Here is a 202,216-nt window from a genome sequence, read left to right on the forward strand (position 1 = left end):
GTTCAAGCAGGAGTAGCTCCAAGCAGCGCTGACAGAAGAGCTTTATGTAGCTGACTCCTCCCAAAACGTCCATTAGTTCCACCCAAACCACACCAAATAAACATATAATCTAAGAAAAAACTATGCAGAAGACATTTCAAATCAATGTAATCTCCAACTGGAATTGGAACCCCCAATTCCAATCTGATCCTTGGCCCTAAATAAAAGTTCTGGAGGAGCCACTCTGAGAATGATTCTTGCATATTGGGAGTTTGATATGAAAGGAGAGGGAGTGGTAAAGTCTTTGCCACACCCAGTGTCCCCATCCCTGCTAGACTTACTTCTCCAATGTTTCGTCCTTTCCTGGATGAGCTGTTGGCTTAGGTAGAGTTTAAACTGTTATAGACAAGTTTTATGCCAAACAAGCCAGCAAATACCCATTCTGGGCCCTCCCTTGCCATGTCTACCATGAGAATTTGAGTTTGGTGATGTCAGGGACCATATCCACCCTATTCACCTCTGCTTCTCCAGTATCCCCTAGAGTGCCTGCATATAATAGATACACAATCATTATTTTTTGGATGAATGAATTCATGGAGGAATGAGCAACTGTAGATATTGGTGAGTAAATATTGTTTTGTTTGTGGTCATAGAAAGAAGGAATGTTTTGCTTAATGTTACCCATCGAAGATAAACTTGTTTGAAAAGCAGTTCAATTACGTCAAGAGTAATTGCCCGTTATTATAGACGTATTCCAATTCCTAGAGAAATAAGCAGAATTTTCAAAGCATAATTACATCTGACATTAAGTGACTTCTCTGTGGACTCCCTTCTGACAACAGAAAATTTAAAGTTCCATAATGCAGCAACAGTGACTCACCTTTCCATCTGAGGGCTGTTCCTCCCAGCTCAAGTATGATGTTTGCTTAAAAGATGAAACCACTCCCATTCTAAATAAATATGACATTTGGACAACTCTTCAAGGATGAACATTTTATTGGAATATAGGCACTTGGGAGAGTAAATATGTGGTTACAAAGTGCTTTAAGTCTATCTGCTTTATATAGTGGCCAGAAAAACCCATCCACCGTGTAGATTTTTTTCTTAAAGTTCCAGACTTCAGAAGGCAAGTCCCCAAACCCGCTTACTTAAAGTATGAAGACACATGTAGCCAACTTTTTTACCTAGTGAACCTGTACTGATTTAGTCAGTGATGTCCTTCCCTTCCCCAGATTAAAATTGCTATGGAGCATATAGCATTTAGCACTTTTGATAAAGAGTGAAAATCACTCATCTGGCAGAACTGTGAAACCCTTGGAAATCATGGACTCCAGTCTGGAGGGTTACAAGACCAGACTCGAGAATCTTTGCAATAAAATGTAGAAGATCAGGCCCAGAGACCTGAAGTTCTTCACACAGCCTCTTTATAAAAGCTTTTGGACAGATTGGAATCTTATCCTTGTGGTTTCCAAAAGACTTTTTTTTTTGAAAACAGAGTTTTCTCTGCATGATTCAAGGTACCACTGTCTCCACTCTAAGCTGCAAAGGGAAAAAAAATGACAAGCTAATTTTTTTCAAGGCAAATATTCTCTTTGTGAAAGGTCAATAGTAACATAACTCGTTTAAAGTCATGGAATTTTTCCCAAAAACCACGTCCTGAGGTTTTATGCATTTCTAATGGATTTGCCTGGAGGAGAGATTCCCCAGAGCAGCCTGCAGAAGCTTTGCATGCTGCTCATTTAAATTACAATAACCTTGTTCTAACCTGGAAACCACTGAAGCAACACAGACAAGTCTATTAAAAACAAGACAAGCTCATAGTAATATGAAGTTACTCCATTCAACATGTTAAAATGAATAAGGAATATCTTTAATGAACTTTAGTTTCCTGTTCCATCTTCAAATGGAACAATCATCCCGCTTAGTCTAGTGAACTTGTCTTTTGTGAAATATGTACAGAAAAATTCTTTGTGTTCTCAAGTATGTCCTACCATGTAGTGCCCAGTACCCTCTGGCCTACAAGATGGGTAAAGGGAGGGCACTGATAGTCATCCATCCAATGCAGATGTACTTTCTTTTAGGGTTGGAAAAATTTCTTAATTTTCCAAGGGGTCCAAGAAGCCCTGAGGTGAGCAAAGGAAGGAAGCTGGGAAGCTCCAGCATGGGTTCGAGCAGGGCTGGGACCTCCTTGCTCGCTGACATTCTCCTGCAGAGAAGGGCATCCTTGGTGGGTCTGGGCACTACTCCTTGGGCTCCTTGCCTTACTGGGCAGTGCATCTGACCATCTGCTGTCTGCCTCTTGGACTTTGGACTTGACCTAAGGGAAGCCTCCCCAAGGGCAGAAAGCCCAATTAAAAACGTCTCCCTGCCTGACAGCAAGCCCCAAATAGCCCCAGCACAGCAGCGTGGCGGGTATTCAGGTCTCACAGGTCTTGAGCTGCTCGACACCTGCCAGTTTTTGTGCAAGGCACTAGGGATACGAAAGTGACTTGAGAAGGCAGAGAGCCATTATTCCAGGCTGTGTATCTCTAACAGGAAGCACACATGATTAATAAACCCCCGTTTCTGTTCTTGAAGAAAGAGGCCCCAGAAGAGATGGGAAATAAACACCATTTCAATACTCTGTGCTTAATGCAAGGATATGAGTGAGCACCGGGTACTGCAATGACCGGCAAGGAGTAGCCTCTACGTTCTTCTAAGGAGACCCTTCATAGATGTAAAGATCTAAACACTCTAAGAGAAATTAAAATGATTGAATATGAGACTATAGTGATACTGCTTAGTATTCATTCTTTATCACCTAGAAATTCTTCATGGGGAGTTGGACAGAGAAAGATTTTAATTCCTGCTGAAAGAGTTAAACTGTGGGACAAATTCTCTAAACAACTGATATAAACTTGCTGATGACGATCAAAACAAGATTTTAGGACAGTATGTTGGGATCTAATATTAAAATTTGTGGAAGGAAATGTCAAGAGGTACTACCTGGGACTGAAACTTTTAGGAAACGATATGGTATTTTCTGGAAGGATAATAGAACACAGCTTTTTAATCTGCGGCAAGTAAGTCCTTTAACATCAACATTTCTAGGTCACGGTCCATTGAGAAGACGTATCTGTGTCTATTTCCATAAAGCGTAAGTTCCAGGAGAGAGGAACAGAGTCTTTTTCACTATAGTATCTCTAGCATCTGGGACATCATAGGGACTCAGTTAACTTGCTGAATGACCAAACAAATGATTTCCACTTTTGGTGACATCTTTGGAACTTGACTGGAACTTGATGATGTACATCTTGGCTTTTCATTTCCTTTCTTTTCTTTCCCATTTATTCACTTTATTCCCCTTCTGGAAATGAACCAGGACTGTTTCAATGGATAGACAGAAAGTTGTCATGGTTTGAAAATTGGCATATTTCTTCCTTTAAATTCCCATGGATCTTTTAATTTATGTCAGACAAAGCACCTTATCTTTTCTTCTTCTTTTTTGTTTTGTTGCTGTTGTTACTCTACCTAGCACAGCACGTGGCATAGAGCAGCTATTCCAATAATGCTTGTTTAACCTGTAGTCTTTTCTGCTCGACAATTAGCTAAGGCCCCTCTGCACAGCCTAAGGCTAATTTGGAATGCTTTCAGGCTTAAACGTGCCAAGGAAATTTTCTTGCCTCATCTGAATGTCCCCAAAAGGTGATTAATTAATAAGAATAAACATGATTAATTAACAAGAAATTGATAGCATAATTAGTAACAGGCTCAGACAGCCCCACAGACCACAACCTTCCTCCATTTGTGCTCAGCTTCCCCTGGGCTCTTTCAGGGGCTGCAGGGCTGCCCACAGCAGGGTGACCAGTGTTCCCCACCGACCCTTCCCTGCAGTCCTACTGTGGAGGAATGCTGAGTCCTTCAGAGACAATGAAGTTGCTCTAGTGGATGGTGAAGCTGGATTTACAGTATACATTTGCATTCTTACCAAAAAGTAAAGAGCCTTGAAGTACATGAGAGGAAAACACACAGTGTATTGGAAACTGGGCCCCTACTGTTTTCTTCATCTTCGCTGGAACACCACCGCCTCCCTTCAACATCCTCAGCTGCCTCTCACCCCAAACACTTCCTATTAAAATGCTAAAGCAGTAATTCACGGTAGAACAGTTCAATTCCACAAAGGTCTGCCTCAGTGAGCATGCCCTGTGTGAATTTCCTCTGGTTTCATTACACACATTAAGGAAGTACTTAATTTTTTTTTTTTTTTTTTTTGGTAACAACTTGTGTGCAACCCCTAAGCATACCCATAACTATTAACCTTTGGCTGAGTTTGTGCAAAGAAATACTTATGCCCAATTGTCCCTTTCACTCTTCTGAGGGCTGCCCTGGGGTACTCTCCCCCACATCTTGTGAACCTAGCAGATCGAAGTCTGGAGCATTCTCCACTACCCACTGGCACTCATGGACACCAGCTGCCTTAATCTCCTCTGTATCCATGCTAGCAGTGGCCTGGGCCATGCTGCTGGTCCCTCCCAGGCCTTCTTCCACAGAACCCTGGCTCTCACTGGGGCAGGTGTGGTGAGCACTGGAAATGCAATCTTCTTGTGGCCTGGCCTCACCCTCCACCATGGCTGCAGCCCCTCCTCCTTCCTGGGCATCCAGTCTGGAAACCCCCCCTGTGAGCTCCCTCTTAGTGGGCTCCCCAGCCTCTGCTTGCTGCTCTAGGGGGCCAGGGCTGCTGGCACCCTGGGTGAGCCCTTCACAGGCCTGCTGATCCCCCAGCAATACCCCCAACTCCACCCTGCCAGCCTCCGCCTGCACCTCCGGCGGGGAAAAATGGGCCTCCCTCTCACTGATTTCACTGCCTTCACAGCTGTCTTGACTGGAGGCCGCTTCTTGATCGGCCTCTGTGTCGATTTGGGTTGTTTCCTCTAATTTTTCAATTTCTTGGGGACCAAGGGTCTCTTCATTTGAATCTTTCTCAATCTCGAGGGTGGCCGATTCCATGGGCACTTCAATGGTCACCGTCAACAAATTTCTGAGCTCCAGTAAGGAGCCCGAGGCAGAGCTGGCTTCTGGCTTTTCGTGGCTGGGTTCTCCGTCCTCAGGAGCCCCTCCAAACTCCAGCTCTGACGAGGGTGTGCCCAGGGCTCCTGCCGTGTTCTCTGCCGTCACGAGACCCACAACTGGGCCATCCATGCCTGAAGGAATCACCTCTCCGGTCCCGTCTGGGGGACGGGTAGGGGCAGGGGAAGACGGGCTTTCTCCTTTGGCCAACAGACTAGGGACCCCAGGCTGCTTCTTTTCCCCTGACTCCTGGAATACTTCGTTACTCAGAGCCTCGCTCTCTGAAACTCCTGGCAGAATGGCCGAGGCCCTCCTGGCAGGGCTGGCCTGGTTTGACCCTGCAGGGGTTTTTAGATCAGTTAAGCTGGACACACTTTCACTGGGCAAGGCCATGTTGTCTTCAAATAAGTTGTGTTTCTTCAGGAGAGCGGCTTCCTTTATCACTGACAGAGACCAGAAAACAGAACATGACATTGATTCTCGGCCCCGGCCACCCTGGATTTTCCCATGTTATCCAGAAGCCAAACTCCCTTCCCAGCTTTTCTGGCTACCCAAATCTCTCAATGTCAAATTCCAGCTGATAGCCACCCTCTTCCCAGTCTCCTTCCCTCATGACCAAAGCCCACACACTCGTCTTCAGCACTGGACCTCTGTCATGTTCATTCATTCATTCATTCATTCATTCATTCCTTCATTCATTCCTTCATTCATTCCTTCACTCATTCATGGATGCAGACTGGGCATCCACTATGGGACAGGCTCTGAGAGTCCAAAGATTGGCTTTCAAGGAGCTCGCAACCTAGAATAGTAACATCTGTTATCACCGATAGAGGCCCTGCTGCAGGGGCAGGCCTGTCATTTCTCTGCTTCCTCTCATAGTCCAGTCCTGAATGTGTATTGGGTACTCAGTACTGAGGATGCAGAGAGCCCTGTTGACCTGTAGCGTCTAGAATGAAGACCTACGTGCATCCAGCTCAGTCTTAGAGGCCTTGAGAGGACTCAAAACAACAATAACAACGATAGCAGCTGACATTTTTGACCACAGGCCTCCACTAGAGCTATGCAGGCTGTCTAGTGCCCAACGGTATCTTATCCAAGGGGGCGCCACTCACATCAGAGACAGCATAGATTTATGTGTTTGGCAGAATTTTCCAGCAACGAGCAGTAGAGCATCCTACTCTGATAAAAATCAGTATATCACGGTAATTTTTTTGACAGAGAGCTGCCTGGTGCCTGGAGAAAGGGAGCCTTTTCCTAACTGGTGGAAAGGTGCCACGAGGGAATGGTGTGGGCTTGAGGGGGGGCCCTTCCTGTCAGACACTGTGCTGACATCTTTACATTTCTCATCTCGTTGGATTAGCTACTGGGGCTTGTGCTTGGCTCGTTTCCTTTGTGGGGGGTTTCTGGTGATACTAACACTTTACCCGTGGAGACCAGACACAGGCCTACGGTTCTGGGGAATGGCCCTGTCCAGCCGATTTCTATCAAGGCTGTCCTGCCCACGGTCCCATCACAAGCAAGGGGCCTAACTCCACAGGACAGTGGGTGCTGGAGTCCCAACAAGATTCACAGAGTACGGTGTCGGCGCCCTGGGTCTGCTTCTGCCAGCGGACAGGACATGAGGAATGTGCCGAGGAGGCAGCTGGTAACCCCTGTTCCGGAATCACCTCCTCCTGCCTCAGGGAGGGGTCAGAAGTCTGTGGCTAAAAACAGCTGTTCTCCTTTGTTCTGTCTGGGGCAGCTGGAGGGAGACAGATGTTCATGAGCCAGTCTAGCCTTAATCTCCCTAAACCTCGGTTTTCTGTGAAAAATGAAGCTTGAAATTTCTGTCTCCTGGAGTTCTTATTTGTAATTCAAAGAAATAATATCCAAGGGGCCAGTACAGTGTGTGCCAGATCATGATTCTCAGTCAAGGTTAGTATCCCTCTCTCTCCTCTCTTCTCTGTCTCCCCAACAAATCGGTAGCGGTTTCCTCTTCCCCTTTCATTCCTGTTGAGAAACCTAGCGGGCCTCCCTGGGTCCCCTTGAGGGGTCCTCCCCCGTATCTGCTGTTCCCTCCAGTACCAAGGAAATCTTCCTCACCTTTCAGAGTTTCATCAAGGAGGCTCTGATGTAAAATCTCCTCGTAGACATTTTCCACATGAATCATATTGGTGTGATCTGCAAAAATGAACTGCTCATATTTCTGGAGCTCCTGGACAGTGAGAGATAGGGAGACGGAGGACAAGGCATGAGATGCCAGTTTGTAGAGAAGGTACAGGGAGCATGACTTGCACTCATGATCCCCTCCTTGGACAGCCACCGAGGCACGATGTGTACTTCAGGGGTGTAGACAACACAGATTTTAATCATCTCAAGGCCCTGTCTGCGGGTCTGTGGGTCTCAAGGCCCTCCTTTTTTTCCATCACAACCAAAATGTTCCCTTCTTCCCTTTTTTCCCCCTTTAAACTCCAACAGTACTTTACCAAGGTATAAGTCACACACAGTAAAATGTACACATCTCACAATGTGTACATCACACATTTACACACAGTGAAATGTACACATCTCACAATGTGTACATCTCAGTGGTTTTAAATATATAACTATACCCATGGAACCACAACCCAGATCAAGATAGAGAATATTTCCGACACCCTGTGCCTTTTTCCAGTCTACACCACCAACGAGAGATAAGCACTACTCTGATATCTGTCACAACAGATTTGTTTTCCTAATTTTTTTTTTTTTTGAGAGAGAGAACACATGTGGTGGGGGGAGGAACAGAGGGGGAGGGGAGAGAGAATCTTTTTTTTTTTTTAAAGATTATTTATTTATTTGAGACAGAGAGAATGAGAGAGAGAGAGAGAGCACATGAGAGGGGGGAGGGTCAGAGGGAGAAGCAGGCTCCCTGCTGAGCAGAGAGCCCGATGCGGGACTCGATCCAGGGACTCCAGGATCATGACCTGAGCCGAAGGCAGTCGCTTAACCAACTGAGCCACCCAGGCGCCCAGGGGAGAGAGAATCTTAAGCAGGCTCCATGTCCAGCAGTGAGCCTGACACCGGGCTTGATCTCATGACCCTGAGATCAGGATCTGAGCCAAAGGCAGATGCTTAACCGACTGAGCCACCCGGGTGTCCCTAGTTTTTCTAATTTTTGAACTTTACACAAATTGAATCACATATTCTTGTGTGTTTGGCTTTAAGATTCATCCGTGTTGCCGCATATATCAGTAGCTCATTCCCTTTTATTGACAAAAGACATTCATTATATGGATAAACTAAAACTGCTTAGCTATCCTCCTATCAATGGTGTTGAGATTTGTTCATTTTTTAACTGTTATGAATATAACTGCTATAAACATTTCTGTGCATGATTTTTTTTTGGATTTAAGGACTCTTTTTTATCTTCAGTGTATACCTAGAAGTGAAATTGCTGGGTCCTGGACTAGATGTATGTTTAACTGTATTAGAAAGGGGCCCTTTCCGGGTATGGAGACTCTCTCGTCAAAGACTCTTCAGGAACATTCTCCTCTTTCCCTCCAACTGGCCCTGACAGTCATTGATTCCCTCTAAGACAACCAGACAGGATGCATAATCCTTTAACCCTTCCTGCTCTCTGAGGGTTTCCAGATGGCTTGAGGTCAGGATAGGGATCAAAATGTACCAAATCACATGCCAGTGATTAACTCAGTAATCCTTACAGCTAAGAGTGCTCAAAGGGCCCCAAGAGCAAGGGCTTTAGCAGTGGGATTTGATGCCTTTTGCCTGAAGGGACAGGATTTTCAGCAGGAGATCAGAAGCCACCACTGCAGGCAACTCAGTGCTAGTACTTGGGGGCCCAGGCCCAGATCACAGCAGGTCATAATGAGGTCCCTTTATACCCACCCAGAGCAAAGCTAAAGATTGGACAGACGTGAGCTTGCAGGACCCTGAGCAGGTCTGTGAGGCAGGACGGACACACAGATGAGAACTGTGTGGAAAGAGCACTGGCCAGGAGGCTGGACACTGCCCTGGATTCCCTGGGGGACCCGAGCCCGCCATGTAACGGCTCCATGCCTCTCTCTGCCTCTGCAAAGTGAGGGCCACAGGCTCAGGTCTGCAACACCCTTTCCTATCCCTAGGTGGTCTCCCACTCTTTATTTCCCTGGTTCCTGCCTCAGGACTGGGCGAAAACATGACTCTGGGGAGTCTTCCCTGACCCCATAAGCAGCGCTGGGCGCCCGGCTCGGAGCTCTGGTCCGTCCTCTTTCCCATAGGCTACAGCTGTGCTCATCCACTGCAGGCCCGGTACCTCTAGCCTACGAACTCCCGGATGGCAGGAATGCTGGCCTGGCACAGTGCCTGGATCATATCTGATACATAGTCAGGATGTGTTTGCCGAAGAAACAGTAGACCTTCGAAATTTCCAGCTAGGGGTGCCTGGGCGGCCTAGTCGGTTAAGCGTCTGACTCTTGGTTTTGGCTCAGGTCGTGATCTCAGGGTCGTGAGACTGAGTCCTGAGTCGGGCTCTGGGCTCAGTGCAGAGTCGGCTTGAGATTCTCTCTCTCTCTGCCTCTCCCCTCTGCTTGCAACTCTCTCTCTCTAAAATAAAAAAATCTTTAAAAAAATTTCAAACAGCTAAATAAGTTTGTGGAAAGGAACAATTTTCTAGGGATGTTTATACCACTGTGACATGTCCAGCTTTGTAACATAGGTCTTCTATATTGAACTGACTAAACTGTGACATATGTTTAATTCCTTGGAGCAATTTAATTGGAATCCCTAAGGGTGGGTCTTGGGGAATCAGAATTTTTTTTTTACAGCTCCCCAGGCAATTTCTTTTCTTTTTTTTTTTAATTCTCCAGGCAATTTCAATGGGCACCCTGGACTGAGTACCACAGATCTAAGAAGTTGTGATTAAAGAACCAAGGGAAACATAACGTTAGTAAAATAAAGAATCCTTCAGTTGAGCAGATAATCCCTTAATTTATCCGTTCTGTACATCCAGATTTTAAGAAATCTCTTGACACTGAAATCATATCCTTCATTACTGAAAACTTGGGGTCTCAGTTTCTTTAGAAACCAATCTTTCTTGATTCAAAAATCCCAAGAGCATTTTATAGATTGGGTACAACTCTGCTGATGTGTGGAAAAAGGGAACTGACGATGGGGCGCCTGGGTGGCTCAGTCGTTAAGCGTCTGCCTTCGGCTCAGGTCATGATCCCGGAGTCCTGGGATCGAGCCCCACGTCGGGTTCCCTGCTCAGCGGGAAGCCTGCTTCTCTCTCTCCCACTCCCCCTGCTGGGTGTTCTCTCTCTCACTGTCTTGTTCTCTATCAAATAAATAAATAAAATCTTAAAAAAAAAAAAAAAGGGAACAGACAAGAAAGGGGGACTTTTCTTTGCCCTTCTCTTCTTCTGGGAGGAAGTGGCTTGGAGGCCCCTAAATTGCCTCTGGGATTGAAAACACCCTAAGTAGAATGTCTGTGTGCAGACGCATCCAGAGGTAGACAAAGTCTTCCTTTGGGCGGCTAAACTTTTCCATCCGCACATGGCGGAAGGACAATCATATAGACAGATTCTTTATTCCTGTGGCTTGATCAAACTCCCAGAAATAAAGGCCAGGTACTAGATATGCCAAGACTCTAAAGAAAAAAGCATTTATAGAATATAAAAATAACCAAAGAAATTTCTGTAGTAAAATAACTTATGCCAAGGATTTTAATGTTCCAATTCTTGGAGACCCTCTACGCTGCCCAAAAGTCCTTTTGAAATTCTAATAAGCTCTTTATGATTTGCTCCAATAGGGAGAAGGCACTGAAAATGTCCAGGCTCATAGATCATTTCTGAAATGTAGAAATAGTAATAGCAGTCGTATATATTATTCACTGAGTGCACACCTTGTTATCAGCAAATATGAGCTGAGTTCAAACTCTGGCGGTTACCAGCTCTGTGACTTTGGGCCCATTACTTAATCCTCAAGTTTCCCCATTTGTACAATGAGGATGTAAATAATACTTCCTCCTCGAGTTGTCATGAGAATTATTGAGATAATCCATGCAAAGTGTGTTTAACATAGTGTCTAACACATGGTCAACACTCATCAAATATTAATAATTTAGTCTCCTCTATCTTAAGAAAGGCACTGCAAGATATATCATTTCCATTTTCTAGAAGATGGAATCTAGGTCAAGAAAGAGGAAAAGTGACTTGTCCAAGGCCCCAGAGCCAATACATGGAGGAGCCAGGACTTGAACCCAGGTCTTGGACCTGCCTCCATAAGTGGCTCACCCATGGCTCTGCTCTGCAGACCAAGTCACACCTTCATAATCATGACTGTCACTGGTAGCAGCTTTAAATGGTTTCTGTTTCATTGACTTCACAAAACAAACATTAAAAGAAAAAAATATCCTTCTGTAATCGGGTGACTTACGGTCTTTCCCTGGATGTAGTGGTCAAGTTTCAGAGGACAGATGGTACCCATGAGTTATACTATGACGAGGAGCACTTGGTGTCCTCAGATGCTCTATGACAACCCTTAGTTTGGCTCAAAGTCAGATCATCACCTTTGAGATTCTGTCTAGTCCAAAGGTTGGCAAATCTGGCAGCTGCTTACTTTTGTAAATAAAGTTTTATTGGGACATAGAAGCACCCATTGTTAATGTATGCTCTTGCACTTAGCAGAGCTGAGAAGTTGCAACAAAAACAGTACGACCCACGAAGGCCTAAAATCTTTACTATCTGACCATTTGCAGAAAAAGTTTGCCGACCCCTCCCTGGTCTAGTCTACTGATTGCAAGCACATTGTAGCAAAAGAACTTGCTTGAACTTCACAGCAATAAAAGCAGGCTCTCTGGAGTAACCCATCCTCTTACGGGTTTGCACGTGGATGCCAATGCCTTCTGCACGGTGGGAAGTGTGATTTGAACCAGTGCCTCTTGAAATATCCTCTTCCGGATGGTGCTGCTATCATAATCATATTGCTGTCAATACAGAGATAGAAACATGTGCTAAATAGCAACATTGCAATCTGTTAACTTTTGCTTAAACAAAAACTCAGTCACTCACTTGTCTCGCTTTCCCCCCTATTTCTGAGGACATTTACGGTGTTTCCAAGGTCTCAAAGATCTTGCTATGCAATTCTCTCATACTTTGGGTGGAGGGTATGGCTATTAATGACCCATCTTACCCTCCCCTTTTACAGATAGGGAAACTGAGGCAAGATCAAAACAGTAACTTCTGGGGGCACCTGGGTGGCTCAGTCGTTAAGTGTCTGCCTTCAGCTCGGGTCATGATCCCAGGGTCCTGGGATCGAGCCCCACATCGGGCTCCTTGCTCAGCGGGAGGCCTGCTTCTCCCCCTCCCACTCCCCCTGCTTGTGTTCCCTCTCTCGCTGTGTCTCTCTCTGTCAAATAAATAAAATCTTTAAAAACAAAACAAAACAAAAAAACAGTAACTTCTGCATTATAAAGAAGCTGGGGACAGAAATGGGGGGTGAGTTTGTATGTCATCACTCCTGTCCTGGGTGGGTCCATAGGAGCCAAGATCATCTACTTCCTTCACTTTATATCCGAGAAGCAGGATGAGTGGACTATAATGATTTCCACAAAGGAAGGGAGGGTCTGGCTCATAGCTACCTTAACACTGTGGCATATTAACCGAAGAAGTTTAGTATCCAGACCAAGAAAGATGTTGATTCACTTTTCTGCATGGAATATTCAAACCTAGAGACTCGAGTTTGGTTTTAGACAACCCTTTAAGAGGATCGCCGATGCTCTGGAACACAATCACAGGCATGTGAGCAGAACGGTCAGGCCAAACAAAGAATGGTTCATGAGGTGAAGGCATTTCTACTGAAGATGATAACTTTGGGCAAGATTATGGCTCTATTCAAACAACCAAAGGCTACTGTGTGGAAAAAGGACATGAACAGAGAGAAGAGAACTAGAATCACCAACAGTGTCAACTTTGGCTTCACATTAGGAAGCATGTTCTTGCAGTAAAAAGTGTCCAGAGAAGAAATGGATTGTCCAGGGAGGTCCTAAGTGTCCTGACACTGGATGTGATACTGACATCGATACTATCTTTTCTTCCCAATTGCAAGTTCATTATTACTTGTGTTCCCATAATAAATACTGCTTTTATTATTCTTTTATTTTTTAAAAGATTTTATTTATTTGTTTGTCAGAGAGAGAGAGAGCGAGCACAAGCAGGGGGAGTGGCAGGCAGAAGGAGAAGCAGGTTCCCTGCATAGCAAGGAGCCCGATGCGGGACTCAATCCGAGAACCCTGGGATGATGACCTGAGCCGAAGGCAAATGCTTAACCAACTGAGCCACACGGGTGTCCCATAAATATTGCTTTTAATCTCAGTGATTTGGTTGCCATTGTTTCCTACTGCTGTGAGGTATTAAGATTAGGTCTAAAATTCAGGGACCACCTCCTAGGCTCTGTGGAACTTTAATCTTCTGCTCCAAGGCACTGTTTAGGGGAATAGGTAGTAAGAAATTAGTGGACTAAATTTAAGAATTGTTTTAGCTCTAGGCTCACCATTGAGTAGCCTGTTGAGCTTAAGTAAGTCATGTTAGCTCTTAGTGAGTCAGTTTCCTCATCTCTATAATGGAGACATATTCTAATTATCTCACGAGTCCTTGTGAAGATCAAACAAAACAGGGGAGGTTAAAAACAAAACAGCTTTAAAAATAGACCATATATGTGCAAGCTGCTATTATTAAAATCATTTTGATAAATACTTAAGCAGTAAGCACATTAAAAACAATTTCAGGGGCGCCTGAGTGGCTCAGTCATTTGGGCGTCTGCCTTCGGCTCAGGTCATGGTCTCAGGGTCCTGGGTTCAAGCCCCACATTTGGCTCCCTGCTCAGCGGGGAGTCGGCTTCTCCCTCTCCCTCTGCCCACGACTCGTGCTTTCTCTCTCTCTCTCAAATAAAGTCTTAAAAAAAAAAATTTCATATGGCAGGTGTCTTTTTTTTTTTTTTAGAGTATTTCTTTTGCCAGGAGATTTTGATTTTTCTAAAAAATGCTGGCTAATTTAAATGGGTTTTACTATATTGCATACTCTTTGAAGAAGGAAACTGTGCCTTGCCTATTTTTACATTTTGTGTAATATCTATCACAACGCTTTGCTTAGCGTGGACAGTCAAGTGCAATTGCTATGAATGCCAATAAATATCAAGTGCAATTGCTCTATCAAGGACAGGTCACTTCGAGCTGACAGACAAGAATCCCGAGGACATGTGGTCCCTAGAGTTGCCACTAGATGGCAGAATAGGCACGAGAGTCACGCTGGAGGCCTAGTAGCGCGGTAGTCATTGCTACTTCAGGCGGGGAAAGGGAGCAGGATTACAAACAGGGAGGGTGAAGGACAGAATTTGGTATTTTCCACTTAACAAAAGAAGCAGGGGGTCATACTTGTTTTACGCTTCCCACAAATGAGAGAAAGGTTTTACCTTTAAGACTCGGAGCTTAACCTTCTCGATGGCGACTGCAGTTTTGGAGGCCTCTCCTTGGAGGTGTGGGGAAAGCAACTGCTCGAAAGTGAATACTGCATTCTCCATTAGCTAGAAACCAAAAGCAACACAGAACAGCGCCTGGTCAGAGGCCGGGGTCTCTACCCTGGAGCAGGGAGGGGATGACCATCAGAGTCCCCCCCAGGCACTACTCTGGGGCCACCCAGGGCAACAGGTCCTCAGCCCCCTACCTGGGTTATGAAATAGAAGGCACCTGGCCACAGTGGGATCAGTAAGAGTCTGGGAATAACACACACTCACACACCTATGTATGTATGCATATGCGTATTTTTTCCCTCCTCTCTTCCTTTTATGCTCTGAGCTGCAAAACCCCTGGAGGCCATGGGATTGAGAATACCACCCTCTCCTGTGGTCAGCCCCTTCCTCTGGTCTCTGGTTCCTGCAGCCCCGGCTTGACAAAGGGAGGTGGGAGGCTTCTCCAGTTATTTCTTGGCGGCTTTAATCGTGCACTGCCGCTTTTGGGGGATGCAAACCAGTCCAGCACACCTCTCTGCACTTAGCCTACCCCCTCACTTCTCTTCCTTGCTCTGCCAGGCTGGAAGGGAGGCAGGGTTGGGGCTTGGTGGGCACAGCGGCTGATGTGCTCATGGGTTAGGAAACGGAAATGACTGCGATTTCTTATTCTCTGCACTCATACCTGTATCAGTTTCACCAGGGTTCAGTATTACCAAAAAGGGACTTCTGTTAAACTGTTGCCCAATTTTGTTCCCCCAGTCCGTCTTTAATCCTTCACAACTCAGAGGTTAGATAATAAGGTGTATCACTTAATCCGCCCTATAACTTATAAGGAACAAACGTTCCTTTCTTCCCCAAGCCTCTGATCCCAAAGCATGAACACATAGCTTTGTCCAGCACTCTCAACACGATAGTGACCTAATCTAAGCATCTGTCTCTGAAGGGGGGCCTGGCACAGTGCCCGGTCCCTGAGTGGCCCTGAACACTCCTGAACACCCCTGAACACCCCTGAAATAGAACTGTGCTCTTTTGGCTTCAGTGATCACACCCTTCTTCATTTAGAAAGCACTATAGTAAGGAAAGAATTTGTGCTTGTTCCTGGAGAAAAAGTTTCTTGTGTGGGGGAAAAAAGGGAACCTATCAAGTAGACCCAAGAGATCCAAATATGAAGCCATGATTGATTGATTGATTTACTCTTAACCGGGTTAGGGAATTAACGTAAGCAGGTAGTTCTCTGTTCTAGCTTCATATTAGAAGTAGTGGGAAGGCGAGTGGGGGAAAATTCCTGCGAGTGGGGCCTAGACGTCAGCATTTCTCAAAAGCTCCCCAGATGATTCTCATGTGCAGCCAAGGTTAAAAGCGCTGGTTTGGCAAATCAAGTAATTATCAGTTAATGCTACCTGATTTCCCTGAAAATTTTTTTTTTCTTTCTGATGTTCATTAACATGGAAGAAAGATGAAGCCAGCTGGAACGACCAAGGACGTCCTCAACTCAACATGATGATGACTGCGAAGGGCCCCACTGCCCAGAGCTGCACCAGCACCCCAGCCTCGCTGGCCAGCCCTTGTTTCTCTGCTGTCTCCATCCTCACCCCCCACGGAGGCCCCTGCCGCTCCCACCTCCTGCATGTCGTTCTGTGTCCTCTGGACCACCAGATCCACGTGGGGGAATCGGAAGCGGCTCTTGAGATCCTGCAAACGCTCCTGAAGCAGGTTGACTTTACTGTAACAAGGTTCCATCTTCATGGAATCCAGTGGAAGATTCATGAGCCGGTCTAGATGCTGCATTTTGGTGAAGGGAAACGTTAAATACCTTCAGACTCAGGAGCAGGATTACACACATATTCCGTATTACGTAAATTCTAAATGATCAAACGTACGTTAGTAGAGTGAATCACTTCTCAAATCACTGCATCTGTGACATTTCAACTGTCTTACTTGCCTCCTTCAGGGGTCCCTGGGGCAGCTCTATCGCTAGGGCAGAGACTGGTAGAGGAACCCCCTGGATGATGGGAGGACCCAGGAAAGCATTTGAAGGGGCTACAATCTTAGTTCTTGATGGACTTGGGGCTCCGACTTGCAGAGCTCAAGAACTAGGTAGGCAGGCTTTTTGGCATCTGGAATTGCTGCTGGGCCCCCGGGACCTCCAAAGCCTCCTTTAATGGGGTCAGGATGCCCCTGAACCCCAGGACTCTGGGAATGAGGCCAGAATCTCCACAGTTCTCTGAGGCTCTGTCAGGGCTCACGGGGGCTTCCTCCACCGTAGGTTCTCTATGGGGCTAGTAGGTGGGGAGGTGGGTGGTAGGAAGAGGCCTGGCCTGGGAGAGGCATCCAGATAAAAAACTGGGATTCCTCCTCCTCTGGTTTGCACGAGCAATGAAGCCACAGGGCTTCCAACAAGAGGGCAGCAATGGGCCTCCTCTGCTAAAGACGTCAGGTTTTACCAACACACGCTCACATCGTGAGTGTTGTTCCCAACAGAATGCCTTCTATTTTCCAAGATGATTTTCAAATAATTTTAAAAATTGAATACCAGACATCTAGAAGAAACAGGTGGGTGGGCAGCGAAAGAGAAGATAGACAGGTGCTAAAAATGGACGCCCAGGGAGAACTGGGGAGTAACACAGGGTGAGTGTGAATCACAAAGGCTGTGCTGTCCGATTTTCAAGTCACAGAAAAGGGACAAAGCTCAAGTTCTAGGTGTCTCTAAATAGGAATTCTTAAAGGGCCCGTTCTCATTGTGTTTGTAAAGAGAACACATCACTCTCCTTGAGAAGTGAGTTGTGGGGAGCCGCACCGAGGTAGAATTAATGATCAAACGCACAAGGTCAAACTTGTCCCTCCTCACACAATATGAAATGTATCTGTTTTAAAGAAATAACAATCAAGCAGACAAGAGAGGAAAAATGGGCTGCTGCTTTGCTCCTATCAGATGGGCCGAAGTTTAAAGAGGTGGTACTGCCTACTGCTGACGAGCATATGGGGAAGAAAGTCCTCTGCCATACACAATGGACAGAAATGTAAAATTTAAGTCCTTTTTTTTTTTTTTTTGAAATGCAAATGGTAACATCTGTTAACAGGAGAAATAAAGCCACCTTTCAATGTAGCCATCCTGCCTTAGGAATCTATCCCACAGGAATGAAAGCATCAGAGTATAATATACGTAACAAGGTTATTTATTACAGCTTTGTCCATGATGCCAGCAACATTTGGATAGCTGAATAAATCATGGTGCATTCAGACATGAAATATTATGTAGCCATTACAAAGAATGATTTAGAGCTAGAGCAGCTAACTTGAAGACAGTTTCGCGAGGTATTTTTTGAATGAGAACACTGATAAAGAGTAGGATTTGTAATACAATCCCATTTTTTAAAGAGCAAACAATCTGGAAAAAAAAAAAACCAGCCCGTAAATGTGTATGTTTTAGGGGCGCCTGGGTGGCTCAGGCGTTAAGCGTCTGCCTTCGGCTCAGGTCATGGTCCCAGGGTCCTGGGATCGAGCCCCACGTCGGGCTCCCTGCTCAGCGGGGAGCCTGCTTCTCCCTCTCCCACTCCCCCTGCTTGTGTTGCCTCTCTCGCTGTCTCTCTCTCTGTCAAATAAATAAATAAAATCTTTAAAAAAGTGTGTATGTTTTAATAGCTGTATAAGCAGGGAGAAAAGTACAGAACGGTATATGCTAAGATGTTAACACTAGTTACTTGAAGGGATGTGGGTAGTGGGGGAGAGGGGAAGAGGGACAGTAAAGTCAAGTTTTAAAAAAGATTGCGAAAAGGAACTTGAAAATATTTATAAAGTGTGTCTTGTTTATGTATAATTACATGTGTATGTATGCATAAATAAATAAGAAAGGGGGGGGAAGAGAGGTATCTGGTTTTATCCAGGGACTGATAGTGATATGTCAAGTATAAACCAAGCTGCCACATTATGTAAGTGATTCCTGAACTTTAGGGTACCTCACGTCCTTGGGAGGCCTTGTGAAACAGAATGCTGGGCCCTACCCCCAGAGTTTCCGATTCAGTAGATTGTTGGTAGGGGCCTGAGAATTTGCATTTTTAACAGCCAGCTGATGATACTACTGGTCTGGGGACCACACTTTGAGAAACATTGTTTTCATCACAAGTCTATATTTTTGGAAACAAATGAACAAACAAAATTTATATCAAGAGGATATATGTTTCTATATTTGTATAAACAAGAAACAAGTATGTGAAAACACATTCTAAGTTATTTATATTAATTAATTCAGCGAGTTGGGAGTGGAGGTAGCCTAGGAGTTGGGGTGGGCATGGGTTGATGTGGGAAACAAAAGCAGAAGAAAAATATTTAATTTCCTTACTACCTACAGCCCATTGACAAGTCCTTGAAACAGGCAGAGTGACATTCCTCTAGGGACTCAACTGTCCCGATGTTGATGCTTTGTTAAGGGCGAAAGACAATCCTAGCCCGACCCCCTGCTCCACGATCCTGTAAGTCTACTTTTATATATAAAAATTCCTTTGGAAACTTTCTTTACCTATACTCCGCCAAGATACATGTTGGCAATCATCCCCCAAGCATATGACCTACTGATATACATCTGAAGGTCTCATGATTCAGGTTTTATTAGACAGAAATAAATGACCTTTTCCCAACAATAGCTAGCCCCCTCAAGGTCCTGGAAACCTTGCTTCCAAAATTCTTCAGAGACTTATGCTATCTCTAACCCCCTCCCAACTTGAAAATATATAATGGGCCACTCCTCATGATCCCCACACAGCTCTTTCTGCCCACGGGTCCTGTCCCCGGTGCTTTAACAAAACCACCTTTTTGCACCAAAGATGTCTCAAGAATTCTTTCTTGGCCGCCGGCTTCGAACCTCTTTCCTAACCTCTTTTCTACATCATGGGTGATCAATTTTGTGCATATATATTTTTTGTCTATATATATATATTGTTTCACTTGCACAAGCACATTATTAGTTTTGCAACCTGAAAAACATTAATAAAGGAAATCAGGTGAACGGATAGATAAATGGGGTGGCTGGCTGAATGAAAGAAATAGATGAATGGATAGAAGGAAGTGGGGGGAGGGAGGAAGAAAGGAAAGGAAAGAATGCACAAATGCAGATAAAGGCCCAAGAGAAAGGCAGCCCCAGGCAGGCCATTCACACTCAGTTCCTTGGCTCCATATCTCACCTCCTTAAGCTGGGCATTGTCTTTGGTGGTCTGAAAGTTCTGGTTAAGTTCATCCACTTCTTTTTCAAAGAGTGAGCGTACTTCACTGAATCCTGAGCTCACCGGCCCCATGAGCTCCTCCAGAATGGACGCCAAGAATGGTTGCACACTTTCCGCACAGCTTTTTTCTGCGGGCTGGGCCACCATGGCTGAGATAGGAAAAAGGCAGAAAACCATCACTTACTATGGGCAAAATTGGGTTCAAAGTCCCTGGAGCCAGGCCAGGGGTGGGCAGTGCCCCAGAGAGCCATTTAACAACCCAGGCAAGCTCAAACGGGCAAGACAGACCAGCACAGAGAGTCCCAGGCCAGTATTCACCAGAATGGAAAACCATTAGATGTTTTTAGAATTGAAACAAACAATCCCTCCCTTCCCCAAGCTTTCCTCTGCCCTGGGATGAAGTGCATTTTTCTGTGTGGTCCCTATGATCACGCAATGCCTAATAGAAAACAGAAAATGCTGATGATCCACCTATTTATTATCAGCATCATTGTTATATATGCATAATTTGTCTTCTAAAAAACACAACTTACTAAGTTTTTAAATTGAGGTATAACTGACGTATAACATTATATTAGTTTCAGGTGTACAACATGATGATTCAATATTTGTATATAACAGTTTATTAAGTTTTAATTAATTTCTCTAAGAGTTAATCAGCTCATAGAATTCAATTCCCCTCTCCCCCCCCCAAGAGACGTTTTTAAAACTCAGACACAGTCTTTTCTTGGGCAAACAGAAACAAATTTCATTCAAAACAAACACCACCCCACCTCCCACTCCCACACCCAATTTTTTTAAAAAAGGCTATTTTTTTACCCGATAATCACGGAAAACATGCACAGTGACAAAAATATAGAGAGCACAGAAAAATCATAAAGAGGGATGAAAGAAATGTAACCACACTTCCTGGGGGCAAATCCTGCCCTTTGATTTAAAAAAGGAAGAGCATTGGGGCGCCTGGGTGGCTCAGTCGTTAAGCGTCTGCCAAGCGTCTGCCGGGCATTGGGCTCCCTGCTCAGCAGGAAGCCTGCTTCTCCCTCTCCTGCTCCCCCTGCTTGTGTTCCCTCTCTATGTCTCTCTCTGTCAAACAAATAAATAAAATTTAAAAAAAAAAGTAAAAGAGGAAGAGCATAGTAAAGATGCTCATTCAGGAAGTCTGGATAGGACGTGGAAATCTGCATTTTTTTTAAAGTGCTAAGGTGAAGGTCAGATTAGCCAGGTTTAAAAGCAGATCTAGTGAGGGAAGGCTAAGCTGGAAAAGGATTGAGCTTGCTCTGTACACTGGAAGGTTAGCTTTGTGGCTCTGGTAAGTCACATGGCCCTTGCACCGTACCACAGAACCGAGAAAGGAAGGACAAGCATATCTGGGTGTCCAATCCATTTTATTACATGGAAAATCAGAGGCCTGGAGATGTCCGAGGGCTTGACCAAGGTCAAACCCTAATTTGCAGATCGAGGACTATACTTCAAGTTATTTCTTAATCTTTTATTGGCAAATAAGGTGCTTAGAGTGAGATGAATGGGCACGTTCTTCTTTCAGTTTGCAGAAATATTTCACAGGTATGGAGGATCAGACTGCCTCTTACTTGGGAGAATCTGAGATGACTATTCATATTATGAATAATTCACAAATATTTGGTATATAAAATATTAAAGAGGTCATAGAATTGCTAGGGAAAAAAAAACCCTTTTGATTGTATGATTTAAATATGAAACAATCTATGACTTCTAAAAATGACTTGCTTGGTACCAAAATGCAAAATTGCATGTCGGGAGAATAAATGAATTATTTATCAATTAACTCGGAGAGAAGGACTGTTTGAAAAGCACCTGACTGAAATTTCAGAATAATCATGAACACAGGTAACATGCAGTAAAGATTTAGTGGTGGATGGCGGGTTTCACCCACTGAGCGGGGAGGAAATGGACTCCAGCAGGGGTGGTGGAGACCCTGCTCGCCTCTGCCTGTTTCCCACTGATGTCTGTGTACCAGCAGGGGCTGCAGCCTCCTCTCAGTGCCTTCATTCAGTGCTCCTTTGCCCTGGGCCTTCCTTCCTCCACCTCTGCTTGTGAACAACCCACTCACCTCTTCAAGACCCAGTACACGCTTCACCCACTCGGACGGCCGAATGCCCTTGGCACCACCATGCAGCCCCCTGAGCTGCGAGCTGCCTGCTGGTGCTTCCTTCTGGTTGGAATACATTCGACACCCCACATGGACACGCTCTGCTGACTTCCAGGCATGTCGAGACGCCATTGTGATGAATACTGTTCGGTGACACACGGATTCATAAACTCATCCAGAAGTTAGGGAGCACAGGGACGAAGACGGAAAGTGTTGGGATTAGAGGGGTTTGGAGCCTGACTCAGTTTTGGAATCTGGCCAAGTTCCTTAATCTCCGCTTTGGTGTTCTTATCTGGGAGGTGGAGATCATGGGACGCATGACTTCTGGGGGTTGGGGTGACGATGAAGCAGGCTTACTGTGTTCGGATGCTTGGAACCGTATGTGGCACTCGGGAAGCGCTCCCGGACTGTGAGCCCTTGTCCCACCTGTTGGCATCATCCTTTTTTCCCATCAACCGACACAAAAACATTGCTATTTTTATAAGGAGCCCACAGTGTTTTTTGAAGCTGAAATAGTTCCTGGCTGGGAACCACAGTGTCCTCTGTTCCTGCTTCTCTTATGGCATCTTTCCCATTTTTTCCCTGCTGTTTCAGAATCTGCAACATGCCTCATATCCTCTTGTTGTAAAATCATGTTGTCTTCGTTGAATCCTTGTAGCCCTTGTATTCAGTAGGAGCAGGATAAATGTTTATTGAATGAATAAATATTGTGGGGCAGGACTAAAGATTGGTTGCTTGACTCTCAAGAGTCATGTGGGAGGAAATGGAAAGATCACTGCTTAATACTCCCCAAATTCTTTCAAAATCCAAAGCCCTTTATTGATGCAGTCTGAAGTATACAGTTGATCCTGACCAATGCCGAGGTTAGGGGTGCTGACCACCCCCTGTGTCATTGAAAATCTGTGTATTACTTCTGACTCCCCCAAAACTAAATAGCCTACTGTGTTGAACAGAAGCCGTACCCATAACATAAACAGTTGACGAACACATATTTTGTATGTTGTGTGTGTTATATACTGTATGCTTGCAATAAAATAAGCTAGAGAAGGGTGCCTGGGTGGCTTAGTCGGTTGAGTGTCTGCCTTTGGCTCAGGTCACGATCCCGGGATCCTGGGATCGAACCCCGTATCGGGCTCTCTGTTCAGCAGGGAGCCTGCTTTTCCCTCTCCCTCTGCCTGCCGCTCTGCCTACTTGTGTGCACTCTCTCTCTCTCTGTGTCAAATAAATAAAATCTTTAAACAAACAAAAGCTAGAGAAAATATAATGTTACCAAGAAAATCCTAAGGAAGAGAAAATATATTTACAGTACTGGACTGAATTTATCCAAAAAAAAAAAACAAACCCACCTATAAGTGCACATGTGCAGGTCAAACCCATGTTGTTCAAGGCTCAACTGTACTTTATTGTTTTAAAGGTGGAGAACCAGAGGCCCGGTTAAAATGTGTTTTTGATATTCCCTTGTAAAAAGACTTGATCGTGACTTCCTTTCAAAGATCCTTTTAGGAAACAAAGACTAGTATAGGGCAGAGTGCTTTTCCATCTTATGTGGGATATACTGGAGCCACAGAGAGAGAGAGAAAATGGTTGAATTCGGGCCAGGAGAATGGCCACAGTGAGGCCCAGTGAGGCCCAGCTCCCTGGAACGTGGGCTCAGGAGTTGCGTGCTGGCAGTTTTAGGTTGTATAAGCACTTCAGTATAGTCAATTCTAGATCAGTTGTGCTAACGGAGGAATGGATAATAGTAAGGACATAACGCTTAGGTTAATTTATGTGCCTCAGAAGGCACCACATGAACAGTCATGCACGGAAACAGGCACATCCTTGCTAGAGGCATGCCTCCTCTCTACTCTCTCGCAGAAGAACCGGCTGGAAGGGCTCAGAGGGGAGCTGGGCTGCAGTGTGAACGAGGCCTGAAGGGCAGAGGATAATCCACCAAGCAGACAACCCCTGTCAGTTTCTAAGTCTCTTGAGTACAGGAACTGGGTCCCCTGTTCACTGCTAAAGCTCCAGCACCTTGCTCAGAAAGCACTTAGTACGTATTTTTTTAGCGAGTGAGCGAGCAAATGAGCAAGTGAGTGAAGACTCTGAAAATCGACAATATAAGATTGCTGATAAACAATTGCAGAGGAACCATGACATTCGGTGTGCTGTGCTTGTTGGGATGTAGGAATTAACATTTAACATGTTATCCTGTAGAATTCCTTAGAGGCCATCTCAGGCCTCTTGTGAGGGCACAGGCAGCCATTTTTCTGTCAATAGTCACATCGCGAACATTCGTGACGTTGCGGCCCAGGAGGTCTCGGTTCCAACTACTCAACTCTGCCCTTGAAGCATGAACGCAGCCACAGACGATACATAAATGAACGGGCATGGCTGTGTCCCGATGAAATGTTATTTACAGAAATAGGCAGCGGGCCCGATTTGGGTCTGGGGCCACAGTTGGCAGACCTCCCTCTCAGGGCCCCTCCTGATGACAGAGGAGGACACTAAGGCACATAGAAGTCAAGTGACCTTCCCAAGTACACCTGACAGGCCAATGCTGCACTTATGACTAGAATCTACATTTACCAACTCTAAGCCAATTTTCTTCTTGTGAAAAGAAAATCCATTTATTCACTCATTCAAGTATTCCCTGAGAGTCGGAATATACCAGGCATGGTACTAGGCCCTGGGTGTGCCTGAGTGAAACAGGGGCCACATGGTCCTGTTCTTAGAGAGCTTATGGCAGAGAAGGGGCGCGTGTAGAAGCCAATACAATGAGCGTTAAGAAGTGCTGCAACAGGGCAGGGGCCGTGTCAGAACACGCGGGCACCACAGGCAAGAAGCAAACTCTCCTCCACTTTGCGTCACCGAAGTCTCCTTGGGAAGGTCCAGGCCCTTACTTGCATATCCCCTTTACACCTGTTATCACTTCTTCCCAATTCCGTCAGTTCAGTCGTGCTCTGAAATCATGAATTCTGACTACATGGTGGAGCCCTACACGCACAGCTCATTGAGCTGTAGGAGCGTGGATTATCTTCACTGACCTTTGATCTTTCCAATCAAAAAGTTCTTTGAGTTCACGATCTGATCCATGTCCGAACGGATGGTTCCCTCCAGGCCCTTCGTCAGAGAGCGGCACTCCTCCTTTAAGGCACTTAATCCTTCTGAAACTTGATGCCGAACCAGGTTGTAGGCCTCCTCAAGGAGCTGTAACAGAGAACAGCACAGAAATCAGGGGCTCTGTCATGTGCGAGCGCTGGCCCACTGGCCCGAGCCAAGCAGAGGGAGAAGGGCTAATCACAGATTATTTTAACATAAACACGACTGCAGGCACACTGTGATTTTTCTTTCAAGGTTTGAGTCTGTTTGGATTAGTCCTCATGCAAGTGAGACTGAGCAGACTCGAGGTAGGCAGTTCTCCACCCAGGGAAGGAATTATTTAAAAAAAACGAAAGAAGAAGAAGAAGAGAAAGGAAGGAAGGAAGGGAGGGAGGGAGGGAGCGCAGGAGGGAGGGAGAGAGAGAGAGAGAGAGAGAGAGAGAGAGAGAGAAAGAAAGAAAGAAAGAAAGAAAGGAAAGAAAGAAGGAAAGAAAGAAACTGCCCTAAAAAAAGAAGGGAAAGGTATGTTCATTTTGAGGCGCACAGTCGCGTAGCAAAGTCATGGCTTACACCGAGCCAGGCCCTCTTTCTGTCGTTCTTCTTCCCCTTCATTTTGGGCAGAAGGTCTGTCTGAAGGGTTGGCAGGAGGTCCTCCATCACCAAGTTACTCAGGATCTGGGGAGAGGAGGACAGTCCCAGAGTGAGTTGGGTGGTGATTACTGAATCTGAGCATCAGGCCTGCTGAAGTTGTCATGATTGGCAGTCCCGATCCTGGCAACTAAGATTGTCCTGGACTACATAAAATCTGTTAGGCTGATAGTTTCACTCTGGTTCTGAGGCTACAGAAATTTCAACTAAAGACAATCTTGGAGGGTAAACGTTCTTAAATATTTGCAAAGAATAGTAATGTCTGCTGACGGTTCACCATCAGAAAGGACAAATTCCTCAAATTCACACTTCTTTAAACTAGAAGAATCTAGTGCATTTAGGATAAAAGGCAAAAGTTTAGTTATGGATAAGGGCATCCTTAGCAACCTCGTGACAGGGATCAGGCTTGGTTTTGGTGGCTTGAGTCCTTTTCTGTGTCCTCTGAGACCATCATGCCTCCTCAAGCTCCCTTGGGATCTATGTGTCTTCATGCTCTTTGTCCCTGCCGTCTCCTGAACCCCACCTCCATTATCTTTAAAGTTTAGAGAAAGAAGGGAGTAACAAATACTTAGAACAACTGGACATTTGTGGGATGAGCAGAACACGGGAGAGGGAATCTAAAGTCTTCAGAATGTTTAAAAAAAAAATTTGCTCCCAAGTCACTCCTGAGATGTTGCTGGGCTCCATGAAAATGTTGTTTGTTTGTTTTGTTTTTTTAATCTGAGCATGTTCTTCATGTCCATTTATTACAGTGCTCCATGTAACACCAACTTCTCCTTCCTTAACTAGCCATCTCCCCCCGAATTGGAGCAGATTTGTTTTTCAGATTCAGTTTTACTATGAATCTTTTGGGGGTCACAGCTTAGTTTCCAGTATCAGGCTGCAAAACAAGATTTACAAAAGAAAAAGAGTAATTTTGGGAATGGAGAATCATTTGACATCTGTTCTATGAATTTAAAATGATAATTGCGCAAAATAATTGACCTCCTTCTCATAAAAATTCAAATTAGGCTTTGGGAATTACGGAAGATTTTTTTCCTGAGGTCATTGGTCAGCCTCATGCTAGTGCAAATATTCATGAGCTCACGAGATTTTGCCTTTCACCAAGGGCTCTGTTACAGCAGGGTGGGAAACTTTAGCTGAACTGTCCAGGAACACTCCCAGGGTAGAGGTGGGGGAGCCGTCCAATCCCCCTGTGCCTGTGGGTCCTTGGGAGAGCAGGCTGGTCAGGTCAGTGCAGGGAGTGGGGCTCCTGTCACCTGCGATGTGGAACTTTGTGGTGTGATGAAGATTATAATGGGGAAGGATTTCCCCAAGTCCTGGTAATTCATTGGTGGGGATGTTTTTCTTTCTTAACCATTCTCTGGGAGCAGTCAAGAGGTGAGCCAGAATACTTGAGGAATTTGAGAGGAACGTGATATGTGCAAGCTCCATGGAGATTAGCAGGTCCAACAATTAGATTCAAGTAGGTAATTAATAATCCATGGACCCTTCCCCTATCCTGCTTGGTGGAGTAAGTCCTTAGTTGGAACACATCTGCCCGAGACTGATGGAAGTGTAGCATGGGGAGAATGAGCTAGGAAGATAAGGAGCCTGAAGGCAGAGCTTAAAATCAATGGGAAATGTTATCTTAGTTGATAGTGTTAAATCAGGGTCATAATAATTGCCTAATTCATCCTTTTGCAGATATTAGTTTGAGTCTGAACATAAGCATGAAATGGGTTTGAAAAGATGAAAATGTTACAAAGGCCAAAGGAAAAAAATATTCCATTTGGGTGGGCTTATAGTTTTCTTTTAGTCTTTCCCATAATGTTCCAAGAAATTGAGTTCTATTTTATAATTTAGGGAATTGAAAAGGAAATATGTCTGGGGAAAAAAAAAAAAGAGAAGGGGAATAGGAGTGGGTTGCAAGGGTGTGGGGCTTGGCAACACCACAGGGCAGGCAGAGCCTCAAAGTGCTGAGGCCCAACTGTGTCCATCCCAACGCTGAGTAACCCTCTTCCTCCACCCTTCAGCCCACCCCCCATCCTTGTGTAGCCCCCCGCACCCACCCAGGGTCTGCTCTGAGATTCCCTACCTGGGTCAGCTCTTCATGAGCAGGGTCCAAAGCCCTGGGGCTATTCTAGGGAAAGTAGCTAGTCAAGTAAGTAAGCCATACTAATGAAGGGGTTCCTCAACCTTCTCCCCCAGAACAAGATCTATCGAGTATTTTTAGGGCCCTAAAAATACCACTTTTGCTTTAAAAAAAAAAAGGTGTGTGTGTGTGTATGTGTGTGTAAATTTAACTGCCGGGATGTGTAGATTTTAAAATTCCATCACACATATAAGAAACCAAACATGCCATTAGGTTGGTCAAAATCAACAAACCCAGGCTCACTCCCTGAAGGCCACACCATGTGTTACCTTCCAGATGCTGACGCTGTGGGGAAGATGTGAGGTCCAGAGACTGCTCTTCTTCCTGAGACTGGCCCGATGGTCTGACCAGGCTGTCGGCCTTGTGCCTTTTATGTTACTGTGTGGCCATGGGTGAAAGAATCATTTAAAGGGGTCACATTCAAGGTCATTAGACAAAAGACAACTCTGAAATGTATGGAGGCCTAAAATGTGGATAGTTTTCTTGTCTTGAAACTACCTGTTCTGTGGGAATTATAAGCTACTTTCTCAGCTCATCTGATTAATTTAAAGGCAAATTTAAATTTATAGTAACACTTATAAGATAATAAATATATATTACATAAATATGTTACTATGATTAATAAATACACCAAATAGCTGTAAATACTTTACATTTTGCAAACTGCTTTCCTTCATGACCTCATCTGTTACATTTTTATAGATGAGTAGGAACTATCTTGAAGTTTTTACTAGTATACAAATGTTTTCACCTTAATCGTCCATAGGCAAGTTATCCTAAGATATTTGCTCTGCCTGGACACTTGCCTGAAAAATAACCCCTACCATGAGGGCCCACCAGACTTGCTATGTGAGTCATTACTATGAAGATAATAATGTAACAATGCTGAGCATCTTCTGAATATCAGGCCCTGAGGTAGAGGGGTTAGGACAAAATGATCAAATTTTTAGTAGATCTGAAAAAAGTGCAAACAAACGCAGTGCTTTAAACAAAAGATGTCATATTCTTTTTTTTTTTTTAAGATTTTATTTATTTATTTGACAGAGAGAGACCGTTAGAGAGGGAACACAAGCAGGGGGAGTGGGAGAGGGGGAAGCAGGCTTCCCGTCGAGCAGGGAGCCCGATGCGGGGCTCGATCCCAGGACCCCGGGATCATGACCTGAGCCGAAGGCAGACGCTTAACGACTGAGCCACCCAGGCGCCCAAAAGATGTCATATTCTTAAACTCAGCTATGTCATGCCGTTTTTTTTTTTTCTTTTTTTAATTACTTGGTAGCTTTTTTGGGCCTCTGATCTCTTTTTCCTGTGAGCATTAGGAGAGACACTGCTTCAGCTCCATGCGTGAGGTTACAGGGAAGCGTACCCTCCCTGGGCCCCAGACAGGGGGGTTTTCGAGCCCACTTCCTTGCATTTTCTTTCACTGGCTTCTCCATGCAGAGCCAGACATGGCTCAAAATGTGTTTCCATCCCAGACTGGCTCTGTGACCTCAGCCAACCTCTCTGCATGTTCTTTTTCTCACCTGGAGGGTGATGGACAGATAATCCTTGAAATGCCCTTCCAGCGCTCACATTTTAGGAGTCTGACTTCCCCACAGATACTCAGATTCCTGGGGGAGCAAAACTTACTGGGTCACTTGATAACTCCAGCTTTTACTGATCTCTTCTCTGTTTTTGTTTTGTTTAGTTCTGCTTTCCCACTTACGGTATTTTTTTATACTGCAAAATTAGCACCTTCCTATCACTGCTTCGTGCCAATGCTTTATGATGTCCATATATGTGCAGACCCACATATGCTTAGCCACACACACTTCTAACACTGCCTTGTTCTACATCTAGGTATGACTTGCCTCACTGCGATGGCAAAGGATGAGTCATTTAGTTCTCTTGCTCCTCCTAGCGCTTCGCACATTATCAACCCAAAGCAAAAGGCAGAAGGTCAACAAAAGAAACATGATACTCAATGCAAAGAAAGGATTCATTAAGTACCTGCTTTCGATGGGGCATCATGAAGACATGTGAGCCGCCATGAAATTTCAAATGAAAGAAAAGATCAAGCAAGTAGCATAGGTAAACTTGAGGAGTTAAATAAATGTTGAACTTGGTCAAGTTCCATTGTTGGTGTTGATCTTTCACGGGACCAGTAATTGGAAGCCATCATTTCCTTTGCCATCTGTCCACTTAGCATGAAGTGGTGACCATGAAGCTATCAGCTGCACGGGGCAGGGACTGTCCTGTCCCACCCATCCTCTGGATCACCAGCACCCACCATGGTGCCTGGCATACAGTGGCTCAATAGTTGTTGAGTGACTAAAACCAGACAAGTCACTTAACTGTTATATGCCTCCCTCGGTTTTCTCATTTACAAAATGGAAATACTAGCAACCTCATGAGATCAGTAAGATGAACACACAGAATTAGGATTTGAACATTAAAAAGCACTACCCAAAGGCATTTTAATACTGGTATATGTACTAAATATGTTGGTTTACAAGGCAGCCTTCAGCCTCCCCTTTTGCTTTCATTTTTCTTTTTGGCATAAGTACAGTTAGTCCTTAATCCTCTCAGACTGATAAATGGATGTGCTTCCCCCAAATATCAGAAACCAAGAATTGGCTAAAGTGCTGGAATAAGTCTCAGGCTAAGAAATAAATGAGTTTAGAATCCTCCAAAGGGAGGGAAAAAAGAAGCTTCTGAGTCATATGGTTAAACAATGAAGAATAGCCCCATCATCATGAGCAAATGTTTTCGGCGTTAGATGTTTCATGACATACGAAGGCAAGGCCCCATCTGGTCTCTTCCAAATATTGGCTCCTAATAACAAATTCCACTGGCCCCCAAAAGAGGCACTCGGGGAGATGAGGGGAAATGAAAGAACAGCATTGTTGGACCCTGTGTGCCTCTAATTAAATAATGCCATACCCAGCCTCCTCTTCCTGGCTGAATCAGCCATGTGATTGGTGTTCTCATGGACACAGTTTCCTTGGAGATTTGTAACAATGTCCCTGGTACCAAGCCAATGGAGGTACTCAGCCCATGACTAGCATTTAATCAAGGTCATGGGAAATTATATCAGGCCACGGGGGATAGAAAACTAGAAGAGGTAAATAAAATGCACGGAAAACTGTCTAATGCTTTTAAAATGTGTTTCCTTGACTTCGTTTATAGATCATTCAACACATAAAGACAAGTGCATGCCAATAGTTTTCCGACAACATCTCACTTAATGCTCAGAACCCTGCAAGGTAAACATTATCATTACTCTCTTTCTCAGAGGACTAATCTGAGACAAAAAGAGGTCCAATAACTTGGCAAGATTTAGCCCAAGTCCACTGACCTAAGCCCCCACCGCACATGTTTGCTTATGGTCTGGAAGCATGAGGCCAGTTGAAAGAATCATGCTTTGTGTAGAAAGCAGTAGAAGCAGCTCTCCCCATTGCCGTTGCAGCGTTTCAGGCTGCCCTGTTTACTGCCCGGTCTGGAGGTTTTTGGAGAGGGTGCCTAATAGCTTGTGGACCAAATGCTTCTAGACGATGAGAGAAACGGCCTTTGGAACTACATCTTCTGTTCTTGCAACTTTTATTGTTTGATTTTTAAAAAAATTTTTAAATTATGACTCTGACCTCCCACGTGTAGACAGAGAAGAGGGTCCAGAATTTTGAGCCCGTGTTACCTGGACTTCATCCCCTGTGATCATTTCCCACGAGCCATAGTGTCCCTTCTCCTGCCGGAAGAACTGTACAGCTTCTAGAAACGCTTGGGCTTCGAACGTCGTCTGCTTCATGTAATCTAAGAGAAAGAGGCAAGGGCATTTAGCAGAGAAGAAGAATACTTCTACATTTGACCATGGCTCTTCAGGGGACCTAATATGACCTGAATGTTACAAGGGAGAGAATTATGAGACACAGAAAAATTAAGCAGGTGCCGAATTCAAAGTTCATGTGCAGATGTGAATTACACTCCTTGCTCCCCATAGCAGCGGATTCATTCTATCCGTTCCTGGGCAGACTGGCTAGGACGAGAAGCAGATGAACCCCTGTTTATTTTTATGCCTCCAATCGTAGCACCTCACTACGCAGACCATTTCTTCACAGGGCTTTGTGTAGCCATGGAATATCTCCCCCGCCCCCCCTTCCCTGAACAAAACTCCGATTTCTTTGTGGCTTGATAACAACTTTCTGTCAAAAGGACATCAATATAACATGCTGATTTATGCAAACAAAGGATGACAATGGCTAACAACTATATAGCAAGATACTGTTCTTCTAAGCATGTTACATATTTCATTGAAACCTCACAAGAACCTTTGAGGTGTTATTATCATCTTGATTATATAGATGCTCCAGAAGCCCAGAAAGATTAATTAATTGCCTAAGGTCATAGAGCTAGTAAGTGTGTGAACTCAGGCAGTCGGATCCAGTCAGACAACACTACACTGTACCAGCACCACGCTATACTACCTCACATATTAGTTTTCCAGGTTTGCCCTTCCAAACAGATTAGATTTTATTTTTTTATTGTTTTATTTTATTTAAAATAATTAATTTTATTATTATATATAGTGTGTTATTAGTTTCAGAGGTAGAGTAACACACATATAGTGTGTTATTAGTTTCAGAGGTAGAGTTCAGGGATTCATCAGTCTTATATAACACCCAGGGCTCATCACATCATGTGCCCTCCTTAATGCCCATCACCCAGTGACCCCATTCCCCCACTCCCCTTCCCTCCAGCAACCCTCAGATTGTTTCCTATAGCCTCTTACAGCGTGTCTCCCTCTCTGATTTAATCTTATTTTATTTTTCCCTTCCTTCCCTTATGATCCTCTGTTTTGTCTCTTAATTTCCACATATGAGTGAAATCATATAATTCTTTCTCTGGTTGACTTATTTAGCTTAGCATAATACCCTGTAGTTCAAGCCATATCTTTGCAAATGGTAAGATTTCTTTCTTTTTTTTTTTTTTTGATGGCTGAGTAATATTCCATTGTATATATACACCACATCTTTATCCATTCATCTGTTGAAGGACATCTGGGCTCTTTCCATAGCCAAACATATTAGATTTTAAAAGGTGTTATGTCTGAGAGGAAATATTTAATGGCAGGATTTTAAGTGTGGTTGGGGGAGCAAGGGCTCAATAGCCTTCCCAGAATTCCACAAATCACAGCGTGCATACAAATATCTTCATTTCTGCTATGAACTGAATATTTGTGTCCCCCAGAATTCATATGTATGATAATACATACTAATCCCCAGTATGATAATATTTGGAGATAGAGCCTTTGGGAGGTAATCAGGCCAGGGAGGTATGATAGGATTACTGCCCTTAACATGATGGGATTAGTGCCCTTATAAGAAGAGAGCTCTTCCCCCCCACTTCTCTCTCTCTCACCAGACACTGGACCTGCCAGTGCTTTGATCTTAAACTTCCAAGACCGTGATATTTTTGTTACAGCAGCCCAAACTGACCAAGGCAATTTTCAACGCACAAAGCTAGCTCTTGGAGGATACAATGATTACAGAATTATAATAATCTTTTCAGGGAAATGAATCATAGAAATAATCTAATCTAACAATAAAGAAATCAAATCTTAGAAAGGGGAAATAAGGCTAAATGAAGTGACTGAAAGCACCAAGTCTCTTGTCTCCTGCTTCTCCTCCTATAGGACACGAAGTTCTCTTGCTAATAGCATATGATCTGTATTTATAGGGCAAATTAGATTAGCCAGTTGAAGGCCGCTGATTCACTGGGGACCTTCAGAGCTTTAGACAATGGGATTACTCAGTCAAGGAATGAGTGGTTGATAAGGCGGACTGGGCAGAACTGAAAAAGGATCAATCTGCTCCAGAAGGTGACAATCAATAGGCTCTAGATGACTCTTTTAAGATTGGTTTAGGAGGTCATAACCCTCAGGAACCTGGAAAAGTGAAAATACAATACATTTCAAGGCATAGCCTCTATAGAGTTCAAGCAACATTCTTCACGGTGAGGATACCACAAAGCCCTGAATCTCCACCTTCAAAAATGTGGAACCGTAACTGACATTTCTAATACTGACATAGAGATCTGCTCAAGATCTAAATCAGAAAAAGAGCATGCTTGAGAATCAAGTTTTTAAATTGAAGTATTTTCTTCCTTGTTATTTTTTCTGGCTTGGCAAATGATTTAGTGTTTAATCTTAGAGATTTGGAAAACACAAATTAAAGTCTTGGTATAAAGTTGACAGCAAGGGGGCTGTGATATGGGGCTCAGTACACTGGGAGGGACTTTACCAACAGAGATGGAAACTGTAATTATACATTGAGATTCAAGATTGACTCATGTGTTCTTATTTTTAACAGCTGTTTTCATTTCCAACCTAAGGAAACAAAGAGATGGAAGAAAATGTGGTACTTGGATGGAGTGAGAACTGCCAGACCCGCGAGCCTGGGAATAAGGTTTTGAATTCTTCATGTCCTTACAAAAAGCATAAATTTACTTATTTCTTCCCCCACTAACCTCAGTAACTGGAGGAGGTATTTGAAATCCTACTCATACCTTCCATAATTATATCAAAGCAAACTATGGCAGCCCCCCTATGTGTGTTTCCAAAAATCTTTGAAAAAAAAAGAGAAGAAATGGGATTTGGAGACAATGATGTGGGAGTCAGAAAGAAGTCCAAGAGGAGAAAGAAGAGCTGGAATGTAGTAGTGGCGGATGAGGCACCTTAATCTAGGCAGAAAAGAAAAGGGTTAGTAATCAGATGAACCACACAGGAAATTACAGTAATTGAACATCAGCAAGAAAGCCTAAAAGAATGAGGGCAGGGATCTAAATTCTCAACTCTCTATCATTAGGATGGATTTAAACTGGATTTTAACTATTCCTTTTCCACAGGGGAAAAAAGGATCTAACCTACTGATTCATCATCAGATTTTTCAGGTTATAAACTGATCAAGTAAATTAACGTCTACAAACCTTTTAGAACAGTATCTGCCATATTAAATCCACTTTATGGATATTAATTTTTATGATTGTAAGCCAAGCTCAACAGCATCTGCCAGATCATTACGGAAATAAAGAACAAAGGTTTGCTTTGTAAAAGATAGAATTGTATTGCAATGGTAATATGACCTTCATTTCTTCTAAGTTGTCTGTAGAGGCGTTGCTGAACTCAGCCGGAATATACAGGTGTTTGAGAAAAACTGGATTGTCAGTTATTTGATCAACTTCCTGCCATAGATCTCATGAGAACAAATTCCAGGATCACAATCACTTGCTCTCCTGCCAACAAGCAGCTGAGAGTTTAGTCCAGTAGTCCCCAGAATCAACAAAGGCTTTTGGTTGTTAAGCCTTCTTGTAGGTCGACTTAGAAAAATGGCAGGTTATCAGCTCCAACTGTACTTTCCCAACATGTTATCATTATGAGGATGCTCAAGGAGACAGATGTGCTGGAGAGAAGAGCATTAAATCCAGATCCCTCATTTGGTTGATAAGGAAACTGAAAGAAAAAAATGGTTAATTTCTTGGCTGAAGGTCACACAGCTGGTTAGAATCAGAGCCAAGAGTTGAAAAAGTAGCTCTGGCATGTCAGGAGTGGCCTTGGCATTCTTGCTTACTTAAATCATAGACTATGGGAGCTGAAAGTGGTCTTAAAGGTCACCTACCCTGAGCTCTCGCTCCATGCTGGAAGTCTTCAGAATCCCAGACGCTCATCTGGCCTTAGCTTGATTATTTCCAGTGACAGAAAGCTCACAATTTATGGAGTAGTCACGGAACTGCTCTAATTATTTGAAAACTTTTCCTTTTATTGAGCCAAAATCTGTTTCCATGAACTCTCATTAATCTCATTTCTGCTTTTCAGAGCAAAATAGACAAGTTTACTCCTCTTCTATATGGTAATTCTAAAAAAAAATAGCTGAATATCTTTGTTTTCCTTCAACCATTCTTTAAACAATATAATTTTGGGGATTTTTTAAATTTAGCCCTCTTTTTTCCTTCCTTCCCTTAGTAACCAACTCCATTTAATCAATATCTTTCTTAAATTTGGCCCTTACACTGAATCCAACCCACTGAGTATTTTATACTTGTGCAAATTATGTAAAGTAAAAAGATTACTTTCCTTTTTCTGGTCCCTAACTTCTTTTTCTTTTTTTTTTTTTTTTAACACAAACACATTACACCATTGACTCATACTTTTCTTACAGGCAAATAAAATCCCTCCAACTTTTTCATATAAAACCCTTGTCAATTTAATCCTTTCCCAACCTGTACTTACACTTTTGATTCTGAAGTACAGGTTTTAACACTACCCCTAATAAATTACAAGTTACTGTGATCAACTCAGTGCCCCAGAGCCAGCCAAAATCATTTTAAAATTATAATTGTTTCCAAACTCCCTTTCACCTCTGTATCATTAAAAAATTTGGTGGGCTTGCCTTCTGTTGTTTCTATCCAATTCACCGATTGAAACATTCATCAGATCGGGGGCAATGACAGATCCCTGGGAAATTCTAAACATTTTAGAAGACATGGGAGACACATCTTGGCCATTCATTCGGCAATCACATCCTCAGGACCTTAGTCTCTCCCTATTTCTCATCTGTGCAGTTGCATGGAAAACTCATAGTTGGGAGACATGATTAAGGATTCTGCAAGGAAAAGAAAGCTTCTCTGGGCCCCTTGGGGGAACAGTTATCCAGGGGGTCAGCTTTTGTTTTTTTCTACTTGCACAGATTTACAGCATGTCTGAGTCAACTGAAACGCCAAAGCTCCAAGGCCTATGCAGTCATTCTGGATTTTCACTCTGGCTGCTGTGTTGGGACCCCCTGACTCAGGCTGGGTTTGGAAGCTGTGTTGTTATTTTATTTTATCGGTTCAGTGCGCCAAGCCATGTTAGCTGATCCGCCTGGTGATTTGCAAAAGTTATGTAACAGCATTACTCACTACACTGCTATGGGGCTCATCTCAGTAATGTATACTTCTAAATTGTCTTCAGCTTCAGGTCATAGGTTGTCTTTCCTGGGAGAGCTGCAACAAGGCTGTCTGCCCTAGTTTCTTCTCTACAGCAAAGGAGAAGCAGCATGAAAGTAACCAACGTTTGTTGAATACCATCAGTGTAAGCATGAATCACGTAAGATATTTACACACACTATCTCATATAATCCTTCCAGCAATCCCATTAGGTAGGAATTAGTATTCCCACTTTAAGACTGACAAAGAAACTGACTTCAGAGAGGCTAAACAATTTGTTTAAGCTAATAGGTGGTCAAGTCAGGCCTACTTACTTCCAAAGTCCTGTTATAACACTCCATGGTTTAATATTTTAAAACTTTTTATTCTGAGGTAATTGTAGGTTCACATGTTCTTATAAGAAATAATGGAGGAGGGGGCGCCTGGGTGGCTCAGTTGGTTAAGCGACTGCCTTCGGCTCAGGTCATGATCCCGGAGTCCCGGGATCGAGTCCCGCATCGGGCTCTCTGCTCGGCAGGGAGCCTGCTTCTGCCTCTGACCCTCCCCCCTCTCATGTGCTCTCTCTCATTCTCTCTCTCTCAAATAAATAAATAAAATCTTTAAAAAAAAAAAAAAAAAAAGAAATAATGGAGGAGGGATGGGTTGGCTGGGTGATGGACATTGGGGAGGGTTATGTACTATGGTGAGTGCTGTGAATTGTATAAGACTGATGAATCACAGACCTGTAGCCCTGCAACAAATAATACATTATATGTTAATAAAAAAATTAAAAAAAAAAAAGAAATAATAGAGAGGTGGGGCACCTGGGTGGTGCAGTCGGTTAATTGTCTGACCAGTCTGACATGTATGCACATGTTCATGTGTGTATGTTTGCACCTGTGTGTGTGTGTGTGTATGTGTCGTGGTTTAATTTTTTTTTAAGATTTTATTAATTTATTTGACAGAGAGAGAGACAGTAAGAGAGAGAACACAAGCAGGGGGAGTGGGAGAGGGAGAAGCAGGCTCCCCGCCAAGCAGGGAGCCCGATGTGGGACTTGATACCAGGACTCTGGGATCAGGTGGCTCAGTCGGTTTGGCTCAAGTCATGATCTCAGGGTCCTGGGATCGAACCCTGTGTAAGGCTGCCTGCTCAGTGGGGAGTCTGCTTCTCCCTCTCTCTGTCCTTCCCCCTATGCATGCTCGCTCTCTCTCTCCCTCAAATAAAAAAAAAAAGAATCATCTAGTCCAAACCACTCACTGAGTAAGTGAGCAGACTCAGGGCCAGATAGAATGTGACATTATTAAAAACAAAAGAAAACTCATCACTGGAATTAAAAATGAATGGAGTCCATTTTCATGAAATGGTAATAAAAGTTTTGATTTTGTTTAAAAAATTTATTTAGGGCGCCTGGGTGGCTCAGTCAGTTAGGCGTCTGCCTTCAACTCAGATCACGATCCCAGGGTCCTGCAATCAACTCCTGCATTGGGCTCTCTGCTCAGCAGGGAGCCTGCTTCTCTCTCTCCCTCTGCCTGCCGCTCTGCCTGCTTGTGATCTCTCTCTCTCTGTCAAATAAGTAGATAAAATCTTTGAAAAAAAATTTATTCGTAACCAACTTAAGCAAATATTTATTGCCATATTATAAATGATAACTCTCATGAGCACTAGCCCCAGGATTTCTTAGAAGTCCCTGAATTGTATTTTGTAAACTTCTGGACTAAAATATTCATCTATTGACTAAATCTTATTTGTGTTAGTGGATACAGACCTACCAAGAAGAGAAGAAGAATAAGCCAAGAAAAAAAGTGCAGTCCATGGAGATCCAGGGACCTGAGGATGAGTTACAATGGTGTTGCTCTAGGTGAAAATATGAAGATGTAAGACTCACTCAGAGGATATGAAGGGCTTCTCAAATGGATGGAAGAAAGGTGTTATAGTGAAGATATTGTTTTGATAGAGATTTTTAACCACATAGAAAAGGGCTACATGCCTCATTTGACTAAAAGTAGTGCATCTCATGAATTCTTGACTTGTCAATAAATATTAAAAGACTGTTTGTCAACAGACAAAAGGAAGTGGTGATTACTAGAACAAGTGAAGACAGACTAACCCATTTCCTTCACACAGACATACTAGATTGGCAGATTAGAAGGCTGTTGGAGACATCCTGTATCTAGATTTTAGCAAGACAATTATTAAAGTTTTACATACTTTTGACTGACACACGGAAGAAATTTAGATTGGTTGATAATGCAAATAAACATAACTGAATAAACAACCTCAATGATGGATGCTGGCTAAAAGGCTGACATCCTAGAGGAAAATCTCTAAGGTCCTGCCCTTAACACATTTTCAATTATCTAAAAAAGGTAAGATGGATAACCCCAGGGTTTCACTTAACTGTGAGCCCAGGGTACGTGAGTGACGCGATACAGTTGTACACAAAGCCAGTGAGGGTGGGCCGTGGGAATGTGGAACAGGACAAGGACAGTCACAGATGGATTCTGAGATCCGCTCCTAGGAAATTACCATCACACACTTCCAGTTCCTCAAAAGGAAGTGCTCCGTCTGGGCTAGTTGCCTTATAGGAGGTGTACAGATTTGCTCAAATCCCTCTATTATGCGCTCTCATGACATCATGTGCCTCCTCACCATAGCACTTATAAGAATTATAATTTCAGAGTTATTAGTGTAATCATTTGAAATATGCCTTTCCCCAAGAGCGTAAGTTCCAAGAGGACAGGGAACTACAGTTTGTGTTCACAACCGTATCCTCAATCCCTACCTGAGTGCCTGGCACATAAGAAAGAAAGAGAGAGAGAGAAAAAGAGAGGTGGGTGGGGGAAGGAGGAGAAGGAGAGAGTGAGGGAGACAGAGGGATCGAGGGAGGGGTGCCTGGGTGGCTTAGTCATTAAGGTTTGCCTTTGGCTCAGGTCATGATCCCAGGGTCCTGGGATAGAGACCCACATCGGGCTCCCTGCTCTGCAGGAAGCCTGCTTCTCCCTCTCCCACTCCCCCTGCTTGTGTCCCCTCTCCTGCTGTCTCTCTTTCTGTCAAATAAATAAATAAAATCTTTTTTTTTTTTTTTTTTAAAGAGGGATTGAAGGAGGGGAGGGATTTAAACACTACGGGGGTAGGGCACTAGATTAAATTTCCTTTTAAAAAAAGATTTACTTATTTCAGAGAGAAGAGAGCATGCCCAAACCCATGCTTGGCGTGGGGGGGGGGGGGTAGGGGCAGTGAGAGAGGGAGAGACAGTCTTAAGCAGACTCCACGCCAAGCACTCAGGTGGAGCCTGAGGTGGGTCTTGGTTTCAAGACCCTGAGATCACGATATGAGCCAAAACCAAGAGCCGGACACTTAACCAACTGCGCCACCCAGGTGCCCCTAGATTAAATCTCCTTTTAAAGTTCTATCTCAACCAAGATTTCTTGGTTGCAGATAAAACCCAAGTGTTGCAAATGAATCAGATTCTCTCTTAATGAGTCTCTTTCTTACTCTTGTAAAGAGGTACTGAAGGAAATTGACCTACTTACTCCAATGCTTCTCAGACTTTGATGAGTATCAGAATCACCTGGAGGGTTTGCTAAAACAGATTGCTGAGCTTCAGCCCCCAGAATTTTCAGATTCAGTAAGGTATAGGGTGAGGTCCAAGAATTTGCATTTCTAATAAGCTCCCAGGCGATGCTGATGCTCTAGGTCCAGGGGCACACCTTGAGAACCATTCCTCTACCCAACATAAGGGGAGCGATTCTCAAACATCAGAATCACCTATGTCTTTGTTAAAAATGCAATTCTTCATCTTGCCCCAGAGATTCCAGTTCAGCAGGTCTGGGGCTGGGCCCAGGAACCTGCATTTAAAAAGCTGTTCAGGGGCGCCTGGGTGGCTCAGTTGATTAAGCGACTGCCTTCAGCTCAGGTCATGATCCTGGAGTCCCTGGATCGAGTCCCACATCGGGCTCCCTGCTCGGCAGGGAGCCTGCTTCTGCCTCTGACCCTCCCCCCTCTCATGTGCTCTCTCTCTCTCTCTCTCATTCTCGCTCTCTCAAATAAATAAATAAATCTTAAAAAAAAAAATTGAAAAAAAAAAAAAGCTGTTCAGGTAATTCTGTTGCAAGGAGTTTACAGGCTAGATTTTGAGAAAGAAACAAATTGCATAGAAGAAAGAGATACAGTAGAAGACCATAACTCTTGAATGCCTAGGGTCTCGATGAACTTGTTCCCACCTTATCAGGTTAGGAAAAGTCCTCTCTGCCGACTGCTCACCCACTTAACACAAATGAACCCTTGTACTTAAAGTGATGCATAAAAATAGTATTATGATGAAGCTCTACCAAAGGGTATGTGGGTAAGGAAATACTTCGGACAGGTTCATATGGACATCATTTCAAACAATTAGAATTCTATCCACTGAGGGCAACCCCCATTTGCTTCAGAAACAATCATTGTCTGGACATAAGTCTTCAGTTGTGACCCCAGTTGAATCTCATTTTCTCTTTTTTGGTAGTCAGTGGATATATGGACTATATCTTCTGTGTGGCAGCCTTCTTTTCTTTAGCATAAATGATCCCATTTCCTTTAAGTTTTTTTCAAAGCCTTAAACAAATAAAGATGACCCCCACTCCTATCTCTTCCAAAAAGTAAGGATGGTGTCATCAAAATCCTGATAAGGGAGGGGAGAATATTTGCTTCTTCCCGAATACCATGAAGATACTCTGTTGTCCCGAAGCTGTGTTCATTGAACATGCTTTCCATGGGCCGAAAGAGTTCATCAGTCACTCTCTGTGCCTTAGATACCTGGGCAGAGTGAGGCCAGGAGAACAACAAGGTAATCAATTATTTCCTCTCTGCCCAGGACAACTCTCTATGTCTCTATATGGGGGAGAGTCATATTCTTTTTTTTTTTTTTTTTTTTAGATTTATTTGTGAGAGAGAGAGAGAGAGAAACAGGGGAAGTGGCAGGCAGAGGGAGAAGCAGGCTCTCTGCTGAACAGGGAGCCCATGCGGGACTCGATCCCAGGACCCTGAGATCATGACCTGAGTCGAAGGCAGACGCTTAACCTACTGAGCCACCCAGGCGTCCTGGGAGATTCATACTCATATTCATGTCTCCCAATATCCTAATGACCATTTGTGGAGATAGCACTGAAATGACCTCAGCAGGAAAAAAAATAATCACACCTCAAAACCAAAGCAAAACAAATGAAAACGATCTAATTTCCTCCTGAAAATGTGAATTTTAGGAGGAGTTCACTCTGCAGTGTTTGCAGGCAGTCGCTGTAGTGTGCACACTTGGATCATCTTCCAGCTCAGACCACAGACACTGGGTCACGTGCCTCCCACTGTCATTGTGGGGAGTCGTGGGGCTTACTCCCTGCAGGCAAAACTTGACCGCACAAGCTGGGCACAATTTAAACCGAGCTGAGTTTCCAAATAAATAGGGAAGATGCTCCTCTCGCCACAGACTTATCCTTCATTTTTGATGACACTTTCTCTTACTCCCAGAAATGACTGTTTACCCAGGGGTCTTGTTATAATTCGTCACTGCTGCACACAAAAACATCAGGGAGATTCTTCCTGACTGAGTTTATGGATGACCTTTGTCTTGTGAGCTCAAAACACCTTGCCTAGTCTTACCCACATGCATGGGGGCACACTTTCTACAAGTAAGGCACACAGTGGAAGGACTTGGCCAGGTTCACGTTCGAGAACAAATCACTGGGGTTAACTGGCTGCACTTTATCATATCCTCCTCTGACACACCCACAGAGTGTAGCACCGTCTGCTGATGCTATCTGGGGATTTTCCACTCATCACCATTACTGATGAGTAATAATAGCATCCACCTTGCACTTGTCAGAAGTTTTTACAGTTTACATGTCATTTGGGTCTCATAGCAACCTCATGAGACAGGTAAGCCAGATGTAATCATTCCTAGGTAGAAAATGGAAAAACTCCAAATCAAAGAAGTTGGAGTCATTACCCAAGGTCATTTAAATACACAACTCATTTTATTGGGTCATCAAAGGAGAACAAAAATAACAAGCAGGAATAAATTTCATACAGACTCAAACTTCAAAAAGGACCTAACATTATTTAAAACTGATACTGACAGCAGAAGTTGTAGCCACTTTTGTCTAGGATAAAATATCTGTTTCCTTATTTGTAACCTTTCCCCAAACACCTAAAAAATTAAATTGACCCATGCTCCATTACCTCCCTAAGAAGTAGGGATGGCAGCCATAGTTTGGAGGGGCAGTATACAACTTAGTCCTCAGGTTCTTAGGGACAAGATCATTTTTTTAAAACTGGGAAGTCAGGTACCAATAGAAACAGTGTCCACACTCCTGACCTATTACAAGAAGGGGCAGTGCTGCCAACAGAGTTCTTTTTAATTTCTGGGTTAACAGAGCCCACAGTATGTACCAGTTTTGCATAATTCCTTTAAACCAAAGATACTTGGAAAGCATCTTGCTATTGGGGTGGTCAAAAGCCTATAACTGCATTAGCATACATTGTCTCACTAAGGGATCCTTTGAAAATGGCTTTATAGGTAAACAGGAGATTTTATTTTATTTTTTTTAACTTTTTTTTTTTTAAGATTTTATTTATTTATTTGACAGAGAGAGACATAGTGAGAGCAGGAACACAAGCAGGGGGAGTGGGAGAGGGAGAAGCAGGCTTCCTGCAGAGCAGGGAGCCCGACGTGGGGCTCGATCCCAGGACGCTGGGATCATGACCTGAGCCAAAGGCAGACGCTTAACGACTGAGCCACCCAGGCGCCCCAACAGGAGATTTTATTGTGACAACTCTAAGCGTTCACAATTATTTTCAGTAAAGTCCAAGGAGCATCTTGTTTAATAACTTGACTAATGACAAATTTAATCAAAACATGGTAGGATTACTGAATGGAATATTATGCAGTCACTAAAATAACAATTATGATGACTCATATGCATCATGGAAAAGTAGTTTAAAGATCATTTTAATTGCAAAAACAAAATTATAAAATCACACATATATCCTGATTAAGCAATGTGAATATTCACCCATATGATTGAAAGGGAATGCATAAGAAATAAAAAGTGAGCCATGGGCGATTTTTGTATTTGTGCCTCAAACTTTATGAAGTGTTATACTTACCCTTAGGAAGATCTGTGCTGATCTAATGACTTTTTATTTTTTAATTTATTTTATTTTATTTTTTTTTAAGATTTTATTTATTTATTCATGAGAGACAGAGAGAGAGAGAGAGAGGCAGAGGGAGAAGCAGGCTCCCAAGGAGCAGGGAGCCTGATGCGGTACTTGATCCCAGGACCCTGGGATCATGACCTGAGCCGAAGGCAGACGCTTAACCATCTGAGCAAGCCACCCAGGCGCCCGACTTTTTATTTTTTTAATACCAGTCCTCTCATGACCATGAGCAATATTTGTCTTTCCAAAGTCCAAATGGTTCTGTGGCAGTTCACCTCTTAGAACCTCAGAGAACTCTTGTGAGCCCTGGCAACTGTCGAATCATGGCACATGCTATGGTCCAGACATACAGGGTCCATACTGAGGGGTTTGTAAAGTAAATTAACTGAAGAATTAGTTCATTCTTCTTTTCCTCTCCTTAAAGGTTTTGCTTAGTGTGGTTTACTCAGAATAGGTCTCCAGTGCCTCCTTCAAGTGTTTTCTCTTCATAAATGGAGGGAAAACCCTTACATCCTGGAGCCCTTTCAGGCTTGTCACAAATGTCCTTTAAAATATTATTACTATCCCTGGGGCACCTGGGTGGCTCAGTCATTAACCATCTGCCTTCGGCTCGGGTTGTGATCCCAGGGTCCTGGGATGGAGCCCCGTGTGTTGGGCTCCCTGCTCAGCAGGAAGCCTGCTTCTCCCTCTCCCTCTCCCCCTGCTTGTGTTCCCTCTCTTGCTCTCTCTCTCTCTCTGTCAAATAAATAAATAAATAAAATCTTTAAAAAAATAAAATATTATTACTATCCCCTGCTTACCATGAAAATAGAGCAAGATCATGGGATGACACAGTGTGACATGCATTAGAAGCTGGAGGTTCATCTGTGACACAACTGAATGAACTTGTGTCCCCTTACATACAATGTCTTCAAGGATAAGTACTGTCATATTCATCACTGTATCCCAAGGCCATACCAGTGCCTGGTACCAAATGTTCTTTTGAACAGACCAACAAACAAAGGAATAAATGGCTCAATGATACAGAAGCAACATGAAAGCGTAGACAACAATCTGGTGGGAATCAAAACTGGGTCTCACTTTGACTCTGGGACTTGAGGTGAATTCCTTTGCGTCTCTGGGCCTACTTTATCACATTTGAAATAAGAGGCTGTCAGTTTTCCTTTTTCAGCTGCGAAATAGTGTGATTTTGCAATAAACTGCAAATACAGTTAGGCTACCAACATTTGGGTAGTGCTCTCCATGACAGAGTTCTAACCTGGGGATAGAAAGGTCCAGCTGCACACTTTATCCTTTGCTTCCCGCTAAACCTTTCTCTCTCTCAAATATGCAGCTTTCTCTGGGCTGCAGGAAAAAATCAACATGACTACTAGATGTATTAAATTACATATGTGGTGTACAGGGTGTTTACTAAAGGAAACAAACACTAATGCAAAAAGATATATGCATCCCTACTTTTTTTTTTGAAGATCTATTTATTTATTTTTGGGGTGGAAGGGCAGAGGGAGAGGGAGAGAGAATCTCAAGCAGACTCCATGCCAAACACGGAGCACGACTCAGGGCCTGATCTCACGACCTGAGCCAAACCAAGAGTCGGACACTTAAGCCTGCACCATCCAAGCGCCCCACACCGCTATGTTTATTGAGGCATTATTTACAATAGCCAAGATATGAAAGCAACTTAAGTGTCTATTGATAGATGAATGGATAAAGAAGATGTGGTGTATATACAATGGGATATTATTCAGCCATAAAAAGGATGAGATCCTGTCATTTGCAACACATGAATGGACCTAGAGGGGATTTTACTAAGTGAAATAAGTCAGAGAGAGAAAGACAGTACCACATGATTTCATTCATACGTGGGACCTAAAAAGCAAAACAAGTGAATAAGCACACAAACAAAATGCAGAAACAAATCCATAGAGAACAAACTGATGGTTGCCTGTGGGAAGAGAGTGGGAGGAGGGGCAAAATGGGTGAAGGAGAGGGGGAGATACAGGCTTCCAGTTATAGAGTGAATACATCACAAGGAAGAATGGTACAGCATATGGAGTACAGTCAATGATATTGTAATGGTGTTGCATCGTGACCGATGGTAATGACATTTGTGGGGAGTGGAGCAAAATGTATAGGTTTGTCCAATCACTATGGCATACACCTGAAACTAATGCAACACTGTGTATCAACCCTACTTCGATAAAAAAAAAATTACATATGTGCTTTTCAATATATTTCTAGTGGACAGCGCTGATCTGAGTCTCTTTGCCCTCTCCTCTTCCCCTTCCATTAACCTGAATAACACAGTTCAGTTCATGGTTATTTCCAATGGGCTTACCACATTGGGCTATTTAATTAAGCTAAATAAACAGTAAATGTTTTTTAAAGATTTTATTTATTTGAAAGAGAGAGAGAAAGCAAGAGAGGGAACACAAGCAGGGGGAGTGGGAGAGGGAGAAGCAGGCTTCCCGCAGAGCAGGGAGCCCGATGCAGGGCTCGATCCCAGGATCCTGAGATCATGACCTGAGCCGAAGGCAGATGCTTAATGACTGAGCCACCCAGGCGCCCCAATAAATAGTAAAATTATTCAAATTTGCCATTTTTTGTTTATTGCAAGTCTACAGCAAAACTGATTTGTCTAATATAAAACACTGAATCATTAAATTTGATGGTCATATGAGCATGGTCTGTAATATATCCCCTCCCCCCCATTTTTTTTTCTTGAAAAAGTACAATCTGCCTGATAGCTCTTCATTTAAAATTTAACAAAAGCACTGTGATTTACACAACCTTCCAGTTTTCCAGAAAAACCACCATAGTAGTGTGGGTATTTGAGTCTAAACTATAAGGTCATTAAAAGATTCTATCTCAACCAGAAACTTCTCTTTTTATGAAATGCTGAAGAACAAAACACATTATATCCTTTGCCCAAATAAGAACTATCAATTGGAATATAGGTCAGTTCCTGATTATCTTTGTTAACTAAGGAAAGCAATGGCAATGCTAATTCTTAAAACTTCATGTTTGCTTCTGTACAGATGTTATGGAAGCTTTTTGTGTATTTACATTTGAATTCAGAAAAGTCTGATGTTGCAATGATTCACTCTAGTTTTTTAAAAAAGAGGGGCACCTGGGTGGCTCAGTTGTTAAGTGTCTGCCTTTGGCTCAGGTCATGATCCCAGGGTCCTGGGATCGAGCCCCACATCGGGCTCCCTGCTCAGTGGGAAGCCTGCTTCTCCCTCTCCCACTCCCCCTGCTTGTGTTCCATCTCTCGCTGTCTCTCTCTGTCAAATAAACAAATAAAATCTTAAAAAAAAAAAAAAAAAAGAGCAAAGTTGCCTTGTGGGAGCTAACCTGCGATCAGCCTGTCCTCCTTCCTTACTCTAAGTGAGAGTAGATGGCATCTCAGGCCAACGAAACTGCTCACTTCTCTTCCTGTCCTTTGTTCCTTATCCTTCCCACTGAACATTCTCCGGCCTGAATGCGCTCACTCACTCATGTGCACAAATGTATGTGCGCGCGCGTGCACACACACACACACACACAGAAACAAATCTGTCCTTAGGCAGCAGACAGTACTGCTTTAAAGGCTCCTCCAGAGGAAAGGAAGGGGAAGTGGGAGTGCAAAGAGACTCTAGACCTGTGTTATCCAGTAGAAATACAATGAAAACCCATAGGCAATTGTAAATTTTATAATAGCCACATCATAAAAGTCAAATGGTTAAGATTAATTTTAATAATATACTTTATGTCAACAATATACCCAAAATATGTAAGCAATATAAAAATTATTAATGAGATATCTTACACTCTTTTTTTGTACTAATTTTTTGAAATGCTGTGTGTATTTCACACTCAACAACACATTTCATTCAGACTAGCCGCATTGCAGGTGCTCAGGAGCCAGATTTGGCTGGTGGCCACCATATGAGACTGCACAGCTCTACAATATGCACATGGTTTCAGAGTTATCTGAGTGAGGAAGAGGGAGGAGGTAATAAAAGACAGCATGCCACTGCACACCTCAGCCTTACTGAAGCAGCATCATTACAAGGTGATCTAATTCAGATCTATTCCCATTCTAAATCAATAAAAAAGAAAAAAACCCGACTCTATCTCGAATTCATCATTGCACACATAGCATAGGTCATCTAATAGAACAATTCCAGGATTAGAGTAATGCACAAAAATAAGAAATAAGATGACTTATATCAAGTCCCTATATAGATTAAGGATAGAATTTAAGACCCTTGACAATTATATCTCATTCATAAACCCTGCCTTCTGGGCCCTGAAGAATCCTTGTGGCTTTAACTTTGAGGGTTCTCTAACAACAATGCCATGTCTTAATAGTCCTGTTCTGTGTGGTGGAAAACTGCTAACCACCAACAGACATGTTAGATGAGATCATTTCCAAACAGGATACAGCCTTACAAACATCTGCTGTATTTATAGCAACAAATTGTTCACCCTTCTCTTACGCTTTGCCAAAAAGAAAGAACAGCTTAAATGCTTGATGGTTTTAGGTGTCCCATTCCTACTGTAGTCAATCTCAGTAGTTGCTATAGACTTGAATTATATGATGTAATTAACTCATTCCATGAAACTATTTGGAAGAAGTGGCCCAATGATCTAATTCCCTCATGGGAAAACAGAGAAGAGAAAATAAAAACAAAACTTCAATTCCTGGATTGGAAATGTCAAAGTTTCTGAATGTATAAGAGAGAGGAGGGAGACAGGGGGAGAGAGAGGGAGGGAGAGGGAGAGGGAACGTGTGTGTCCATCTCCTATGATAATGTGTTTGTTAGTTATAAGTAAATGCCTCTTGAGTGTTCACAGTTCTTAATGGTATTTTTTTGATTAAAAAAGACATAATGGAATCATAAAACTAGAATGACCTTTTAATGTCTAGTTCATTTCTCTAATAGGACAGCATTTATTTATTAAATAACTGAAAGAGCATATAAATTATTCCAGATCTATGACCATTATTAATAATAGTAAAAGCTAAAAAAAAAAAATAATAGTAAAAGCTAATATTTATTAAGCACTGCATTCCACTGGGTTTACAAATTAAAATTAATCTGGGGCGCCTGGATGGTGCAGTTGGTTAAGCATGTGACTCTTGGTATCAGCTTAGGTCTCCATCTCATGGTCCTGGGATTGAGCCCCCCTCAGGCAATGCGCTCAGCGTGGGGTCTGCTTAGGATTCTCTCTACCTCTCCCTCTGTCCCCTCTAAAATAAATAAATAAATCTTTTAAAAAAATTAATCAAGTGTAAATCATTCAAAAGACATTCCCTCAATGTTTCCCTATATCACACTTTAGAACACATGAGTTCTCATTATCAGGCAGTTCTCCCTCATGGGTAACCTACATTTCTCATATAACAGTTGAGTATATTCCTGCAAGAAGCATCTTCAGTAGAGTTAGAAATACGATTTGAAAGTCATTATTGTGTCTTCCCAGACTTTTCCTTTCAGGCTGAGTCATACAAGTGTCTCTAACATTCCTTACAGTTTTTATTTTTCAACCCCATACTTAAATTTTTGGATCTCCTCTCATAGTATTCTACAACTCAACATTTCTTAAGTTTTAGGCTGGGCATAGTTCTCTCTCCTTAATTCTCAGCATATTTAATATGACCTTATTTTATACCACAGGCTGCCCTCACCCCTCCACCTCTAGGACACTTGAGCTCCTCAACCTACTCCACTATTTTTCCATAGAACTTATTTCCTTTTATCATATTATATAATTTGCTTATTTATTATGATTTATTTTCTGTCTCCACCATTGGTCCTTAACTAGAATATAAGTGTCACAGGAATGGGGATCTTTGTTTTGCTCATTGCTGTAACCTAAGTGCCTAAAACCGTGCTTGACACATAGTATATACTCAATAAATATTTGTTTAATAAATGAATATAGATCTGATCAGTGTAAATCCACATGGTTTCTAATTGAGTTAATGTATAAATATTCATTTAGACCCATGTTTCTAGTTGATTGATAAGCATGTCAGGCAAGACAAAATCAAATGTCTAAAATAAATGTTTATTGGGATGCCTGGGTGGCTCAGTCGTTAAGCGAGTGCCTACAGCTCAGGTTATGATCCCAGGGTCCTGGGATCAAGCCCCGTGTCGGGCTCCCTGCTCCGCGGGAAGCCTGCTTCTACCTCTCCCACTCCCCTTGCTTGTGTTCTTGCTCTCACTACCTCTCTGTCAAATAAATAAATAAAATCTTTAAAAATAAAATAATATAAAAAATAAATGTTTACTTTATTACAATATAGAAGAAAACTGAGTTATACTGGCAATATTCAATCTTGAAAAAGTTTGTTATTCTTCAGTATCAAGGATTAGGAATACTAATTATTGGGTGTGCCTAGGTGGTTCATTCAGTTAAGAGTCTGACTCTTGATTTTGGTTCAGGTCATGATCTCCGGCTCGTGAGATTGAGCCCCACGACTGGCGCCACGCTGGGCATGGAACCTGCTTAAGTTTCCCTCTCTGCCTCCCCTCCCCCCACCTCCGCTTGTACGTGCATGCACACACAGTCTCTCTCTCTCAAAAAAAAGGAATACTAATTATTTCTGATTTATTCCCACATTTTTCTAATTATAGATTCCACAAATCTAGAATATTCAAAGTTATGCTCACTCCCTTCTCAGTTTAAATGTAGGTATCAGGGTGCCTGGGTGGCTCAGTCGGTTAGGTGTCTGCCTTCAGCTCAGGTCATGATCCCTGGGTCCTGGGATCGAGCCCCACCCCCCACTTCATGTAGGGCTCCTTGCTCAGTGGGGAGTCTGCTTCTCCCTCTCCCTCTGCACCTCCCCCCACTCGTGCTCTCTCTCTTAAATAAATAAAATCTTTAAATATATATATATAGGTATCAAATATTAAATATATTTTAGGCTCCTGACTGACTTCGTTACCTGTTTTATAAGTTAGATCTCATAATTTTAGATAAAAAATGTACCTACCTGCTATCTGGAGAAAACTAACCCAACTTTCATTTTTTCAAATGGCAATTCTATTGATGTGGGCTTATTTTTTATCCCCATTTTATCTCCAATGCTTATTATGGGACCGAAACTATAGTAGGGGCTCTAAAGAGATTTGTCTGTTTGTTTGTTTGCTTATTGACTGATTGATTGATAACCAATTCTGGCAAACTTAGAAAAATTTAACCAAGGACATTTGGTTTTGAAAAAGCAACAAATACAGCATATTTTTAAAAATTTAAAGCTTGGAAAAAAGTGATGATTGATGTAAAATTGATAAAATTATATTTTAACCAGGATTACCGCTCCCATGATCTATTCTCTATCATATATTCACTCACTCACCAAACACTGGTTGAACATATTCTATGTGTGAGTCACTGTGAGGAATTCTCTGAATACCAGGGAATAAGATTTGGTTTATGGGCATCAAGTTTTGTGTGGGAAAAATGATAAATACACCATCTACTCACCACTGTATCCCCAGCACCCCCAAACAACCACATGGCAGATGCTCAATTTGGTAAATATTGGTAACAAGAATGCAAAATTATCCGCAATACAATAAAGAGTGTAACAAATGCTATCAGAAAAAGCAAGGATCATGGGAATTCAGAAAAGGAAGGAGTCTCTCTGGTTTGGGATAGCAAGGTTTCCTTGGAGCAGGGAGCTAAGCAGACAGGATAGGTTGAATTGTGGGAAGTGGCAGTTGTTCAAGGCAAAGGGAGGAACATGATCCATAGCACAGAGGCAAACCATACAGAGCACATATGACCTGTCCTCATCGAAGAGCATTGCCTGTTTTTAAACACCCAAACTATGAAATCTTCAAGCCAACCTGCAGAAAGAGTTTTTAATTTATATTTGTTGCAGATGTAACATTATGCGGTTACAAAGGCTTCCCAAAGACAGAATGCAAGGTGGTGGACTCCGGAGTCTTCGAGGCCTCGGGGCTTTCTAACTGTGACCAAGATGCTGTTGTATTATGTGACGTTCTATGAGCAAAGGACTGAGGACCGAGCCTGGCACGATGTGGGTTCTCTATGGTTGCTAGTGACTTTCCTCCTCTCCTTCACTTCGTGTCCTAACTGCACCCTTGAGCTTGATACTGACAGGAAAAGCACACATTACAACATTTAGTCTATCCCCATCAGTGTGAATCTGGTCTTTAAAATGAATTTTTAAAAATCCTCCATTGAATAGACAGGCCATAGGTTAATAATACTTTGTAAGGTAATTTATAAATCTATGTGATTGCAGTTAGAATCCCAACAGGCATCAGAGGATAATTAGCTACAATGAATGTGAACACAAATATGAATATGTGCCTAAAAGTGGTCAAGAAAAGTATAAAATGAATGAATTGTAAGTAGAAACATCTTTTATCAGATATAAGAACATATAACAAAAATCTACTATAATAGAATCAAGATTGCATTAATGTGGGAATAAGTAGGTAAACAGAAAAGAGAATACCTAGATAATCTCAAGATATGTATACATTTTATATGGCAAGGATAGTGCCTTAATTCAGTGGGCAAAGTTAGATTTAATAAATGGTGCTCACACAACTGGTTATCCATTTAAAGGGAAAATTTTAGACTACTGACATCCATATATACACATGACTTTCAGACAGAGTGCAGACTGAAATGCTAAAAATAAAACAACATAAAAACTTCAAGAAAAATCAAGGAAATTACATATGTAACCTAGGGGCAAGGGGAAATCTTAACAAAGACAGGAAGTCCAAAAGCCATAAAAGAAAAGATGGATGTATTTGACTATACAAAAATGAGACATCCTTATGTGGCAAAATGCATCATAATTAATGGTTAATGCCAATATGATAAGTTAATAATAACAACTGATGATTTTGAGAAAAATGTTTTTAAGTGGAGAAATAGAAAAGAGTTAACATCTAAGTTTTCACAGAGCTCTTACAAAAAAAAAAAAAAAAACAATAACCAAAAATGGAGGAAGGGAACAAAAGAATGAATGAATGGATGTACATGAAAAGAGACAAAGAGCTGGGGGACAATTCACCTAAAAGTAAATCCTAAGGGCCAATAAATAGCAGAGATGTTCAGACTCACTGGAAGTCAGGGAAAGGGCACTCAGTAACAAGGAGATGTACTCTCCCCTATCAGCTTGTCAACGCATGAAAAGAACAAAAGTCCTCTTGGTGATAGAGATACAGGACAAGAGTACTCTCCGACACTGCAGAGATGTGAAATTCTACCCTCCATCTGAAAATTAATCTGGCAACATCGACTGAATTAAAACCACATTTACTGTTAAACCTAGCAATCCCACTTCCTAAACAATGTCTCATAGAAATAAGAACATGAGGATATATGCACAAAGATATTTATTTCATCACGGATTAGAGTGGTAAAGCAGAAAAAAAAGTTAAGGCCATCGATAAGAGAATGGTTGAATAATATGGGATGTGACCCATGGAATATTATAGAGACACTAATAAATGAATTACTGCTGTTCACTGACATGGATAGATTTCCATGAGGCCTTCTTGAGTGAGAAAAACAAAATACAGAAAAGTAGGTATCACATAGTCCTGCTTTTAAAGAAATTAATGTATATATGTATATATATGGAGAAAAATAATGGAAAGATACATTCAAGGTTTTTAATGTTGTTAATGGAGGAATGAGAGGAGACAGCAAGCAAAAAAAAGAAGCTTAACATTTATGGTATGACTGAATTTATGCATTTGTATACAATCATGTATATGTTATATCTATATCATCTATATCATATTATATCGTCTATATATGACATATAGGATAGAGAGATGTGAAAATTTTTAAATAAAAAATAGAGAAACAAAATATGTCTCAAAAAATGGTTTGACTCATTGAAATCCTCTGCTGCCTGCAAACTTGTCCTCAGCCCACACACATTTATCAATGCCACTCTTCCTCCGCGTGATCCTGGGTAAATTTTCAACCACCCTGTACCCTTATCTATCTGTCTATCTGTACCCTTATCTATGATGGCGTGGAGCACACGGTCTCTAAGATTCTTTGATTTGATGCCTCTGCTTCCCATACCACTGGATTCAGAGAACACAAGCCTATGTTTGTATTTCCCCAGTAACCATGTAGCCCATACAAACAAACCAAAAAGGATCAGAAAGCAGAAGCAGAGTGCATCTCACTACCTGATTTCTGTTTTACCCATTCTGATTTTTTTCTTGACTAGGCAATCAAGCCAATGTTTCTTTTCATGGTGCTGTGAAGCCATCACCACAGTGTGGAAACATGTTCACTTGCTCTGCATCACTGGTGTGCTTTGCAATGCTCATCACCAAATTTCTGTTGGGTGACTGCTGGCCACCCTACAGGCATTTTAGCGAAGGTCTGGGTGCCAGTTTCATGAACAGCATGGTGAGAATGCCACTTTTCAGCAGGAAACAGTAGAGGGGACAGCTGAATGGGTGTATGCAAGGCAGTCAGCTTTCACCTTTGCTATCTCTTCCCCATGGTTTTTCAGGAGATTATCAATCAGTACGCATGCACTCTTGCACATCAGAGCCATGGGAAACTGGAACAAAAGCCAGAGCTTCAGGGCGGAATGAGCTAGGGTGAGGTGGGGTAACATGGAGGGAGGCAGTGGTCAGGTCAGTACAGGACTGCATACAACAAAGAGAGAGAAAATAAGAAAACGTTGGAAGAATAGGCCCTTTCATGAATAGCTAAAACAAAAACAAAAACAAAAATCCAAGAACTGCAGTGTTAGATGGGGTTGGAATTTGAGCTGTAGAGTTAATACAGGCCAGGGTTGCAGACGGAGGGAACCATGAAGAAGATCCACCTTGAGGGGCATTTAGAAATATGTGAAGCTGTGGGTAGCTGGGAGTCAGCAAGGGAATTAAGAAGCACACAATCACCAAGTAAAGCCCATGGGGAGGGAGATGGGAGAGACAAAGTAGGCAAAGTCCTCAAATTTCCAGAGTAAAACATTTAAAAAAATTTTTTTAAATATGCTAAAAATTTCAAAACATTATAAAAATATGACATAGGTATCACAACTCTTAATTATCCTGAGACATCGTGAAAAATGTTTTATTAGGATAGAAAATAAAATAAAGCCATGAAGACTGTTTATGGGATGACATTCAAAAATTGATGTGTTTTTCTATGAGGATATTTTTGTGTATTAAAAATAATAACATGAGGGTGCCTGGGTGGCTCAGTTGTTAAGCATCTGCCTTCGGCTCAGGTCATCATCCCAAGGTCCTGGGATCAAGCCCCACATCAGGCTCCCTGCTCTGCGGGAAGCCTGCTTCTCCCTCTCCCACTCCCCCTGCTTGTGTTCCCTCTCTCACTGTGTCTCTCTCTGTCAAATAAATAAATAAAATCTTAAAAAATAAATAAAAAATAAATAAAAATAATAACATGTATTAAGTATTTACTGTATGCCAGTCATTGTACTAAGTCCTATTGCATTATTTCACATAGTTTTCACAAGAAGTATTTGGGGAAACTAGAGAATAATGGGGTTGGGTCACCTGGGTGGCTCAGTTGGTGAAGCGTATGCCTTCGGCTCAGGTCGTAATCCCAGGGTCCTGGGATCGAGTCCGGCACCGGGCTCCCTGCTCAGTGGGGAGTCTGCTTCTCCCTCTGCCCCTCACCCCACTCGTGTTCTCTCTCTCGTTCAAATAAATAAATAAAATCTTAAAAAAAAAAAAAAGAAGAATGAGGGTAAATAACACAGGTCCTAAGTGCTGAAGCCAGGATTTGAATCCAAAATAATCTGATTCTAAATGTAAAGCTTATGACCACCATGCCATAGCACTCTCTGCAGACAGAAAATCCATTTGAAATATGTAATGTCAAGTTTTGGAGAAAGCTTCTTGTCTGCTTAAAGCCTACTTCATGAAGAGAGATACACTACGATGTCCAAATAATTTGTGCCCACAAATATTTCATTCTTGCAAAGTCTATGGCCCACATTGCCTGAAAATCCATCGGTAAACTAAATATTGTAACTCTTATTTTCAAGGATTTTTCTAGACCAGTGGTCAGCAAGCTTTTTCTGTAAAAGTCAAAATAGTAAATATTTTAGGCTTTGCAGGCCTAAACGTTCTCTGTTGAAACTATTCAACTCTGTCATTGTATCTCAGGAAGAGCCCTACAATTCGCAGGTGAATGGTGTGGCCAATGTTCCACATAAAAGCAGGTAGCCAGATTGGGCCAGATTTGGCGTGAGAGAGAAGAAAGAGGGCAAGGTATACAGACCATAATTTGCCAACTCTTTTCCTAGACCTTACATTCTTCAGGGCTAATTTGCCATGTTACTCCTTGATAGAATCCTTCCCTTGAACCAATGTAAATCAAGTCCTTCTGTTATAATTCGTTAGTGTATGTTTTACATATACATCTCAATTTATAACGACATTTTTTTCTTCATTATTACTAGCTTTTAACCTCTAGTAAGGCAGGGATCCGGTCTGCTTTGTACACCACTGGATTCCTAGCACTTAGCATGTGCTTGATACACAAAAGGTGCTCAGTGGGTATTAGTTGGCACAAGGGAGGGAGGGAGAGAGGAAAGGAGGAAGGATGGAAGGAAGGAAGGAAGGGAGGGAGGAAGGGAGGGAAGGTTAGTTCTTCATCCTTAACTTGGTTCTGTGTCCTGGAGTAGAATTAGTGTGTCCCACAAAGCCACCTTTCCCAGCACCTCCTTACCTAGCACTGTGTAGTGCTCCAATGTCCTTTTATGTGAAGAAAAACAAATTTTCTACTCTTTCCCCCACAGATGCAAGGACACCCACAGTTAATCTACCATTCAAAGAGAGGAAATAATGACAAGGTTCACATGGTCTTTCCTTGCACCAAGTCAATATCAGACCATGCCAAAGTACATATTGGAAAATCACCTGCAGACCTTCCCTTGGCACTGCCCGTTTACCCTTAAATACTCCCCCTTCCTGGCTCAAATCAACCACTGTCTTGTGATGGGAAGTGATGGGCAACCCTCAGGCTGGCCCACACTGGGTCTCCTGATCTGCTCACATCACTTCCTACTTGCTGCTCAACCTCTCACCAGCTTTTGTTAACATTATATGCCTCCTGTAAGGAGCTCCAAGAACATGTTCAGTAGTTGACTCACTTCATCACAATATTGTGGTAGGTATTATCAGTTGACTTGTCCAATGTCCTCCGCCTTATGAAGGCTTGAACACTGAAGCAATTCCCCTCTCCTACCCCTCAGATGACCTTATCATCCTTTGGAACTACTGACACCTTCTTGGAGGGAGGAAAAGAAGAAAGATAAGATTATTTTTGTTTTCATTCAGGCAGATATGGAGCAGACTTGAGGCTTTATCTCTGTCACTCTAGAAGTGTTGTTCCTTCTAATACAACAAAAATATGCTATGTGATGCATGTGATAGATGTCACTCAGGGGCTTTAGCTGAGCTCACATTTAGTTGTTAGTAATTTTGAATTAGAGATTCAATTTCTACTTTTAATTAAATAAAACTCCTAGAAGCAAGCAACTGCAACTGGGATTTCAGAATCGGGATCGCCCATATTTACAAGAGACACTTTTGCCTTTTGGAGCAAAATAAAATATGCCTGATCCTTCTTCTATGTGACAGAAGATATATGAAGATTTTCCCTCCCCTCAATCATTGTGAGGCTGCACATACCCAGTTCTCTCAGAATACAACCTGGTTTCCTGACCTCATACTATTCAACATTTCCCTGAACACACTTTAGTATTGCAGCAGCAAGAACTCAGATCTATGTATGAATCGAGCTTAGCTATCTAATAGCTTTGTGACCTTAAACAAATTTCTTAATTTCCATGAGTCTCAGTATCTTCATCTACAAAATGGGGCTGAAAATTAATTCTGCTTAATATTGTCACTGGGATTGAAAGAGCATACATATATCAAACACCAAGTACCTTACCTGGCACAGTATTCACTCAAATACTGGTGACTAATATTATCACTTTCTAAAATCTCTCTTGAAACGTGTCAGGGAAAACTGAATGTTATCCTTTAGGTGCCAAGCTCTTAAAAACACATCATTTAGGAGCATGGCCTTTGGGGTCAAACATTCAGGACTGAATCCTGAGTCTACACTTGATTAACTGTCCACCTCCTAGGCAGGTTCCTTTACCTGTGCAAGCCTCAATTTCTTCAGGATAACACTAATCCATACGACTCTTGTCAGCCTTAGCACATAGCACATGGTAAGTGCTCAACAAATATTAGCAATGTTAGCCAATATTTTACCATTACAATTTACAGTCATATTTCTAACAAGCTAAAACATACAAAATATTTCATTTCCATTTACTTCCTCTACAAGCTATCTAATAATAAATAAACACTTTATACATGCATAATTTTAGTCCATGAACAAGTGTGACTTGCACATTTGAGTAGAATAGGACTGGAGGAAGACACCTACCCTGGCATTATTCTAGTAAAGCTTCATGGAGGGGATAGGGTTTCAGAAGCCACTTTAATGTGAGAGGAAAAGTCTTTCATTCACAGGGGTGAAGAAATGTTGTTGTGTTCTTCTTTTATTAAGTTACATATTCAAAAGCAACGTTAAAGTTACAGTTACCAATGTGACTCTAAAGAATTATGTGTAAAATGAAAACGGGTATGTAAAAGATAATAAAGGTTTTTTTAAAACAAAAGAAAGCATGTTTAATGAGGCACAGCTGGCAAAACAATTCATTTAAATAATGGCATAATAATCACTTTACCTGACCGGTCTTGGTCAGAAATCGACTAGTAAAATTGATTTTCACAAATTATTTGAATAATAAGCCAAAAATACTGCTTTCTATCCAGAAAAAAGACCATTATACGAATACAGCAAATGATGAGGAGCAAGAGGAAAAGTTGCAAAGTTGATGCACCTTTGGAGAAATGGAAAATAAGCAAATAACTGCATGGGTATTTAAGGAGGAAAGCTGAGTCTTGAGAGGAAAATGCCTTGCTGTTAATACAAGTAAATTGGACTCTCTTCCAAAACACTCTGAATAGCTTTGTTAACTATTCTTATCCTTTCTAGACCCTTCTTCAAATAATGACCCCCGCCCTATGCTCTTTCACTCAGTTAAAAAATACAAAAATGTGTGCATGCTTACTATACCCCAGGCCTGTTGCTAGAAGCAATAGGAAATTGGCACTGGCCTGGCTTCTAGGGGTTTCTAGTTTTAGGAGCCAGAGAAGGAAACAGTAAATGATGATAATAATGTGGTTGGTACTGCGTTGGAAGTAGGAACAGGGAGGAAAGAAGGAAGGACAGATGAATGCACAGATAGAAAGAAGGAAATCAGAGAAGTTTTTGTCTAGTCCTGACAAATTAAAGAAGGCTTTCCAGGGGAAATGACATATAAGCCAATGCCTTTAGAAAATTGAACTAAGGAGCCCCAAGTGAGCTACTGGCACAGGATTTATTTCTAAGGCAGAAAGAAGCAAAGGGCAGTAAAAATAGTGTTGTAATTACAGGATATGTTCTTTGGAGAAAAATTAAGAAGACAAGAAATATAATTTCAAGAATATAATGTATAATAGTCCATTTAGCCCCAATTGTTAGTTCTCTATTATAGTATTTCAATTTCCATTCCCTTCTCTTCAGTTATGAAATTCACATTTCCAGGAACATCTTAATGAGACCATAGGAGACTTGAGATTCTTGACCTGGTAAAAGGATAAATGGTATGAGCAGAGTACTACTGTATTCGTTAAAAACTACCAAATATGGGGTGCCTGCATGGCTCAGTCAGTGGAGCATGTGATTCTTGATCTCAGGGGTTGTGAGTTTGAGCCCCATGTTGGATGTAGAGATTACTTAAAGCACAAAATCTTTTAAAAAATTAAAAAATTTAAAAAGAAAAAACCCTCACCAAACATGGAACTAGAAGTCAGAAGAGAAACCAAAGATGGAAAAAGTTCAGACCACTTTCCGAGTACAATAGCCACTCACTTATCTATGCTGGGAATTTCCCTATACTTCATCACAACCAAACTGAACCATAAAAATCTATCAACCTAGCTCAAAATTAATAACATTAGTGATATTTAGAACTTTCTGGCAATCCTAAGAACATCTGGCCTTCAAGGTATCTATAGAAGAAATAATGTAAGTTTTGCATTTGTTCAGCCAACCAGAATCCAATACTTCTTTTCCATTCTATTGTTGTTTATCCATCAGCACACAAATGGATAAATTGGTTTGTTTTAAAGACAAATACAGGGACACCTGGGTGGCTCAGTCACTAAGGGTCTGCCTTTGGCTCAGGTCATGATCCCAGGGTCTTGGGATTGAGCCCCATGGGCTCCCTGTTCAGCGGGAAGCCTGCTTCTCCCTCTCCCACTCCCCCTGCTTCTGTTCCCTCTCTCGCCGTGTCTCTCTGTCAAATAAATAATAAAATCTTTAATAAAAAATAGAGACAAACACAAACTATGATGAGCTGCTTCTGCACAAAAGATATAAAGCACAGTGCCTGATGCAGTGATATCAGTGAGGCCAGCCAGGAAGCTGGGCTGTAGCCCCCATCACACACAGCACAGCACACACACACATACACACACAATACACATACGAAAAGTGACCCAACTGCAATACTGAATGCCCTTAATGAATGGTCTTGTTGCAAAATTCTGTGGTTCCTGACTAGGGCACACAGTGCCAGGAAGTACAGCTCATTCTGTGTATGTCAAGCTTCCTCTGACAAGAAATGCTAGACAGATGCAAACTACCTATGCTCTTGGCAAGAATGACTCATTGGCATTGCCTAAAGGAGTCTATAGCTGTGCTGGAAGGCTCTTGGTTCTCAAAACTTGAAAATATATCTTATCTGATGTCTTAATGAGCGGTGAAGAAAAGAGGGGAGATCTTTAACTATTATCCTCCTCACAAGGGCCTGAAGAAGGAAAGGACAATGGTAAAGATGTGTTATAAGATCGCCTCTAGTCTGATTAGCCATGTTCTCTGGAAGAGAGACACCTCAGGTTGGGCAAGAGTTGCCTTGAAGTGAGATGGAATGAGGTAAAATGATCTTCCTGGTCTACTTTCCAGTTGTTATTCCAACTGTCCTTGAAAGTTAGGAGAAAACAATTCCCAAAATTCTCCGCTATTGATGGAATGGCCTAGCCTTGCAACCCAAGTCTTGTTTATAGGCAGTGGCTGTTTGGTTTTGGCTTGCTCCCCGGCCACCCACCCCCTGCCCAGTATCTAAGACAATGTTCTGGATATGGTAGACACTTAATAAAGGTTCTTTTGTTCCAAGTTTTGCCTTAAGGTGTTATTTATCCCTGACATACATGCACAAAACTAGAAGAAAAATGATTGTCATTAATCTAGGCAGTTGGGCAGTCTGGGCAGTCCTCTAATTTCTGTAGAAAGCTGGGGAAGGAACAAGCAAGTACATATGAAGAGAAGTCTCAATTCTTTTCTTGCTGGTACTTGCATAGCCCATGCCCTGATCCCTGACGGGAAAGGGAACTTGGGAGGGAGTAGCCTGGTATGAAAGTGGGTGTTATGATGTCACTGCTCCTCCTAAACTTCCTTCTCTTCACCTCCCTTTTGGAGCCCTTTAAAATAGGAACATCCCCCTAACAGCCGGATGGTGGTCACTTGAAGCATAATTTGTGGTCTCTACAAGAAAACGCTAAAAAAATCAGGTCAAGTCAGGACTTCCCCCCCAGCAATAGCTAATATAGGAATCCAACCAGGATAAGAAAATGCTGAAAGGAAAAAAAAAAAAGGCTAAGCACTTAAAACATAAGGAGATGGTAATACATAAGTACCATGGATTTTCAATCCCACCCCTGCAACATACCCTACAAAATTATTCTCAGCTGTATTTTTGTACAAGCCAAAAAAAATTGACTTTGGAGAGCATTTTTACAGTACATAATTTACCACAGGAAAACCCATCTGTGTTAAGGCACAACTTCATGTTGAAAAGCAGAGAAAAGATTTAACTTCTGCATCTCAATTGCTACCTTAATTTCAATAAATGTACAGCAGCTCACTTCCCTCTCAGATAGATATTACAAAATTAAACATGCTGGTGTCAAGTTCAGTAAGAAGCTACTAAAACCTGAATTCCTGTGGGCCTGAATAAGGAATTGGATTAGATTTTTCTTATAGCAGCTAGTCAAATAATGAACAATAGGTGCTTAATAAGTACTTGCCAATTGAGAAGCCACATGGTACAGTAGGTTAGATGGAGCATGGGCTTTGGAGTCACACTGCCTGGGTTTGAAGTCTTGTATTAATCATCAGCTGTCTTCCCAGGCAGAATCCTCATCTATAAAATGGGGATGATAAAAATAATAGTGCCTACCTCAGAGGATTGCTGTGAGGATTAAATGAGTTAATACTGTGGTTTTGCAAGTATGGTCACCAGACCAGGAATATCAAAATCAGCATCACTGGAGAACATGTGAGAAATGCAAATTCTTAGGACCCAACTCAGACCTAATGATTCAGAAACTCCGGGGATGGAGCCCAACAATCTGTGTTTTAACAGGTTCTCCAGGGGATTCTGACACCCACATAAATTGAAGAATCACTGAGTTAATCCCTATAAAATAAATAGCACAGTTCCTTTTGCTCCTACACTCATGGGAGCACCCAGGGAGCCCTCACAGACTGTTAACTATTCTTTTTTTTTTCTTTTTTTAAGATTTTATTTATTTATTTGACAGAGAGAGACACAGCGAGAGAGGGAACACAAGCAGGGGGAGTGGGAGAGGGAGAAGCAGGCTTCCCGTGGAGCAGGGAGCCTGATGCAGGGCTCGATCCCCGGACTCCAGGATCATGACCTGAGCCGAAGGCAGACGCTCAACGACTGAGCCACCCAGGCGCCCCAGACTGTTAACTATTCTTACTGATCGATACAGTGCTTCAGGGCAGCAGCTAGCTAACTCAAGTTTTTACAACACAGGGTTCCTACCCTCATCAAGCACAGCCTCCAAGATAGCTGACTGGCAAGGGAAACAGACTAAATAATTTTTAGAGGTATTGTTTACCTCTGGGATTTTAGAGCCATCTCTCAGTTAGAGGTAGAAGATAATAATGGGGATCAGAACACACTACCCCCAAATATGGCACCTCAACATACTGAATTTTTAAGCTGAAGTAGTTTGAGAAAATGGCAGAAACTAAAAGGTCTCCCTGACCTTCTCCCACCCTAATCCCCTCATGTGAGAGGTGCCTTCCCTAGACCTACAGGAAATGAGCATCCTTACCTTCAAGACAGAAGGACACCAAGAAGAATCTGAAAACAGGCCCTGCCTGTTTCACTCAGTTTACTACCTTTAGCTCATACTCCTTGGCCTATCAGGTCTTTCCATAGCTTGCCATTCTTCATCAAACCTAGTATAAAAAAGCTCAGGTGAAATTGTTTCTTTAGGTCTTCATTCCATTATAAAGGCTCCCATGTGTATTAGACAAATTTGTATACTTTTCTCCTGTTCATCTGTGTCAGTCTAATTTTCAGACCGAGCCAGGGACCCTAAGAGGGTTGAGGAAAATTTTTTCCTCCCCTACAGTAGTCAGAAGGCGAGAACACAGGCAGAAGGGGAGAGAGATATTTCATCTTATTAGAGGAGATCATCTCCACACACATACTCAAGGTACAGCTTGCCAGAGTGAGCTTTTATGTACAATTAGATAATGCAGTAGGAAAGATAAAGATAAAGGCTCACACTAGAAATGCAAAACTCAGTAAATAAATATTTCTCAGTTGTACTTCTATTAGATTTAAGATCATTTTCAAAAAGGAAGTTGTGGTACCCTAGCTACAATATTATAAATGGTTTGATTTTATCATATAATTGCTAAGCACATTGTGGCCATACACTACTTTTAAACTGTTTCATTGAATACCACTTCAAACAACGATTTTGTATTATAAAAATCCTAACTCTCTACCAGGAATGTGACTTAAGAAAAAATAAAGATTAAGTTGCTTAAAGAAAAACTCCTTATATTTGGGAGGAAGATCCTAGGCAGCCACCATTCTCTAACTTTGAAGGGATGCTGCTTTAAAATACAGATTTCTGGGCTTCCCTCCTCAGAAATTCTAATTTAGTAGGTCTGTGGTAAAGCCAGGGAATCTGAAATTTTAACAGCTTCTTCACCCCACCCTGACCCCATATCCATTCAGAGCAAGTGGTTGACAGATTCACTTTGAAAAACATTGTTGGGGCGCATGGGTGGCTCAGTCAGTTGAATGTCCCACTCTTGGTTTCTGCTCAGGTCATGATCTCAGGGTCGTGAGATCAAGCCCCACGTGGAGCCTGGTGTCTCACTGAGCCCCGCATTGAGCCCCATATTGAGCTCTGTGTCAGGCTTTGCACTCAGCATGGACTCTGCTTGAGATTCTTTCCCCTCCTCCCTCTCCCTCCCCCTCTGTTCCTCTCCCTGCTCCCACTCTTTCTCTCTCAAATAAATAAATAAAATCTTGAAAAATACTGTTAAAAATCTTCGTCTCTAGATAACCTTAAATGAATAAGAGCTTCTGATTAAGCAAAGTTTTCAGAGAACTGAGGCTGAATCCTTTACATGTAGGAAAAGCTTGACTGGTATTTAATGAAAAGCTTTCTAAAATGTATTCTGCATTTCTCTATCATCTTACACATTGCATACAGTGTAGAATTTAACCTTGATGACTGAGATTTCTTTATTATTACCATTATGGCTGGTATCGACTATAGTTGCAGAGAGCATTCAACACAGAGTTGACTGAAACACTGGTTCCTAACGAGGCCCTGGAACTTGAAAATTTTCTGAAGATCAGCTAGCTTTTGAGTCATTTCCCCGAGGGCAAGGTGGCCAATATGCAGCTGCCAAACCTCAAGGGCAATGCAACAGGGTTGCAAAATGAACGTGTGCTTAAAAGAAGGAAGCATCCTTTGTAAAACTGCTATTAGGGACAATTAACTTTTCAACACCATTTAAATTTTATCTGTGGGTGTCCAGCACTATGGTAGGCTCTGTACTTTAACCAGTCTTCTCCATGGGAAAACATACATATATATGCTGCATAAATTACACTGCGAATAGTATTTTTAATTTTTTTAAAGATTTTTATTTATTTGTCAGGGAGAGAGAGAGAGCACAAGCAGGGGAGTGGGCAGAGGGAGAAGCAGGCTCCTAGCTGAGCAAGGAGCTGGACCAGGGACTCGATCCCAGGACCCTGGGATCATGACCTGAGCCAAAGGCAGACACTTAACTGACTGAGCCATCCAGGTGTCCCATACACTCTGAATAATATTTTTAAATACCTGATGAGCTGGCAGTAAAAGAAGAAATATGTTATGGGTTAAATTGTGTTGCCCCCCCCCCCAAATTCATATGTTGAAACTCTGATCCTCAGTATTTCAGAAAGTGCCCTTCGTTGGAAATAAAGTCATCGTAGATGTAGCTAGTTAAGATGAGGGCATTTTGGAATAGTTTGAGCTCCTAACCCAATATGACTGGTGTCCTTATAAAGAGGGGAAATTTGGACACAGGCATACCCAGAGGGACAATGCCACGTGAAGATGAAGGCAGAGATAGGAGTAATGTTTCTATAAGGCAAGGAGAAAAGCCTAGAACAGATACTTCTCTCACAGCTCGTAGAAGGAGCCAACGCTGCCAACACCTTCTTGCTTCTAGAAATGTGAGACAAAAAATTTATGGTGCTTAAGCCACCTGGTCAGTGGTAATTTGTTATAGCAGCCCTAGCAAACTAATACAAACCCCCAAAATGTAAAGCAAGCCTTGAAGCTAGCTTTCACTTTAGAAAAGTGAAGGCATCACAGACCCAGTGCCTTCACCACCTTAAGCAGATGACTGTATGCTGCCCTTTACGTAGTCTCCCAGGAGGCTGAGTACCAGAATCAAAGTCCAAATCCATATAAGGTGCTAAATTAAAGTGCAGAAACCACTCATATATAAATGGTTTTAGACCATTACAAGGAAAATTGCCTGTCTCAAACCTTGGCATTGAGTAAAGGAGATAAATACTTCCCTTGAGAAATCATATTCACAAGCACGTTCCCACAACCTTTATAGCCTAAAAGCACATTAACTGAGTAGTCCAAATATCTGGCAGTGCCCTCTATCATCTGGTAAGATGAAACACAAATCCTCTCTGGAGGAATTCACCTTCAACTGGTGAATTATGAACTTATGAGCTTATATGAAAAATCGTAACGTACACCAGTTAATAAGGTACCATGAGAGAGAACAAGGAGAAATAAGAAATAGCAGAATACAATCCACAAAGATCTCAGATATTGGAATTAGCAACACAGAATATAAAATATAGTCAGTTTAACATGTTTTTAAAGTAGAAGAAATTGACAATGTGAGTAAAGAGCAAGAGATGATTTCAAATGACTACTCAGATTAGAAAAAGAACAGAAATAATCACTAGAAACAGAAAAAAATATGACAATTAAAAGCAAAACTCAATGAGTTTGGCAGGAAATTCAATATAGCTGAGAAGAGAGATCCTTAGAAACAGTTCAGGAAGAAACAGAAAAAAAAGATGAAAAATATAAAAGGTTAAGGGATGAAGAAGATAGAATAAGAATATATGATATGTGTCTAATCAGATTTCCCAAAGGAGAAGAAACAGAACAAAGGAGAAAAAGAGATAATGGCTGAGAATTTTCTAAAATTGATTAAATAATAACCTACAGATTCAGGAAAACCAACAAATCTCAAGCATTCTAAATAAATAGGAACTCCACAGCTATGACACATTTTTGTGAAACTGGAGAATACCAGAGACAAAGAAAGTATGTGTGTGTTTTTTTTAAAAGTGAGAAATACATCAAACTCCTTTCAAAAGAACAACAAATCTCTCAACTTCAATGAGGAAAGCCAAAAGATTGGAATAAAATATTCAGTGTGGTGACAGAAAATGACTGTCACCCCAGAATTTCATATGTGGTGAAATATCTTTTGTGAACAAGGATAAGATAAAGACATTTTCTGATAAACAAAAACTGGAAGTTCTATAGGATACAGTTAAGGAAGGAAGGAAGGAAGGAAGGAAGAGAGAGAGAGAGAGAGAGAGAGAGAGAGAGAGAAAGAAAGAAAGAAAGAAAGAAAGAAAGAAAGAAAGAAAGAAAGAAAGAAAGAAAAGAAAGAAAATGCTCCCAGATGGAAGGTCTGAAATGCAAGAAGAAATTGTGAGCAAAGAGAGTGTAAAGATGTGTAAAGATAAACATTAAAACTGCCTAAAACAGCAATAAGAATATCTCGGAGGGTTAACATAAAAAGATATCATTAAAATTCATGTCAATGAGAGCCTATTCGTGGTGGTGGTGGGGTAATGTTATAGGAGTTAGCGTTCTAACTTATCTGTATTTTTTTTTAGAGAAAGTTAAGGATGTTGATTAATTTTTGAGAAGTTATGTAGGCTAACAAGACAGAAACAGGATATACACATTTCTTTTGCACAGTGGTAATAATCAATCTGGAAGAAGGCAAGAATGTAGAGAAAAGGAAACAGAAAAGGTGGACTACACAGAAAACACAAAATATGAGGGATTTAAAACCAAACCATCATAGTAGATGTCAGCAAACTAAATGCTCCATTTAAAAGATTGTCAGAAGTTTTTATTAAATGAATATTCTATGAAAGCCCTAAAAAAGGAAAATTAGTGTTGCTACATTAAAATCAGACAAAATAGGGCGCCTGGGTGGCTCAGTCATTAAGCGTCTGCCTTTGGCTCAGGTCATGATCCCAGGGACCTGGGATCGCGCCCCGTGTCAGGCTCCCTGATCGACGGGAAGACTGCTTCTACCTCTCCCACTCCCCCTACTTGTGTTCCCTCTCTCGCTGTGTCTCTCTCTGTCAAATAAATAAATAAAATCTTAAAAAAAAAAAAAGAAACAATCAATCAGTGAACATAAAACAGACTGGAATGACACAAAGACACACTTAAGTTAATAGACACATACATATACAAGTACTCAAGGAGCTTTTAGGCTGCCGGCTCCCTCCCCCAGAAGACCCCATACAAGGCCATAAAGCAAGGTGCAACACATTTTAAAGGATATCATACAGACTATATTTTTTGTCTACAATACAGTTAAGCTAGAAACCAATAATAAATACACAATATATATTTGGAAATAAAGAAACACAGTTCTAAGTAATTCGTAAGTCAAAGAAAAAATAATAATGGAAACTATAAAATATTTAAATCTGATAATGAAAATCACTGCAAAAATGATAATGAAAAATACTGCCCATCCAAACTTGTGGGATTAAGCTAAAACAATACATAGAGGGAAATGTAAAGAATTTACGCTTATATTAGAGCAGAAGAAAGGATGATGATTAGTGAGTATATTAGTTTTTCTACTGCTATGATAACAAATTACTCCAAAAGCCAATGACTTACAACCATGGTACATATTCATAGTTTTTGTGGGTCAGGAACTCAAAAGCACTATGGCTGAGTGGTTCTGGCTTGAGGTGTTTCATGAGGTTGCAGTCACATCGTTGGCCAAAACTACAATCATCTGAAGGCTTGACCACAACAGAAGCATCTACATGGCTGGCATATTGGTGTTGGTTGCTGGCAGGAAGCCTCAGTTTCTCTCCACATGGCCCTCCATAGAGGGCTGCTGTGTGTTCTCACTAGATGGTGGCTAGTTCCTCCCAAGTGAGCGAACCAAAAGAGAAAAAGCCAGGCAGAAGCTATTCTTTTTGTGACCTATTCTTGAAACTCAACATATTACTTCTGCCACCTTCTATTTGTAAGAAGTGTAAGAGTTACCAAGTCTGGCCCATATTTAAGAGAAGGAAATTGGGTTTTCATTTTTCTGAAGGAAAAATTGTCAAAGAATTTCCAAGCATTTTAAAACAATCACAATGACCTAAGTATCTACCTAAAGAGATGAGGGGCAGGGGAACAAACCAACAAAATAAAGCCCGAGGAAATAGAAGAAAGGCAATTAGAAAGATAACATCAGAAATTCACATAATAGAAAACAAATATGCAATAGTCTGCCAAATCCAAGTTTGGTTTCTGGAAAAAGTTGACAAAACTGATGAACTTCCAGTGAAAGTGACCAAGAAAAAAAAGAGAGGAGATACAGAATAACAATATTAGAAATAAAAAAGGAACAACTACAGACCCCACAGAGAATATAGGGAGAATCATGAATATATTCTTAGTAAGAGATATCATGCATAACTATATGCCACTGAATTTTAAAACATAAATAAAATGGATAAAAACTGAATAATCCTGTAACAGTTTAAAAATCTAAGTCAGTAATTTAAAATTTTCCCTCAAAAAGAGCACCAAGCTAAGATGGGTTTACAGAAAAGCTCCATCAAATAGCAAAAATACAAGTGGCTCCAGTGTTACACAAACTATTCCAGATTACAGAAAAGGAAAAAAAGAGGAGAGGGGAAGAACTCTATCATAATTCCTTTTATGAAACGAGAACAACCCTGATGGCAAAATGTCATTGCAAAATTATAGGCAAATGCACTCAACATGGATGTGAACATTCCCTGAGATACTAGCAAACCAAATCAGAATTACACTTCTATAAACTAGCAACAAACATAAAGTGTTCACAGCAGCATTGTTCGGAATAAATAATGGAAACCCACATGCCTATCAACAGTAAAATGGATATTAGAAATTAGGGTCTATTAATATAATGGAATATATATTTTGCAATGAAATTCAATGAAATACAGCTGTAAGCAAAAACACTGGTGAACCACTGGAGTACAAGATTGAAAAGGGAGGTCATGAATGAAGGCATGTAAATACAATTCCACAGGATAAAGTCTAAAAACATGCCGAATGATTAAACACTCATGATAAAGCTATAAAGAAAAGCAAAATACAAAATCCAGGATGGTGTTCTCTCAAAGGGAAAAGAAGGCAGTGGATGAGGGAGAGGCACATAAGAAATAACATGGGTGAGAGTAATGATCTTTAAACCTTGTATATACCTCATAAGCATTCTTTTATAGCTACTCAATATTTAACTTTTAAAAACTCAAAACAACTAATAGAATGAACAACAGACAGCTCCCAGCATGGTTCTCTTCCATCTTACACGTTCTGAATTTGTTCAAAGTGTGGGAAGGAGGACAGTAGCTCACCATTCCATGACAAGAGGTGAGACTTTTCTCCAAGCCCCCTGACTGTTGATTTTTTAAAAGAAATCTAGGAATATATGCCAAATGGAGTTTTTTCATAACATTGACTATACAACTATATATTAAAATAGCCATCTCATTTGCTGTATCATTTCAATCTTACCATATTCCATCCAGAAGTAAAAAAACAAAACAAAACACAAACACACAAACAAACAACCTGAAAGATTGTCAAGCTTTGCCAAAGTCGGTCATAATAACATCAAAAACTGCCCGGTAATTTTGGAATTTACCCAATCAAAATAACAGATAAATAACTTTGCTTGAACTGATTTCAACTCTCTGCTTGTTTAATCTTTATTATTGTTCCAAGTTGTTACCCTTAACTACCACAAGAACACAACTTTTAGATCTCCATCCCAAAATAACTACTTGGTTCTTTGGAAGTAGGAAGGGAGAGGGGTGGCAAGAATCAATGGTTTCACTGAAGTGATAACATAATGCTGGACAGGCCCAAAGGAAGCATTCAACAGTGGTTTCACGACAACATAGTTTTAGGCAACAAATGAACGGAAGGCTACATTTGTAGGTACTCTCTGGTGATGAATGCTGAATGACTGCGAGAAAACACTTCTGTTGATTCTAGTCTCTGATGTAAACCCGTTCTTTCAGTATCAACTCTTAAACTGTTTTGAGAGCTTTGAGTAATTTAAGTATACCTGTAAGTATAAATAATATGAATAAAACCTGTTTAGATCTATTATTTTGGCTCTTCACTTCAGCTTTATGCAGGTACAATTGACATATAAAATTATAAGATGTGTAAAACATACATCCTGGTGATTATATATATATATAATGACTATATACATTATATATATAATGAAATCATATATATGTGTGTGTGTATATATATATATAATGATTACATATATAATTAAAAGATCACCCATCTAGTTAATTAACACATCTATCACTTCATGTATTTACCTTTTGGTGGGTGGGAGGTAGATTAGAACACTTAAAATTATTTTTTTTTAGCAAATTTCAATGATACGATACAGAGTTGTCAACTACAGTCACATGTTTTACATTAGATCCTCAGACCTTTATTCATCTGACAGCTGAAAGTTTGTACACTTTTACCAACCTCTCCCTATTTCCTCGACCCCCCATCCCCAGCAACCACTCTTCTACTCTGTTTCTGTGAGTTTGGTTTTTTTTTTTTAGTGATGCCATGTGGTATTTGTCTTCTCTGTCTGGCTAATTTTAGATCTATTATTTTTAGACTATTCCAACACAAGTCTTCGCAAGCACCATAATTTTCCTTTACAAATCAGTTTTTATTAAACTGTATAAAACCATATGTAGCTTGCATTTTACCATACACAAAATTTAACCAGTAAACAAGCTACATTATCAGATATTTTATCTTCAGAGCATACCTAGACTAAAAGATACAGTCATGTTTAGCAGGTGGGCAAAATACCGAGTTAAATTCAAGATAGTATTGCTTATCGAGAAACCAGACATAACCCAGGTCTCAGATGACCTTCAGTGAACAGCTCTGAGTTTGCTTCAATTCGGGTCATGCAAATGTATCACAAAAGTAGTCTGATTTAATAGTATTGTGTTTTAAGTGACCAAGAGATTAAAGAGTCTTCTAAAAAAAAAAAAAAAGAAGAAGATAGCAGGAGGGGAAGAATGAAGGGGGCGGAAATTGGAGGGGGAGACGAACCATGAGAGATGATGGACTCTGAAAAACAAACTGAGGGTTCTGGAGGGGAGGGGGTGGGAGGATGGGTTAGCCTGTTGATGGGTATTAAAGAGGGCACATTCTGCATGCAGCACTGGGTGTTATACACAAACAATGAATCATGGAACGCTACATCAAAAACTAATGATGTAATTTATGGTGATCAACATAACAATAAAAATTTTAAAAAATAAAGAGTCTTCTAAAAAGTAGTGCTGAAAGATGATAAATTACAAGGACAAGGTGTCAGGACAACTAGTCCTCTTCCACGAACCAGCTATGACCTTGGGCATGTGAGTCACTATTTGAGCCTTTATCACAAATGAACTCTGAGGGGTTGGAATAGGTGACCACTAAAGGTCCCTTCCAAAGTTAACTTTTTATGAACAGTAAGCAAGGGTCAGAAAGGGAGAAGTGATGACTCCTTAAGAGAAAATGGCATATTCACAAAGGGACAGAGAGAAATGTTTATAACTTGTAGAGTATTAACTGTGTGAGGCAAAGAGCACACGCTAAAATCAAGGAGAATGTAGTCTCCAAGCAGAGAGAAACCTTGTAAAGAATTTTGTTTGGGACAGTCCTATGAAAACTGGAAACTGATATCTAGTGACTGATTAAACAGTAATTTGGCAAGCATTTTTCTTTACAGTGCATAGAGGTTTTTGTGCATTGCAAAAATAGTACACTGCAGAATGCTTTTTGAAGTAAAAGCATGCAAAGAGATGTTTATAAAAACTGTACTTTTATTTATGTATGTCCAGTGGAACATTCTTTTGTAATAAAACATCCAAAAGAGCCCAAGCATAGTTAGAATTTTCTGACTCATAGATAGGTGTGTCTATAAATATAAGCACGTGCCACAAATTCATAAGTATGTTTTCAGATATAATAACATAAAACACATTGTATATTTTCAGTTCAACTTGACTGATGCTCACATCAGATCACTGAATCCCTCAAGTAATGAATGTGTTTCACAGGTGATGATGGGCTGAGGAGATACTGCTTTAAGTAGAAGTTAGTGAAAACAGATCTGAAATCTACTGTTGAGCACTGGAGAGCATAACACAACATGTTCAAAGAAACACACACCAAAAAGGGTTTGCTCTAGCTACTTGAATCAGAAGATCCTTTTCTGTTTTAAAAATCAGTTTAATTCAGGAACATTTATTGAACACCTAAAATGTGCAATTGTCAAAACCAAATCTCATAAAGGCGTTTGATTTGACATGGGATTTTGCGGAGAAGAGCTCAAAGCATACAACCCTGAGTTTAATCACTGTGACAGCTTCACATTCAGCCTGACTCACTCCATCACAGGCACCCTTGGATGTCATCATTGTCATAAGTGATTGAACAGCCCAACTCAAAACAGAGGTTTGCAGAGCGTCTTGACATAATTTTGTTCTTCTCTCCAAAATCCCCTGGGCTCTTCTTTTATACTATCTTTTCGACCCATGTGCCCTCCATGCTTCCCAGATATTTTACTGTCCCTTCTTCCTTAGCGTTCATGATGATGGGAACACTGGCATGTGCTCAGTGGCAGTCCTGGCTGTCCTTCAAGCTAGCACAGGACTGTCCATCCAACACAACGTGGTCATCATTCCACCTTCTTACCAGAATCACGATGCATCCAGCGGTGGCTGTCTTCTGGCATCTGACTCTTTTGTTCCTCAAACCCTTTAGGCTCTGTATTGACAAATCTCTTCTCTCACTCATGCCAACGTGTTTATGAAGTAGGCCAGGCCACATTTACAATGATCATCTCTCAAACTGCACTTCAATTCTGAAATCAGCTTTACTTTAAGCAGTAAGTTATTAATTCACAAATGTCCTTGAGCCATTTTATGAAACACAAGATACTTGTCTGAGCGCTGCAGGGGGATACAAAGGGTGACATACGATTTCCCTTGAGGGACTTGAAATAGAGGAAGAGAAACAGGACAAGTAGACATGAAAATGAATAATGTAAGGCAGACCGTGGAGAGTTTCCAATCAGTGGGATAGATAACAGGTGCTGGAGAAGTTAACCCTGGGGTCTTCACGGCAGGGGTCAGACTGAAGCTGGGTCTTTAAGGAGCAAGAGAGAATCTGAATAGGTGGAAGGGAGGAGTGGGTACTGGAGGTGTATGCAAAGCTGAAGGTGTCCAAGTAACACTCCTATTCAAAGAAGGCCGGAGGAGTACGACAGCAAGATTGGGAGAAAGGAGGCTTGTGCTTGAGAATACAGTAAATCAGGCACAGCCAATCTCCTTGGAATGAAATGTTTCATCTTTGTGACAACGGCAGTGCCACTGAAGGATTTTAATAAAAAACTGTGCTTACAGATGATTTATCTGACTGCTACATGTAGAAGGAAGTGGCAGTAATTGGAAAAAATCAGATCAACTAAAAGCCTCTGGGAATGTTTTTTATATGAGTCCCAAAGCAGGTTGGTAGCAGCAAACTTGAAATAAAATACAGAAGAGGCACTGGCAATTAAAGAGGTATCCGTACGAAGAGGGTGAGTCAGAGAGCCTGTCACTGAATTTCACAAAGGTTTTATATTCCTGACGAGCATGTTGCCTAAAGGTTCAACAGTAAAATCAGAGATCCATGTAGTGAGTGAGTGAGTTGGCACTTACCTAACATAAAAGCACCGACCCATTTTCCTTAAATGTTCGCAGATTTTATATACAAACATCTTTAAGCTGTACCAACATACGTGTTCCATGCTTTTTCACACATGAGCGTATTTGTAACTACCAAAGGATGGAGAATAGAGAGATTGACAGAGCCTTTACCTGGCACTAGGCCCTTGGACAATTGCTGGGAATGGGGATCCATAGAAAAAAAGACAATTTGCGTTTGAGGGGCTTGCAAACTACAGCCTTCCTACAAAGCCAGCCACAGCTTAATGACGGGCTGCCGGCTGCTGACTTCCCACTCGGGTCTCCCCTCCAGAGGGTCCTCCCGTCTCCAGCCCTGTCCACGCGTCTGTCTATGAGACTTCCTCACCTGGATGTTCATGGACTTCTCCAACTCAGTGTCTACGACACTGACCACATTCATCATCCTTTCTTGGCACCTGCTTCTCTTCATGCAAGGTTCCTGTCTCAGAGAATGGCAGCAGGCGGGAATCCTCCCACTGCCTCACTCTCACACTGTCTAACCTCAAGTTCTATTCATTCTACTTCCTGGATATCTCTCTTATCCAGCCACCTCTCATCATCCCCATTATCAGCTCTCTTGTGCAGGCTCCCACAATCTGGTGCCTACCAAAGCTTTCTAAGTGGCCTCCTGGCATCCCAGCATGCTACCCTCCCATCCTTTGCCCACACAGTAGCCAGTGTGACCTTTCTAAAATGAATATATGACTGAGTTGCTTCTCTGCTTAAAACCTTTTAATAGTTTCCTGTTGCTGTTAGAATAAAGTGCAAATCCCTTAATATCCATTGCAAAGCCCTTTATAGCCTGGATCCTGCCCATCTTCCCATCCCTACTTGGCTCCTCTCTCCTCGCTAAGCACCAGCCACACAAAATTCTTTCAGTTTCCCTAATGATCCATGCTCTGACTATCTTCCTGGCCTCCACACATTCTATTCTTCCTGCCAGAAACACTTTCTCCCCATCCTGCAAATTCCTATGCCAAGGAATGTTTACCCTGAGCTGAAAAGACAGACTTGTGTTGATAATGATCATTATTCCATGTTGCATATGCACAACTCTATATTTTTTTAAGACTTTTAACTATCCTATCCCTATAACTACAATGACCAGATTTTTCAAACTAAAATTCTAAAGAATAAGACTGAATTTTGGACAAAAGGACTATCTTGGAATACCTTGGCATTATATAACTCCCATTTTATAGCAATGGACATTTAGAACCCTGGCCTTCCCTCACTGGGGACAAGGGATTGCAGTGTGATTCCAAAAGGACAGAGGACAGCAGTTGCTATAGACCCATATCATGTAATGGGCTTGACATTTAGTCCAGAGTGTTGGAGTAGGATGTTCTGTTCAAGAATAATTGTGGAATTTTTTTATGCCTGCTCAAAGAAGAGGTGCCAAAAACAAAACAAAACAAAACAAAACACACACACACACACCCTTATGTACCTAATCTTTGAGGTGCCCAGAAGCAGCTCCCTCTCTTGAAGGAAGAAGGAGCAGAGAGCCTTCTACTTGCCTTAACCTGCCCTAGGACATAGCCTTATTGTCCAAGAACAGAGTGCAATCAAGGCCCTTTGTTGGGGTTAAATAGTAAACAAACACACCCTATAAGGAGGAATAGAAGTGGTTCTGGATTCAGAATGAATGGACATGTATACCTGGACCAATTTGAACCCAGAACTCCTGGGGCAAGTGGGCCAGGTTGTGGTGGGATTTGAGCACGAAGAGAGGTGTCCTAGGAACCCGAGTGACAGACATCCTTGGTGGAGCTTACCACAAAGGCAAGGAAATAATCTTCCCTCAAAGATTCCTAGAGGGCATCATGTTAAGTAAAATATGTCAGAGAAAGACAAATACTGTATGATCTCACTTACATTTGGAATCTAAAAAAACAAAACAAAACAAAACAAACCCTAAAAATCTCAACGTCATCAAAACAGGGATTGGACTGGTAGCTGCTAGAGGCAGAAGGTGGGGAGTGGGGATATGGGGTGAAGGTGGTCAAAGGTATAAACTTCCAGTTATAAAATAAATAAATTCTGGGCTGTCACGTACAGCATGGTGACTACAGTTAACAATACTGTATTTGAAAGTCACCAAGAGAGTCGATCTTGAAGGTTCTCATCATGAGAAAAAAACTGTGATTCTGCCAGGTGATGGATATTAACTAAACTTACTGTGGTGACCATTGTACGATATATACATACATCAAATTAGTATGTGACACAGCTTCGACTGATACAATTATATCTCAATAAAACTGAAAAGACAAGAAGACCCCCAAGGACTTGTGAGTGGACAGGATCAAGAGTGGCCCGGCATCAGCTGCTGGAATATGCTAATTCTCAACAGACGTGTGTTGTGGCTTGAGGGCCAGTGGAGCGGCAACAACAGGCTAACAGCCCTACTCTGTTTTCCTGAGCCCTAATTTTACATCTATTCCTAGACTCTTCTGGTAATTATGGGAAAAAAAAATCATGGTTCGCTATTCTCAAGCCTCTTACAGGTTTACTCAAGATCATACAATGAATACCGGGTAGAGGTAGAAACAACAAAGGTAGTCAGTAAAGACGGGTGGTACATTGTGCTGCCAAAAACACAGAAAAACAGGCCAGAAGGGAAGGACCCATAGCAGTCAAGGACTGTTCCCTACAATGTTTTGACGGTCTCTGGTTCTGCCTGGAGCTACTGGAAGTTACACCACATCCCATTAAGTCTGCATAAAGCCGCAGTGAGGAAAAATGGTTTCTGGACAGAGGAACGTGATGGAAAATGAGAGCAACGTGACCAGACCTCATTATCTTAGTGCTTTTGATAACACTGGAGAGCGGAGTTAGGTTTTGAATTGACTGAAATCTTCCATAAATGGAATCTGAATGCAGGCTACATTAACATCCAGAAATCCCCCAGGGAATTTCCTATTATGTACATGGAAGGGGGAATGAAGCAAGTCCCATCTGGCTAGGCAGAGAACATTCTCTGCTTAAGGGAACTTCATGGTTCTTGTGTTTAGTGCCAACTGCATGTTCATACTAGACCCAGGCCCTGCACACAGAGGTCTAAGTGTACTGAAAAATGAGCTAGACGAACAGGCAATGCTGGGCAATTCTTTGTTTCTAGAACATCCAAACCACAAGGCAAGACATTAATAAGAGTGTCGCTTTTATAAAGTCCCTAACTTGTTATGAGCCAATATTATTACGCACGTTACTCAGAGTTGCTATAGCAAAATACAGTGACATTATATGTTCTCATTAGCTTCCTATCAATACACAAGCTAAAATCAAGAACAGACCAACACACATCACTTAGTGACTCCTGCTCTTTGGGACTGACATTCTCAGGGAAACCTCAGAACTTTAAAGATACAATGACATTAGCCTTATTAGGAAAAAAAAGCACTGATGGGGAAGGTCACTCACCTCATATGTCACCTGCTCAAAGAGGCCTCCTCTGACAAGCCTAAAGTACTGAACTTCCATTCTTCACCATATACTCACCTCTAGTTACCCCTCGACACATTAACTTTGAGAACTATCAAGTTATCTTGTGTTGTCCCTCGTCTCTGAATACAGACCCAGAGACGGACTTTGTATGGTTCATTACTCTGTTCCTAATACCTACCGAGGCTGGCACAGAGTAAGCCCTCAATGACATCTGACTGACGACTGCCTTTCCATCTGCCAAAGAACAAAGAGCTTAATCATCTGTAACTGAAGACTCCATGGATTCCAGAAAAACCAGCATTCACATCAACTCATCAATGAATTGCGTTTCATTGCAATATTGCAATGAAAAGTCTTTTCCGTTATAGACCTGATGGTAATTAAGTCCGTACCTAGAGGCAAAGCGAAGCAACATCACTCCAGGTGTGGCCCGGGACCAGCAACATCTGCATCGCTGGGCGGCTTGTCAGAAAAGCAAAATCGGGGCTCCACCGGAGAGCCAGCGAATTAGAATATCTGAGGTTGGAGCCCCTAAAAAATCTGTGTTCAAGAAGTTCGCCCAGCGATTGTAGGTACCATAAAGTTTGGCACAAGTTATTCAGAAATAAAGGTGAGGGAAAAAAAACCAAGAAACGTCGTAAGGACTAAAATCGCCGGGACAGCTGGGACATTCTTGGTGTCATTTCAATAAGAAACCTCAAAAGAAAGGAGGAGGGTGAGTGATACACAAAATTATATGCATGCGTTTGGCTCACACGTGCCACGGGATAAGGCCCCACACTCCGTTTCGCGGAGGCTTCCCAGACCTAACCTAGCAACCAGCGGCGACGTGACGGCGCTCTGACGTAACAACTCCTGCGTCACGTGACTTCCCCTCCCTCCGTGGGGGACGGCACGCTCCAGGAACCGTTCTTCCCGCGGCTGACCAGGCCCCCTGAGCCAAGGCAGCCCCGCGGGCCGTGTGAGGGCGCCGCGTCCTACCGTGATTTAGATGTCTGATGCAGTCACTCAGGAGAGCGCCGAACTTCTTCTGGTCCACGGCGTCGTGGAAGCAGAAGTAGCCGTGTCTGAGGAACGGCTGCCACAGGTACACGGGGAATTCCTTGGGCAAGACCACGAAGGGCTGAGCGTTCTCCTTCTCACTGGAGGCTAACGCAATGTGGAAAACACGAAGACATTTTAAAATGTGCATCTTTTATTTAAAATACTTATTTCGGGCCGTGAAGGCAGCTCTTTGGGGCGGGCCATGGGACAGAAAGGGGACATGAGATGTCTTCCCAGGATGGCGGGAAATGGCAGTTCAGGCTCCTCTCAGTCCCTCCACAGGTGGCTGTCTCACTCCAGCAGGTGGCTTCGCCCCCTCCCTGACAGGGACAGCCAAGGCCACCAGACATCGCCTTTCTCAACTTCCTCATATCAAGGATCCGCAGTCTGGGTGGCCCCGCCGGCCCTCTTGAGGCTCACAGGTCTGCCTGCGCAGCCACTCACCCTCCCGTCCCCACAGGCGCCCATTCTACCAGGCAGCTCGCTCTCTCTGCCCTGCGCTCCCTGGCTCCTCCCTGTCCCAGCCAACCCAGCACTTGCTTCTTCCTGCCTCAGTCTGCTTCCTGCCCCACGAGCCCCGAAACCCCATGGCTGAGGTCGCTGATGTTGTTGTCCTAACTGGCAGCTTGTGGCTTCTTCTTCATTACCTAAGCCTTTTTTTTTTCTAATTAGCTAAGACTTTTAACCTGATCTGAAGTATCTGTTGCTGCTGACTACCCCTTCTTTCGAAAACGTTCTTTCCCCTTGACTTGCAGGATCACCTCTCTCCTGGTGTCCTTTGTGCTTTTTGAAAATAGTTTCTTCGTGGTCAGCTTTATTGGTTCCTCTGCCCCTTCTCTCCATCCCCCTGCGAAGTGTTGGTATTTTTGCCCTGTTCTGTCCCATTTTGATTAGTCTCTGCTCTCCTTTGGCATGGTCCTCCATTCCATAATATGGAATGTTGTTTCTGTAGGTCCTATTACCTTTTCCTCTATCCTTTCCACCATGCTTTCTCCTAGAAGATTCTCATTCATCCTTTAAAAGTCAGTTCAAAAGCTGCTCCTCTGGGGTGTCTGTTGGCACCTCCCCGTGCCCCTAGAGAAAGGGTTGGGTGCTCCCTACCTTGTTCTCCCTAAATATTGTAGAGATCTGTTTTCATGTCTGACAGGCAGGGTGGACGGCAGAGTGAGATGAGCTCCCCCACTGGTTCTCACACAGTTCCTTTCCCCAGGAAGCAGTACCAGTGCTCTAAGAGGATGGAAACCACACCTTACATATCTTTGTATGCTCAGCCCTTAGCACAGCTGTGGAACCGAGGAGATATTCAACTACAGTTTGTTGAGTAAATGTGCTATGTTGTCCTAGGAAATCTTAAAAACTTTAAACGATGGTCTTTTACCACTTACCTCAAAATCAATTCTAAGAAACTCATGTTAAACCATGCTACTATTCAGATCCCTACCTAAATTTTATTCCCTTCCATGCATTCTCGTTATATGATGTTATGCTTGGCTAAATGACCCCCAGCTTATTAGCTTGTGCTCTCTACCTACATAAAATGGGCACCAATCTCAGGGAAGGGAAGGACAAAAGGACCGTCTCAGAGGCCACCGAAAGCACTAGGCATACCCAACAATGGATCAGAGCCACATGGGAAACTCCAGGACAGAGTCTTGCTACCAGCAAATTAATAAATCAAGATTGGATAAATAAAAAATAGATTTCTTGGGGCATATATGGGGACTCTGGTTCAATGTCCTGAAATCTGAAGGTAACAAAGTAGAATGTGCTAGAAGCACAAACTTTGGCGCACCAGTACCTCACAAACTACCTGGCACATAATAGAAGAATGAATCACTGTACAAACGAGTGAATCAATGATTAAATTCGTTAGCACAGACCTCTAGTTGTAACACATATCTGATGAGGGAGCAGAGGGCAAGCTGAGGACCAAGCAAACTGCCCCTTCCCCACTCTATTTCTCAGGTAGTCCTAGCTGCCCTAAAACTAAGGAAAGGGAAAAAACAGATGGTTAACTGACAGAGATCACAGTCCTGCCGGACATGAGTCTCCATCAGTTTACCAATGTCTTAGTGATTTACAAGGAAAAAGCATTCTTATCAATAGCTTAACTTTCAGAGACCCATAACTCGTAACTCAATTTCCTAGAGCCCTAACATCACCCTCCCTTCCATGAGTGATGTGGAAAACTGAGGCAGAAGGGAAAGTAAACAAAATTGAATTTCTTTAGAGCTGCAGCCCATTGACAAGGACCTGAGATAGAGCATAACATTGCTCCAGGAAGCTCCCAACTGTCTTAATGTTAATGCCTTACTACAAGGAAAAACAAGCCTCCAGTATCCTGAAGTCTTCTTTAGCATATGAAAGTCCTTTTGGACACCTCCCTTTGTCCCTTACGTCCCCCAACTCCCAAGTATATAATCATCCATTCCTCCAACCTCAGTGCAGCAGCTCTTTCTGCCCATGGGGCTGTCCCCGTGCTTTAATAAAATTGCTTTGTCTCACCAACATTCCAAAACTACATCATTATCTATTTTCCCCATTCTTTCTTAGTTATAAAATCCCCAAATTTCATTTGAGCAAGTGACTGTACAATAAAGACTACATTTCCAGCTTCCATTACAGCTTGGTGGGCCCCATCCACTAAGTTCTGGTCAATGGGATAGAAACCGAAGTGGCAGTGAAACTTCCTGGAAGGATCCTTAAAAAGAGGGAATGTCCCCACCTCCTTCTCTTTTCTCCTGCCTGCTGTCTGGAATGTGAAAACCATGACTGACGCTCCAACTGATACTGATTGTATCAGTAAGGGCCACAACCTAGAGATAAAGGGAGAGAAAGCTAAAAAGAGTCCCTGACATTTATGGAACTGCCATATCAGCCCTGGACTTGGAATATCCAAAATATTTTTAGCAAAATAATAAAGCCTTATGTATTTGAGTCTTTTGTTGTTTGCAGCAAACTAGATTCTAACTAACAAATGTCACATAAGTGAATCACTTTAGCAAAATATGAAGCATTATTGATACATCATCTTAGTAGAATACTGTGTAAAGAAGACATACTTATTCATAACCTCTAGTTATGAATCACTTTTTCTCAAGTGAGGTTAATGCCTCCTATCTTCATTGTGCCTTTATTCTTTCCAGCTGAATTTGTATCACACAGTGAGTCTTCCTGATCAACATGGTTTTATGATACAATTCCCCTCACCCTTTCCAAGATGTCACAGTTTTGTACAAACAACTCAAAAGCAACACTGACCCTTTGCATTTAAAAGCTTCAAGCCCCATAAAATTCATTCTTCTTAGTCTCTAGTTATCTCTCATTTAACATTTTACAACAATTTTCCAGATGCCATTGATCTGCATTTTTTCCAAGTTGAGTTACAAAGATATCACAAATGATCTACTGTAGAATATTCTATTTTTAAAACTCAGAGGGCCACACCATTCAATAAAAAAAAGTCCTTGAAATACCCCAATCCGAAGCCTTGGGTCAAATGGCATTAGTCACACAGGCCTTGTGTTTTTTATTCCTGTTCATTTCTTCTGATATGATTTCACCAATAAACCAATAAATGTATTGTCTATTCTGACTGATTTCATTGAAAAGTTCTGCTGGAGAAATTCCGAAGAGTCATCAAGTTGGCATTCCCATTTCTAGCAGCAGCTCCAGAGCCAAGATGACGTACAAGTAGATGTTGAAAGAAAATATAATAATATGTATAGTGCACATAAAGTGTTGTTTTAGCTTGAATTACTTAGTAATAGTTTGTTAATCTAGCTTTATGGTCCATGTACTAATCCTATAATAGTGCTATTAAAAACACTACGCTAAGCATTCTACACCAAAATAACAATTGATAAAATGACTATATTTTTCTCCATAAATTCTAATGATATGATTATGCCCATTAATAAGAACCAGGGCTCTCTTCAAGAAACCAAGTAATTACTGTGTGGTATGATTTACACAAAGCCAGATGGAGTTATTATCCACAGTTCGTGAATCTCTATGAAACGTGCTATTTGGCCTCTATATTATCCATCACTTTCTCTAATGCAAAAAGTGGAATAAATGAGAATCCAAGAACATTAGAGCTGGAAAGATCCTTCTAGATTTTCAAGTTCAAGGGCCTAGAATTAGAGGATCAGAAACCAGAGAGGCTCAACAATGGCTAGGGAAAACATTGATAAGTGTCACAGAACTAGATAAAAATCCAGCCTCTAAATTTATAGTTCAATACTCTTTCCATGACAGCAATCAGGTATTACTTACAGTTATTACTTACAGATTAATGCAATGCTATTTTTATATAGTAGCTATGAGTGACTGTAATGCTTGTTATTTTGTCAACTCAGGATATTTTATTGCATATCATCCTAAAATTATAAAAATAATATTCTCTGACAGGTCTGGACTTGCTTGCTTAAAGGTGGGATTGTATGTTTCATAGAAATAGGGCCCTACCTATTTGTTTCTGCTGCTCTGTATGGTGCAATTAAAGCTGGCATATATTTCGAAGCCTCAAGATGCCTGACAAATGAATGGTACATTTTCCATGGGCTAGAAACACAGTACCTGCCTTATGTATTACTGAATGTGATTTAAAATAACAGAAGTGGTAAAATGTTTACCCAAATTAGAGAAATTACAATCTTCCATGTGTCTACAGAGAATGTGCAGCTAGCCCAGTTTCTCAACCTCAGCAACTATTCAACTGTAGATACTTCATTGTCAGGGGCTATCCTGCGCGGTATAGCATGCTGCCCTCTACCCACTAAATGCTTATAGCACCAGCCTCCCAAGTTGTGACAACCAAAAATGTCTCCAGACACTGCCAAATGTCCTGCAAAATCCCCTTCCGCCATTGAGAACCACTGGTCTAGCAAAACAAAGCCAGTGTCGGAATTTTGCCTTGAGAAAGAATGCTCAGTGACTCACCAATAGGGTCTGGGAAAAACCGATCAGATAACAAATTATATTCATCTTCTGAGGTTAACACCTTGCCACCAGCTGGAAGAATTCGGCTTTTAGGAGTCGCTCCTCTCTGATAGGCCTGGGGAGAAAAAGGCATAAATAGGTGATTTTTTTTCCCCCATTTGGATTTTTGGAAAATGCCAAGAATATTAGAGACACAGGCACACACACTCAGAGATAACAATTCCTACACTATGTCTCTGAGGAAGAGCCACATATTTAAAAAATATGTTTTGTGTACCTGTGACTTGCAAAGTACTTTAGTGATGGTCACAAAATGGTAAATCAGAGTCCTTAATCTCAGGAGATTCACTGTAAGTATGTTTCTCAAGTGGGGAAGACATCCCTTAGTAACTTCTAGAAATCCTGCACCACACTTAGCATTTCAGATGCTAGCACCTGAATCATTCTCATAACCACAAGGGTGATGATGCATATAGACACTCCCTGCACAAAAGGCTTGGGGACCGATGATGAATGACATGGAGGACATATAATTGCAATGATGGTTGCCATGGATTTTCACCCAAAACAGAAATGTGTTGTCATGATAAGACATGACACCACGTGAGACTGTTTTGCAGTAAAATGATCTAGGATGGAAATGCAACATCATGACATAAGAACAAATTCTGGCCAGCAGACAAAAAGCTCTGCTGTTTGGGAAATGTAAAAGAGGGGCAGAGAGGGGCGCCTGGGTGGCTCAGTTGGTTAAGTATCTGCCTTTGGCTCAGGTCGTGATCCCAGTGTCCTGGGATGGAGTCCAGCTTCGGCCTCCTTGCTCAGCGGGGAGCCTGCTTCTCCCTCTGCCCACCCCCTGCTTGTGCTCTCGCTCACTGTCTTTCTCTCTCTCTCTCAAATAATTAAATGGAATCTTAAAAAAAAAAAGAAGTGCAGAGAATTGCTACTGCTCCAGAGCAGTCTGTGCGGCAGATCCACTCACGAGGACAGACAGATAAGGTAAAATTGAAGTATGTGCCTCTGATGGGAGGGCTTATGTCAAGGCAAAATTTTGAGAATAACAGCCTCAACGCAAATTGAGAATTGAAACCAAGAAACTGTATGACCCAAAATCTAGAGTATGCTTTTGGGGAAAACTAAAATAATGTGGGGAGGGGCAGAGAGAGAAGACGACTCCCTGTGGAGCAGGGAGCCTGATGGGGGACTCATCCCAGGACCCCGGAATCATGACCTGAGCCGAAGGCAGGTGCTCAACCAACCAAGCCACCCAGGCCCCCCAGTTGATGTCCATTTGTAAGAACCCCTACTCAACTGCTTAAGCACATGAGGGACCCAGAGCACAACAGAGAAGAATCTAAAGTTGTGACTTTGAGAAAGTCTAAGAGCAGTTCAGCTCAGACTGAATCGCGTTATTTTTTCTAACAGGCCCCAATCTGGACTTTTATAAACTTTATGTTATTTAATCCTCAAAACAGTGCTATGAGTTATTTTCTCCATTTTATAAATGAGAAAAATGAAGCTCAAAGAACTTGTCAATAGCCCAGCAGTAAGTTGGTGACAAATCTCAGATTCACACCCGGGTCTGTCCAGAAAGTGTACAGGAAGTAGGGCATGATTATTGAATGAGAATGCTTCATTTTTTCCTGCTTAATTACCTTCCAAAACCAGACTCTCAATGAAATAATAGGCAATTTATAGGTACTTAATATATAACTCTTAGGTATAATAAAATAATGCCCTTCTATAAATTAAAAAAACAAGGATAATGGGGCACCTGGGTGGCTCAGTCACTAAGCATCTGCCTTCGGCTCAGGTCATGATCCCAGGGTCCTGGGATCGAGCCCCGCATCGGGCTCCCTGCTCAGCGGGAAGCCTGCTTCTCCCTCTCCCACTCCCCCTGCTTGTGTTCCCTCTCTCAATGTGTCTCTCTGTCAAATAAATAAATAAAATCTTTAAAAAATAAATAATAAAAAATAAAAAAACAAGGATATTATTAAAACTTTGAGGAATTATGACAAACTGCATGGGCACTTTTAAAAATTTCCAAGTTTTTAACAGACTAAAGCGCCCCTGGGGTGCTCTGCAGGCACCCCTGTAAAATTTCCAAGTTTTTAAAAAAATATGTAGTTATTACCAAATTCAGTGACCATATCTTAACAACCTGAACAAGTTTATTTAAAAATGATGAGCAAAGCAAAGAAAGCAATATAGTCCATAAACTGCAAGTTGAAGGCGCAAGCCTGAGAAAATGAAAAGAAGGAAAAAACACCAAAATCTGATTCAAAGTTAAAAGTTCAGTTAGTGCCAAATGTGGTGAAAATCCTAATAAATCCAAGAGCAAGCTCTATGAGTGTTTCCTCTCAGTTAGTAGTAATCGTACTGTAACGGCTGTACATTGGGCTCTGCAAGTGGTTGGCCATATGCTAAGTGCTTTAATATGTTCATTTATTTAATCCTTACAACAACATGGTCACGAAGGGATGGATCATGCTCACCATTTTACAGATGAGAAAAGAGCGGCTCAAGGAGATTTATAACTTATTCAAGGACACATATCTAGTAACTGGCAAAGGTGTGATTCAAAGCCCATTATATTAACCATTATGCTCTACTGCCTCTTCTCAAGCTTCCCTGACAGAACATTGTAATGTGCCATACAAAATATGAGGTGATTTATTTTATTTTAAGATTTTATTTATTTATTTGAGAGAGAGAGAGAGTATGAGTGGGAGAAGGAGCAGAGAGAGAGGGAACCCAACGTGTGACTCAATCCCAGGACCCCAGGATCGTGATCTGAGCAGAAGTCAGACGCTTAACCTACTGAGCCACCTAGGCGCCCCTGAGGTGATTTATTATCATTATCATTATTGTATGTAGTGCATTGATAATTTGCTTCTGAGAGCAAATCAAGTGTTGAATGAAGTCCTAAGATACATAAGCAGAGAAGATATTAGCTTAATGAATGTTGAAAAGAATAAGACTACCCAGGAGAGCACTTGAACTTTGCCTGGTAGCCTGTGGAATAAGTTCAAACTGTATTTTATTTCTATTTCCCATCAGAAATGGAAAGGAAGCACATTGACTTGTCAATCTGAGGCCTCTTCCTAATGCTTTAGCATCTGAGGTATTACTCCAAGTATCCATGGAGGTTGTCCTGACTGTTCTTAAACTTGGAGTCAAGAAAGCAGAGTTTTAAACCTGGTACCACCTTTAACTGATAAACATTCACTCCAAAAGGAGCTTGAGGATCTATGTAGACTAAAAATGTGTACAGTGCAAGATCTGGAAGGAACCAGTGGGATCATTCAGCCTGACTCTCTGGTGTAACTGAGGCCCAACCTAAACTTTTGTTTTCCCAATTCACTGCCCAGTATTTTTTCCTTAGACCAAATGGCCTCCCCATGTGAGGAGAGAAATGGGAACCAACAAAAACGGAAGTCCTCTCACGTGCTAGGCACTTTATACATGACCTCATTTTCTCCATAGTTTGCAGACATATTGTATTAGATAGCCATCTAATGATTTTTTTTTTTAAGATTTTATTTATTTATTTGACAGACAGAGACATAGCAAGAGAGGGAACACAAGCAGGGGGAGTGGGAGAGGGAGAAGCAGTCTTCCCGCAGAGCAGGGAGCCCGATGCGGGGCTTGATCCCAGGACCCTGGGATTAAGACCTGAGCCGAAGGCAGATGCTTAACGACTGAGCCACCCAGGCGCCTGCCATCTAATGATTTTACAGAAAAATCATATGAAAACCAGGAAAAAGTTAAATGAAAAAAATCTGCAAGTAGAATGAAGTCTTGAAATGTTTGAATTCTTAGGAACCCATGTAAATGCAGTCATAGTCTTATTAAGTAACTTCTCAGCCGCTTGTCACATAGGAGGCTTACCAGTAGGAAGACATGGAGACATTGAGCCAAGAGGGAGAGATATGAGGGCAGTGACTGAAAAAGACCTTGAAGCTGAATGATCCTAGGAAGGGCTCCTGCACTGGTCACTTGGTGTAACCTGTTTTCACACTCCCTTGTAATTACTCGTTCCAAGTCTATCTTGCCCGCTGGACTGCAAGCATCTGTTTCACCTGCTGTTAGAGGCTCAGAACCTTCTATAACACTTGGCTATCATAGGCATTCAGTAAACATGTTAACTGAAGTAAGTAGCTGCATGAGTGAGTGCTTATTGAAGGAATCAGTCTCAAAGGAGAGGGCATATCAGTCAACCCAGCCAGTGTTGAAGAATGTTGCAAGAACCACTACAAACAAACATCGTACCTCTTTGTTCTCATAGCTCTCCACAGCAAAATCATTTTTGACCACAATGTACCGCTCCTTCCATTTCTTTATGTCGTCAGCAAACTGTGATAGCTCTGCTTCATACAGAACAATTCCAGGCTCCAATGGCGGCTTTAAAGAAGGTGAATATCATTAATCATGGCAACAAAAAATAACATAGCATGCTATTGCTATCACTGAGTCTATCCGTGGGAGTTCAAGGAATGTTTTCAGAAACTATCATGTGCTGAGATCCTGGGGAAATTGTGGCTTCCCCCACCTCCCTCCGTACTTTCTCTTCCTGCTCCCTCTGACCAAATGCAAATATTTGTCTTATTGATATGTTTTTGACTTTCATTTCCCTCCATTATGCTACAAAAAGAGAAGCGGATGGTTGAAGGGATTGTAGTAATAAGGTTGTGCCTTGTATACATGTCATTTAAGGATCGTTGATAAACTCTGGAAGAGGTAGGTAAGTGTAAGTTGTGGCTGTATACCCCAACACCGTGAATATCCCTGAAAACAGGAGAATTAATAGGCTGCTCCTGTATCCACCATACCTTCAGGTACAGGCTCGAGGGTCAATGTTCAACGGTCTTCCCAGATCTAAAAGCCCTGGGGACCCAGACTGTAAATCCTTGCCCCATGTGCATGCTCCTCAAAGAGACTGTGTTCACTCTCTGGTTCAGGCTAGCCAGCAAACTGCAGTTCTACCTTTCTACTTAAGTAAAAGTTTGAGGCTTTCTTATTAACCTTGATGACATATGTGCTATAGGGAAGTCTCTGCTAGATTCTTAGTTAGGTCTCCCTTTGGGTTAACTGTGTAAGGAATAACTCCCATCCTGTCTCATGGTAAAAGCCCTGTATTATCTCAAAATACAGGAATGGGCCTCCTGTCTTTCATGTGTCACTGAATTTATATCTCTTTTCCCTTTATTAAAAAAAATCAAAGTGCTTTTAGAAACGTATCCCTCCACCTTCAAGCTAAATTTACATGAAGCATACGGAGAAGACAGATACGCTAATCTTTTTAAGACTTGGCTAAGGGATGAACTAAATTGCCTTCTGAATTTATTCTGTTCTGACAGATAAAAGAGGCCGTTTCCTATCTTGCCTCATTAACAGGTAAGAGAGGATCTCACTCTTCTCTTTAAATGAGACTGAACCCATGTATAGGCTGAACTTTGTAGTTCTATGTGCAGCATTTTTTTTAACCTGGGCCACTCAAATCAACTGATACACTTGTTAAAAATGTGGCCTTACCCTAGACTTACTATATCAGAATCTCTGGAGGTGTGAGCCAAACTGCATTTTTAACAAGCTCCCTACATTGTGAGAATCACTCTTCTATGGGAATGACACTCAGTTATCCCTACACACCCATGCTGTAAATCTATTGGTCAACTTAAATTCTAAGCAGTATCTGACCCATTTATCACTCCCTCCTTCTTGTAAGCCCTTCTTTATTTGCCTTCTGGCACATTCCTCTTTCCTGATTTTCTCCTCCTGCAAGGCTATTTCTTATCAATCCATCTCGCTGGATCCTTCTTTTCCTGGTCTCCAAATGTCAACTAATTACCTATTCACTATTTCCACAGGTGTATGTCAAATAAGCATCTCAAACTTACAAGGCCAAAAGGGAACACGTGATTCCCATCCACCTCGGACCCTTCCTTCTGAGTAAAAGACAACTCCATGTACTTATTTGCACAGGCTAAAAACCAAGTAGTCATCCCTGACTTTCTCTCTTCTATAATGTCCTATCCAATGCATCAGCAAGTTCCATCAGCTCTATCTCAAGTCCATTTTGACTTGGACCTTTCCTCACAACTGCTACCATCACCACCTCATCCAACTTGCCTTCACCCTTCTTCTCTTGCACTGCTACCGTGTTCTCCTCACCCGTCTCCAAGTTCCCCTCTTATCCCTCATCATGGTCTATTCACTATAGAGAGGCCAGAGAGATCGCTGAAAATTCCAAGTTACTCTGTATTTGATATCCTCCAATAACTTCTCTTCATATTTACAAATAAAGACCCTTATCACAGTCTACAGCTCCTCCATGGTCTGGTCCTTCCCTTTCACTCTGTAGTCATTTATCATCCTTTCTCCTATCATCCTTTCTCCCTTGCTCGCGCTGCTCTTAGCACATAGCCTTCCTGATGTGCTTATGACTGCTGTAGGGCCTTTGTACTTACTGTTCCATATCCTGCAGATATTCGCACAGCCTACTCTTACTTCACTCCAGTTCCCACTCACATTTCATCTTCACAGAGGGCTTCTCTGATCATTTTCTCTAAAATAAGGCTCCTGCTTTATTTTTCTTTGAGCATTTATTATGACCTGATATCACCTGATATTTCTTTATTTGTTTACTGCCTCCTAATTTTAAATATATACAGGAAAGCAGAGAATTTGTCTTGATCCCCAATTCTTGGAATAGGGCCTGACACATAGTAGGTGTCAATGAATGAATACGTGTTGAGGTTGTGGGTAATTATTATCATGGAGCAAAGGAGAAAGAATAAGGGGATTCGAAGAAAAAAATCATATTTGATCAATGACCAAAACAAAAATGCCCATAATATGAGGCACTAAAAGTATGACTTTTTTAAAACTGAACTTCACTACAGCAAGTCAAATTTCCTGATATTAAAGCATCATGTGGGAAAAACAATAAAATTGGATCATACTAGTTTTCTTTCTATATGGATTACACCATCAACAAGAAACCATACACTCTAACTTCTAGGCAGATAGAGTTTTTTGAACATGAAATGATTTGAGAACAGATTTTTTTAAACTGCCATTTAAATTACTGTTTATTTCAGAAATATGATGAGTTATAAAGCATTCTTCAGTGGGAGAAACTGTCAACCAAATGCCCATAGGTTACCTTGGTCTTCAAAAACTGTGATGTTAAATCTCTTTGCTGTTCTACTTCACTGCGTACATGATTGCAGAAAGCCACGGCGTACTGGCGACTGTAGTAGGGACTGAAGTTTTTGATAGTAGCCTCAGTTTTCCCTAGAAAAATATGAAAGTTAGAAATTAGAAATGCAGCATCTCTTACAGAATAGACACATATCTACCCCTCTAAGACCACTGTTTCCCAGGGATTTGTTATGAGTTCACATTCTCTGAGAACTTTGTAACATGCCATACGTGCCTTTATCTCTCCCTCTCCCTGACATCATCCTGAGAGACTCTGCTATCCCTAAGGACCATCCATCCAGTAACCGATAGAAATTTTCATATTGCCAAGGCCATAAGCTCAGCCATCCTTCTAAATCTTTCTACAACTACCACTCTACCTTACCCGATTCTCCACTTCAACTTGCTCTTCATCCCCCTCTACCTCCAGTCACCCAACTCTTACACAATAATCCCAGGGTCCACCATTTCAATTCCACACACACAATATTCTGTTTTTCTTAAGACCCCTGAGACTCCACCTCATCTTGCTGACCCACAGCCCTGGATAAAATCAACGAACTATTTCTTCTAGTTCTGCCCCCTGTGTTTCTGGGTAAATTTTTTGTGTGACTCAAAGCCTTATACAATTACTATGAGGTAGAGGGAAAAGCTTTGGTTTAAGAGTCTAGAGACCTGAGCTGTGGTCCCAATTCCAGGGAGACAGAAACCAGCTGGATGACCTCAGTCAAGTCCTTCATTCTCTCCGGGCTCCAGTGTCCCTAACTATAAAGGAAGGTGCTCACTAGTCCATACTTTTCTTGGAAACTATATGACACTGAAGTATAAACATGAGTATAGCTGCCTTCCAATAGTGACCAGCAACTGCATTATGATCTCTCAGCACCAAAAGAAAATAAAGCTTAGGATCAATCACGGTGGGGAAGGGGGCAGTTGGAGGACTCAAGATGGAAGAAGAGGGAGAGTCAGGCACTAGGAATATTCTTGAGCTTTTCCAACCTGTGCTTAGCTTTAGAGCGTAGGGAAGTTGCAAAGGAGGGAAAGGAGAAAAAGAAATTGGGGAGGAAGGGCAAAGGAATATTCTGAGACAGATTAGAAATCCTCACAACCTTTCAAGGACTTGCTACAAAGTAGAGAAATAAACACAGGTCCCACTGATTGTGCTTACAAACTGTTAGTCCTTGGAATAAGATATTATCTTGAGAAAAAATAAACCTGATATGATATTCCAAAATATTTTTAAATACTTTCATGTGACCTTGGCATAATTTTTGTTTTCAAATTTGATATAGTCACAGAGAAATATTAAAATATACCAGCAAGATTTGTTTAGAGCTATTATGCATGTAAAATTTCAAAAATAAGTGAAGAGTTCTAACTCCATAGATTGAGATATTCAATATGAGAACCTTGAATTCATAGCAGTCAAAGACCCGTAGTGTATGAGTAATCCCTTTATATGAAGAATCCCACTTTAGCTCAGGCATTTAAATCCCATACTATGTATGAGGTAAAAGGGAATTCTTGCTTATTCCCTCAATAAAATGACATTTTGGGGTCATATTTATGGGCTTTAATAACTATTACTTGAAAGGTGCTTTGAGACCCATTAATAATAGGTTCTGTAGAAATGCAAATAAAAGCTCCTATAATTTGAATCAGGCATGCTTTTGCTTGCTCTGTGAGTCCATGGTATGACTATTAATCAGTATTTGCATAATACTTTAATATACTCAGGCTTTATAATTATCTAATTGGTTAATATTTTATTAGCTTTTATATAATACATAAGAAATAAAATTCTAGATCCTTGTCTATAATTTTCTTACATAGGAGTAGGATATCTTTAAGAATTCCCACAATAAGAATGAGTCTCACATCACCAAAACATATAAGCAATTAACAAAATTTGCCCTTTGGGACCAAGTGACCACTATTTTGTCTAACAGAAGAGCAGCCTACTAATTTATGATACTAATTTTTGCACTCCTGCAAGCATTTGGATTTAAATGAAAGAAGGTGGATGCCATTTTATGATGAGCTCTACAAAGCTTTGAAACTTGATTTCCTGCCACATCACAAAGCCTCACCCAAGGATGCCTTGTTTCTACAGAGGTGTTACGATGCCACCACTCCCTTCCAGTGTATGAGAAAAATGCTTCTGTGATTTGAGTATCAACGCATCTTCCACCAGGCAGCATTTATAAAAAAGGGATTGAAGCTTCCTTTGGTAATTAACCTAATGACTGGTTCAAAATGTGAATGAAACAGCTAACAATATCAGAAGTTCTAGGGGGAAAAGAACCTAAAGGGATTCTCAAAAGGTATCTAGATTTTATTATTATTATTTTTTAAGATTTTATTTATTTATTCATGAGAGACAGAGAGGCAGAGACAGAGGGAGAAGCAGGCTCCCCACGGAGCAGGGAGCCCGATGCAGGACTCGATCCCAGGACCCTGGGATCATGACCTGAGCCAAAGGCAGACGCTTAACCGAATGAGCCACCCAGGCGTCCCTGGGTATCTAGATTTTAGATTAAGCCTATCTAAACCCAAATATAGGAACACCGAAGTACAGATCTTGACATTTAGAGAAAAGCCTGGTGTTGGGGCAAAATACACTTTGGTTAGGAAGATGGACTCTGGAGTCAGAAAGACTTGGGTTTGAATGCCATCTCTGCTACTTACCAGCAGTGGGACCTTATGCAAGTTAATTCCCCTCATATAAAATGAAGACAAGAGGAGCATTCTCATAGTGTTATTGTAGTTATTCATGAAATAATGCAGTAAACTGCTCAGCACAGTAGCTGGCACATAGAAAGTGCTCAATAATCAATAGTAATTAAATCAATGATGATAATGGTGATGAGCACCCAAGCCAACCACCAGGGGAAGGTCCTGAAGCTGAACTAAGGAATCAGGGAGAAGATAAAAGCAGGCTGTCTTGGGCGCCTGGGTGGCTCAGTTGGTTAAGCGACTGCCTTCGGCTCAGGTCATGATCCTGGAGTCCCTGGATCGAGTCCCGCATCGGGCTCCCTGCTCAGCAGGGAGTCTGCTTCTCCCTCTGACCCTCCCCCCTCTCATGTGCTCTCTCTCATTCTCTCTCAAATAAATAAATAAAATCTTAAAAAAAAAAAAAAAAAAAGGCAGGGTGTCTTGTGTAACTCTTCAGCTGGGGCCATCCTGCCCAGCTGCACACCGAACAGCCATCCCACTCATTGCAGGTTCTAAACAAACATAACCGACATTTTCACAGACGTTTCAGGAACACTTATCAGCACATACAGGACCCTCAGTACATCTCTAAATGAAAACCAACTAAATAAAACATTGGTATTAATGAACCATAGTGAAAAGCATGAATTAGTTACTGTGTTACATTGAGCCTCTCTCTCCCTGAGCCTCAATTTTCTCATGTAAAATGGGTAAATTGCCCATTTTCACCGGTTTTGTGAGGATTAAGTGAGATATTCTGTAGGTAAAAAAGTGCCTAGAGTAGTGCCTGACACTAGTTGCTCAATAAATCTTGACTATTATTACTAGTATTTAATATTCCACTATGAAAATATTCCAATAAGTGGATCAGCCCACAGACACCACATAAAATAACCTCAGCCAAAAGCAGCTTGTTTTCCAGTTTTCAAGATTCTTGAGTATTGAACTGCCTTCATCCTCCCCCCGCCCCCGCAACCCCTGCTGCAATTTAGAATCACATTCCTTTTCCTAAATTGTAAAACACTTATTTTCACTAAAAAGAGGCTAATCAATAATAGAAAGACTAGAACCAATGAAGGCTTCTTCCACATTTTCTGCACAGGTATATTTCTTCCAATCCTACTCAATAATTGCAGCCTGCGCAGGGCATTGTGTTGGTACAACCAACTCAACCAAGCTACTCATAACACGCTTCGGGCTAATCAGTACCAAAGCTGAAAGAACACTCTTCAACAGCTCTGTCTATGACATTTAGGTTCAGTTTGATTTTGTAAAAGTCAGAAAAGTATCGTCTGGCCCCCTTAAAGCTGTTTAAATTCGTACAGCCTGAAAAACTCAGCACTGTCCTTTGATTCCTTCTCCTTTGTGCTCATATTCAATCATTAGCAATCATCAGATCTTGTCCCTTCTCTTCCTACAATATTTCTTGACCCATCCCCTTGGCCCCATCCCAACTAGCACACCTTCAACACTGTAAAAGTCTCTTAATCTGCCCTCAGTATCACAGCGGGGACATAAACAAACAACAACAAAAGTTCTAGCTCTCAGCTCTGAAAGAGGAACAAAAAAAGTCAAAACCAGAGCGGGAGGTGGGAAATGCCAGTGCCGATACACAGATCCTGGGGGGGCCATGGGAAATAAGCCAAAGCTTGGTCAGTATGGCAGAGGCAGGTCCTGGGGATTGGCCAGAGTGAGTCCAGGGCTGATGGAGCAGAACATGAGAGGCTGAGCCCAAGCTGGCCACTATGGCCTCACTCACCAGAAAGGAGCACAAGTTACCAAGGCCCAGATGTTAGAGTGGTGAATCGTCCGTGAGAACCAGGTCTTGCCCTTAATGCTCCCAGGGAACTCTTGAAAACCTCATGGTCATGGAGCTACAGTCCTCTGGTTCCTGGCCTGACAAGTTTCATTTGACAGGTTGCTACAAGATCATGTCACTACCTTCATAAAAACCTTCAACAGTTTCCCCATTGCCCAGAGTAGTAACCACTTAACCCAGTGCCAAAGGCCCTGTGATCTGGCCCTGATTGTCCTGATTTCCTACCTCTCCTACTCAAACTAAATCTCCTTGCCCCCTGTACATGCTCATGCCTTCACCCCTCCTTTCTCCCCATAAATGCCCTGCCAGCCACTTTAAGATCCTTCAAGCCCAGATGGTGATTCCATCCGAAAAAGAAGTTGGTTCTCCCCAACAATCTCACCTTCTTTTGTGTTCTTCCAAAACCGTGGTCCACTTTGCTACAGCTGTTTAAATATACCTTATCTCTTCTCCAAGGGTATACTGTATTTATGTACTCGGCAAATATTTGTTGAATGAATGAAAGAACAGCTGAGTAAATATTTAAGAGTAAAGCCAAGTACAATGCATCATAATCTTGAAACCCATGCCAATGTCCCCAGAAAGGAGAAACGCACGGTTCTCAGCTCGAATATTTTTTTTGAGATTTATTTATTTTTTAATTTTTTTTTAGAAAGAGAGAGAGTGTGTGAGCGAGTGGGGGGGAGGGGCAGAAGGAGAGAATTTTCAAGAAGACTCTCCATGAGCACAGAGCCCAATTATACTCGCCTTGATCTCACAACCCCACGACCCATGAGATCATGACCTGAGCCAAAAACCAAGAGTCAGATGCTTAACTGACTGAGCCACCCAGGCGCCCCTCAACTATTTATTATTAAAAATATACACTCTCAGGGCGCCTGGGTGGCTCAGATGGTTAAGCGTCTGCCTTCGGCTCAGGTCATGATCCCAGGGTCCTGGGATCGAGTCCCGCATCAGGCTCTCTGCTCCTTGGGAGCCTGCTTCTCCCTCTGCCTCTCTCTCTCTCTGTCTCTCATGAATAAATAAATAAAATCTTTAAAAAATATATAAATAAATAAATAAATAAAAATAAAAATAAAAATATACACTCTCAAAGCTCAACTCATTTGTTTTTTAAAAAATCAGACTTACTGATTAATTCCTTTTAAGCTTTTATATGAATTTTGTCCATGAAATTATATGTGGGGAATTATTTACAAACAAAAGCCTTCCTTAGTTTATTTGTTTTTCTTGACCAATGTGCAATCATGGGAAGTATATGAAGTCTTACATGCGGTAAAACTTACATGAAGTCTGAAAAACCTAAAAGATTTGGGTATTTTTTTATCCTAGAAGTTTCTCTGTTAACCTTCCAGTTCTGTAGTAATTCAACTCCAATCTAGTCTTTATCATTAGTTTTCTTTCTTGAAAGATACTGTTTATAGTGGATTATTCCTAGTTTTCCCATCATTCGTAGTGTCAATATAACTATAATATATTCTAAAGTCTTCTCTGAAATACACAGATTCCTCCCTCTTCAAATACTTTTAGAAAAATACCTCATAAGTATAGAAAGATATAAAAAATCCAAACATTTTTGTTATATTTCCTTCTAAACTTTTTTATAATTTTTAAATAGTTGAGAATATTATATTTTGTATCCAGTTTTATTTATATAACATTTCATCATTGTTTTTTCCTATATTACCCCCCAAAATCACTATTTTCAAATGTTGCATTTTTATTGTTACTATGAATAAGAAAAATACAAAAAAATTTTTTTAAAGATTTATTTGTGAGAGAGAGAGAGAGAACAAGTGGGGGTGGGAGGCAGAGGGAGAGGGAGAAGCAAACTCCCCACTGAGCAGGGAGCCCGACACAGGGCTTGATCCCAGGACTTCATGATCATGAACTGAGCGGAAGGCAGATGCTTGACTGACTGAGCCACCCAGGTGCCCCAAATACAAAATTTTTTAAAAAATGGATTTATTTTAACAAAGTGGCTATTTCCCCAAAACTGATCCAAATCCACACATGAGAAGAGGATTAAGTAAGCCTTTGACACATTTTCTTAAAAACTGTTGAGGTTTCTGGTAAAGATTAATTTGGAGGAACAAGAGAAGTAGCTCTAAAAAATAAAATATTTAATATTTATAAAATAGAGTATAATATCCACTATTGTTTATTTTCCCCAGAGTTTCTCAAATTATAAAAGTTTAAAAGTCCTGATGAATTACAACATCAGCTTTAGTCTCAGGCTTCTGAGCATCATCACTTTGCACATTAGGGTGGAAAATTCAGAAATCCCAATTCACAATACAAAGGTGCAAAAATCTAATTACACAGAATAATGCCCAAGGACTCTCTTTTCTAGTAAATGCCTTAGAGAATGGGGATAAATTGGATTCTCCATAATTGAACTAAACAGTGTGTGTGTGTGTGTGTGTGTGTGTGTGTAAGCACATTTATTATTGGTGCTTGAGTGATAAGTTTTTGAACAGATTCTATAGGAAAAGTCAAAAATTCTTCAAGGGGAGCCTTAATCCCATCAACTCCGTGAAGCTTACCTGGCAGAAACTCTACTTTGTCCTAAAAACGAGAGACATATAAACCACTTATGTTCTCTGTGATTTACTTCAGACATTAATCCACAGAAGAGAAACAAAACAAACACTCACAAGAGCTTATATTAAATATTTCAAAGGCATGCCAGGACCCTCTCTAGATTGAGAAAGTATCTGGATAGAAAACAGACAGGCTTAGGGATAAACAAAGAACGGTTTCCTCGTTTCCAAAATGCACACTCACAGAGATCCGAAACTCTGAGTTGGGCTTGCAATATAACTTGTCCTTGGACTGTTAAAGACCTTCAATCTTTTGCAATCCCTGTTCTAAAAGCAGGCCTCGTATCTTTACCATGGCCACAAAGCTTGGCCTGTTAAGGACATTCAGTGAATCCCCATGTACTTGCAGATGCTCCATAAGGGGCCAGACACCAACTCCAGTGGGTGAACAGTGTGAAAAATCATAAATGAAAACCTAACTGAAATGGAGTCAGGACATTCCACAGGGGGAGCTCTCATGCCCTACCATTCTTCCTCAATTATAAATCCAACAGGAAGTGATGGACCTTGGTTGTTGGTGAATAGCCCGTCACTCTCCCAGCAGGAGGAAGAAAGGCTTTCCTGCCCTTGCAATAGCCCAGCCAATGAGGGAAAGTCACAACTCAGCCAATGAAAAACCACTATACTTTGAACTCCCAGTTTACTCCAATGGACTTTTTGTTTATAACAGTCTTCCCAACTGTTTTCCCTTTTCCTCTGTAAAAGAGCATTCCTCTCCTTTGTTCCCTGTGGATTTGCTTATGGTTTTGCTGTAGCTTGCTTGTCCCAGGTTGTAATTCTCTGTTATTCCTGAATAAACCCATCTTTTGCTGGTAGAATAAAGGGTGGTTTTAAGGTTAACACCAGAAACAAAAACAATGTTTTCTACATTTGACCACAGCACTGAAATAAATTAAGGTGTTCACCTGCACTAGGCATTTAGTAGAAAATACCTTCACAGGTTAATAGAAGAGAAATGAAGGAGACACTAAGGGAAAAAAACTCTACCATATTATATGTTGCAATTCCCATTACCTTATTCTATGGAAAAATTAAAAACCCCTGTTGTCAGCTATTCCAGAGATCAGCTTTATAGAACTGTAAGATCTTAAGTCTGCCCTCCTCTTTTTTTAGAGGAAGAAACTATAATAGTATTGTTGGAAGATATATATATGCCCATATTTTTATGTACACATTTTTCTTTAGCCATAATTAGGCGGAAGCTAACTTTAAATTTCTTCCATTTCATTTGGAAAAAGTGCTTGGAAATTTTCAAGATTATTTTGCCATTATCTCACAGCATGCCTCCAATTTTCCCATGACACATCTGATGAGAATAAATCCTGTTTATTTTGCCACTTCTCTAAGCTGTCTAATGTCCCCAAAGGAAGCTGCAGATTGGCTGTCTTTTTCTTCATAAAAACGAGAGGAAAGCGTGTGAAAGAGAAAATTAAACCAATCTGACACAGCTACTTTTTCAGAAAGCATCACAAGAACTATGCATTCAGAAGGAATCATGGCTGCCCATTAGACAAACTTTTTCGGTTTTGAAGAAAATATATAACTGAAATTCAGAAAGAAAGAAAGAAATAATGAGGTTTCCTTTGCTGTTTTAGAGTCTAACTATAGTTATTAAAATTTTCTGTGCATATTTTATCAGAGGCTCTCAGATTATTCCAGAATCCTGAAAATACTCTTTGCTTTCAGATTGCAACCATGTAAATGAACACAATACGTACATAAAAGAAGTCAGGCTAGACTTAAAATAAACCAGGCAACAAGCCTAGGAATTTTACTAAGTGATTTCCCTTCCAACACAATAGGTCCTGGTGTCTTTTTCAGGTTTTTCTTTTATTTTCCTAATGATATTCCTTCTTTTTTCCTCATTCTACTTTTCTTTTCCCCACACAGAAGTGTATTTGTTTGAAATGCTTGCTATTACAGTTGTACTTCTCTCTCAAGAATCTATGCTATTGGTGTAAAAAAAAGAAAAAGTGCATTTTTAGAGAACTGTGTTTGGAGCCCAGATATGCTTTGTTTTGTTAGCCTGGGGATATGGGTAACAATAAGTAGGAATGACTTGGCTAGGAAAATGAAAGATGATAATGTTAGGCTTGGGAGGGTCCAGAAGAACTTCATAAACTAGTCAACATTTCTGTAGGCCAGCTAACTTTTTGAAACTATTTACAAGGCTAGATAAAGTACTCATTAGTGAAAATTATTTTAGCATGCTCTAACTTACCCTCACAAGAATTTAAGAACTGCCAAAATGGTTCTAATTCCTGTCCACTTGATTCGGTCAGGCACTGTGTCCTCAGAATACAGTTTTCTGATAACAACCCAAATATCTCCAATAATAAAGTTGAATCTAGCAGAGTCTAAAATACAGCTCATCACATAGTACTATTTTGGGTTTTTGACAGTCTAATGGTTGCCAGTCAGTAGAACAGTTAATCACTAAATTAAAATATTCTTTTTCTAAGATTTTACTTATTTGTTTATTTTTGAGAGAGCAAGAGCATGAGTGAGGGGAAAGGCAGAGGGATAAGCAGACTCCCTACTGAGCACTGAGCCCGATGCTCTGGGATCATGACCTGAGCCAAAAGCAGACGCTTAATGCACTGAGCCACCCAGCTGCCCATAGATTAAAATATTCTTGAGTAATGTACATTAGTGAAAAATTATTCAAAGCTGTTATATGCAGTACTCTAAAAAAGGAGCCAGAAAAAGACCCACCAAACCTTCTAATACTGCTGTTTAGATAGTATCAAGCTCTATGGAACCACCATTTTTTTCTATGGAAATTGCTCTTCTATAAAGTAAGTTCACACAGTACTTAATAAGTGTGCTGAAACCTCATAAGTTTGGCTTTGCTTCGAGTCTGAGCCTCACAGGTGAGATTCATTTACTCTAAACTAGTCATTATATGCACCAAGGAAATTAAATATGAAGGAGAGCTATAAGTAACCGGGACTGCCTTCCATAATAACCCTAAGAAAGCAACTTGAGTTCATTTGGATGGTAGCACAGACATGCCAATGCCAATCACACTGCAACTTCCATATATTGATGAAAAGATCAAAGTTACAGACCTCTAGAGCTGAATGGGATCATAATAATAAATTCCATGTCCTCCTATGTTCAGATCAAGAAATCAACTAGCCCATGGTCATAAAACTAGTTAGTAATAGAACATCTATGAAAACATTTTTAAAAATCAATGACAGTGTTTTTAGCAGAGTTTCCTCTCTATGAATACTACATTAATTTTTATGGAAGAATTCAAGCACTTCTTTTTTTATTAATGGAGGAACATAAGTAAAAACTGTATTGTCAAGAAGTCTTGTGAAACGATCTTAAATTTGGGTAAAAAGATGTTGTTATGGTCAATTTTACATGTCAACTTTACTGGGCTATGGGGTGCCCGGACATTCTGAATGCATCAGTGAGGGTGTTTCTGGATGAGGTTAGTATTTGAATACGTAAATTGAATAATGAAGATTGACCTCCCCAGTGTGGGTAGGCCTCATCCAATCAGTTGAAGGCCTGAATAAAACAAAAAGGTTGAGTAAGAGGGAATTTCCTTCTTCCCGACTTCCTTGAGCTGGGACATTGGTCTTTTCTAGTCTTTCGACTTGAACTGAAACATTGGCTCTTCCTGGGTCTCTAGCCTGCTGACTTTCAGAGTGGAACTATGCCATCAGCTCTTCTGGGTCTCCAGCTTGCTGACCTCAGATCTTGGGACTTGTCAGCCTCCATAATTGCATAAGCCAATTCCTTATTTTGTTTTTATTTTACTTTTTTTATTTTATTTATCCAATTCCTTATTTTAAAAAATCTCTCTCTCTCTCTTTCTCCTATTGGTTCTGTTTCTCTGGAGAATCCTGACAATACAGATATAACCAATTAAAATTCATTATTGAGTCCCAACACAATTATCAATTTATTTGATTTAATCTATACATATTAAGCAGTTGGGTCAGTAACAAATTAAAAGCAATGCAAATGTCTAGTGCTTCAATGTAATGAATTCTAAATTTATCAGTAGAACCAGCATGCCAATGTCTTTCAGAACACATTCTGAAATTCATGGAATCTGTATTTAAAACATTTCATTAAGTGATTTATGAAGGACAGTAAAAACATTTGGCTCAGCTTCATCCTAATGGGCAGAAGTTGCCAGCAAGAAGGCAGAGACCCAGCAAAGCTCTGGGCACAGGGGAAGCAAGCTGACCTTATCTGAGTACCCCTTAACCTTATTCAGGTGTTCCAATTAAGTGGCATCCCTGTCTCAATTAAAGCTACAGTCTTTACTGGCTAATATCATAAGGCTCCCTGGGAAATTCACTAATTAAGTAGATTTTCTTATTTACTGATTAAGAATGTGTTTTGTACCAAATCAAGGTTAAAAGGAACTTCTATGGACCAGGCCCATTATCCACATGATATTTGCAATGTCTTCAACAAAGTTTTTCTGCTCTCTTCTCTGTATCCTACTTTGTATGAGTCAAGAGATGAGATGTATTGAATGATATACCACTAATAACAAGGGTTTTGTCTATGTCTGTGTTTTCTTTAATAATGAACTGTTTCAGACACATGGAATGGTAAGGTGCATAACATATATTCCCACTGTTGAACTAAACAAGTCTTTACATTATGCCATATTTGCTCAAAAATTTTTTAAACAAAACACTACAGCTACATTTGTAGCCCCCTCGACCCTGTCCCACAACATTACTAGGCACCACTATACTCAAAGTGGTATTTATTCCTGTAAGTCATTTTGGATTCTTCCAACATATGTATGTATTCATATATAACCAATAGCATTGATATGCACATTTTCTAACTTAATTCCACCTGTCATTCTGCAGCTTGCTTATGGCAGATAGATAGATCTCATATATCATGTATATATATGATATTTATTTCCAGTTTATTCGTTTTAACTGGTATCCATACTTCTAACACATACTACAATTTATTTATCTCCTTGTTGATGGGCCTCTCACTTGTTTCCTCTCTTTTTGCTCTTATAATCAAGGCTGATGTGAACATATATGGTGCAGAGATGGGAGAGTTTCTCCAGAGTGTGTGTCTAGAATACTGGGGCAAAGTGTGAACATCTTCATCTGCACTTGACATTACCAAATTTCTCGCCCAAGGAGCTGTGTCATTCACATCCCACCGGCAGAGTATGAGAGTTTCCTTCCTCCCACATCCTTAGAAACTCTAGGAATTGTCCTACTTACACATTTTCGTCTATGTTGATGAGTGAAAAATGGTGCCTTAATTTACATTTATCAGATTATTAGTGATTTGAGCATCTTTCCACATATTTATTGGCCATTCAGGTTTCTTATTTTGTGAATTCATATCCTCTCCCCATATGTCTCCTTCTTACTGACAGGTAGGCATTATTTGTCAATTTTAGGTATGAATCCTCAGATATAAACATTTCACTTGTATTTTCCCAATCTGTGGCTTGTCTTTTCCCTTGGATTACAGTGTTGAACAACAGTTTTAAAGTTTAATGGAATCAGATGTAACTATCCTATTCTCTCTGGTTTTTGTTTTTAATGCCTGGTTTAGGAAATCCTTCCTTACTATTTTCTTTATAAGGATGTTCTCCCACATTTTCTTTTAAAATGACTTTAGGGGGCACCTGGGTGGCTCAGTCAGTTAAACTTCTGACTTAATTTCAGCTCAAGTCTTGATCTCAGGGTCGTGAGATCAAGCCTCTTGTCAGGCTCCACGCTGAGTGTAGAGCCTGCTTAAGATTCTAAGATTCTCTCTCTCCCTCTCCCTCTCTCTCTGCCCCTCCCCACCTGCTTTCTCTCTCTCTAAAAGAAATAAAATAAAAATAAAAGGACTTTAGCATAAGGCTTTTTACAAACTGGATTAATCTGTTGTGTAGATTATGATTTAGAAATCCATACTTTACCATACAGATAATTATTTCAATGCTATTTATTGCATAGTCCACGTTTCTCCCAACATGTGCCCATTTCTGATATATTCCAAGTTTCCATATTTGAATGAGTTGCTTTTGAGCTCTCTAGTCTATTCCATTGGCCTATTGTCTACCCCTGTGCTCTTAGTACTATATTGTCTTGATTATTATAGTGTTACAAGAATTTCTGATCTCAAGACTATAAACTCTTCTCACTTGGTTCTTCTTCAAATTGTCTTAGATATCTCTAGCCAATGCTCTCCCATATGAACCTAGGCTGAATTATGTCAAGTCCCATAGGAAAACAGTGTCAGGATTTTGATTGGAAAAACAGTGAATTTGTGATTAGCATGAGGCTTATAGCTTTATGATATATTCTTTCCATCTAAGATTGCTGCTAGCCCATACGGAACTTATGTGCAAACTAGGAAAAGCTACTCTTCCTCAGCCCAGATGCAGCCAGCCTCACAATAGTGGAAAATGCAGCACAGGCCGCATTTTAGCCTCTGTTTGCCCCTCCTTAGTTAGAAGCCTTATGCTATGAGTATCCTGAACAATTGTAGACAGCAGCCCTGTTCTCGTTCATTAGCATGGCCTCTCTCTTCATTCATTCAAGTCTTCTTTAATGCTCTTTAATAACATTTTGTCATTTTTATTCATGAAGATTTTTGCACATATTTGTTAGATTTATTCCTAAATCCCAATTTCATATGAATTTGTCTTGCTCTTAAGAATGGCATCTTTTTTCTTGTCCATTTTCTAATTGCTTATTACTAGCTCTTAACTTTTGTATGTTTGTCTTATGCCCCAAAACTTAAAAAAAACCAAAACTCTGTAAATTAATTTATCTTTAAATTATCTTGGATTTTCCATGTACTCAATCATATCTTCTGCAACAAAGTTTAAAACTCCTCATTCACACTTCACACACAATTGACATTCTAGAGTTTATTAAGTCCCCACAGGAAGGCACATTTTGAAACTATGTGGGAATTAAATCAGATGGGTCATTTCAGTTTAGAAAAAGGTTTTAGGTTTGTAGTCAACAGATCTGGAAAATATATTGATAGAGTATACTGATTTTGTTTGCCATTTTTGCCCCCAACTATAATTAGTCCATTATAAAAATAAAAAAAATCAAGATTTGTGTTTCATTAAGGAGTCATTAAACTAGTGTGGTTCAGCTTGAATTCTGTATATTTTATCAAAAGTCTTCCTTCTAGGGCACCTGGGTGGCTCAAGAAGTTAAGTGTCTGCCTTTAGCTCAGGTCGTGATCTTGGGGTCCTGGATCGAGTCCCGCATCGGGCTTCCTCAGTGGGGAGCCTGCTTCTCCCTCTCCCTCTCCCTCTGCCCCTCCCCCCTGCTTGTGCTCTCTCTCTCTCTCTCTCTCAAATAAATCTTTTAAAAAAAAAAAGTCGGGTGCCTGGGTGGCTCAGTTGGTTAAGCGACTGCCTTCGGCTCAGGTCATGATCCTGGAGTCCCGGGATTGAGTCCCGCATCGGGCTCCCTGCTCGGCGGGGAGCCTGCTTCTCCCTCTCCCACTCCCCCCTGCTTGTGCTCCCTCTCTTGCTGTGTCTTTCTCTGTCAAATAAATAAATAAAATCTTTAAAAAATAAAAATAAAAATAAAAGTCTTCCTTTTAGAACAAATTGTGTAGCCACTATAATGTATTCTTTTTTAAAATTAAGAGATCTAGAAAAATAGAAAATTCCATTCCCTACCTCAGACCCACTGAATCAGAATGGACCCAAGACAGGCTGGAAATCCTGTATTCTCTATATGTTGTTCCAGTTGATTCTTATGATCGGGACAGTTTGGTACTTAATAGCATTCCTGCAGGCGTTCCAGTAGTGCAGGAGACATAACGAAGCTGTGTGCTTGGCTCCACTACAAACAAATGTGCTCCATCCAGCCTGAGTTGGACCCAACACTATTCAGCAAGCCCTTTCTCATCCTGGGTGACTGCCTCGTCTACTCTCCGCAGCAGCTGTTCTGGGGTGTCCTCAGGCTCCCTTCCCCACTCCCCCTTTACTTCTGGAAGACTTCCTCTTTCCAGAAAACAAAGTCTCAAGTTCATCTCCTCATCCACTATACTTTCCTCTTCCCTGCCTCTCTCAAAAGGAAGACATCCCAATCTTCTTCCTCTAAATGCTTATCCCATCAATTACGCCCCTTTTCTTGGACTGTCATTATCTTTCTTTTCACTTCCTTTTCCCCTCCAAGCCCAAACATGTACTCAAGTTCTGAAGGAAAACAAAACAAAACAAATTCATCTACCTCTCAGGCAACTGCCCTCTTTTTATTTTCCCTTCACCATCAAACCTCTTGAACAGTATCCCAAACCCACTGTTCCCAGACTCATCACCTCCTATTTGGTTCTTAATCAGCCACTTTTCCCCTTGAAACACAATCCCACTGCACGGACTATACACCCTGATGACTCCCACATGCATGTTTGCCATCCCATCCTCTCCTACACTCTGTCATATATTTCCTACTGTCTCCCGCGAAATAACTCCACAGCTCACTGAAAGTGCATTTCTCAGCCTTGACTCCTGAGAGCCTAGAAAGGTCAGTAACAGGTACATGGTATGCTTTGATAAATATTTGTTGGATTGATAGTGTAATATTAGTAATGTTAGTTCTATACTGAATAGTATAGCATTTTCCCTACCCATCTTCTCAACCTCTACCCACCACAGGACTAAGGGGAAAACAAATGGAAAATTAGTTTGCCAAACAAATGGAACATTTATAACCAACATTTAAACCTGTTAGGGGACACCTGGGTGGTTCAGTCGGTTAAGCGTCTGCCTTCAGCTCAGGTCATGATCCCAGAGTCCTGAGATCGAGCCTCATCGGGCTCCCTGCTCAGCAGGGAGCCTGCTTCTCTCTCTCCCTCTGCTGCTCCCCCTGCTTGTTCTTGCTCTCTCTGTCAAATACATAAATAAAGTCTTTTTAAAAATAAAATAAACCTGTTAGTACCTTTATAATTCTTTAAAAAAAACTCCATTCCAAAACTGTTCCTTTCACACTGTGAGTTTATTTTCCCTTCATTAATAAACCAGAAAGGCTTTAAATAAAATAATAATTTGTCAGAAAGACTCATCCTAAAGAATATGTTTAGCATATCAGTACGTATACTGATTAAGTATAGATAAATTGCAAAAATAAAATAAAAATAATCTAAAGTGTCTAGATATCTGGTACAAACTGGACTGTCATGATCTGTTGATGAATGAAGCTGACCTGCTCACAGCAGCCTGGGACTCACAGCAGGAGCACTTTATTCCTTTTCTCCAAATCTGACCTGAACTTTCCTGTTCCACTGGGAGCAAATCATCGAAACTACACATTTACAAAGAAAGTTGTAAGGTAAACATTTAGATTAAGACCACACTTACGTGTCACAAAAATACTTGGTTGATTTAATCCAACTCTGCATGAAAGGGAAAAGAATCAAGTTTAAAGAGTCTGAATATTAGAAATTTGCTACTTATTAGAAAAACAAAACAGTTCCAAATTTATGCTGGAAATAATTTTAAAAGAAAGACCATTAAAGAGAAAAGAAGTGAGATATTTTGTCATCTGTTTTCCTGTTTTCTGTGAAGGGTGTCTGTGGGGCTTTGAACTTGTCTATATTTGGGTAATGGCAGCAGGTGAAGTATACAAAGCAGCTGCATATTCACTTCCTGGGGGAGGGGGAGATTCTGTAAACATCCTCGGTAATGAATATAAAATACATCTGCATACACAATACCTTCTATGAGTCACAGGCTCTTTAATAATCTCTAGATAAACAAATAAACAAAGCAAGCACTAAACAATAACCAAAACACAATTTTTAAACAACATATACTCAAAAATAATCTCCAGATTGAAGGAAATTCCCTTAGGAGGGAAAGATGACAAGTTTTGTCTCACTCAGTTATGCAGGACTAGAAAGAAAGAAAAAATATATGTATCATAAATATCTTATATATACCATATATAGAACTTACTTATATTATGTGTGTATATATATATGTATACACACACACACACACATATAATATATCTTAGTTGTTATGGTTTTAAATAAATAAGACCTGCCAACCAAAGCCAGGGACATGAATGGACAGGAAATGAGGCAAGCTTGAAAGAGGAAGTGGTTCTGAGCCATCAACAAGAGAGGATCGAGGAGTAGGAAACCCACAAGATGTGTAAAAATGGAAAATCAAGGGCTTTATCTTAAGAGAGAAACTCAGAGTCCATGACTAGATTATCACAAAGATGCATAACTCAACCAATTAGTCTTTTATGGCTATTTAAAGAGACTGTAAGAAGATATTCAAGAGAGACCAAAAAGAAAGAAGGCGGATTGTATATAAAACCTTTTAAGTTTCCCATCAAAATATACGTAAATCATTAAATCATTAAAAATCTCAAGGAAGGGATGCCTGGGTGGCTCAGTCGGTTAAGCGTCTGCCTTTGGCTCAGGTCATGATCCTGGGGTCCTGGGATTGAGTCCAACCTTAGGCTTCCTGCTCAGCGGGAAGCCTGCTTCTCCCTCTCCCACTCCCCCTGCTTGTGTTCCCTCTCTCACTGTGTCTCTTTCTGTCAAATAAATAAATAAAATCTTAAAAAAAAAACAGTTTTTATCGTTGAGTAATAGACCCATGGATGAATTTTTTCCCTTCTATTTTTATGAAGGGCTATGCTTTGTAGACATATTTTATTTTTGAATGGGTAAGACAAAAACTTTCTCCAGAGAAACAGTACAGACAAAATAATCTTAGTAAAGGTCTGAAGACCCTGGGTAGAGCACACAATTGCATAAATAAAATCATTCTGTATTATTAAACAAGTATTTAAAAATCAAGGCAAATAAGTGCCCCCATTAACAGCCAGAGCACGGCATAATCAATCCAATCACTTTAAGAGTAGTAATAATTAATAGTAATCCCTGCAAAAGCATCAATTCCGCCACCATTTTCAAGAATATTCAGTCAGTTGAAACAAGCAATTGATTTAGCTCAACTATGATTCTGTGCTTGGGTTATTTTAAGCATGTAGTCCCAATTTTAAAGAACTAGTAATTATATAAAAATACCAATTTTGGCTTAACTTTCTTTTCTCATTTTTTGCTTCTATATTATAATTTTAATACATGATTCTGTCAAAATATATTAAATGTTTATTATGTGCACATAATTATAGTAAATGAATTGATGCAGGTCAAAGGAAAAGGAACAATTCCCCCCACTCTCCATCTTCACTGGTTACCTTCTTCACGTCCTTCATTTTCGTGTGAGGCACACTCACTCCCAGCCCCTCACTGCTGTCCCACTCCATCTCTACACAAACAAGTGACTGTCACAGTGGAAAGATCTCAAACATACTGGGGAGTATAATAGGCATGTAAAGTACAACAGGGGTGACTGGGAGGCGCAGTCGGTTAAGTGTCTAACTCTTGGTTTCAGCTCAGCTCGTGATCTCGGGGTCATGAGATGAGTCCCACGTTGGGCTCTGTGCTCAGTGCAGAGTCTGCTTGAGATTCTTTCTCTCTCTCCCTCTGCCCCTCCTGCTTGTGCTCTTTCTTTCTCTCTCTCTCTCTCTCAAATAAACAAATAAATCTTAAAAAAAAATAGGCATGTAAAGTACAATGAAATAAAATCATTTTCCTTAACAGTTCATTACATTTGGCTTCTGGTTAAAATAATTTCTGTTCCTATCTATGACCTTGGTGTCATGGGTTGTCCATAGAAACTCTCTTCCTTGGAATTCTAGTGAGTCCTTTTCTAAATCCCAGAATACTTTACTTTTTTGGTCAGCATCATTGAAGCATAATTTACATACAATAAAATTCACTAACTTTAAGAGTACAATGAGTTTTGACAAATGTTTATAACTGTACAATCACCAATGATCATGATATAAAATATTTTTATCACCCCAAAAACACAATTAAAAAAAACAATTCATGCTATCTAACAAATAATTACTTTTATTCTCCTTTAAATATTCAAGTACCCTAAAATCATAGTATTTAAGATGTTTCCAAACAGTGTTGTCCTTTGACAACTTAAGTGAGATTTAGTAAGTCTGGTTTCTAAAAGTTTGGAAAAAAAGTCTATGCCACTTATTTTCTGTAAATAGCAACTTCCTAGAAGAATGTTTTCAACCTCAAGAAAAGAAGAAATATGTTTTAAGGCATTCATTTAGTTTTTAAGGAATAAACTCACTTGTGCAAGGATTTCCCTCTGAAATTTTTCCCCACTGAAAGGATTGTACACTTAAATTTAAATTTGGGTTTTGTTTTGCTTTGTTTTGTTTTGTTTGCTTAATATAATGATAAAAGAAATACTGGCTAACTGTGTCAGCTCCATTAATGCTTAGTCAAAAGTGTTAAAGAATACACCTGATAGATTAGATATGCCTCAGCTCATATACACACAACCACCAACTTGGGAAACAAAGTTTAAGAGTATGGATGCTCAGTGCTTCAGCCTCCCCTCTGGCGAGCTGTTTGGTCAGATGAATGTGGTCACCAAATGATCAGAATATATATTTCCTAATAGGAAGATTTGCCTAACTTGCACTGAACATGGTGTTTGGTGCTTTAAACATCATCACATTTCATCATCTAGCCAGTTGTGAGACTGCACCCTGCAGATTAGAACAGAAGCAAACCTCCAGAGATAGCAGTAGGAATAAGATCAAAAACAGGAATCAAGAACCCTTCCACCCCAAGAGAAGTCCAAAGGACGTTCCCAGGATGAGTACACCCAGCTCCCTGCTGACGTTGTCCTCTTCATGCTCCAATGACCAAAGCCTCTGCTCTATCTCCCCTACCCACCCCCTCCTGCAGACCTTTCAGGACTATCCAGCCAGTTTGCTGAGTCTTTCTTTATCCTCTTTCACAATGTCTTGCTCAGTGTTTGTTTGTTTTTTAAATTTTATTTTACCAGTAATTGACTGGAGAAAAACAGGTAGGGCAACACTCAAATCTACCCATGTTTCAAATAATCAGCCACGAAAAAGGAGTCTTCAGAGATGAAGCTCTAGATAGACTGCTAAGAGGAAAGTTCGAGTTTAATTCAACTCAGAGTGAAGGCTGCCAAAATAGAGATGTATCTCTCAACCTTCTGCCTGGAAGATAAAAAGACTGACAGTTTGATTTCTTTTTGGCAGGTCTCCCACATCTCTATTTGTGGGACACACTCTGCAGTACTAAGATGCCTGATTTGAGCATGCTCACAGTGATAAGAGTGACATGGACTCACAGAGGATAAGTTGTGTGATTTCAACATAGGTTTTCCTGTGTCTATGAAAAGATAGGCTTTACTAAATGAGGACCAGCAAGAAGTCCATCAGACAAGAAAAGCACAAAATTATCCACTGAATAAACTCCTAACTGGTGCATATTATGGGTGGAATGGGACAAAGGCAAATAGGCATCTGCCCATATACACAACAACCACCAACTTGGGAAACAAAGTTTAAGAGTATGGATGCTCAGTGCTTCAGCCTCCCCTCTGGTGAGCTGTTTGGTCCGGTGAATGTGGTCACCAAATGATGGTTTTAGGACACACGTTAGTGCACATAAGAAACCAGAACCACAAGGGGATGTGGCTCAACTAATTTAGTCTTTAGTGATAGAAGCACTACTTCAGCAAGAGGTAGGAAGGTCTCTGGCCAAGTTTTAAAGTAAATGTGCTCCACTACTCCTATGTGCTCCATTTTCTTCACATTTTAACAACTCTACATCGGGAGTGTGTCTTATAATCAATAGAGTCTTAGAATTGTCTGCCATGAAGTTGCTATTGTGACTTGGTTGCATGCGCACGAACTTGGTGATAGCTGTTCATATTACAGTCACTTTAACTGAGCTTTGTTCATAGCTAGTGCTGGATTTAATTGCCATTTTTATATGTCTTTAGAAGATTTTACTGATTTGATATCAGAACAAAAAATCATTGTGTAAATAAAAAGGCAGGGGAATGAAGTTGCAGGACAAATTTAATATTAATGGAATAAATATTTATCTTTGGGGAGATGACCACAATCCTTGGATTGCAAAGCAACAGTTAATTGTCTTATGGGATCTAAACAAGAGATAGAGGTGGTTGAGTTGCATTTTGTTACAGAGATCCATGAAAAGGACTGCCTGCCTCCTGCCAAGCAATACAATTGAAAAGCAGGCCATAGGGCCAAATACCTCAGAAGAGAAGCAAGAAATGCCAAAGCAGTGATAAGCCAGTACGGTCAATTCAGGTTTAGTGCAGAATGATTGTTAAGCATAATTGGCAGCACTTTTTTTTCTTAATGGTACATAAAGTAGTGACGAACTTATAACTGAGGTCATATGCAAGTCAATGAAATACCACAGTCAAGCTTGTCTTTAGCCTCCTCCTCTCCAGGTAGCTCAATACATTCCCCAGTTGTTTCTGCCTCTTAGTATTACCTCTCTCAGGGATACTAATATTTAAAATATAATACCTAATTATAAAATGAAATATGGACAAGGCTGGTTCAAGCCCTAAGGCTGTTTTGCTTTATTCCTTCAAATAATTCAGCATATGGAAAATCCTGGGTTCAAATACATTTGGCTACTTTATTGGTGGCCACCAATATTCATGCAAAAATCATGAATTGTCCCTTTGAATATGTAGCTTCTTTGACTTGAATTTTATGATTTTTTCAAAGATCTTGAAAGCTATTAATGTTTAGCATAGGACTTAAGAAAGACAAAGCTTGGGGGGTGCCTGGATGGCTCAGTCATTAAGCGTCTGCCTTCAGCTCAGGTCATGATTCCAGGGTCCTGGGATCAAGCCCTGCATTGGGCTCCCTGCTTGGCGGGAAGCTTGCTTCTCCCTCTCCCACTCCACCTGCTTGTGTTCCTGCTCTCACTATCTCTCTCTCTGTCAAATAAATAAATAAAATCTTAAAAAAAAAAAAAAAAAAGACAAAGCTTGGGCGTAATCAAAGAAAAACTTACCTACCTCTCTATTCCTTCTTAGTACCAGTCTCTTCATATCTGTTTTCTTTAGCATATAGAAAATCTCTTTATCTATAGCAAGGACTGCCCAAACCCTTCCAAAAAAAGTAGAAACACATCAGATGGCAATAATGGTAAACTCTCAATAACCCAGAAAGCATGACAAAAAGTCCCTTCTCCAAAATTTGGCTGGAGACAGAGCAATTTTAAAAAGTAGACTGGGGGCACCTGGCTGGCTCAGTTGGTAGAGTGTGCGACTCTTGATCTCAGGGTCATGAGTTTGAACCCCACATTGGGTATGGAGCCTACTTAAAAAAAAAAAATGTAACCACACTGAATTAAATACAAACTGCCCAGTCTATTGAAAACCCTTTCAAAACCCATGTAATATTCCCAGCGTACATTTTACTCTTCCTTCTACTACTTCTTCACACTCCTGTCAAACTGGAGTACTGTTCTGCCAGCATGACCGGCACCTTCCCATGTCCCTCTACCTGGAATGCCCTTTCTCCAAGTCCATTGCAATCCTTCAGAATCCTACCCATCCTTCAAAGTCCATTCATTCAATGTATATTAAGCACAATCTATGTGTAGAATACTGAGGATAAAAAAGTAATTTGAAAGTTTCCCTGCCCTGAGGAGCCACGCATCTGACCTATCTTAAATGCCATGTCTTCCACAAAGTCCCATAGATCCACTCAACCACCTATGACCTCTCCTTCCTGTAAATCCTCTTCTCTTGTATTACTTCAACTTAAGAATCTCTTGCTGATCTCCTCTATACCAGAGATAATACTGGGCACTTTTGCATACGTTTACATTATGTAATCCATACAAGAACTTCACTAAGTAGAGTTTCCACAGACCCGCCAGGCATATGAGAAAACTGATGCTCATAAATTCACATTCATAGTGAGTGTCCTGTTAAGCATCAGAACCTAGATCTACTGGCTTCTGTATCCAAGGCTCTTTCCATAATTTTTCAGCAGCATTCACTTGATCTTATTATTTGTGCAATCATCTTACCTTCTTGATTACAATATCTTATTTTTCTTTATTCTTTATTTTTCTTTATTTTGTATTTCTCATTTTTATTTATTCTTGTTTAGAATCTTATTCTAAAGTATAGTTGGAACACCAGTCCTATGAAATATCTGGCTTATAGTAGGTGCTCAAAATGTGTTCACAGGGTGGAGAAGGAGGTGACAAGCTGCAGGATCCCAGGCCAGGCGGATGGCGGGCAGGATGGAGGCCACCTTGGAGCAGCTCTTGGAGGATACAATGAAGAATCCATCCATTGTTGGAGTCCTGTGCACAGATTCACAAGGACTTAATCTGGGCTGCCGTGGGACCCTGTCAGATGAGCATGCTGGGGTGATATCTGTTCTAGCCCAGCAAGCAGCTAAGCTGACCTCAGACCCCACTGATATTCATGCGGTGTGTCTAGAATCAGATAATGGGAACATTATGGGGTGCCTGGGTGGCTCAGTCGTTAAGCGTCTGCCTTCGGCTCAGGTCATGATCCCGGGGTCCTGGGGTCGGGCTCCCTGCTCAGCGGGAAGCCTGCTTCTCCCTCTCCTGCTCCCCCTGCTTGTGTTCCCTCTCTCGCTGTCTCTCTCTGTGTGTCAAATAAATAAATAAAATCTTAAAAAAAAAAAATGTTTAAAAAAAAATGGGAACGTTATGATCCAGAAACATGACGGCATCACCCTGGCGGTGCACAAGATGGCCTCTTCCCTCTCATATCAGTTCTCCAGCAGCCTGTCATCAGGGCTCAATCCTACCTGTGTAAATTATCTTGTAGAACTATGAAAGTCCCAGTAGTTAGGCCATTTATCTAGTGTGCATTGGGCACTTTTCTATTAATTTTAGAGTAAGCTGCTTTTTGCAACTCAGTGGACTGACTTATCCAAATATTAGTAAGAAAGGATCATGTTTTGAAGAAGCAGGTCCAGGTCACTTTGTACATAGAATTTTCTTATGTTCAATAAATCTGGTCAGAGGGGAAAAAAATGTGTTCACAAAAACAACCTGTGTTCCAAGTATCCTGGTAAATGCCAGCCAATGCTGGTTCATAATGATGCAGAGATGAGGGTCTGAGAAGAGCCTCCTCCCTGATGTCGTGAGAAATGGGGACATACTGAACCTTTATGGTAAGTCAGGAAGAGAGGAAAGATGAAAGCTCTAAAGGACCTCAGAATGTGCCTGGGGAACTCCTGATTGAGACTGAGGCCTAAAGTAAGCAACATGCTGGTAATGTATTAAAAGAAAAAAAAATATGAAAAAGAGAATAGAAGTTTGCAAGAATTCAGACTGGTTTGATCAATTTCTGTTCACAGATACTGGGTGAAATATAGGTACCTGGGACCAAAGAAAGCCTAGGTGGGTAAATTCCAAAGTCTGAATCCAGGGACACCAAATTAGTCAAGAGCTAAGGGGTTTTGTTTTTTTTTTTGTTTGTTTGTTTGTTTTTTTATTTGAGAGAGAGACTGAGATAGAGAGAGCATGAGAGGGGGGAGGGTCAGAGGGAGAAGCAGCTCCCTGCTGAGCAGGGAGCCCGATGTGGGACTTGATCCCAGGACTCCAGGATCATGACCTGAGCCAAAGGCAGTCGCTTAACCAACTGAGCCACCCAGGCGCCCAAGAGCTAAGGGTTTTTTTTTAAGCTTTGACCAGGACCTGGGATCCAGAAAGAAAATCATTCCTCCTTCTCTAGGAACTAATGTAGCTGAGAGAGAGCTCAACTTGCGTCTAGAGGTAGAAGAAGCTACCCAGTGAGAAAGGCCTACAGGCTCATGGTTGAAAGCAAATGCAGACTAGTGAGAGAGACAGGATTTCAGAGTTGGAAGGAATCACAGCTATTATCTAACCAAACCTGCTCTTGTGATAGACACAAAAACAGGGGAAAGTTGAGTCTATTTAAAGGTTTACACTTAGGCTAAGCTAATTAAATAACATGAGCTTGCCCACTTATAACTTGCCTCATCCAAATATAGCTGTGATCCCAGATTCCATTACCAGGCAGCGACAGCCATATGCATTCAAAAGGAATGCTATATGCACGGCTGGAACTGTGAAGGATCCTGGGACTAAAAGATCACGGGAGAGAAAAATTACTGGAGCACTCCCAGATTCGGGGAGTATAGTTCTAGAGGCAGACACTATTTTTGATCCCCTGGAACATGAAAGTAGAATGCTTTCCAGGGAAAGTGGGATGAAGAGCCACCCCAAGCAGCTCTCTGTTTGTGGGTTCTCGTATTTACCATATTCCCAGACTGCTGCCTCCCAATATGTACCCGTTTCCTGTAGTTGCTGTAACAAATTACCACCAACTTAAAATAACAGAAACTTATTCTCTCAGAGTCATGGGGGCCAGAAGTCTAAAATTGGTGTCACTGGGATGAAATTAGGTGTCAGCACCCCCCCCCTCCCTCTGGGCCGCACTTCTTATGTGCGTGCATGCACACGCATGCTCTCCCTCTGCCTTGCTCTTATAAGGACACATGTGATTGCATTTAAACACCTCCTCTCAAGAACCTTAACTTAATCACATCTGCAAAAACTCTTATTCTAAATAAGTGATCATTTACAGGTGTCAAGGATAAGGGGACATTCTTCAGTCTACCAAGCCATGCTAACAAACGCCCACTCTTAATATAAAAATAGTTTGTTAGTGTAAACTGTTAACATAAAAATATTTTCAAATGAAGAGACTCAGGGTCTCAGGAAGCCACACTGCAAGACTCCTCTTCATCCTATTCCTGTTCCTCCTGTGCCCCTTTGTTACTTGAACAGGAACATTTTTATATGGAATAATTGTAAGTTCATCTAAGGAAGCAAAAACTGTTAGGCAGTACAAACATTCAAAAATCTAATAAAATTATCTAGGTCTCCATTCCTGACTTATTTTAGCCACAGATGTAAAGCTCCTTCCTAAAATGGTTCTGGAGGTTCTGCACAGTCTTACCGTTGTCCTACAACAACCCTTCTACTTCAGGAAGGGTCTCCCCTTTTTGGGCTTCTCTATACCACCACCCAGAAAAGATCAAGGGATATTATTCCCTCCCAGACAGTTGGAGTTTGTATATTATTTGCATGTTGCTTGGTTCATTCATTACTTCAATAAACAGCTGCCTATCATGAGGCAGACATCGCACTAATCCTTGGAGATAGAACGGGGAAAGGTGGGCTGATATCCTCAGTAAGTGCAGCAGAAGTACATGTGACGAATGCCATAATGAAAGTCAACACCAGTGCAGGATGCCTGGGTGGCTCAGTTGGTTAAGCGTCTGCCTTTGGCCCAGGTCATGATCCCGGGGTCCTGAGATCAAGTCCTGCATTGGGCTCCTTGCTCAGTGGGGAGTCTGCTTCTCCCTCTGCCTGCCGCTCCCCCTGCTTGTGTTCTCTCGCTCTCTGATGAATAAATAAATACAATTAAAAAAAAAAAAAGGAGGAGGTGTAGCAGAAAGAACTCAGGTTCTTAAAACAGAAAGAACTGGGTTCAAATCCCAGCTTGCCACTTGGTGTTTTACTCTGTGACCTCAGGCAAATGACTTTAGCTCTTTGAGCCTCACTGTTCTTACCTGTAAAAAGGGGACAAAGACTTCCCACTTTAAACAGCTATTGTGAGAACTAAGTAGTATAACATATGGGAAGCACCTGGCACACTGAGGGGGCACGGAGGATCCAAGCCAGCCCGAGGGAATTGGGGAAGCTTGACAGAGAGGTAAGACTTGAACTGGAACTTGACAGGCACGTATCAGTTTGTCAGGTCCGTCCAGGCAAAAGCTAAAAGCTCAAGGTCATTGGAAAGAAGGTCATAAGATGAGACTAAACAGGTGGGCAGGGGTCAGTCATTAGGTGAACAGGGAGCCTTTGGTAATAGGGAAGTGACATGCTCAGATTTATACAAACAGGTCAAGGATGGTTTGGGGTCCACACAAAAACAAAAGTTAGGGAGATCAGTTAAAACTTGTCGTGAGGATCCTGGCCAAAGTTCATAAAGGTTTGGAGTCAGACACTGACATGGAAGAGGACAAGAGAAGAGGAATATTAGACACATTTTGGAGTCAGAATTCACTCTTTAGTGGGGAGATCACCTGTGACAGGTAATGGAGAATAAGGAGATCAGAATGGGTCCAAAATTCTCCAGTTACATCTGTATGATATCAAAACAACTAAGAGAATCCGTTTCTTCCCTCCTTTCTTCTCCTCTTCCTCCCCCTTTCCCTCCTTCTCTATCTCTCACTGTTTTCTTTCTTTCTAATAAAATCAAATGAAATCTTTCTCTTTGAACCAAAACAGAAATTCAAGCTGGGATATAAATACAAAAGTATGTTGAACATATTTTTCAGCTTTCAAGTGGTTGTTTGACAGCACAAAGCCACTATAAATGTATTTTTAAATCCTGTTAAGCTTTCTCTTTAAAAAATGTAATGATTCTGGTGGAGTTCTTAAGTTAAAGCATTCTTTTCACTAATAAGAAATGATAGGGGCGCCTGGGTGGCTCAGTCGTTAAGCGTCTGCCTTCGGCTCAGGTCATGGTCCCAGGGTCCTGGGATGGAGTCCTACATCGGGCTCCCTGCTCCGCGGGAAGCCTGCTTCTCCCTCTCCCCTCCCCCTGCTTGTGTCCCCTCTCTCACTGTCTCTCTCTCTCTGTCAAAAATAAAATAAAATATTTTAAAAAAAAGAAAAGAAAGAAATGATAGAGTGCTGAGAGGCTCTAGGTGCCAAATACAAATGAAATTGTAAAAGGAGAATTTTAGGGTTCACCTCAGTGATTACCCCAGTAATCATGACCACCATCCCATGGCCAGTGGATACACTGTATCTTTAAAAGTTAGCTGCAGCAACCAAATCAAGTTACTTAGAGTAGGTTACATTATCAAACATCTACTGGCTTATTTACTCCTGAAGTAAATTGACTACCATCCCCAGAGTGCCTGGGTGGCTCAGTCGGTTAAGCGTCTGACTTTGGCTCAGGTCACGATCTCAGGGTCCTGGGATAAAGCCCCGTGTCAAACTCCCTGCTCAGTGGGGAGTCTGCACCCGTCCCTCCTCTCCCAGCTCCTGCGCTCACTCTCTCTCTCTCTCAAATAAATAAATAAAATCTTTTTAAAAAAAAAATTGACTACCATCTGGCAAGGATTATGGATTATTTTTGCTCAACTTTTCCAATAATTTTACTTCTCTTGCCCTGATTAACATTCATTCCACATTCAGCAAATGTGTATTGAGTTGCCATTAAATGCAACTGTATGAGAAGCCACAGAATTATAAAGAACATAATTTGGTGCTGAGGCAGAGGTGAGATACCGCATGTCCAGTTCAAGGCAGGGTGCACTGGGCACCACATAACCACAGTGACAAGGCTCTCGGAGTGCAAAGGAGAGTTACACTTCCAAGGGAAATAACTGATGGGAGAGTTGAGGGTAGAAAAAATCTCAGGCAGAGAGAACCACATAAACAAATAGGCAGAAAGTGGTAAGTTCAAGCTTTCTCCCTTCTTACAGTTCCCACTCCTTCTCACTGAGGCTCCTTCGCCGAAAATGACTTCCTTTCTTTCTCCTTCTGCTGGTCTCAATTCTAATGTTACTTCCTCTAGGATGCCCTCTCTGACCTTTTTAGGTAGAATTTCAAGTTTCCTTTTTGTAACTCACAAAACCCCTCCAGGCTCCCCCTTTTTCTGAGAGAGAGAGAGAGAAAACTCATGCAAGAGCTCACCTGCATGCACATGGTGGGGGCGGGGAGAAGGAGGGAGAGGGAGAGAATCCCAAGCAGGCTCCACACCCAGCGAGCCTGAGTCAGGGCTAGATCCCAGGACCAGAAATCATGACCCCAGTGGAAATCAAGAGCTGGACACTGAACCGACTGAACCACCCAGGCGCCCCCAGGCACATTTTTAAATGCATATATCACATATTATTTAAGAATAACTTCCTGGATTTAAGTCCCTTGGTTTTACCCCTTGACATCCAAAGGACTTTGAGCTAGCTACTTAATTTTCTGTGCTTTGATTTCCACATCTATGAAATGGAGATACTGATACCTACAGGATTGATTAGGGGGTATATTATGTCAAGAGCTTAGCATCAAATCTACCAAGGTCAATGCTCAATAAGTGCTGGCCACTGTTATTATGGCATACTTAGAACTCTCCCACACCAGACTGTAAACCTCTGACGGGTAGGGATATATCTTATTCATCTTTGTATCTCCAGACTCTAGCATAGCACTTGGAAAATCCTGAATAAATTAAAATTTTCAGTGGCCAATGTCTGGTTCTGGGAGTGTCTCTGAGAAGATCTTCAGGAGAAAATATCCAATAAGCAGATGGTGATTCAAAATCAGTGCTCAGAAGAAAATTATTTACATTAATGTGAAGACCTAAGAGTTATGTATACAATAGTGATATCAAGAGGTGGAAGGCAGAGACAGACATGAATGAAAACAAGGAAGCATTATAGTGAGTAGATTTCCCCCAAATGACTTTTGCAGGCCTGGCACGGACTTGAAACTTTTAAAATTCTTCAAATCATGTAGTATCACCAACTCCCCTCACACCACTCAGCAGCAAATGGCTTAAAAATACAGGAAAGAAAATTTATAATTTATTGCATTTAAATAGTTTTCTGATGAAAGCACTTGGTAAGTATATAGGATCTTAATTAGTGTAAGTTCAAATACCCTATTTATTTTATTTGGGGGCTAGGGAGAGGACTACCACTGTCTTAAAACCTTCCAACAATAAAATGACTCATATTAACTTACTTATTAAAGGACGCATTTGGGAAGAAATTTAAACTAAACATTTGTATAATTTAAAAAAAAACAAACCCTTGTTCTCATTAGTTCTGTGAGTAAACTGCTTAGTTAGGCACATTCTATATTCAAATAATAGACAAAATCGATAATATTTGTAAAAAATCTGAGAAGGCAATTTCTGGATGGAAAAGATACAGAAAAATCATGAACGTGTTGTCACTCATTCTGCTTGAGATGGCCTGCCTGAGTTGTCTTCCTACATCTAGCCAGTAAAAAGGGACAATACGCTACAAACACAGATACAACAGAAAAGGGCCCATTTCCATCTACCCTTTTTTAAGTCCCAATTATTTTCTGGTTCAAGTTATGGAAAAACTTCATAGACACTATATTGCCTCTGGATATCACTTAGAACAATACCCAAATGACTGGGATTGGCAAACTGAAGAAAAAAGAAAGGAGACAAGAAATTGAGGCAAGTAAACTAAAGCCAACTGAAACCCTTTGGCAGGCTTTTCCCTCTCAACTACAGTAAGTCTTGTTCTAAATTAGGAAAGGTAAACACCTAAGATGTCAACACTTTCATTTAAAGAATCTGAGAGAGAGTCCATGGACCTCCTGAATTCAGATGGGGAGGGAGGGCATAACAGATATATCTTACATTACCAATTACTTTATTCTGGTTGCTAAAAACCAATTAAAAGTGCTTCCCTATGTCTTATGCTAGAGGACAACACAGATTGGTGTCTGTTGTCATGTTCCTGCAACATTCTCAGAGATGCAGCTATAATTGGGCTTGAGCAACAGTCCAGCCCCTGGGAGGTGAAGGAGATCATATTTGCTCTAATTTGTAGCAAATTCTTCAGCCCTCTGCTGCTCTCTGACCTCCTGACACTGAATTCAGGTCTGGTCTCCCCAGTTCTCTTTAAGAAATGAGTTGCATTAAAAAAAAGAAAAAGAAAAAGAAATGAGTTGCATGAAGGTATCAGTCCCATCATGAATTATGTTTCCAGGACCTGGAAAGATGTGCAAAAGTTTAAGAGATGATGGGCAAGTCTGTAATTGAAGTGTTTGAGGTTATGGCTGGGTTGACGGGGTCAGTTACTCTTACAGGGAAGTGCAGAAGGCAGGTGAATCTCCTATAAGAAGGATGTTCACAGTTCTCAGGAGAAGAGGGAAGTTTTCAACCATAGGGGAGGATATGAAGACAGCTCAAAGATAGGTGAAGTTAAGACAGAGAACTGACGGGACGCCTGGGTGGCTCAGTCGGTTAAGCATCTGCCTTCGGCTCAGGTCACGATCCCAGGGTCCTGGGATCGAGTCCCGCATCGGGCTCCTTGCTCCGCGGGGAGCCTGCTTCTCCCTCTGCCTCTGTCTCTCTCTCTCTGTCTCTCATGAATAAATAAATAAAATCTTTAAAAAAAAAAAAAAGACCGAGAACTGACCTTGACTCATCGTCCCACAGCTCACAGCTCAATGACAGAACAGAAACTGTATGCCTAGGGGCACCTGGGTGGCTCAGATGGTTAAGCATCTGCCTCTGGCTCAGGTCATGATCTCCAGGTTCTGGGATGGAGCCCCACGTCGGGCTTCCAGCTCAGCGGGGAGTCTGCTTCTCCCTCTCCCTCTGCCTCTCTCCCTGCTTGTGCTCTCTCTCTCTCTCTCTCTCAAATGAATAAATAAAATCTTAAAAAAAAAAAAAAAAAAGACAATGCCTAGCACATAATAGAGCCTGCAGTTTAAAAAAGAAATTAAGTGGTACAGCTTAGTTTCCTGAAGCCCCTGAGTTAACATTGACTCAAATACCCAAAAATTAGTGACCTGTAGAACAATTTCTCAGGGAGCCAATAGAGTTCATAATGAAACCTGTGTAGGCCATGAAATACAATAAGAAACTATCAGAAAGAGAGCATAGTAATTACTGTATCTTCCCACTTCCCGTGTGCATTTAAGTTATGCTTTCTTTAGTCCACTTAGCTGTTTTCACTTTAAAAGACAAGATGCATTTTGCAGGTTATAAAATACAAAAACACTTATCTTTGGAGCATATCCTTAACACAGCAGGAAGAACACACATGAAATAGACCAAAGCCTTGAATTTATCACCTGTTTGAGGAAATCTTTAAAAATATATTTAATGGGTTAACTTCAGTATTAGACATATGTGTAGTTAAAATATGCTAACAGCTGCCATTTTTAAAAGAATCACATTTCTCCTGGACGCTGTTACTGATACGCCTGACTGCCCACATTGAGAACCATGGTAATGACTGGTCGGAGTAGTCTCTCAAACTCCGTAACTCTGTGCGCCAACAATTCAGCCAGCCCCTGTGATTTGTCACCTCAAATATGAGAAAGGCACTTCCGTGTGACTTCAAAATCAATGATGCTTCAGAAAAATCCTCAACCCAGAACAGAAAAAAGAAACATGCCATGACAAGAACATCAATGAGAATGTGAGCTATGTGTTTTGCTTATTTTGGAGAGAAAGCGATACTTTTTCTTGCAATCTGTCTAGAAAAAAATGGCTCAGCTTTTTTGGGTCATAAGCCCCTTTAATAATATGCTGAAAGTTTGGGATTCCAGAAAAATGTATACCGACAAAAAATTCTGCCAATTCCAATTCCTTGACCCCAAGTCATTTTGATTTAGATGTCTGTGAGGAATCCTTCTGCAGCTAGCAAGACGAATATTCTCAGTTACAAAGTTAGATCAGAATGTATTCTGTGGAAAGTCTGCATTGGCCAACACACGGAAAAACAATGGGGCTTGTCCTGAAAGAATAAAGGAATAGAGGAGATTACATCTAAACTTTATTAATTTTTTGGTTCAGACTTAAATTCAATTTTCAAAATAGTGGCTCTTTGAAATTAATATAGGCTCCTGATCACTGCAACTTTTTAAAAAAGGATTATTTATTTATTTATTTATTTGAGAGAGAGAGAGTGAGAGAGCACAAGCAAGGGTGAGGGGCAGAAGAAGAGGGAGAGGCAGGATCCTGGCTGAGCAGGGAGCCCGATGCAGGGCCAGGACCCTGGGATCATGACCTGAGCTAAAGGCAGACGCTTAACCGACTGAGCCACCCAGGTGCCCCTCACTGCAACTTTAATATACCAACACATTGTCATTTCTTAGGGAGAAATTTTTATTTCCTTAATAGCAACACAGAAGTTGGATTGGGGGTTTATTAATGAAGCTAGCAAAGGTTAATGCTAAAGAACACAGAAAAAACCAACCATGCTTAGAACTTGACCACGTATCTTACTGGGCAAATATTTGCTATTTGCTAAGGAAATGTAGTGTAGCAAGTCAGAACCAATAATTCAGCAACTGCAAATTACTCTTCAAAAATGACTTCACAATCTTTGCTCATATAGTTAGTGGGATCTTATGTGAATTAATTAACTTAAAAAACTTTTATCAAGTGCCAACTTTTTTAGCGCACTAATACTATCAACACTATGGGTGATATGTAAGAGTAGAGTTCACTGTGGAAGAATATGACCCAAGGGGAAAAAAGAAAGCTCAGGATTTGAAGCCTATTACAAAAAATGAGGTAGGGTGGGTAGGATGATCTTCCAAAAAGAAATATGGAAAAATCATGTATTACATTTATCCTCGCCACATTGTACAGAAACCACTACAGTTACTCCTAAGCACACTACCAGTTGCTGTCTTTACATATGTGGAGCATTAAAGAGTTTTATCCAGAATATACCTAAGCATTAGAATAAAGAAAGCTGCTACTGCCATGGGAGGAAAAGGGTGGGTGATTGTTGCCAGTCCTTGTTGTGGGTATTTAGGGTTCTGTGCAGATAAGATATGGTCAGTCATGCTTGCTGTCCATCTTTCTGGTTACTAGTTCTGGAATATAATAGTCTACTGAAACATATTGATTCCCATTAACCCATGATTCAGTCCTTGGATCCTCTTAGGAATGAGTCACATGAGAAGACAAAAGGAGTATCATTTGCACCTAAGAAGGCACAGGCTGGAGACTAAAAGACCCAGGAGCACAAGTGTGGTTCTTATACCTCTTCCCCTCAGCAGTTAGGACTTTGGAAAAGTGAGAATACTGGGGAAGTGAACAGCCTACTATTAAGAGATGATTGGTAAATGGGATGTCATGTTCTCTTTGATGCCTTTCTGTGCCACAATGATGGCCTTTGGTAGGGCTGGAGTACATCTCATGAGGACATGGAAGAAAGTCTTTGAGACTAGGTAGTCTTTAAATTGAATACGGAAGGGGAAAAAAAAGCAGTGCGCATGGAAAAACATGAAACCAGTTATCAGAAAGGTCTTTAGTCATGTCGTGGGAAAAAGAATAGTTCAGGAGGAGCCATGAGACTCCTATAAGTAAACAATTAGGAAAACTTGCCAAAACGATACTCTCAAGGGTCTCATAGCTATATGGGACCAGTACACAGCATGCAAATTTGAGAATAAAATGGTACATACAATCTCATAATAATTACTGGAAGGTGGCAGTATTCCAAAGAGAGATCTGTAAGGAAGGGAGGTAAAGAAATATCACTTATCATCTGTGTGAAAATCCAGGTGGTAAAGGATGATGAAGAGATACTCGAATAAGGATTAGATGAGAGGAAAAGATATTATTTTGTTGATGAAATAGATATCAACAGACTATCAGGCCAAATGGAAGAAATGGATGATGTGTTCCTAATTTAGTTTACAACGCTGGCAAGAGGCATAAAACAGTTGTGATGGGAAACTTGAACCATGCAAACATTTGACTGGAGGCTCTCAACTAAAAGCAGAATGTCTGACAAGTTACTGCCTGGCCTGGATAGTGACTTTCTTTCTTTAGAGATGGGAGGAAGTAACCAGGGAACTGCTATTTAGATCTAATTCTAAACAATGAAGATATCAGCTAGTGAAGTGAAATATGGGCATGCCTCCTTTGACCACACTTGGCTCTGTTGTGCTTCATAGATACACTGCATTCTTTACAATAGAAGGTCTGTGGCAACTCTGCGTCAAGCAAGTCTATTGGCACCCTTTCTCCAACAGCATTTGCCCACTCCGTGTCTCTGTGTCACATTTTGGTTATTCTTCCAACATTTGGTTATTCTCCCAACATTTCAAACTTTTTCATTATTATTATTTTGTCATGGTGATCAATGATCAGGGATCATTATTATTGTAATTGTTTTGCCACACTATGAACCATGCCCATAATAGATAGCCAACTTGATTGATAAGTGTGTGTGTTCTGACTGCCCCATTGATGGTCATTCCTCCATCTTTTTTCTTCTCAGGCCTCCCTATTCCCTGAGACACAGCAATTTTGAGATAGGCCATTAATAACCCAACAATGGCCTCTAAGTGTTCAAGTGAAAGGAAGTGTCATATGTCTCTCACTTTAAATCAAAAGCTAGAAGTAAGCTTTATCAAAAAGCCAAGATAGGCTGAGAGCTAGGCTTCTTGCACCAAACAGCCAAGTTGTGAATGCAAAGGGAAAGTTTTTGAAGAAAATTAAAAATGCTACTTCAGCGAACACACAAATTAGGAGAAAGCAAAACAGCCTTATTGCTGATTTCGAGAAAGTTTTAATGGTCTAGACAGAAGATCAAACAGCCATAACATTCCCTTAAGCCAAAGCCTACTCCAGAGCGAGGCCCTAACTCTGTTCAATTCTCTAAAGACAGAGAGATGGGGAAGCTGCCGAAGAAAAGTCTGAAGCTAGCAGAGGTTGACTCACAAAGCTTAAGGAAAGAAGCTGTCTCCATAACACAAAAGTGCAAGGTGAAGCAGCAGATGCTGATACAGAAGCTACAAGAAGCTATCCAGAAGATCTAGCTAAGAGAATTCGTGAAGGTGCCTACACTAAACAACAGATTTTTAATATAGATGGACCAGCCTTATGTTGGAAGAAGATGCCATCTAGGACTTCCAGAGCTACAGAGAAGTCAATGCCTGGCTTTGAAGCCTCAAAGGACAGTCTGACTCTTTTGTCAGGGGCCAGTGCAGGTGGTGACTTTAAATTGAAGCCAATGTTCATTTACCATTCCAAAAATCCTAGGGCTCTTAAGATTCATGCTAAATCTACTCTGACCATGCTCTAGAAATGGAACAACAAAGCACATCTGTTTCTAACATAGTTTACTGAATACTTTAAGCCCACTGTTGAGACCTATTGCTCAGAAAAAAAAGATGCCTTTCAAAGTATCACTGCTCATTGACAATGTACCTGGTCACCCAAGAGCTCTGATGGAGATGGACAACAAGATGAATGTTGTTTTCACATCTGCTAACACAACATCCGTTCTGCAGCCCATGGATCAAAGAGTAATTTTAACTTTCAAGTGTTAGTATTTAAGAAATACATTTTGGGGGTGCCTGGGTGGCTCAGTTGGTTAAGCAACTGCCTTCAGCTCAGGTCATGATCCTGGAGTCCCCAGGATCGAGTCCCACATCGGGCTCCCTGCTCAGCGGGGAGTCTGCTTCTCCCTCTGATCCTCCCCCTCTCATGCTCTCTGTCTCCCATTCTCTCTCTCAGATAAATAAATAAAATCTTTAAAAAAAAAAAAAGAAAGAAATACATTTTGTAAGGCTATAGCTGACATAGATAGTAATTCCTCTGATGGATCTGGGCAAAGTAAGTTGAAAACCTTCTGGAAAGGACTCACCATTAAGAACATTCATGATTCATGGAAAGAGGTCAAAATATCAACATGAAGAGGGGTTTGGAAGAAGTTGATTCTAACCTTCATGGATGACTTTGAGGGGTTCAAAACTTCAGTGAAGGAAGTAACTGTAGATGTCGTAGAAATAACAAGAGAACTAGAATTGGAAGTGGAGCCCGAAGATGTGACTGACTTGCTGCAATCTCATGATAACATTTTTAACAAATGAGGAATTGCTTCTTATGGATGAGCAAAGAAAGTGATTTCATGAGATGGAATCTACTCCTTGTAAAGACACTGTGAACTATGTTGAAATAACTACAAAGGATTTAGGATATTCTGTAAACTTAGTTGATAAAGCAGAGGCAAGGTTTAAGAGGATTGACTACAATTTTGAAAGAAATTCCACTGTGGGTAAAATGCTATCAAACAGCCTCGCATGCTACAGAGAAATCATTCATGAAAGGAGGAGCCAATCAATTTGGCTGTTGTCTTAGTTTAAGAAATTGCCAGAGCCACCCCATCCTTCAGCAACTACCACCCTGTTCAGTCAGCAGCCATCAACATCGAGGCCAGACCCTCCACCAGCAAAAATATAACGACTCACTGAAACCTTAGATGATAGTTAGCATTTTGTTAGTATTTTTAAATTAAAATATGTACTTTGTGGGTTTTTGCCATAATGTTATTGCACACTTAATAAATTACAGTACAGTGTAAACATCTTTTATATGTGCTGGGAAACCAAAAATTCATTTGCCTTGCTTTTTGGCAGTATTCGCTGTATTGCAGTCGCCTAGCACCAAATCCACATTATTCCTGAGGTCTGCCTTTAATGAAACTTGGGTGGAAGCAATGATATCGTTATAGAATATGACAAAGCCTTCTTAACCATCCTCCACTCATCCAAGGCTGTCACAATTTTTGTAAAACACACTTACCGATGCACAGGGACCCAGGGCTCCAGTTTGATATACTCTCTAGGACCTCCACTTTGCCTGCCATGTTGTGTGCTTATCAAATATTCCAGACCTATCCTTGCCAGTCGTACTGGATATTGTAATTTAAGTTAAATAGTTAAATACTCTACAAACTAAATATTAGTGCGAAAAGAAAAGAATTCTTAACTATGTTAAAAGTTTTGGAAAATTTTGATAAAGAGTTCTACCAAGAATTGTTAAATTAGGTGTAGACAATTCAATAGTAAACACTGTTTGAAAACTTCAAAACCACAAATAACATAGATCTAGGTGGATTCTGTGATTAGATTTTTTTACAAGCTCGTTCCCAACTTAAAGGAAATCAAAACTGAAAATGATAGATGATACACACATGATAAGGTGGAAGTCTAATCAAGTAAAAAAAGACCTTTGCCCTATATCAAAAGATTGGTGAATCAATATATAAATATATAGCATAATATATACATATAAATATATAGTTAATGTATTTTAAATTAAAATAAAATATTCAAGGTACATGTGTCTTTTTATGATTTGCTACTTCAGCTGTCTTTTAATTGTCCAACTCCATTCCAACAGCAAGAGCTTATAAAGGACTTCTATCCTGGCATTTCTGATAGCCAGAGAGGGGGTGGTTGAAAATGATGACAAAACCTGACTTCAGGAAGGCAGATGTCAAAAGGGGCAGCAAAGGGGCACCTGGTTGCCTTAGTTGGTAGAGCATGAGACTCTTGACCTCGGGGTCATGAGTTTAAGTCCCACATGGGGCACAGAGCTTACTTTATTATTTTTTTAATTTGATTTATTTGTCAGAGCAAGAGAGAGCACAAGCAGGGGGAGAGGCAGGCAGAGGGAGAAGCAGGTGGAGGGAGAAGCAGGCTCACCGCTGAGCAAGGAGCCCAACTTGGGAGTCTATCCCGTGACCTGGGATCATGACCTGAGCTGAAGGCAGACGCTTAACCGACTGAGCCACCCAGGCGTCCCCAGCGCTTACTTTAAAAAAAAGGGGGGGGGGGTCAGCAGAAACAAAGGCATGACTCTGGTGCAAGAGACTCGGAAGAAGGTGAGTGGCACCCATCTGTCCACACAGCCTGTAACTGTATCTACATAACCCTAGACTGGGATTCCACCAAAAGAGAAAAGATGGAGGTTCCTACATAGTTCTATCATAGCCTCTGATTTCAATAGGGCTCGAATAAAAAACAGAAGAGCTCCCCAAGAACAAAGGTAAGAAAAGTGCTCCGAAAATAGTGACAGACAGATTGAGACCTAGAATTTGTTAGGAACAAAAGGAATACCAGAAAGAGATAAGTCAGATGTTTGGCACCATTGGCATGGTGTTGCTGAAAAAACAAAAAGAAAGAAGAACAACTGTACTATGATTTTTGTCCTTGTCTTCTCTTCCAAGAAGAATGATTTGGGACTTAAATAGAAGACCTAATATGGTAAGAGAAAACGAAAGCTCAAGATCGGAAAAGAGATTTAAAGTGAGCAGTGGGACACTGTAAAATAACTATAGTCCAGGGCACTGAGAAAACTCATGGATAAGAGTGCTAAGCTGTTGTGGACCAGTAGAGGTACTGGAAGAGTTGGACAAACACATGTTGATCTGACTCTCAAAAGAGAAAAGAGGAGGAATGGATGCAGATTTTGCAATCTACAGGCCTTTGAGCTTCATTGTTATACCAGGAACAATTATAGAATTGATATTAATGGGATGGTTTGAAATTTCAAAATCAAAAAATCATGAATAGTATCAAACTAAAAGCAACTATCAAATTTATTAGAGAAAAAATAGAGGCATTTCTTTTTTTCCATTTTTTTTTAAAGATTTTATTTATTTATTTATTAGAGAACAAGCGAGAGAGAAACAGCATGAGAGGGGGGAGGGTCAGAGGGAGAAGCAGGCTCCCCACCGAGCCGGGAGCCCAATGCGGGACTCGATCCCAGGATCCTGGGATCATGACCTGAGCCGAAGGCAGCCGCCCAACCGACTGAGCCACCCAGGTGCCCCCATTTTTTTTTTTTAAGATTTTATTCTTAAGTCATCTCTACATCCAGCATGGGACTCGAACTCACAACCCCGAGATCAAGAGTCCCATGCTCCACTGACTGAGGCAGCCAGGAACGCCTAGAGGCATTTCTTTTAAAAAGTGGATCAAAGTCGGAATGGCTGCTATTAGGGATCGGGGAGGGGGACACATATTCTCCACTCTTCATATTTTCATAGAAGGAAATCTGGCACAACAGGAAGGAGTCATTGCCTACAGAGGAGTTTAGAGTTCAAGACAAAGAAATGCATTGTTTCTCCTGACTTGATCTCTACTGAAGCAACTGACATGCAGTCAAAGCCTTTGAGACATTTGTAAAAGTGTGGCAGCTCTTGGAACTGAATGGGTTTAAGAAGTTTAAATAGACAAAATGCATTTATGATGGAACATGATGCTATGAAGGTAAGATACTATAGTAAAAAGACGTCTGGCTTTAGATACGGATGGACAAATATTATATGATTCCACTTATAAGAGGGACCTAGAATAGACAACTTTAGAGACAGAAAGTAAAAAGGAGATTATTATTTAATGGGCACAGTTTTTGTTGGGGATGATGAAGAGTTGTGGGTATAGACAGTGGTGATAGTTACACAACATTGTGAATGCATTTAATGGCATTGAATTGTATATTAATAAATGGCTAAAAGGTAAATATTACATTGTGTATCATAATAAAAAACTAAAAGAGGCTTTGACCAGAAAGACCTGGGTTTGAACCCAGATTTTTATAGATTAAGCTCCCTTCTTATACACACAGGAGGTTGGGTGCTGACCAAGGGCCAGAGACCTGGGAGGGTTGACTGGGGCTGGGTAAGAAGCGGGGGCAGAGGGCCTGGTCCAGGAGCTAAGTGTGAGCCAAGAGGCAGGCATAGAAACTAGGAAGAATTCAGTTCTGGCACAGTTCACGAACAAAATAACAGTCCAAATATGGATAGAATGGCTTTAGGAGATAATGAGTTTCCTGTTACTAGAGGTATTGAAAGCTGCTCACCAGCTTTTTTAAGAACATTCAAGCATACGATGACCTTTAATGACCTTTAAATTCCCTTCCAAAGGGTAAGCAGATGATATTTATTCCTTTATCATAATCTCCTGAAACTATAAGACATACACAGTAGTGCCCCCAAATAGTGGTGAAGTAGAAAAATAATGGGGATGGAAAAAGTACTGTCAGATCATTTGGTTATTCAACCTACTCCTGGATAAGCACAATCAGGATACTCAAGAATATGTAGGAAGAAGAAAAGATATTTAGGAATAAAAACTGTCAAATACAATAATCATTATTTAAATTGCTTATGGATTTTTTTTCAAGAGATTCTTAGGTATATACAGTACTTAGAATGGGCTACTTCAGACATATTCCTGTCTGAAAGAGGTCTAGATTCGATTAACTCCAGTCCAAAGCAAATATTTAGTCATTTATTCATTCAACAAACAAGTATTGAAGACAGATATCACGGAATACAAAGGTGGTAGGAAAAGATGTAAGATAAAATTTCTGCTCCTAAGAGCTCAGATTAGTTACTGTGTCCCAGGAGGTTCAGAAATTCAGTGTGGCTGATAGACCGTGCATACATTATGCCTCTCATTTTAAAGTTATAATTGTTGAAGTTGTTCACACTCTTTGACACCTAAGAAGAACTTCTAAGAAAATAGTCAGAGCTGCACATAAATATTTATGTGTTAGAATGCTCATTAAAATATTATTTGTAATAACGAAAAATTGAAAATGACCTGCATGTCCAATAAAAGAATGGCCAAGTAAATTATAGGATATATGGAACCTAGCGGCCTCCAAAGCCAATAAAACTTATGCTTTAGAAGAATATTTAGTGATAAAGGAATTGTTTGTGATACAATGTGGAGTAGCAGTGTACAGATTTATATACAAAATATGATCCAAGGCACCAGCACACTGCAATTCCCTCTCAAGAAAAAGCAGTTATTAATCTTGTGATAATGCTTTCCTTCAGAGTCACTATCAAAATTGAACCAGGGCGATGCTAAGAAGCATGAATTGCACATATTCCAGTGTAAAATCAGAAGCTAGCATTTAAGTCTCAGTTCCTAATCTGGAAATTGAGGATGATAATATTTATAGAAAATTACGTAGAGCTGGGTTTGGGTCCCTCTGCTGCAGACCAGCCATAAATAAGGCTCTTGCAGCACCAGCAGAGAGCAATCATCACCATCACTGCTGCCCTCAGCATTGCTGAAGGGAGGCCAAGGGAGAAGCAAAAAAGAGATAATTCAATGTACAGTTTATTTAAAACAACTCAATCCAGATAATGATTTTTTAATCTAATCTATCTCCCAATAGATATATACTATTATGTGTAACTATATATAGCTATAACTATATATATATATATATAGTTAGTTTAAAAAATCAAGAGTTATAAAGATAAGGACCCCACTCACCCCAACTCAAGTGACTGTATTAGCCCGATTCACTAGTGCGGAGGCATCTTTGTTCATGTAGAATTCATGGTTTTATGTTGCTCACCTATTAGCTTGACACTGAACAAGGAATCTGAGCATGCTGGTGACAAGGTGCACAATTTTTTTTGCAGGCCATCCAGGATTGTTTAGCCTAGTGGGATGAAGTTTGCAAAAGGTAACTGAATAATGAGAAAGAGCTAATGTAATTTATTCCCCACTGTAATTTACTCCACATCCTTAAGCAGGCAGGCCCTGGACACACAGCCTTTTCACTCCGTCATTCTCCTGCAATGTAATAGGGGCCATTAAACTAGGTAAGAAGATGAATTGCTAGAGATGATTATGCATGCCTTCAGCAGCCCATGAAATGGACCCAAGAACAATAAAGATATCTGATGACCTGTCAGGGAGATGCTTATGCAAATGAGAACATCATGATTATACTTCTGCTTGTTCATCTAAAGGCTATCATGATATATAGATGGAAAAACTTCCCTGGTGTGGTAGCATCACAAATAAGCTGGTTTCCGATTAGGATATGCTAGAAAGGAAAGTTCATGGCCAAATGCCTCGTTCAGCTATAAAAGAGGACAATCATGGCCATAGGATCAGCATCCACGTTTATTTCCTCTGCAAACAATAACTTCATCAGATGACACCTCTTACTGCTCTCCTGAAATGATAGTAGCTGGCACTAAAAATTATTTGTAATCCTCAGAAGTTAAATATGTTGGAAATATCTGTCACCAGCATCTTTCTGCTCTTAAATAATAAATGATGTTTTGACATGAATTTAACAACCTGCAGGGTGCCCATGGGAATGAAGATAAAAAGAGGTCGAGGCAACTGACGTAAACCCCAAAGCAGACTCCCTTTGGGAGCAGGAACTCAGCGTGGTCATTCTGAAGCCTGGCCTCCTCTCCCTCCTGGGGCTCTACAGCGACCCTGGACCAGCAGGGCTCTGGTTTCAGGGAGAGCTCCACTCGCTAAATGTTAGACATTTGGCCTAAGCACAGACTTAATCTGCCTGAGCCTCAGTCTTGCCATCTGCAAAATGAGCATGATAATAGCACCTAGCTCAGGAATTACTGTGTGGATTTAAATGAGGTAATGTATATAAAGTTCTTAAATGCCTGGCCTTATTTAACAAATAGCAGTTTTGATTGTGATTATTCATCCATCTGCCTATTTGATATCTCCACTTGGATCTCAAACTTAGTGTGTCCCCCTCCCACGTGTTCCCCCAGTCTTCCCTGTCTCAGTAGTGGCAATTCCATTCTTTTTGTGGCCCAGGTCAGAAATCTTGGAGTCGTCCTTCAAGCCACTTTCTTCCTCCTATCCCACAGCAAGTCCTGTCAGCTCTACCTTCAAAATGTATTTGTAACCCAACTCCTTCTCACTAACTCCAGCTACCCCCTACCCCAAGCCATCCCTGACCTGGATTATATAGATCTAGCTTCCTAACTGACCTCCTGCTCTCTCTCTTGCTCCTCTTGCAATCCATTCACTAAACAGCAGTCAGAGAAATCAGATTATGTCACTCCTCTGCTCACAACTCCTCATGATGTCTCTTCTCATTCAGAGTAAAGCCCAGGTCCTTAACGGTGGCCTATAAATCCCTCCCTGATGTGACCCTACTTACCTCCCTGCCCTCTCTCTTCCCATAAGATCCATTGCTCACTCCTCTCCAACCACATTAGCTTTCTGCTGTTCCTAAGACAAGATAAGCTCCTTTCCAAACGCAGAGGCTTTGAACTTGCTATTTCTTCTGCCTGGGAGGTACTTCCCCTGGGGACTCCTACGTCCCACTCTGGCACTTCATTCAAAAATTAGAGAGGGCTTCCCTGGCCCCTGGTCTGAAGCTGAAACCCTTATCATTCTCTTTCCTTGCCATGCTCTTCTGTTTCTTTATAATACTGATTACCACCTCCCATCTTCCTCTTTACTGTATTCCCCCCACCACCACCACCTCCATGATGAAATCTCTCAAGAGCAGTCTAGTCTGTTTTATGTCAGTTCATAGAGCAGGGCACATCCTGTTTGATGATTAGAAAGAAAGACAAGCAATGAACGTCTCACCATGAGAAGTAGATGTATCCCATGAGGTTTTAGAAGCCCATCCTCAGTAAGATTCTATGGAGATACTTAATCAATTAAATGACTTGTTTCACTGACAAGAAAACTGAGGCCTAAAGACAAGCCCAAAGTCACATGGTAAGTGTTAGAACCAGGACTCATATAAGTTCTTCTATATCGTTTCAAGTCCTTGTGCCTAACGTCCATGCTGTCTGTAGAGTTTGGAGCAGGCTGTAGGCTCGATTCCATAAATGTTAAAAACTGTGTAGAAGTTCAGTTCTGGTTCCAACCGCTTAGCTAACAATCTTGTGGGAAGAGATTTTATTTGATGTACAGTGTACTTAAAATATTTTACTTTGGTTTTAAAATGAATAAGGTAGGGGCACCTGGGTGGCTCAGTCGTTAAGCGTCTGCCTTCGGCTCAGGGCATGATCCCAAGGTCCTAGGATAGAGCCCCACATCGGGCTCCTTGCTCGGCAGGAAGCCTGCTTCTCGCTCTCCCACTCCCCCTGCTTGTGTTCCCTCTCTCGCTATGTCTCTCTCTGTCAAATAAATAAATAAAATCTTAAAAAAAAATAAAAAATAAAAAATAAAATAAAATGAATAAGGTATACGATTGTAAACCATAAAACACCTAACCGTTGTTGAGAAGCCAGGTCCCTATCTCGGTATCAAGTACTTTACAAGAACTAGCACAATGAACTCTTACACCTGGGGTAGTAGCATTTTCTCCATTTTACAGCGGCAGACACCAAATTTCAGATAACTGGCAAAAGGTTGCACAGTTAGCAAGTGATAGGGCCAGCATCTGAACCTGAGTAGTCTGCTTGCACAGTCAGTGTTCTACTGAGTCAAGAAAACTGCACAGTTAACATTTCATGATGAATGTTTTCCTAAGATTTATCTGCTCTGTAGGTTCATTTCATTTCGTCTGCTCTTCTGAAAACAGGACAGAGGCATATTATATATAAATATCATTTTGAAAGTTTTTATTACAAATCTTAATCAGTCTTTTCTCATTTGCAAAATACATCCTATGTATATATTTCTTCTTTTAATTAACAATGCAAAGTTAAAAAGAAAAGTCTCCAGAGAACTGCTGAGTTTGGTTATCAACTCATCGCAAGGCATCATATATTTTCATAAAAACCACATGGTGATAAGTGAGGGTTTGCGCTCCCTCTTCGACATCCATTGATGTCAACAGCTGTGATGATCCAAAACAAACAAAGAAGTTAGTTCCAGTTTGCCTCGAGAGTTTCTCATGAATGTGCCAAATAGCAATACTGAAGAGAAGAAATGTCAAAACATGATACCTGTAGGCAGGAGGGTCATGAAAGTTTCCATGAATCATGATGCAGTCCTTATGGCTCTTCTTGGAACTTAGAATTCTAGAGACTGTTGCAAATGTAGGGAAGTGCAAGTTCAGAGAAAAATGGGACATCCCATTTTATGTTACCCAGCGTAGGTAAGATACAATCTTTTTCAGACAGTGCTGAGTAAGGTGACTATATTATTTCATTTTCAGCAAATTATATGTTCAAGAAGCACTTGTATTACTTAAAATTCCTAAGAGGAAAAAATGATGTATTGGCAATACATTATTTAAAGCCAAGGTTTTTGGGGTGCCTGGATGGCTCAGCTGTTAAGCGTCTGCCTTCGGCTCAGGTCATGATCCCAGGGTCCTGGGATCGAGCCCCGCATTGGGCTCCCTGCTCAGCGGGAAGCCTGCTTCTCCCTCTCCCACTCCCCTTGCTTGTGTTCCCTGTCTTGCTGTGTCTCTCTCTGTCAAATAAATAAATAAAATCTTAAAAAAAAAAAAAGCCAAGGTTTTTTTTTAAACCTAAACTCTTATTTTTTTTTTTTTTTAAGATTTTATTTATTCATTTGACAGAGAGTGCTTGAGCATAAGCAGGGGGGAGTGGCAGGCAGAGGGAGAAGCAGGCTTCCCGCAGAGCAGGGAGCCCGATGTGGGACTCGATCCCAGGACCCTGGGATCATGACCTGAGCCGAAGGCAGGCGCTTAACTGACTAAGCCACCCAGGCCCTCCTTTAAATATTATTTAAATACATGATGGCTCATATGTGATCCTATGAAAATGGTGCATTACAGACAGAGAATGAGTTGGTGGGAGAAAAATCTGTGGGAAGGAATATTCTGGAACAAAAAGTTCAGTAAATATTCCAGGTATCTTCTTAAATTGGCTATAGAGTCCACAGTGGCAGCTAAGAAGAAAATATGGAAGAAAAAATAAGGCCCATCGTTTATTTCCTTTAATTGCTATCCATTCTGTCGTCTCCTGGCTGGAAGAAAGGGGTGGCCATGTTAAGTATAATAGGGTTCCACATGTTTCCATCCCTTTAAGACAAAATACAGGGGAGAAAAGAATTAACATTTCTTTATGAGCTTAAATATTCAACAGAGAGAAATGTGGAGACCAGAGACAAGGAGAATGACCACAGGGCTTCTTTTTTCTGGGATCTTGAGGGAGTCAAGTACTGGCAAGTCTCTCTGCCCACATGCAATTCTTCAGTAGCCAGGGAAAGCTATACTTAAGTATTAAACCTAAGGCTGAATAATACATCAGATTGAAAAAAACTTGCCATTTTTAGGATTTTTACATATAACTCTGAATTAAAGTATATTCTGGTTTAGACTAAAAACTTAGAACTTAGAGATGTTTGGTTTGTTTTTATCTGGTTGAAACGCCATAGATTATGAAGAGGGCTCTGTACCAGGAATATGGAGATCTGAGTTCCTGTCCTATTTCTAGCCATTGCAGATAGGAGCAACTCACTCAGTCTCTCAGGTTACAACAAAGGAGTTGGATTAGATAATCATCCAAAGGTCCCTTGCAGCTCTGTGAGTCTTTATGAATTTTTATTCAAGAACAGACGTCTAGGGGCACCTGGGTGGCTCAGTCGTTAAGCGGCTGCCTTTGGCTCAGGTCATGATCCCAGGGTCCTGGGATCGAGTCCCACATCGGGCTCCCTGCTCAGCGGGAAGCCTGCTTCTCCCTCTCCTACTCCCCCTGCTTGTGTTCCCTCTCTCGTTGTCTCTCTCTGTCAAATAAATAAATAAAATCTTAAAAAAAAAAAAGAACAGGAGCCTAAAAGAAATATGTGAGCCACAGATGTGAGCCTAATAGAATTTTAACTTTTCAAGTAGCACATTAAAATATTTAAAACAGATTAAATTGATTTTCATTTATTTTATGTATATTTAACATATTTTATTTATATATCTATTTAAACCAGTAAGACTTCAATATTATCACTTCACTATGTAATTGCTATTAAATAATATTAATGAGACATTTTACATTCTTTTCTTTGTATTAAGTCTTCAAAACCCAATGTGTATTTTACGCTTGCATCATATCTTAGTTGGGACTAGCCACATTTCCAGCGCTCAACAGTCAAGTTTAGAGGGTTTGAACTTTTCTCACCTAAAAATAAAGATACAGCCTACTTTTAAAGTGAAAATACATTTAAAGTACAAAAGCTATTCATTAAAATGGAAGGGTCACATATTGAGTGGATGTCAGAGAAGAGGCGATCAAAAAAGGGATAGAATTTCTGATAGAAATTGCCAAATGGAGAGATTACAAAAGGAAGCTGTGTCACGTGGAAGATTGAAAGTTGGACAGAGATGATGTACGCCACCTCGCGTGGTTGTTAAAATGTTTACACCTCATCCCCTACCGTCCCTCTTCTCTTATTTGCAGACATAAGCAGGGTATCCAGTTAAGGTCTTTGTAGCCCCAGGAATACTGGAACCACTAGATCAGGGGTTCCTAATCTGGGGTCTATGGACCCTTATGGGATCTGCAGATGGAATTCAGGTGGTCTAAAAGTTGAATGGGGGAAAATAATATCTTATTTTTATTAACATCCAACTCAAATTCAGCATTTCCTTCAATTATGAATGGAGGCCACAGACCAGTAGAATTTACCAATACTTGTGACTTTTTTTCCTGCTTTACTTCTGTTATTGATTTTTTCTTTTTTTTATTTTATTATGTTATGTTAATCACCATACATTACATCATTAGTTTTTGATGTAGTGTTCCATTATTCATTGTTTGTCCATAACACCCAGTGTCCCATGCAGAACGTGCCCTCTTTAATACCCATCACCAGGCTAACCCGGTTTTTTCTTTTTTAAAAAAAATCTTGGGCGCCTGGGTGGCTCAGTTGGTTAAGCGACTGCCTTCAGCTCAGGTCATGATCCTGGAGTCCCGGGATCGAGTCCCGCATCGGGCTCCCTGCTCAGCAGGGAGTCTGCTTCTCCCTCTGACCCTCCTCCCTCTCATGCTCTCTGTCTCTCATTCTCTCTCTCTCAAATAAATAAATAAAATCTAAAAAAAAAAAAAAAAAACTTTAATTCCAGTGAGTTAACATACAGTGTGATATTAGTTTCAGGTGTACGATACAGTAATTAAACACTTCCATACATCACGCTGTGCTCATCACCAGGGCCCTCCTTAACCCCCATGGCCTATTTAACCCATCCCCCACCCCTCTCCCCTCTGGTAGCTTGTGACTTTATCATCACTAGAGATCATAGATGTTTTCAAAGCACATTTCATTGGCTGCACATCTTAGGATAGCACTTCATCAAAGTGACAGCAGTTTTATTAGACCCACCATGAAACCTTGTCATTGAATGCATTAATAAAGAAACACATATGTTATCATGACACAGATTTTTAATACACTTTGATATCTGCATTTCAATAAAATTGGTTTCTTTTGCAATCCTGTGTATTTTTTTTTTTTTCACTTAAAAAATGTTATTCTGGGGACGCCTGGGTGGCTCAGTCGGTTAAGTGTCTGCCTTCGGCTCAGGTCATGATCCCAGGGTCCTGGGATCGAGTCCCGCATCGGGCTCCCTGCTCCGCGGGGAGCCTGCTTCTCCCTCTGCCTCTGTCTCTCTCTTTGTGTCTCATGAATAAATAAATAAAATCTTTAAAAAAATATATGTTATTCTGAGACGAGATCCATAGGTTTCACCAGACTGCTAAAGGGGTCTGTGGCACAATGCACTACATGGGAAGAGTATGGGTCCCTGAATGACCCACACCCCTTCTCTATCCCACATGGAATCACACTGGATTGTGTAATGTCTGAAATATAAATCGTTATCACATCAAGCCACTGAGATTCGGGGAGTATTAGTTTCAGTGGTTAAGCCCCTTCTGACTAATGCAGAACTGAAATCTGGCTTCAGGCCCTGACAATCGGGTATGACTTCAGCCAGATTCCAAATACTGAGGAGAGGGCACTGGCAGTGATGAGCTGATAAAATGAGTCTCAAAAAAAAACCCCCAAAAACCAAAAAACCAAAAAAACCCCACCTACCGTGACTAATTTCATGCTAACCAATACGATGTCACTGAACTCTAAGGAAGGGATGCCCAGCTTCAGCTCTTGCCAGTCAGCATCAGCTGGCTCCTGCACACCATGGGGACCGCTCGCTCTCCCATCACAGTTTCTAGAAAGGTGTCTTGTTATTGTCCTCCCCTGGTTTGTGGGGAGGGGTGTGCATGGAATTTTGAGAATAGTTGTTTAAAGGCTCCAATTAAAACCATTGTGTCGACTCTTTCATAATGAATAAAGAATACCTTAGATGCAGTAATTTGTAAATTCAACAAGCTGTTGAAAAGAATCTAATTAGTACAAATTACAATACTAGAGTGTCCCAACAAATTATAATGCCATTGCTTCTGTAGAAGCATTTGGTGTTTCAACACTTTAAACATTAATTAGTCCTCAGAACAAATGTGTGAAATAGGTATTATTTGGCAGCGTCTGAAAGCCAATTATTTACTCTGGGAAGGCCTGGTACCCTAGCTGATAGTAAAGGCAAATTGATTAGGATAATAGTAGGATTGGGAAATCCAAGAATTGTTATCACCTTCGTTGCTGACCTCCTTTTATCTCACTGGGCATTACAGCTGTCCCCATCTGACACATGAGAAACTGAAGGCAGCCGGCTGACAGACCCACAATCTACAGAGAATCCAGCTTCAGATTCAGCGAGTCCTCAGAAGAGTCTCATGCCTGTTTTTAAAATGTGAAAGCTCCATTTATGAGTCTTTTGAGTCTTGTTTCCCAAATATTAATATTTTCTTTTATAATGAAGAAATTGCCTATCGTACCATTTTATTTAAAGTTAATTATAAGTGACCTACTATTCCCGCTTCCACCTATTTGTAACTTCCGTATTAGGTTTTGCTAACATTTTTTTTTTTTTTACATTTTATTTACTCGAGGGGGGGAGGGGCAGAGGGAGAAGCAGGCTCCCCCGCTGAGCAGGGAGCCTAACCCAGCCAATCCCAGAACCCGAAGACCACAACCTGAGCCGAAGGCAGATGCTTAACCAACTGAGCCACCCAGGCACCCCTGTTTTGCTAATATTTAGATGAACTTTAATTTCTGGACTATGCTATTTATAATCTTATCCACTGGAAATATTCACTTTGAAAAATAGTCAGATCATTTAGAATTAAAGTATGGAATTAAGGGTTTAGTAAATATTTCAGTTTCTACCAAGAAATAAACTACTGGTTTAGCTCATTTAAAGTGGACAAGACACTGTTTGAAGCCTATCAAGTTTGGTACTCCTTTCTATTAAAGAAAAAGCTTCGTGGACAAGACCTGGAATTTCTGGAAGAATATTTGACATCCCATTACCTTTTTTTCTGAGATACTCACTGCCTGGTACTTAGTAGACACTTAATAAATGTTAGTGTTTACTGTTATTTTTACTATTATCACTCCTCACTCCAGGAGTTATCATTTTTAGTTAAGAACAAACATCCCGGGCGCCTGGGTGGCTCAGATGGTTAAGCGTCTGCCTTCGGCTCAGGTCATGATCTCAGGGTCCCGGGATCGAGCCCCACATCGGGTTCCCTGATGGGCAGGGAGCCTGCTTCTCCCTCTCCCTCTACTGCTCCCCCTGCTTGTGCTCTCTCACTCTCTCTGTCAAATAAATAAATAAAATCTTAAAAAAAAAAAAAATTTTTTTTTTAATTAAAAAAAAAAAAAAAGAACAAACATCCCAGTTGAAAGGCCCAGGTCTTAGTCGTTCTTTAAAATTCTTATTTATTTTAAGTTTAAACAGTACATTTCAATTAATGTTACTGATTGGGGCGCCTGGGTGGCTCAGTTGGTTAAGCGACTGCCTTCGGCTCAGGTCATGATCCTGGAGTCCCGGGATCAAGTCCCGCATCAGGCTCCCTGCTCAGCAGGGAGTCTGCTTCTCCCTTTGACCCTCCCCCCTCTCATGCTCTCTCTCTATCTCATTCTCTCACAAATAAAAAAAATAATAATAATAATGTTACTGATTAAGTCCTTCTTTCCAATGAAACCATTTTATTTATACTCCAGATATTCCACATTTGCTATTATTGCCAATAAAATTTATCTTTATTCCAACTCCAAGCCTGTGTCTGTTTTGCTCAGGCAATTCTTCAGGCATATCTATCTAACTCATTCAAGCATGACTTACATAGGAAATAATTTTTTAAACAAACACTGTTAATCCAAACTGGGGGAAAAAACCCCTCTGAATTCTTCTGAGCTAATTATAGAAATTGTCACTTGCCCTGGGTGAGCCCCAGAAGTAACGGCACATGTCCACTACTAACAGTGTCCTTTTTGAAAGAACATCCACAATTTCCCTTCATTTCTGAGTTGATCCTGCTCCTCTATCCGGACCCAGCCCAGCCCCATGTCAGCAGCTCCTCATGCAGATCTGCTCTGCTCCTTTCCCAGGTCAACTGGGATTGTTGGTAGCAGACAGTACAGCTACATTTTCCAACAGATTTCAAAAACATAGTAGTCATATCACTCCTTCCTAAAGACTGGAGACAAGTATCATTTTTCATATCTTCTATTTCCCTTCTCAACATGTTCATGTTTTCTTCTACTTTAGCATATGGAACACATTTATAAAAACTGTCTTAACATCCTTATCTGCTAATTTCATCATGTCTGTAATTCCTGTCTGTTTCTATTGATAAATTTTTTTTCCCTTAGAGTTATGGATATTTTCCTGCTTTCGTTTGCCTGGTAATTTTTGATTGGATGCTGGATATTGTGCACTTTACATTGTTGGATGTGTTTTTTTTTTTTTTCAATAAAACAACTATGATAAGTTCTTTATTAGAATTATAGAGCAGGGGCACCTGGGTGGCTCAGTCGTTAAGCATCTGCCTTAGGCTCAGGTCATGATCCCAGGGTCCTGGGATTGAGCCCCACATCGGGCTCCCTGCTCGGCGGGAGGCCTGCTTCTCCCTCTCATACTCCCCCTGCTTGTGTTCCCTCTCTTGCTGTCTCTCTGTCAAATAAATAAATAAAATCTTTAAAAAAAACCAAAAAACAAACTGTTTAAAAAAAAAAAAAGAATTATAGAGCAACCCTTACAGAAAACATGAGAACTCAAATGGCATAAAACAGAGTCATTGAGGGATGTCTGGGTTAAGCGACTGCCTTCAGCTCAAGTCATGATCCTGAGGTCCTGGGATCGAGCCCTGTGTGGGCTCCCTACTCAGTGGGGAGTCTGCTTCTCCCTCTCCCTCTGTCCCTCACCCCCCTCGTGCTCTCTCTCTCTCAAATAAATAAACAAAATATTGTTTTAAAAAGGCAAAAAACAGGGCGCCTGGGTGGCTCAAATGGTTAAGCGTCTGCCTTCGGCTCAGGGTCCTGGGATCGAGTCCCGCATCAGGATCCCTGCTCCTTGGGAGCCTGCTTCTCCCTCTGCCTTTCTCTCTTGCTCTGTCTCTCATGAATAAAACAAACAAACAAACAAACAAACAAGGCAAAAAACAGAGTTACTGAGATGAATAAAGGAATCCTTAGTGATCACCTATCCCTTAGTCAACTTAAAAGTTCCCACACTAAGATGATACCAATCCAGAGGTCAACATAGAAAAATACTTCAAATGGAGTTCTCATCAGAAAACTCCAACTGGAAAAAACCATCTATCTCTGTTCCTTTTTTTTTTAAGTTTTTTATTTTTTTTTAAATTCTTCTGAGGTTTGCTTTTACATTTATTATTAGAGCAGTCCAAAGTAGTCCTGCAGGGCTAATTTCTGCTCACTACTACAGAAGACTGTATACAATGCCCTACATATTATAAGGTCTTCCTATTTTGGATGATGGAAACATGAACTATTCCCAGCTCTGGATGAGCTCCAGGAAATGTTTGGCTCTATAAATCCAGAGAAACATGATCTTCTGTTCTAGAAAATGGTCTTGTATTACTTCCTTGGTAATTTTCTCTGTTTTCTTTGTTCTCTATTTTGTGGGACTTCTGTGAGTCACGTTTTAAGTTTTTGGATTGGCCCTTTAATTTTTTTTATTATTTCTTCTATTTTCCATGATTTGATCTTTTTGTTCTATTTTCTGCAAGAGTCCTCAACTTTATTTTCCAAAACAACAATTGGATTTTTAAAAATATTGATCACCAGGGCGCCTGGGTGGCTCAGTTAGTTAAGCAACTGCCTTCAGCTCAGGTCATGATCCTGGAGTCCCGGGATCGAGTCCCACATCAGGCTCCCTGCTCAGCAGGGAGTCTGCTTCTCCCTCTGACCCTCCCCCATCTCATGCTCTCTCTATCTTATTCTCTCTCTCAAATAAATAAATAAAATCTTAAAAAAAAAATATTGACCACCAGATTTTTATTTTCTAAGAGCTATTTCTTATCTACTAGTATCATTTCTTCATCGCATCCTAAACTTGTTTTACAAACTCAATACTTCTCTTATTAAGGATATTCATTGCAGTTTTTAAATTTTTCCTCCTTTCATTCATTTATTAATCAAATACTTATTGATAATAAGCCACGTGCCAGATGCTGATCTATTTGCTAAGAATATAGCAGTGAATCAAAACAAAGACTCTGCTTTCATGGAGCTTACGTTGTGGTGATGGTAGGCAAGCAATACAAAATTAATGAATAAACATATCGTATGTCCTTTTTTTTTTTTTTAAAGATTTTATTTATTTTTTAGAGAGTGAGCGCGAGAGAAACAGCATGAGAGGGGAGAGGGTCAGAGAGAGAAGCAGGCTCCCCGCTGAGCCGGGAGCCCGATGCGGGACTCGATCCCAGGACCCTGGGATCATGACCTGAGCCGAAGTCAGATGCTTAACCATCTGAGCCACCCAGGCACCCCCATATCGTATGTCCTTTAGTAATAAGTGCTACAAGGAATTCCCTCCCATCAAACTTTTCTCTCTCTTGCTCACTACACTCTAGCTGTACTACCTGTTCTTCAGTACCTTCAAGTTCCTTCTCCTCCCTCTATATGCTGATCTCTCTACTCAAAATATTCTTCCCCTGGTTCTTCATATGGATAGCAATTTATTATCCTCCTGAGCACCACATCTTAAGTATATCTCTTCTCCTTGCCCTATCACTACCATCAGTTTTCTGTCTCAATACCCTTTTAATTCCCTTCATGATAGTTTTCAAAACTTATAATGTTGTTCACCCTTTTAACTCCTTTCATAATAATTATCAAAACTTGTAATGTTCGTTATCTATCTAATAGCCATTCAGGCTTCTTCCTTGATAACTGAACCTGATTTTGTTTAGGTATCCAAGATCTTCCCTCTAGCCATGGGCTTCAAGGAAGTTTAGCCCAGCCCCAGTCCAGGGATGAATCTGGATTAGTCTAACCAAATCATGGTAATTCCATATACTTGCCAGTGATGGCTTAGGAAGGAATATGTGACCCAGTTTCTGATCAGTGGAATATAAGGAGGAGTCTCCTAGTAAGGCATCTGGGAAAGGTTTGCTCTTATAAAGATATTCAAAGAATAGATAGGCCTCTTTTTAGCCTCTGGGACATTGATTTACCTAAAAATGTCATCCTTTAACCATAAGAAAAGCTAGTGCATGGAGCATAGAAAGATAAAAATAAGCTGACCTTTGGTCTATCTTCATACTTCTTTATGTTCCCATGAGCTCTTCTTAAGGCATCTACTAGATAATGAGCCTCAAGGACCAGAGAGATATCAATGTAAGTAAGGATGGATATATTAAGTAATACTTACTTGTAAAATAAATAAATAAATAAAACTTACTTGTAAAACACGAGTGAGAAAAGAGAATATAATATAATAGTTATATACTCTGACATTAAAAATCATAAAATAAAATTGGAGAATTTAGACAGCATATACAAAAATTGTGTTACTGATTCCTAAAACAGCTTGTTCAATAGTTTTCTACAATCATAATTGATGGTGGTAGTATTTGTGTTGTTGTCTAAGGCCATTGTATGAATTAGGAGGAATAGAGCAAATAAGAATTGGGGGATATTTAATTCTATCATCTTGTGCTTTGAGAACCAAGGAAAAGGATATAGATAGATAGATAGATAGATAGATAGATAGATAGATAGATAGATAGATAGATAGGGATAGATAGATAGATAGGGATAGATAGATAGGATATAGATATAGATGGTGCAGAAAACACACACTTTTTCCTAGTTCTATCCACTAAATAGGCCCAGAAACAATGGCTAACCCAGTCACTGCCATAAGCCTTCCTAGGCCCAAACTGTCATCTTGAAATACCATTTCCCACTAAAGAAATCAGGGCTTCTTATAGATATTGCTTATTCCAGGTAGGATATAAACAGGATGAGCCTAAAACATCTTGACCTACCAGATGGCAAGGAAACTATCAAATACTGCTAGGGTCATTGCAAAAGACTCAGGAGCCAACTTGAAGAGGTTTTCATTCCCAATGACGGGAAATTTGAGCTTCAATAAAGATTAGAATTACAGTGGAATTCATGAGTTCACAATAGTATTTTTTAAATTAATTGATCACCTGTGAGGAATGACAGGAAAGTAATAAATAATCTTGAAAATGGTAAACAAAAGGATAAAATTCTTATCTTGCCTTTCCTCTATGAATTGTAATATGAGGTAACAAAACTATAGATTAAAAAAGTACCACTCTATAAAATTATTCCAGCTAATAGATGAAAACAAAATGACATAATTAGGATATCACTTTTTCAACCCCCAGTGAATTCATGGGTCCCAGCAATGAGCATCAGTGGCTGCTAACATCATAAAAATGGACAACCAGATGTTATGTGCCTCCAAATGAAGATCACAGCCTATACTCTTGACAAAAGTACTAATCCTGAGTCTGATCAAGTTTCACTATCACTTTGTCTATGTGTACAAAATATAGAAGAAATGTGTCGAACTGCACCATGAGCAAATTCAAACAGTCCAGATCCTTCAACAAATAATTTGCAAGTAAGAGAGATAAAAGGGAAACCTGTAAATTAAAAGAAACTTGAAAGAGGTATTTTTTAAGTGGCCAGGACTATAGTGTTTAAAAATGCTTTATGGGTGATAAACCATCAGGGAAATATAAGGAAGTCATTACTCCAAATCTAGATTAGTGGTGTAGTAGTCTGTTATGGTGGTAACCCTTACCTAATGAAGCACAACTCATGATATTCATGACTTTGTGCAGTCCCCTCCTCTTGAATCTGGGCTGGACCCAAGACTTGCTTTAACCAATAAAATGTAGCACAGTAATCCCTTGGCCTTCCAGGCCTAAGCCTTAAGAGCCTTCTAGAAGCTGTGGCACTCTTGCAAACCCTGACCTATCATTTAAAAAGTCCAGCATCCTATAGGAGAGACCATGTAGAAAGGCCACCTGGAGAGAAAGAAAGACCATGTAGAAAGGCCACCTGGAGAGAAAGAAAGCCTTCCCATTTGAGTCTGGCCACCAGCCAATCCACCAGCTGAGCGTAGCCACAGGAATGACCACCTGTGAAACAGAAGATGTAGAACCACCCAGCTGAACCCAGAGCAGATAGCAGAATTGTGAGCAAATACCATTGTCTGAAGAGCCAGTATCTTTTGGTGGTAATTTATTAGGCAGCGATAGATAACTGAAAATAGTGGTTATTGTGGGGGGAGAAACAAAGCGGTTTAGGATTAGGATGGAGTACATGGAGGCTTCTGGAATGGCCAGTGAAGTCCTTTTCATTTCTTGACCTGGGTGATGGCCACAAGGATATTTGCCTTATTGTGATTCACTAAGCTATACATTTGTTTTGTGTGGTTTTCTGAACCTGTGTTTTATGTTAAAATAAAAATAGTTTTAAAAGAAGAAAGAGGGTCGGGCGCCTGGGTGGCTCAGTTGGTTAAGCGACTGCCTTCGGCTCAGGTCATGATCCTGGAGTCCCGGGATCGAGTCCCGCATCGGGCTCCCTGCTCGGCAGGGAGTCTGCTTCTCCCTCTGACCCTCCTCCCTCTCATGCTCTCTGTCTCTCATTCTCTCTCTCTCAAATAAATAAATAAAATTAAATTAAATTAAAAAAAAAAAAAGAAGAAAGAGGGTCTCCTGGGTGGCTCAATCGTTAAGCGTCTGCCTTCGGCTCAGGTCATGATCCCAGGGTCCTGGAATCGAGCCCCGCATCGGGGTCCTGGCTCAGCGGGGAGCCTGCTTCTCCCTCTCCCACTCCCCCTACTTGTGTTCTCTCTCTCGCTGTGTCTCTCTCTGTCAAATAAATAAATAAAATCTTAAAAAATAAAAAAATAAAAGAAGAAAGAAAATCCACATGGTTTGGCATAGAGACATTTACTCTTCCTCCAAAATTCCTTCACACTACGGGCTTTTAAGAAATCACTTAAGGGCAGCAGCTCTTTCTGTCCGCGGGTCCTGTCCCTGTGCTTTAATAAAACCACCATTTTGCACGCACACGCACACACACACACACACACATATATCGCTTAGGACCTCCTAGTTAAAACTACTAATATATTCTAGTCCTATAGACATCAATATCCAAACAACATCAAGCATGGAAATATAAATTTCTTTGGGTCCCAGAGCTTGCAATTTGCAAAACTGAATTAATTGCTTTCATATCTCTAAATCTTTTCTCCTCGAAGTGAGAAAAAATATGTCTACCAAACAAAAAAATAAGAAGAGAAGCAGCAGTAACACTTTTATAAGTTGGCCTGCATTTTCTTACTGGCAGCAACTTGCTAGTCTCTTTTTTAAATGGATTTTCCAGTTTCAAAGGGGAAAATCTGTATTGCATTTGGGGTTTGTGCGTGCATGTGTGTGTGTGTGTGTGTGTGTGTGTGTGTTTGGAACTGTTAGAATTTTAGCTCTCATGTCCTGTGTTTTTCTAAAGTGCTTTAAACAGACTGTAGCATCTGAATTGCTTTCTTTTATTCTTTTGTCTTTACTTCTGACTTCATTTCCCATTTCCCAGTGCAAATTGCTGTATGTACCTTTTCTCTTAGAATGATGTTACCTAGCTTTACTGAGCAGATAAATTAAAAATTCTGATTAGGAGATTAAAATTCACTGCCATAACTCACACTGAATATTTTGTAAAATTTTCACAGTACATTTATTTTAATTGGATTAAAAACTATTACAAATTGAGTTCCTGTTGTTGCATTTCTACCTGGGAACCCAGTTCAGACCTTCCCAAAGATGACAACAGAGTAAAAACTACAATCAGTTTAGTAGTCCAGCAAAAATAAATAAAATAATAAAAAGAATCACTATTGTCATTTTAGGAATTACTATTACTAAAGCACCATTGATGATGTGGTCTTCTCACAGCCAACGTCCACAGAAAAAAAGAAGTGTTTCATGGAGACCAGATCTTGATTCAGTGTCTGTCTCAATGAGGTTTATCAAGGCATGAACTGCAACCCAGGACGGAAGGTCACTGTTTCTTCCACAAGCATAGGGAAAAATGTTAATTTGTCTCAGTCTATGTTTGTTTATTTTTGAGGAGTCTAAGAAACTCTCAATTCACACTAAATTCCCAAAGTCTTAGCTTCCATTCACAAAGACTGAAGGTAGTAGAAAGTTCTTGTTGCCACTAGAAATTACCAGTCTGCAATAGTTTTCCTAATCAGAAACTCCTGCTAGCTTCACCCGTGGTTCGGAATGCTTAACGGCATTATTTTTAATCAAAATATAATGTGATCAGTAGGGGCGCCTGGGTGGCTCAGTTGGTTAAGCATCTGCCTTTGGCTCAGGTCATGGTCCTGGGGTCCTGGGTTCGAATCCTGTGTCGGGCTCCCTGCTCAGCGGGGGAGCCTACTTCTCCCTTTCTCTCTACCACTCGTGCTCTCTCTCTCAAATGAATAACTAAAACCTTTTTTAAAAAATAATGTGATCAATATACATTTGTGTGTTATTTACACTGAGTCCTCTCCTTCTTTCTCCCATCCCTGCTATTCCTACCTGGGGAGCTGCAATTCCTCACTTCCCAGGAGAATCCATTCGTTTCTACAAATTAAGAACTAAGACAGATACTAATGGCATAATCTTTACCCACCTCCTACTTTCTTTTGACTAATTTTTCTTAAAGGGGACACAATAAGGCGCTCTTAGTGTGCTGGTTATGACACTTCGGGACACAAGCACAGAAGACAACTGTATTAGAATAAGATTTGTCTGTGGATAACAATAACACAGGTAACACTGGCTTAAATAAGATAGTACTTTATTTCTCTCTTACTAAGGTCCAGAAGTAAGTAGCTCAGTGCGGTATGGAGGTTTACTACAAGAAGTCTTCAGGAACCTAGACTCCTTCTGTCCACTTACTTTACTCTGCATGAACTCCATCTTAAAAGGACATCTCAGGGGCGCCTGGGTGGCTCGGTTGGTGAAGCATCCAACTCCTGATTTTAGCTCAGGTCATGATCTCAGGGTCCTGAGACTGAGCCCAGCGTCAGGCTCCACACTGGGAGTGGAGCCTGCTTAAGATTCTCTCTCTGTCCCTCCCTACTCTGTTCTGCCCACCCCCCACCACTTACGTGCACTCTCTCGCTAAAAAACAGAAACAAAACAAAAAGCTTTTTAAAAAATCAGGGAAGAGGGCGCCTGGGTGGCTCAGTTGGTTAAGCAACTGCCTTCGGCTCAGGTCATGATCCTGGAGTCCCGGGATCGAGTCCCGCATCGGGCTCCCTGCTCGGCAGGGAGTCTGCTTCTCCCTCTGACCCTCCTCCCTCTCATGTTCTCTGTCTCTCATTCTCTCTGTCTCAAATAAATAAATAAAATCTTTAAAAAAAAAAATCAGGGAAGAATGATATTGGGGGGTAACCGGCACTCTCTACCACCCCAACTCAAAGAGCAGTTGGCATACTACACAAGAAATACTCAGGAGTAGGACCAGCAGGCAATCAGCGCGAGGTGTGCCAGGGCTCCAGCTTCTCTTCTCTGAGACTCCGTTGGCCTGGCAACGCCCCAGTGTTGGCTGTGTCTTTGACCTAGCTCCCTTCCTACTCAGTAGTTCCAGGCATCACATCCAGATGCCATAAAGTCCAAAAGAAGAAGGGGAAGAAGAATATGTCTCTACCCTTTGTCTCCTTTTTGAAAGGAAAGAGAACTTTCTTAGAAGCTTCTAGCAAACTTTCCTCCAAGCCTCACTGGCCAGAATGCATCACAACCCCATGCCTTGTATAATCACTGGCAAGGAGAACATACCACCATGACAGGCATGGACCGATCATTACCCACCCCACAAAAGCCGTTAAGTGGGGTGAGCTTCTCTGAAAGCTTTGCATAAAGGAAGTTCAAGACCCAAACAAAATTGGGCTTCTGGTTGAAAGAGGAATGGGGAAAGGATGTTGGGTTGACATCCAACTGTGCCTACCACACTCCATATTCTAACTTCCCATTATGATATACTGCCATTTCTAGCCAGATAAATTGGACTCTCAGATTACATTGTCATAATTATCCTTATAAATCAGCCCAGTTCTTATGCCCATCTCCTACCAACAAATCGTGACTGAAGAATAAACAAATGTGTGGAATAGTACACATCTAGATTAAGTAGACTGCAAACATGTACAGTTCTCCCTATCTTCTGTTCACAGTACAAATTTCATATACAGCCACCTAAGTTCACCCTTTCAGTATCAATATGAGAAAATCTCCCTAAGACAAATACATGTTGTGGGGTTTTTTTTAAGATTTTTTTTTTTTTTTTTTTTTAATTTGAGAGAGAGAGCACAAGAGGGGGGAGCGGGAGAGGGAGAAGCAGACTCCCCGCCGAGCAGGGAGCCCGATGCGGGACTCGATCCCAGGACTCCAGGATCATGACCTGAGCCGAAGGCAGTCGCTTAACCAACTGAGCCACCCAGGCGCCCATACATGTTGTTTTTAGGCCGAAATTCATTTCCTACTTTATAAGTATCAGATCTCCGATGAGCATTTCACTGGAAGCCACTGGGCCCTCACAGGAAAAGTATGACCGACTGCAACAGTAAGTCGAGGAAAAGAACAGTCCACCAGTCCCCACCCAGACCTGTGTTAAGCCACAGTTCGCAGCTACAGCACTGATTTCATAGTACTCTTCTGACCTCCCACAGGACTTATGTGGGGGGAGTTTTCAGGTTCATTTTTCTTTTGATTCATTAACAATCCAATGGCAATTTGAAAAAAAGGAATTGAAAAAGGAATTGAAAAAAAGGAGCCTGGGTGGCTCAGTCGTTAAGCGTCTGCCTTCGGCTCAGGTCATGATCCCAGGGTCGTGGGATCGAGCCCCGCATCAGGCTCCCTGCTCTGCAGAAGCCTGCTTCTCCCTCTCCACTCCCCCTGCTTGTGTTCCCTCTCTAGCTGCGTCTCTCTCTGTCAAATAAATAAAATCTTTAAAAAAAAAAAAAAAAGGAAAGACAATTATTGCTCAAACAGGAAGACATTGTGTGCTCTGAAGCTACAGTTCACTTTTTTGCATATCAAAGTTTAAAAAGTAAAAGAAAACCCAGCATAGAGAGAGAAAAGTGCGCGAAATTTGTCACCGATGCCTGGATTAGATGAGCTTTCCTTCTCATTAAAAGAAGACCCTCTTAGGTCGGTGCTAAAAGCATCACTGAAGGCTAAAACAGATGACACTGTCCATATGATCACAAGGTAGTCTTAGTATTATTTCTTAATTGAAACATCTTTATCAAGGAAGTTACTGAAAGTTTCTAGAAGCAATACTAAAAATTTATTCTGTGGTAAGAAAAGTGTGGTAGTAATTTTCAAAATACCTTTAGAAATGAAGTAACTCCTTAATACTTCTGATATTCTTTTACCTAGAAATTTACTAAATCCTATGAAATAATGTATTTTCGAAACATCCATGTGATGAACATGATTATCAACAAAGTTTCGATGCACACAAACTGAACAGCAGCTGTTAAATGATTTGTCTAAAAGTAAATGCTGATTCAGACTCATTAGCATACCAGAAGTACAGCTGCTTATAACACATACAAGATTAAGTTAACAAAACTCACTCCAAATATACTGACTAGTTATTCTCCATATGTTAGCAAAGTTTATCAAGCTTGAAGGAAAGTTATTGAATCAGCTCTAGGAGCTTTCAAATCTTTAATATTTCACTGGCAGCTACTTTATGAGAAACAGGCCATGAAATTGTATTTAAACTTTACTGTCATATTTTCAATTGTTCTGCATACAATTAGATCAAAACTTGAGAATATGCATGGGCTAAATGATGGGCAAGGCGAATAAGAGAGGGTTATGGTTTGTTTGTTTTTTGTTTTCTGTTTTTTTTCCCAGGGATCTGGGGCTTCAAAACCATCAGGAAATCACAGCCCCATGACCTTCATGTGCTCATGCACTAGCAATTCACAACGCCATGCATTTTTCCAATGCTCTTTTCTCCTTTGGCAAGACGAGTACTCTCAAATGAGGCAACGTCTCATTTTCTCTGGAGGTATTCTAACTTTAACTCTTCTCTTCCCTCTGCCTGTACATACCTTGAAAGTGCCCTCCCAAAGAATCACGAGATAAAATCGAACAGGATTTGTGGATGCAATGACTGTTAGACAATATGCTATAGTTTTATTCATTCAGAACGTATTCATTCCAAGTCCTTCCTGTGCACTAGCCATCTCATACTTTTGCATGTGTAATAATTTAACTTCACAATAAAATAAAAAGTAACACGTTTTCTTTTCACGTGAATACAATGCTTGCACCAGCAGCAACAATGGTCAGGACTACGAAGAAGTCTTCGAGAACCTTAATCCCTTACATTGCTGGACTTGCACTGACTACTATAGTTGGCCGTGATTCAACTTTAGGTGTTTTTAAGCTTTGCAGTGAAATAAAGTCTTTTTTTTTTTTTAAAGATTTTATTTATTTATTTGAGAGAGAGAGAATGAGAGACAGAGAGCATGAGAGGGAGGAGGGTCAGAGGGAGAAGCAGACTCCCTGCTGAGCTGGGAGCCCGATGCGGGACTCGATCCCGGGACTCCAGGATCATGACCTGAGCCGAAGGCAGTCGCTTAACCAACTGAGCCACCCAGGTGCCCTGCAGTGAAATAAAGTCTTATAAAAGAAATGGCATAAACATCTTTGCCAATAACTAAATGCAAACCCCTTCTCACTGGGTTCCCCTACAATTGTGTCAGTCCCTTACACGCTGGTGAAAACAAGCATATAGCCAAATTTCTAAGACTTAAGACAGCCTTAGTTTAGCTGTTTTACTAATATAAATAAGTCATCCATCTTTCTCCCATGTTAAATAAACGACAGCAAAGGAATACTTGACCAAGTTGCATCCCCTGACAGAATGGGTTGTTGATGATCCTTCCTCCAGAAGTACCAGAGCAGGAGGAAGAATCTGGAAAGTCAATTACATTGCTCTCAAGTGCCCTGATTTGATATCCTTTTAAAATGGTTATAAATGTTATGGTGACTGAAAACAAATATGGAATAAGGACACTAAATAAACGCTTTCCTTTTAGGAAAGATTCAGGGGCCAGAAAGAGAAAAGGAACGTAATCAGGAAGAACTTAACCATTTCTTTACAGAATTAGGGTAAAACTTACAGTTCGATACCTAGTTTAGAAGGTATTTCTAAAGCCAGAAAATTACTAAATTCACAAGATAACCAAATGTTAGGTAGTGGTTGTGGGCAAGGTTGCCGGGGAGGAAGAGACACGCACCAAATATACCCAGGAGAGTCATGATTTTCCGCAGTTTCAATTCAGTTTGGTTTTTTTGGTTGTTTTTTCTGCCTCACACTCTCTAGTGAGTCACTATATCTCTGGAAGTCTCCCCAACTGAGTTTCTCTCCATCTATAACTTTAGCAAGTGTTACAAAATATGCCAATGTTCCTCTTTTGCCTCCCCGCCCCCGTCTCCAGAGAGGGAAAGGAACCGTACAACTTGGGAGCGTAATGACACGGTCCTTTCTGCCTCTGATGAAATCATCCCACAAGTGATCTGAAAGTTCAAGTGAAGCTGTGGTCGATACCTCGTTTCACAAAACCAGGCCAACGTTACCAGGAGGGAAATTCTGCTTTATAGGCCGGGAATCCCCCGGGAAGTCTCCATAAACGAGGGATATCCCCGCGGCTCTCTTCAGAAAGAGCTCAGAACTTAGGGGAGAGCAAGGTGCTTCTGGCCCGGGCCTGAACAGACCCCCAGGCGGGCTGAGCGGAGAAAACGAGGTCGCGTCCCCCACCCCGCGGCCTGCACCTGCCTCCCGCAACCGCGCCGCCGCACTTCCCAGAGCATCCCCCGCCCGCTGGCCCCCGGCCCAAGCGCAGCCTCGCCCGAGCCCGGGGCCGGGCCGCAGGAGAAAGCTGGCCGGGCGAGGCGCCCTTGGGCCCCCGAGGTCCCCGCGCCCGCAGGTTGCGCGCCGCAGGTGGAGGGCGGGGCGGACACCCGCTCTGCACGCGCCCTCGGGGGCCAGGGTCGGCGCAGCTGTGCAGGCCCCCCGGCGGGCGCGGCGCTCCCCGGAAGCCCCCCACGGCGCGCGTACCTCGGATGTAGGTGCACTTGCCCTCGTCCAGCAGGCTGGAGGCCGCGCCGCCCATGGCGGCGGTGCGGGCGGTGCGGGCGGTGCTCCCGGGGCGGCGCTCCCAGCTGCCGTCGGCGCCCGCCGCTCGCTCCTGGAGGTGGCTGCGACGCGAGCCCGGCTCTGCGGTGAAAGGACAAACTTCCTCCGAGAGGCGCCGCCTTCTGGGGCGCCTCCTCCAGGTCCGCGCCCTCTGAGGATCTGTGGGCTGGCCCGGGGGCTGTCTTCCCGCCCTCGCTTCACTGGGGAGCTCCGAGGGGATGTCCAGTCTGGAAAGACTTCCCGCTCATTCCTTCTCCTTGCTGCCATTTTGCCTCCTCTTCTCACCGGTTATGGGCAGCCGAGAAACACCTTTGGGTAAGTGGACAATTTCCCTTAGTGACTGCAAACCTCTGTGAGCTGGAACCTTCTCCACTGACAAGCCACGAGGTGGAATTCAAGACCCCATTGCTTTGCACGCCCGCCGGGTACAAGAAACAGCAGTTCCCAAGCATCACCTGAGAACTTGTTAGAAATGCAAAATTGCAGCACCCCCACCCGTCTATACCCCTCTACACTTGTACGTGTGCGCGCGTGCGCACACACACACACACTGCACCCCAATTAGAAACTCCAGGAGTGGGGCCCGGCAAACTGTTTTCACAGGCATGCCAGGTAGTTCTGGTGCCTGCTGAAGTTTGAGAACCGACAGTAAACTGTACCTTCCTGCAGCCATGAAGTAGGGCCAAGGAGGGGGTGGGAAATGAAGGGGAAGAAAGAAAGGGAGAAATACAAAAACGGGGAAAACCTAAACCTGGGTTCTGCAATATGTTGCCAGTCCTGAAACTTCTGAAGACGCCCGTCAAAGTCTGTTCTTAACACCTTTAGGTCCAGTTCTTCCCTTTGACAAACTGGAAATAGTTCATTAGAAAGGGCATCTATTATTTTTCCCACAACCACTATTTAGCTTGGCTGCCTCTCCCAAATAACACTCAACTGGGGCAGAAGGGTCACCATGCATTTCTTCCTATTCTTAGTAATCAGATTTTTAGTGACTCCTATTGACTTAACCTCCAGGGTCAAATGGTCTGTACACACAAGAACCAGGCCTGAAGAGGACTTGGAAGGCTTTGCCCTCAAAAGTTAATTAACTAGCATTTTAATGCCAAGATTTCTCACACCTCACACCCAATCTCTCTCACCCTACACTCTAATCCATCAATAAAATCCTCTCCATTCTGCTTTGAAAATATATCCAGTATCCACCCATTTCTCACCCCTTCCCCTGCTATCACCCTCATCATTTCTCACCTGGATAATTACACTAGCCTCCTAACTGGTAAGCCCCGGTATATCATTGACACTAGGCCCCACGTCCTCTGTGTCCTCATCTACCACCACTCTCCCCCTTGCTCTCTGTTCCAGCCCCACTGGCCTTTTTGCTCTTCTAGGACACACCTTTGCATGTGCTCTTGCTTAGCCTAGGATGGTCTTCCCTCAGATATTCACGTGGTGCACTCTCTGTCTCTTATTTCATTCAAATCTCCTCTTAAATGCTAACACCTCAAAAGAGGTTTTTTTTTTTTTACCCCCTGTTTATACACTGGCCCTCATGTCTGTCCCACTCCTTTCCCTTCATTATTTCTATTCATATCACTTAGCATCATCTGGTATGTTCCTTTATCTGTCCCCACTGAAATGGAAACTCCATAAGGTTGGGGATTTTCTTTATTGATGTTGTTTCTTGTTTGTTTGTTTTTTTAATTATTCATTTTCTTTCTTTTTTTTTTTTTTTTTAAGGGCAGGGATTTTTGTTCATTGCATTCTCTGATATATCTCAAATGCTTAGAACAGCATCTGGCACATAGACGCTCAATAAAAAAACATTGAATGAGTGAATGGATGAAATATAAAATACCGGATCTGGACTTAATGAAAGCTGTGAATCTCGATGAATAAAGAGCATTTCCAGGTAGCTACTCAATGATTTAAAGTCTTCAATGTTCAATCAGCTCTTTTCTCAATATTCTAGTTAGCTCTTAGAATTATATATCTTGGGGCACCTGGGTGGCTCAGTAGGTTAAGTGTTTGTCTCTTGATTTCGGCTAAGGTCGTGGTCTCGGGGTCCTGGGATGGAGCCCCAGGTTGGGCTTTGGGCCTGTGCTCTGCGTGGAGTCTGCTTGTCCCTCTCCCTCTCCTCCTCCCCTGCTCATGCTCTCTCTCTCTCTCACTCTCTCAAATAAATAAATAAATACATATATATTTTTTAAAAAAGAAGTATATCATCTCAGAGTAGTTTCATTATATAAATTGCAAAAGTTGTGGGGTGCCTGGGTGGCTCAGTCATTAGGCATCTGCCTTCGGCCCAGGTCATGATCCCAGGGTCCTCGGATCGAGCCCCGCATGGGGCTCCCTGCTCAGTGGGGAGGCCTGCTTCTCCCTCTCCCACTCCTCCTGCTTGTGTTCCCTCTCTCGCTGTGTCTCTCTCTGTCAAATAAATAAAAGATAAAATCTTTAAAAAAAATAAATAAATTGCAAAAGTTGTGCCTCAGAATGCTGTTATTGTTATTGAAGAAAACTTAATTCGGATCTTCTGCCAGAGGATAGTTTTGGCTTGTCACCTCTTGTTTGGAAACAATCTGAGAAAAGACTGATTATTCTCATCTCTCATTCTTAACTCATTTGTAGCACTCACAGATGGAGCAAGGTACAAGGAAGGATTCTTATGTGTGTAGTATCAACAAGCTTTGTAACCACACTTTCAGCTTCAGATCCTAACCTGATAACTTAGCCATGTGACCTGGTCAAATTGCCTAACTTACTTGTCTCAGTCTCTATCTGTTAAATGGAGTTGGTAACAGTTACCTCCTGTGCTGTTGTCAAAATTACATTTGATCAGGTCTGTGAAACACTTAACATATTCCCAGGAACATAGTAAGTATTCAGTAAATGGAAGCTCGGATTGTTATTATCAGTAACAACAAGAGTGGTCAAGGAAGCAATTTTCTAGAGAAAGTATAATCTTAATTAGAACTTGAAAATCACTGATATTACATTAAGAAAGAACTTCTGCTCCCATTTTTTCCCCCAAATAAAGCTCCTTTCCTCCAACTGGTTTACAGGAAAAAATAAGGAATCTATTATTTTAGTCACAGTATTTAATATTTGCAAATCCTATGTGGGCATCATTTTATTAATCACACGCTAAAAATGAGTCTCCAAGCAATTCAATAACTTTATGAAACAGATTCAACTTCATATGATTCAAATCAGCTAGTTTAGAGAACTTCCTATGCAATGTTAGTTTTTGTATTCTATCAATGTATTTCATTTTAAAATACTCTTAGGACCACTTCTTTCTCGGGGGCGCCTGCGTGGCTCAGTCAGTTAGGTGTCCAACTCTTGATTTCAGGTCATAATCTCAGGATTGTGAGATCTAGCTCTGCGTGGGGCTCAGTGCTGAGCGTGGAGCCTGCTTAAGATTCTTTCTCCCTCTCCCTTTCCCTTTGCTCCCCCAGCCCCAGTGTGCTCTCACCCTCTATCTAAAAAAAAGGTGGGGAGGGCAGCTGGGTGGCTTAGTTAGTTAAGCATCTGCCTTTGGCTCAGGTCCTGATCCCAGAGTGCTGGGATCGAGTTCTGTGTCAGGCTCCCTGCTCCGCGGGGAGCCTGCTTCTCGCATTGCCTCTGCCTCTCTCTCTCTCATGAATACATAAAACCTCAAAAAAAAAAAAAACAACCCCCCCCCCACTTCTTTCAGGTAAATAGCACATTCTAAAATGATTACCTTTTTAAATATCTTAATTGAGATATAATTCACATACCATAAAATTCACCCATTTAGATTACCTTTTTTAAACGAGCAGATTAGATTAATAGACATTTAGTACTAGTACCTGTAGAATGAGCATTTGTTTTGGGATTCTCTTACCTGTCATAGAACTATGAACCCCTTGTTTGCCATGTTCTCGTTTGAGTTAGTGACATCTGTCTATTTGGGCATTTAACTGCCTGCAGAGCACGGACAATCTCAAACTTCTTTGCACATCCCCAAGTACCTTGTACGGCTGTGTCATATAGGAGTGGGAGGACTGTAATTACTTGATTGTATGATAAGTACACATGGTAGGTTATACCAGTTATCCAATTTAATCTTCACAAAAACAGACTGAAGTAGGCACTGTTATTATCACCATTTTAAAGATGAGAAAAATCAAGGTGAATAAGTTTAAGCAGATTAACTAAGGTCATCTGTCACCTGGGTTTATCTAACTCCAGAGTTCATCCTCTTAACCACGGATGCTACTACTTTTATATTAAATCTTGCTTTTGTTTATTTACATAAATAATCCAGGTTTTACTATAAAAAATTAGAAACTATTGACAAACAAAAAGAAAAAAGGGGGGGACTCATCCACATCCCAAAGTCAGTATCTGTATTTTATTTATTTATTTATTTATTTATTTATTTATTTATTTATTTATTTATTTATATAGAAGGAGAGAGAGTGCACGTGAGCAAGGGGAGGGGGACGGACAGAGGGAGAGAGAGAATCTTAAGCAGGCTCCATGCTCAGCGCCAAGCCCCGGGTGGGGCTTGATCTTACAACTCTGAGATTGTGACCTGAGCTGAAATCAAGAGTCCAACACTTAATGAACTGAGCCACCCAGGTGCCCCAATGTCAATATCTTTAGATAAATAAAAATCACCAGTTTGGTATAGATTTCTACAAACTTACATAGAAACATATGTGCAATTATAATTTAGAATTAAATAAAAACTTATTTATAGTTACTTAGTTACCAAAATGAGGTGATGCTCTTTATATATTCTGTAATCTCTATTGTGATTTTTCATTTGGAATATTTCATTTAAATAAATATGTAAGTCTAGGTCAATGATAGTTCATTGTGTAAATGTAACCTAAATCACTTATCTACCAGCAATGTATGCCTGCTTGTTTCCCTACTTCTCAGTCACACTGGACATTTTCATATCTTTTTTTGAATTATTGTCATTAATTTCATTATTCATTTTATTTTATTTTATTTTTATTTATTTTTATTTTTTTATTATTTTTTAAAATTTTATTTATTTATTTGATAGTGAGAGACACAGCAAGAGAGGGAACACAAGCAGGGGGAGCGGGAGAGGGAGAAGCAGGCTTCCTGCTGAGCAGGGAGCCCGATGCGGGGCTTGATTCCAGGACCCTGGGATCATGACCTGAGCCGAAGGCAGATGCCTAATGTGAGCCACCCAGGCGCCCCTATTTTTATTTTTATTTTTATTTTTTTGAAGATTTTATTTATTTATTTGACAGAGAGAGAGATAGCGAGGGAAGGAACACAAGTGGGAGAGTGGTAGAGGGAGAAGTGGGTTTCCCGCCGAGCAGGGAGCCCAGTGTGGGGCTGGATTCCAGGACACTAGGATCATGACCTGAGCCAAAGGCAGACGCTTAACGACTGAGCCACCAGGCGCCCCTCATTATTCATTTTAATATTTGGCAATTTAGGAGTCAAAATAAGTATCACATTCTGTGGTTTGATTTTGAAATCCTTAAAGAGAAAGATTATTTTTTCATGGACTTTTTGGGTATACACGTTCCCTTGTGAATAGGTTGTTCTTCTATTTTTATGTTTTGCTATTTGAGAAGGAAAATCTGTGTCCTAAGATGGCCGACCGAGCCAGTGAGAGAGTCCCAGTCCTTGCCCCGGGGCTCTTCCGGGTTCTTCTCCCTGCCCCGCTTCACACACGTGCCAAAAGTACCAAGTATGCGGAAGTAGAAGTGTATAAATTGCCCCCTTTGTGCTTGGGGCTCAGACCTTTGGAGACCACTCTCCTTTGAGCCTGCTGGCATTAAATAAACCTCCTGTCCTCCAAGATCTCTGAGTGCCACTTGGTTCTTCCATCGGGCAATCCGGTCCAGGTTCTGTAACATTTGGTTCCCTGACTGGGAAACCCAACCTTGCTGGCCCATTGTTGCCACTGGTTTGGGGGCAACGGTGGGACGGTGATGGAACGAGGGATCCTAACGGAGAAGGCACACCCTGCCTAATTTTCAGCAGTCTCCTGCCCTGGTCGTTCGCCTCGGTCCGGCCGTGCTCCACTGGACTGGAGGAGACTTGGCAGGTGAGGACCTGGTCCCGATGTCGGATTCCGGTAAGGACTGGGGCCCCAGGACCCAGATAGGCCCACCCCCATTGGGGTGGATGGGGAGCCTGATCACCTCCCAGAGACCTCTTAGAGGTCTCACAGGTAGAGATTCCCAGGGAGGTAATGTAATAACTTCTGGAGTGTGAATGTGTGAGAGAATGTGCAGTCCCACCTGGCTTGCTCAAACGGACAGATTCTGTGACTCCACGGGCGGGCACCCTTAAGGTCCCCAGAAGCCTCCGGAGTCTGAGTGGGCCCGTCTGTGATTCTGTGGTGAATGGCATACGGTCTATGTTGGCATCGGAATAGTTTCCGATCATAAGTCACAAGGCTGAGACTGCTAAGGCTAAGCCTCACCTAAGCTCCTTCAGGACACGGCCAGACAGGCATCTGATTGGTCTTCTCATCTCAGGAGCAACCCCCCTTGTCTGTCTCTGCGCCACCACACACGGGGACATCACCATGGGGTCAGGGCAGAGTAAATCTACGGTTCTAGAGACCATGATCAAAAATTTCAAGAAGGTCTGGCCAAATTGCCTAAGCCCAGTCGTGTGTGAAATGCTTCAGCACACTTGATGGAGACAAAGTGGAGCAACCAAAATTGAGATCCTGAGACAGGCCTGGGGGTCTGGAAATTGTGGAGGTCGGAGGACCTGGGAGTCAAGTCGGCCTTCTCTAACGAGGCAAGAGCTCCAGCTGTTTAGGTTTAGCTTCACAGAGCACCTTTCCCTGTCATCTCTGGGTGGTGGGAGGTTGGGGCAAGCATCCCCCAGGGATGGAACAGGTCTCAGGTAGGGAGAGGTAGGGGACACTGCTTCTTCTGGAGAGGACTGGGGCAAAGAAGTCAGGGGAGGAAACCCACTAAAATGAAAACAGAGAAGGCGTCAGATCAAGAGCCAAGCTACTACACTGTTCAAAGGCAGATTCCGGTTGTCTGTCTGGGATAGGGCTGACATTGGCGATTTAAACAAGATACCCCAGGCCATACAGATCCTGCTGGTCCACTGGCCGCACTCTGAACAGCAAAGCTTAGACATTGTTTCCAGACCTCCTCTATAAGAGTCATCTGGGAGGACCTTGTTAAAAAGGCAACTATTTGGGGTATGGGGTAGCCACGTGATGGGTATTACGGAGGGCAGGTGTTGTGATGAGCATGGGTGTAATACTATCCGGCCTATGCATACCCACTGAATCAAAATGGGTGGGATGGGGGGAATATCTCAGAAGCTGTGTGTTTAAAAAGCAACACCCGGGGCACCTAAGTGGCTCAGAAAAAAACTATCAGACTCGGGATACCGAGCTTCATGGAAGAAGGCACAAATCTGCCAACAACAGGCCTGATACCTTGGTTTTCTCCTCACCCAAGGTTAAAGAGAACTAAGGCCAGAGAGGAAAAGGATCATCGTCTCCCTGCCACAGCCCCAGACAAAAAGGGACCTACAAGAATTCCTGGGGACTGCAGGATTCTGCTGCATCTGGATCCCTGGGTTCTCGGCAATAGCAAGACCCCTTTATGATCTCTTAGGGGGACCAGATCGAGAACCCCCTGCCTGGACTGAAAAAGAAAAAGTAGTGCTCGGGCTACTCACCCAGACTGTTGGACCCTGGCAATGGCCAATTTCTTACCTGTCAAAGAAGCTGGACCCCGTGGCAGCGGGATGGCCACCATGCCTCAGAGTGCTGGCAGCCACAGTCCTACTCATCAAGGAGGTGGACAAACTTACCCTGGGGCAAGAACTCAAGGTCAAGTTCCCTCATACAGTTGTGTCCCTCATGAATGCACAGGGACACCACTTCCTTTCCAACTCTCGGCTAGCACAATACCAAGGGCTCCTCTCCGAAAACCCGTGGGTCATCCTCGAAACAGAACATTAAATCCAGCAACCTTTCTCCCCGTGGAAGAGGAGGAACCAGACCGTGACTGTTCTGAGGTAGATGAAGAGGTCTACGCGAGCAGTCCAGATCTGCAGGATCAAGCCGTAAAGAATCAGAGCTCACGGGGCACCTGGGTGGCTCAGTCGGTTAAGTGGCTGCCTTCAGCTCAGGTCATGATCCTGGGGTCCTGGGATCAAGCCCCGCGTCGGGCTCCCTGCTTGATGGAGAGTCTGCTTCTCCCTCTCCCTCTGCCTGCCTCTCTGCCTACTTGTGCTCTCTATCTCTCTGTCAAAAAAAAAAAAAAAAAAAAAAGGATTTAAAAAAAGAATCAGAGCTCACGCTGTTCAGCGATGGCAGCAGTTACCTACAGGAGGGTGCCCGGAAAGCGGGTTATGCAGTACGCCTTCACTACTGTACATATACATGGGGCCATCTACAAGGAAAGGGGCCTCCTAACTGCAGCAGGAAAAGCTATCAAGAACAAGGAGGAGATACTGAGACTCCTCGAAGCCGTCTGCTTCCAAAGGAAGTAGCAATCCTGCACTGTAAGGGACACCAGAAAGGTGATGACCCCATAGCACAGGGAAATCATCTGGCTGCCAAGACCGCAGCCAGTGAGGACATGGACAGAGCCCCTTCCCTCACCATGGCCCTAACACCCCCGGAAAAAGTCCCTCCCGCCCAGTTACACTAACCCCAACCTCCCACCACCCAGAGACGACAGGGAAAGGTGCTCTGTGAAGCTAAAGAACCTAAACACTAAAAAGGAAAAGGAATGGGCCATGGCTGAGGGGGCCACCCTGACTGAAAAGGGATGGTGGATGATGCCAGATGGGCGCATCTTTGTTCCAACAGCAACTGGAGGGCATCTAGTCAAGAAAACATCAGTCAGCTACCAGCACTATGCCGAGCAATGAGTGAACGAAAAATAATGCTCGGTCTGCACCACGGCCCCCGCCGGGTGTCCAGAGGATGGGAGCAACCCCCTTCGAAGAAGATCTAGAGGTAGACTTCACAGATGTTCCCCCGAGTAGGGGTTCAAATATCTCCTAGTAACAGTATGCATATACTTTGGGTGGGTCGAAGCCTTCCCAACCAGGACAGAGCAAAGCCAGGAAGTAGCTAAAGTCCTCTTGCAGGAGATCGTGCCCCGGTTCGGCCTGCCATTAACAATCCATAGTGACAGTGGACCCGCATTTGTGGCAGACATTGTACAGCTCTTGACCAAATCTCTCAACATCACCTGGAGACTCCACACCGCTTACCGGCCCCAAAGTTCAGGGAAAGGGGTTTTCGGGAGACTATGGAGTCAGGATGAACCCCGGCAAGTTGAGAACCCTATGTGAATTGGAATGGCCCACCTTTGATGTCAGGTGGCCTTCAGAAGGGACATTGGATGTCCCAATGACTCATCGAGTATGGCAAGTCATAATAGGAGAACCAGGACAGTTTCTGTACATTGATTCCTGGCTAGGAATTGCTCAGACCCTTCCCCCTGGGTGTGATTCACTTGCAATAGGCAGGGACAGGCCAGGGTCTTAATTGCCTCATCCAAGTGACCTAAAGAAAATCAGCAAAAGCCCCAGTCTCCACAAATCCTAGCCAGAGATCCCGAGGCTGAACCAAACCTGCCACCCCATACATAACCTCAAGACCGTCTACCACAGGCCATGGTAGACCTCATAGAATCCCTCTTCCAGACTTATCAGCCAACCTGGGAAGACTGCCAACAGTTAAAGGTGCACGGCAGTACCTGGAAGAGCACGCACCAGTGGGAGTCATCAACCCTGCTGCCTGGGCTAATACAGCGGCACCCGAAAAGCACCCAGCTTGGGACTTCACCACAACCGAGGGACAGGCCCACATCCACTGGTACCAGGAGGCCCTCCTCTGGGGAATCCGGGTAGGAGCTAAGAAACCCATGAACGTGACTAAGGTATCCTCAGTCACGCAACAACCAGGGGAGTCCCCCAGGGACTACTACGAAAGACTATGTGAAGCCTACAGGATATACACTCCATTTGACCCCGAAGCACAGGAAAACCAACAGATGGTAAACACCTCCTTCGTGGCTCAGGCCGCCCCAGACATCAGGAAAAAACTTTAGAAACTAGAGGGTTTTGCCGGATGAACATCACCCAACTAATAGAGATTGCCAATAAGGTCTACATGAACAGGTAGGTCGCAGCTGAACAGGAAGCCGACAAAAAGATGGAAAAGAAAGTCAGCCTCCTCACCACTGCCCTGAAAGAAAAGGATAACACAAAGGTGGGGAGACCCCAACCACTGAAGGGGGGGAACACAGAACCCCCTTGGCAGGGGATAAATGTGCCGACTATAAAGAGAAAAGGCATTGGAAAAAAGAATGCCCAGCTGCTACAAGGAAGAACCCTGAGAGGAGGACCTCATAGGCCTTGCAGAAATGGACTCAGCCTGAGGGGAACCGGGCTCTTTCCTCCTTGGCCCCCATGAGGCCATGGTCAGAATGAAGGTGGAGAGCCAACCAGTGACTTTTATGGTTGATACTGGGGCCAAGCACTCTGTTGTCACCTCCCCAGTGGCTCCTTTAAGCAAAAGGACTGCGACCATCCTTGGGGCCACTGGGACGACCATCCTTGGGGCCACTGGGATGCAGGCAATATAACAGCCCTTTTGCCAGGCTTACCAGTGTGAACTCGGGGGCCACAAGGTCTGACATGAATTCCTTTACCTGCCTGATTGTCCCATCCCTCTCCTGGGCCGAAACATACTCTCCAAGCTTAGGGCTCAGATAACCTTTGAGCCCACTGGACACACTAGCCTCCGACTGAACCCAAGGCAAGAGGAGATGGGGTCTCTGAGAAGTAGAGCGAATGAACCGCACCCTCAAGGGAACCTTAGCAAAGTTTTGTCAGGAGACTAACTTCCATGGCCGGATGTGCTACCCCTAGCTCTCCTGCGTGCCCGCTGCACGCCCGGGACATCAGGTTTCTCCCCATTCGAATTAATATATGAATGGCCTCCCCCATGCTTGGGAAGCCTTCCAGGAAACTTGCATCAGGTTGGAGATAAAGGGATAAAGGAGCAGCTTCAGGCCCTAGGGGCCACCCTAAATAAATTATAAAAGTACACCTTTGAGAGGGGCCCAATCTCCTTAGCGTCTCAGGTACACTCCTTCCAAACAGGTGACTCAGTTTGGGTCAAAGATTGGAAGAAAGAAGGAAGCTCATCATTCAGACGAGGAGCTGTGCCAGTGAAGAGTCCAGCCAGACTTCAAAACCCACTTCGGCTTCACCTTCGACGGGACCCCACTGACTGATGGACACCTGCTCACCGTGGTCCCTGGCTCTCATGGGCATGATTTCCCTCATCTTGGGAGTTGGACTCTACACTGTTGCCTCTCCTGACTGGACTTTCTCCCAGAGGCTTCTACTGAAGGTCATAGATCCCACTTTTACTGGCCCTCTGCTGTCTACTCCTGAGCACATTTCACCATGGTTTTCCTGGCCCCAGTCAGTCCTGGTCCTCTGCTACCTGGTGTGCTGTTAAGTTTATGATTAAGTCCGTGTTCACCCTAAGCCTTGCAGTCAACCCTCAGAGTCAAACAGAATGATGCCCTCTAAACTAGATGTTTAAAGGGGCATCAAAGGGAGGAATGATAAGGAAAATCTGTGTCCTAATTGGCTGACCGAGCCAGCGAGAGAGTCCCAGTCCTTGCCCCGGGGCTCTTCCAGGGTTTTCTCCCTGCTCTGCTTCCCGCACGCACCAATCCGGGTTCTTCTCCCTGCCCCACTTCACGCACGTGCCCAAAGTGCCAAGTATGCAGAAGTAGAAGTGTATAAATTGCCCCCTTTGTTTGTGCTTGGGGCTCAGACCTTTGGAGACCACTCTCCTCTGAGCCTGCCGGCATTAAATAAAAGATCTCCAGGTGCCGCTTGGTTCTTCCATCGGGCGATCCAGTCCAGGTTCTGTAACATATTGACTTCTTTTTTTTTTGCTCTTTCCAGTATTCTGCTTTTTTTTTTTTATTTTTTATTCTTATGTTAATCCCCATACATTACATCATTAGTTTTAGATATAGTGTTCCATGATTCATTGTGCATAACACCCAGTGCTCCATGCAGAATGTGCCCTCCTCAATACCCACCACCAGGCTAACCCATCCTCCCACCCCCCTCCCCTCTAGAACCCTCAGTTTGTTTTTCAGAGTCCATCGTCTCTCATGGTTCGTCTACCCCTCCGATTTCCCCCGAACATATTGACTTCTTATTCTTATTGATTTGGAAGAGCTTTATATATATTAAAGACATTGACCCGTTTACTCTAACACACATTGCAAATTAAACACATTTTGCTTCTTAAAATGTATTTCCATACGTTCTTTATTCAATAATCTTCTTTGAAGATTGGCTAACCCTATACAAATTGGAAAATCAATTACATTTGTCTCTGGTACCCTCCAATTTTCCCTTAACACTCCCTTCTCTCGGAACACCTGGGTGGCTCAGTTGGTTAAGTGTCTGCCTTCGGCTCAGGTCATGGTCCCAGGGTTCTGGGATCAAGTCCCACATCGAGCTCCCTGGTCAGCAGGGAGCCTGCTTCTCCCTCTGCCTGTCGCTTCCCCCTGCTTGTGTTCTGACAGATAAATAACTAAAATCTTAAAACAAAACACTCCCTTCTCTTTTCTCTTTGTATAGTTTCTGAAGAATGCCTAACCTTATCAACAATATCTCTTATAGATTGTTGTAGCTTAACTATTGAAAGTCATTTTATGAATTTTTTAAATAAGCTCCTTCACTTACTTGCAAGATCGTTGCAATAATCTGATATGTTCTGTTTTTCTCAGGGGTATAAGTTTTAGAAGCCCCAGCGGTCATTCCGATACTGACTTGTTTCATGATTGGGGAAAATAAATTCTCTACCTTATATTCCTTTTATTTTTTTAAGATTTTATTATTTATTTGAAAGAGAGAGACACAGCAAGAGAGGGAACACAAGCAGGGGGAATGGGAGAGGGAGAAGCAGGCTTCCCGCCGAGCAGGGAGCCCGATGTGGGGCTCGATCCCAGGACCCTGGGATCATGAGCTGAGCCCAAAGCAGACACTTAACGACTGAGCCACCCAGGCGCCCCTACTACCTTATATTCCTTATCTTTAAAATGAATGTCTGTGAAAATTTAATGTGATCATATATGTAATGCACTTAATACATATTAATATGCCTGGCACATATTTAGCATTCTCTAAATGAAGCTAGCATGACAAGAAGTAATAAATAAAAAGATGTTTTATTAACTGTTTTTTAATGTATCCAACATTAGTTCATTTTATTCTTACTCTTATTATGGTACCTTTATTTTATGATCGGCAAATCACTTTCCAGGAGGCGGGGTACTTTTGAAAAGGAAGAACTGTACTATTATACTTTAACTGTATTTTTGAAAGATGTAAAAACCTGTTTGATAATACAATCTACAGAAAACTAAGCTGGATAAAATCTTTTCTAGAGAGAATATATACAAGATGGAATCTAACTTCTCATCAGTGATTCTTGAGGGAAAGTTTCAGGAGCTTCTGTGTGAAATTTTTATTAGAAAAGACAGATTTTTTAAAAATGAGAAACGTTGCTTTTCTTCAACATGCTCTTTTTTAAATTGAAATATAATTAGCATACAATGTTATATTAGTTTCAGGTATACAACATATTGATTTGACAAGTCTGTTCATTATCAGTGTTCACCATAAGTGTAATCACCATCTGTCACCATACAACATTATTACAATATTATCGACTATATTCCCTATGTTATATGTATCATCTCTGTCATTTATTTATTTTAGAAGTGGAAGTTTGTACCTCTTAATTTCCTTTATCTATTTCTCTATCCCCCCACCCACCTCCTCTCTGGCAACCACCACTTTGTTCTATTTAAGAATTTGGTTTTGTCTGTTTGCTTGCTTTTGTTTTTTAGATTCCTCAATATAAGTGAAATCAAACGGTATTTGTCTTTCTCTGTCTGACTTATTTTACTTAGCATAATAATTCTAGGTCCACCCATGTTGTCACAAATAGCAAGATCTTGTTCTTTTTACAGCGGAATAATATTCCATTGTATATACATACCAAATCTTTTTATCCATTTATCTATCATCTATCCATTCATCTATCAATGGATACTTGGGTTGCTTCCATAATTTTGCTATTGTAAATAATGCTGTAATAAACATAGGGGTGCATATATCTTTTGGAGTTAGTGTTTTCATTTTCTCTGGGTAAATACCCAGTAGGAGAATTATAGGATTATATGGTATTTCTGCTTTTAATTTTTTTTTAAAGATTTAATTATTTATTTGACAGAGAGAGACACAGTGAGAGAGGGAACACAAGCAGGGGGAGTGGGAGAGGGAGAAGCAGGGTCCCCACTGAGCAGGGAGCCCAATGTGGGGCTCGATCCCAGGACCCTGGGATCACAATCTGAGCCAAAGGCAGATACTTAACGACTGAGCCACTGAGGCGCCCCGCTGAACACCTTTTCATGTGTCCTTTGGCCATCTGTGTATCTTCTTTGGAAAATGTCTATTCAGATCCTGTGACCATTTTTTAATCTGATTTTTTTTTAAGATTTTATTTATTTATTTATTAGAGACAGAGAGAATGAGAGAGAGAGAGCACATGAGAGGGGGGAGGGTCAGAGGCAGAAGCAGTCTCCCTGCCGAGCAGGGAGCCCGATGCGGGACTTGATCCAGGAATTCCAGGATCATGACCTGAGCCGAAGGCAGTCGCTTAACCAACTGAGCCACCCAGGCGCCCTAATCTTATTATTTTTTTAGTGTTGAGTTGTGTAAGGTTTTTTTTTTATATATTTTAGACATTAACTCCTTATCAAATAAATCATTGCAAATATCTTCTCCCATTCATAGGTTGCTTTTTTTGTTGATTCCTTCCTTATTTTTGCTGTGCAAAAGCTTTTTACTTTGGTTATTTTTGCTGTAGTTCCAATAGTTTATTTTTGCTTTTGTTTCCCTTGCCTGAAGAGACATAACCATAAATATGTTGCTAAGGCCCATGTCCAAGACATTATTGCCTATGTTTTCCTTAGGAGTATATGGTTTCAGGTCTCACATTTAGGTCTTTAATCCATTTGGAGTTTATTTTTGGGTATGGTGCAAGAAAGTGGTCTAGTTTCCTTCTTTTGCATGTACCTGTTCAGTTTTCCCAATACCATTTATTGAAAAGACTGTGTTTTCCCCATTGTATATTTTTTCCTCCTCTTTTGTAGATTAATTGACCATATAGGTGTGGGTCAATGTGATTTTCCAACATGAATCATCACAATTTTTAATATAGATCTCTAGCATTGCACAGTGTCTTAGGTACAGAGTAGAAGTACAAGTATTTTAAGAGAAACTAATAAAGGCTTAGAACTAAGGATGACAAAGTCTAGAACCAAAGGGGCATTTAGATGTGTAGGTATCAATCTTCAGATGTGACAAAAACCAAACCAGCACAGTTGCCCTTGTAAAAGCAGTAACTTATTATTGCCATAGATAAGCAGATTCTACTGGTTTTGAGGCCAAGTCTCTAAACTACCTTGTACTTGGGCAAGGTGTTAGTTTAGTACTAGTGCACAAGGGGAAGAGTGCCACCTGCTGGACCAGCAGTAATACTCCGTGCAGGGTTGGGGCTACTTGGCAATGAGGAAAAATGACGGGCTCTCGTCCAAATCAAATTCTTATGCTTGCACTTAAATTAGTTTAACAGTCATTTGGCATTATTTGCCTGTCTCTTACAAGGTTCTTATGCTCAGCTGACAAAGAATTGCTCTTCCAGAACAGAATTTTTCTGTTGAATTTGTTCTGGGGGGCTAATTCTATTATTTTATTATATAAGCATATACTTACTGCTTATAGCACACATTTTTGACATTAGCTATAATCCATTTGGTAAAGCACAGTCTTTTGGTTATTTCCTCTCAGAGTCACCGTTCACTCTTTTCTCTATAGTGCAAGATAACCAACACATGAATTCTTCTAGTCAGGAATCATAGTTGCGAAAATATTCCAGGGCTCTCACTTCTATTCTGGTATGCTCGAATGGAAAGATGGAAGGAAGAATTGGCAAGGAGCCCCAAGGAGATGCAGGAACAATGGGACTGGTCCATAAAGGTTGGGAGGGATATTACATCACTGACATTGCTTGGAATTTCTGTACACGATAATTTAAAAAACGCAAACTGACTTAGTTTTATTGCTTTTCCGTTTTCTACAGACAATGCACCCCTTATTACCTGAACCAAGGGCAGACCACTTCCACAGCATCCCCCTGATATATCCCCAAGTATTTGCTTTCACAAATGGTATGGGGTAGTAGTGCAGAGATGTCTAGATTTGTATGTCTTGTGTATGGAAAAAACACACGATTTATTATATCTGATTAAAACTGTCTTCACCCGTACTGCCTTAAATTCCTTCTTATTTTGACAGTGAACCAATTATTAGTTCATTTAGGTTACAGATGATAAAACTACCATATTAAATACCTTAAGGTGAATCCATTTAATCAGATTACATTCTTTTAAAATTTAGCTAACATCAGCTCACTGCAGGACTAGCAGTTTTGAAGGAGAAAAGAGTAATCTAGGAGCATGAGGGCCTTTAAAATAGATTGGTTAGGGCGCCTGGGTGGCTCAGTTGGTTAAGTGACTGCCTTCGGCTCAGGTCATGATCCTGGAGTCCTGGGATCAAATCCCACATCAGGCTCCCTGCTCAGCAGGGAGTCTGCTTCTCCCTCTGACCCCCCCCCCCATCTCATGCTCTCTCTCTCAAATAAATAAATAAATAAATAAATAAATCTTAAAAAAAAAAAATACATTGGTTAGTCTGTTTCCAAACTGGGCCAATCAGGCTCCTTGCCCAGGATTGCTCTATTGTAACGACTGACAAGACTGTTTATTTTCCCTAGGATTGATGAACTGGTAGGATATCCTGAGCTGCTCCAGACATTTGTCCACCGGAAGGAGAACCTGTGATTGAGAGAAAATAATTCTCAGATGACATTGCATCAATTGAGTCCTGGCTTGCCCAGTTCCATGAAATAATAAATCCTCCCCATTTTTTTTTTTAAAGATTTTATTTATTCATTTGAGACACAGAGATACAGAGAGAGAGAGAGAGAGAGAGAGCACGAGCAGGGGGAGAGGCAGGGAGAGAGGCAGAGGGAGAGGGAGAAGCAGACTCCCCGCTGAGCAGGGAGCCCAACACGGGGCTCGATCCCAGGACTCTATGATCATGACCTGAGCCGAAGGCAGATGCTTAACCATCGGAGCCACCCAGGCGCCCCAATCCTCCCCATTTTTGTTTGTTAAACAAGTTTGAATTGGATTTCTGTCTTCCTTCCCAACCAAAACCATTTTGACCAACACAAGTCCTTAAATATAGTGCTTATTTGCAAGATTAAAATGTTCTATAGCTATACTATATCTCTTTATATAATTGATTAAAGCATATATAAGTATACATTACTTTTGATGAGTGATTTGTAGTGTATGCCAACGAATGGCAGCACAATATATAACAATTTACTTTTCTTGGTCATTTTTTATTCTTAGTAGCCGGTTCTGAAAGTGATTTATTTTCATTCTAGACATTTGATTAATCATTGGCCCTACATATACACTAATTCCAATTCAGATTTAAAATTAGCTGTCTTAAATTTTGACATGAGAATTAACAGTCCTTCTGCACATCATGACCTGAATATATATGAATATAGTCCCTTATTACTCCCATTTTATTCATTTTTTAAAAAAATTAATTCATAAAATTCAAAATTTTAGTTCAAGGCATGCTGCAATTAAATTAGGAAGCATGGCAGAGTTTGGATAAGAACTAAATCAGAAAGGCAGAAATTCTGCAGCTTTAATAGCTTTGTTTTACATGGTGCTATTAAAGTTATAGCCACATAAATCATATTTAATCCTAGAATTCCTGGAAACTAACTACTGGAAGAGTGATAATAACTTTGAGGTAGGCCAGTATAGATGAACTTGGCAATACCAAGAAAGTGAAGTGCCAGTACAAAACCAGCTGGAGGACAAGGGTAGCATCAACTTTCTGAGTTTTCTGTGTTTTGTTTGTTGAAACTGATGCACTATAATTTTGATGGCTATGACTTGGCCTTCAATGCCTACAATGGTACCAGGCTTATGGTCAGCACTCAGTAAGGGCCTGTTGAGTGAATGAATAAGTGTTTGACAATAGATACCGATTTTTGGTGCAGTAAGATTTTTCCTGAAATTGCTGTAAGTTATAAGACATAGTCATTGTGGACTGAGTCAGAAGGGATTTCAGGTGTCCTTTTTTGTTGTTGTTAAGTTTCCTCATCTTAATATTGAAGGAACTGAGATCAGAAGAGGTAAAAATGACTGCCCAAAACAGAGATAGGGGTAGTAAATCAGTTAACAAACATTTATGGAGCACCCATTACTAGGTAAATGTTTGACATTGTTTCAGATAATGGGCATACAGCAGAGCATAAGGCATCCGAAGTCTCTGCCTTCAAAAGAGCTTATATTTTGGAGCACCTGGGTGGCTCAGTTGGTTCAGCATCTGACTCTTGATTTTGGCTTAGGTCATGATCTCAGGGTTGTGAGATCGAGCCCCACGTCAGGCTCTGTGCTGGGTGTGAAGCCTGCTTAGGATTCTCCCTCTCCCTTTGTCCCTCCCCCCGACCCCCAGCCCTCTCTCTAAAAAACAAAAAAAAGCTTATATTCCAATGGGGAGAGATGATTAACATGTCAGTGAATAAATAAGATAATTTCAGGGGCTCCTGGGTGGCTCAGTTGGTTGAGCGACTGCCTTCGGCTCAGGTCATGATCCCGGGGTCCTGGGATCGAGTCCCGCATCGGGCTCCCTGCTCTGCGGGGAGCCTGCTTCTCCCTCTCCCACTCCCACTGCTGTGTTCCCTCTCTCAATGTGTCTCTCTGTCAAATAAATAAATAAAATCTTTAAAAACAAAAAGATAATTTCAAGTCCTGATAAATGATGCTAATGAAAACACTAATATAGAATATTGTGGTGGAGAATGGTGGAGGGTGGGAAGAGACACAACTGATTTAGTAGATTGCTGAGCACAGGGCTCTCTAAGGTCTCTCATGTGAGCTGAGCCTTGAGTCATGAGGACACATCCACGCAAATGTATGAAGGAAGAGTATTCAAGTGTAGGTGCAAAGGTCCTGAGATAGAAACAAGCCTGGTGTGCTTGGTGGGGGAGAAAAAAACAGCTATACTGTTTCATCTGGAAGGAAGGGAGGATAAAATGGACAGAGATGAGGTTAGGTGTGGAGGAAAAGGAGTTGGGTTTTATTGCAGAGGATGATGAGACAGCATATATAAAAGGTTTCTAGGAGAGGAGTCATCTAACCTAATTTTCATTGTAGACAAATCATTCAAGCGGCTATGTGGAGAAGGAACCAGGGTCTGAAGGAGAGGAGGCTGTGAGCTCCTTGGAAGGCCGTCCTGCTAATGCAGGCTTGATGGCGGTCACTTGGACTAGGGTGTAGCAGTGGGCAGGGGAGCAGTAACTGTACTCAAGCACTTTCTGTATGTACCTGCAAGACTTGCTGATAAATGCATGCGGGCAGTTAGGAAACGAACATGCCATTTACAGTGATGGGGAAGACTCTAGGAAGAATGAACTGAGAAAATAGGGGAAATGAGAGGTTCTGCTTTGGACATGTTAAGTTTGACTTTTTGTTTGTCAGAAGAAGAGCGAACAAGCAGGGGTAGCAGCGGGCTCCCCGCAGAGCAGGGAGCCTGATGCGGGGCTCAATCCCAGGACCCTGAGATCATGACCTGAGCCGAAGGCAGATGCTTAACTGACTGAGCCACCCAGGCGTCCTGACATTTTTTTTTAAAGATGGCTCCACACCCAACATGGGGCTTGAACTCATGACCCCCAAGACCAAGAAACCCATGCTCTACCAACTGAGCCAGCCAGGCACCCCAGTTTGACATTTTTATTAAACACTGAAGTGGAAATGCCAAAAGGGAGTTGGATGAATAAGGCTAGGCCTCAGGCTAGAAGTTGGGAGAAGAGGTATGGATTTAGAAGTCATCAGCACATAGGTGAAAATTAAAGCCATGCTGTGAGGGGACAGTGGGAGGTGGAGAAGAGAGAACTGGGGGAAGAGCCTGGAGCACAGCGGGAGGTCTGCAGGAGGGGAGGAGCTAGGAAAGGAGCTAAGAAAAAGCTACCAGGCAAGTGGGGCAAATCAGAAGAGTATGGCTCCATGGACATCTCTGGAGACCACCTTAATAAGAACTGTTTCTTATTGATATGGGGTTGGGAGAATGGGGGGAATGAAAGCCTGCCTGGAGTATTGAGGTTAGAAGGAGAGGTAAGGACAAAAAAGTAGCAGCTCATTTTTCCATGGAGTGAGGAAGAGAGATGGAATTGTGGCTGGAGGGGGATGGAAGGCCAGGAGACTGCTAATGGAAAGAATCCAGTGAAGGGAAAGAGTGTCGTGGTAAAGAAGAGCAGGGGAATAGCCATGCGGAAGGACTGGCCTGGGGCCTTGGATAGAGCGGGGATGCCTCTTTCACCACAACTCAAGGGAAAGACAGGTGCCCCGGTTCAGATGCAGGTGGGCTGCAGGATCTGGCAAGGAGCTGAGATAATCTTTGGCCATTTCCATCAGTATGTATCTAATTTTCCCAAACCCTACTCCGGGATGTAACCACACAGCCTCCATTAGACTTTGGAAAGATGTAATTCCTACTTTAATTGAGTTGCAGCGTGGAAATATTCTGCAAACGTGATCATCTAAGTGTAGTGGCACAAAAATGTCTCATCAAGTGGAATTCTTAGAGTACTAAGCTTGTTTGGAGTACAATGTAAAAGAGACACAGTCCTCAGTTTTTAGTGTGAATAAAGAGTCGGTTAACAAATGGGAAAAGTTTAAGAAACTGAGGTCCTTGAAATCATTGTTGAACCCCTGAATTAACCAGCTCTGGAAGGACCCTACCCCGGATTTCTTTTATGTGAATTAATAAACGTATCAATGGCTTGAGGTGTTTTGTTGGTTGTTGTCACTTAGAGCCGAAAGCATTTTAACTGGCAGAGTATCTCATTGAGATACATGGTAGCCATCTGGAAAAATAAAACTCAAACTTTACACAAAAATAGATAAATCAAAATATAATTTAAAAAGTACTGACAACACCATGCAATTCCTTCCCAAGCATGACACCAAATCTAGAGGCCTCATGTACAGATGGGATAATTGCTGAATAAACCTTAATACTTTAAAACATGTGGCAATGTTTATATGGAAAAAAAAAAGGATTCACCACATGTACATGCTCCATATACTTTGTCTTTCCGTTTTGTTTTTATTTTTAAGATTTATTTATTTACTTATTTATTTGAGGCGAGAGAGAGCGTGGGAGTGCAGGAGCAGGGGGAGGGGAGGGCAGAGGGAGAAGCAGACTCCTCTCTGAGCAGGAAGCCCATGAATGCGTGGCCCATGCTGGCAGATGCAGTCAATGTCAGGCGATGTAGGGGCCCATGTGGGGCCGATCCCAGGACCCTGAGATTCTGACCTGAGCAGAAGGCAGACACTTAACTGACTGAGCCACCCAGGCGCCCCATGCTCCAGATAAGTTGTATCAGATTATGGCTCTATGTCCATCGAGTTGGGTTTTTTTAATTTATATTTTAAATTTTTTAAAAAGATTTTATTTATTTATTTGACAGAGAGAGACACAGTGAGAGAGGGAACACAAGCAGGGAGAGTGGGAGAGGGAGAAGCAGGCTTCCTGTGGAGCAGGGAGCCCGATGTGGGGCTCGATCCCGGGAGCCCGGGATCATGACCTGAGCCGAAGGCAGATGCTTAACGACTGAGCCACCCAGGTGCCCTTTTATTGTTATACTATAAAGTTTCTTAGATTTCTGATTTATTTTAAAGATGTTGACTTAATTATCAACATAATGCAACATTTAAAAAAAATTCCTAGAGGCTATACAAGAAAAGACTGATAGATCCATAAATATTAAAAATTCTTCATTAAAAAAAAAATCACAAGTCAAAGGACAAATGAAAAGTTGGGGAAATTTGCAATTTGAACCTAGGATAAAAGGCTAATTTTCCTAACATATAAAGGGTTCCGTTAAGCCTATTAACAACACCATCACCAAAATAGGAAATGAAACAGGGTATGAATAGTGTGTGTTGACAAATGGTTCTTAAATACATGAAAAGATGCTCAACTACCTGTAAAAGGAGATTTTCACATTAAAGCTACACTGAGTTTCTATTTCTTGGATGACATTTCCTATTGGGGAAAGTGTGGGAAACAGGCCCTCTTCATAAATTGCTGGCAAACTGATTCAGCTGAAGATTAATTTGACAATATCTATCAACATTACAAATGTGCATACTCCTTGAGGTAGCAATTCCACTTTAGGAATGTATCCTATTGAATTATTTGTATACTTGTAAAATGACATTTGTGAAAGGTTATTCTTTGTAGCATTATTTGTAAAAACAAAAGTTTTAAAGACCAGATAAAGGTCCATCAAGGGTCTAGTTAAATAAATTTTGGAGCAATGATAAAATTGAACACTAATGTGGTTGTAAAAACAACAAAAAGAATGAAAATTTCCTTTAAAATCTGGGTGGCTGGCTGGCTCAGTCCGTAGAGCATGTGACCCTTGATTTCAAGGTGGTGAGTTTGAGCCCTACATTAGGCACAGAGCTTACTTAAAATCAATTAATCAATCTAAGAAAAAAGAATTCCTTTAAATTCTGATACGGAAGAACTTCATGATTTAGTGTTGTTAAGTTAAAAAAAAACACACAAGATACAGTATGTATAGTATGCCACCATTTACATAAAAGGTATGGATAAGTATGTGTACATACTTGTTTGCATATGCATAAAAATATCTGTAAGAATATATAAGAAACTAATAACACAGGTTGCCAATGGCAGTAAAGTTTGGGACAGACAGGAAAAGAAAAGACCTTTAACAATTTATTCTTTTATACATATGGGATTTTAAAGCATATACATGTATTATATATTTTTAAAAATAAATTTTTAAGCACTGCAGATTAGACATACTAAATCTCTGTTATTAAATACAATTTGAGAAATGCAAAGTTATTTTTGTAAAAACAAATGTTTGGGAAAAAAATTAAATGACCAATAGTAGTGGACAGATTAAATAAATTGTAGGACATCCATACAGTACAATAGTAGGCAAGCATTAAAAGAGAATGAGGTAGCACCTGGCTGGCTCAGTCTGTGAAGCATTCGACTCTTGATCTCAAGGTTGTGGGTTTGAGCCCCATGATGGGTGTAGAGATGGCTTAAAAATAAAATCTTTAAAAAAAATAAAAGAGAATGAGAAAGCACTTTATGTAAAAACCTAGAAAGATCTCTAAGGATACTTTTTTTTTTTTTTTAAGATTTTATTTATTTATTTGACAGATAGAGCACAAGTAGGCAGAGAGGCAGGCAGAGGGAGAGGGAGAAGCACGCTCTCCACTGAGCAGGGAGCCCGACGTGGGGTTCAATCCCAGGACTCTGGGATCATGACCTGAGCCGAAGGCAGACGCTTAACCATCTGAGCCACCCAGGCACCCACCTTTAAAATTTTTAATCACATGAGAGTATCACCTATTTTTTTTTAAAGATTTTATTTATTTATTTGACAGAGACACAGCGAGAGAGGGAACACAAACAGGGGGAGTGGGGGAGGGAGAAGCAGGCTTCGCGCTGAGCAGGGAGCCCGATGCGGGGCTTGATCTCAGGACCCTGAGATCATGACTTGAGCCGAAGGCAGACGCTTAACGACTGAGCCACCCGGAGCCCTGAGTATCGCCTATTTTTTAACAAGATAAAATGTGACTATGTATGTACTCACAATGATGTCTCAGCATTTTAGGACAGCTAAAAACAATAAGATGGTAGTTAAAAGGGTTCTGGAGTTAGGCTTCCTGGGTTCAAACTCTCATCCTACCAGTGATGTTAGGCAAGCTACTTAACTTCTCTGTGCCTCAATTTCCCCATGTCCCAAGATGGGAATCATAATGTCATTCTGAGGACTGGATGACAGAATGCTTGTACTACTTAGCACAATGCTGGAAATCAAAGTAAGTCCACAGTAAAGGTTAGCTAGTGCTATATGTAATTTGCTGTGGTTATCAAAGTAGCAGAAATTTTAAAGCAAAAGCTCTTCTCCTAAGTTTTATTTTGGTTATTCTAAGTTATACTTTAGGCATTTAAATTGGTCCATCTGTTAGATGGGACATAATGTGATGTGGGAAACAAAGGCCAAGAAAAATTATTAAATTTCCTTACTACCTACAGCCCATCGACTAGTCCTTGAAACAGGCAGAGGGACATTCCTCTAGGGACTTAACTGCATCGATGCTGGTACTTTGCTTAAGGGCAAAAAACAATCCTAGCCCACCCCCCACCCCCCCAGGATCCTGTAAGTCTACTTTAACATATAAAAATTCCTTTAGAAATTTCTTTTATCTCTAAACCCCCTAAGATACATGTTGGCAATCACCCCCCAAGCATATGGCCCACCGATATACATCTGAAGGGTCTCAAGACAAAGGTTTTATTAGACGGTAATAAATGACCTTTTCCTAATAATAGCTAGCCTCCTCAAGGTCCTGGAAACCTTGCTTCCAAAATCCCTTAGAGACTTACGTTATCACTAACCCCCTCCCAACTTGGGCCACTTCTCATGACCCCATTGCAGCTCTTTCTGCCCATAGGCCCTGTCCCCGTGCTTTAGTAAAACCACTGTTTTGCACCAAAGACGTCTCAAGAATTCTTTCTTGGCCATCAACTTCAAAACCTAACATTCTTTCCTACATCATTATAGATGGATAATATAAATGCCAACAATTTTTTGTCATTAAGACATTTTGCATCATTTATTCTTCTCTCTTAGCATTTTAGTATGTTGATTTTTCTTAAGCTATAAAGTATTATTTACTGGATACTTGCAGACATTGTTATCCTTTCTACAATTAAATATGAAGCTATCAGTAGAACCCTAAATCTAACTCCTTGTGTTCTGTTTCTGTGTGAGCAATCCTGGTCACCTTATCATCTTCTGTGAGCCCCTAAAGAACAAAGGTCGCAGTAAGTGATTAGTATTGTATTCCCAGTAACTGCCAGGATGCCTGGAGCCTGAAGGCATTCCGTAAAGGATTGTTGAATGGATGGATGGATGGATGGATGGATGAATGCACATGTGCATCCATGAGAAAATGGCAGGAAAGTAATTCTCTTTCTGCTTCTGCAGCCTTGCATAGCCAAAAGAAAGAGAACAAGATGCTGGGGGTTCATGGAAAGTTCAGAGACAAAGAAAGAGGGTTCTCTTATCCAGTTCATGGGCTGCAGGAGCTGTTGCTCATGGGTAGTTCTGAGAACTACTGTAAGACGGGTAGAAGAAAACACTTATTGAATGTCTACTATATATGAGGCACTGTACCGGACACTTTAAAACATTATTTAATCCTCTGAACAATTACATGAGAAGGTGTTATCTTCTAAAAGAGGGGCACAAACTGTTCAACTATAGGAATTAGCAAATCCTAAAACTTTGTATCCAGCTCAATAGCCTGAACTCTGCCGTCTAAGTTCCAAATTAACTATCTCCCTCAACCAAGTATTCTCACTTGGAAGCCAAATTGTAGGGTATGGTAAAAATAACTAACCCAGCAATGCCTCTGTACATATTTCTGTTCTCTTTTTATAATTTTTTTTTTAAAGATTTTATTTATTTATTTGACAGAGAGAGATAGCGAGAGCAGGAACAGAAGCAGGGGGAGTGGGAGAGGGAGAAGCAGGCTTCCCGCCGAGCAGGGAGCCCGATGCGGGACTCGATCCCAGGACCCTGGGACCATGACCTGAGCCGAAGGCAGGCGCTTAACGACTGAGCCACCCAGGCGCCCTCTGTTCTCTTTTTAAATAAAAACATTATACAGTTCCCACTGTAGCTGCTCCAAAAAGGACCTACAACATAGTAGTCAGGAATTCCACTAGGATTTACCTTGGTAAATCTGATTTACTATCCAGAGCTTTTGTGGGAGAAGTTGGAGACATAATGAAGGAATATACTGTTGCTTTTTGTCATCCTATGCTAATGAATATATCCAATAGCTTAGCTGTAATGGTTAAATTTTATGTGTCAATTTGGTTAAGCTATAGTATCCTGCTTTTGGTCAAACACCAGTATAGATGCTGCTGTGAAGATTTTGTAGATGTGATTAACATCCACAATCAGCTGACTTTAAGTAAAGGAAATTACTCCCCATAATGTGGGTGGGCCTCATTCAATCAGTTGAAAGTCTTAACGGAAAAAATTTAACACTTCTAGAGAGGAAGGAATTCTACTTCAAGATTATAACACAGAAACCCTTCTTGAGTTTCTAGCCTGCTGGCCTGCCCATGAATTTCAGACTTATTGCCCCCATTAGCATGGACCAATTCCTTAAAATAAATCTCTTCATATTTATTTGTATATATAAAGGATATTTATATAATGTATATAAATTTTTAATCATTTGGGTGAAGAGATATTCATAATGCTCATCTGCGAGAGTTAAAAGCATTTAGGATACCTTTTTTGATCAGAAGTTGCACTATATATTGTAAGCTGTGCGGGTAAAAATATTAACATGGGGGCTGTGATACTGTGATTTATAGTAGGAAATATATGTTTGGACTTTGTTTCTGGCAGAGAGGTCCTAAAACCCTTAGAATTTCCTAAGTGGGGAAAATAAAGGTGCCTTTTGTTATGTTAATGAGTGACTCTGGAAAACTTTAGGTAACCAAAGGATGGGGGATGGTTGCCCGGGGAGCCAACCCTGTGATTAGAAGGTTGGAACATTCAGTCCCACCCTAACACCCCCGCCCCCCAACCTTCAGGAAGGGAGAGGAGCTGGAGATTGAGTTCAATCTCCAGTGGCTGTCAATGATCTAATTGAACATGCCTATGAAGTGAAGCCTCCATTAAAACCCCAATGGAGAGGGTTCAAAGAGCCTACCAGTTAGGGGGCCTGGGGAGATGCTGGGAGAGTGGTGGGTTGGAGGAGGGCCTGGGAGCTCCTTGCCCTTTCCCCATGCCTTCCCTATGCATCTCTCCCAAATTAATCAAACCCAAGGAAAGGGTTGTGGGAACCTCTGATTCATACCCAATTGATCGGGAGCACAGGTGCCAATCTGGATTTTCGACTAGCTCCAGAAATGGGGCCTTGGGGGTGGGGCAGTCTTGTGGGACTGAGTTCTTAGCTTGTGGACTCTGATGCTCTCTGGGTAGACAGTGTCAGAATTCAGTAGAATTGAAGTATACCCTGCTGCTGTCCAAGATGCATGGAAAAACCCCTCCCCACATTGAAATTGGGTCCCAGAACACTCTTCAGGGGTAATTGGAAACAATAGGCAGGTATCCCAACTATTTGGCATAAATATTTGGGCACCTTGGTCCTCTACCCGACTCCTTAGTTCCATATAATTCTTGTCTGTTCACTCCTATTGTCTCTCCAGTCTCAGTACTTCTTCTCTCTCTTTTTAAGATTTTATTTATTTGTCAGAGAGAGAGACAGCGCGAGTGAACACAAGCAGGGGGTGCGGCAGGCAGAGGGAGAAGCAGGCTCTTCATTGAGCAGGGAGCCCAGTTCCGGACTCAATCTCAGGACCCCAGGATCATGACCTGAGCCGAAGGCAGACGCTTAACCGACTGAGATACCCAGGCGTCTCTCCAGTCTCAGTACTTGTAAATGAAGCTGCCCTGATCACACAAACTTTATATAAATATACATATACATTTCTGGACACCAGGGATGTGCACACAGAGAAGAAAAGACTATGCGAATCGGCAGCAATAGGATGGTCATCTACAAGTCAAGGAGGGAGAACTTCCAGCCTCCAGAACTGTAAGAAAATAAATGTCTTGTTTAAGCCAAACAAATAAATAAATTTTTATATTTTATTAAGATCCTATATTATATATATGTTTATATATATATAATCATATATATAATTACTTCTGTTTCTCGGGAGAATCATGACTAACAAACAGCTATGCCATTTGCAACAGATTAAAAATAAACTAATATTAAAAAGATTGAAGTAGGGGCGCCTGGCTGGCTCAGTCAGTGGGGCATGCGACTTTTGATCTCAGGGTTGTGAGTACAAGCCCCACATTAGGCATAGAGATCCCTTAAAAAATAAAAAAAGATTTTTTAAAAGAGAGTTCTTCACTTAAAAAAGACTGAAGTAATTAGGAGCCTGCATCTCTCCCTTTGATAGCATTTATTCAGAAACAGAAATTCCAAATCTGCTTGGGAATCCTACAATCTCTAATTACAGTTCCACGATTTAAAAAAATAAAATTAATTGTGGGTCATTTTAATTTTAAAAACACATGTGATTTATTGTTTTGAGAATGCACTAAATCATCATTAAATGAGACAGAAAGTGATGCAACTTTAAACACTGAAGCACTAATTTCAGGGATCCCCTAGGATTTTTTTCCCAGCCTTTAGCTTATATGCAGATTGTATTGCAAGATCTTTCAGATGTGTCCCAATAAGTTTAACACCTATGAAATTTGGGGCACCTGGCTGACGCAGCTGGTAGAACATGCAACTCTTGATCTTGGAATTGTGAGTTCGAGTCCCACGTTGCGTGTACAGATTACTTAAAAACAAAATCTTAAAAAAAAAAACCCACAAAAACCTATGAAATTTGAGCAAACAACACAGCATCTGGAGAGGCCACAAAAAGCTAGAGGGAAGTGCAATTACAACAATGCTCTGAGTGGGTGACAGCCACTGAGCAGTATCTACAGCAAAGAGAGAATAAAACAAGATGAATTGATCTTGCTGGACATATGTGAACCTCAAGTGTTAAAAACATGGTTAGTTCTCTGAAAGGTTATATATGCAGATACTGTAGCTCTTTAAGGAGCACCTACCACAGACCTGGTGGCACACAGGACCTGAATACAGCCCCCGCATCTAATATTAGAGTCTGTGGGGGGAGACCATCAGACAAGTAAATAACTACAATGAATTGCAACATGTTTTATAAAATGATTCCACTTACAATGATTTCCAAGAATACCAAGGAAGGACAGGAGATGATTCTGCTAGAGAGATGGGACTGCTGACAAAGAGAAAGTAACAAACAGCCTGACCCAGAAGCTGAATTTCCAGCTGGGTCTCTGAAGTGGAGGGGGCAGAGAATTTGAGGGTAAAGAGAATGGAGACCAAAGCAAGGACATTCAACCTAAAATATTCCAAGCAGAAGGAGATTTCCAAAGGCACCGAGTCAAATTTAGTTTGGCTGTGGAGTATGTGGTAGAGCACTGCACGGGGTGAGGTGAGAGAGACAGGGCTTTGTGAGGGGCCGGATGTGGGAAAAGGGAGTGTTGGGGTTGGGAAACCGGCTGGTAGAGAGTAGAAAGCTAACGATGTACAAAAGGAAAAACTGGCTGTGGGAGGAAGAGGATGAGTTCAGTTGGGGGATGATGAGATTTCAAGTAATCACTTAATAGCTGGGGTCTGCTGCTTGGGAGAGAATTAAAGCTAAACTATAGGTTTAGTCATCATTAGCAAACAGGATGAGAGTCCCCAGAGGAAGAGTGCAGGACAAGAAACGAAGAGAACCAAGGACCAAAGGCTGCTGAGCCCTAATATTTAAGAGGCAGACGAAAAGAGAGCAGCCCTGCAAGACACTGAAAAGGGTCAAGGACATATTATTGTGCTGTTTTGTTTTGTTTTATTGTGATAAATTATGCATGGGACATGAAATTTACCATTTTAGCCACTACTAAGTATACAATTTTTTTTTTTAAAGATTTTATTTATTTATTTGAGAGAGAGAATGAGATAGAGAGAGCATGAGAGTGGGGAGGGTCAGGGGGAGAAGCAGACTCTGTGCTGAGCAGGGAGCCCGATGCGGGACTCGATCCCGGGACTCCAGGATCATGACCTGAGCCAAAGGCAGTCGCTTCACCAACTGAGCCACCCAGGCGCCCTAAGTATACAATTTGATGGCATTAATTATAGTCACCATGTGTGCAACCATCGCCACTATATATTTCCAAAACTTTTTATTACTCCAAACAGAAACCCTGTAACCATTAAACAGTAGCTCTCCATTGTCCCTACACCAAGCCCCGGCTAACTTCTAGTCTACTTTCTGTCTCTATCAATTTGCCTATTCTAGGTACCTCATATAAAGGGAATCATACAAGATCTGTTCTTCTGCATCTGGCTTATTTCATTTAACACATCTTCAAATTCATCCATGTTGTAGCATATATCAGAACTTCATTCTTTTTTATATAGTGTGCCTTTTTATAATCAGGAAATAGGAGCAGGGAGAATAGCACTTGGTAGTGTACTAGGACTGTTATTGAGGCTCACATGCTGAGCTTGCCAGAAGGACAAAAATCAGCTGGTAGCCCAGAACTGAAAACTGAATGCAGAAACCATGATCCATTAGCCAGGAATTCTATAGGGCAGATGAGCATGTGAGAGCTGGAGGGTGCCAGGCAAATCTTCATCTGGGAAACAGCAGAGTGTATCCAGACTTATGGATGAGCCCATCACAATATTCCCCCCCTCTTCTGATGGGGAGGCCTGGTAGGAAATAGGTCTGCCTGAATAGTTCCATAGGCCCAGGAGGGTTGCAGGGTACCTCTGTACACAGTTACTGTCTGAAGGAGAATAAAGAGCATGAGCCAGAGGAGCACATCAAAAACAGGTCATCAAGCAAGGGAAGACAGAGGAGCTGATGACAGAGGAACAGGAACATTCAGATGGAATGAATGAAATACTCAGAAGGCAGTGTTAGATGCTATATTCTATTAACACAAGCTTTGTATGAGCAGGGTAGCTTCTTTGGAAGCCCTGAGACTGGAGAGATAATAGGAGTGAACCCAAGAGATATAAGTAAGTAGTGCAAAAGGAGGGAAGATATATAGGACCAAGGTCCCCAAATACTTACGCCAGATAGTTGCGGCACTTGCCTATTACTCCTAATTGCCTTCATGTTAATATTTTTGCCCCCAAAGCTTAAAAGTTATCAGCTCAACTTCTGACCCAAATAAAAAGGTATTCTGAATGCTTTTAATTCTTATAGATGAGCATTCTGATTATCCTCTTATTCAAATGATTGTTATTGATTGAAAAGTTAAGCTTCTCATTATATATCATCTATCTCAAAATATTATTATGCCTTGTAACAAATGTACTCACTAAGCTTCTGAATCTATAAATTTATTAATTTTGCTGAATTAAAGAAGCCAAAGAAAATATGGAAGTCTATAGAAGATCCAAATAACATTAAGAAATGTAATCTAACGGACATACGCAGAACACTACACCCAACAACTATAAACTACATGTTTTTTTTCCAGCACACAAGAAATATTCACAAAAATTCTCCATATACTAAATAATGTATGGATCAAAAAAATAATTATGGAAACTTTTAAATTTTATGAATCATGAATCAAATCTTAAAGGATGCTAAGTAGCCAAAGGAAAAGGTGCAGCTTTAAATGCATAAATTATAAAATACAACATGGTGGAAATTTATGAGCTAACTAGACTTCTCAAGAAGTTGGAAAGAGGAGCGCCTGGGTGGCTCAGTTGGTTAAGCATCTGACTCTTGGTTTCGGCTCAGGTCATGATCTCGGGGTCATGAAATCCAGCTCCATGTCTGGAACCATGCTCAGCGGGGAGGCTGCTTGAGATTCTCTCTCTCTCCATCTCTCTCTACTCCCCCCCCCTCCCCCTGGCCTGCTCTCTCTTTCTCAAATAAATACTTAAAAAAGAAGTTGGGAAAAATTACAGCAAAATAAACCTAAACAAGGAGAAGTGAGAAAATAATAAAATAACAAAAAAATAGTGAACTAGAAAAAAACACATATAATAGAGTGTCAACAAAGCCAGATGCTTCCTTAAAAAGATGAAAAATTGATAAACCTCCGTTGATACGGACTAAAAAAAGAAGGAATAAATACGATAAAAAAGGGGACACAACTACAGTTGCTACAGACATTTAAAAGTTGATAAAGATTGAGGGGCATCTGGGTGGCTCAGACATTAAGCGTCTGCCTTCGGCTCAGGTCATGGTCCCAGGGTCCTGGAATTGAGCCCCGCTTCGGGCTTCCTGCTCAGGGGGTAGCCTGCTTCTCCCTCTCCCACTTACCCTGCTTGTGTTCCCTCTCTTGCTCTCTCTCTGTCAAATAAATAAATAAAATCTTAAAAAATAAATAAATAAAAGTTAATAAAGATTGAATAGACATTTCTCCAAAAAGATATGCAAATGACCAATGAGTAAATAAAAAGATGCTCAGCATCAATGGTCAGTAGGAAAATGGATATCAAAAAACCATGACATACTACTTCACACCCAACAGGATGGCTATAATCAAAACAGATAGACAATAACAAGTGTTGGTGAGGATTTGGAGAAATTGGGACCCTTATTTATTGCTAGTGGCGATATAAACCAGTGCAGTCACTTTGGAAAACACTGACACTGGCTGTTCCTCGAAACGTTAGACAGAGAGTTACCATACAGTCCAGCAGTTTACTCGTCAGTGGTATCCAAGTTGGAGACATAATGAAGGAATATACTGTTGCTTTTTGTCATCCTGTAATTGCTTTGTAAGCAAAGCAAGGCTTATTGAGTGATAGCAAAGTGATAGTACAAAGTTCCCGAGGAGGAAGGGGACACGAGAAGGTTGCCATCAGGGTTTCTAAGTCTAGGGGTTTTTATGGGTTTGTTGGCTGGCTGTTTTAATCCGATTAACCCTCCCTGTGCCTGTCATCCAATCAGGCTTTTGTCATCTATCTATCATGTGGGAAAGGGTGGAGGGCTCCTTCCAGGGTGGGTGTAAAATCCTTTTAAGGGTGGTTTCCTCTTAGGGTGGTGGTGGTGGGGGGTGGCTCTCTTGTCCCTGCTCCTTTCTTCCAATTATCCTTTATCAGTGGCACAGGGTTACTTTGGGGCGGGGGGTGATAAAAATGTTCTAAACTTAGATTGTGGTGTGGTAGCACAACTCCGAATATACTAAAAACACTGAATTATATGCTTTAAATGGATGAATTTTATGGCATGCAGATTACATCTTGTTACGAGCTGAATTGTTTCCCCAGATTTCATATGTTGAACAGCCCTAAACTCCTATACCACAGAATGTGAGTGTTTTTGTGATTGGGCCTTCTGTTGTTGTTGTTAAAGATTTTATTTATTTATTTGAGAGAGGGGGGGTGCACACATAAGCGGGGGGAAGGGCAGAGGGAGAGAGAATCTGAAGCGGACTCCACACTGAGCCTGGAGCCCCACGGCATGGGGGGGAGGGGGGAGGGGACCTCAATACCACAACTGCAAGATCAGGACCTGAGCCAAACCCAGGAGTTGGTTACTTAATTGATTGAATCACCCAGGTGGCCCTGGTGATAAAAGGCCTTTAAACAGGTCATTAGGTTAAACTGAGGTGATTAGGATACACCCTAATCCAATCTGACTGGTGTCTTTAAAAGGAGAGGAGATTTGATTGAGATATATATTGGTTTTGTTCTGGCAGCCCAGCAAACTAATGATATCTCAATCAAGATGTGGAAAAAGAAAAAGTATTTTGTCAAATAGACTTCGTTCTCTCCTAAAGGAAATTGTGTATTCAGCTCCCCTAACTATTAGAACTACATAGGCCTCATGTAGAAATTTCCCTTTTTTTTTTAAAAAAAATCTTATTTCCTAAAATTCTTGCTTGGATTCTTTATTTTTACATTCTTCCTAATGATAACAGACTTCATTAATATAAGCCATGGCTCTTAGGAACTGGCTTATTTTTTTTTTTTAAGATTTTATGTATTCATTTGTCAGAGAGAGAGAGCATGCACAAGCAGGGGGAGGGGCAGGCAGAAGGAGAAGCAGGCTCCCCATTGAGCAAAGAGCCCTACATGGGACTTGATCCCAGAACCCTGGGATCATGACCTGAGCTGAAGGCAGATGCTTAACCAACTGAACCACCTAGGGGTCCTAGAAACTGGCTTACTGATTTAGTAAAGGACTGGGGAAAAGTGCACATAAGAACCTGCAAAAACTAAGCTTCTACCAGAGCAAGGCAACTGACGATTCAAAAGCTCCTTTTGGTGTTATATATACCCAACCTAATGTGAAAATCCAGATTCAGGCAATATAGATTCACTGACCCAGGCTTGGGAACTAATACTTTCCTACATTTACATTTTCTCAAAGTAGAAGAAATAATTTAAAGGACATAATTTGTGAATTTGCCAATTGTTTTTCATTTAAATAGCAATATGCAGTAAAAGTTGTATAAAAAACAATTTTAATGAATATAAATTTTGTGAAATAAAGGCCACCCATGTATTTGTAAATAATAAATTAAATTAATAAGATAATATTATGAACTTTATGTCAAAAATTTGAAAATTTAGGTGAAATGGATAAACCCCTAAAATATTACAGAAGATAAAGACAAATACGATTTATATAATCATACTGATTTAAGTGGATTATTTCCTCTAATAACTCTCTTTTGGGGGGCAAGAGGGGCAGAACCCAACATGGGGCTTGATCTCACAATCCTGAGATCATGACCTGAGCTGAAACCAAGTGTCAGGTGCTTAACCAACTGAGCCACCCAGGTGCCCCTCTCCTAATAACTCTTTATTTTTAAATATTTTATTTATTTATTTGACAGAGAGAGAGACAGTGAGAGTTGGAACACAAGCAGGAAGAGTGGGAGAGGGAGAAGCAGGCTTCCATGGAGCAGGGAGCCCGATGCGGGGCTCGATCCCAGGACCCTGGGATCATGACCTGAGCCGAAGGCAGACGCTTAATGACTGAGCCACCCAGGCGCGCCTCCTAATAACTCTTTACATATGCAGAAATACATTCCCTATGAAGCTTCAGCAAAACCAGGAATACTTTACCTGTAAAGGAGATGTCAGCTGGGATCCTGCCCATTAAAATACAGAATGGATCAGCTCAAATATTCATTGCCCTAGTAGAAAGTCCAGTATCTTCCTCAAGATTCCTGAAAATTTCTAGGGAGATCATACTCATGTGGTCACCTGGCTCTGACAAAATTTACCTAGACTTTTTAGTCAGGCTCTTTTTCTTTAAAGATTTTATTTATTTATTTGACAGGGAGACACAGCACGAGAGGGAACCCAAGCAGGGGGAGTGGGAGAGGGAGAAGCAGGCTTCCCACTGAGCAGGGAGCCCCATGTGGGGCTCGATCCCAGGACCCTCGGATCATGACCTGGGCCGAAGGCAGATGCTTAACGACTGAGCCACCCAAGCACCCAGTCAGGCTCCTTTTCAACTGGGCTTTAATCTTGGCCTATAAGATCTGCAACTTTCAGTATCAGCAGTTTCATTTATCTGAAGAAATACTACCATAGTTTCTAGGAGCTCAAAGCTGTGTCTTTAGGATGATGACCCCAGCCCCTAACTTCCTGCCTGAGAAAGCACAATGCTGCTGAAAGAACTATTTATTCCTAGCCAAAACCTGATTATAGGCCCCTGACCTCCCTTTTCTTAGGCCCCTGATTTACTTTAGAAAAGTTGGAATTGTAAATCCTTTCTCTGTCTTTTTGAGATGTGTCTTCTGCAACTTAGGAATCCCTCTCTAAAGGACCTGGGAGCCATCCCTTTGAAGTGCAGTCACCAAGAAAGATAGGACCCCTATCTCCTAGGCTCTGTGGGAAAACAGGAGCTTAAGCACCAGTTACCAAACACAGCCTAATCATATGAACTAAATCTCCCTCACTGACATCCATTGGTACTTTTCCTTTTGCACAACCCAGTGTTTAAAAAAAGTCTTCTTGGGGCGCCTGGGTGGCTCAGTCGTTAAGCGTCTGCCTTCGGCTCAGGTCATGATCCCAGGGTCCTGGGATCGAGCCCCACATAGGGCTCCCTGCTCAGTGGGAAGCCTGCTTCTCCCTCTTCCACTCCCCCTGTTTGTGTTCCTGCTCTCATCTCTCACTATTGCTCTCTCTGTAGATAAATAAATGAAATCTTAAAAAAAAAAAAAGCGTTCTACCTTTTGTTTTGGCAGAGTTCAACTTCAGGATATACTGCGGTCTCTGCCCTACTGCACTAGTCCTGCATAAAATCTGTCTTGCTGATTTTAATAGGTGTCCAGTGCAAAATTTTTCTTTTATTTTGCTTCTAATTTTTGCTTCTGCTGAATTAATTCAGGTAATGGAAGACTTCACTGTCCCACATATGCCATTTCTGTTCCATACATGTGGATCCTATTGCAAAACCCAATGCTTTTCCTTAATTTCCTTTAAAAAAAAAAAAAGCCCACAAAATTCCCATAGGTAATGGGTGTGAACAGTCAGTCACTTTTACCGAAAGTTCTGGGAGACAGAGGGATTTTACATCACAGAAAAGCAAATGGCGTAAAGCAGAGTATCAGAGATCCTTTAAAATTTTTTTTTTTACCTCTCTGCTATGGTGTTTAGTTATTCTCTCTCCTTCCTCTCCTTCTGGACTCTGTTCCTTTCTTGTACTGAGCAATGTACCACTTCTTTCGTTCTCTTGTCTCATGCTGACCCTGCTGACATTCTCACCTTCCACCCCAACAGTTAATTAAAATATCTCCTAAAGAGGCGCCTGAGTAGCTCAATTGTTAAGCGTCTGCCTTCAGCTCAGGTCATGATCCCAGAGTCCTGGGATGGAGCCCCATATTGGGCTCCCTGCTCAGCAGGAAGCCTGCTTCTCCCTCTCCCACTCCCCCGCTTGTGTTCCCTCTCTCGCTGTGTCTCTCTGTGTCAAATAAATAAAATCTTAAAAAAAAAAAAGTATCTCCTAAAGTAAGACAATTCCCTCTCTAAGATAAATTCCAGTGCCACTTACAAAGAGAATTTTTTTCATCTTGCTACAATTCATATATATCTTCATATTTATCTATTTGCAAATCATTAGTGAATCCCTTATCACCATGCTTATAAAGGATCGTTATAATACCGTTGGATACCAATGAACAAATAAATGTTCTCTGCCTTATCAGAGAAGCAAAACCATCAACAGACAGGGGAGAGATTTCACTAAATTAAGGACACTTAAAAGTGGCAATTAAAAAGTACATTACTTCACACATCAAAAAGCACTTAAATAGCCATTTACTTTGCTGCATAAATATATAAAAATAAAAATCACTTAGCTAGTTAACAGATTATGAAGCTGTTAAATGAAATATATTAAAGGCTTTAGCACTGAACCATATCTGCAAAATTCACTACATATATCTAATGCTATTTCTCATTTTCAAATAAATATCAGCCTTGAAACAATTCATTTTCTCAAAATTCTCCAAGAGTTATTTTTTTATTCTATTGCCCTTGGAACTTTTTTCTCCATTTTCTTTTTCTTCCTTTCTTTTTTCTTTCTTCCTTTCTTTCTCTTTTTCTCTTTCTCTTTCTTTCTCTTTTCTTTCTTTCTTTCTTTCTTTCTTTCTTTCTTTCTTTCTTTCTTTTCTTTCACTCTCTCTTTCTTTTCTTTCTTTCTTTCCCTCCCTCCCTCCTTCCCTTCCTTTCTTCCTTCCCCGTCTTCTGGAGCCTGGCTTGGATTACTGTTTGCAGAAAATTAAAAAACTACAGCATCTACTTCACACCTAATAGTACCCTTAGTGAGGGAGATGCCTGGGTGGCTCAGTTGGTCAAGCGTCCAACTCTTGATTTTGGCTCAGGTCATGATCTCAGGGTCGTGGGGTTGAGCCCCACATCGTGGCACTGCACTGGGCATGGAGCCTGCTTAAGATTCTCTCTCCCTCTGCCCCTCCTCCACTAAAATAAATTGTACCCTCAGTGAGAATGGCACATTGTTACAACTAAGCAAATTTTAAATTACTAGAAACTTAAATTATAATGAGTCCAGAATAGCTAGACGATTATAGATCAGGGTCACTAGTCTATCTACCAAAAACATGCTGAATAATGACACAGGTTAACATGTATTAGCCATCTAGTATGTCTAGTTATTTCAGATACATATTCTCCTGTAAGCCTTACAACCTGGCTGCAGGTGAGTATAGGCATCTCAATTTTATAGTTTAGGAAATGAGGCTGAAGGAGGTTAAGCAACTGTCCCTTGCCCCCAAATTAAACAACCAGAAAGTGACAGAATTTAATACAAATTCAGTGATTTTTCAGACGCAAAAGCCTATGCTCTTAATACAATGAGATTTTGTCATGCACTACTGCTCTTCACTTTAATATACACGTTTGCAGTCTGGGTATTTTTGTCTGTAATTAGGAATTAAGGCAGCTTCCTTGTTGATACTGTGGCTCAGTCAGCTGAACAGATACAATTAAGGTAGTATTAGACTACTGACAAAAAATGTGCCACACGTTTTAAGCAATTTTAATACTCCAGAAAATATTTAAATTGTTTTTAAATAATAACCTTATTTATGCTTAAGTTGATGAGTTATAATTATTTCCTAGAACTTACTTACTGAATCCTGGCAGGTTATTTCTCCCAAAACATAAAGAAATACTCAAAACATTTTTTAGAACTCTTTTCTTGAAGTGCCTGGGTGGCTCAGTCGGTTAAGAATCTGCATTCAGCTCAGGTCATGATCCCAGGGTCCTGGGATTGAGCCCCAAGTCGGGCTCCCTGCTCAGTGGGGAGTCTGCTTCTCCTCTGCTCCTCCCTGCTGCTTGCTCACTCTCTCTCTCAAATAAATAAAATCTTTTTAAAAAGCCCCCCCACAACCCCAAAACTCTTTTCTTAACAATTATTAAGAAAAATTTCACTTTTCATCACCCCTTCATTTTCCTAAATCTCATTCATACTATACAATAGCACTCCTGCCCATACACACATAAACACAGACCCAGGACCACAAACACAAGAGTCCCTAAAGACTTCATGTGTACAAACAAGTTAAAGGAGAGTGCGTTTTTTTTCCCTTTCCTTTACAGAAGGAATTTCAGATATGGATTAGTCAAGTCTCCTGACCTACAGAGTAACTGTCTTTAGCTGAGCAATGCTGCTGACCTGAATTAAATAAATATCAGAAACTTAACATGAAATTTTTAATATAAATTTGTTTTTGTGATTCAAGACAAGCTAATGCTAAATATTCAATGAATTACAATTAATTAACTCAATTTTTTTACTGTATGAGGGACTAATATCAAATGAGGAACACCAGTGGCTGCAGGAAGACCACACATCTAGAGAAGTCTGAGCTTTTGAGGTTTACTGTTAGACTGACAAAAAATTTTAAAGTTACAGTATCCATTGTGGAGACGTTTCAAGGAAACAGTCACTTCTATACACTATAGGTGAACATGTAGTTAATATAATTTTTCATCTGGAAAATTTAACAATGTTATCAAAAACTTTAAAAAGTTTATACTCTTTAATGACCAGTATTTCCTCTTTAAGGAGTTCATCCTACAGAAGTATACACTGTTAAAGAGATTCAGGTATAAGGATGTACGTAAAGCTTACTTACACAAATTATGTGTGACGATGTTTACCACAGATTTTGATACTTAAAAAAACCCTTTGAAACAACTTAAATATTTAACAACAGATCAATTTAATAATTGGTGGCATATTGACACGATGGCACACAATAGGCAAGGCAGTGTAATTATATTAGAGGATAGGCTTTCAAATCAGGCAAACTAAGGTTTCATCCCAACTCAATCAGATACTTGCTATGTGACTTTAATATCTCCTAGACTCAGGGGCGCCTGGGTGGCTCAGTTGGTTGGGCGACTGACTTCGACTCAGGTCATGATCCTGGAGTCCCGGGATCGAGTCTCGCATTGGGCTCCCTGCTCGGCGGGGAGTCTGCTTCTCCCTCTGACCCTCCCCACTCTCATGTGCTCTCTCTCATTCTCTCTCTCTCTCAAATAAATAAATAAAATCTTTAAAAGAAAAAAAAGAATCTCCTAGACTCAGATTTTTCATTTGTAAAGTAGTGACAATAGTATCTATTTCACACAGATATTATGAAAATTGAATGACAGAATGTATGTTTCTAAACACACATTACCTATCACTTGAGAATTATTCTTTTCTGTCCATTACAAATTATGTTTTAAATATTAGTTCAGAATATGGGAAAATGCTTACAATATAATATTAACATTGAAATTATATACAGATGATTGTAATTATAATATAATTCAAATAGTTTTACAACCTCTTGGTATGACTATATTACTGCCAGGCTTTTCTTTCTAATTGGCCCCTTGCTGGGTAACTGTGAGACCTCTGCTCTGTCTCCCCAGCCTTCCCCAGGCATTTCTGGGAAGCCCCAGGGTAAATCTCATGAGCATTCCATTCCCACAGCATCCAGGCTACTCCTGGTATCAGCTTGTCTAGAGCAACTGGGTTGAAATTTTTTCAGCCTCCCAAACCAGTCCTATTGGGAAATGCGATCTGGAATTCTTTGCACCCATCGCTTCTCGGCTTTTGGCTAAGATCAAGTGAGTGAAATTCTTTGCACTTTTTGGCTCTGGTACCTGAACCAAAGGTACCAGGGCTGAAATAGTCTTTAACTGTCTCTGGAGAATTAATGCTGCCTGACTTCTACTAACTTTCCTAGTAATTATTCTCTCCTTTCATTCATTTTTTTGTCATTTGTACCTCAAAATCAACATCTTATTGTATGATGCCTTATTTTATTTATTTATTTTTTAAAAGATTTTATTTATTTATTTGACAGAGAGAGACACAGCGAGAGAGGGAACACAAGCAGGGGGAGTGGGAGGGGGGAAGCAGGCTTCCCACAGAGCAGGGAGCCCGATGTGGGGCTCGATCCCAGGACCCTGGGACCATGACCTGAGTCGAAGGCAGACGCTTAATGACTGAGCCACCCAGGCACCCTGATGCCTTATTTTTAAAATGTTCTTTCATAGGTATAATTTTGCCACTTATTGACTTGTTTACTGAAAGTGACTTAATCTCTTTAATTAGATTATAAATTCCTGAGAAGAGGCCAGGTTTTCTTTTTCTTTAGCATCCCCCTATAGCACTCAGTATAATTCTATCACAGATGTGAAATATGAACTCAGAGTATTCTTACTAATGCAGTCTCAAAGATGCAGTAAGGAATAAATCATGTGATAACTATGACTCAGCAAGAAATTCTTTATCATGCTAATAGGGTGGTCTCTTGTGTGATTTCTCCCCTTCTTGCTCTACACTACCACTATCCATCCCAGCCTAAAATAGTGGAAAGGCAGCAAACCTCTGGTCTGGGCTCCTCTGACCTGGCAAATTCCTCCCCTACAGGGGCTGCTGAGGCTGCTGAACCAGAGACATGCTTCCATAGGGAGCAAAGCAGGTCGAGGCACCGGAGTGCTGTATTCAACATGCACTACCCTATATCCTTGTTCAGTTTCATGTGCATCCTTGCATCTGTTTCTTTTCTTGTGTCAGGTGAAAGTGAAAATAATCTCAACCAAATCATTCATTATTCACATCAAGCCTTAAACTAGGATCAACCTTTGTGGTCGGACCTAGCTCATCAGGTACAATTGGAAATCATTTATATATATTATCCCTTCTAATCTTCCCAAAACAAGGGGTGATGTGGCAAGACACTTAGTGCTCACCAATGACTCCATAACCTCCTCTACATTTCCTAGCCTCCCTTGCAGATAGGTTGGGAGTCATGTGACTAGTTCTGGCCAATGGACTGAATAGAAATAATATACATCTCTTTGGGGTCAAGGAAGTTAAAAACAGACATGCCTCCTCCATCCCTCTTCTGTTATAATGATCTTGGATTAGGAACCATTAGTCACAAGAGGGAGGGACAACTGCCAGATCTCACTGGAATCTATGAGAGCAAAAAATGTCATTGTGTTAAATTACTGAGATTTCACAATTTGTTATTGCAGCATAGCCTATTTTGTCCTAACTAACAGAGATGACATTCAGAATATTTAATAACTAGCCCAGAATGGGCACTGACCTATCACAATAAATGCAATGACCAGTCAGAACAGACATCGGCTGTGAGTAGCTGGTATGATTACATGAGTCCATACCAGTTAATAGCCCTGAAAACAATCCTACAAATGTGTTCCAATTTTATACTTGATGAAATTGAAGTTCAAAGAAGATCAAGTGACCTGCTTTGTAAGTGCTATTCAATCCAGCTGTTTGCTACAAAGCCCACTCTCTATCTCAGCATTCTACTTCCTGCTTATTGAATGATGCCTAAGTTACCTCAACAACTCTCAAAAGCTAGGCTGCAACAGAACTGTCCAAACAGCTTAATTGTTTATCTAAACTATGGTGGTATGGCCCAACAGTGCATGTTTATGATTATATATATTTTAACTTGAACCTAGTCTTGCCTCTGTAAAGAATATCAGCATTATTGTCTTGCCTTTTAATTTTTTCCTTTTGTTCTTAATCATTAACCCTGAAACCCTATTATTTAGGTTGATACATCCAAGTTTATGATATACTATACACATTAAAAAGGCAAGAGAAAATTAAACCAGATGAAATGCTTCACTTTTGGCATGTTCTTTTGCTCCTGCTGCTCATTCTTCATTTAAATTCCTGTCTTTTTTCTCCATGACATGATAATCATCTCCACAGCAACTAACTATTATATCACAAAGGATGGTGCCAGTGAGTGAGAACTGATCAGCAGGAGCTGAGCAACACTTAGGCAACAGTGATTCTATTTTCTTACAAATATCTCTAATTATAATAAGCTAAGGAAGAAATATATCATTCCTGTCTTACACCCACCTCTCCAATACAAGCAGTATTCTCACTACATAGTTTCTCACAAAAATATTGTACTTTCACCCACAGTTCACTTTAAAAAGAGCATATTCCTATGTAAAGATGATATCACCTCTTATTGCAAGGCAAATGTATGTCTAGACTGAAAAGTAGATCCAAATTAAATTAAAATCAACACAGAGGTGCGCCTGGGTGGCTCAGATGATTGAGCGTCTGCCTTTAGCTCATGATCCTGGGGTCCTGGGATCGAGCCACACATCAGGCTCCTGGCTCAGCAGGGAGCCTGCTCCTCCCTCTGCCTCTGCCTGCCCCCCTGCTCATGCTCTCTCTATCTATCTCTGTGTCTCAAATGAATAAATAAAATCTTTTTTTATTTTTTATTTTTTATTTTTTTTTTTAAAGATTTTATTTATTTATTTGACAGAGAAAGACACAGCGAGAGAGGGAACACAAACAGGGAGTGGGAGAGGGAGAAGCAGACTCCCTGCCGAGCAGGGAGCCTGATGCGGGACTCGATCCCGGGACTCCAGGATCATGACCTGAGCCGAAGGCAGTCACTTAACCAACTGAGCCACCCAGGCGCCCGAATAAATGAAATCTTAAAAAAAAAAATCAACACCGATTACTGTGTGATATGAGTAGAAATCAAAGTAGGATCTGCATTTTACAGATTGTTAATAACATTCAAACAAACAGCAAATCAAAACATCTTGAAAAGTGAAAGGAAGGGTACAGAAATAGTTACTTGGCAAGGGGATAAGTATTTTCTGAGCTTCTCTTTCTAACGAGGAAACGTGGAATGGGAGTGGTGTGGTCTGGAGCTTGGTCAGGTGCCAATCACAGCAATGATAACATGCATTACATTCGAATACTTTACAACATAATCTTAAGGTAATGCTTTCACTGGCATACAGAATTCTCTAGGGAAGCTAAAACCATAATATATCCTAGGGAGGAGTCCAAAAGAACAATGTATGATTACCAGATGCTACCTATTACCCACTGCTTTTATATTGGTTTTGTAGAATTTAAAGTTAAATCATATTTATAATCTATCATACACAAATTTATAAGTGGCATGTTATTTGAAGAATATCCATCTTGCCTCTCCCACTAGATGACAAGCATCTTGAGGGCAGGTACCATGTCGTACATGATTATACTATGTTCTATGAACCCATGTCAAGACAACCATGATAAAGAGGTACTGTCTCAATTTAATATTGAAATGGCAAGGTCCTTAGATCCATATTACACTAGGAAAATATTATTGAAGTTGACACTGTCTCTCTGGTCTTTCAGCCCCAAAGTTCAAATGAGCTGGATAGTAGGGTGACCCACCATTCCGGGTTCTCTCATCATGGGAGCCCTCCCTACATCCTCAAACCCATTAGTCTCCTAATGACATTTACCCTTAACCTGGATTCCATTGTCAACCATCCCAAAGAAATGCCCTCCTAGTACCTTAAGTCTCTAGCCTGTGTTCTCTCATGATCACATCTGGCCTTTCTGGATCATCTCTACTGTCACCTTCTATGTGGTCTCCAGCCTGATAATTGCTGGAGGAAGTCATGGAATTTTGTTGACATGGCTTTCTCTAAATTCACACTTTTCATCTCAACCTGGCCTGTGCAGGAATCCTTTAGGTCATCTCTTACTGATTTCTTTTTTTTTTTTAAAGATATTTATTTATTTGAGAGAGAGAGAATGAGAGACAGCAAGAGAGGGAGGAGGGTTAGAGGGAGAAGCAGACTCCCCGCCGAGCAGGGAGCCCGACGCGGGACTTGATCCCGGGACTCCAGGATCATGACCTGAGCGGAAGGCAGTCGCTTAACCAACTGAGCCACCCAGGCGCCCCATCTCTTACTGATTTCTTAACACTGTCTACATATTCAAAAATTTTAACTAGTATAGCAGAGGCACTGACCTTGAACTGACACAGCAGGGTCTGAGAGAGGCGCCTAGCTGCACTCTTTATTTACCCTTTAATTGCGAACTAAGGGCCTGAGAGAGAAGCCAAGGATGCCTGGGCAGATGTTTACCAACTGTTACAAAAGTATGTCAATATTTTGAAAAAGTAGTACCATAATGTGGTTTAAACCAACTATCAGTCCTGCTTTCAACTATAACTCTTCCAGAAACTGTCTCTTATTTTTGTTTTTTGCTCTCAATTCAACATTAACTTTTCTATGTATTCATTCAACAAATATTTATTGAGCATCAGCCATCATTCTAAGTAAATAAAAGAGACAAAAATCCCTGTCCTGTGGCCTTACATTTTTATGGGAGGGAACAGATAACAGAAAACAAAAAGACCAAGTAAATCATATAATCAAACATAGTATGTTTGAAGGTGGTAAGAGCTATGGGAAAAAAGAAAAAAGAGAGGGTAGCGGAGTTCAGGACTGCAAGAAGCAGGTAGAGATTTCAGATATGGTATGAGGGTTGGGCTCATTGAGAAGGTGACTTGAAGAGGATGAGGGATAAGCCATGTGATGAGGAAGAGCATTTAGGACAGAGGGAACAGGCCATGCAAAAACTTACTTTCGGGGCGCCTGGGTGGCTCAGTTGGTTAAGTGACTGCCTTCGGCTCAGGTCATGATCCTGGAGTCCCGGGATCGAGTCCCACATCGGGCTCCCTGCTCGGCAGGGGGTCTGCTTCTCCCTCTGCCCTCTTCCCTCTCGTGCTCTCTGTCTCTCATTCTCTCCCTCTCAAATAAATAAATAAAATCTTAAACAAACAAACAAACAAAAAACTTACTTTCTAGGGGCGCCTGGATGACTCAGTCAGTTGAGCATCCAACAATTGATTTTGACTCTGGTCATGGGCTTGAGCCCCATGTCAGGCTCTGCAATCAGCAGGGAGTCTGCTTGAAATTCTTTCTTTCCCTCTGTCCCTCCCCACTCTGTGTGTGGAAATAAATAAATAAATCATAAAAAAAACCAAAGCTTACTTTCTAGAAACTCCTCACTATCCAAAGAATATTTAACCTTCAACCTCCTGCTCTATAGAGATCAAAGTTATTGGCAGATGATCTCTTTGGCCCTTCTTCCTTTCCACTTCTAGAACATCTTTACATTTTCTTTATTTCTTCACATCCTATATAAATAAGTGTTCCTCTTTCCAATGTCTCTGCTTTCCCCTAACCTCCCCCCAGAGGATTCTCCCCTATCCTCCTCACCTCATTTATTCTTCTATCATCTACAATCTCTTTTCATTCTGTCTCTTCAGATATGTGGAAGTCTTTTCTAGGGTGCCTGGGTAGCTCAATTGGTTAAGCATCTGCCTTTGGCTCAGGTCATGATCCTGGAGTCCCGGAATCGAGTTCCAAATGAGGCTCCTCGCTTGGCGGGGAGCCTGCTTCTCCCTCTGCCCTTCACCCTGTTTGTGCTCTCTCTTGCTTGCTCTCTCTTTCTCAAATAAATAAAAATCTTAAAAAAGTCTTTTCTAAATTAAAAACACCATTATCACTTAAATATTTCTTCTAATTATAGACTGTTTCTTCCGTTTAAAGTACCTTCAATTTCCTCA

The 202,216-nt window shown here is 41.3% G+C and overlaps 1 protein-coding gene across 1 annotated transcript; it reads right to left on the reverse strand.

Annotated features, from left to right (window-relative positions):
- Nucleotides 1–957: 957 nt before the first annotated feature.
- Nucleotides 958–156,023, reverse strand: NIBAN1 (niban apoptosis regulator 1). The gene is made up of 14 exons (XM_045877330.3): nucleotides 155,836–156,023; nucleotides 90,980–91,110; nucleotides 88,084–88,215; nucleotides 83,815–83,929; nucleotides 78,808–78,975; nucleotides 31,365–31,480; nucleotides 25,483–25,587; nucleotides 24,858–25,020; nucleotides 19,665–19,852; nucleotides 16,108–16,269; nucleotides 14,452–14,562; nucleotides 11,861–11,968; nucleotides 7,108–7,219; nucleotides 958–5,468 (listed from the first exon to the last, which is right to left on the reverse strand). The coding sequence occupies exons 1-14, from the start codon at nucleotides 155,888–155,890 to the stop codon at nucleotides 4,324–4,326; spliced, it is 2,811 nt and encodes a 936-aa protein (XP_045733286.1). The 5' UTR covers nucleotides 155,891–156,023; the 3' UTR covers nucleotides 958–4,323.
- Between the last annotated feature and the right edge of the window lie 46,193 nt (nucleotides 156,024–202,216).

The sequence above is a fragment of the Mirounga angustirostris genome, unplaced genomic scaffold, assembly GCF_029215605.1.
Source record: "Mirounga angustirostris isolate CCGP_5_RB_7025 unplaced genomic scaffold, mMirAng1.0.hap1 SCAF_6, whole genome shotgun sequence".
In the NCBI taxonomy this organism is placed as follows: domain Eukaryota; kingdom Metazoa; phylum Chordata; class Mammalia; order Carnivora; family Phocidae; genus Mirounga; species Mirounga angustirostris.

Coding starts and splice junctions, on each gene's coding strand:
- NIBAN1 (XM_045877330.3), bottom strand. CDS start 155,890: ATGGGCGGCGCGGCCTCCAGCCTGCTGGACGAGGGCAAGTGCACCTAC. Junction 88,216..90,979: donor CACAGTTTTTGAAGACCAAG/GTAACCTATGGG, acceptor CCTTCTTTAAAG/CCGCCATTGGAGCCTGGAAT. Junction 25,021..25,482: donor GAAAGAGGGCCTGGCTCGGT/GTAAGCCATGAC, acceptor TCTCTGTTACAG/CTCCTTGAGGAGGCCTACAA.